We start from the raw sequence: 288,358 nt of genomic DNA on the forward strand, positions 1-288,358 counted from the left end.
GGGCTGCCTCAAACTTGCCATCTCTTCTGAATGGAGGCATTAATTTGAGCACAAATTGAAATCACCGTTCAGTCTCTTGGTAGGAATTCAACAAGCAGAGGGCTGCCTGAAAGTGAGTTCACTGTCCACTGAGAAATCAAAACCTCAGGCTTTGCAAAGTGAGAGAAATGGCTTGACCTTTAGAGGACAATTTTCCTCTTTATTCTTCTAGAGCCCTCTCCCTCCCCAGCCGAGGTCTGATTGCTGAGTGCTATTCTACTCCCTGCTCACTCCTCATATATTAATGGGAATTCCCAGGGCTCCCCTGTCTGTTTCAGATCTGAGATGTCTTCATCTCAAAAGAAAGTTCCTTTTGCTTCTCTTATCTCTCCATGCCCTTTACCTTTTCTCATTCCCATCATGGCTGCATGAGTAGGGTGTGGGGCTCTTTCTCATCATGGGTCAGGCTGGAGGGCTTGGAGGGCCATCTGAGAGAAGGGTCCCACCTCCTCCAATCTCCTTTATAGTTGCTTCTTGCCCATACCACAGTCTAGTCCAGGCAAGAAACCTGTAGGCTTGTCATTCATTCATTCACTCATCCATCCACATATTCAACACATACATATCTGTTGAATGCCGACTACGTGCCATGCCCTGGCTCAAGTAATAGGTCTATAACTGTGAACAAAACAGACAGAACACTTGCCCCGCAGACTTTGTAGGAGAGTGTGTGCCCTGAGCCAGAAGCCAGACAACAAAAGCATCATTGCAGATACTGGGATAAAGAATACAGGTGGCCAGGGAAGCAAAGGACCGTATCTCTGAGCAAGAGGACACCTGGGAGCTGCACATGTCGCTCTGGAAGATGGAGCTAGCCCCAGAAGGCATCACTCCGAAAAGCTCCCTGACACTGGCAGTTGATGGTTCTTGTCTGTTTTGCATCGTGATGGTGGCTAGCATTTGCTGGATGAACACTTCTTACCAGCTGGACGCTGTTCTGAGTGCTCTATAGCCACTGCTTTGAGGGAGGAATTGTCTCCACCTCCAAGGTTAATCCACCTGCACTTGGCCTTGGGGCCAGTGAAAAGCAAGCTGGGTTCATACTTGCTGAGCTCCCTTGGGATATTCGTTTTCTATTGTTGCTGCAACAAAGGAATGCACACTTCATGGCTTAAGACAACTCACACATATTAGCTTATGGTTCTGGAGGTCAGGAGTCCGAAACGGGTCTCCTATGTCTAAAATCAAGGTAGTTACACTGAGTCCTTCTGAAGGCTCTGGAGGGACAACCTGCTTCTTGCCTCTTCTGGCTTCTAGAGGTCACCTGTGTCCTTTGGCTTGTGGTCCCATTGTCCATCTCAAAGCCATCAGGACACACTTTCTATGTCTCTTGGAATCTGACCTCTTGTCTCCCTCTCATGAGGACAGTTGTGGTGACACCACATCGCTCAGAGAACCAGGATGATGGCCCACCCTAATTTCCACAACTTCATCACACCTGGAAAGTCCACCTTGTCATGGAAGGTGGCACATTTACAGGTCTGAGGATGAGGAGGGGAGCCTCATGGGGGCTGTTTCTCTGCCTACCACACTCAGTACCTTGCTGCATCCCTCTCCCCATCCTGAACCATCTGGGTTCCTGCTCCTGCATCCACACCACTGATTCCATGTCACGACTGGCAGTGACCATGGAGTCAGGAAGGATCCACTCTACCATCAGCAGTATACAACCCAAGGCCGTTCACTCAGCCTCCATCAGCCGTGGTTTCCCCACCTGAGTCATGACCATGACAGCAGCTGTTTTGACAGTCTGCCAGGATGGTAACCCCCAATGCAGGATGCAGCCCCCATGCACTTTGGTGCTTTTTTTTTTTTTTTATAAATTAATTTTTATTGGTGTTCAATTTACCAACATACAGAATAACACCCAGTGCTCATCCCGTCAAGTGTCCCCCTCAGTGCCCGTCACCCATTCACCCCCAACCCCCACCCTCCTCCCCCTCCACCACCCCTAGTTCATTTCCCAGAGTTAGAAGTCTTTATGTTCTGTCTCCCTTTCTGATATTTCTCACACATTTCTTCTCCCTTCCCTTATATTCCCTTTCACTATTATTCATATTCCCCAAATGAATGAGAACATACACTGTTTGTCCTTCTCTGGTTACTGTGGCCAAGTTCAAAAAGGGTGTTGCCTGAGTTCTCCTCTGGGATTTTGATGGAATCTTGTCTCACATTTAGATCTTTCATCTATTTTGAGTTTATCTTTGTGTATGGTGCAAGAGAGTGGTCCAGTTTCATACTTCTGCATGTGGATGTCCAATTTTCCCAGCACCATTTATTGAAGAGAGTGTCTTTCTTCCAGTGGATCGTCTTTCCTCCTTTATCGTATATTAGTTGACCATAAAGTTCAGGGTCCACTTCTGGGTTCTCTGTTCTGTTCCACTGCGCCCCCGGAGAGTGCTCCGAGCTCCCTAAGGGCTGCAGCGCGCACGGCGGGGCCGGAGCAGCTCGGAGGGGCTCGGGCGGCGGCTCCGCGGAGGGGGCTGCGGGGCGGGAGCGCGAATCCACCAGCGCAGGCCCCGGAGCACAGGGCGCTGGGACACAGCCCAGGATCCGGCCTCCCCCGGGACAGGCAGAGGCCGGGAGGGCCCAGGACAGCAAGGACGCTCCTGCCCCGAGCTGAGCAGATCAGCGGCCCCGCCCCGGAGCCTCCAGGCCCTGCGGACGGAGAACTGAGATCCCCGAGCCCGAGCCCGTAGTTCCTGTGGAGGCTGAATCCAGGCTTCCAGAGTTGCCATAGCAACTGCTGCTGTTCCTCCTGGGGCCCCACGGGGTAAACAACCCCCGCTGAGCCCTGCAGCAGGCAGGGGCAGAGCAGCTCCCCCAAGTGCTAACACCTGAAAATCAGCACAGCAGGCCCCTCCCCCAGAAGACCAGCTAGAGGGACCAGTGATACTCCCCCGTGTTCCAATACAACTTGTTTTTGGCCACTCTGCACTAAGCAAAATGACTAGAAGGAAAACCTCAACTCAAAAGAAAGAATCAGAAACAGCCCTCTCTCCCACAGAGTTACAAAATCTGGATTACACTTCAATGTCAGAAAGCCAATTCAGAAGCACTATTCTACAGCTACTGGTGGCTCTAGAAAAAAGCATTAAGGCCTCACGAGACTTCATGACTGCAGAATTTAGATCCAATCAGGCAGAAATTAAAAACCAATTGAATGAGATGCAATCCAAACTAGAAGTCCTAACGACGAGGGTTAACGAGGTGGAAGAACGAGTGAGTGACATAGAAGACAAGTTAATGGCAAAGAGGGAAACTGAGGAAAAAAGAGACAATCAATTAAGGGACCATGAAGACAGATTAAGGCAAATAAATGACAGTCTGAGGAAGAAAAACCTACGTTTAATTGGGGTTCCCGAGGGCGCCGAAAGGGACAGAGGGCCAGAATATGTATTTGAACAAATCCTAGCTGAAAACTTTCCCAATCTGGGAAGGGAAACAGGCATTCAGATCCAGGAAATAGAGAGATCCCCCCCTAAAATCAATAAAAACCGTTCAACACCTCGACATCTAATAGTGAAGCTTGCAAATTCCAAAGATAAAGAGAAGATCCTTAAAGCAGCAAGAGACAAGAAGTCCCTGACTTTCATGGGGAGGAATATTAGGGTAACAGCAGACCTCTCCACAGAGACCTGGCAGGCCAGAAAGGGCTGGCAGGATATATTCAGGGTCCTAAATGAGAAGAACATGCAACCAAGAATACTTTATCCAGCAAGGCTCTCATTCAAAATGGAAGGAGAGATAAAGAGCTTCCAAGACAGGCAGGAACTGAAAGAATATGTGACCTCCAAACCAGCTCTGCAAGAAATTTTAAGGGGGACTCTTAAAACTCCCCTTTAAGAAGAAGTTCAGTGGAACAATCCACAAAAACAAGGACTAAATAGATATCATGATGACACTAAACTCATATCTGTCAATAGTAACTCTGAACGTGAATGGGCTTAATGACCCCATCAAAAGGCGCAGAGTTTCAGACTGGATAAAAAAACAGGACCCATCTATTTGCTGTCTACAAGAGACTCATTTTAGACAGAAGGACACCTACAACCTGAAAATAAAAGGTTGGAGAACCATTTACCATTCAAATGGTTCTCAAAATATACCCTAAAAACTACAGAACACTTCTGAAAGAAATTGAGGAAGACACAAAGAGATGGAAAAATATTCCATGCTCATGGATTGGCAAAATTAATATTGTGAAAATGTCAATGTTACCCAGGACAATTTACACGTATAATGCAATCCCTATCAAAATACCATGGACTTTCTTCAGAGACTTAGAACAAATTATTTTAAGATTTGTGTGGAATCAGAAAAGACCCCAAACAGCCAGGGGAATTTTAAAAAAAGAAAACCATATCTGGGGGCATCACAATGCCAGATTTCAGGTTATACCTCAAAGCTGTGTTCATCAAGACAGTGTGGTACTGGCACAAAAACAGACTTTGGTGCTTTTGTTACAACGACTAGCATCACTCGTGCCAGAAGGAAGCACCCAAACAGAAGGGTGTCTCACGAGTGGTGGTCTGAGCATGGTTTCCCAAGTTAAAGGGGAACCTGGGGGCCTACCGTCTTGTTTTTAAAGCAAACACAACCATATGGAACCCTCAGTGGTTGTCTGTTTCATTGTCCCATTCAAACGTTTATTATTAGAGAGTGTATTGAATCCAACTTTCTGGGTTGTCCCTCACATCTACCCCTGAGGATAAGCACCTGTGAAACACCTTGGAGCTCTAAGGAGCACATCCTGCCAGCACTCTGGAAAGGCAGCAGTGGTGCTGAGCTCTGGACCCCAGGGCAACAACAATGAAGTCCACCAAATGCCCAGCACACATGCTGAGGGACATAAATGTGGGACATTTACTGAGGAACTGTCCTGGCATGTTCCACATGGGGACTCACTGAGTCACTCAGTACACAATCTTACTTGCTCTACACAAGCGTTTTAGTTGGGAAGTAAAGCAGGCGTCGCTCTCATTTAACAGCTGATGGAACCAAGGCCCAGAGAGTGTAAGGACTTGGTTGGGTCGCTGAGCCCCCAGGCGTCAGAAGGAGGCGTCAGGCCTCTCTTCAGAGGCTGCCTGGGGATGGAGTGCTGGAGGATCACGTCCCCATCCTGGGGCAGGAAATCCTATTAGCAGCTCAAAGCCTTCTTTTCCGTAATGAGGACTCTACGTTTAAACTGAATGTCAATTTGCACATGAATCAGAGGAGCTGTGACCTTGAAAGCAGACTGATGAGGTTTAAGTACCAGAAAAACAGTTGGGATTTAAGGGTGGGATGCTGGAGCAGAGCTGGGGCCCCTGCCTGTGCCTCTCCCAGGTGGGAGGGAAAGCGGTCCCTGCAGACCCCTGGCCTCAGGGACCCCTGGCCTCAACCTTCCTGCTTTTCTGATGCAGTTTTAGACAAGGACCAGGGATTTTGCAGGACAAGATGGAGAGAGAGGAAGAGCAGAGGGAAGGAGAGCTTCCTCTGGTCTCTGTCCATCCCCCTGCATTCGGATAAGCCTCTTCAGGAGCCAGCTTTATTTATTCACGGTTCCCGGTTCTTAGTTAACACCGCAAAAACTGCCTCTGGCTACTTAAGCAGAGAGGATTTTATTGGGATGCTCCTGGGTAGCTCCCAGAATCAATAGGCAGGCCAGACAGGGCAGGCCAGGCAAGCAGGCGGAAACCAAGGGCAGCTGGCTGGGTGTAGCTGCCCCTGGACACAGTGTCCCCCGCTGCCCGGAGCCCACCTGGACTGCAGCCCTAGATGTCAGGGTCATTCACATGAGTGTCAAAGTTTGGGGTAGAACCACTGCTGGGTACAGGCCATGTTCCCCAGCTCTGGTGGACTCGGGGGCCGGGGGGGGGGTGTCACTGGATGGAAAAGGCCACCTGTCTACTGATCTGGGGTAGGAATATGTACCATGAGCCCCACACTGGAGGATTCCCAGGGCAGGTCCAGGATGGGCAATTAAATTTACAACAGGTGAGTAAGACCCAAGAAAGGAAGAGAACCAAAAGGAGACTCAGGAGCTAAGTTAGAATTAAAATACATGTGTAATCCCGATACAGTGAGAGAGATAGGGGAAGAACAACCATCACTTGCCAGCCAAGAGCTGCATGCTGTCTGTACGTTCTCACATCCAGCTCTGACGGCAGCTGCGTGGACAGCACATGGTTGTCCTTCCCTCATACAGGTAGGTGGGAGACTGAAGCAGACAGGTTGAGCAACGGACCAGAGTCACACCCCCACTAAGGTGTGAGGTCCAGGCCCATGTTCCACAACACAGGCAATTTCAGGTTTTGTAAAGTGTGCTGGAAATGACCACAAAGACCAATATTATTAAATATTGCCTTGGAGTTACTATCATAGGGATTAAAACAAGGTAAGACATTGTATAAACATTAAAAAAGAAGAAATACTAATTATGCTGATATCAACAATGACAAAAAAACTACTAGAATTAAGAAAATTTGATAAGGCAGGTGGCTACAATATAAATATATTTTTAAATTTTAATTTATTTTATTTTTTTAAAGATTTTATTTATTCATGAGAGATGGGACGGGGGAGGGGGGAGAGACATAGGCAGAAGGAGAAGCAGGCTTCCTGCAGGGAGCCCAACACAGGACCCAATCCCAGGACCCTAGGATCAGGACCTGTGCCACAGGCAGATGCTCAACCACTGAGCCACCCAGGAGTCCCTATTTTATTTTTAGAGAGACAGAGAGTGAGCATGAGTGGCGGTGGGGTAGTGGGGGGAGGAGCAGACAAAGAGAAAATCCCAAGCAGGCTCCACTGTCAGCACAGAGCCTGACCTGGGGCTCGAGCTCACATCCCTGAGATCATGACCAGAGCCAAAATCAAGAGCTGGACATTCAACCGACTGAGTCACATAGTCACCCCTAGAAGCAGACAGACTGTTCAGGTCATTTGAGGGTTTTTAGGGTAAGTGGCAAAGCCAAGGTATTGTTATATGGGGTTATGTCCCTACCCTGCTTAGAATGTCCCTGGGGGACTGACTTGTGCTCACTCACTGGCATCCTTTGCCCCTGGCAGGCTGGTATTTCTCTAGAACTTTGCCCCCACCTTGGGCCCTCTGTCTCCTGTACTGTCTGATTTAAGGAGACTTCAGGGTCCCTGCCCAGTGCCCCATAGCCCTTGCTCAGTCCCTACTTCCATCTTGCCTTTCGTCATACCATACTCTTGCTTGTCCATAAGTCCCACCAGCCTGTGATGTCCTTTCGTCCCTGCATCCCTAGGGCCCAGCAGAGGGATGCTTGCACTAAGAAAGTGCTCAGTTGCCTCCTGTGAATGAACCACAGTCCACATAGGGTCAGAGGCAGCCTGTCTGCAGTGCCAGGGAGGCTGGGACCTGGGAGCTCTCTCCCCAGGTATCTAGACGAGCTTGCTGAGAACCTTCATATTTGTCAGATGTTCTGCGTGTTTTACAAAAAGATCGTTGATACCATGGTGAGGCTGGGTATGAAGGTGCTGGTGTGTGAACCCTCCCTGTTGGAGTCACCCTGCAGATGCCTTGGCACGAAAGAGCATGGGGTGTTGAGGTCTTTCCTACCACTTGGCACCGCAAGTTGGCCTCCATGGCCTTCATTGCAGAAAGTGTCTCAGAGAAAAGGAATTCCAGCGAAGGAGGTGGGCGTGACATGAAACGAGCTGTCAGGGAACTGTCACAGTCAAGTCTGCTGGAGATGTGACAGGGACCAAGCATTGACAAGAGCTGGCTAGTGTGCTTCCTGGGGCACCCTCCCCAGGGGCAGGCTGCACTCAGGGGACCAGACAAAATCTGTATTCTTCACTGCCCTTGCATTAGTTGCTACATGGGTGAGCGCTTCTTCACAAGACGCCTGGAGCCTGGCTTTGGGGGATGTGTTTTCCCTTGACAGTATCTGCAACAAGAAGACAAATTGTGGCTGATGGGGACCAACCATAAGTCTGAATGCAGAGTGGCAGTCACTTTGCTTTAAGAAGAAGGGTCAAAGCAAGTGTCCAATGCCCTGGCTTGCCTACCTGGAAAGGTAGGGCAGGTGCTTTGATCTGAGCAAGTCTACATGGGTCAGGGGAATCCAGCTGGGGCTTACGGATAATGTTGCATGGGTCATCCACCCTAAATGAGAAACTTCCAGATGGTAACCAAGGCATATGTGAACCAGGGAATGACCATGGCAGTCTGTGTCTATCTGCCTGTGTTGAAATTTGGTGAACTCCAAAATAGGAACACTTGGTTCTGTTCCTGCTGCATCACCCTGCCCCAATTTACCTTTCTTTGCGTGTATTTTACAAACACACTGTAAAGACTTTCTGTCAGCTTCATTGCCATAGGCTACCAGTGAGAAGGTTTTGTCTTCTATCATCTGTGAGTTTGATTTGCCATACTCAATAGGATGTCCGGAAATCAATGCCTGTCAATCTAGAAATGCACGAATCAAATCAATGGGCTCTACCAGTGTTGAGATTCACAGTCACAGAACGTGTTTTCTGGCCATTGGACCCAGGCTACAATCTTCCAGCTATCTATGTTTCGTGGCAGACTTGATCTTGGCACACTCATAAATCTCTGTGCCAGTACAGACAGGCTTCTTGACGGGATTTGTGGAAGGGTTGTACTTTATTTCCAATTCAGACCCACACCTCCCAGTGTTGGGCTCAAAGGCACAGGACCAAGTTCTCAGGGAGGCATCTCAAGACAATTTCTTAGGAACCATCTGCTGCCTTTGGGGATGATTCTCCAGGCAAAATAATGACAGCGGTGATAACAACAGAACTCATAACCATAATAGCAAATGTTTAAAGGGAAATTGGAAAACATGTCAGGGTGTTCAGACTCTAATAATGATGTGAGGTTCACTATAATAAGGACCTTTCCCCAGTGATTCTCATCCATGGCATTGCAGTCTTTTATAGACAGTTGTAAATGTCAGATCATACAAGTCATTTTATTTTGCCCCTGTACTTTAGTTTTATTGTCCATTCATTAAGAAAGCCAAAATCATTACCTAAATGACATGCAAAAAAAAGTCTGAACAGAGACCAAAGGTCAGACTACTGTTGAGAAATCTCAAATGTACTAATCCTGGTTTAATTGGGTGCTAACCAAATTCATTAGTGTGTGTACACACATGCATGCATGCATACACATGAGCATATGCAAACACACTTGTGTGTGTGCATGTTAATGTGTCCACTCCAAATGGGTGGTGCATGAAGGACACTCTGCTTGTGGAAGTCAACCATAAGCACTGAGGGGTAAACTGGCTGCTGGCAGTCACCAGCTGGTCAGGTGCAGAGTCTTCTAACCTTTAGAACAGGGTGGGCTGGGGCGCCTGGGTGGCTCTGTCAGTTAGGTGTCCAACTCTGGGTTTTGGCTCAGGTTTTGATCTCAGGGTCTTGAGACTGAGCCCCATATTGGCCTCTGTGCTCAGCAGGGAGTCTGCTTGAGATTCTCTTTCTCCCTCTCCCTCTGTCCCTCCCTACAGTGCACTCTCTCTCTCAAATAAATAAATAAATCTTTTTTAAAAAGAGAGGAGAAAAGAACAGTGTGGGTTGACTTTTTATCGGCATTATATTTGCAGGAGCATCCAATTCTAAGAGGGGAAAGTTCTCTGGAAGCAAGATTTTATTATTTTTAATTCATATCCTTAGATATTGTAGTCTAAAAAAAAGGCAAATTCTAGATAAATACCATTTCATTTTGAATTAAGGAATATCAAGAAGGAGGACTCAGGCAGACACTGGCATATTAAAAATGGCAAGACTTTTCCAATTTCCCTGAGTGATTTCAATATGTCTAAAAAGCGATATTCCGCTTCATAACAGTGTGTGTGTGCACATTTCACCTACTGATTTGTATTTTAACCACTGAAACTAATGACACAAAATTACTTTGTCAGCAAGAAGGGAAGACTTCACTGTTTCAGATCTATTTAGTGGATACTTTATGAAGGCACTTGCAAGAAGTCAATTAAACCCTTCCAATGGACGGCAGATAATGATTTAAAAGCCATAAGAGTCTCTGAAAATACAACTTTGAACACATCTAAATGGTTGGGAATTTCTGACAATATAATTGTCGTTCATGAATATGAATGCTCCCTATACAGAAATCAATTACAATCCTGCAACAAAGCCCATTGCCTGGGGATCCCGAACAAGGAGTTACGTGAGTCCTTTGCGGTCCGGTCCCAGCGCTGGCCACACAGGGAAGTCTGGATGGAGGAGGGCTCAGGCTTGTCCACAGCCATGCACCGGCTGACGACGATGGGTAATCAGAGCACCACCAAGTTAGCCAGAGCTCATCCTCTTTCCTTCCTGGCATTCAATTCAACAGACACTAATTAAGGACCTACTGTGTGCTGAGGCAGAGGCGGAGTTTAGTGGTTCAGAGAGCAAGTTCTTGAGCCAAAATTGACATACAACATTGTGTAAGTTTATGCAGTGTGATGTGATGATTTGCACACTGTCTCTTATGAAATGATCACCACATTGAGATTAGTTAACATATCCACCACTGCACCTACTTATCGCATTTTTGTGTGTGGTGATAACATTTAAAATCTACTGTCTTAACTTCTCTGGAGTTTGTCATACAGTATTACTAACTATGGTCACCATGCTGTACAGTAGATCCCCAGAATATGTCCACCTTATACCTGGACGTTTGGACCCTTTGACAAATATCTCCTTATTTCCCCTCCTACCCCCTGCCCCCCAGCCCCTGGTGGCCACCTCTCTACTGTTTCTGAGTTCAGCTTTTTAAGATTCCACACCTAAGTGAGACCATGCAGTATTTGTCTTTCTCTGTTTGATTCATCTCAGTATAATGCCTTAAGGTTCATCCATGTTGTTGCCAATGGCAGGATTTCCTTTTGATTATGAGAGAATAATACTGCATTCTATACATAACACATTTTCCTTATCCATCCATCTTCCAGTGGACACGTAGATTGCTCCCAGGTCCTGGCTATTGTGCATAATGCTGCCACGACCAGAGGCACGCAGAGATCTCTTCCAGGTGGCGATTTCATTTCCTTTACATATAGATTCAGAAGTGACATTGCTGGATCCTATGATTGTTCTTTTTTTTACCTTTTGAGGCTCATCCATACTGTGTTCCATAGTGTCTGAATGGTTGGTTTAACGGCTCTTTGACACTGGGCGACATACATACTCTCACCCAGCCTCAGTATCTCCGTCTGTGAAATGAGTCAATAATGGAACTTGAAGGGTTACCCACTAGCTTGAAATCTCAGGATGAGCAAGCTCCCGAGGAGGATCAGGATGTAGGGACTGCCTACATGGCGGAGGGTGGAAGGAAGAAGATAGGAAGGGGTCAGCTGGAATTTGAATGATCTGCTAAAGGCCAGGCATGGGCCAGCTTTGCAGTATTGAACCCTGGGAGCTGCAGACACAAGGAAAGCTGTTTCTTTCCCTCCACAGGGTGCTCACAAGAAAGATTCATGGAAAACCAGTTTGACAGCTTCCTAAATAGTTAAGCGTGTTTCTGTCATATGATCCAGCCATCATACTCCTAGGTATTTACCCAAGAGAAAAAAAAAGGCTTGTTCACAAATGTTCATAACAGCTCTATTTGCAGAAACTAAAAAGTAGAAGTGGCCCAAATGCTCATCAGTAGGCAAATGCATAAACAAACTGGCTCATCCACACAATGGACTACTACTTAGCAAGAAACATGAATGTACATAACTCGGAACAATCTCAAGATAATCATACTGAGTGAAAAAGGCAAAAAGCCAGGAAGAAAAATTGTACCTCACAACATCAGGAGTTCATAAGATTCTAGAAGATGAAAGCTGATCTATATCAGCAAGCCTATCCATGGGTGCCTGGGGCAAGGGGTGTGACTGGGGCACAGAGAGGAAGGCTTATATGTACCTGTCTATGTACATCTTGTCAAGCTTACCAATGACTTAATCCAGTGGTTTGTTGATCCAATGGTTTAATCCTTAGCCCTCACCTTGCTGGATCTGTAGGCAGCACTTGACCCAGTGGATCCTCTTAGGGCTGTGTTTATTTTCTTCCACTGCTCTCATCCTGCAGGAAAGCCCTGGGCTTGGCAGCAACTCCTCTTCCTGACTTTCTCTACCCTACACTCCAGGCCCGTGGTTTTAGATAGAGCCTATTAGCCGATGACCTCAAAATTCATCTCTGTAGCAGAAGCTGTTCCTCTGAACTCCAGACACCTGAGCAATCCTGTCTTGTCTGCAAGTCAGTTAGCCTCTCAAGCTTACACATCCAGATTACTCAGCCGCCTGCATTCTCCTGTGGAGTGCTGCCTGACTTTGTTCCTCACCCAAGTCACCACCAAATCTCATCAGCTCTGCTGTCACAATATACTGGGATCTGTTCCTCATCCTCTCCAGCTACCACTGTAGACCTGCCATCATTATCTCCCACCTGCTTGCTGTGACAGCCCTTTGGAGGGGTTCCTCCTAGAACCTGTCTTCAGTGATGCCTATGGTCTAGTCTCAGCACAGCATGAGGTCCTTCTCAGTCACAAATTAGATCCCCACCCCTCTCCCAAAGCCCCACAGCTGCGTCTGCATCAGAGCTCCATCCTTGCCTTGGCAGGCCCTCCACATTCTGCTTCCCACACCCATGCCACATCAGCACCGCGACCCCTTGGACTCCCTGCATCTTGCCTCCTCGCACCCACGGGCGGCCTCCTGGGGTTCCTTCCCATTCTGTTCCCTGTGCTGGAACATCTTCCTTCTAGATAGCCTCAGGGTCACCCTGGCTCTCCTCCGGTCACCTCCTATCTCACTTTCTGAAGTCACACCTCTGTTCCTGCCCTGGCCTTCCCTGGACTTCCTCCTTCATCCACGTCACAGCTTCCTCAGATACAGTTTCCTTGTCTGTTGTTTCATTGCCCTTCCCCTCCAATATATTAATTTCATGAGAGGATGGGAAGAGGTCTATTTCCTTCACCCACATACCCAGAGCCCAGAAGAGATCTGGCATTTTGTAGATGTGTTTGTAGAATGTCTAAAGGAATGAAGGAAAGAATGTCAGATACTCAGAAGTGGCTGTTTCACTGGTCCCCAGGTAGATGAGCCTGTGGACCTAGCCAGCAATGGACATCCCAGCCCCCAGGGAAACAGACAGGGAGGCAAATGACTGAATGAGCAAAGTGCAAGACTCAGAATTATGGACAACCTCTGGGGTATTGGAGGGGGAGTCCGAGGAAGGCCATCTGCCCCTCTAGAGAGGCTGGGTTCTGCAGATCTCCGGACAGCCCTCTCATCTGCTCCTCAGTGTGTATGACAGAGCGGGATGTTCTAGCCAGTGCAAGGCAGCCAGATCCCAGAGAGGAAAATACAAACACAAACATATTGGCTAACCGTCTGCAGCATTTTCCTGTTAGTGCAAGCTGCTGCTGTTGGAACTGGAGACAGAACCGTACTGACTGGGGGCACCCGTGGAAAGCCGGACTTCCAATGGGGAGCGCTGGTGGGAGCATTTGTGTCACGTGGGTGGCTAATTGGATGCGGTTCACTGGGGTTTGCGTGAGCGTGGCCAGATTTGACAGGCAGAACTCTCTTGTAAGACTGCCCACCCTTTTTTTTTTCCTTGAGAAAAAGATTTCATGGAAGCACTAAGGTCTTCTCAAATCCCCGGTGAGAAGCAACAAGCCACACGGTGCATCTCCTAGTTAGGTGAGGGCGCACATACCACCAGATACATCATGAATAGCTGTCAGAGTGATCTACCTCCATCGGCCACAGCGGGTCTCATCGAGTGTTGGCTCTCATCTCTTCTGCCTCTCCCATGGGGCTACTGGAAGCCTCCAAGCCAGCTGTTTATCAAGACCTGGCTCCTCTCCATCCATTTTCTCATAGGGCAGGATCCTCTATCTTTCCAGGGTCTTATGTGCAGTCAAACGTCCCACTAGAACTTTGCCTCAATGGGCAAATTGCAGTCCTAGAAAAGGGTACCAGCATCCCATCCACTAGGGTATTCCTATCTGGTGTGTGAAGGGAGGTGACAGAGAGTCTTGGGTGATCATTTGGGTGATCCTCTTGTCTGGGTGCAGGGCATTGGGAGTCTTGATGTCAAGGAGGCATTCTAGTAATGCTGGCCATTTGCTCTAAATCCACCACAGGGATGTGCATGGCCAGCCTGCATCTGGCCTCCATGGGAGGCACCCAGAGCACCAGGATTCTGCAGCCAACTCTTCGAGGGGCACAGAGAACCATGACCACATTAACTGCTTCCTCACAAGAGGAGCCCCAAGGTGGTCTGAGCTGCACATCTGCATCAGAAATGTCTGGTTTGAGCAGGGGTGGGACTCCAGTTGTGATTCTGGTGGGTAAGAGAGAGAGAGATTCCCAACAATGGTGCATGCTGGGCTGCCAGGCCCTAAAGCCTAGGATTCTGAGCAGGCCTTGGGTAAGGACCCAAAACAACATCTATTCCTTGTGTTTGTTTAGGACTGTTTTCCCCCCTGGAAACTTTGAAAAGAGGTCAGGACATTGTTGGTTTAATAATTAGCGAGTCTTTATTTTTTTTCCTCCTTTGCATTACAGAACTGTATTAAGAAATCAAATCTCTAACAGAGCTGAAGCAGCAAAACAACCCTCGGGGAAGGTAGCTGTTGTCAGAGATGGGAGGCGGGCTCCTGAAACATCTCTGCTTTTCTTCAATTCAGACCCTGGGCAGGGCTTTTTTTATTAAATTAAATCACCCCTTAAGGGAAGTCTTTATCCAACATTCCGTTTTGCAGTAAAATTACAATTATTATACAGACACAGAAATAAAAGCCCAGGCTAACCCATGTAATCTGGAACAATTCTACACGTAAGACCGTTATCAGCACTTTTTCCTTCCCTGCAATCCACGACTTCAACCAGGGCACTTTTCTCCCTCTGCTTTTCCAGTTTGTGTATAATACCCAGAATGCAGTACAATAAAACTCCTGATCTGTGATATTAAATAGGTCATAAAAATGTCAGCAAGAATAACTTATTTTTCAAACTGTCATTAAAAATGATATACAATTAAAGCAGACTATAAAAGATGATTAAAATTGCAGCCGTCTATAAATTCAAGAGGGCTTGTGTTTTTGCTATTGTGTGCAAAATGGTAATGGCCAGACGTACATTGCAGGGGGAATGGGTGCAGGAGGGGCAAGCCAGATGCACACTTGGAGGTTTTGCATAAACTGTATTTGACTTTAACAGGATAGTAAAGATCAAGGGGAGCCTTTGGGAGGAGTTGCACCCCAGTCATCTGGCTGTGGGCTCTCCTACAGGTAGCAGCCCAGGCCTCACGGGATCTTCCCCACCCCAACACACTTGCATATCATATAAGGTTGGGGGTCAGGGGACTGTTGGGACTGCAGGAAGTGATGCAGTGCAGGCAAGGAATGTGCATTCCCACGCAAGGGAACCTAGCTCAGTGCCCAGGCTCTGTCCCTCCTCAGGGACAGAGTGCTGGCCACTCCTTTGTCATGACCTGAGGAACGGGTCTGCGGGGATAGCCTTGCTTTACTGGATGACTGAACTGAATCACTCTGGTGATATTTCACTTGGACCCATATGATGGCGGGGGCCTCTGCCCACAGACATGGCCTCTGCAGGCTGTTCGCCAGGGTCCCAGCCTCTGGCTTCTGGCAGGGAGTGATGGACCCAGGCCCTCGAGGAGACAGGCCTGCAGAGGTGAGGGAAGAAGCCAGACATTTCTCCCCGATCTCTCTGTCTTGTGTGCAGCATCTCTGGCAGCAGCCAAGCCACCTCTGTGCCCAGTGCCCTCAGGACAGAACCTTCATGGTCCCAGCTTCCATCACAGCACACTGAGCTCTGGAGCATGGCCTTGTCCCAATGAGCCTCTAGCACAAGAGGGACTTCTGGTTTCTTCACCTGGATAATTAGTTCCTTTGTGAAATCCCTCTGGCATAGGTCCCTGCGTGACTTCTGTTTGTTGATGATACAAACCCAAGCTGATACGTGTTAGAGCATGGATTTTACAACACACATACAAAAAAGTTATAATAAGTAAAAGAAGCCAGACATTTTCTTTCTTTCTTTCTTTCTTTCTTTCTTTCTTTCTTTCTTTCTTTCTTTCTTTCTTCTTCCTCCCTCCCTCCCTCCCTCCCTCCCTCCCTCCCTCCCTCCCTTCCTTCTTTCTTTCTTTCCTTTCTTTCTTTCTCTTCAGATTTTATTTATTTATTTATGTGAGACACAGAGAGAGGGAGAGACATAGACAGAGGGAGAAGAAGGCTCCCTGCGGGCAGCCCGATGAGGGATTTGATACCAGGATCCTGGGATCATGACCTGAGCCAAAGGCAGATGCTCAACACTGAGCTACCCAGGCGTCCCCAGTCGTTCCATTTCTATGAAATGTCCAAAGTATGCGGACATACAGAGACAGGAAGCAGGTTGGTGATTGCCAGGAGCTGAGAGGGGTAATGATGAACACCCGTACAGCAGTACAGGCTTTCATTTGGCTTGACAGAAACGTTTGGGGGGAGCGGGGGCCCTACATTTGTGTCATAAGTGTTTTATAAGGAATCTGAGTGATGGGGAGCATCAGAGGTCAAGGAGAGAGGCCTGCCACCCGGAATGATCCCATACGAGATCCATGCTTCTCCAGAGGGTGTGTCTCCAGCACATGCCTTGAGGACAAGCCTCATCCACAGCTGGCTCAGGAGAACCCAGGTGAACAGGTCTCTCCCTGCAGAGTGATTTACAGGCAAGAATTCACTCCAGGGTGCTCAAGGAGTAAGAAATGCCACAGGTCAGTCTATACCATATAAATGGGATTAAGCTCCTCCCCTTCGATCCAGGAGGAAATGGAATCCCTGTCACTCCGTAGACCCCATTCAGGAGCTGACTAGAGGAGGACACTCGGCTCCCCCGTCCATCATCCTGTCCAGGCCGCCAGCTCACTGCCCCACGCAAGAGCCCATGGCTCTGGGGTGATCCATGCGAGCACCACCCACCTCTGCTCAGCCTCTGGGAACACAGGTGCCACTCCCTACCCTCCCCCAGCCTGCTACAGGCACTTTCATGGCCTCTCAAACAGTTCAGCTCTCAGCCTTCAACACTTCCTAGAACAGAGGCATGTAGACTCTCTCTGGGGGAAGTTCCTGGGCCAGCACCCCAAGGCCCACTGTCTTCTGAAAAAGAAACAGCTCCCTTTCGTGGTATGTTCACAGGTGATGGCCACAGTTAACCTTGCAACATGACCACTTTCCTATTATTTACTCTGCATATCATCCTGCTGCATAAAGATTTGCAAAGGAGAGGGAGTAATCACTGAGGTCTTCCTGGAGGTGGGGCCCCTTGAGGAGGCTTTGGGGGGCAAATAAGAAGTACAGCTAGTGAGGTGGTGGGAGGGAAGGACTCTAGGACTCAGGGTTAAGCATCTGGACCAAGTTGCCAGGGCCAGAGATGGAAGCAGGGTTGATGGAACAGGAGGCCTTTGGGGACTGTGGCCAGGCCAGGGGCATGGGCACAGAAGCATCAGGAAGGATGACAGCTGTGGAGGGGACAGTGTTCCAGACTGTAGTTCAGACAGGAGGGTCGTATCTCCTGCGAGCTTGGTAGCAACACAGAGCCTCTGGCCCCCCATGCCTGTGAATGCAATCTGCATTTTAGCAAGCCCACCAGTCTCAAATTCGTGTCTCATTCCAGATTGTCTTGGAGGAGAGCCCAGGGGCAGGTCCCAGTGGAAGCTCCACTGTAGTGGGTAGGCAAGTGGACCCTCCCCTGGAGGCTCCCACACACAGCGGGTGTTCAGTCAGTATCTGCAGTCAGGAAAAACCAAGTCGTTGGAGAAGAAAAATGACAGTAACTTGCCCTAGGCTCCCAAGCCATGTGCGGAAACATGTCCATGAAGGAGTGGGGTTTTTTAGAGTGCATATAAAGAATGGCATGGAAGTTATTTATAGATAGAGACGTGAGATGTGCAGTCGGCTGTTGGGCGGCTGTGGGTGTGAATGTATCAGCACATCCACATCCAGCTCTGAAAAGCCTCTAGTGTCTGAGCCTGGATCTCATTCCTGTGATCCCTGAGCTCAGACACACAGGAGGCCAGGCCTCCATCACTTGGGATGGAGCTCCAGGGAGGTGGGGGTCCAACGGGGAGCATTTGTTCAAGCACCTGGGAAGGTGCCTCTTCCCTAAACATCAGGCTTGCAGCTCAGTTGCCCCTCAGCCTTGTCTCCTGGAACCTGGAAATGTGACAGAAAGAGGGAGAGGTCCTGGGGTTTGCAAGCGTTTGGGGGCCAGCATGAGGCTACACACAGCTCAGAGCTTCTCTCAATCCAGACATTTTGAGAACCTTGTAACAGTAATGAGAAATGGCAGGGTGGACCTGAGGAGCCTGTCTTTGAAAGGAAGGCATGTGGCAGCCCTGTGATACCTGGGTAATAACTTTAGGCCGAAAGTCAAGTAAGGCAGCATGAGTGACAAAGGCAATCTTTAAATAAATAGTACTTAAAACCAGGATGATGAATGCCATATACAAGCATAATCCAGAAAATGACATCCCAGGTACGGATGCAAATATAGGCATCCAGGCAGACAAGGGAGTGCCAGAAGCTTCGGGGTGGGGAGATAGAAATGTCCAGGGACAAGGGACCCTGCCCTGAGTGCAGGGAGCTGGAGCAGCTGGGCCTGCGATGAGGGTGAGAGAGAGAAGTGGCTGGAGTAGGAGCGAAGGACCGTCAGCCATTTATACACATGATGGGAGCACGGCTGCTCCGCACAGGTCCTGGGGTGTCTGAGAAAGGAGTGAAAGCCTGATGCATGGACAGGGCCAAGCACAGCAGCCAGTGGCTGGTTATAGAGGCCTGAGCCTGTGCCGGACAGAGTGCCATGCCTGATGGGGTCCCTATGCTCCCTGCCAACCCCATGAAGCCGCACGCGATGGACCAGAGGCAGCTCATTCTCAGCTAGCACTTACTCTGGGCTAGGTTGTCCCAACTAACACAAGAGCAGTCTTTACGGTGCCTGATGCTAGCTAGGGTCTCCTTCCTGATGGCAGGTCAGATTTGCTCCCCAGTCCTCACTTTGGGGCTCTGGCTGCCTGTTTCCAGACCGTGCTTGCTGTCTGGCTTGGACATGCTGGTATCTTGGCCTCTGTGCTCCATGGCCCTGGGGCATCGTTTTTGGAATGTTACCACTCAGAGATGTCAGTCAGCTCACCTAAATGTCAATTGCTGAGTCCCGGATGCCCAAGCTCCAGGCATACCATTCTAGGGGTAATCCCCAAGTACTGCTTTTAGGCAGATCAGCAAAGCTCAGAACCAGGCCCCATGATGGTAAGTACAGGAGAAGAGGTGGGAGAGACTCCCTGTCTGGGGAACCTCAAGAAGCAGCACCGGTGAGGATGCCACTGGGCCTTGAAGTGGTGACCTGGCAGTGGACAGAAGCAAACAGCCTCCCAGGGCAGAGGGAACAGCGGGAAGTGGGAGCCCCAGCAGAGGGATGGTGGGGCGGAGGGAAGGGCATCCGTTGACCGGCTCTGCTACAGATTCTCTAGTCTTTCCTGACAGGCTTACCTTCATACCTGCTCTCTGAATTCTGAGCCACTACTGTTCAGGTGCACAAAGCATGGAGATGTGGGTGTGAGCCTTCTGTGCTGGACGCCCCAGCTCTGCCCAAGTTCTCTGTGAAGTCTGACGTATGAATCTCCCTGGCTGGCACCATGGGGGACAATGGGCTATCAGGCTGCACCAAATCAACCAATAGCATCAAAGAAAGAAATCAGTGGATATTGTCTTGAGTCTGTCTGTTTTGGGCTGGTTTGTTACACGGCAGTTGATGACAAGGCCTGGGCAGAGAGGCTGCTGGCCAGAAGAAAGGAGGGAAGATGTTGAAGGTGGGGGTGGGTGTGCTCTGGGGTTGAAGCCCCTCTGAGCTGCGTCCAGACCACAGGGAGCCAGCCGACTGCATACCAGGATTCCTGCCAGAGAAGTATCGAGTCCCCTTCTTTTCTCAACCGCTAACAACTCCAACAGCGAGTTGTATGGGAGTTACATAAGCCCTTTTGTATAGAACAGAAATAACCCTCATGCGAAGTGGCCAATTGGGTTATTTATGGCATTTTAACAGCTAGTTTGCATAGCTCTGCAGTCAACCCAGCTGATTATTCCTCAATCAGCTGCTAACAGGCAAGGAAAAAATAAAATACAATCAAGGCTGTGCAGCGCATCAGTAGCTGCAAATAGATGCAGCCAGGCTGAACCCAAAGTGGACCCCACATGACTGACGACGCCCAACAAGGATGCTCAGGTCTGGACCTGTCTCCTCACTCACCCATGTTGGTGATCAGGCTTTTCTTGCTGATGTTTCCATGAACAAAGAAGCACTGGTGAATAAAACAGCCAAGGCTTCATCTTTTCTGATTTTTTCAAAAGACAAATGAATGGGCACCATTTTTTTTTTCCTTTTTCGTGGCTTTGGACGTCAGGTGCACACACTTGGGCAATTATATGCTTCAATTCACAGTGTAGTGCCATCATTGTCTGTTGCAAGTCAGCTCTCCTGGTTATTTTATGTTGTTTTATTGCCTCTTTTCATTCATCCTGAGTCGCACATTCACCTCTGTAGGCATAGACTCTAATGGGTTTTATGCCTGTCTTCAGATATGCATCCATCTGAGAGCATAAGTGCTCTTTTGTGCATTCACCCTGCACAGCCCTCACCTGGCTAGTCTTCACGCCCCAGCTACACTCACTGTGTTCCTGGTCTTGCTATACATGGACAGCCAATATCCTCAGTGGGACCAGAACACCCCACTATAAATCTCTGGTCATTCTACCCCCACGTATTTCTGAAGGACTACCTCAAAACTTCTCCTCCATCCTCAAACCTTTAAACCCTCCTCTGAAATTTCCTCTCACTGGTGATGACCTCCTTGCCAGTTTATGGATAAGTCAGAAACATGGGGATCGAATCCCACTCCCACATTACCTGCATCTGAGCCCAGAAACTCTACCTCCATCTCCTTGCACCTGCTCCCCACTCCTGTCCATCTGCTCCAGGATATCACCTGACAATCACCACATCTCCCCTCTCTTCTGGGTCATGCACATGGATATAAAAACACACAATGACATCACCCAACATTTGCCAGGAAATGTCTTTATTAAACACACACACATACACACACACACACACACACACATGCACACATGCACAAGCACCCTGAGGCTTTGAATGGCAATATCAGAATGAGAACAATTGATGTAATTTATCGTTTTTAAAAATCTCCTCAGTGATTGATTTTAAGATTTTCATGTTTAGTTTCAACGTAATGTCTTCAGGTGTGGATTTCCCTTAATACTGCTTGGGACTCATTGTGATTTCTGACAGGATTAACTTTTTAAATTGATTCTGTACAATGTTCAGCCATCTTGACTTTGAATATCTTTTTCTTAACTTATTAAAAAACTTTTTTTTTCCTTCTGGAACTCCTCTTAAATATTTGTTAAACCTTTCCACTCTATCCTCTGTATTTTGATCTTTGAATCTCATTCATGATTTCTGTTTCTCTCCTAACTGCATTCTGAATAATTCTTCAGATCCATTTTCCATTTCACTATATCTTTTTAACTATGAGTAATGTTTTTGTATTTTGAAAACCAGTCCATTGCATTTTTTAAATTCAGGCATTTCAATCTCAATTTCCAACTATTTAGTCCTTTTCTCAAATGTGAACATTTTTATAATTTATTTGTTCATGTCTTCAAATGCTTTGTATCATTTTAACACATATATTTTCTGTTCTATATGGGATGATTCTAATATGTGAAATCTTTGTTGGTCTAATTATGCTAAAGATTGTTTCTTCTGATTCCAAGGGATGGTGCCTTGTTTTTCTATGTGTTTTGTTGTTTCCAATTGTGAGCTCATGTTTAATTGATCTTAAGCTGTGGGAACCTTTATGGTCCTGGAGGGAGATGCATTTATCCAGAGAGGGTTTGTGTTTATGTCTGCCTTAAACCTAGAGGCACTAAAACCTGGGATTTTGTTCAGTGTTCCCCCGATTAAAAAAATGTATTAGCACTTCCTACATGGTAGACATTCTACTATTTATTCCTCCCTTCAGAAATGGGAAAATGAGATAAAAGGAGATTATTTAATTTTAGCAAAATCATGCAGATTGTTTAGGATGGAATTGGGATTTGAACCCAGGCAGCCTTGATGCCATGTTCTCAACCAACCTTCTATGATACACCTTTCCACCACAGCCGGTATACAATTCAAATCACAAACCCACATAGCAGTTGGCCTGTGGGCACATATTCTCAGCTGGTGTTCCTTCTGGTTTCCTGCCTGAGTCTACTTGGACTGCTAAAAGAGAACTCCAGAGTGGTATCAGACAGCAGACTTTGACTTCTCACAGTCTGGAGGCTGGAAGTCCAAGTCGAGTTGCCAGCAGATTCAGGATTTGGGGAGGGCCCCCCTCCTGTTTCATAGATGGCATCTTCTGACTTTGTCTTCATGTGGAGGAAGGAGCAAGAGAGCTCTTTGGAGTCCCTTTTGTAAAGGCACTAACCCCATTCATTGGGATTCCACCCTCATGACCTAATCATCTCCTGACGACTCACCTAATGCTATCACCTTGGAAGTTAGGATTTAATATAGGATGCTGACAGCAGACACACCAGTGTATAACAACTCCCACTTGCCAACAGGAAGATTTTCACCCCTAGCCTACGAGGTGTCCTCTTTGGAGCACCTGACTTTGTGCAGGGTCTCATAGTAAGGGACCGAGGTCTTGTCTTGTGCCCCCATACAGTTGTTAAAACCTATGTTGCTGGTGCTGGTGATCATCCTCCTTCAGCCCCACCTACTGCTCTGGTTTGACCCCATTTCCTCTGTGGTTCCCAAACCCCTAATCATTTCCTTTACTTTTCTGTGATTTCAGTTTTCCATTTAAAGTTTTGTTGGTTGTAATTTAACCAACATTTCCAGGTGATTTTTAGTGAGACAGCTTTTTAGGGATTTCTAAATTGCTCTATTGCCAGAAACAAGAACTTTTCCCTTTTTTTTTTTTTTAATGTTTTATTCCTACATTAAAGTCTGAGGGTCTCTGGCTTTGGTTGGTGAGTACCAGCAGTTGGAGGTCTCTGTGGGGCAAAGATTCTGAAATTTTGCATTCTGCCTATGTTTAAGTGACAACTTGTCTGCATTCAAAACTCTGGGGGTAGTAATTCTTTTCCCTCCATGTTTGGACACCCTGTGCCTCAACAGCAGATTGGAAGTACCTGAGCAATATTTTTAATCTTATTCTTTTATCTTTGCAGGTTATTTGCTTTATTCCTTTGAAAGTGTTTTAGAATCTTTTTCCTTTGATGATCTTAGATTTGGCTCTAATGGGTCCTGGTAAAGTTTATTTTTTATTTTGTTCTATATTTTTAATCTATCCAGCTGGGTCCTCTATAAGTCCTTTCCAGCTGAGAACATATTTTCCTAAGCCCATGAAATTCTTGGTCTTTTCTTGTTTTTCAAAAAAATGTTCTTTTCAGTTTTTTACCTTTCTCTGTGCTGGCAGGGCTCCTATTATGTGGATGTCTAGACCTTGTTCCTCCACATCCACTGTCTCCCAGTGCTCTCACCTCCCCGCGCCTTTTACGTGAGCTGCTCACCTGACCCCCACCGCCTCCTGGTGTCCTGGCACTCTAGCAGCCCACCACCTATTGAGGTCACCACTGAAAATATTGTCATTTCAGACTCACTTCTCTGATTCTTTTTTCAGAAAGGCTTGAACCTTCTTCATGTATTTAATCTCCTCAGTTACTACTCTGAGGACATTTTTAAAATTTTTTTATTTTATATTCTTGCTCTGTCTGATTCATTAATTCTGTTTTGTCTGGCACAGGCTGTTTTTCATAAAATAGCATGTGTGCATCTCAAATGTCTCCCCACCCTTCCTTTATAGAATGCTCAGCTGCTTTGGCTGATAGGTACATCTGCCAGATGGGGTACGATCCTCAGTCCCAGCTTGGGCTTCTTCAGGGGACGGCTTTGTGTTTTTCCAGTGGTGGTAGAGGTGATTTAGAGGAGACCCTCTCAGGTTGCACTCTGGGCTCAACTACACGATCTCTCCTGCTCTACTCCACATGACTTGTCTTTAAATATCTCAGTCCTTCTACCCACACACTGTTTTATTGGGGAGTGGCCCCTGGATTTGCAGTTGCCCAGCTAAGAGAGTAGAAAGAGAGTGAGGAGGAATAGGAAGGCCTGGACAGCCATCCAATGGGCTGAAGTCACCCCTCTAAGCTGGGCTCCAGCATTGCCCTGGGATCACCAGGTTGCCTCTCTTGTTGATGGCTGGGGTAAAGAGGGCCCTATTGCTTTTCCAGGGTGGGAAAAGGTAGGGGAGCAGAGCACAGAGGCCTCCAGTGGGGATGTGAGCTGCATGCCATCAGCAGACCTGCTGAGAGCTGGGGCCCTGGAGAAAGGGATGGAGATGGCTGGCAGCTTTCTTGGACTTCAGACATGACAGATGTGCATCACCATCACACAGGAGTATGCAAGAAATAGGACAGATGCCATTTAGGTCAAGAGAGGTTTCAGTACTCAGCTCAGGGATGCCCCGTATGTATGAGCTTGTGTGCCAGTTATGATGGACTGGCATAGCTGTATATACCAGTGCTTTTTAAACCTTACCTGCAAACAAATGACTAGAGGATCTTGCAAAAATGGGGACTCTGACTCAGTAGGTCTCAGTGGAGTTGAAGTTCTGCAAGCTCCTATGTGATGACCGTGTCACTGGCCAGTATCAGTGGACTACACTCTGAGTAGCAAGGTTCTAGAACCCTGTGTGTGGTCCAACAGGAAAACTGGATCACCAAAGTGGTGGGGAATGATGTGCCAGCATGCAGCGACTTTCATCTCTGATCAAGTAATTTGCTCTTATTGACACTTAGATGTGACTTGGAAACCTTTTTTACTTTGTAAATTTTCTCTGTGAGGTAAGACTATCTTCCGTCCACTTCACAATGCAACCAATCTATTCATTTATTGATAATCATTTGATAATAATTAGTAACTCATTCATAATTGTATTAATGCAACCAATCTTTATTCATTCTTTTACCTGAAAAATCTTTATTTAGTGCCTCCTCTGTGTAAGGCATTTTTCCAGTACAGAAAACACAGCAGGAAACAAAGCAGACACAGACCTTGCCCTGTTTTTGCATGAGGAAAGAGACAATAAATGAATTAGATTAGATGCAGGAAGGAATGAACTCTTGTATGAAATATATAGGAAATGCACAGATGAAAAAGGAGGAATAACTATGACAGGAAGAGGGAGGGAAGTGCTTGGGGGACAGCAGGAAGGGTTGTTTTTGACAGGCTTATGTTGAAACAGAGACCCAGGCAGAGGGAAGAGCAGGTACAAGACCCTGGTGCAGGGCTTAGGCATATTTGGGCCACAGCCAGGGACATATGTAGCAGGAGCAGGGATGGAGGGAGAAAGTAGGAGGAGATGAGGTCAGAGCAGGAGTGTAGGTAGATGATGTGGGCCCTTGAGGACATGCAAGGGCTTTGGCTTTTGCTCTGAGAAATGGGCTAGGATTGGGTGTCTTTGGGCAGAGCAGCCCCATGCTACTACTCACATTTTGAAGCAATCGCCCAAGCTACTCTGTGAGTAGTCTGGAAGGGGACAGGAAAGCAGAGTGGAAGCCTGCAGATCAGTTAAGGGAGTTAATTCTGGTACAAGATAGTAGTGTGAGTGGAACTTGTGTTGTGGAGGAAGGCCTACAGTGCATTCTAAAGACTGGATGTGGGGTGTGCAAGGAGAGGTGACAGGTTCCAAGGATGACTCCAAGGCATTTACTGAGGTAGCAGAATAGGGTTGTGTTTGGGGTGTCTCTTAGACATGCATATAGAGTGTCTACACACCTAGAGCTCAGCACAGAGGTCCAGTATATCTATAGTTGGGAGTTACCAGCACAGAGATGATATTAAAGCCACAGAACTGTGTGAGGCCACTTAGGGCATGGTGTAGTTTAAGAAAAGAAGAGGTTCAAGAAAGATACTAGAACATCTAACTGTCTATGGGGAATACAGAAAAGATGGAGAAGAAAGAAAAATTAGCCAAAAATAAATGTGTTTTGGCAATTTGACACATGCCCTTCCACGTCCTGGAAGGCTAAGACTTTTTTGGTTCTGTGTTTATAATGTCCAATAGGGCTGGGTTGCAGTGTCATGCCTCCACTTGTAGGTGGTGCAATTTGGCAAGACAATATATGGAAAGGCATGTATTTATTTTATTTTATTTTTAAAAATATTTTCTTTATTTATTCATGAGGCACAGAGAGAGAGGGAGAGGCAGAGACATAGGCAGAAGGGGAAGCAGGCTCGCTGCAGGGAGCCTGATGTGGGACTTGATCCCAAGACCCTGGGAACACAACCTGAGCCAAAGGCAGATGCTCAACCACTGAGTCACCCAGGCTCCAGAAAAGTATGTATTTTACACTTGAAGCATGGGATCCTGTTGTATAAGTGAGGATTCAGCCTCAGTTATTTTGTAAATTTTAAATTTTGTATATTTAGTTTACTGAAAATAACACACACATAATTAACTTAAAATGGGTCAACCTCATGTTAAAATCCTTAATATATATGTACACATATGTACAGAATGAAAATAGTGCTGACATTGTTTTGTCAAGACAAATATTCTGATTCTGAAATTAAACTTTACCACATCTCAGGGTTTGGATCAAAATCTTGAGATGATTTCTTTGCTCTATTTCCAACTCACATCGTTGCCATGTCTCTGTAATTGGCTTCCAAGATTCTTTTTTGCAAGGTGCAAATCTGTGTGAGAATCCCCCCAAATTCTTTTACATCTCAAAGCCAAACTTTGGAAGGATGGTATATAAGTGACTTGGCAGGGGCAGTCTAGAGTAGCTAAAGCCCCAGTGCTGAAATTCTACTCATTAACAAGTTGTTAAATAATTAATAGGTTTGTGTTTAATTGCTTCTGTGTATATAATCTTGCTTTTTCTGAAAACCATCATTAATTTTCAGTTAGTTCCACTCGAAGTAACAAGGCCTAATGCTTCCAGTTGGAAAAAATGAATATTTATGAACACTTGCTCTATCTGAAGCTAGAGGAAAATAGAATTATTCAGCTCCTTAATGTTTAAAAATGGGGAGGGGGAGAGAAACTTGTCCATTTTAGTGTCTGACAATTTGTTTATTTGGCAAGTTTAGATCTCTGACCTTGGCTAATTTCTCTAGAGAGCTTGTTAAATTTTATCTTAAGTGGGAATTCTGTCCTCAAAAATTTCGGTTTCCAGAAGACTGCACCTAAGACAATGTCACACTTTCACACAAATGGAACCATACAAGGATGTTCTGGCATGGATGCCAGTTGGGCAGCATCCGTCACCTGGGCACAAATGAATGGTTCTATGAACAATTTGGGAGTGTCCCACAGTAAACAAGAGCCCCTGGTGCCCAGGACCTTGTAGCTCAAACTGACAGATGCATCCTGCAATGCAATTCCTGAGCGGGCATCCCTCCTCTAACTCTGCACCCACACAGTTGAAAGGCATTGTTGGGGTCGGATTGATATCAATCTTCGGAAAGAAAGTCCCTTTTCAGGGATTTTTTTTAAAGATGTAGGATTTTGGGCAAATTATTTATCACTATCAAGTAACATAATAATATAGAAATATCCACTCACTGTGGCTCTTAAGAAAAAGATGCTCAAAGAAGTACTCTGAGATTATTTGATAACAGGATTTGCTTGATGGTTTCACTGACTTTCTTTTGTGGCTGGAAGGAAAGCAAGATCGTTCCATATGTGCATACCTAACCAATGTGCTGCTTAGTTTTGCATGTTTCTGATGATTATAAAGATGGTAACTTGTTATATGTGGACTTCTGGGACTTGTAATTTCTATGCAACATTATCTTTCCAAGATTCATCATTTGTTGTGTAGTAATTCACTCCTTCTTAACGGTGCATCTCACAATCTGATACTCTCAGCTTCATTCATGTTTAATGGTTCATAATATTCTACTGTATGAATACTACTATTTTTTTTTATCCACTGTCCTGTTACAAAATTTTGGGTTGTTTCCAGTTATGTTCTGTTTTTCCTAATCTATACGGTGCTTGTCCCTGGTGCACCTGTGCAAGGGTTTCTTAAGGTACATAGGACTATATTGCTAGGTTCTCACATTTATGTGTGATCCACTTTACAAGGTGATGCCACATTGTTTCCAAAGTGGCTGTAAGTATGCTACCACCGATTCATGAGCTTAGTGGCTGCTGCCAGTCCCATAGGGTCAAGTGATCTATCATAGTTGGCACTTGCCTGGTTTCTAATGAGGCGGATTATCTCCCTTGTTTTTTGGATGTGTGTGTTCCCACTTCTGTGAACTGTTCATGTCTATTGCACATTTTACTGATGGTTCTTTTTTTTTCTTATTGATTTAAAGGGCATCTTTATCAATTCTAAATACTAAAACCTGTTTACAGTTACCTGTGTTGAACATATCTACTCAGTTTCTAGATTTTTTTAAAGTATGTTTTGATAAACATGGTTTTAATTGCAATGTATCTAAAATTTTCCATCTTTTAAAAGTATTTAGTTCTTTAATTCTGTTTAAGATATCCTTCTGTTTCAGGGTCAATAAAATATTTTTCCATACTTTCTGTTAAACATTTTGGAGATATGCTTTTTAAATTTTAAATGTATTTGAAAAACAATTATTTTTTTGTGTAGAATGAGTTGGATAGCCTAATTCACTTTTTATTTTTATTTATTTATTTTTTGAGGATTTATTTATTTAGTTTAGAGAGGGGGAGGGGCAGAAGGAGAGACAATCCTCAAGCAGACTCCCCCACTGAGTGCAGAGCTGGATGCAGGGCTCAATTGGTCCTAGGAGCCTGAGATCATGACCTGAGCGGAAATCAAGAGTCAGCCACTTAACTGACTTAGCCATACAGGTCCCCACCTATTACACTTTTTTTAAATCTATGATAACTAACTGTATCAGCACTATTCATTGAAAAATTCCTTCCTACCCATTACTCCACACTGTTATTTCTCTCTCTCTCTTTATGTGTGGGTCTAATTCCGAGCTCACTATGTTTTATATCTGGCCAATTTATCAAATGCCTAGGCAATGTCACATTGTCTTACTCTGGGATACTTTATGGCAAGTGCTGACAGCTGGTAGTGTAGGTCTTCCGTTTCTGTCCTTATTCTTACTGGTGCTCTTGGTCTTTTGCACTTCCACAAACATTTTAGAATCCATTTGTCAGTTTCCATAGACTCTCTGTTAGAATTTGAATAGGAAATGCATTGCATCTATAAATCAGTTGAAGAAGAATTGATGTCTTTTTGACATTGAGTTTTCCTACTATGAACATGGACATATTATTGTACCCCTAAACAAGAAGCTATTATGAAGTAAGAGTGAAAATAGCAAAGAGCTCTAAATAAGATTTATAAAAGGAATATTTTATAGATAGCTGCGAGACAGAATAAAAGTGGCTCAGAGCTGACTCACTGATTTGGAAGATAGGGTAAGGCAGTCTGCTCTCATACAGAACAGGAATATGATGGGAAATAGTAGGGGAAAAATTAAGAGACATGGATGATTGATTCAAGAAATAAAATAATTACCTAATAATACCTAATCTAGAAAGTGATGAGAGAGAAAAGAGTAGGGAAAAACTTGATTAAAAGACAAAAGAAGAAGGCCATCTGGTGACTCAGTGGGTTGAGTGTCTGACTCTTGATTTCAGCTTAAGTCATGATTTCAAGGTTATGAGATCAAGCCCTGAGTCTCCATGCTCATCAGGGAGACTGCTTGAGATTCTCTCTCTCCTCCTTCCCTTCTCCCTGCTTATAAGTTCTCTGTACTTAAAGCAAATAAATAAATCTTAAAAAAAATTACATAGAAGGAAGTGGCCTAATTTTAAGAAAGGTTTAAATCTAAAGAAACCATTGAATATTAAGCAAGAACAATAACAACTGGGGGATCCCTGGGTGGCTCAGTGGTTTAGCGCCTGCCTTTGGCCCAGGATGTGGTACTGGAGTCCTGGGATCCAGTCCCACACTGGGCTCCCTGCATGGAGCCTGCTTCTCCCTCTGCCTGTGTCTCTGCCTCTCTCTCTCTCTCTCTCATAAATAAATAAATAAAATCTAAAAAAAAAAAAAGACAATTTACACAGCCTTAAATACAATTAAAATATCTGAAATCTAAGTTTAAAAAAAGTAAGTGAATCCTAAAAATGTATGGTAGAAAAGTGGGCTATTTTCAAAACAGCAAGGATTAACCTGGCATCCAATTTATCATTTTTAACTAAAATTCTGGAAGACAATGGGGTTTATTTGTTTTTCTGGTGTTGAGTTGTGTAAGTTCTTTATATAGTTTGGTTATAAACCCCTTATCAGATATGTCATTTGCAAGAACAAAGAAAGAAAGATAAACAAACAAAAAAGCAATTAAAACAAACAAACAAACTAGATTCTTAAAAACAGGGAACAAACTGGTAGTCACCAGAGGGGAGGAGGATGGGGGAGATAGGTGAAATAGGTGAAGGGGGTTAAAGAGTGCACTTGTCATGATGAGCACTGAGAAATGAGAGAATTCTCAAATCACTATATTGTACACCTGAAACTAATATAACACTGTGTGTTAACTATACTGGAGTAATAACAAAGAAGACAATAGAGACAATAACTCCAAAGTTCTAAGGGAAAAGGATTTTAAGTTAAAATTATGTTTTAAGCCAAATAGTTAAGAAAGAGAACAGAACAATTCCCACAAACATGTAGATTTTTAAAAAATTAGAGTTTTTGCAAGTTGTTCCTGAAAGGAAGTTCACTAGCATGCACACCAGCAAAGCAAAAGTTGGACCCCAGGACATGGAAGGCACACAACACAAGAGAAAGTGGAAGGTGATGAAGACAGAAACCATGTTGTCTTTATTTTGAGTAAAGCACAAAATTAAAAAGAGCCATAAAGGAAAACATTGACCTGGAGTTAAAGCCTGGAAGAGCTTAAATAATGTAGATTATTTACCGTGAGGGGGACTGTAGAAAGAATTGTGCTAAAAAGTCTTGTCTTTATGGTAAAGAGGTTATAGAATTAATTTTGGAAATTTACAGGAAAAAGAAAAGCATATATAATTATGTTTGGCAAAAAGTTTAAAGGCAATTACTCTTTTACCAGAAATAGAGTGTAGCTATTCTAAACCTCTCAAATAAAAATGTGAAATAAAAGAAATGAACCAAATACAGCAGATTTCAAGAGGGAGCTAGAAACATCAAGATGGTAGAAATGGAAAAAAATGTAATTTCAATAACCGTGAAGGAGTTAAAATTTGGCTTAGAGCAAAAGAAAGTAATATCTTAAAAGTTGATTTCTGGGAACATACCTAAAACAACAGAAAAGGAAAATGAGCAAACGGACATCCATTTCAGAAAACAAAATACAGTAGTGTACATGATTATCAGAGATTCAAGAACAGCTAAGTAAGACAAAATAAGAGGAGTCTCCGCATGTCTTGCTATGGCCAGCCACCTAGTGCTCACTGTCCACTGGCATCTGCTGAGTGCCTTGCATCAAGAACATCAAGTAAATATTCACAAGAAATCCATGGCCTCCATGACTTTATAGCCATTTCACAGGTGAAAATATTGAGGTTCAGAGAAGGTAAACAATTTGCCGAGGATCCTGAAGCCAGGAAGTGGCAGAGCTGGAATGCGAGGGCTGGAGTTCATAGAGACAGCCTCCTGCAAACAGAGTACCAGCAATAAAATCATGCCAGCAGAGTGATGTTGGCTCCCTATCTGGTCATCCTGTTCCAAGGAGAGCAAAAGTGTTTTTTGCCCCGCAGACCCAAGCTCTGTGGAGAGACATGTTTCCATGTCCTCTCTGTCCACATCTCCTTCCTTGTACAACACTGTTTTCAGATTGGAGTCTCTCCTTGGTTGTCCTAGAGATTGTACCGTGGCCATCTGGCTATTCTGGAGAGAAAAGTCCACTTCTCAAGCTCAAGGACTAGTGAGAGCTCCAGCTTGGTCAGAATGGACTTTCCTACGGGACACTGTGATTGCATAAAAGGGGTATCTTTGTTCCCAAAGATATCTCCATCTCCTGCCCAGACTCATCTCAAAAATTGTGATAAATACCTATCTTCTTGGCAGGAGCTGTGCAGCCAGGGTAAGGCCCATTGTGCAGGCCTCTTTCCCTTGTATTCAGGAGCTGGCCACTGATCCAGGCCCACTGTGGGGTGTAGACAATGCCACACTCTGTGCCCTGCCATGGGAGGAGACGAAAGAAAGAAATCCAGGGGGCAGTTGCAGGTATCAAACCATGCCTGTTTCATTTAACACACAGACAGGTACACAAAGGGGGAAGCGTAATGAGCTGTTGTTTGCAAATGCTGGAAGGTTCCCACAGTGGGATTCCTGCACAGCATTGTGGTTATTTTAAGACACACAAATCTGTGATACAGAAGAACATATGCCCAGGGCCCAGCACTTCCCCAGGACTCCATACTGGCTCAGCTTACATTCTCTCATCCTGCACAATCCTTCTTTCCAGCTAAAATGTCTGCAGAGCAGAGTCTGGATCCTTTGAATGAGACCTCCAGGGGAGCTGCAAGGCCCCCTGCGGTGTGGTCCAGACTCCAAGGACAGGTACTAGAAGTCCCAGGGTGCCGCCCCAACCAACCAGCCCAGCTCATCTATTTCCACCCCCTGCCCCATCTTTTCTTGCTCCAGACCTGTCTCTTCATTTTTCCCTGGCTGCATTGCCTTAACCTGCTCCCCATCTTCGCTCCTCTGGAAATCCTACCCCGGTGACAGGGAGATTGCAGAAAGCATAGGATTTGGAATGAGAATCAGAGGTCAGGGTTCAGTGTTGGCATTTGCTAGTTGTGTGATCATCGATAGCTCACAGCACAGTCATGCTGAACACTGTCACCCTCACTGTGACAACAGTGACAGCAGCCAACAGATAATATGAAGTGGTGCAGGTAAGATAAGGAGTTTCTCACTGAGCCTTCACATCAACGCTTAGAGTTAGAGGCTATTATCTCTGTTTTATTTTATAAATGAGTTAAATATGGGACCAAAAGTTCAAAGAAGGCCGTGTATTGTATGATTCCAGTTAAAGGAAATGTCCCAAAGTGGTAAATCCATAGAGACACAAAGTAGATTAGTGGTTGCTCACAGCTGGGGGGTTAGGGGTGGGGAGTGATAGTTAACTGGCAACGAGATGGTGATGGTCGCACAATACAATGGATTTAGTAAATGACCCTGAATTTCTCACTTTAAGAGAGTTAAAATGATCCGTTTTATGTTTTGTGTATTTTACCACAATTTAAAAGAACTTGTACGTGTCTGAGTCCAAGGCACGTGGTTTAATCATCGGGCTCTGGGGCTACCTTAGCTGACTTTGCTTTTCCCAGCTGTGGAAACTGGAGAATAAAATACCTCACGGGTATCGTGTAACCTGTGGGGCCCAGTACAAAATGAGCATGCAGGGTCATTTGGTAAAAGTTTCCTAGGAATTTGAAGACCGTGACAGCAGAGCATTGGGCCAGGATGAGCACAGAGCCCTGGGTGGCTGCACGAGAAAAGCCGGCCTATTCACAGAGCCATCCTGATGTCCACACAGTCACTGTGTACGGATGTTACACTCAGAGCTGGGAATAGGAGTGAACCTCATCACAGAACCAAAGCGCTGCTGGCCTGCCTGGTCATCCTGGCCAAGTGGGTGTTGCTGAAATTGGGAGGAGGGTTTGACTGCTCCACATGCCTGACTTAACAGCCCCCAGGGAGGATCTTTATGCTGGAGAGAGCAGCATGGGAAGAAGACAGAAGGAGAACAGAGAAGAAAATACCCACCATTGATTGACCACCAGCTGGCGTAGAGCCTGGTGTGAAACAGGAATTCAATTTCACTTAATCTTCCAGCAACCTGCACGACGGTTCTTTTTAAGGAAGAGATAAGTTAAGTCACTGAGCTGGGACAGGGTCTTGTCATAGAACTCGTGCACCGATGTTTATCAAATGCCGCACAGGTGGGAGGCTGTGTGACGGACACACAGAAAGGCAGGTGCACAGAAGGCTCTGTCATCAGTGTCCATCACTTCTCAGCAGCAAACTGTGGAAACCCTTCTCTGGGTGTCGCGTAAGAGTCTTTGTACCGGGCACACCTGGATCCCGTCTTGCTTTGGCAGGTCCCCCATGCTCCCACCCCTGCAGCATCCACAGCAGCTCACCTCCCTCCTGCCTCTGCATCATGCTTTGCCTTGGGGGCATCAGGTGCCACATAGAGCTTCTCAACCTCCGCCTTGGGGGCTGCTGGACGTTTTAGCTCGAGGATGAACTTCATCCTCACTCTTTACAGTGACTTTTGTTTTCCCTGAGTTGCCAGCACCGTCACCAGCTCCTCTGAGAATCCCGCAGCTGGTGGAGGTAGAGTGGTAACGCTGCTTCTGGAAATATAAGCTCCTTGTGTGTTTGGGTGTTCCTCCATGGGGAGCAAGGGGGAGAATGGTCACAGCTGCTTGTCTGGAGACAGGGCAGGGGGGCGCTGCCCTGAAGACAGTGTTTGAAGTCTGCTCCACCTGCAATTCCTGCTTCATAAGGAGGCTCCTGTGGTGCTGTGGAAGCTGGCTGTGGTCACTGGGAACTGAGCCATCGATCACATGGACAAAGTCCACGCTTGATGCCCACCTGCGTGAAGTTCTCAGTAAAGAGTGGCTCCACGTGCCAGAAGGGGAGTGTCCTTGCCTCACTGTTTGAGCTGCCTGGAAGCTCAGAGTGCCCGACTGTATCGCCATCCATCTGCTTTCCTATGCTCCCTCTGCGCATTTGTCACTCCCTCTCATCCAGCCTCTTGTGGGTTGGGAGGTGCTTCGGGTGAGCCCTGGTGGAGCCCTCCACTATCTGCTTGTCTTCGTGTTTCCACCTCGAGACATTTCACGTTGGTACTATCTTCTGTGGGGAAGAGCGGAGGCTCACTCCCTCTGTATAAACAGGCTACTGTGCCCTGGAACCTTCCCTCCACAGCCATGGGCCAGTCTCAGCTCCCATCCTCTGCGAGCCCATGTCTCTGAGGACTCTCCTTGGTTCCTGGTCTTTCTGCAACAGCAGACCTTTCTCCTCATTCCTGATGCTACTGTCAGCCTTGCTGTTTAGCTCCAGAAACACTTGGAACACTCCCTCTAGCGCCTCTGCTGCACAGAAGCTTCCTGTCCTGTGCATAGCTGTACCCACTGGGTGGGAAACGTGCTGTATGGAGCAGGCCTCTCGCTTTGGTTCTACGTGGCTGCCTCCAGCATGCAGCTAATGAAGGGAGGGACACATCTCCCTGTGATTCATACCATGCCCTGTCCCGCTGCTCTGTGGCCCGTGTCACACTTGCATTCCCATGACACCCTGGGATGATGCTTGTCAGTGCTGGGCTCTAATGCCCACCTTGAGAACCTTTAAACTGACAGGCATCATTTAACCCAGAGGAAAAATAAAGGCAATATTTAGCCAGGATTGTGCTTTTTAATGTGTGCTGGTATCTTCTCAAGAACTTGAGCACATTATTAAACATTTCATACTTAGGCTATTCTTTTCTCATCTTCAATCAAGAAACTGTGAGACTAAATATACTATTCCTAGGAACCAGAGCCCAGGAATCACACACTACACTGGCCAGTTAAGTGACCAGTGTGCTAATTGTATACTTTTGGGATCATTAATAAAGAATCTGTAACAATGATAACAGTAACCAAAATACTAACACCATGCTGGGTACACAGTAAGCATTTCCTAAAATAAGCATTTCCGAAATAAATATTTTCTAAGTGTTGAGGTATGCTAGATATTTGTTGGGGAGAAATCTGATTTATAAAAAAAGAATATTGCAATGAATTCTTGGCAAGCAGAAAGCTTTTTTGCAGTCTTGGAAAAAGGATAGCAAGAATGGTTTTGAGTGGTCAGGCGGTACATACGGATGTTCTTTTGATGCTCATTAAAGTCTGCTCTCTGTCAGGTGTACTGAGTGAACTTGAAAAGGTAGGAAAGCATTTTTTGGAATATTTAAGATCTGGTGTTTGCGGCTTCGTGCCAGTGCTCCTGGCAGATTTGAAATATCAAAGGATGAAACAAGGCCTTCGGATTATAAGACCAGAGACACTGCAGGATAAAATTCAAAAGGCCCAGCCACAAGTTAATGAGTCATATCTCTCCGCTGCATGCTCTGTACCACCTGTCAATAAAATTTAAAAGTGTGCTAGCAAAGATGTCTCAGATGTATTATATAAGCCCTCCAGGACCCCATTAGAACTATGACTTCAACCACGGAAGCAGAGCAAGGTCGGAGGGGTTCTGGTAACCGGCACAGGAAGCATTGAGGTACCTATGAGGTAAGTCCATTCTCTTACCAGGGGTCCTGGTAACCGGTGCCTGAAGCATTGAGGTGCCTATGAGGTAAGTCTGTTCTTTTTTTTTTTTTTTTTTTTTTTTTTTTTTTAGTCCATTCTTTTAACAGAGGTCTTGGTAACCAGCGCATGAAGCATTGAGGTGCCTATGAGGTAAGTCCATTCTCCTAACAGTGCTAGGCACAGGGAATGCCATTCTTCCCATTTTACCAATGAAAACTGGGATCTGGTGAAGTCATACAACTTCTCCAAAGTCCCACAGCCAGAGTCACAGAGCTGAGGTTTGCACCCAGGCCTGTCAGCTCCAAAGCCTGTGCCGTTTACCATCACCCTGAATGCTGCTGTGGGATGGCTTAGTTGATGGGCTGAGTCTGACCTTCTGAATCAAATCAGGGGAAAAGGAGCTCCAGCATGAGGGTATTGCATCACATCCCGGAACAGCCTCTTGGAGTGTTTAACTTGTACCAAGTAAGTGGCTGCAAAGAGCTCAGTGCAATTTATTTCTCGCTGTGACTTCACACCTGCACCCAGGAGTCCAGAAATAACACCATTCAGCCCTGATCGCTGTTTTGCAGATACTCGTGCTACACTCAACAGATGTCTTTTGATTCTGCAATATTTCCAACTGTCAGAGCTGAAAAAGCAATAAATAATAATGCTCCCACATTTACATAGCAATTGAACACACTGCATAGTAAAATAACTTTGTTTCTTTCCATTTCAATATTTTGTAATGTCTTCTAGTTCTCCGGACTTTTGCATTTCATTCCCAGGATGCTCATACAGAGCAAATATTTAGACTGCATGGACATTATTCAGTTTTAGAACATATTTTTTTTTGGGGGGGAAATAAATGTTACTTAAAGCAGATGGTGCTGCTGTCTCTGATGCATAGCTCGTAAGCCTCCTTAATTTGTTTCTGCATTTTTTGTATGGCACTATCTTTAAAAGATCTCTTATGCAATCACAGATGTGTGTGAGGTATTGCCCATCTTTTCTACGCCCTACTAAAGGCTTGAATGGAAGTAAGCTAATCCCAAACAAATCCCAAGCGTGTTATCCTTTAGTTAAAATTGTCTATTCCTGCAAGGGCATTTCCACAAAAGCTCAAGGGGTTGCGTCAGTACTTTGTTGTGTCAAACTTGCATTACTCCACAAAATGCTCGAAAGGAGCAGACGTGTGTTCACATCTGGAAAAACTTGTTATTCTGGATTTTTGACACAACATTGGTGGTGACTCATGAGGCTTTTGTCATTTCAGATGTCAGCATGAACTTATGGTGAGGAGTCCCTCACCTTTCCCCCACCCCCGAGAGGCATGGTCCTTATGGTACCAACTGTGGATCAGTTTCAGTATCCATGAGCTTTCTCTAGTGTGGTCAGAATTTGTGAACTGGGAGGACAAACACAAAGGTCCTGACACCATCAAAAACTGCAGCCTGAGCAACAAAGAGACAGCTTAGAACTCACTCCCCCGAGTCGATAAGCTTTGCTAAAAGCAGGGTAAGCAAGATGCTGTGCTTAATAGCGAGGAGCTGCATTTCTCTTAATTTAGCTTTCCTGATTATTGAAAAATGGTTACAGGAAGATTAAGCTGTAAATGTAATGGCATTAGCAAATAGCACAGGGACACGGTGATCCATCAATCTGCAAAGCCCTGGGCGTCCGTACTCCACTTCCTTTGACTTTATTATTAATACTAATGAACAATCATAGCCAGACTTTCTGAGCAGCTCTCATTGTGGGGTTCCAAGGCATTGACCTAATATTAACCTGTTCACTTGCACACCCTTGCGGTTCTGCATTTCAAGGCAAGTGAGTATCTAAGGGAGGATGATGGCTCATGGGTGAGTGTTATAACCAGGGTGAGATCTGTAGTCTCAGCTCTATGGAGATGCCTTCCTTTGGGTGCTGGCAAGAACCCCAGGGCAAGGAGCAGTGGAGGGTCTGTGCCTGGCCATGGAAAGCTTTATGGGCTCTGGATCTGTCACTTCCTAAGTGTCAGTTGACCCATCTGTTGAATGGGGTAAGGAATGCCTTGAGACTGTACAGGTCACAGGTTACATTGGATAAGTTGGGTAAGCCACGGCATTTAGAAAGTGATCAATAACTTCATTCTCCACTTCCTACTTGCAAAATGGGCAACCTAGTCCTGCTTCTGTTCACATAGGTATCCTGAGAACCAAACAAGGGACAACAGATTTATTAAGCAGAACTTTACTCACTCTCTGAGAGGTATCTGGCACCAAGATGGAGCTGAGTACGTGTGGCCAGGGCCCATATGATATTCACACAGAAGTTGGCAATAGAAGAAACACGTGGTAAAACTGTATAAGAAGGGAAGGAGTACAAAGAGTTCTGTGGATCCAGAAGAAGGAAGAAAGGAAGCCTTCCTGCATTTGTTCATTCATTTATTTATTCATTCATTTGAGAAATTTAACTGAGCATCTACTATGTGTCTGGCATTATTCTAGGTGTTGGGATTAGAGAGTAAACAAGACAGCTCCCTTGCGTTGACTTCCTTCCAGAGAGGAGGCAGCAGCTACAGCGTGAATGGATTTGAAATGTCAGGCACATTCCTTCCCCAGGCTCTTTGTGCTGCAGGAAGCATGACTGACCAGGGCCCTCCTGCCATGCTCTAAAAGCCATCACCACATTTGCTCCCAGGTCACATTGCCTGTGGACTGCTCCCTGCCAAGGACTGAGTGTGGCAAGGGGTGCTCACATAGACCCCATTGCTGGCAGACAGGGGACTCCTTCCTCTGCCCACTTTGACTTCGGCTCATGGACTCTCCAACAGTTCTGCTGAAACTACCAGAGAACTCCAGGCCCACCTTCACCCTGTTCCCCTCCACCGGGTCAGACCTGCATGTGAGTCCTCCACTCTCTCAGCCTTTTTGGGCTGTCCCCAGTTTCTTCCACAGACATTTCACTTAATATAACCCTGCTTGCTCAGTCTCCTCCTAGTGTTTGCATCAGGGAGAACCCAGATCAATGAGATATTTTATAAAATAAATTGGGAAAAAGGTAAAGAGAGGGGTATGGTGTAGGGAGCAAGCCATCTGGGCCAAGGTAGTGCTCTTAGCAGAGAGAGCTTCAAGGCTGGTGCTCCTGAGAGAGGATCTTAGTGGGTGTGTGTGGCACGGAGTGGGAGCCCAGTGTGGCCGGAGCAAGAAGTGACAGGACAAGGGTCAGGGAAGGGACTGAGACACGTGTAATAACATGAACCTATCATTGTAGAATCACACAGAGCAGTTCACTGCCCTCAGAGTCCCCTGTCCTCTTCCAATCCATCCCTCCTCCCTCTAAACCCTGGCAATCACGGATCTCTTTACTGTCTCTATAGTTCTGCCTTTTCCAGAATGTCATGAAGTTAGGTGGCCTTCAGATTGGCTTCTTTCACTTAATGATATGCTTTTAATGTTCTTCCGTATCTTTTCATGGCTTGGTAGCTCATTTCTTTTTACTAGTGAATCATAGTCCATTGTCTGGATGGACCATGGTTTATTTATCCATTGGTCTACTGAAGCACACCTTGGTTGCCTCCAAGTTTGGGCAATTATGAATAAAGCTGTTTTATAATATTATAAAGCACATAATTCAAATGTGTTAAGTCCCAATAGTTCATTTTTGCCTTTGTTTCCCTTGCCTTCATAGATGTATCTTGCAAGAAGTTACTGTGGCCAAGTTCAAAAAGGGTGTTGCCTGTGTTCTCCTCTAGGATTTTGATGGGGTTTTGTCTCACATTTAGATATTTCAACCTTTTTGAGTTTATCTTTGTGTATGGTGTAAGAGAATGGTCTAGTTTCATTCTTTAGCACGTGGCTGTCCAATTTTCCCAGCACCATTCATTGAAGAGACTGTCCTTTTTCCATTGGATATTCTTTCCTGCTTTGTTGAAGATGAGTTGACCATAGAGCTGAGGGCCCATTTCTGTGTTCTCTATTCTGTTCCATTGATCTATGTGTCTCTTTTTGTGCCAGTACCATACTGTCTTGATGACAACAGCTTTATTTTTTTTAAAAAAACATTTTATTTATTTATTCATAGAGACACACACACAGAGAGAGAGAGAAAGATGCAGAGACACAGGCAGAGGGAGAAGTAGGCTCCAAGCAGGGAGCCGGATGTGGTACTCCATCCCGGGTCTCTGGGATCACACCCTGGACTGAAGGTGGCGCCAAACCCACTGAGCCACCAGGGCTGCCCTGATCACAGCTTTATAATACAGCTTGAAATCCCGTATTGTGATGTTCCCAGCATTGGTTTTCTTTCTCAATATTCCTCTGGCTATTTGGAGTCTTTAATGATTCCATACAAATCTTAAGATTATTTGTTCCAACTCTGTGAAGAAAGTCCATGGCATTAAAGCTTCTGCACAGCAAAAGAAACAGTCAACAAAACTAAGACAACCTACAGAATGGGAGAAGATATTTGCAAATGACATATCAGATAAAGGGCTAGTATGCAAGATCTATAAAGAACTTATGAAACTCAACACCCAAGAAACAAACAACCCAATCATGAAATTGGCAGAAGACATGAACAGAAATTTCACCAAAGAAGACCTACACATGGCCAACAAGCACATGGAGAAAATTCTCCACATCACTTGCCATCGGGGAAATACAAATCAAAACCACAATGAGCTACCACCTCACATCAGTGAGAATAGCAAAAATTAACAAGACAGGAAACAATAAATTTTGGAGAGGATGTGGAGAAGGGGGAACCCTCCTGCACTGTTGGTGGGAATGCAAGCTGGTGCAGCCACTCTGGAAAACAGTGTGGAGGGTCCTCAGGAAGTTAAAAATAGAGCTACCTTACAACCCAGGAATTGCACTACTGGATATTTACCCCAAAGATACAGATGCAGTGAAACAATGGGACACCTGCACCCCAATGTTCATGGCAGCAATGTCCACAATAGCCCAAACTGTGGAAGGAGCCATGATGTCCTTCGACAGATGAATGGATAAAGAAGATGTGGTGTATATATACACATATATAGTGGAATATTACTCAGCCACCAGAAAGGAAGCATACCTACCATTTGCTTCAACGTGGATGGAACTGGAGAGTATTATGCTGAGTGAAATAAGTCAATCAGAGAAGCCAATAATCATATGTTTTCACTCTACAGGGAAGATAAGAAATAATAAAAGGGATTATAAGGGAAAGGGGGGAAACTGAGTAAGAAAAATTAGAGAGGGAGACAAACCATGAGAGACTCCTAACTGGGAAACAAACAAAGTGTTGTGAAAGGGGAGATGGGAAGGCGGTTGGGGTAACTGGGTGACGGGCACTGAGAAGGGCACTTGATGAGATGAGCACTGGATGTTATACTATATGTTGGCAAATCGAACTTAAATAAAAACAAATAAAAAAAAACCACCCAAGTGTGAGTTTTTGTGTGGACACGAGTTTTCAACTCCTCTGAGTAGATACCAGGGATGTGATTGCTGGATCATATGGTAAGAGCATGTTTAGCCCTGCAAGAAACCACCAGCCTGTCTTCCAGAGTGGCTGCACCATGATGCATCCCCACTGGCCATAAGTGAGAATCCGTGGTGCTCCACATCCTACCAGCGTTTAATGTTGCCGGTGTTCTGGATTTTGGCTCTTCTAATAGATGCGTAGTGGTGTCTCATTGTTTTGATTTGCAGTCCCCTGATGACAGATGATAGGCAGCATCTTCACACATGCTTGCTTGCCGTCTGTGTACCTTCATTGGGGAGTTGCCTGTTCAGATCTTTGGCCCATTTTGTAACTGAATTTGTTTTCTTATTGTTGAGTGTTAAAGGTTCTTTGTGAATCTGGATAACAATCCTTTATCAGACGTCTTTTCAAATATATTCTTCCAGTCTGTGGTTTATCTTCTCATTCTCTTGATGCTTTCTTTTGCAGAAGTTTTTAATTTTGATGACATTTACTTTATTAATTCTTTCTTTCATGGATCCTGCCATTGCTATGCAACTAAAAAGTCACCACCATACCCAAGATCATCCTGGTTTCCTCTTGGGTGATCTTTCCGTTCTATTGTTTTGTGTTTCATTTTTAGGCCTGTGATTCATTTTGAGTTAATTTTTTAATGAAGGGCATATAGCCTGTGTCTAGATTCAGGGTTGTTGTTGTTGTTGTTGCTTTTCCTATGAGCATGTCTGGTTGCTCCAACACTATTGGTTTTAAAGAAGACCTTTGCTTCATTATGCTGCCCTTGCTCAAAATGTCAAAGATGAGTTTGTCAAAGATGAGTTGACTACTTTTGTGGGTCTCTTTCTGGGCTCTCTCTTCTGTTCCATTGATCTGTTTGTCTATTCTTCTGCCAACTTCACACCATCTTGATAACTATAGCTTCACAGAAAGTCTTGACTTTGGATAGTGTCAATTCTTCAACTTTGTTTTTCAAAGATTGTGCTAATTTTAACTTACTATGTTTTGACTGGCCTAGAACAAAAGAATGAAATGGTAATGGTAACCAATAAATTTTATGGTTATTGCTGTTTTCTGTAAGGTTTCTCTTATTTAGCTTACTTTTGTTGAATTTTACCCATGTTGTGGTGTGTATCAGTATCTACTCTTGTTTTACTTTTGAGTAGTAACCCATTGTATGGATATAGTCAAGTCTAGTTAGCTCTTTTCTTGGTGATGGACCCTAGGGGCTATTTCCAGTTTTTGACCATTATGAATAAACTCTCATGAACATTCATACATTATCTTTTTGTGGAATTCTTTTATTTCTCATGTAAGCAAACCCAGGAGTGCAATGTATTTTTCAAGATTTATGAGAAAATATCATCTCATTTTCCTAGGTAGTTTACCATTCCACCCTCCTATAAACTGCATGAGAGTGCCTGTCATTTCTCATCCTTACTGATAATTTGTGTTGTTAGCCTTTTAATTTTAGCCATTCTGGTGGGTGTGAAGTTCTATCACACTGTGACTTTGGTTTCATTGATAGGATATGATTACTAATGATGTTGGGCCTTTTTTCCTATGCTTACTGACAATCCATACCTTAATTTGTGAAATGTTTATTCAAAGGTTTGTTTCATTTGAATTGAATTATTTTATTTCTTTCCTTTTGCTTTTTTTTTTTCCTTTTGCTTTTGAATAGGAGTTCTTATTATATTCTCTAATGCATTTTTTCCTTTCCATGGCTTGACATTTATTTTATTCATTGAATCCTCTTATTTTTTGTTTTTTTTTTTTTTAAATATTTTATTTTAAGAGAGAAAGGCAGAGACATAGGCAGAGGGAGAGGCAGGCTCCCTGCGGGAAGCCCAATGTGGGACTCGATCCTGGGATTCTGGGATCACGACCTGAGTCAAAGGCAGACGCTCAACCACTGAGCCACCCAGGCTTCTCTACTGAGTCCTTTTATAATAAAGAATTTTAAGTATTGATGAAGTGTAATTGGTCTGTTTTTATTTTTTTTTTTTTAATTTTTTTTTTATTTCAATAACATTTTATTTTTTTATTTTTTTTTTTTATAAATTAATTTTTATTGGTGTTCAATTTACCAACATACAGAATAACACCCAGTGCTCATCCCGTCAAGTGTCCCCCTCCGTGCCCGTCACCCGGTCTGTTTTTATTTTATGGTTATTGCTATCTATATATCTCTAAGAAAATGTTACCCCCAAGTAACAGAATTTTCTCCTACAAGTTTTTCTTCTGGCAACTTTATAGTTTTAAGTTTTAAGTTTTGGTCTATTATGAAGCTCAGATGAAATTTTGCATAGGGTATAAGATAAATATCAAGATTCACATTTTACAGAGTTGATATCTCATTGTTTCAGAACCATTTGTCAAAAGCGTTATAGTTTCCCCATTGAATTACCTTGATGTTTTGCATAGATACCAGTTGACCAAAAACACATAAGTGTAGACTAGACTTTATATTCTGCTGCATTGATCTAATGTCTATTCTTATGCCAATATCACATGACCTTGAAATTAGGTATTCTAACTCCTCTAACTTTGTTGTTGTTGTTTTTTCCCTGAGATTCTTTTGGCTTTTCTATGTCCTTTGCATTTTCATATAAATTTCAGATTCAGCTCAAGAAATCTTACATAAATGCCCGCTGGAATTTAGATTGTGATTAAATTGAGTCTTACAGATCGATTCTGAGAGAATTAAGACCTTAACAATATTAGGTCATCCAGTCTGTGGACATCTCTATTTACTTAGATCTTCCTTCATTACTTTTAGTAATGTTTTGTAGTTTTCAGTGTGGAGTTCCTGCACATCTTTTATTAAATTTATGCAGTACTATTTTATAATTTCTCAATCTATTAAAAATTGAATTGATTTTAAATTAAGTTTTCAATTGTTCATTTCATTTTCAATTGTTCATTTCTAGTTTATAAAAATATAATTGGTTGGTGTGTGTTGAGCTTTCCTCCTGTGACATTGATATATTTACTTATTGATTATGGAAGTTGCTTGAAATTTCTTAGTATCTTCTATTTAAAAAGTCATGCCACCTATGAGCAGAGATAGTTGTTCTCCTTCCTTCCTAACATTTGTGCCTTTGTTTTCTTGACTCATTGCAATATGTAGGATCCTACAAATATGGAATACAGAAGACAAGAGTGAACACCCTGCCCTGTTCTCATCTTGGGAGGGAAGCAGTGAATAATATAGCATTGAGTATGGAATTGACCTTAGGTTTTTTCATTTTGTTTGGTTTGTATATTATCCTTTTCAGATTTAGAAATCTTCAAATTCTAATTTGGTGTGTTTTAGCATTAATTGGTGTTAAATTTTGTCAGGAATTTTTGTGAATTTATTTAAATGGACATCTGATTTAATTGTATTAATATGGAATATTAAATCAACCTTGAAGTCTTATTATAACCTAATGCATTTATATATATATATATATATATATATATATATATATATATATATATATATTGCTGACTTACATTTACTAAAAAGTGTTTTTTCTTTCTTTCTTTTAATAGTTTTTTAGTATTTCAGTATCTTAGTTATGATGCCATCATAAAACAAATCGGGGTATATTTCTTACTTCCATATGTTCTGGATGGGTTAATGGAGGATTGGTATGGTTTTTACCTTGAATGCTTGATGTAATTCACCAATGTCACCATCTGGCCTTAAGTTTTACCTGTCAGAAGATTCTTGAAAATGAAATACACTTATTAATAGATAACTGCACTATTTGGGCTTTCTGTTTCATCTTATATCAGTTTTGATAAGTTGTATGTTTCAAGAAATGTGTTCATTTAACCTAAGTTAAATTTATCAGCAAAAGTTCTTAGTACTCTTTTGCCATTTCTCTAATGTCCGTAGGGTTTGTAATATTCTGCCCTCTTATGATCCTAATATTAATTTGTATTATATCTCTTTTTTCTTGATTAGCTAGCTTCAGATTTTCTTGATTTTTTCAAAAACTTCATTGTTTTTTTCTGTTTTATTTTCTATTTTAATGGTTTCTGCTCATATTCTTTCTTTTCATTTACTTTCTTCTTCTTTTACTGGTATTTTTAGGTTGAACTTTAGACCATTGATTTTGGGCCTTTTCCCTTTCTAACGTAAGTATTTAAAGCTATGCATTTCCTTATGCTTCTTTTAGCAGCATCCCACAAATCCTGTCACATTATATTTTCATTATCACTCAATTTATTTTTCTTTGTGGTGAACTATAGGTTAAATCTCTTCTCAATCTTAGCTGAATTTAGCTGGCTGCTTGGAGATGCACACCACACAGCTCAGGGTCATCCAAAGATTTTGGCAGTATTTATATGCAGAATATTTTGCTAATTTTTGTTGCTTTCTTCATTCAGGTATCCCCTCTTCCACCTAAGTGATGATATTGCTTTGAACTCTTCCTCTGGCTTTTCAAGGCTACTGGGTGTTGGTTCCTTTCTGGGTTTTACCCACCTGTTATCTCTGATGAGGTCCTGATGTCAGGGAAAAGAAAACCTCCCCAGTACAATTCCCTTCTTTCCAGTAATGACTCCCTTCCAGGCTCTTCCAGTTTGTGGCCACACTCTAGTGTCTTCCAAAATCTATGGCTGTTGTTGATGGAAGGGTCTGTCTGATAGAAGCTGCTCTGCAACTACTGGAAGAATATTGCTGGATTTATTTTTAGTGGCTTTGAAAAGAGCAAGTTTAAGAAAACAGAGGGGGAGTCTGATTGTAGGAAGTCAGAGAGTAAAAGCTTGGTGAAGACATGGAGAGTGCAAGTGTAAGAGTGTTTTAAACAAAAGATGATACTTCAAGGTTATGTATCCTTATGTATGTAGATGAGGAGAAGGCTTATCTTGTTCACCAGGGTATCTCTGTACACCCCATGGCTACCACCACATCTAGCCCATGTTAGATAATATTTGTTGTATAACTTTTTGTTTGTTTATTTGTTCTTATTGTTGTATAGCTTTAAATGCTCTGTGCATCTTTTATATTCCAAATTCTATATTTTATGTATAAGAACTGCTATAATTAGAATTTAAGATTGGCTACATGTAACAGGGACACAAAATAACAACTTCAACAATATAAAAGTCTGTTTTGCCCTCATGTATATTTCCAAGGGGATATGATCCTTACCTTCTGAAAAGCCATCCAGGTCCTCAGGATTTTTATATATTGATAATCTTCCATGCCTTCAGTGTTGTCCTATACTTTAAGGAAAGAACACAGATGTTGCACACTTATCACTTCTGTTCATATTATATTGGCCATGATTTAGTCAGATAGTCATATAAAACTGCAAAAGAGACTGAGAAGAGTAGCCTTTTCTCTGGGCAGCTACTTGACAAGTAGAGAACCTATTATAGTGGAGGACAGATATTGAGGGACAAATTCAGTCTCAATAGCAAAAAAACAGGATAATAATATATTAGGACTTTTATATTCAATTTCATTTCTTCTTTTGGAGTTTCATTTTTACTATTTGTAGAAGTTGTTCTAAGACTGCAATGAGCATCCTTAACTTACTATAGGCATACTTCATTTTATTGCTCTTTATTTCACTTTGCATATTTGATTTCTAACAAACTGAAGGTTTGTGGCAACCTTGCATCAAGCAAGTTTATTGGTGCTGTTTACCCAACATTTGTAAAGTGAGCATTTGTTGCTTCATGTCTCTGTGACACATTTTGGTAATTATCGCAGTGTTTTAAACTTTTCCATTATTATTATGTTATATTATAGTGATCCGTGATCAGTGATTATGACTCCTTGGAAGTCCAGGTGATGGTTAGCATTTTTCGTAATAAGGTATTTTTAATCAAGGTATGTAAATTATTGTTTTAGACATACTGCTAGTGTACACTTAGTAGATTACAGTATAGTGTACACAGAACTTTTAGGTGCACTGGGAAACAAAAGATTCATTTGACTTGCTTTATTCTTATATTCACTTTATTGTGGTGATAGGAATCTGAACCCATAGCATCTCCGAGGTGCGCTTGTACTTTCTTTCCACTTAGATACTTCATCATTTCACTCTTGAAAAATATAAGAACTTTACAAAAATATAATTTATTTTCCCATCTTTTTCTTTGTCCTATTGTTATAATAAATTCTACTCCTCTGTCATAGTAACACCGTTTTCCTTTAAACAATAATTTGCCTTTTAAGGAAACTAATAGAAGAAAGAAGCTATATGTTTTAAATATGTAGTCACATGCTTACCTTCTGTGTTCTGTATTCCTTTCTGTGGATACATGTTTCTATCTGGCACCATCTCACTTGAGCTTAAAACAGTTTATTTAGTATTTCTTATAGTGCAGTTCAGATGGTGACATATTTTCTCAACTTTTTAAAAAAAAAATCTCACCCTCATTTTTGAAAGATATTTTCTCTAGATATAGAATGCTGCATTGACAATTGTTTTCCTTTAGTCCTTCAAAGTTGCAATGCCATTGTTTTCTGGCCCTCATTCTTTCTGATAAATCAGCCATCATTCATATCGTTTAATATGCTCTGTGTAATGCGCTGTTTAGTTGGCCACTTTTAAGATTTTTTTCCTTTAACTTTGATTTTTAGCAGTTTGATCATGATGTATCTAGGCATGGTTGTCTTTGTATTTATCCTACTTGGGGGTTGCTGTGCTTATTGAATTTGTCAGTTAATTGTTGTTGTTGTTGCTGTTCTTGTTGCCAAATATGTGAACATTTTGATCCTTATGTTCTAAAATATTTCCTCTGTCCCATTTTCTCTTTCTCCTTTCCTTTTAGGAACTATGTGAGATCACCTGAAATTATCCCACAGGTCGTTGAGGCTTCCTTCAAAAATTTTAAACTCATTTTTATCTTCCTGTCCTCAACTTGAATAAATTCCATTTCTTTTAAAATTCTCTGACTCCTTCTTTTTCTGTCTTCAAACTCTGTTAGGCTCATTCAGTATTTTCTTAAAATTTTAGATATTATAGTTTTTAGTTCCAGAATTTCTATTTGGTTCTTTTTAATTATTTCATTTTCTTTGATATTTATCATAGCTACTTTCAATCTTTGCCAATTCCAACATCCTTGTCATCAAGGGAGTGTTTCCACTGAATATTTTCTTCTTGATTATGAATAAAATTTTCCTGGTTTTGCAAATGACTAGTAATGTTTACAGTGCTGTAGATTTTGTGTGATATATTATAAAGAGTTTGTATTACATTTTCTTCCTTTAAAGAGTGCTGAGCCTTGTTTAGTCTGATGGTAAATTTATAGGCTGCTCTCCTTAGTTCTGTTTCTTTGTAGGGTTTTTTTTTTCTATGTGGGGGTGGGGAGGGATATCTAGGGTAGCTCCTACTCTGGGTCATGGTTCTGACTCTTAATGTGTACCTTTTCAGGTGTCCAAACTGATACTCCAGTGGATTAATGAGGACTCTTCCATGAACTGTGAGATTTCTAGTATTGCTATGTTCTCAACCTTATAGAAGCTATTATAGGGTATCACCCCATGTGGTTATACCCAGCCATTGGCCAATGAACCATGGGAATCCCTTCTTTACCTCCATTATAGCTCCTCCTCTCCACTATTCTGCCTTATAAATTCCAGGTGCCTCAGTGGCACCAAACTCCAATCTCTTCCTCTTCACCTTAGTGGGGCCATAGTGCTCTACCTTGCCCCAAAAAAGAGACCTAGGATGAATGTCAGGTACACCTCATGTTTTCTTTTCTCAGAGATTTCATTCCTTTACTATTTTCCAGTCCTGGAAACATTTGCCTTATATATTTTATCCAGGATTGTCAATGTTTATAGAAGAGAATGCTGAAGACTACTTCTTCATCCCAGAAGTAGAAGTTTTACACTTTCTACTTCATCTCATGAAGAACATCCTTAAAGCAAGCACAGCCAGGCTCTCTCCCTTTTCATGGTCCAGTATTCAGTATGGTCCAACTAGGCACTTGTCATGGAGTTAGGATTCATTGTGTAGGATCATGGTTATAGCCCTGGAAATCACTGTCATTCCCCCACTTTCCCTCTCCCATTTTCCTCACAATACTATTTGCCATTTAGAGGGGGAATTTCTTAGAACAAAATGTCCTTCTGACTGAGAAGTCCATCATACTCTGTCTTCCATCTTATTTTCCAGCCTTATTTTCACTATCTCCTCTTGAGGAACAGATACTAAACTTATACACTCACTATCCTTGTCTTGTCTCCACATTTCTAACTGTAGGATGATATAACCTCCCTTGATTACCCTAGACTGAAGCAATCATTCTCCACTCTGGCCTCTTGTCTTTACTGTCTGAACAATTCACTTAGCAATTAATCATGTCTTGTCTTAGGTTATCTCTCCTCCCATTGTCTAGAACTGACATTTGATTCTCTTATTATATAATTTTTCACAAAAAACATCTTGTCTCCCCACTACAATGTAAGCTTCTTGATGATGGGGCCCATGACCTATGGCCTTTACCCCACCTAGCATGGCATGTTGCATATTTGATCATGGTCATATGCTTGCTAAAGAGAATGTTGGCTCATTCTGGGACATAGGCAATTATACTTGCAGAAGAGTCAAATTGGATGCTAATGCATTAATTTCATTAGGCTTAGTTCATGCTTAGTCCCAAATTACCTGTTCTTTTGGATCAACAAAGGAGGCTGTTTATTGCCCCTACTCTTGAGCCTTATGTTCAGACAGAGGAATTCTTATGAATTCTGGACTTTATCCAAGCACAATAGACAGTACCAACAACCAGCTGCAGTGGTCCTGGTTTCCTTCTCTACTTTCCTCATCAGATAGTTGGGTTTGGCTCATGCTTAAGGCACAACAAGCAGTAAAGAGCTGATTCTCTGCCTCCTCTTTGTCTCTTAGCCTTTCAGATGCCTCATGATGGAGGCCCCAGCTAATGGCACCAGTGCAAGAGGCAATGCAGGGAGGGACGAGTGGAAGAGGGAGCATGTTTTCCTAGGCACAGAAGTTAGATAGTGGTTAGCTGGAAGTTTTGTCAGCTGATAGGAAAATTCTTTGACTCAAATCATATTCCTTTATTTTTAGAGACTGATTCTAATATAACCATCTCAGGGAAGTTAGTGGCAAGTGCATGTAAGTCCCAGAAGTGTTCTCCAGATTCCTGAAGGCTTTGCTCAGCTGATTAAGAAATATTTTCTTTGAAACCTTAAAGACATTATGAAAATGTAAGAGATTTCCAGAATATAAGAATTAAACTAAGGTGGCCCTGTCTTATTTTGTCCAGCTCCAAAACCCGTACCTGTTGAGCTGTAGGCGTATTGGTCTTTGTGGTGGAAGGATAAATGTGTTTCCTCACATCCTAGCAAGTATTTGGATTTCCTACAGCATTTTTACAATGAATTCTTATATCTCTCTCCTTCTCTCCCTCTCTCACCCCTCTCTTTCTCTTTATCTCTCTTTTCCTTCTTCCCTTCCCTCTCATATTTTATCACTTGAAACTTCCTGCAGCTGTGTCAACTGAGAGGGGCTTAGGGCATGTGCACACTGGTCCCAGCTAACAAGAAGTCTGGCAGAAGTCAATGTCAGGGTTATATCAGTGCTTGGTGAGGTCAGGGCCCTGGACAAATGGTTTTTTCTTTTAATTTTTGAACTTTGCTATAATTTTAAGATGGCAGCCCAGTTACAAGCATTGAAACCTCATGCAATTGTGTTCATCAAGGTGCAGGGAGTAGGAAGAAAAAGAACAAAGGAAATTTTCCCTCTCTCCTTTGTCAGGAAGGACACCTTTCCAAATAGTCCCAAATAGACCTTCTCTTAAGTCACCGGACCCAGTGGGCAAGGAGGAGCTGGAGTCCCATGGTTGGCTTAGAACAAGCATGATGCATCCTTAGGCCTGGGGAGAGGGCTTACTGTTCATAAGTATAAATATCTGCCTTAAGCTGAACAAATTTGGAGTTATCACAGCAAAAGTAGGTGAAAAATAGCTGTGGGGGAAGAGTTCAATGCTATATGTCTTTCTGTCCTCACCTGAGGAGGGCAGAAAGTGAGGCTAACACACAGACAATTATCCTGCCTGGTTTTCAGTGGGCCCCTTAGGCAGGTTATTGCGTGAGAGAAAACATGCAATTTGGAATGAGAAGGCTTAGGTTCAAATCCTGGCTTTGCTACCTGGTAGCTCTAAGATTTGAGCAGTTTACTTAACACATCAAACCTCAGTTTCCTAATATGTATATAGCAGAGTTAATGGTGTTGTTGAAGACATGGGCAAGCATAGTGACCATTGTCTGAGGTATTGTGTGTGTTCCTGGCACTCTTCTTAGATACCCTCTGTGAGAATGACACCCTGTATGGTCCCTACCTGGGACTATGGCTTGGACCTGTGAATATGATGGATGTCATTTCTAGGTGTTGTTGTATGGCAAAGGAGAGAAGATTTGATTAAGGCCCTAATCAGTTGACTTTGAGTTAAACAAAAGGGATATGATTCTGGGTGGACCTGACCCAAGTGGATGAGCCCTTTAAAATACAGCCTAGGCATTCCTTGAAGTCAGAGGTTCCAAAAAACAGAGACTCTTTTTTTCTCTTGTTGGCTTCAAAAAGCAAGCTGCCATGGGCTCTGCAACCTCCAGGAAATGCATTCTGTCAACAAGCCAAGGGAGCTTGAAAGTCCACCCTTTCTCAGTGAAGCCTCTGGATGACAAAACAGTCTGCCAACACCTTGATTACAGCCTGGTTAGAAACCCTGAGAAGAGAACCCAGCCACACTGTGTCAAATTTCCTGCCTGCAGAAACCATAACACAATAAATGAGTGTGGTTTTTAAGGTCCTATGTTGGTGGCAAATTGTTATAGAGAAACAGAAATTTAATACAGGTGATATGCTAGACCCTTTATAGACTTCACCAGTCCAATGCTTACCATATCTCAATAGAATTGAGACAATCATCTCTTGGCTCTGTTGAGGGACAAATTATGAGGTATGTGATGTCATTTGTGCAGTGTATAGGTTATTCAGGCACATATACTCTCTTTTCCTCTTGTTATCTACCTTCAGGTATGTCTCTACTTCCTAGCTTCCTTAACTTAGAGAAGGCAGTTGGAGGGAAGTAGATGAAACCTCAAGCTCATTGCATTTCTTGCTGACTGCATTGGCGAATAGCGTGGCAGGTTACAAATACACTGGTCTGTCCCTTTACATTGCAAGCTTCTTCAAGACTGAGCCTGAAAATTCATCCTGGCACACAGTAGGTGTTTAGTCTTTATGGACTAAATTGCATTGAAGAAAGTGGACTGCAAAAGCTGTTGAAATAAAACTTTTAAATTGTTTGAAGTTTTCTCCTTGTTCATGTTATGTTGAGCTTCAATTGCAGCGTGTAATTGGGTTTAGATGGTGCCCTACTCAGCATGAGTGTTTAGATTTGTAGTTCCCTCTCTGGGATGGCAAGGACAGAATTTTCATGTACAGTGAGCTTCTCATCGACCTGAGCAGTGTGGAATCTCATCTTATGCCACTATAGTTCAGGGTCACTGGGGTTATTAGCACATAAACAAGGCGATGCTTGTGGTTGGCAAGTTCTGGAATACTGGTTGCTTGCTCCTTGTTTTGCACATTCACAGTTGGGGGAATCTGAAGTGGACTCAGGGGCACATGCATCTGGTTCTGACATCTTGTAATGGAAGAGCATGTTGCCTGATGACCTTATCATTGAAGACTGAGAGTATCTGATTTGGAATTGAGTAAACAGCAAAGTTCTTTTGAGGGAGAAACAAATAAAATTAAGATAAGCCAGGGAGGCTGGATCCAGATGAACTGTGCCCATGGAGCTCAGGAAATTAACTCAGCATGGAGGTGACATCTTCCCAAGTGGTGTGTGCACAGAGCTTAGAGCCATGTGACCCAGGGGAAGTCTGTCTCTTGCTGACTTTGAAATAGAGAGAATTCACTCTTGTGGGGATATTTGTTTGCACTGTAAACCGCAACCTCTTCTCTGTGATCCAAACCAGCAGATTTAAAGGGTATTCATCAGATCACCTCATTTCATTGTCCTAGCAGTTTCTCTGCCTTTCAGCTCAGTGGGTCTGGTTAACTGGTCTCAGCTAAATAGGTGGGGCCAATGCTTTTGCAGAGATGTCATTTGTAGTTTTGTCTATTCTGTCGGTAAGTACCTAGGGGAGCTCTGGACCTCCTTTGAGATATGGCTTTAATTTCTCTCATCAAAATCCTTTCTGGTGTGACATCCTTGCATTGGTGTCACCCTTGTTAATGAGGACCACCTTCCACTAATCAGCATACTTTCTTCTCCAGGAGAACTGTTCAGTTTCATGCAGAATTTCCCCCCCACACTTATTTTTAGTTTAGATCCATTTTTAAAGAAATATTTCCCTTAATTCTTTGATTTTCATTACACATTTTAAAAATACTTAAATATGAACTTGCTAGGAATATTCTTTCTTGAGAATCAAATTGTTATTTATGACATTTCTGGAAACAAGAGTGGCGTTAGATTGGGTTGTGAGTTAAGTAATGACATTTGAAGGTGATGTGTTTGATTCCCAACCAAAGGCTCCCCATGGGCGCTGGCCTGCAGCAGCCAGGAACACAGCAATATTACCCAATTTCCATATAACCAGCCTATTAACATGCCAGCGGCCTCCGAGAGCCATGACTTGCAATGCTGGGAGAAAATAATGCTGAAATCAGTGGATAGAAAATGAGAGCTCTTCTGAGAATTGAACAGAGCCCGTGAGTGTGATCAGGAAGGACATCTGCCACCTGGGCTTGGGGGGAATCAGCGCTTTTCTGCGGATGAAGGTGGTGCAGCAGCAGTGTGTGGCTCTTCCTTGCTCTCTCAGGTCCAGGCCCCTGAGCTTCCAAGTGTGACTTATATGGTGGAGTGTGGGCTCTGGTTGGGTCACAGTGGAATCTGCCCCCATCAGGAAGGCAGCGGCGGGCCCATCAGGGGCTCCCTTGCTCTGCCATGGGTTGTGGGGTGGAGATGATGATAGGAACTAAGATCAAGTAACACAAAAGGAAGCAGTGCTTCTCACAGCAGGTGAGAAGCTCCATGAAACTTTTCATTCCAAAGGCTGGAAGGTTGACTAGCTCTTTGAACAGTTAGCAAAGGCAGAAGCACAGATAAAACAGCTTCAGTAAGATTGTAAAGGGACATACGATGTTAGTTGGTGAGTTTTTATGAAACTTTGAGATCTTCTGGTTCCCCCATAAGCTCAGCACCCTAGACTGGCTTGGAGCATGCGTCTAACTTGGAATAGTTCTTCTTGTGTGGATTCATCCGTTTTTCTCATTTAAAGCTGCTCTTCAAAAAGATATCTCACAGACATTGTGGTTCTAGGACTCTGGACTTACTTAGCAATGATGCCCTCCCTGCCCTGCCAGAGGAAAAACCGCTTCAGTCCATAAATATGCATCAGGTGCCGGCGGTTGGCACTCCAGTGTATGGCACATGAACAGGGATGAGGGAGCTGATGTATGTGCAGGAGGTAGGAGGGGGTGAGACCCAGCCCTTCTGGGAGATGGTGATGGTACGAATTCTCCCTAAGGAAACCAGAAATAAGAAGTCACGTGACTGAATCTGAGGCATGAGCACTGACCTGCTGATGCTGTGATGGATTTCCAAACACATTCCCCAGACAGATGAATGGAGTTAGAGGCAGTGAAGCTATGGCAGAGTGGACTCTGCAGGGTGGGGGAGTTCCAGACCAGGTTTATGGATGAGATGGGGCTTCAGGCTTTGAAGAAAGGGTGGAATCCAGTGGAAGAAGGACAACATGGGCAAAGGCATAGAGTAAACCAGCCTTGACTCAGTGGAAAATAACTCAAGATTTACCTTCCATGATGCAGGCGTGGCATTTCATTCTTGTGCGGGATTCAGTCTAGGCTCAAAATCCCCAGATGCAGTGAGGACTCTCTCAAACTTGCTATTTTTCTGAACAAGGGTGCACTACTCTGGTTTCCTTCCCTCTAGGTTTGGCCAGTGGGAGGTACTTGCAGGAAGACAAAGATGAGAGATCAGATATATTTCCCACCTCTTGCTCCTGCTTCATCATCACTGTAGTTCTGGAAATGGTTGTGAATTCCACCAGGTAACCCCTTTCCCAGAGCAACTCTTCCCATGGGGCTCTGGTCAACACAAACCTATGGTTGGTACACTCTTGTTGGCCTCCCTTTACTAGTCCTTGGGCAGTTTGCAGTTTCTCATTGGTTCCTTTACCTTAATCTATCCCCTGCCATTTGTTTCCTGCTAGGACCTGACTGGTACATCCTCCTTTCCCATCTTCTTGAACACTTGTTTTAGGCAAGATTTTTCCACGACAGTGACATAAACCCACTTTGAAATGTCTTAATTGAGGTGAATTTATTGGCACACAAACCTGAAAAGGTAGGGTATCTAGATTCAGGCACAGCTCGATCCAGGTGCTCTGCATCTCTTCGCTCCTCTTTTCACTGTGCTGGCATCTTTCTTAGCCAAGCTTTTCACTTGTGGTAGAAAGATAAGGAACAATAGTTTCAGGCTGACCGTTCTGTCAGCTGAGCCACCTTAATGAAAAGATGACTGCTTTCTCTTTCTTTCCTTTCTTCTTTCTTTCTTTCTTTCTTTCTTTCTTTCTTTCTTTCTTTCTCTCTCTCTCTCTCTCTCTCTCTCTCTCTCTCTTTCTTTCTTTCTTTCTTTCTTTCTTTCTTTCTTTCTTTCTTTCTTTCTTTCTTTCTTTCTTTCTTTCTTTTTCTTTTTCCAGTTCAGTTCCAGGAGAAGTTTTGACATTCACTCTAACCAGGAAGCCTAGGTCACATGTCTACTCCTGTAGTGAGGCTAAGAGATGTGGAGGTGGGAGGAAGGTGCACCATGGACGACCCCTACCCCACTGCATAGACTAAGAATGGGGGAAGCATATTTCTCCAGTGGAAAACCAGGGGGAAGAGATTGCTAGGCAGGCAAGAACAAAAGATGCTTGCCATGAACCTGAACTTGGTTTATTGAGCTGTCTCAACTTTACAGGGATTTTCCCCCCGATTTCCTTCATTAACCATGCTATGTCAAACCCTCCTTCCCTGTTACTTAATGATGTCTTGGCAGATTTAATTGCTTTTTAGTTACTGTCAGTTATTAAAATCAATCCAGTCCCATTTAAAATTATTTTTTTTGTAAATGTTTCAAAACTCTTCCTGACTGCATGGGGGCCAGATGCTCACCTGAGGAATTCAACAGATGGCTATGCCTGTGAGGATGGGGGTTGGGTGGGTACGGAGGTTCCTCCTACCTCTTGCACTTCTCTAAGCTCTAATACATATGGAGTCAGGGATCTAAATGAGGAGGGCACTTGATGGGATGAGCACTGGGTGTTATACTATATGACAAATTGAATTTAAACTAAAAATGTAAAAAAAAATAAAGGAAAATAGAAAAACTGTGACCACCTAACGCAAAGAGCCAGGGGTGAGCTGGGTGATCTGTCTCTGGTCCTGAAATGCTTCTTCTTCTTCTTTTTTTTTTTTTTATAAATTAATTTTTATTGGTGTTCAATTTACCAACATACAGAATAACACCCAGTGCTCATCCCGTCAAGTGTCCCCCTCAGTGCCCGTCACCCATTCACCCCCACCCCCCGCCCTCCTCCCCCTCCACCACCCCTAGTTCATTTCCCAGAGTTAGGAGTCTTTATGTTCTGTCTCCCTTTCTGATATTTCTCACACATTTCTTCTCCCTTCCCTTATATTCCCTTTCACTATTATTCATATTCCCCAAATGAATGAGAACATACACTGTTTGTCCTTCTCCGATTGACTTACTTCACTCAGCATAATACCCTCCAGTTCCATCCACGTTGAAGCAAATGGTGGGTATTTGTCGTTTCTAATGGCTGAGTAATCCTGAAATGCTTCTGTCGGAGTTCGCGGCAGCTGATTGTCTCCGGGCAGAGGCTGAGTGTGGTTTTCTTGGAGTGCAGTGTTCATTCTTACTGTAAAGACCCCCATTACTGAGGATGACTCAAAAGGGAGGGTCCACTTTCCATATCTCTCCCTTCTGCACATGCAGCATCTCCATAACTCCTGCCCCCTCCTTGAACCTTCATAATCCTTCACATAAAAACACAAGAAGTCCAGAAGTTTTTTTTCTGTGCATTCTGAGGGCTGTGGGAGATCAGGATAAAGTGGGGGCTGTTCCTGCTACCTTCACAGGCCCATTGCACACCACTTCCATTTTGTCTGGCTGGAGTTATTTATTTATTTATTTATTTATTTATTTATTTATTTATTTATTTGCAAGCTTTCCACCTTCAAGTACAATATGGGCATGAATCTATGTCCACATGAGCTTCCTCTCCAAAATGCCAAGGACTTTTGCCATGTTCCCACAAGGGTCTTATTATGATGATGTGCCCTAGTACTACAGTGGGACTGCAGGTCTTGCAGCTCAGGAGGATTCAATCAGGGAAGAAGCAAGTGTTTGGTAAATAAGTGAATACAAAATCAATTGTGCAAACCTGCATACTTAGGAGATTCAGTGGGATGCTACTAGTAATAACTCTGGGGCAGCAAGGGGATCTGCCCCAAGCCAACCAAGGCACATGGACCTCCTATTGTCTGTAAGTGATTCTTCTAAAGCCACCTCCCCATGTGGCTTTAGGGAGAAGAGGTTAAAGCTCCCAACCCCATGGAAAGGGGAGGATATGACCTCTTAGCTTAGCCTCATGTTCCCACTCCATGATCCCCACCTGATAATCATGGTAATATTCTCTCTCTTTATTTCCTAGTCCCCCCGCCCCCCGCCCTAGTTTCTATACAGGCTCAGGAGGAGAGGTTGGTGTGGCAGCTGATCTGAGAAGCACTGCTGCTTATGCCTGAGTAATCTCAGGCAATGCTTCTTTATGGCTTCTGGGCTCTCTTTAGGTGTGTTGGAGTGTCCTTTATTCAGCTTTGAGGTCTTAGCAGCAATTCTAGGAAAACAGGAGCTGTCCCACATGGCATGTACCAGCCATGTTTCCCAATCTCAAGCAACAGAAAAAAAGCCTTTGGCCAATTTAGTAGAAAATGAGTTTATCCAAAGACATTGCCTACCCCAAAGGCCTTTGGGACAGCCAGAGAACCAGTTTGTTAGCTATACAGTGAAATCACATCCCATAACTGTTCTTGTACCACTGACACACCAATCCTGCTCCATGGCTGTTCTGTTAGAACCCCTGCCAAAAGCCACTTAAAATGCACTGTAGCTGCTGCCGAACTCCCTTGTGCAGTAATCAATTCCCCCACATCCCTGCTTCTTTGTATGATCAGCTGTCAGACTTAAACCTGAGTGTGCATTTGTCTGCTTAAGCCTGAGTCTTATGCTAAAGTCCTAGAACCAGAGGACAGGAAAGCAAGGACTGTGACACCCAAATTTTTATTCTCTAGGGTGGAAGGCTGGCTCTATATCTCTAGGTGAGTGTTTCCACAAACCTAGTGAGAAGTTTCAGATGCTGTGTGATTGAAAAGTATGCAGTGTCTACCTGCTTAGGGTGATTGGCTAAAAGATGGCCCCTAGAGGTATCAGGTCCCAATCTCTAGAACGTATAAATATGTTACCTGACATGACAGAGGAACTTTGCAGATGGGATTAAACTTAGATGGGGACTTATCATGATGAGGACTGAGTAATGTATGGAATTGCACTCCCGAAACTAATGGAACACTGTATGTTAATTATACTTCAATAAAAAATTGAGATGGGGAGATTATCCTGGCTTAGGTGGGTGGGTCCTCATGTAATCCCAAGGATCCTTGTGAGAAGTGGGCAGAGGGATATGTGAAAAGCAATGTAAGAGGTGGGAAATTTATGAGGATGGGTCTATAAACCAAGGAAAGCAGGTGACCTGCAGAAGCAAGAAGCAGCAAGGAAAAGGATTCTTTCCTAGAGCCTCTAGAAAGACTCTGATTTTAGTCCTACAAGTGGACTAAAATTATTATTGTGGACTTCTGGCCTCCAGAACTGTGAGGGAATAAATGTGTGTTGTTTTAAGCCACCACGTCTGTGCTAATTTGTCACAGCAGCCACTGGAAACTAATATACCCAGTGAATATTTGCATGTTGAAAAAAAAGGAAGAGAGTATTTTCCACTCATTTACAGGCACACTGTGGCTGAAAACAGTGGGGTCTGGGGAGAAGGAAGAGTTGCACCTGCTATGCAGCCGGCAAGGGACTTCCAGCTGCTCCTCCTGGGGAGAGAATAATCTGAAAAGTACTCTTATTTTGGCCTATGTGGCCTTGGAGTTTAAACAATTAAAGAGAAAGATCTTTCCAAACCTCTCTTACAGCAGCCAAAAACAGAAGTGTTCAGAGGCAAGAAGCTACTTGCAGGCCCATGATTGAAAAACAACTCATGCTTAGGGGCTTAAGGTATCTGGAGGAAACAACAATGTTTAGAGAAGAATTATTGAGGAAATAGCTCTTATATCAGCTGGAAAATTCATCACACACTGTTCCTGTTCCATTGGCAGTGATTTGTTCTCTCTACGAAACTCTTTTGGGGAGAAAAGTCTCCTGCAGCTGGAGGAGGTATCTCACTGGGAGCTCTGTGGTGTGCAAGTTCCCTGAGCCACATATATGCTCAGCTGTGCTCTCCATCCCATCCCCTCTCAAGGTGCTGTGGGAAGAATAGTGGGATTAATGGCTTGCTGTAAATTATAGGGTGTGTGAGTGAGGTGGGGGCCTGGTGGGAACAGCAGAAATAGCTCTATGTTCAGCTTCACGTGGATGGGCTTAGAAAATCAAGAAGGTATTAACATCTTTCTCCTGATGCTTATAGAATTTCCTCTTTAAAAAGCATCTTTTAAAATGGTGGTTCCATTTTTGGTGAACTGTGTATTTGAAGAAAGTGATCAAGTCCTAGGTATAGAAGAGAGGGGTCCTCTAGAGCTCCCCAGTCCTGGAGACTATTTCTGACTTCAGTCCGCTGTCCATCATCCTATTAGAGTCTTGATTAAAACCATGCATTTTTACATTATACTACTTATCTTAGTTATAACGATGCAGTAAGCTATATAATCATTTGCTTAGTGTCTATCTGCTCCATTGGAATGAAGGCTGGGCAGGCAGTCCCATAGCTGCCTTGTCCACATTGATACTCCCTCCCCATGCCCACCCTACTCCTGCAGTATATCACATTGCCCTGTTCTACCTCCTTATTGCAATCATTCCTTTCCGAAACATCCAAGTTCATTTATTTGCTTGTTGTTTGTCAGCACCCCTTGGCTGTTAGAATTCCCTGCACACTGTCAATGCCCCTGGGTTGTTTTGTTCACTGTATATAGATAAGGGGTGAGGAAATCTCCTCGCTCTGTCTTTATATTTCAATGTGAAAGGAAATCCAACAGGATGGCATCCTGGCCTCTCCTCCTCACTTACTTGGTGGGTGACTTCTCTAGTTAGTGAGTTTGGGGAGGGGACTGGTCTTGCAAATTTCCTCCTTTGGGGGTCTGCCTTCTTGTATAGGCTCAACTGCAAGGTTTCTGCCCTGCAGGGGGCTGTGTGCTTGCATTTCATACATACCTGATGCTGGATGTTTGATTCTGCCCCAGTCTGGGTTCAGTATTGTAAAGTTCATTATAGAAGCACTTCTCCAAACCAGCCTCAATCGACAAAGATGATGACATTTTTATCTTCATCTGTTTAATCCTGTGTCTATATCTTTGCACTTCCAAACTTGGTCAGAGGACAAAGGGGTCATTTGTTGGGCCCCTTTTTTCACTTACACAGAGCCCTAGAGACCCCATCCTCAGAGCTGAGAAAGTACCCAGCACATAGTAGGTAATCTAGTTATTTTCAGTTTTTTTATTTTTAGTTTTTTTTTAAAGATTTATTTATTTATGAGAGAGAGAGAGAGAGAGAGAGAGAGAGAGAGAGAGAGAGGCAGAGACACAGGTAGAGGGAGAAACAGGCTCCATGCAGGGATTCCAACTTGGAACTCGATCCTGGGACTCCAGGACCATGCCCCAGGCTGAAGGCAGGTGCCAAACCGCTGAGGTACCCAGGGATCCCCTATTTTCAGTTTTTAAATGATGCATAGATGAATGAATTTGATGCATATTATAATATTTTGCAAAAAGCAGGCCTCCTCGATATCTATTGAAATAGTTCATTAAGTTGGCTGGGCATCTATGGAATCCCTACCAAGTGTGCAGCATTTTTCTGGTCTGGGTTGTCTAGCCACGTAGCTAACATAGACCTTGGGACAAAGTGCCAGGTCTGAAGGGACTGAATTAGTTTGGAGTCACTTGTGTTTGTGACTTCAGCAAATGTCATTACCAACTGGATGTTTGATCCTACAAGCTGATGAGCCAATGGGATCCCTAAATCTACTCAGAACTCACATCAATCAGAACCTTCAGCTAACATTAACTGGTGAAAGGAAAAGGAAACGAATCTTGGTTTTTCCTTTTCCTGACACTTTTCATCCTCCATCTGGGTTTGCCACTGCCAGAAACAAGAAGTTTGACTCTGAAAAGGAAAGATTTTTCCGTACTGATTTTGAATGGCATCACCATGCTTGACTTTAATTGTCTGGATGACCCAAGATCAACAGGGATTTGGAATCAATTATGTTGGTAGATAAATCAGTCTGAATTAGATTATTTAAATAGCAACAGGCGTGTATGCATGTGTGTGTGTGTGTGTGTGTGTATCCAAAGTTCTCTTGATTTAGAGGTTTGGATTTCTGAATGAGCCCAGGACAGAATAACACTGAGGATGACACCCTCTATGTGACCCCTGTCTCAGTAAGTACATTTGTTAATTGATGGATGGGTCTTAGTAGTGCTATTTGCAAGGACAGGTTCTTTTATTGGAAAGGATACAGATGTGCACTAATAGGAAATTATGGATCATTTCCTTGAAGAACTCTCTTTAGAATTTCAGGAAATGAGTATTTGGGGAAATGGAATTTAGGATGTTAAAGCAGGTTTTCTGTGTAATTGGCGACTTCCCAAACTACATGTGAGGCTTGTCCAACATGCCTGTGCCCTCTAAATGAAACATAGATGCAATTCCCATTTTCATCAAGAAAATGTAAACAGAACATAAAGACTTCTAACTCTGGGAAATGAACTAGGGGTGGTGGAGGGGGAGGAGGGCGGGGGGTGGGGGTGAATGGGTGACGGGCACTGAGGGGGACACTTGACGGGATGAGCACTGGGTGTTATTCTGTATGTTGGTAAATTGAACACCAATAAAAATTAATTTAAAAGAAAATGTAAACAAAAAATTTTTTACTTGTCTGTTTGCCTTTTAGAGTTTGTAAGGGGCTGAATATTTATGTACCCCCTCCATGTCCCCCAAATTGGGATTCTAACCCCCAGTGTGATGGTTTTACAAGGTAGGGCCTTTGGGGTGCAATTAGGTTGTAAAGATGGAGACCTCATGAATGGAGGTAGTGCTCTTATCAGAGACCCCTGAGACCTCCCTCACCCCTTCACGTGAGGGCATGGTGAGAAGATGCCATCTATGAAACAGAATGAGGGCCCAGAATCCGCTTGACTTGGACTCCCAGCCTCCAGACTGTGAGAAATAAGTGTTTGTTAAGACACCTGGTTTATGGTATTTTTGTTATAGCAGCCCAAACTGACTAACACAGTGTGTGTATGTACCAAGAAAGTACATCAGTTAAACTGTCTAATTTCCTGATATTTGGGCATATAGAGACCCAAATTCAGCTTCATGTTTAAAGCATTGTGCTAAGTCTGTCAATATTTCAGTTAATAAATAGCATCTAGAAAATGGTCCTCTTAGATTGATCACACCTGAGGAAGCATCAGTGGTAGATCATCCAGGGGTCCCTCCACTTAGAGCTGGGGCCTGAGATTATGCACTGTGTCTCCCTTCTATACCCAACAGGTCAATATTTGGAAGGAATTTCAACTGCCAAGCTTGCTTTCATGTCTTGCTCCACTGACAAAAGTAGAGGAAAGGCAGGCATGTAGGAGGTGGTGCTTTGAGGGGACTGATGATATTTGGGGATGGTGTCTGTGTCACTGAGCAAGTATTCCTGGAAACCCCCTCATAGAAGACTTAGGGATCTAATTGACTTAATTACAGGATGGAAGGAAGGGAATTACCATGCACATGCCGAGAGGGGCCCAGATGTCACTTTGAATCATTTTGCCTCCTGGTAACTGTTTTCAAACAGGAGAAAGGAAGGCTTGAAGCTTAAACAAAAGCAGCTCAGCTGGAAACAGATGTGCTCACTGACACTATGGCAACGTGAATGCACCAGCCACAAATGACCACAGCCAGCTTTTTGTGTCTCTGGCTGGTTTGCATTCAAGGTCAAGTTAACAATGCACAGCAACTTCTATCGTGTGTATTGACACCAAGTAACAGCTAGCTAGACTAGCAGGGCACTCCAAGATGTGGATCCTATGAGCAATCAAAAGGGATTAATGGGTTTCTGCAGTTCTGGATTTCACTTATGTTGAAAATAAATATTTGTAAACACCTGGGGGTATATTCCAGAATAAAGGATATAGATACTTACATCCGTACAGTCATACATATGTACATATAGATTATTTTACAAAATAGATTTAATCTTACTTTTTTTTCTAAGCAGAACAATGGCTTTGCAGAGCATTGAAATAACAGGAAATGGGCCAACATTTATTTGGAAAAATACAAGTGGAAATATCTAATCATTCTGGTGATTTGAGGGCTCAACTCCTCTCACCTTGACCTATTTTGATAGGACATTGTACCCTTATTTTACTTTGGGAGTGTTAAAACTAGGTCACAATAGGGAGAAAATGTTTCCCACAGGACTACCCTAGAGGTGATGAGATTATAACCCAGAATACCTGAGGGTTAGTCTTTAATTCAGTCTCCATGACCTCACCATTCCCCAGAGATTGCCTTTTGTACAGGAATTGCCTAATTAGTTGGTTAAAAAAATACATATTCCTACCATTTAATCTAACACAGCTACTAGAGAACAGAAAGTGAAATATCCCTGGTACTGCTGCCACTCTGTCTGCCCACAGCATCTCTGGAGGTATAGGCATTGATGTACCTGAGAGCAGATGGGTCTTCCCCAAACAGGAGAACACCTGCCTGAAGTTCTGGATTCTTACTTTGCTACTTTGCCAGATTAAGCCCTTCAGGATTAGGGGTTGTGTCTTGCACATCTTTTTCCAGACCAGTGGCTGGCTTATTGACAGGATAAATGAGTCAGGGAAAGGGTCTATGTAACAATCAATAAGTGACTTCTAAGATTGTAACTTTTGTGCCCATTTTGTCTGCCCTTGGGACCTTTGTAAAAGCTGAAGTACATGAACAATACAAGATAAGATACAGACCAGGTTTCTGACCCACCAAAACCCAATATTAATTTATGTTGAAGTAGATAAGATGCAGTATTTATCTGGGAGACCATGGAGGTTATCTTATTTGAAATATTTTCTGTTCTGTCGTGTTCTACTAAAAAGAAAGAGAGACAGGAATAGGAATTTCTCTCAACAGACCTTTGAGTAATTAATAGAGCCAAGGAACTCTGAAGTGCAGAAGAATACGTGACCTGGTCTCTGTCTGCAGGAGCCTTGGTCCCTCAGAGGAGGCGGCCGCCCACTTGCCTTGGCTCACAATGTGCTGTAGGTGACCCAGCACAAGGGAAGTCCAATTAGAGAGCTTAGTTAGGAGAGTACAGAGAAACTGGGTAATGTGGCTGTGGGAATCTAAGAACACCTCTTGGAAGAGATGGCCTTTTGACTGAGCCTTAAATAGGTGTCCTTTGGGCATCTGGGGAAATTCAGGAAAGGCATTCTTGGAGGGAGTGGTGGGATCCAAGCTGTGGAGTCAGGGAATTACCAAACAAAGCATAGAAATAGATGAGAGCATAACCTGGGTGGATGGAAGATACAGGAGATTGACTTATTTGTCCAACATTCCTGAACCATGCCCTTGGTGCTGGCCCTGTGCTGAGGGCTGGAGAAGCAAAGACCCATAAGCAGACATGATCTCTTCCCTTAGGATGCTTACTGTAGAGTCGGAGAGTCAGAAAATAAACAAAAGCACATAATCTAAGTACAATTACATTTTCTGTAGGACTCTGGAGGAACATGAAGACAAGTTGAAATGATAAAAAATATACCAGAAGAGGGACCCTTAGTCAGGAGCCCTGAGAAGGTGATTAACAAAGGCCAAGCAGAGAAGTGGTGCAAGAAGCCAGCCATCTGCTGAGTGTAGGAGGATGCCAGGTGGAGGGGCTCCTAGAGGTGAGAGCCAGGTGACATTTATGGAGTTCATGAATCAGGTGTCATAGAATCACAGTGAGCATGAGGAAGTGTGGCCTAGGATTGGGCTGAACAGGGGACATGAGCCAACAATGACCTTGTAGGTCATAGGGAGAAGTTTGGATTTTGTTTGAAATGTAATGAGTGTCACTGCAGGATTAAAGCAGAGGAATAAAGGGTTTTTTTGTGTTTGTGCATGTTAAAATGTTCACTTGGGATTTTAGGCAGAATGTAGGTTGGAAAGGCAAATGTGGAGGCAGATGTTTCTATAAAAGTTTCTATAAAAACTTTTATAGAAGCCTGGTGAGTCATGGAGGTGATTTGGACCAAGGTGATGGTCATGGGGAAGAACATATCAGAGACGTGGAACTCATAAGTCTTATTAGAGGGTTGAATTTGGGGTGCACCAGGAGGGCAAGGGTAGCTCTGGGTTTCTAGCTCCAGAATTTTATGTATGATTACATCACTTACTAAGATGGAGAAGATGGGGTGTGGGTAGAACAGGTGAAGAGATTGCTGGGGTTCAGGACCTCAGCCTTGAGTGTGATATGCCCACAAGACAGTAAGGCTGAGGTATGCCTCTGGAGATTTCCAGAACAGAGAGCTTTTCCGGGGGTGGGCTGGGAGGGGGAGGAATGGGACTTGTATTGTAGGTATATTACTTAGGCTATGGGGTGAGATCACTGATGTAGGATGTATGGATAAAGAAGAAGAGAGTAGACCTCGAGAAAGGCCAACGCTTAGAAATCATAGTTAGAAGGAGCCTGTAGAGATGACTGATAAAGAAAAATCAGAATAGTGAGGAAAACTGAGGCAGCAGTATTTGCACGTTGAGACACAGTGCATAGAGGAGGAAGAAATAAGCAACAGGTTTGCCCTCTGCTGAGAGACAGGCAAGGAGAAAGGAAAATTTTCCCTTTGCTTTTGGTAACTTTAATACAAGTTTTTGGAGAGAGAGTCTGTGGCAGAAGCCAGGTGAGAAGCTCTTGGGAGGCACCATATGGTGAGAGGTAGGGGAGAGCACGTAGATGCCACACTGGTCTTTGGGTATGAAGGGTGCCCAGAAGGATGTGGACAAATGTTCTTTATTATTTAAGAAGGATTTTAACTAGAACACGTTTTATGCTAATGAGGCAATGATCAAATAGAGAGATTATTGATGCAGCATACAGAGAATACCCTAAGGAGTGAAGTCTTTAAAAGGTGGAGGACATATTTCACTTTGGACGAAGAGGGAAGGGGGCTCAGGGGGATTTAAATTCTGCCTAGACAGATGCAGGAGTACCTGTCTGGAGTCTTCTGGGAGGCAAGGACATCAAAGCTGCAAGATTATGGTTGAAGAACAGAAGTGAAGAGAGGAGATTGTTGTGTCAGAGGTTAGGAGAGCAAGTGAACTTACCTGAGAACCAATACAAGACTCTATCTAGCTGGAGTTTCCAATCATGGGTTTAAAGCAAGCCAGTCAGCCAGTCTTTTATTTATTTATTTTTTACCCCCAGCAAGTTTCTGCCTCTTGGGCAACAGTCAATAAGAAGATTGATGGTTGAATTAATCATCCAGAGTAGGATTTTGTTTTGAGTATCAAGGAAGGAAGTTAAGGGAAGTTGAAGTTATTTGCCAGGGAGTGCTTATTTTTTTTTTAATAATAAATTTATTTTTTATTGGTGTTCAATTTGCCAACATACAGAATAATACCCAGTGCTCATCCCGTCAAGTGCCCCCCTCAGTGCCCATTCACCACCCCCCTTCCACCACCCCTAGTTCGTTTCCTAGAGTTAGGAGTCTTTATGTTCTGTCTCCCTTTCTGATATTTCCTACCCATTTCTTCTCCCTTCCCTTCTATTCCCTTTCACTATTATTTATATTCCCCAAATGAATGAGAACATACAATGTTTGTCCTTCTCCAATTGACTTATTTTACTCAGCATAATACCCTCCAGTTCCATCCATGTTGAAGCAAATGGTGGGTATTTGTCATTTCTAATGCCTGAGTAGTATTCCATAGTATACATAAACCACATCTTCTTTATCCATTCATCTTTCGATGGACACCGAGGCTCCTTCCACAGTTTGGCTATTGTGGACATTGCTGCTATAAACATCGGGGTGCAGGTGTCCCGGCGTTTCATTGAATCAGGGAGTGCTTATAATGATGGACCATGGAATCCCAGCTGAAATAGAATGAGAGAAGCAGGGGACCAATTAATTCAGTGATGACCTCTCAGGACTAAAGGAATATTTTGGTGGGAAGCCTTTAACAAAAGAGTAGAGATCTAGGTTGGAGAATGGCCTTGATGGTATGGTAGTTGGTCAGCCCCTCTGCAATCCTCACCAGCACCTTAAGGATATCCCAAATAAACATGCACTCAGTCAAAAGAGTGTGCTTGCCATGCAAGTGCAGCTGCAGGGTGAGTCCTCAATCTCATTACACCTCTAAGGGAATAGCTGCTTCTAAGCCCCTCCTCTGCATTTCCATTGAGTGGGGACCTCCGAGACATAGAACACTTCTATTGTTGACCTTCATCACAACCATCCCAGTTTTCCAGTTGGATGACACTACAGGCTCCAATATTATACAATTCCTCCCAACACCTGGGAAATCGACAGCACCTGAAATGCATTCTCTTTCTTAGCCAACTCCTGTGGTCTCCATCCAATGTTATTTAACCAGCACAGCAGTTAAAATCTCAAATCATCTTTACTGCTGTTGCAGATTGTACCAGCTGCTTGAGAATGATCTTACCTCCACATGATTAGTAAATGATGAATGGTTCTCTCTGCTTCCAACATTTTCTCTGGAGGCTATTGATGCCTCAGAGAGGAGAAAATTCTAGAAAATATGGTATCCTTAGCTACATTGGAGTAGCCCTGTAAGGATCAATCTATAATAGTAAAAACATGATCTATGGAGGCAATAGGCAATGGGAGAGAGAATGGTAAAAGTCACTGGAGAAAGATAAAATTGACATTACCATGGGAACAGGAGGTACCATAAATGCTCTTATAACTGTCTAGAATCCTGCAAGTATTGCTGGCCCCTTCTTTGCCAAGTCAATGTGTTGGCTGTTTATCTTTATCCCATATCAGAATGATGTAGACCAGGTTATTTTGGTTGAAGTGTTTTTCCTTGCCAGTGGTGGGCAGTTGGCACTGTGGCCACACTGTGTAGTCAGAGAAGAATGTACTATTTGCAGAATTGAATTTTGGCTGAATAAGTACCAATAGTCTCCTTCTGAATTAAAGAGAAAGTAGATTTGTTAGGGACAGATCTTCTACCATAGCCAAATTCCCCCAAAGTCAGATATGATAAGTAGTTTTTCTATCTAGTGAGCATTAGGTGAGATTATGGTTATGCAGTGTTGGTCCATTTGTTCGACTATCAAGTTCTGTTCTTAACCTTTAATTCTAGAGAGAAAATCTGTTTTGTAAAATTAGTTGATTTCTCTAAATGAACTGTGATGGCTAATTTTATGTGCCAACTTGACTGGATCACAGGGTGTCTAGATATGTGGCTAAACATTATTTCTGGTTGTGTCTGTGAGGATGTTTCCAGATAAAATTAGCATTTGAATCAATGGACTCAGTAGAGCAGTTTGCCCTCCCCAGTGCAGGTGGCTGTTATCAAACCTGCTGAGGGCAGGAATAGAACAAAAAGGCAGAGGAAAAAAGATTTTGTCTTTTCCTGCCTGCTTGAGTTAGGACATGGATCTTCTATCCTTGACACTTGTGGTTCTCAGCCCTTTTGATCTGGTCTGGAAACACACCATGAGTGTTCTTGAGTCTCTAGCTTGCAGATGGCAGATCCTGAGACTTCTCAGCTTGCATAATTGCATAAACCAATTCCTTATAATAAATCTCTTCCTACAGATATATCCTATTGACTCTGTTTCTCTAGGAAACCTTGACTAATACATGAACTAATTGCTCTGCTATCAATAGGCATGTTCAGGAGGAGCAAACACTCATGACTGGATCACCTTGGCTGGGTCACATTCATCAAGACGTGGTGGTTCTTCTTTGCTTAAGGAGACCATGGACTACTTTGAGATGTCCCCGCCTTTTAATCTGGATTTCTTTCCACCTCTTCCTGCACATACCCAGGCTCAAAGTACATCTTCCTTTTCCTCAAATCCAATCTTGGCTATTCCAATGCCTTCTCTAAATGAAAGTCTCTTCTGATCCCAGATGTATTCACTCATTCATTCATATAGCAAATATTTATTGTGCACCTTCCACATGGCAGGCACTTTGCTTGGACAGACTCTTGGACAGACTCTTCAGAATTCCCATAGCACTTCACAGAATGTTTAAAATATTTAACAAATATTTTATGAGTGAATGAATAATTGTGTAGTGTGGTTTCAGTTTTTTAACCCTTTTCACTTGTTTTATAAGCTTACAGACTCAATGCATGTTATAATTCCTACTTCCTGCGAACATAGTAGGCAACTGCTTCATTGTTAAAAATTAGGCAGAGAGAACCCCAAGGTCCATTAAGTCAGTAAAAATCCATCTGCTGAATTAGCCATCACCATGTCCAGAAGTAAGAACAATCAGGCCACATTCACAATTGGTAGTTAGTGCATAGTTCCCATTCTAGCTTGGTAATTCACTGTTTGTAACAAGCAGCCAACTATTCTAATATTTTCAATTCTCTTCATTCATTACCTGACTTGATTAGGAGAAACCATTCCAATGTCTATAGACATTTAATATTCTGGTCCAGCCTCTTCTGTGAGAGACTGTAAATGGGGTAAATTGGAATATTTCACACAAAGCTGAATAGGACTCTGTTCTGCCATTTTCATTTTGTGGCTGCTGTCTTCATGTGGTGCTAGCTGTCAGTGCTGTGTCTGTGCACCCATTTCAGTAAGAAATATTTGTCATATTAGCTCAATGAGGTGCATTGTGAGGATAGCAAACCCAAGAGCTGAAAAGGATTGCCGACTTTTGAGAGGGACAGAACACACTGGAATCACGGGAATGAAGGTGAAGGAATGACTGGAAGCCATCTCCATGGGCAGAACCAGCACTTGTCATGAAACATACGTTCAGTAGATTTGTGTGGAATTAATAGATGACCCTACATATATCCTTTCAGGCTGCATCCAAGGTTTTCCTTAAGTCCTTCCTAATATAAGGATGTCCCTTAGAGAAAAAAGGGATTATATGAAAAGCAAATACTGTGTTTTTATTTTAACTCTGTACCGGAAAATTATCTACAACACTAAGGGTGCTTGAAAAATTTTTGTTGAATAAAGAAAGCAATGAATATATCCTCCAAGAAGGTGACCAGAAAATTGTCCACCAATAAGATTCCAAGAAATAAATGTTCTGATGCTAAAGTACCAAGGTCCTCTATATTTCCATTAGCCAAATGAAATCATCTCGAGAATCTTGAGAGAATAGGACAGTGTGTAGTTAAAGTTTATTCTAATATAAAGGTGCTTCTGATTCCATAAAGCGTCTGGGGTGGCGGGGGGTGGGTAGCGTGCATCAGGTATCTTGAGGCAGTGCTCAGATATCATGTAATTCACTATTACATTTCATTCCCCTTTAAGTCAGGTATCAACTCTGCATATTGGGGACGATTTGTCTATGGAACTCTCAAGCTGCTGCCCCATAGGAACACAGAAAAGTCCTGGTTTTCTCCAGGATGGATAACATAAGCATACTTTTCTCTAAGAATGTCCATTCTATTCAGAGAGCTTGTTTTCTGCATCATGAAAGTGAGACAATTGGAAAAACAATCATTTCACACAACAGATAGTCTGCCTCTTTGCTTTTATTTGACTCAAATAGTTGCTCAAACTTAAAACAAGACCTAAGAGTGTTCAGTCAAGCTACAAAAGATTATAGCTCATGGTGTAGAGGCTGAGAACCTTTGGAAAAGGCAACCTCCCTACACACTGGAAGTGAATACCCAATGGAAAATCTCATTTACTATCAATTAGGCCACCCTAGCTATGCTTGAGAAACAGGGAAATTTTAAAGAAAGAAAAGACAATGCTCAGACTGGGCCAGGAGTACCTCCTGCCACCAGCAAGACTGGAAAACCTCACTATTCAAAAGACAATGGGTAAACCACTCAGAAGGGCCTTTATGAAGTAGTGGTAGTTAATTAGTCCTAGATCAAATGCTGTTCTGATCTAACCTAACAAATCTTATAAGCAAGACTATAAAGGGTTGAACTGTTTCTGTGTAAATATCCATCACCCAAAAGGGTAAAATTTACAAGGTTTAAAATCCAATCATAAATTACCAGCCAAGAAAAAAGTGGAAAAATATGACACATGAGGAAGAAAAACAAACAAACAAACAAAACAATTGAAATTGACCCAGAACTGATATAGATTATAGACTTAGCAGACAAAGAAAATTAAAACAATGATTAGAATTCCATTCTTTGGGGACACCTAGGTGGCTCAGAGGTTAAGCGTCTGCCTTCTGATCCTGGAGTTCCCAGATCAAGTCCCCCATCAGGCTCCCTGCATGGAGCCTGCTTTTCCCTCTGCCTGTGTCTCTGCCTCTCTCTCTCTCTCTCTCTCTCTCTCTCTGTCTCTCTGTCTCTCATGAATAAATAAATAAAATCTTAAAAAAAGAACTCCATTCTATGCTCCCGAAGCAAAGTAAAGACATAGAAGGTATAAAAAACGTATTCAAATCAAATTTCTAGAGAATAAAAGAGCAATGACTGAGATGAAAAATCCGTTGGATGGAATAAATAGCCAACTAGACATTGCAAAAGAAAAAAAATAGTGAATGTGAAGACATTAATAGAAACTTTCTAAAAAGAAATAGAAACATTCTAAAATGAAACACATACAGTGAAAAAATAATTAAGGAAAGAGCATCATGGAACTGATGCCGAAAGGCAACTTTAACTGGCCCAACTACATGTATAACTAAGGTCCCCAAGGAAGAGGAGACAGAGGGACTGCTAGAAAAGAAATATTTCAGAAAAACAGTGGCCAAAATTGTCCAAATGTGATAAAAATTCTAAACCTGCAAATTCAAAAATCCCAACAAATTCAAGGAAATGTGAAGCACAAGAAACGTGTTAACTAGAGAAATTAAATTAAGGCTTATCATAATCATGTTATTCAAAACCAGGGATAAAGAGAAAAGATACAGAAGTTAAAAGCTGAAGGATAGAAACAGATACACCATGCTAATACTACCCAAAAGAAAACTGGAGTAGCTTCCATGCAATGCAATTCTGGTCAGCAATAAAGAAGAATGAACTGAGGATAGACAATCCATGGGAGGAGTTCAAAATAATGATGCTGGGTGAGAGACGCCGGACCAGAAAAATGCATGCTGTAACACTCCAATTATATAAAACTCTATAAAACACAACAGAGAAACAAAGAGCAGATATGTGGTTGCCTAGGGGTGGGGGACGCAGGAGGGAGGGACAGGGGTGGTGGTGTCATGAGGGCATAATGAAACTTACGGAGGTGATGGACATGCTCACTCTCTTGATGGAGATAGTAGTTCCGTGGGCATGTGCATATGTCAAAGCGTGTCAAATTATATGCTTTAAATATGTGAAGTTTATTGTATGTCAACTGTACCATAATTAAAAAGTGAAAGTCATTAAAACATTAATGATTCCCCATTTGTACTCTGACTTAATTTGTCTGGGGGTGTGAAGGACTGAATTGTGTTCCTCCCAAATTTGTATGTTGAGGCTTTAACCCCCAGGGTGACTGTATCTGGAGAAGGTGCTTTAATGAGGTAATTATGTTAAATGAAGCCATTAGGATGGGTTCCTGATTCAATCTGATCAGAGTCTTTACAAGAAGAGGAAGAGGCAGCAGAGATGTGTGTGCACAGAAAAGGCTGCGTGAGGACACCGCGAGACGGTGACCATCCGTAGCTGATGAGAGAGGCCTCGGGAGAAACCAGACCTGCTGGTGCCTTGAACTTCAACTCCTAGTCTCTGGAACTGTAAGAGAATGAATTTCAGTTGTTTGAGCACCCCTACTGGGTGGTATTCTGTGCCCGCAGCTGGAGCAGACCCATCGGGGGATTCTTGGTAGCATTGTTTTTATAAGGCTCCCCAGGAGATTCTCATGAGTCCCCAGAACTGTGACACACGACATTAGGCCAGGCCACCTTCCCTCATTCAAGTGCATGAAGGCTTGTGCACACACCATGGCAGGCAGAGAAATGAGCACTCCAGAAAATGAGAGGGATAAGACTTGACCAGATGAGAAGTGTAAGTTCCTGTCATTGAAACTCAGTGCCCTCTCATGGTATAGGGCATTCATTCTAAGCCAGCTGAGTCTCTTCATGTGGCTGTATTACAACCGTTTCCTGGATACCCTATTTATTTTTATTTTTGCATAAAAAAAATCAATGAGCAACTTATATACAAACCATTGAATTAGTTTGAAAACATCCAGGCTTCCAAAATAATTGCAAAGGATTTGAGTTTCAGAATTAAAAGTAGGTTCAGTCGAAGCCTTCAAGCCAAGAGTAATAATTAGTGCATGCACCATAAAACTGGGTTTTAATTAAATATGTCTTTGAATAAGAAAGAAGCTTTATGAAGTGTAGTGCACATAGAAAGCTTTCAAAATGGCATTGATAACATCCAGAGAAATGTCAAATATATTTGAGAAGTTTAAAAATGTAACTCATTTTAAAGTGAATTCAACACAGAAGCGTGCTAATTTACTGAGACATACCCTGACTTTATTCCATTTATTCTTAAATGCCCAAAATATCTTCCAGGGAGCTTCTCGAGTGGTCACATTGCATCTTGCACATAGTTTGTTCCCTTTTGCCTCTGGCACCATGTTCAACTCCAGGTGAACACATGGAAAATATGTGCCTTAGTGAGCTTTGAGGAAACAGAACTTTTTTATTCAAACAAGTGCTTACTAGAAGAGTCAGATGGATAGAAGTTAGTGGCTGTCACTTTAGTGTTTCATGCACAGAAAGCACCATTTGTCACCCAGGTACATTGCTCTGTTATATTGTCTCTGATTAAGATGGTCCTAAATGAATGTTTAATGATAGAACATGGTGTCTCTGCAGATTTAGAAACTGCAAATTAGGCCGGCCATCTCCATCAGAAACATCTGTCTGCTTCCATATGTGTCTCTCATAGATGGAGAGAGGTGATCTTTCCCTGGGTCCCTGCAGATGCGTGGTTCCATTTGGTGGCTCCTGAAAGTACTGTTCCGAATCCTAATGGCAGCCAAGCATTTAAGCTTTGCAGAATGTGCCAGCTTGATTTCCTTATGGCTCCAAATTGACATGCAAGATAGCTGACATCTTTGTTGATGAAAAGTAGAGAAATGGAGGTAGTGTGGTTCTTGCAGATGGCAAGATACCCACCCTCGGGCATAAAGACAGTAGACAGCATCACCCTCTGGTGGCCTGGGGACATTGTAAACAAGCCCCTCTACAAAGGTTTAGCCCACTAGCCAGCTCATCCTTCCTAACGGCAAAAACTCAAAGACAAATGCGAAGTTGGAAGGCAAAGCACTCCCCACCCAAGCAAGCAGCAAGTAGATTTCTTTTAAAATTCAAAATTCTTTTTAAATGCACTTCCTATTTAGCAAATCACTTCTGGCTCATTCATACTGCACACAATGTAATACAAAAAACATCTATTTGATATGACAATGTCTGTGATGTACTGTTTCATTCTATGAATAAACAGTAGCTTGTGGCAAAGATAAGGCATTGCTTACACACTAATAGGGATTGGAATTGCCGTGAAATTCTAAATGGACAGTACTTATGGTAATTAGTTAAAAACCACCGACAGAAACAAAGTCCCCAGTTAGAATAACATCATTCAGACTTCAGCCTTCATTATAACGGAAGCTACTGATTCTTTGGGAAAATGGTCTTTATAATTTCTTACTTATCTTCCAAATGAGAGGAGTGCCTGCAGCTGGTGCAACGTCTGGATCTTGCCTGCTCCCCTCATGGGGCTCTCTACCCCCAGTGATACCTGCTGGTCAGAGGGTATGAACCCATCTTGGGTTCAGGATGTGGCCCATACCCGTGTGCATCCCACCTGTACACCAGTGTGTCAGCTTCCTGGTTACTCTTGCCTGCTTCAACCCACCTATACATTCTTCACACAGGTGGGTGGAGGCATTACCATTTTCTGCTGTTCTTACTGCACTTAAGTAAAATCCAAATACGTTTCCATGGCCAAGGGCTCTTCCCTATGTGTCTCCCACCATTGTCTTCCCCATCCTTCCCTATCTCCCTGACACTAACCTTCTTCCTTATCCTAAAGCACAGCAGGCTTTCCACATCCTTTCCCTGGCAATCTCCACCTCCTAGTCCTCTCATGGCCAGCTCCTTGTGGGTATTCAGGAAGCCCTTTGCATCCTCGCTGTCCTATCTCAAGAGTCAGGTATGTCCAGTACTGTCTGTCTTCACAAAGATAGCTCAGTTCTCAATGCCTTACATGGTGTCCAGTACAGAGAATGCCCTTGGTTAATAATGTTGACAAACATTAGACAGATGCTTGATACTGAAAGCCTGTTGGTACACAAGGTTCCCCAAGGGGCAGGCACACTACAGACTCTCCCACATGCCCTAATATAGGCCATTTCAACTCCACTGCTACTGTCATTGACAGCTTACCAGGCAGTAAGAGTGGGGAGGAGAGTAAATAAAATCCAACTTCCTACTGGAATCCTGTCTCCAGCTATGCTTCTGGTAGAAGTTATTACAGAATTGTGAGTTACGAAGAGAGACTGGTCTTTGTAGAGTTGTCCTGGAGGCCAGCCATTTCCAAGCTAGATGAAATATTCATAAGTGGGTCTGGTCTTCCATGAATGCACTCCCCAAAGACCTCAATGAAGGAGCAGCTTGGCAGTTGTCTTGAAACTGTCAAGAGACAAAGCTCTTTATGCAAGGAATATGTTTTCCTCCATTGGAACAATCTAAAGGGTTTCAGTCATTTGATTCAAATCGGAGTTTCCTATGAGAGACAGGAAATGCAATGCCTCATGATGAACATCTGTCTGATGTCTGGGCCATGCTCAAGTTCTTGGCTCATTCTTTCTTCACAGAATTTACATTTTTGTGACTTGGGTACCAAATGTGAGGCTCTTCCCTGATGCCCTGTGTGTGTGTATGTGTGTGTGTGTTGGGTGTTGGGGGCAAACTCAAGCTCAACTTCACATTACCTCAGTTCAGGGTGGGATGGACAGTCTGACTGTGACCTCATATGGCATCCTTAAAGCCTCACGGTACAATTTAGTGTCAGAAAGCTATATATTAACAAATCAAAATGTGACTAGAGAGGGTGGATTAATACCTTGTAAATAAATCATCATTTTTAACAGATGATTCCTAGAAATCAGTACAAATAAACAGGTAAAGAAAGTAGCAGGGATCCCTGGGTGGCTCAGCAGTTTAGTGCCTGCCTTTGGCCCAGGGCGTGATCCTGGAGTCCCAGGATCGAGTCCCGTGTCAGGCTCCCTGCATGGAGCCTGCTTCTCCCTCTGCCTGTGTCTCTCTCTCTCTCTCTCTCTCTCTCTCTCTGTCTATCATGAATAAATAAATAAAATCTTTTTTAAAAAAAAGAAAGTAGCAATTTGTCAAAGCAAACTTCCACAGCCAAAACACATGAAAAGACATTCAACCTCTGTTGTAATCTGAGAACTGCATATTTAAGCAGTACTGAGATACCATTCTACACTAATCATATTGGCCCCAAACAAAACAAAACAAAAAGCTGTTTTGTTATACCAAGTGCTGATAAGGAATCATATATTTTGGAGATGTGTTTGTGAATCACACTGTAAGATACTCATCCTCTGAGACACAGTGATCCCACTTCTTAGGATCTGCTCTAAGGAAACACTTGGACCTGTTGGCTGCAAAGCTATGGCAAAATTGTTGCACTAGGTGGTAGGTAACTAAATGTCCACCAGTATGGAAATAGATAAATAATTATGATGTGCTCATAGAGAGAAATGCTACACATGGAATGATCAAGATATGGTAAACTTAGAAGTAACATTCAGTGAAGGAGCAAGTAGAAGGAGCTTCAATGAGAAGGTTATGCTCATTGGGGAGAAAAATAAGGAGCAAACTGAGAAGTGTAAAAGGAAAATTGAAATCACTACTGATTCCATATTCCATAATTGCATTAACCTTGAGTACACTATCTACACATTTGTATATATACACATGCTTCATGTTTATTCCTACAAAATGAGGTTCACATTGCATTGTGTGTAGATTTACATCTTTTCTTCAAAAGCGAATTCATGTCACATGCTTTCCCCTGTGCTGTTATTATTCTGCAAAGGCCAGTTTTCCCAGAGCTACTTGATAGACTCCTCTCTCACAAGTTTTCATGTCTCAATTGAACTGTGTCTGCACCGAGAGTGATTTTCCACCATGGGGCAGTGGTCACCATGAGTTCATAGATAAGGAACAGTTGAATTAATTCCCTAAATCCCCACTCGCTTCTAGCAAGATTAGAGGTGAATTAAGACCAAAAGGACTGTAACTAAGTGATGAAATCTTTGTGAATGATTGGGGGCAGGGGAAAAGAAGGAAAAAAGTTAATTGTATCTGAAAAAGTTCTTAAGAGAGAATGAGCTTTGACAGTGGAGCATGAAGCTTTGCTCCAAATTTCCCTGGCAGACAAGAAAAACGGGTGCTTGAAGAGACATGCAGGTTTAGCAGTTCAGGCAAAGCCCAGTGCAGCTCCTAAGAGAGATTTGTCATGTGGGTGTCATAGATGACACCACAGTGACCCACATCTCCCATTCCATGTGTATTATTGTTTCTTATATGGACCCAAATTCCTGTCCAAAGGACACTGTAGCTTGTCATTTATTTGGGTTAATCTGGAGCGGAAGCAGAAGTACCTTCCCTTGAGACTGTGATCATAGGGAGGGGAAGCTCTAAATTATCAGCCAGGATGATCTATTGGTTCTCAGTTATGCCCACAGGGGGCTTGGATGGGAGTGGGTAGGATGCATCTTCAGAATGGAGTACCCAAAGTGACCAAAGCTGAGTCCCCAAAGTGACGTGTGGTTACTCATCCTACCCAGGGCCTATTGTTAGATCTTACAAATCCACCCACAAGGTTCCTTCCTTAGGGGAAACTCACCTGGTCCCAGGACTGTTTCTGCCCTTGCAAAGTAGAACCATCGCACACCTGTGTCCCATACTACATGTTCCTGGAACTTACTATCACTTTTATCATGTGCTTTAGTTTTTCACGAATCCATTGTCTTCTTGAAACTGGAGAGCTCATCTTTGAAACCTGATACCAGTTAAGTAAAGAGTAAATATCTATGGGATGGAAAAACCTGCTTAGCATGTTAGGGGATATGAAAGAAACACATGTATTTGGGATTAGAGCCAGACCTGTTTTTTTTTTTTCAAGATTTATTTATTTATTCATAAGAGACACAGAGAAAGAGGAAGAGATATAGGCAGAGGGAGAAGCAGGCTTCCCATAGGGAGCCTGATGTGGGACTCGATCCTGGGACCAGGATCATGTCCTGAGCCAAAGGCAGATGTACAACCACTGAGCCACCCAAGTGCCCCCTGGTATTTTTGTGATAAATCGCTAGCTCACTTCTGGCACAGAAGTATGGGATGTTCAAGACCTTCCCCAAGGTGCAACTTTGAATCAGTTGGATGAGACACCTTAAAAGAGTGAGAGTTGCCCAGTATCTGTCCCATCATGAAAGAATCTCTATAGGACCCCAGTGCATCATGCAATATTCATGGCATATTAGGTCTGACTCCATCATAAAAGTTTTGCGAACACATCTGCAAGCAACACTATGGGCTCAGTCGTGTAAGGAGCTCTTGGTAGGGATACTCAGGCCCTTGTAGAGCCTCCCATCTCCCACCATCGGGAGGCAAATTTTCCTTCCTTCCCCCTCTTTCTTCCCTACTGTGAATCTTGTGATCTACATGAAGGGCCAGAAGCCATAGTGAAATTTTACAGCTTGGCTTTTCACTGGTTCCTGTCTATAAAATTAAACACTGACAATAGATTAATAAGTGTTGTAAAATGTCTTAAATTCTTAACCACTCGCTCAATTAGGTGGAAAAAACATAACAATGTCTAATAGTGGATTGCCCAGGATTCGTGCAGAGCATTACATTTAAAGACTGTGGTTTATGGAGAGGAAAAAGCTGGAAGAGAGCTTGAAGGAGAAATAGGGAAAAATTCTTTCTGGTAAAGAACTGCAGTGAATGGCATTCTTATCTCCTGGCCTAGTCCCTATCCACTCTCCCAGATTATAGCAGTGGCCTGTGAAATCGGTTTGCTGGCTTCCACCTGGGCCATTCCTTCAGTCAGCTTTCAGTCCTGTATCCAGAGAAACCCTCCATGTGACCACAGACAGATGTCTTCTCTGTTCAGAATCTGCCAGCAGTGCCCTACCTTAGAGTCAGCCCCAAAGTCCTTAACATGAGCCACTAGACCCTATACAATATACCCCCATTGCCTATCCAACCCTAGAGGATTTGCTCCACTCTCCTTAACCATCAGACCCTACAGGATTTGCCTCTTTTCTTACTTCTTAGGTCCTAAAAGATTTAGTCCTTTATCTATCAGACTGTAGGGAATTGTACCCCCATAACTATCAAATCCTTCTAGAGTTAGCTCCCCCCACCTACAAACCTCCATTACCTACCAGATTCCATAGAATTTTGTTCCCATCGGATCTCTGGCTTCATCTATTCCTCTTCATGCCTCATGTCCTCTGCTCAACTACACCAGCCTTTTTGCAGGTTTACACATGCCTCAGGCTACTTGTACTTCAGGACCTTTGCACTTGCCGCTCCTGCTGCCTAGAATGCTTTTTCTTCGGATGTCCATGGGCTCACTTCCTTCAAGTATTGACTGATATATCCTTATTTATGAAGTCCTCCCAGTTATTTCATTTTAAATTTCAACAGCTCCCATCTGCCTGTCTTCTCCTTTGCTTTATTTGTCCTCTCTGGGACTTAACCTCTGACATCCTGCATGTTCTTACTCATTTGTCTTGTCATTGTTCCTTGGTCTGCAATAGAAGGTCTAGAGGGCAGGGACCTTGGCTGCTCTTTTTATGACCATATCCATCACACCTGTGCCTGGCACAGAGCTGGCACACAGTAAATACCTGTGAACAAATGGGTCTGTGGGTGCATCCACGTTTCCCACGTGTTCTGAATCATACCAACTCTGTGAAGTATTAATGATTGTCACTAATTAGCAACAAAAGCCCCAGGCACAAGTATGTTGGAGAAATTCTGAGTGGAGTAACATTATGTACTCTCAGGATTCCTCTGAGCCTCCTCTGGGTGCCACTCAGAAGCTGCCATGTGCAGTGGTCCCCAATATGCCAGCACATAAGCCTCTTGTGGAACTAATGCTCTAAGGAGCACACTTTGGGGCACTTGTGGTGATGCCAGAATCTTTCCTGGCAACCGCTCCCTGTGGAGAAGGATAAAAACCTCTGCCAAGATTAGGGCTGCTGTTCCAGTCACATCCAGAGTCCCAGGGGCATCTTCCCAAGTGTTCTTGGAGTTGGCCTGATGGAGGACATATTCTTCACAGGGACACACATCAGACCCCAGTTGAGATATCAGAGCCTACAGTGGTACTAGAACTCCAGGGGAAAAGGCTGATGATGTTCAGCAAAGCCTCACAAGCTCATGCCAGGTGAAGGTCAAGCCAGGTGAAGGTCAAGCCAAGTGTAGCTTCTTCCCACATCTCTTCATGGATAGACTCTGGACCTCCTGCTCAGATCTGTGCCAGTCTCTTCTTTAAAAAATATTTTCAATACCTAGCATTTGATAACTGCTGTCTCACCTTTCTCTGAGTTTTGTGTGAGATGCTCCCTGGCAATTTCCCCCTGGCTTCTCATTCTTTCTGCATGAGGCCACCATGACCTAGGTGAAGGGCAGATGGTCAGGTGTCCAACCTTTTGTGCCAGAGGGTCACAGCATTCCAGAGAGGGCCAACTCTGAGAGAAATGGATTAGCTGAGGGTCCTACAGTTAATGGCCAGGATCGAGGCCAAGGCACCCTAATGGAGTGGAGATAGACCCTGCTGGCTTCTCCCCACAAAATAGGCCTCAAGGGCATTTTTCATGTCAGAGGGTTGGACAATCCATTTTCAGAAGAGATATACCCCTCTTTAAAACACAAATTATCTCTTTTTTCAGAGACTCTGATTTATCCTTCACCTGTACCCTTCATTTTAATCCTCAGACTCCCCTCCCAGATGGAACAGGCACAATTGGTATCCTCCCGTAGGCTCCCAACCCAGTCAAGAGAATTGCTCACAGATAAAATGATGTTTCACTCAAGCAGTGCTGACTGTGCTGGACGGGATTGAATGTGGCCCCCACAGCCCCACATCGCCTCATTGTTCACACTCTTTCACTCTCTTCTGAGCGTAAAAGGAATCTGGGGTGTACTCCTAAATAATAGGATGCAGCAATCGCAGCAGGATGTATGAAAAAACTTGCACAACTGTAAGGTCTGTCTTGCCAGGTGATTCACTCCAGCCTCCAGCCTCCAATCAGCAAGAGACCAAGGTCCTCAGCCAGGCAGCCTGCCATGAACAGACTTCTGCCAACAACCACAAGCAGTCGAAGGCAGACCCTTCTTTCCCCAGTCTGGCTGTGGATGAGCTCGCAGGCCCCACTGATAACTTGATTGCAGCCTTGCATGGTACCTAGCTATACCATGCGGAATCCTTGAGCCACAGAAACCACAAGATAATAAATGTCTGTTGTCCGAGTACTGAGTTTGTGTCAATAGTGTCACACAGAAATAGATAATGGATCTGTCTTCCCCTCCCAGTGTCTTCCCTGCCAAGTGCTTTTACTTACACACTTCTGTTGACACTTGTCAGCCATTTCTATGCCCATTGACTTCATAGTCCTTTGGCTCTGGCATTCCAAGATGGTTTGAGGGGATGCCTTACCCACCCACCACACACATGCTTGGGGCTCAAGATGCTTTGAGTTCAAGGTAGGTTCTTGGGTGAAGTTCTCTGTTCAGGTGAATGTGAGGGATCTCTAGTACCCAATAAGGTGCTGGAAACCAGAGAAATCCAAAAACATGGCACCTAACTTCCTTTTACCTGCTGCGAGGCTCTAGCTAACAAATCCTGAACTGTATGCTGTCATCACAGAGGAAACATTCATGATACTCCAGGGTCTGAGTGCTAGAATCCCAGAACATATTTAGCTGATGAAGAAAGCACGTACTTTTGCAATGTGGTTGAAAAATATGTCTCACTCATGGGTGATGTGATCATAGGACTAAGCAGATATGTAGCCAGTTTTGAAATACAGAGTGAGGAATGAGATGTGGCCGAACTACAGTGTGCTGGGTGCAGAACTAGGTGTTTTGTGCACATTTTCATTTAATTTAACCTGAGATGAATGCACTGTGGGGATTTATATGCCATCACATAGCTAGCATGGTAAGTGCTCATTGGTGCTGCTATTAGTTTTAGATGCTGATCACTGCATGGGATGTTTTACTTGTATTACTTCATTTAAACATTAAGAAGAAGCATTTGAGATGGAATCAATGACTTCTTCTCTTTCCTTTTTGATAGACATTGAAAAGGGTTTGGAAGTTCACCCTTTTTACTTGAGGGCATTGGAGTTGGCGCTCAAACACTGGCCTCTGAGGACACATTCCTTGACCATCTCCTTGTATTAGCTCTCTGGGAAGGTCTGCTGGACTCCTCATTCCATTTGTGTTGCCCTATACTGTGCTGCCTTCCCTCGCAGGAACTACAAAGAAAGCAGTGACACTGATGCTCAAGGCTCTTGAAGCTGGTATTCCTCACAGCCAGCCAGAAATCCCTCTTGGGCGTATTTGTACCTACACAATTTGGGGAGCTTGTTTTCTCCCCCACTTTTTTGTTTATTCCTAAAAACAAGGGGGTGGCATGGAATCACTGATACATAAGCCATCAGCTCTCCTGGTTCAATTGATACAGTTCTTGAATGTAGGTGAGGTCCCAAGCTGATGGCCAAGAAAGAATTCTTGAGATGCGTTCAGTGCAAAAAGGTGATTTTATTAAAGCACAGGTACAGAAAGAGCTGCTGCCCCGGGATTGTGAGGAATGTCTGTTTATATACTACGGAGTTAGAGGAGGAAGGAAAGGGGACACTTTCAAAAGAACCTTCATAGGCTAAAAAGGACCTACAAGGTACTGGAGGCCTTGCCCTGTCAAGTTTAAGTTGTTTTTCCCTCTAGCAAAGCATTAACATTAAGACAGTTGGGAACTTACCTCTGGAAGTTAGGTTATTGATAGGAATGCTTTTTTCTTGTAAATCACTATAAACTGAGAGAGGCTCAGGTCCTGCAAGACTGTGATCTCTATAAGTTAACCATTTTTCTTCCTTCCCTTAGCTTTAGGGCAGCCAGGAGTGCCTGAGGAACATCACACACATCCCACCTGGGAGTGAGGGGGTGTGTGCGGGGTGTCAGCTTGCGCTTTGCCCTCGGGTTGCTTTCTGCTCCCTCATCACTATCACCAGTTCTTTCAAGCTGGTGTCAACAGTCCACCTCTTTGAGGAGCTGAAACTCACGTTGTTGGTTGTAGTATATTGGACAGGACAGCGCGAGAGCAGTCATCATTCTGAACGCTGTGAAGTGCTGTCAGCTACGCGGAAATTAACTACCAGATCAAATGATGGAAAGTCACGTCTTTTGCCTTAAGATTTCTCTTGAGGGAGGGCAATTTGTCATTTATGGGTCTGGTTGAGTTATATTGTTTCCTATTAAGATAAGTCTAAATGAATCTTTAATGACAGAACACTGTATCTGTACAGATTTAGAAGCTGCAAATTAAACTGGCCATCTCCATCTGGAACATCGGTTTCCTTCCAGAGCTATCTGTCACCCGCAGAGTGGCTGAGCCACTGGAGGTCTCCGCAGATGTGCTAATACAGCTGGAGAGATGGCGCCCCTGAATGTAAATTATGTGGGCACCATTTGTTTGATGGGGGCTCTTGGGGTTCCTGGAAGACATGACCTCAAAGTCACAGGCTGTCATCTCAAGGCTTTTGGGTTGTCTAGAACCATCTCTGGCCTAGACACTGGCCTCAGCTTTTCCTCTATTGTCTGTTTTCATCTTTACCTTCTCCGCCCATTACCACTGAGCAGGAAGCAGGTGAACAGATCATCCCATTTTCTTGAATCTTCCCAGACATTTCAAGACTCTTAGAACAAAAATCAAATTCCTGGACTTGGATTCCAAAGCCTGGCTTGATGGCCCTGCCTGCCCTTCCAGCCCTGTGTTCCTCCACTGCTCCCTTGTTCACTCTCATCATCCTTCTGGGCTTCCAGGGCCATGTGCTCTTTCCTGCCATGGGGTCTTACTATCCCTGTCCTCCCTGTTTGGAGCATTCTTTCCTTCTGCCTACCACTGCCGTCTCCCTCTTGCCTTACTACTCCCCATCCTTCTGGCCTTTTGGACACATCCGTTCTCCAGGGGGTGCCTCCCTTGACACTGGGGTCCCTGTCATTGGAGGACCACACAGCACCCTGTCCCATTCTGCCTAGCATTTATCCCAGCTCTGAGTGTGTATGTTGGTCACTCTGTGCGCGTGGCCCATCTTCCCCATGAAGACCATGAAACCATGAGATCTGTGAGACTGGGTCACTGTGTGTTCTCTGTGCATTTGCAGCCTGATGCCAGCACCATGCCTGGCACTGGGCAAGTATAGAAGGTCCCTACAATAGAACCTCGGTGGAGACAAAGCTGTGGCCTCTCCCGGAAATATATGCCGTGACTGTGTGTAGTTTTCAGCTGTCCTTATCACCCTTCCTTCACGGACGTGTGTATTTAAATATGGATAAAACAAACAGGAAGTTCAGGATAGAGATAAGTGGCATCATGCCGCAGAGGGAGCTGCAGATATGGCTCCTGGCATGATTGGTGACCAGCTGTGTGTCCTTGGGCAAGCCAGCTCACTCTCTGGTCCCTATTTCCTCGTAAGTCAGATGGAAATAGCTTCGGCTGCTCTGTCTACCCAGAGGGGTTCATAGGACCACATGAGAAGCTGCGAAATTGCCCTGAAAAGTACCCAGAGCTCTGCAGATGTGCGGAATAAGCATATTCATTAATAATACAATACCGCTCTTGTTTGTGGCTCACTGATGCTAAACCGACATGAGATGGGCATGGAACGGTGTACCATGCAGCCCCCAGCACTGTGCATAAGCATGGGTCAGAAGCAGATAGAGCTGGACAACTGGATTTTGGATGACAGTAAGCACACTGTGTGGGATGGTCTTCCAGGTATGATGTGGCACTGAGTTAAGGTTTGCAAGGTGGACAGAGCTACTGTTCATAGCATCACATTGGAGTAGAACTGCAGAAAACATTAACTGGCCCTTCTTCAGTTTGTACTTTTGGAATTTTAATTTATGGGAGTGATCTGGTGATGACATGGAGAGGCCAGTGCCTTTGAAAGATTCATTGCTTACATTTCCTGAGAGAAGATGTGCCCCACATAGGACCATGTGGGTGTTCCAGGTTCTGGTCAGGGCACAGGGGCAGGAGTGAGTGGACAGCCTAGGCCATGGCCTTTATGGGGGTTTCCACAGGAAAGGAAAGGCCATGCAGAATAAACATTCAGGATTGGCTTATTTGAATAATTCTGGTGGCCTGTGGGATACTGACATGGTTCCTAGATGCAGATGCCTGACCCTGGGATGATTTAGGTGGAGGAAATGTTGGCTTATCACATGAGAAGCAGATGCAGAATATGGCTGGAGGTAGAGACTCAAACAACCCTGGGATGGTTTGGGTATGAAAGGCATGCTCCCTTTAAAGTGCTCACTGTCTCTCTGAACTAGCTGGCCATGGAAGGGGCATTGGTTCCCCAGCCAGCAAGATTTTTTAGATGTCAAAGCATCATAAGATACAGAAAGTAAAAACATGATTAATATGGCCCTCTATTGACAAAATTCAGACAAAGAAGGAGGAGGTAGGCATTATTCTCTTTCTCAAAACTCCTCATCTCTTTGTGGTACTCCCAGAGAATACCATGTGTTTTGGACCTTTGACTCCACGGTAGTTGAAGGGAGCCCACAGGAGAGAAATATTCCTAGATGCCAAGGACCCAGGGTAATATTCTTGAGGTGCTGATGACTCTCCTCCTGTGTGCTATTATACCTCTAGCTCAGCAACCACTGGCACCCCCAGATCCTCCAACCCCACTTCTATGGGTGACCAGATTGTTTAAGTCCCATCTCCATCAGAGCTGGGCCTGGGGGATATGTTTGGAGCTGTATCTGGAAGCTTTCAGCCCCATCCCTGTGACATGAGGTAAATGGTCTCTGCATGTATGATACATGCCTCCAAGCTTATGTGGGTTTGAGCACACTTTCCAAAGTGTTGTGAGGGGAACAAATATTCAGATGATTCACAGACTCCATACATTTTAAAGGCATGCACAACTTGGGGTTGCATTTTAGGTAAAGTAGGCTGTGGCTTCTGTACAGTCCTGGGAGCTGAGGATATGCCTCCAACTTCTGTTATGCCCCTGTCCAGGCAGCTGCAGAGGGGACAGAGGGACATGCTTACCACATCTCTTCTCCTGACATGCAGAAGCCTATAGCCCCAGACATCTACGCAGGGCCACTTGACTCATTCTGGCTGCTAGGGCATGGGTAGAGGCGAAGTCAGACACTTCACTGATTCCAGCCTGATTTCTCAAATGTTTGTGTTACTCTCTGTGCTCTCACCATTTGCTTGGTAGATGTGGATGATCTTGAGATCTGAGCTCCCAGCAGAGAGCAGGCCCTCAGGATGAAATGAGGTGAGACTGGCTCCCTGACTCATCACTTAGAAGTCTGTCTCAGAGCACCCAGTGGGATGTGAGCAAAATATAATGTTCGGATGATGCCAGCCTGCTGAGATGAGGGCCTCTTTGTCATGGTAGCTGGCAGTGATCACTCTAACTAATCCAAGGATGTCAGATTGCAAAGGAGTGAGTGCAACCTCAGAACGCAGCTAACCTTGAAACTATCTTGATTAACTTTCTAAAGAACCAACATTATAATTTATACAAGGTATAATTTACATGCAGTGATGTGCACCCTTTTTGAGGGCACAGCTGGGTGACTTTGGCAGGTGTATTTATCCAGGCAGCCACCACCCCCATCAAGCTGTATAACACGTCCATCACCCTCAAATTTCCCTCATGTTCATCAAACTATGTAAAGGGAATCATTCACAGCATTTTATTCTTTAATTTCCATTCATGACAAGTCACTTTTTCTAGACATACTGAACTTATAATACACTGTGAAAACTGTTCAGTGTTTGGCAGAAGTGTGACGTCTGGGTCATGACTACGAACAGGGCTGTTCTCAATAAGAGCTTGAGTAGACCCACAAGTTAGAGGGTTATCTCTGGTGGTCGGTGGTCATACTTGGGGAAGATGGGACACAAGACGACAGAAGAGGAGCAGAATTGAAGAGGAGAAGTCACCAGTGTAGGTATAATGGAGCAAACAAAGGGCAAGGATACTTCTCTAGGTGTGGGTTATGGGAAAGTGAGGGACAGGGTGAGTTTGAGCGTCTCATGTGGCAGAGAATTGTAGGTGATAGAGTTTCAGACATGCCACAGTGGTGGCATGGGGACACACAAGTAGCATGTTCTGGTTAGCAATTAGAACTATGGCTGACTCAGGACAGTGGTTAACATTGGGGGTACTGACTTGAGAGACTCATGGTGATTGAAACCACAGGACACACAGAATATGCAGAGTGGTAATAAGGCTGAGGTTGGCGTCCCGAGAACCAAAGCACTTCAGGAGTTAAAAAAAAGCAAATCCACAGAGGAAATGGGGAAGAAATGACCCCTAGAGAAGGAGGAAAGCCTGCTAATCACATTCAGCTGCTGGCCACCACTCATGGCGCATTCTTTTCCCTGCTGCCCCCGGCTCTGTGCCAGGGAGGCTGTGTATTTACGGACTCCTCCAGGGCATTGGCTGTCCAGTGAGAATGGCCAATTGGGAACCCTTATAAGAGGGTGGGAGAAGGGTTGGGTATCAATCTATCCATGTATCTATGTATGTATGTATGTATGTATGTATGTATGTATGTATGTATCTATCTATCTATCTATCTATCTATCTATCTATCTATCTATCATCTATCTATCTATCCTACTGGCTCTGTCTCAGGGCCCCTGTGGGGTGGGACCCGTGGATGGAGACATCAGCTCTTGTGAAACGCTTCTCCTCCCTGCCCTTACCCCTGTGTCTCTGGTTCCAGAAGCGGCTTGGTGCCCGTCTTGGAGGCCTAGAGACCAGCTGTTACTAAATTGCAGGACCCTGCTATTTCCCTACACATTGCTCACACCTTTGTGAATGATTTCTTCCCTAAGTTTTCCTTCAATACCATTTTGAGCATGCCATCTGTTTCTCATTAGAAACTGATACAGACATCTGTCACCAGTTTCAAAAATAAAGCTACATTCTATATTTTCTGTTTCCTCAAGAATCCCATCCCGATTTCTGCCCAAGCAGCAGAGGGCAGCAACAGAGAGCTTGGTTGTCTGAAGTGCCCCCTTTCACACCTGAATGGTCACCATCATAGGTGGCCTGCCTCCCTGGACAGTGTTCCTCAGATGGGAGTGCCCCAGGACAGGATGCAGGGTACAGGTACTCTGTAGGTGTGGCTGCAGATAGCATAGGTCCCTATGGCATGGCAGCAGAGAATTTGCTTCCTGAAAGATGATGTTTGATGCCCAATTATATTGCAGGAAATATTGAAAAATTTAAAATGCAGCTTTTTTTTTTTTTTTTGCCTCTCACTTTTCCTTTGGGTAAAGGGTCAAAGTTCCAGATACCTTCTCTGAACTTTAGATGCCTTATAAAGCCCCTTTCAGGTTGCTGCTCATTTTCTATCTTCGGGGGCTGCAGGTCTGGGCCTCTACTCCCCGCTCTGCAAAGGCAACCAGGGGGGCAGATCATCCTCCTCCTGGCCTCTGGCAGCTCCAGTGCCCAGCAGGTAACAGGTCACAAACGTTCCATCAGGTGGCCTTAGGGAAGAGCTCTCCTCTGCAGAGGGGTGGGCTCTATTGCTGTACGTTCTTTAAATATCAGCTTTGTCTTCATAATCTGAGATCATTTCTCTGTGGTTGAACTAAGTAGATGTGTTCCTAAACAACAACTCATTATGGGAACAGATACACAAAACTGGCAAAGAAACTTCTAGAAACATTGTAGTATGTCGCTCTCATCTGTTGTGTTTCCAGTAGGGTCAATAGAGGAAGAAAAAGCTAATACATAAAACACAGCAACCAAAGAAAATCAGGAGTCATATTCTGGCTAACTTTTTAAATAACTACTGCCTCAAAAAAATCGAATTATCCCAAGAAGAGAACCAACCAAGAGGCCGATAAATGCCAAAGGAGAAGAAAGTCACCCATTTGGTGACTTTGCCAGAGGGGCTTGAAGTTGGAAAAGTAGCAGAAAATGATCCAATGGTGGCAGCTTTGTATTCAATCCCTCAAAATGTATATTCAGATTGTATGAGAGAAGACTCATTTTTAAGTTAAGTTCAAAGGCTCATTTAAAAGCATTCTCGTTGATGCTATAAACTCAGAACTGCAGTTTGCAAATGCAAAAGGAATTCTTGCATCCTTCCACATGTGTTTCTATCCCCCAGATTATATTCAATCGTAAACTTGCATATAAGGTTATCACTTTATGTGACATAAGAGCAGTGGGCAATTTCCACATCAAAAAAAATCACAGGGCAGAAAAATGCTCAATTTCTTCAAAGGAAGTTCAGAAAGTGCATTAAAATGTTGGGGACATCACAAAGAGGTTCGATGTGGGGCATTACTTCCCACTCCAGGACACTTCCCATAATCCTATCTGGCACCTCGTTCATCTCTCCCTCTGTGTTGGCAGTTAAGAGAATTATATTGACAACTGCTGTTTACCTGACATTGTGTGATTTTGAGCAGCCTGAGTCCATGTGCAGGACCCAGAAGGATTTCAGCACCTCGCAATGTCTTGTGGCAGAGAGCCCCACGTGAGCACATCAGCTTCATGCGCAACCCAGAACCCACCTGAGATGGAGAGCCTCTGTAATGTTGATACGGTTTCCGCCGGAAAGAACTTTTATCAGGACACCTAACCCTGTGCGGCCAACGACGTTCATCTGCCATTACTAGTGATGTTCACAAGTATGTTTGTGACGTGTGCACATTGTGAGTGTGTGTTTGGAATTTGATGTGTGTGGGTGTGGGGGGTGTGGGGGGTGGGTGGGGGGGTGGGGGCACAGGTGTCTCACTGCTTACCTAAGGGCCCTTGATTTCAACAGTGAGCAGATTCTCCGGAAGGGTCATCGGACCACACACCTCCCTGTACGTGAATCACTTCTCTCCTCTAGGGTGTCAGGCTGTGATGTCAGATTGGGATGTCAGAGAAGCATCAGAGAGAAGCTTGCATTTGTACGCTGGTGCATAGCTGCATTCAGGTAAATGTGTGGGACTGGAACAGCCTGGATACCTGAGCACGGCCTCCCACCTTGGCCCCCTGGCTGCACTTAGATTGAGTCTTCATGTCATGGTGACTCTTTACTGAACGCTATCATGGGGGCAGTTGTGCCGCCTCTAATTCCCCTGTTGGAGGCTTAACCCCCAGGACCTCATAATGTGACTGTATTTGGAGACAGTTAAGGTAAAATGAGGTCACTAGGGTGGGTCCTGATCCAATCTGATTTCCTTGTAAGAAGAGGAGGTTGGGACACAGACATGCAGAGGGGCAACCCTGTGGGGACAGAGGGAGAGGATGGTGTCTGCACACCAAGGAGAGAGGCCTCAGAAGGAACCAGCTCTGCCTACACCTTGATCTCAGACGTCCAGCCTCTAGGACTGGGAGAAATAGATGCCTGCTGGTTAGGCTAGGTCTGCGGTGCTTTGTGATGGTGGCCTGTGCACACTGATACAAATGCCTAGCCAGGGGTAGTGAGCCTCAAGGTGGACAAGACGGCCCTCCCACCCCCCAGCAGCAGCATGAGTCCCAGAGGGGCCAGGTTGGGTGAAGGGGAAGGGGAGTCAGGTGGCATCGTGACCTTATGTCCTGCACAACTGTCTAGAGTGGTCCCGGGGGTGGAGGTGGATTTGGAAAAGGCATGGCCATGCTGAAGAGCGGGCTTATCCAGGAGAGGCATGTGGGTGAAGGAGTTAGCAAGAGCAGAAGGGGCTGAGGGACCCGTAGAGGGTCCAGAGAAACACTCTCCTGCTGCTGTCTGACCCTGGAGTGAGTGTCAGGCCTTCCTCTGCCCTCGGGGTCCCCAGAGGTCATCAACTGCCACCCCGTCTTTTTTTTAGGTTTCTCTACAGTGAACATCCCTCGGACATCTCCCGGGTACCATTGCTCCACGATAAGCCCACAGCCCTGGTGTGACCCAGCCACGAGGAGACTGGCCCCGCTGAGCCACGCATACCCCATCCCTTGGCAGTTTGGAATCGGCGCTGGACACTTCAATTTTCAGAGCTGCAGACCCGCCCTGAGCCAACAGAGTCAGACATCTTCAGGGACAAAGGAAGCAACAGATGTGCCTGGAGGAGCAGAAGTGGAGCTGTGGGGACACCATGTCCCTGTCCCCAGACTCCCTCCTGAAGCCCCATGCATGCCCACTCCTGGGTTCTGGGATACATCCTGCACTTCTTACTGAACATCAGCCTCTGTGCCTCCGTGTTTGTGGCTCTTGCTCTTCGTGCTAGCTTTCACAGGCTTCCATGACTTGCAGTCCTGGAGTCCCACCTAATTCTGGCTACACACCAGCGTTCTTTTATTTTCTGTGCATAGAAGGAGGTGACAGAGATGCCCGATTGCAGGACAGATTTCTGGTTTGTGTACTGGTGGAGATGCGCCCTGGCCCATTATCTTAGCCATCCCAACGGCCCGATGGCCCAGTACCTCAACCACCCCTCGTGGCCCTCACAGCCCCACCTGGGGCATCAGCTGGGCCCTGTCCTAATTTGTTACGGGACTGGCCAGAGTACAGCTCGTCACAGTAATCCAGCTGCTGGGCCAGCACAGAAGCCACTCGGATGCCATCTGACACCACATGCATTCTGTATGCCGAGTGAACTTGTCTTCCAACATAAATATGGCTCCCCATGAGGGCCCTAATTGCTCTGGAGAGGGTCCGCCAGCCAATTTGCCACATCCACCCCACTCCACTGGATAAACGGCCCGGGTTTCTCCAGCTCAGCCCCTCCAAAGTATTTCTTCTGCTCAGAGCTGCTGTCCCTGGGGCCTTCACGTCCTCTGTGCAAATACCCTAAAACTGAAGCCTTCAGCCCCCCGAAGTCCCCTCTCAGACCCTCTCCCACCCATACTCTTTATTTCTCTCCCACATGTCTGACATAACAGAAAACAGAACCCAATATTCAAAAGGCACTTTTCCATTTTAATCAGGTTTGGGGGAAACATGTCTAACATGACTCTTCGCCTTCACACAGAAATGTGTGACATTTACCAGGGCCGCAGCGAATCTTGTCCAACAGCCCCATTTAAAATGCCACTCCATATTCCCCCATCTCTGAGTCTTAAAAGGCACTTGTCCTACAAAGTGTTATCATTACCAAAAATATTAAGCAGAGTCTTCATCCACTCAGAGTTGCTGTGTAATTTTGCTGGAATACAAATCACCACTTCTCAAGGAAAGCAGTCAGATCTCTCCTTATGCGGTCTGCTAGCCGGAGAAGCAAGTGGACCAGGAGCCAGCCCCCCTCACCCTCCTGGGGGTGCCCACGCTTCCACTCACAGGTGTCCCTTGTGAGTCTCCCACACAGTGCCTGGGATACCGTGGCACCTCATGTCTGTGCCCAGGGCCCATGCAGTGGTAAGAGCTTGGCTCCCGAGGACAGGGGTTTGGTGTCACTTTCTGGCCATGCCACAGCCACCGGTGGCGGGTCAATGCGTCAGACCTCTCGCTGCTTTTGCAGTGGTTGTCGACTTCCAGGGATGGAGGTAAATAGGCTTGCATCTTTCACCAGGTGGTTGGCTTCCAGGGACAGAGGTGAACAAAGTTTGAATCTTTCGCCAACTGTTCAAAGTGGGCCTGGGTGTGAGTCAGCTAGAGGCAAAGCAAACTCCACGCAGATAGTTTGAACATAGAGAGCAGCCTGGTGGGATGGCTATTATTTATGTGTCCTCTGGCCTTTCCAGGGCCTGGGTACCACTCCCTGCTGCCCTCTGCACACTCAGGCACTCAGGGGTAAGAGTGAGTCTTCCCTAATCCCCGCCACCATCTGCTTTAAAGCAGTATTTGTTTATTTGTTTGGGCGGGCTGCATGCTGGGAACTGCCATGTTACCCAGGTGGTGTTGGAGAAAGAGTCAGCTGAGCGAGCCTTAAATTCAAATGCAGGTTTTTGTTGTTTTTTTTTTTTTTCTGTTGTACTTTTGCTTTTATTTATTTATTTATTTATTTATTTATTTATTTATTTATTTATATATATATATATATATATATTTTTTTTTGGAGTTCGATTTGCCAACACATAGCATAACACCCAGTGCCCATCCCATCAAGTGGCCCCCTCAGTGCCCGTCACCCAGTCACCCCCACCCCCCATCCCCCACCCACCTCCCCTTCCATCACCCCTTGTTCATTTCCCAGAGTTAGGAGTCTCTCATGTTCTGTCACCCTCACTGATATTTCCCACTCTTTTTCTCTCCTTTCCCCTTTATTCCCTTTCACTATTTTTTATATTCCCCAAATGAATGAGACCATATAATGTTTGTCCTTCTCCAATTGACTTACTTTACTCAGCATAATACCCACCAGTTCCATCCATGTCAAAGCAAATGGTGGGTATTTGTCATTTCTAATGGCTGAGGAATATTCCATTGCATACATAGACCACATCTTCTTTATCCATTCATCTTTCTTGCACGGTTGGTGGGAATGTGAACTGGTGCAGCCACTCTGGAAAACTGTGTGGAGGTTCCTCAAAGAGTTAAAAATAGAGCTACCCTATGACCCAGCAATTGCCTTGCTGGGGATTTACCCCAAAGATACAGAAGCACTGAAACGGCAGGACACCTGCACCTCAATGTTTATAGCAGCAATCTCCACAATAGCCAAACTGTTGAAGGAGCCTCAGTGTCCGTCAAACCCAGGTTTTAAGAGCTCCAGAGCCAAGGTAACTCTGCCCTGATGCTCTTCTTCTATGTAAGGGAGTTTGCATCACTGCAAGGAGCCGGATGCCTTGCCACTGGGAAGGACGAAGAAAGAGCTCTTGCAGTCCAGATCCTGGACTGGATGATTCTGTCTGGAACGTGACAGGGGGTTATTGAATGTTCTGAGCAAGAAGTGGTTGCAAGGTGGTATCCACAGAAAATGGGTTTGTCTAGTTGTGCTGGATGTGGGGTGTAGAATGGCTTTGCAAGGGATGGTGCATGTCCATGAGGTCTTGAACACTGGGATGAGGGTGGGAACACAGTAGAGAAAGTATGGAGATGTGAATCGTGAATGATGAGGCTGAGGTTTAGCTATGGCCGGGGGTCTGGGGGCTGGAGGCAGGAGGCAGAGACTTCTGAGAGCACCAGGTATTCCACGGGGTTGTGGGGGCTCACAGAAATGAAGATGGCCATTGTGAGGGAGAAGAGCAGCTGTCTGATAAGCTGAGCCTGATTAAGCCATTTTGCCCTTGAGTTGACTGGATGTGTCCTTGAAGTTTTGCCTTCAAGCTGGAAGGATAGAGCAGCTCCTCCTCTTCCACTCTTTTGAAAGGGTTGTCAGGCCCTACTAAATGAGAGCAAGTACCTCTTCTTCTTTGCCCCATGCACGTAACGACCTCTGCGCATTAGATGAAGATGTAGGGATGCAGCAGAAATGGGGAGGGTATGTGTATGTGCATGCACACCTGCACACTCACGCTACCCAGGACCTCAGGGTTTCTTTGGACCAAATTTAGATTCTCAGCTCAGATTACATTCAGATGAACTTGGCCATATGGAAATGTTGATTACATGTACAAATTTTGCTTTGGGAGAAGACTGTGTTTGTGTGTGTGAGCGTGTGTGTGTGTGTGAGTGTGTGTATGTGTGTGAGAGAGAGCGACAGAAAGGAGGTATATATAGAATGATGTCGGGAAACATGTCTTTGTGGGAAAACAGATGGCCTTGAGCAAGGGAACTGAAGGCAGGAGACCGTCCCGGCTGCAGCTGCTTCCCCCAGCGTGCGCCTCCGAAGACACTTAAGCAAATTCCGTCTGATTGCGCTCCCTCTAGCACTTCTTACCCAGATGAAATAAGTGTGGAACAGACTCTTCTGCCTAATGAGAATTTAAATTTTCAACTTTGTCAGAGATACGAGCCTGCAGACTCACCGTGATGCACATTTCCAAGCACGCAGCCACAAGAAGTGGAGACCCAGTGCCCGTCTTCCCTTCACTCCTGAGTCCATACACAAGACCCAAGCAATCCACAACTCACCAGGACGTCCATAATGGCACTGTAACAACGAAAGCCCTCTGGCTCAGAGTCCAAATGGGCACACTGAGGCCAAGAGCATTTGTGGAGTTTACTGAGCGTCTTCTGTGTGCAACAAGACAGATGCCAAGGGAGACATATCCATGGAAGAGCAAGACTCCCTGTTGCCTTGACTCACGGGACAGCACAGAGCCTGCAGGCTTGAGCTGGGTGACCTTGAGCAAACCACGTCACCCCTGCTAAACCTCCACATTCACATCTGTGCACCTGTCGCTGGGGAATCTGTAGGGATTCAACGAGTGACATGCGGAAGACACCCTGCCCCATGCCAGATGCACAGCCAACACTCAGCTACCGCCAGATATGATTCCAAGGAGCACACTCCCATGCCAGAGATAAAGACAGGGCTTGCAGAGCACAGGCATTTAGTTTTTGCTAAAATGACTTTTCATAAGCATTCATAAGCAATTTCAAAGTACTTTTCCACATCTTTGTTCCAAGTTGTCTTATTTTTATGTTTTATTAGTTTAAGTTTCCCGAAATCAGTGTGAGAAGGAGGTTTAGGAGTCTCAGACAATGCTGTTACCCTCCACGTTTATAGGATAAATGCTGTGAGTGCTGAGAGAGGGGTTGAGTGTGTGGGTGAGCACACAGAAGGATGGAGGAGTGAGCTGCTGGGCCTGGAGAGGCATCCTCCTGAGTGGAGCCGCACTTGCATCTCTGGCTTATGCATTGAAGCAGTTTCTGTCTTCCTTCAGGGCTTTCTCTTTCCCAGCCCTGCCTCTCTGTTTTCTCTTGATGTCTTTGCTCTGCAGAGTCCCCTCCAACCCTGTACGCTCTCTGGGTGCAGAAGCACACGATTGTGGGATAGTCTCAGCTTTGGTTTTCCTCCTATTCCAGGTCCCTGCCCAGACCTTGTGTCCTGCTGGTTGTGCCAGGATCACAAGCAGTAACGACCGCTGACATTTACAGAGCTCTTCTAACTTGGCCCGGGTATGCAGTGGGGCTTCAGAACATCATTGCATCTAACCATCACATGATCAAGTGCAGTAGAGTCATTCCTACTCACATTGGAGATGAGGGGACACACAGAGTGGGGGGGGGGGTCACTGGTCCAGCTGCACAGGCAGCGTGAGGCAGAGCCTCCATGCCCATGCTAGCCCCTCACTGGGTCCCCTCCTGAGCCAGTGGGGAAGAGTGAAGAGCTCCTGGATTGCAGAGTTCAGATAACACTTGGGCTTCTTTGATTTTACACAGAATGAAAGAGCAAGAAGCAAACTCGCCCCTTGAGGGATAGAAGAAGTTGACAGTCATCCCAGGGCAACTTGCAACCCGCTGATTGTACTGCTCCATTTCCAAACCACCGGGACACACCAGGGTTTTGTGAAATGTGCCCTCCAAAAATAATGGCCCTTATCTCAAATGTTTGCTGCTAACCTTCCCTCCCCTCCAAACTCCCGGACCTAGAGTCTGAATGTGCTACCTCTGCTCAGATCATCTTCGTGGTCATGCAAAACTACCCTTCTTTACATCAGTGTTTCAGAACCAACCCAAGCACACTCCTTAGGTTGGATATTTGTCTTTGTGAAGCAGGCTTCTGGAAATCCTGTGGCTAGTGTATTCATTAACCACAACTTGCCGCATGAGACTCAACCTCATGAGAACTTCTTGGGCATCAACTCTGGGCCAACCACTGTGCAATCAGCACCACAGTGTTTTGGTGTGACCCTCTGCACCTGCTAATGGGCAGCTGCAAACATCTCCCAGGGGTCAGGAGACATGCAGGAGCCATAGCCTGGTTATGTAAAAACCATGGCACTCAGGTGACAATGCTTTGCAGGTGCAACTCTGGCATTCTTCCCACTGGCTTGACGACACCCTACCAAAGGACTTTTGGAATGAGGCACTCACTGGCTCTCATATCCCATATGATTACAATGGTGGTTTGTTCTCTGGCTTTCCAACCTTTCTGAATATCTACAGTACACTTTCCTTTTGAATGCTTGTTATGAAATAGTTTTTGGCTTACAGAGAAGTTACAAAAGTAACTTTGAGCATTGACTCAGACCCATCACCCCACTGCCCTGTATGTTAATGTCTAATGGAACCGTGGTGCCATTACCCAAACCAGGAGATTATCATTGATATCAGACTAGTAGTCCCACTCTAAACCTTGGTTGATTTGTCCTTTCTTGGTTCTAGGACCCCTTGTTGCATTTGGCAGTGAAGGAGTAAGTTTAATAGGTCCCATCTAATGGTAGTTGCATGATTATCATCCACTGATCTGAGATTTCTGCACATGGGTCTGTGGACACTTGCTTGCTTGATCTCTCATTAAGTGTCCTGATCCCAGAATTTTAAGTGGAGACAGTTTAACACTTGAAAAAGATTAACCTTTAGATTCTTGAACTCCCTGAAATTTTTGGGACGACATGTTTCCTTTGGAAGCATTTTTCTGTTTTTGACACATCTGCTATTTTCCAAAACAAATAACCTTGAGGCTTCTGGCCTGCTTTCCCAATGGTGAAAGATGACAGCGGGTCCTTTATGGCATATCAGTAAATGGTAGTTCCCCCACATAAATACAGCCTTCCCTCCGTGGTGACCAAATCTTACTTCATCAGACGAGCACTTATATTCTGTTGCAAGAAAGACACTGCGGGCGTAATAGCAGAGGAGCTGACAGCAATGTCCCTTGACTTATTTTAAAGAATAAAAATAAAATATATAGAGAGATATGCATTTTTTTTCCTAAAGAAAATGAATTATTCTTTGAAAGTTAGTCAATCTCTTGGGGGCACAGTGTGGAAAATTAGATTTTAATGGCTTTGAAATTGAGGTTCCATGGGTCAATAGTACTGGACACTTGAAGTAAAATGACAAATCTATTAGAAGAAAATCAAACATTTTGTTGCTCATCAGAAAGGCAGTCGGAGGACAGCAAGCAATATCTTGGAACTCTTCTTGCGTACAGAAGGCATCAGAAAAGTACCTTTTCTTCTTGGTGTTTTGAAATCCTTTGGAAAGGATCACTCATGGATGTCTCAACTCTCCTTGAGTCAGAAAGGTTCCTGGTTTCTGGACTGTTTGCAAAATTTGATTGCAGGCAGTTTGGCAAAATGGGCATTTCATATGCATTTAATCCTAAGGTGGCATAGAATGGATTCTGCTATTTCTCAGCTGACTTTCTACAATCAATCCTGGTTTGCATTTGTTTGGCTGACTTATCCCAATCGGATGCACTTAGCTTGTACACTTGGGTTACGAGGCTGGCAAAGCTGCCATGTGTAAAAGCCAAGTCTGATTTTGCCTTGCTTTACTGAGTCTTATTTTCTAACATTTTACAGAAATGAATGCACGAACCATAGAGGAGTGCATCAAATCAGTAATTAAGTCATGCATTTCCCTGTCTCTTCAATGATACTTACTCTGTTTACACCAAGTGCTGGACTCTGTTCTGGGTGATTGGGACACAAATACGGGCCTTGTATTCCTAGGACTGATGGTCTAGAACAAGAGAGACAGGCAGAAAGTAAAAATGCACACAACTACCTATTTAATGCCAGATGGGATACAGGCTGTAAGGCAAGAAAGGTATGTAATCGAAGTGTCAGGTCAGCTGAGGATGACTGGATGTTAACCAGGAGGAGGACCTCCCAGCAAACAGCTCACGCACAGGCCTTTCATCCACCTTGACCACACCTCTGAACGCAGAAGGCATCCTCTTATGTATTAGAGGAGCACAGTGAGGAGTGGAGAAGCAAACTGGCTGTTCCTTGGTCATACTGCTAACTAGGGACAGGGTGGGCATCGGGTGCTGGGAAGGAAGAGGATGAGATAAATGCCCAGGACACTCTAATGCAAAGCAGAACACGTCAGGCAATATGAGAGCAGGTGATTTTGGAAGAGAGCCCAGGTGTGGGGTGCAGGGAGCATTCAACCTGCAGGATGGTTTTCTGGCTTTGTTTGAGGATTTTGTTACTGTTCAGGTCCCGACCTGTGCAACCTTTAATGTAGGACTTTGAAGCTCTTTGGACTACATTTCCAGATAACAGGAGCTATGGTGGGAAAGGGGGCAGGCTGGTGGATCCAGAGAGAGCCAAGATCTCAAATCCTCTCACTGTCTTGTATGCCCCATAAGCAGAGGGTACCCACACATGTCCCCTACTCCACCATTAGTGCCTGGAAAAATGCCCTGCAACCTGATATCTGTGAAACGAGGGAGGGAAGGAACAGAGGAAGGGGAGAAGAGATGAGGGAAAGGAGGAGGGAAGGGAGAAGGAAAGGAGGGAATCCTTGCTAAATGGAACTAATAGAAAAATATGAAACATTTGACTATTGTTAGTAAAATCTTGCCAGAGCTCCAAAATATTAGCACACATGGTGACAGTCTGGAAGATCATGTTTATTGGTATTCAAGGTAAAGATTCACAGTCTCCCAAATGAAGCTGCTGCCCAGCTCAGGACGGGCCCCAGTCCAGGAGCCACATTTTAAGAAACATTGAAAAGCAAGAGCATTGTCAAAAGGGAAATTAAGACAGCTTTAGGAATAGGCTATCTTGGGGAGAAGATGGGGTGAGGATGGGAGACAAATCTGTACCCCCAGGGCACCCCACCACAGAGTGAGTTAGAGAGGCAAGGGAGGGCTCCTTTAGAGACAGTGATGGAAGAGATGGAGTGAGTGACAGAAGCTTGGCTTCCCCTCCAAATCTCTCCTCCGTGTTTTTCGGGTCAGCTGCAGCATTGGGCGAACAGGCCCTCACTGTGACCAGGCGTGCAGTCCAAACTCCTCAGCCACCTAGTTGGGCTGCTCTCTTGACAGTTGCCATTTACTCCTGAGGGAGGAAGCCTCATCGTCCCTGCCCTCACTCAGGACCTCCCTCCTGCCTCTGCAGGTTGCGCCTGCTGTTTCATCTGGAATACCCTTCCTGGTTCTACTTTTAGATACTTTGCCTGTCTTTAAACCCAGCTGGATGCCCCAGTCCTGTGCAACCCTCAGCTCCAGTCATCCCAGACCCAACGGATGTCTGCACTTCCTTGAGGAGCAGTCGCCCACCCTGTCTGTCCTTTGGAATTGAATCACTGGGGAATGGGGGTTGTTTGGAAATAAGACCTGGAGGCTGGCTCCAAGCCAGTGGAATCTGGGGTCCTGAGTTGTGTGAGGAGGGAGACAGGGACACCCAGGAAGCCAAGGTGAGGAGCCTGGGGATGGTTCTCGGTGCAGCACGAGGCCAGGGCATGGTTCTAGGCAGGGAGTGAGCCTATGTTTGGAGACACAGAAATAAAGCAGCAATTAAGTTGTGTGAAAGCCGACAGGAAAGAACGCAAGGTGAGAGCAGAGCTGGCAGAAGGTCAGTCCACAAACCAGGCTGGAGGGACGGCATCTCAGATATGAGATCTCAGAAGGTATCTGGATGTAGAGAACAGCTAGGTCCCTGTCTGCTTTGTCAATCTCCTGCCCAGTCGTCTGTGGATGGCAGTGCTGGGCATCGGGTTATCCCACATAGGTGCTTAATAAATGCTAGGGTAAGTGGATGTAGCTTGAAAATTCTGCAAACGACCCAAATGTTATTGCAAGTTACATGCCCATCTGGTTTTTATTTTAATGGGTCTTCTCATGAATGAAATCACAAATGTAAGAGTAGGGAGCTTCCAGGGCTTTTTTTCTTTAACCATGCCACTGATTGCTACATGTAAATATATTATGGCCTCTTTTGATGCCATTCAAAAATAAGTTTTTGGGACTCCTGGGTGGCTCAGTGGTTGAGCATCTGCCTTCGGCTCAGGTCATGATCCCGGGGTCCTGGGATCAAATCCCACATCGGGCTCCCTGCAGGGAGCCTGCTTCTCCCTCTGCCTGTGTCTCTGCCTCCCTCTGTGTCTCTCATGAATAAATAAATAATATCTTTAAAGTACATCTATGGAAACATTGGATTCACTCCCTGACCCCCCAGCAGTTTGCTTCTGTTGGAAAACCTCCAGTTTATGCTGCCCCTTTTATGGACTAAGTTTTTAAGATGGCAGAGATCTTCCCAATCCCAGATTCTAATCCCACACCCCAGATTCTAATCACGGGTCCACTCCCCTCTCTGTCTCTGTGAACCTCTGTGAATCTAGTCTGAAGGCCTCGGGTTGGAAGTATGCAGTGAGGGGGCGCTTTGTCCTAGATCGCACAACCACCTGGAGTGGGGTTTGGGATTCAAGCAACAATTGTCTCCTCTCAGCAGCAATGACTGTCCCTCCACACCCTCTGCGTGCCTCTAAGACAGACTTGCTTTTAAATCTGAGAATTACTTTTCCCTGGATTCTTGGATGGTACTAAGCAGCACAACCTCTGGGTTTATTTAACCAACACATACTATTTTCCTAAACCTAAGATGTTAACCTAGTGCCCTGACTTAGCTTCCAGAGGAGACGTTGATTGTGAGTGAATTATCTGAATGGGCGGCTCGGTGAAAGCTGCCGCCCAGTCCCTGGGAGGCATGAGCTCCAGGAGAAGGTGGCAGTTAGAGAGGAGCCCCCTCTGACCTCCCTCCTGCTATTTCTTTTGCTAATTAAAACACAGCCAATGCCAATTAAAACACCACAAGAGCTATTATTGCTTTTTTGTTTATCCACAGACCAGGGATAATGCAGGGAAATGGAGTGGAAACTCCCCGCGTACCAGCTTGGCCTTGGTTTGCTGGAACAAGCGCTCTGTGCTTCCCAGAGAGGGGCAGGCATTGTCCTGCAGGGTGCAGCTGCCCAGGCCAAGTGGCTTTGCCTCGTGGGCCAAGTGGTGCTCTGCCTGGCAGGTGCCAGCAGCCATGGCCTGAGCTGTTGGATCTACAGGCTCTGAAATCTGTGACTTCCCAGCACCTGGGCTGAAGGATGCAAAACCAGTGCCTTTTCCCCACCTATAGGGCAGGCCAAGCTTGGGGAAGCCATCAGAGGGCTCAGTGACTATGTGGGTCGCTCAGCACACCACCAAGCCCCTCGATTCAATGCTGGGAGAAAATGACCAGAAGTTTCCCAATTACCTCCCAGCTTTCCAAACTCCCCATGTCCTCTGGAGCCCTTCTTCCTCCTTTAGAGCAAGGGGGAATGTTGGGGATTTTGCATCTGCTCAGTACAGCTCTGGGAGAAGCAGAATGACGAATGGCGAGAGACAGCAGCTCACCAGTGAAGTGAGCCTGGGTGTGGATCATTGGTCAGCCATGTGCCCCCAGCCTTCTCACCTCATCTTGAAAAGGGAGAAGAATTGACCTCTCCCTTGTAGAGTTGCTGCAAGGACTAACACCATTAATGTATGAAAATGCTTTGCCCAGCATCTGGCATAGGGGAGTGCTCAAAAATGTCAGCCAACATCATTATTCTCCTACGGCCAGACAGACACCAGCCCCCTGGGAGGACTCGGGGTTATGGATGCAGGTGCACAATCAGTGCAGTGATCCTGTGGCTAGTAACCTTTCTGCACCAGATGCACCTGCAGTGGTTTTAAAACTCTTAACTCCTGGGCCATGCTCAGGCAGGACCCGATTAAATCTGAATTTCCAACGTGCTGCCCAAATTTGGGAGGACTGATTTAGTGAACCTATGGCCCTTCACCTTTGCTTGTTGAAGGCTGCAGTCTCTGGAGGGCACTGATAGAGCACCGTTATGGACTGAATGCTGTGTCCTCCTCAGTTCCTATGTTGAAGCTCTAACCTCGAACATAATAGTGTTTGGAGGCAGGACTTTGGAGGTGGTATATGTTAGATGAGGTCATGAGGGTGGGGCCCTAAGATGGGATTAGTGCCCTTGTGAGAATAGGAAGAGACACCAGAGCTGGCTGTCTCCACCACGTGAGGACCCAGTGAGAAGAGGACCATCTATAAGCAGTGCAGAAGTTTCTCACCAGACACTGAATGGTGGCATGTTGATCTGGGAACCGCCCAGTCTGGGGTACTTTGTCATGGAAGCCTATGCTAAGACAAGCACAGGATGAAGTTCACGGCACCACTAGCATTTCATGTAGGAATCCTCTGAGAGCTGATAGGTGGGGTATGTCTTGGGACCTTCTACTGCATCCAGATCATCCTCTCCCTACAGATGGACTGCGGCCATGTAAGTGGTCCCTTCAGAGCCCAGCAGTGTGTTTGGGGCCTAGCTGTAGACCACAGAGAGCATCTCTGATGCCCCACAAGGCTTCTGCCAATGCCAGAATCAGAGAGTGGAAATTGACGGGACGGGCAGAGAGCACACCACATCACATGGTCTCCATAGTTTGTGCTTCAGCAAAGAAGGGCCAACACCATTTGTGTAAATCCTACTTTGGGGAAATGACATTAAAAGACAAACTCAATAGGAGTAGGAGATAATAAACAGTCATGACTCAGGGTACGTCTGCCAGGTACAAGCCACTGCAGTGGGTATAAGGGTTCAAGGAAATATAAGGGGCAGGTGATCCCCAGATATTCATAAATTCCTCCCGCCAAATGTCTTCTGTAAACTGGACAGAGTCCCTTCAGATCAGTGAGAAATGGTGTGCTTGGGTAAGTGTTAAAAGCCTTGGTTGGAAAAGCGGCAGGTATGGATATAGAAGCTCTTCTATCAATCTCTGTGACCTTGAGCAGGTAACTACCTTTATTTGGAAGCTGTCATGGGCAAGCAGACTCAGTGAGATGTTGTTCCAAATACAGCCAGACTCACTAGGGAGATTTCAAAAGGCACCAAAGCTTTTGATGAGTTAATGTAAATATAGATTGCAAATTTATGAGAATCCCCCAATTGGATAGAGAATGATTTCTTTTTTATAGGAAAAAAAAGAGAGGTAATTAAATTTAAGAGACATAGTTAAGGTCTAGGACTGCAAGCAGATTTCATTATGTGTGCCATTACCTGGCAGTGACTACCTGGAATGTGGTGTTGGGGAAGACCATGGGGCCTAATCCTTGACCCATGGCAAACAGCGATAGGATCAGTTAGTGACGTCTGTCATGGAGAGATGCTAGCCTACAGGAGGGTGCTTTGCCACACCTAACCCAGGGGTCTGGGCTGGATTTTTGTAAAGAAAAACTATTCCCTGTATTTTTGCTTAGCCAGCAACATACTCTGACCACCTGGCAGTAGGTCACTATTATTTCTAAGAAGTTTGCCTTCTTCCAGAATGCTCAATCTACAAATCCAACATGTAAAGTTGTGGTCAGTATGACAACATGAGTAAGCAGTTATAGCCAAGGAGACACACACAGAATTGATTCCAAGTTTGGTCAGAAGTACCAGCATGATGAAGATACAGGGCAATCTGTGTGAGAGCCACAAGTGTCCCAGTGATTTATTTGGCACGAGACAAAACAGAAGAAAAAACTCCTATGTACTTTCCAATCCGCTCACTCACATTTCATGTCCTGGAAGCAAGAAACACTTCAGCACTACGGATTAAGCTGACTCTAATAACCATGGTGAATCAACGTCCTCTTACTCTTCCTAATTTTATACCAAGGTGATTACCAGGTATCAGTGGTTTAAATATTTATAGAAATGTAGAGAAGCAGCTAATGGCTGAATCAGCTTCAAACGGCAGGTGATAACAACAGATTTAATGAACACAGATTCCTCTAAACACACACAATGAACAACATGCAGCAACAGGGACTTGCAGCTGAATATACAAAGTAAAACTCAAATAAGCCACTGCAGTGGTGTGGCTTCCATTGGAGAGACACAGGTTGGTTAGGAGGTAGCTGTCTTTCCTGACTGTTGGAAATCATGGCCAGTGATGGATGTCCTTGAAACTCTCCCATCAAGAAAGAGGAGAGTCAAGAAGATCAATACCTTTGGCTATCTGACCATAGAAATAATCAATCTATCACTGAACCCAATAAGTGGTGCTGGTTTCCGTTGCATTAAAGGCTATTCTCTAATCTCATTGCACATTGGACAGCTTTCCTCCTGTCTTGCAGATGAGGAAAGTCATGCTGAAAGGGTTACTGTCCAAGTCCAAAGTCACTAGTGTGTGACCCTGGGTGTCAGAGAGAGGTGAGCCCAGCATGCTCTCACTTGTTTTTCCTCCTGGGCTCTGTGCTGCTTGAAGAACAGAGTAAACCAGCTGCCAGGTGGCACTTGTCTCACATCCCCAGCATTATCCATACCAAACTCTCTTCTTCCAGAGAAACTCCTTAGATGCAAGTTCCTACAATCTACATCCATCCTTGCACCCAGAGAGCATCATCCTATGGAGACCCCAGCTTGCTCATCCTACCCCACATGCTAGGCACAAGTATGTAAGCTCAGTGCAGCACAGAAGCCCCTTCTTTGAGGAGATTTATACAGAAGCCTGATGTGCAGGAGGAGACAGGAAGTGGTCTTGGTCTGGAGCCCTGCTGACCACACTCACCCACTGCCCTTCCACAGCCACTCAGCAATTTGGGCCACTGAAGGCAATGCTGAGTCCAGGCCAAACCCCTGCCAGGCCTGTGACTCCCAGTCCACATGTGCTATTGGGTAGTTTCTGCTGTATTTGGATCAATTCTATCTAAATGAATGCCTTTGAAAAAGAGATTATATTTCAAGCTTAAATGGAACAAAGCAAATGAACTATAAAAGTAAAAATAGAAAAATAAAAGGAAAAGTCTATTGTGTTCTAGGTGCTTCCAACTGCCAACTCTCTGTTCAGATGGGATAAACAGGATATTAAACCAAACCAGCACCATACTGAATGCCCTGCTTGGTGTCATCAGGATGGTGAAGAGGAAAGGAGGGAGTGTCCTCATGACATGGCACTGTGTTCTTCAACACTCTGGGTCTCCCCCATCTACTGTATCTACAACATTGCACTGGGTTGAGGCTCTGCTTTGGGAAATGCCACCCAGGAAAACTGCTGGCATGAGTATGAGGGGAAAACCTGAGCCTTCTGACATTCGTGGCATAACATGGCAACAGAAGTCAATTCTGTCCATAAAGTAAGTCAAAACTGTGAGAGGTCATTTGACCCATCCTATTCTGCTCAAACTGGCCTGGAAGCATTTCTCTTCCTACCACCTGTGTCTCCTGAGAATGGATTACAGGAGGTTTCCACATGGTAGAAGACACATTTTTGCAGGTCAGTCTCTCAGGATTTTAGAAGTCACCTGCTTCATCACCTGTATAGTGCTTGAGTCCTTCTCCCATGTTCTTGGCAGCAGGAGAAGGTCTGGGGTCATTGAGAAGAAGTCAGAATCCTTACCCCAGGCATATCCATTGCAATATAGAAGCCTCATCAGGATGGGGCTCTTACAACCCTTCTGAGTACAGAGGGACTAGGAGCCAGCAGACAACACCACTGTGGCTTTAGGGCAACTTCAAAGAGGCCAGGCTGGCTGGCATCCAGAGCAAGCTTGGCACTTGCTGCCCCTGCCAGCTTAGGCCTTTGACCTAATTCAACATCCAATTGTGCCTACACCCAAGAAAAACAAATGTAGATACTTTGCTACCTGTCAGCATCATTAATTTTGTTGTGATTGCCCATTAAAATGGTTTGCAGTGGGCTGTGTTGGCTGTCTTACCCTAATTAAACAGTGGAGCAGAATCAGGAGATAATTTGCTTGTGGGCTAGTTGAAGACATCACTATGATCTGTTTTGCTCTGGCTGGGTTTGAAGGTACCATTTTGCTTTTAGTTATCATGTATACATCTCCCTGGAGAGTCTTCTGTTTACTTGTTACTTTGGACTTCTTCCAGGTGAGTTGAGGATGTAATCATGCTATTATTACCCTCACTAAAACTATATTCACTCTAAAAAATGTTGCCTGTGAACTCCAGGCACAGGAATGAAGTAAAGGCAAAACATTTTGAAATAATGTGGTAACTTGGCCTCAACTTTTTTTTTTTTTTTTTGTAAGGGCAGAAACAGTAATGGCTCGCCTTTCCTGGATGTTTGTTGTGAAAAGATACTGCGCCAAGTGTTATAAAGATACTGTCTCATTTAATTCCTCTAAAGTGGATATCATTATTATCCCTATTTTGTAGGTAAAGAAATAGACCTAAGGAGGATGTTGGGTACTGCACAAAAACCTACCGTCAGTGCATGAGGAACCTGGCACCATCACTCAGACTCCAGTGGGCCTCTCCGGGAACAGGGGTCAACATCCCTGATGGGTCATCCTGGAAAGTAAATGGTTAAACAGGTCACAAGCTCACTCACCAATGGTTAGTAAACCTGACTATTTGAGGGATATCAAGACAGAGGACTTTATAGAGTAAGTCACCCTTGATCATTCATTCACATTCATTCATTCCTACAGTAGATAACTCCTGAGTGCTTATTCTGCTTCAGGCTCTGTGGTAAGTGCTGAGAATCAGAGGATCCATTCAAACAAATAATGCCTGTCTTCAGGAGCTCAGAGCTCTAAAAGGAGAGGACCCTGAGAGAGAACTGTAGTTAGCTCAGATCTAAGCTCTGAGCGTGTGCATGTGTGTGCTCATATACACCAATGAGTGAGTGTGAGCATGTGTGACTATGTGAATAAGCAAATGCATGCATGTGTGAGAGGTTCCTGATCAGGCAAGCTCATTGGTCCTTGATACTAATCTAATGTTATTGGTCCCGAGGTCCTGTTTCTTCCCAATACCTGGAATCCTCCTTCTGGACTTCAAAGAGAGAGATCAATGCTTCTACACATTGAATTATGCCAACCATACACATTTTATTAATTTGTGGAAATGTCAGATTACTTTAACTATTATACTGAACTTCTGTCCTCCAATAAATGGCTTAATTTCCTTCCAAGGATAAAGCACTCCAGTATTTTCGGCTGACCAATTCAGCTCAGGGCGCTCTAATGTTTTCTGTCTACTCAGAGGACACATACTTCATCAGGATGACTCTGGGGTAATGACACCAAAGGCCCATTTCTAATGATTGTCACGGTCTTGGCAAAATGCATTCCATATATTAAGGCTGATGCCTCTTGCCGAGCTGGGTGCATCCTCTGGGGGAATAAATGACCTTTTCTCTTGAGCTTTCCTCTGCTTGTGACATGGGAAGAAATATCTCCCAGTGCAGTGCCAGGGTTGAGAACATCCTCTACCATGAGGGAAATAGTCCTGGTCCTAACACAGTAGACATATCAAAATAAGGAGGTCTATCTGGAAACATAGCTCAGGGCTACTAGAAATATCAGCAAACCCACTTGGAGAGCAGCAGATCTGCATTTACTATGGACTGAAGGAAGCTTGAGTTTCGGTACCACACTAGAGCCCTTCAATCTAAATTTCGATATACAGTCTGGATTCTCTTTCTGAAAAGAGGATCCTTCCCCAATTTCAAGAAGCTCAAGACCCCATGACACCTGGATCTGGCCTGAGGCAGGTGAATGTCAGGTGGGAATGGAGAGTCTGCTGTAGATAGTTTTGGGATTTTGTGGGGAGAAGATTGAACTGTGAAAGTGTTGTAGGGCAGCAGGACATCCTAGCTCCAAATATACCATTTAGCATAAGGATTACTTTGAGTTGAAGACAGTTGAAGAAGCAGGTTTAAGAAAAGCTCCTTACCCTCTCTCTGTCTGCCTAGAAGCAGAATATGAATTTATAAAGGCGTCTCCCTTCCCTTTATACTAGGAAGGACAGAAGTTAATCACCAGAGAAAACCCCAGACCCTGATCAGCACCAGAGATAGCACCAGAGGTATCTTCACAGCAGACCTTACTAACAGCTCCTTGTCTTCCACTCCCCCATGTCCTTGCTTGCCCACAATTTGCCACCCTAGAGACTCAAAGCCCTCTTCATTTGCCTTGTCACTTCTCCACAACTGTGCTGTTCTAATGCTAAGGCTTTATATAAGCTTGAGTTCTAACCATCAGTTTTGGTTTCTCATCATTGGATGCTCCTGTGTGTGTGTGTGTGTGTGTGTGTGTGTGTGTGTGTGTGTTGCACATGTGTTATTAAACTTCTGTTTGTTTTTATCTTCTTACTCTGTCTTCTGTTTATCTTATTTCAAGGGCCTCTACCTGGAGGAATCTAGGAAGACAGAAGGGAAAGTCCATTTGCATCCCTACAGCTTTCAGATCTTGCAGTTTCTAGGACTCCAACCTTCTTAGGAAGAGGGAAGCAAGCCTGCTCATAACATCATTACGTTCCCTTAACAACCAGCACAATGGATGAAGTCCAAGAGCCTCTCCACTAACCTCTGTAACAGAATCACTTGGGAAGATTTTAGGAGTCCCTATGCACAGGCTCCACCCCAAGTGAATCAGAATTCCTGGAGGTGGCGATCCTGTGTGCAGCACACACAGTTGTGTGTGTGTGTGTGGGGGGGGTCTTATCCTTGCCAGATGGTGGAGTCTCCTGGAAAGTTTTAAAAATGCTGATCCCTGGGCCACATCTCTGCCCACACCAATCCAAATCCCTGAACTTGGATCCAGGTGCCTTCATACATAGACTTTCCAAGCCCTTACTTGATTCTGATGAATATCCAAATTGTGAATTGTTGGTCTAAGTGAGTTAAATGTGAAGTGGGGTTAGGGGTGCATAAAAGGGTATTTAAAGGTGAAGGTGGGCAGAATAAATCAGGGAGGGCTTCCTGAAAGCTGAGGTCAGGCCAATCTTAAATGGAATAATGGGCTGTTTTGATGTATGTGAAGGGAGGCTTTTTCTCGTAATAGTCAAGGACTATTCAAATTAATATAACAATCAAGATAGAGGTTAATTGGATGAAACTCACAGTTTCAGCACTGAACAGAACACACCATTTTTTTGCTGAATGCTCTGGCAGCTCTGCAGACAAGAGAGGGACACCATGAACCCTACCTTGAAACAGTACCAGGCATGGAATGTAAATAATAATGGTAGGGGTGGATTGTCAGGGGATAATGGGAGAAAGACTCTATCAAACCACTGTTTTGACAACTGGATGTAGATGTATCCTTTTCCATCCAAATAATGAACAGCTAGTCTAGATCTTTCTCCCTGTCTTTGAATGGGAACACCCAAGGGTTATGGGGTGCTCAGTTATGCAGGCAAGAACGTATCCAGGATGCAAATCATGATATGTTTACCCTCCAAGTGCAACATCTAATAGGAGATGACACTTTGACAAGATTTTATTGCTTTGATCTTTAGAATTTTGGGAAATCTTAGGTCCATGAACAGTGGACCCCCTTCTCCAAGTCTCCCGAAGGCAGGAGGTAAAGATCAAGAAAGGGTTTCCATCTTGGGCAGTTGAAGAGTTAATTTCCATTGGTATTATCTTGTCTCTCCTGTTACTATCATCATCATTCATCAGTCATCAGGTATTTTTTTTTCAATAAGACAACTTGAGCATAAAAATCAAGAGAGGTAGTCAAATATATATTTTGATCATGAACATTTGAAGGAGAGGCAGAGCTCTTTGCAGTAGGGGGTGCTGATGCAGGTGGGGCGTCTGGGATTACTATGGTTTAAGAGGGCGTCAGCTGAGGTGAGGAAAAGAGGTCCGGTAAGCTATCTTGATTAAACATTCCTGGGAGGAATGTTTCCCTGCCCTCACCCTCCTTTCTGCCAGAGAATGTACAAAAGCAGTGATGCCTTTAAGAGCAATACATAAATCAGTGGTGCTGCTAGAGATAATAATAAATAGGGTGAGAGGTCATTCACCATCTTGTGATGAGTCCCAGTTCAGGTTTGATAAAAAGCTGGTGGAAACTGCCATTGTTGTAGGAAATTAAGAATGAGCTCGTTAGCTGAGCCATTTAAGCCATTCATATGAAGATTATGACTTCCCAGATTTAGGAGGCAAAGGATCTTGTGTTCTATCCAGCTCATTTTTCCTGATCCTTATCTGGTCTTGATAAAGAAATTCTGCAAGTGACTTATGGTGTGGAGATGATGACAGGGAATGATTTTCTCAGCACTGGTAAATGAATATGACCTCTAAGAAAAATACTCCGGGTTATGTTTACTTGGGGAAATAAATCTCTCCTGTGCCCATCTTTCTTCTCTTTCTCATCAGGGGAGAATTCACTTTCTGGTCTCATTTTCGTCACGTTTCCACCCACTCCTAACGTCCTCTGCTATAAGAATGAGAAGTATACTCTCAGCCTCCAGCTTCACCTGTTCTGACCTGAGTCTATCATTTTGGAGAGCAAGCTTGGATTTGCCTGGAGTGTGGACTATCCAGATGCCAAGTGGTGTCCCTCTGCCCCGGGGTAGGGGCAGGTGTGGTGTCTCTGGCTGAGAAGGTGCTTGCTGTGAGTCCCATTGGAACAGAGATCGTCTGATGGCTCCAGGGATCTGTCTGTGAGCCTTGCCCCACACCCCCTTCTCCCGTATTACATCAGCATCCTTACCAAGTAAACCCCATATCCAACCACCAGAAAGGCTCAAGAATGGCTCCTCACTTCCAATGGCCCAAATCTCTCACTAATAAATCAAATGGTGGTTTATTTCTCAAAATCTAGCTGGTTTTTCATCCTCTTCTTTGGAAATGGCCTCTGTAGGACCATGTTGCATGAGTGGGTGTGAGTGCCCCAGGCTTCCGTGGTTGGGACTTCTTTTCTTTTACACATTCAAAACATGTGCACTTTTGATCAGCTCTTCTGTGCAGGCACTAGGCTGGAAGCTTTCCATCTCTCCCTTATTTAGTCACCACTCCTGTTGTGGCCTTGTTACCTTATACATGTCATTTCTGAAGACACTGAAGGAAAGGACAGTGAAAAGTTGCCCAAAGCTGCATAGCTAATGAAGAGGGGTTAGAGTGCTGGGTCCCATTCAGATGCACCCTGAGGTTTCCGCTTTCACGACTGCTCAAGACACCCCTCTGGTCTGGGGGAAGCACAGGCTCCCTTCACCAAGGGAGCCTTCAAGAAAATCATTCATTCAAGCCCACAAGATGTCTTTTTTTCTCAACGAAATGATATGAGTGCAGGTCGGATTGAACCAGTGTGGCTTCCCTTCATGCTAGTGGGTGAGCTCCTGAGACACTCCCACCAATACCACAACATGGAGGAACATAAGGAACATAGTGCCAGGGCGCAGGTCTTAGGACACCCACCTGGGATGCATGGACCCAAATCCTCATGAGTGTGCCCATGGGCCCGCACAGGAATGAAACCAAAGCCATGGGCTCTGCCTGGGAAACGCAGACTCTAGGGAACAAGCAGACAAGGCTTGAGTGCTCTGATTACCCAGCTTTATTCACATGGAGTTTAAACGAGGAAGCTTGCTTCCCATTTGGCCAATTTCCAGAACTTTCTTCCTGCAATATATATATAGCATTTCCTCTAAAAATTACTCACCTGGGGCTTTCGATGTTTTTTGAGAGGTTGTCTGTGTTAACTGCTCAGTCTCCTAGTTTCCCACAGCTCATCTATTGGGTAAAGTCAAACCTTTAGAAAACATTTTACTTGGAGCCTATAAACACACTTGTAATTTGTGTGAGATGCCCTGATGTAGGCACAATATCACACTATCTCCTCAACACTCATCGAAGGGAAGTATAGGCAATGTTTGAAAATATTTTTATTTCCTCCCCAAGGCAACAGTCAGACATTACCTGTTATGTTAACCCTGTCTCTTAAATCAGGATTTACGGGCATTCCTCCTTGGAAGGTGGCTCCAAGTTTCTCTCTACCAGCATTTTTTTTTGCATTCCTTGATCAGACAAATTCTATGTTACATAAAAATCGTCCTTTTGGGCTTAGCTACCAAAATACTTAGCCCTAAAATTAGTGCTCAATTTCAGAAGCGATCTCATTCTAGATGCCTGGTATGGATAAATCTTTCTCTGCTTTCTAGCTTATAAAACAATAAGTTAAAAAATATATGCACTTCTTTGTATTTAAAAAATGCATGCTTATGGTGGAATATCTGCAGGATGTAGAAAAGAAGAATGAGAGGAGAAGTAAGCTCCCACTTACTTGCATTGGTGTCTCCCCAATGCAGACACCCACTCTTCTCCAGCCCCTCTCCCTCATCATCATACAAGTACCTCGTATGGAGCAGATGTCTGATACTTGCATGCAGGACATGTCCATTTTCCTCTGTCTCTGCTCCTAACCTAGTGGAAGATGCAGATTTTTCCTGGCTAACGTTAATCCCTTTGCACATCCCTCTATGTTCATGTTCTCCAGGACTTTAATCCCTAACTAGTCCTCCTCTTAACACGTTTTCAGCCAAGTCCCTTCTCATCGGCATTTGAACACGAGGGAAGAATATTTCATCTTAAATACAATTTCTTGGACTCCACATTTTCTCCAGCTCTTACCATAAGTATCTGCCACCTGCTGTCACTCTTTTCCAAAGCTGCCTCTACTGTTCTGTCTCCTTTTCAGCCTCCAATCATGGTTTAAGCATCTGAACGCTGGCTGTGGCTCTTGTCTGCATTGGAGTCTTGCTGGCCAGAACCCTCATCTGGTGGGAGCTGCTGCTGCTGCTGCTCAGCCTCTCTCAGGCAAAACCTGGCACTCTTCCGTGCTTGCTCCTTTTCAAAATCCCACCTCACCCTCGCTGCTGTGGCAGTGATCCTTAGATGTATAATTCCATCAACTCTTATGGCTTTAATTCCCATTTATCTTACTGAGGACACCAAGATCTATATATCTATCAGAATGGCCCCTAAGTTACAGATGCATGTGTCTTTGGACGTCAGGGTAGGCCAAGCAGGGCTGCAGTAGCAGACAAACAGAAGATCACCGTGAGTGTGTGTGTGTGTGTGTGAGACATGAAGACAAAACTGTACACTCTGTGTCCCCTCTCTCCTTAGACCCACACCATTTGCAGCAGTAGTCTCTAAATTCAAGACAGCAAGGAAAGATGGAACTGGATGATCATGGATGATTAAACAAGATGTTTTAAGAGCTGTAGATAGTGGCTGTTTGGAGCTAAATTGTGCTTCCCCCAGAATTCATATGGTAAATTGTCTTATGTTGAAGTCCTAACCCCCAGTACCTCAGAGCGTGACCATATGTGGAGACAGGGTCTTTGAAGAGGTAATTAAGTTAAAAAGAGGTTGTCTAGGTGCACCCTAGTCCAGTCTGACTGGAGAGAGCACTCTTCCGGGCTCGCAGATGGCCTTTCTTGATGCACGTATCTCCTCTTCTTATAGGGACACTGTTCTATTGGACCAAGTCCCCACACTCAGGACCTCATTTCAACTTGGTGACCTCCTGAAGGGCTCCATCTCCAAATAAAGCTCCTGTATGAATTCTTGGGGGACACAGTTGGTCCACAGAGTCATCTGAAAAAAACATTCCTACTGTCTACTATATACTGGGTGCTAGAAGGCCTGCCCCATGCTAAGGTAGCCCATATTTAGTTATCCTGGGGCTGAGGAATGGCAGGTATTCCTGATGAAATGGTGTGTGTCTGTTAGCTTTCATAGCTATGCTGCAGTAACCAACAGCCCCCAAAGCTCAGGGCTTATGAATAAAAATGGTTACTCTCAGTCGTATCACATGGCTTTCTGCAGGTTGGCTTCCACATTTCTTCTATTCAGGCTGAGGCAGCTTCCCTGACCTAGATGCTGCATCTCCACCTAGCACCAAGACAAAGGAGGCAAGACAAAACCACGGGATGGCAGTAAAGTTTCCACCTGGATGTGATTCATATCATTGCCTCTCCTATTTCATTGGCCAAAGCAAGTCACATGACTTGTCATATTTGACACCAGTGGAGATATACTCATCTCATCTCGAGGGTAACCTGAACAGCAGGCCCAGTGGGGACAGGTAGCAATTACTTTGTGTAAATAATTTAAATTATCAAACACTGCATATGTATTTCTGGAAACTTGAATTCTAAAAAATTGTGGGGTGAAGGAGAACATGACTTATGGGAATAATAGGGTCGCAGGCAGACCATCCAAAATCTATGCCATTTTGTAACCAGAGCATTAAAATATACGTACAAATCCTTAAAAAATCACCTACATGGTAGAGGTTCCCCGGGTGGCTCAGTTGGTTAAGAGTCTGACTCTTGATTTTGGCTCAGGTCATAATCACAGAGCAGTGGGATCGAGTCCCACATTGGGCTCCATGCTCAGCAGAGAGTCTGCTTGGGATTCTCTTTCCCTCTGCATCTGCCCCCACCACCTCTCCTCTCTGTCTAAAAAAAAATTTACTTACACAGCTGATATATATTGAATGCCTATTAAATTAAGACATACTCAAGCAAATGCAGTGTTTGACCAAGAAGGTGAAGGTAATCTGACAGGTGGAAGTGAGAGAGGGTTCAAGCTGATGAAGATGTAGGCTCAGAATGCACTGAGACATGTCCCAGTTTTGGAAGATGGCCCCCGTGTTCATGGTCTTGTGCTTCCTTAAGATACAATAGGTTAGCCCCTTGCAGTAAGTGCTTCCAAGTAGACAGGGCTCGTGGCCAAGCTGGGTCAGGGGAGAGGCCAGTGTAGACAGGAATTGTGTACTGTAGGGTATCTCCATGGGGGGTGCTCCCGATGACAGGCATCACATCCAGCTGTTCTTACTGCTGGATGGTAGAGAACTGATGTGATAGGAAAAGCTCATCGTAACCAAGCTGCCTTCTGTGATATCCTGACTTTGTCTTCTCTCTCAGAAATCCCCTACAATATGACTGACAAATGCAGATGTACTGTCCCCAAACAGAATGCCAGCATACTGTAATTGATTCCCAAAGATGGCAAAAATGTGGCACTGTCTGAGAGCCTTGAAAACCAGGCAATGCTGTAGGGAAAAAAAAGTAGAGGTAAAGACCAACATTTGTTGGGGCCTGATTCGGGTCTCTGAGGTTTTGGGTTTTACTCGGTCTGAGCTCTGCAGGGTGTTCACCTTAAACATTGGTGCAGATACTGGTGGCCTGTCTACTAGGAAGGTCACCATTGTTTATAAAGGTAATGTCTTACTTTTATTGAGCACTTTCCATGTGCCTGGTATTATTGCAACTATCAGACACAATTTATAACAGCTTCAGCATTTTTCTTGTTTTATATAGGAGGACATTGAAGCAAGGAAAATAACATTGAATTTTAATTACTTCCCAAGAAATTAATAATAAGGGAAGGTGTGCATTCAAAATGGATATGTCTATATTTCATTTGAAGTAGGCAGAGCCCCCCTCCGATAATGACCATACCCAAATCCCCCAATTCTTTCTTATTTTATTTTTTAAAAGATATTATTTATTTATTCATTAGACACACACACACACACACACACACACAGAGAGAGAGAGAGAGAGAGAGAGAGAGAGAGAGAGAGGCAGAGACACAGGCAGAGGGAGAAGCAGGCCCTATACAGGGAGCCTGATGTGGGACTCCATCCCAGGACTCCAGGATCACACCCCGGGCCAAAGGCAGGCGCTAAACCACTGAGCCACCCAGGGCCCAAATCCCCCAATTCTGTGCATATATTATCTTACATGGCAAAAAGAACTCTGCAGATGTGATTATGATCAGTACTTTAAGATAGGGAAATTATCCTGGATTACTCAAGTGGGACCAATATAATCCTTGGAGCCCCGAAAGAAGAGGACCCCTTCAGACCAGAAGAAAAGGAAATCAGAAGAGATTTGGCAGAAGGGCCTCATAGAGATTCCAAGTGCGGGAAGGACTTGATGCAACATTGAGAGTTTTGAGATACAGGGACTGCCTTGCAAGGAAGGGCTGGAAAGAGATCTCTAACTGCTACTGGTGGCCCTGGTGGCAGCCAGCCAGGTAACAGGACCTCAGTCCTACAATAGCAATAAACTGAGTTGTGTCTGCACTTCATACAGGCTTGGAAATGGATCCTTCCCAACCTTCCAGCTTACCCCTTGGTTTCAGCCTTTTGAAACCCAGAGTGGAGAAAGCAGTTGAAACCATCAAGACTTCTGGTGTCTAGAGCTGTGAGAGAGCAGGTGTGCATAATTTTAAGCCATTAAGCGTGTGATGATTTGTTAGAGCAGCAATAGCTAACTCACAAGTATCTCTGGAAATGCTTTAAGGGAACATTGGACCACAGGGCACCTCCCAACTCCAGACTCCTCGTGGACCTCCTCCCTCTCCCTCTCTCTCCTTCCCTCTCCTCTTCTCATTCCTCCCAAGAGATCTGACAATGAATTACCTGGCTTGTGCTTTTAGGGGAAGGAGCTGGACATATGCATTTCAACCCATTCTCCTGTCTCTGCTCTTTGGGATCTTTCTGTCCACAGGAAACATTCATCCTCATGACCTGTAGAGGGATCCTGCACCTGTCAGTCTCTAAGTGGATGAGTTTAATTTCTTTGGTTAATGGTTAGCAAGCCCATTGTGGCTATAGATGTGAAATTTTATCCTCAAATCCAGCTATTACTAGTGATGAAACTAGCATATTTATTTCCATCTGTCTGACTTTTGCCTCTACTCTCAAATGATTCAGAACTCAGAAAAACAGGAGCTATTTATTAACCTTCTAAAATCCAAATACATCCATCTGGTCATATCTTTCCCATTTACTCTGTGCATCCTTTAAACTCCTTATGGTGACTTTTAAAGTCCTTTGTGGTCTGACATGACATAAATCTCTAGCCCAGCACTACACAGTAAAAATAGAATGTAAACTAAAAATATAATATTAAATGTTATGGTAACCACATGGAAAAGAAGTAAAAAGAAGCAGGTGAAATTAATTTTAATAATATATTTTATTTAACCCCATATATCTGAAATATTGCTGTTGCAACATGTCAGCAACATAAAAATTGTTAATGAGATATTTTGCATTCTATTTTTTGCACCAAGTCTTTGGATTCAGTGTGTATTTTACACCTATGATGCATCTCAATCTGGACCAGTCACAGTTCAGGTGCTCAGTGGCCACATGTGGCTAGAAGCGACCTATTGCTCCAAATCCAGCATCATGTGGTCATTCCCACCTCCAGTCCTACTCTCCAACAAGAGCTTGATCTCTCATTTGCCCACTACTCTATACTTTCTCCTGACTTGTTTCCTTGGTTCGAAACACTCTGCCACCTGTCTCCTATTTTGGGTACTTTCTACTGATGATTTTTGAGCCCAGATTCCCTGGAAAGTCTTCCTTGACCCCCTAAATTGGCTAATCGGCTGTCTTTGAATGGCTAGAGGATCCTGTAACTATATTCTCATGGAACGTGTTAAATTTTGCTCTAAGAGGAGGTTCCAGTTTCATTTAGTATATACAAGGAAGTGAAATGGGCTTTATTTCTAATGAAAACCTCAAGAAACTGTTTTTTAAAGCCATTGAAGAGCTGAGTACAAAGAAACTTAAAAATAATTAAATTCCAGGTGGGCAAATCCTTGCTAGGTGAACGAAAGACCAGTTGGTGGAAAAGAGCATCAAACCTGCCAAACCGGAGCAGCCTTTGCCCAGGTAAGGAGAAAGTAGCCAAGTCTAGTTAGACCTCTGGTTAGTTTTTGGATTTGCATTCAGAGACACCCCAAACATTAGGATATTATTTTCCCCCTAAGTAGTATTCTTACATGAACATTTTGCCGAGAAAGTAAGCGCTGGAGCCAAGAGCAAGGAAGAAATCTCATGGTTTTGTGGTGTAGTTTCTCTCTGGGTTTTGTGTTTTCACAGTTCTGAAGAGTTGCAGCATTGCCATGTTGTGATCCTGCCGTGCCCAGACCAGCAGCTCTTGGTCCACTCGTCTCACAGAAACCCACCCTCCAGGTGCAGAGACCCAAGGGCTTATATTTCTGAGGTCAAATGGTATCATAGCATTTGGTCACATGGCCCATCTAGAGAGAGAAAGAGATCTGAATTCACAAAGAGTAACCAAAGATTTAATAAATACTCTAATCAACGTCTGTTAATACCTCTCTCTACCCACTCGAATGGCTGAAATGAACACAGTGGACAATTCCAAGAACTCACATAGATTGCTAGAGGGAGTGTAAAATGCTACTACCATCTGGAAAACTGTTCCGTCTGCTTCATATGTGGTTAAATCTGCTGTATGACCCAATGATTCTGCTGCTAGGTATTGATACAAGAGAAATAGAAATGTATATCCAAAATACCAACTTCTACAGATGTCCAAAGCAGCTTTATTCTTCACAGCCAAAAACTGGAAATGATTCTAGTGTCTATTTAGCAGGAGAATGGGAAGGGAGAAAGCAATGTGTTATATCCATAAAGTGAAATACCACTCAGCAATAAAAAAAGAATAAACTACAAACACATGAAACTATATAGATGAATCTTAAACACATGATTTGAGCAAAAGTAGCCAAAGACAAAAAAGAACCTATGTGATTTTATTTATAAGAAATTCTAGAGCAGAAGAACTCAGCTGTAATGATTATGAGATCAGTGGCTGTCTGGGGAGCAGAGGGATTGGCTGAAAAGTGGCCTGAGTTCATGTTTTAGGGAGATGGACATATGATCTACCTGTAAGAGAGCAGTGTTTATAGGGATGGATTCTTTGGTCAAACTCTTCAAACTGTACACTTGAAATGGGTACATTCATGGTACATAATATTATATGTCTATAAAATTAATTTTTATTTCTGTGTTATAACCAACCTCAGCATTGTTGGCATTTTGTTCTGTGTGAGGCTGTCCCATGCAGTATCTCTGGTCTTGACCCACTAAATGCCATTAAACCCCACGACCCCACCCCTACCCCTAGGATGGTGATGACAGAAAAGAAATAACTGTACACATTGCCAAACACCACTGTAGGGGGAGAAATGCCTTTCTGCTACTCTCTTAAGTTTGCTTGTGAATTAAACTCACAAAAGACGGATTCACAGAAAAAAAAAACACAGCAGAATTTATTTACATGTACAACATACACATATACTGGAGAATTCAATGCTGTGTAACTCAGAGGAGTGGTTAGAATTGGGGGCTTATCTACCATCTTAATAGATGATGGAAAAAGGGGAAAAGAAAAAAAATAACCTTTTTTGAAAGATAAGTGGATTTCCAGGAGAACAAAGGATAAGAAAGTGTCTACACAGGTATGAATGGCCGTTTCGTATGCTTCAAGACTGTAAAACTCCCCTGGAGAGGGGATTGGGTAAGTTTTATTTGTTCTCTCCTTCTGGGAGTAGATCCACCCATAAGAGGAGTTTATGGCTGCTTTATTTCCCCAAAGTTGCTACTTTTAGTCAAATAAGGAAAGCTCCAGGAAGGCTTTCATTCTTATATTGTTTTAACCTTAAACAGCTCTAGTTTAGAATAATTCTGGGGTGTCATATTCTGATCTCTTCAGTCTCCTCCAGTGCAAAATTAGCCTCCTGGTGGAAAACCACTGTGCCAACTTAGCGCTTCTTGATTAACTTATTCATTCATTGATTCATTCATTGATTCATCAAAGATTTGTTGAGTTCTGCCTCACATTGGACATTGGTATGAATACCTAGAGGCATATCAGGGAACAAAAGAGACAAATATCCTCGTTCCCATGGATCTTACATCCCAATGGGCCTAGAAAGACACATTTTAAATAAGCACTTACTTAGAATGGACAAAAGATAAAGTTGAGCTGAATAAGGGGGTTTAGGAGTGCCAGAGATGGAACTTGGGTTGACATTTTTAAGGCATTGAAAAGAGACAACTGAACAAAGGATTCATGAATGTGGTGACTGCATCAGCCAGGCTGTTATCTAGGGGTAGAATGGGCCAGGAAGAGAGGATAAAGAGATAATTCATGCAAAACACTCTGTGTCAGGCCCATGTCTTATATACTTAACCAGGAGCCCAGAGTGCCTGGGATAGACTAATGGAGGAGGAGAGGTATATGAAGCAAAGTCAGAGAGGACGAGACAGGACAAGATCATGAGGTCCTTGTGGGTCTCTCTAAGGACTGTGATTCCTTGTGCAGGGTGATAATAATGGGGTGGTGAGAAGTGGTCAGATTTTGGATGTATGTTGAAGGTAGAATTAGTGGACCTTGCTGATGGGTTAAGTTAGTTCCCTAGGGGAGAGACAGTGTTGTTGTTGTTCACTTTGCTGTATGCATCATACAGTTTCTGGTCTATAGAATGGCATTCAATAAACAAGATGGATGGACAGATGGATGGGTGGTTGGTTGGATGGATTATGGAAGGAAGGTTGAATGGAAAGATATATTGAAGAATGGTTGGTGGATGGATGGATGGAAAAATAGGTAGATGGATAGATAAATGGGTGAACAGACGGATGGCCACTATGCTCTGAACTTTGTTATAATGATCAGATATATTATATATGAAGCCACTAGCACAGTGCCTGGTACTTTTTAGCCATTTAATGAATAAATGTTTTATTCATTTTTATGTTTTAATGTTTTATTATTTTTTTGTTTTATTATTTTAAATAAAGATGCCACTGAATTTCACTCATTGAGAAAGACATCAGTCACTTTATTTCCAGACAAATTAAAATTAGTACAGTCTCCTCTCTGCCTGCAAAGAACCTTTATTCCAGCAGAACAAACAGGTTCTGAACAGAGCTGAGTTCCTCCTACTTCCGGACCAGCCATACAATCAATGCACAGTTGCTAACTGCAGCCTAAATGTGGAACCTTCATGCCAGGTAATCAGTCAGGCAGTGGAAATATCACAGTCAGGGTTGGGCTCCCTGCTGGGTCCTGCTCCAACAGTTATGAATAAGAGCATCAGGACTTGTTTTGGCTTGTAAAGTGAGCACATTGGAAGTGAAAGCCACGGCTGCTAGTGAAATCTAATAAATATAAGGTACAATTCTGGAATAGCATGTTGCTACAGATAAGCTTGCTTTGAATAGAAATGTTCACAGCATGTGATCAAAATCCTGAGGGCAGAGTTTGCCCTGCAACTGTTCCCAGCAGCCACAAGGACACCAAGCAAGGACACAGACTAGCCCCTGTGTCTTCACAAAGCAACCAGGATGGATACACAACTTGGTAACACGGCTTTGTCTAAAAATGGTCATTGTTATCTCATATACAGGATCCTGACTTAGAAGTATTTATACTGATTAATGTTCTCTCTTCTGCATGTCAAGATGACACTAGTGATTCATTCATTTGTAGAAAAAAAAAATGTGCTTCTAAGGAAAACCGCATGATCTATATCATGCCCTTCTGGGTTATCAGATTCTAGCCCTGACACTGATCTTTGAGCTATTTCACAACCATTTGTAAATTGTAGATAACTGATAGTAATATAAATGTTACCCTGCCAAGTAGTGGTTTACATTGACTTCCTCCCTTTTTGAAAAAAAAAAAAAAGAAAGAAAAAAGAAAAAAAACAACTGTGCCTCTATTTGCAACTTATCTCAAGATTTCTTTACTAAGATATAAATCTGTGCTGTTTTGTGTTTTCCTTTGAACTGATTATAACGTCTCCCTCATTCCTTCACATCCTATGAGTAAAATAAAATCTTTAACTAGTATTCGTTTTTATATGTGCACGCTTGTCATGATCTTACTTTTTTTTCTGAAAATTACCTTGTTACATATTCCACAAATATATAGTGAAGTGCAGGAATGCACCAAGAACTGTACTAGGGATCAGAAATACAATGACCAAGACAGTCCCCATTCATAAGGTGAGGACATTTCTCTACTATGGTTTGGTTTGGCTGGCAGGGTGCTGCTAACTCTCTCACCATGCACCTCTGAGCTGACTTCTTGAGCACTGAGGTCAACTTTTTATTCTGATCCATGTCCCCTGTGGCTGACACAAGCCATATTCTATGTGGCTGCAGTCATGTGGACTATACATTATTATGTATGCTGCTTTTAAAGTATAGCTTATGATTAAGGAGAGCAGTGCATGCTAATTTATAGAAACTTTGGGAAGTTCAGAGAAGCATGAAAAAGGAAAACATAATCCATTATTCTCCCCCTCATAAATTAAGAAAAAAAACCCCTTCATATTCTCACTTCTTTTCCTGACCACCTAGCAGATGCCTCCAACTTCTCCTTACCCAAAATTCTTCATAGGATTGTCAACACTCTGATTCTTTGCTTTTGCATCCCACACCCATCTTCTGATACTAGTAGACATGGTTATTTACACTGAATAAAAATTAAACCCTGCTACAGAGTCACCTGCCTTCAAAGGCAAGGAGTATGGCAAATAACAGATTCACCGTATTTCCCCAACACATCTGTTGGCTATTCAAAAAGATGAGTCGTCAGATGGTTTTTGTTTCAAAGTTGAATCAATGAATCCTCTACTCTCATATTGCTTCAAGAGAAAATAAAAGCCAACAGAGGAGCACCTAAGATTTATAGTGAGTGTCAAAACGACTATAATATGATATAATTTTGATGTGATGAGCTATACTTGGTATTTCTGAAGTGATGACTACACAGTCAGAAAAGGACCCAGCCAAACATGAGACTTTTGTTGCCTATAGTACATGTGTCCTGAAGAAGTTTGCCTGTTTCTATGGTTTCATGGGATGGGTATGAAAATGGCCAAATTGCAAATGGATATGTGCATGGATACAATCTGCTTGGTCTGGGTTGTTAAACACAGACATTTAAATAAATGAGGGTGGGGTGGGGAGCAGATCCATTCTCAGCTTATTCTGAGGTGATTATCCAAGCTAATATGTTGGAAATGTCTTCAGTAAGTTAAATTTTGGGATAGAACATATCCGAAGCAGTATTTCATTTTTATTAAATTTTAAACCTGCAGCATCTCTGTGGTCTCTGTGTGCCATCCTGGCATTCCACAGACTACAGATGGGAAATAAAATTGATGGAATAAATTTGGCCATTGTTTAGCAATACAGGAGGAATAGAACAAAAACAGGTGTTTTTATTTGTTTTCTTATTTGCTTTTTAAATGTTTTTCAATTTCACAAAAGAATCCATCTGACCTGTGAAGTAAACGATATCCTATAGGATGGATATCTGCCCATATTGTAGAAGTGGACAAAGGGCAACTAAGCTAGTACTTGTCAAAATGTAGTCTAATTTTGCTTCTGAGTTTGAGGTCAAGATTACAGATTTCTTTAAAGGCGGGATTTCCTGTTTCTTGAGTTTTCTCCATTGTGATGATCTGGATGGTCTGATGGAATAAGTTGTATATGAATAATATGCTTTCTAAGCATTTATAATTTGAATAATATCTTTCAGTTACCTTCATGCACTTAAGACAGCTTTGTGAGGTGCACGTTTGAAGAGCGACATTTACCTTCAAAACCCTGTGGACATCGCAGTGCTCATACCGGAAGAAATGGAGCAGAGAAACAATTGCACCCAACATGGATTTTTCTTCCTTTATCCTTGACCAGACTCCCTTGACCCACTTTTTTAAATAATATTTTTTCCTCAGGTACATCTAGATATAAATAACTTTTCATTAATTTTGTCTGAAACACTCCTTTGAACTGAATGACCAAAATGATTTTTCAATGTAGGATTTTTTCCATTATTAAGTATTTCTTATCAGTTATTTTTTGTCTCTCCTCTTCCCATCCTCCCCACACCACAGGAAAGAACCATAAATTTCAGATAATCTGGGGCACCTGTTTACCTTCTCCTGCCTCTTCATGTTGAGAGGCTTGTCTTCTTGCTCTGCATCCTACATGACCACATAATTTATCTGATTTTCCATATGTCATTTTTACTTTTTATTTTCTCCAGTGCTGATTTTAGTTTTACTATTGTATAAATTTTTGTGAATTGTGAAATGTAGCATACCTACAAAAGGGTAGATGAAAATATTTATGAATAATTAAAAGATCCCTTATAAAATGAACATTCATTTTTCCATGACTGAGGCTGAGAAATAGAACATGATCATAAATGAAACTCCCTGGGGATCCCTGGGTGGCGCAGCGGTTTAGCACCTGCCTTTGGCCCAGGGCACGATCCTGGAGACCCGGGATCGAGTCCCACGTCGGGCTCCCTGTGCATGGAGCCTGCTTCTCCCTCTGCCTGTGTCTCTGCCTCTCTCTCTCTCTCTCTCTCTCTGTGTGTGTGTGTGTGTGTGTGACTATCATAAATAATAAATAAAAATTTAAAAAAATAAATAAATGAAACTCCCTCCCTCACATGTTCTTTCTTCCCAATCCACTGGATCAACCTCCCTTGTATAACCACATTCTCAATTTGCCATTTCCTTGGCTTTCTTGATACCTTTCCTTTACTACCTGGTTATTTTTGTGCTTATTTTTGTCAGTTTTGAGACTTTAGATAAGTAGAATAAATCTGTGTGTTCTTCTCTGATTTTGTTCTTTTTCTTCACATAATATATTTATTCACATTGATGCATATGCTATAGTTGATCATCCCTACTGCAATGCAGTCAGGGTATACTGATAAGTCTTTAACAACTGGCTCTCCAGAGAACAAAAGCCCTGATTTGTACCTTTTGCCCATTTCTGTAGTGTAAATACTTCCACCATGGCTGATTTCAAGCCACTCTGTAAAGCCACTCCAAGCAGATTTGGGAAGAAAGGTGTACCACTGGCTCTTGCAAGGCAGTAGGAACTGACTCCAGTCCTCACTGCAAGTATTTCATTGTGAGAATATACAACTTACTTTTCCATTCTATAGTGGATGGACATTTGGATCATTTCCCAACTTTTAATGTTAAAAAAAGTTTGGATATGCTTCCTACTGTATATGTGCAAGAGTTTCTTCATGATCTAAACTTGTTCAGAGGATATGTACATGTTCCATTTTATAGGGCATCTTGTAGGGATGTGGTGCTTATCAATAATTCTGTCTGCTTTCCCCACATTCTGTAGTCCCTCACAGTTAGGTGGGGCCATGTGACAAGTTTCAACCTAAACCAATGGCTGTGAGTGGAAATGACATTTGTCAGTTGGCCAAATAATAGAAGAACCACATACTTTTTATTAGTTTCAAAATAGGGCTTCGCTCTTTTCAGTAGGGTTTCAAATAGAGTTTCATTTAATTTTGACAAGGTTGAGAGCCCTCTGTTTTTGAATCTTCTCTCTGGAAATTGTTATATTGTTGTCAGATTTATTTCTAAGTAGTTTATATTTTGGATACTGTTGTAAATCATTTTACTCTAAATGTCAACTTGTTGCTTCTTTACAGAAATGGGATTGAATTTGTGTATAAATTTTATATCTAGTAACTTAGCTATTCTCTCATGGTAATTTTGATACCTGATCTACATTAGGTAGTTTTCACTTTTTGATATCAAATAATATCCGTAGAGAGCATAATAAAGGATCCTGACTCCTCTTTTGATGTAGGACTGCCCTCTTCTACTTCCTTTTCTGCCCCACATCTGAGCAAATTCATGAGAAAGCCTAGTTCTTGGGTGTGGAATTCAAACCACTCAACCCAGGTCTTGTATATGGGAAATTTCAGGCTAGTGCCACCACCTAACCACCATAAAAAGAAAGAAAGAAAGAAAGAAAGAAAGAAAGAAAGAAAGAAAGAAAGAAAGAAAGAAAGAAAGACACACACAACACCTCAGGCCAGTCTCCTTTGCCTAATTTCTCAAGTCACATTTGGACCAGCTTGGGAGATGCCCTGTTCTCAGAAAGCCTTGTTAGGTGAGTAATCAACCTTTCCATACCTTTTTGGTGTGTGTGTGTGTGTGTGTGTGTGTTATCATGTGTATCTATGGCCCAGAAAAATTTTGGATAGGGAGTTTGTCCCATCTCTCTATGGTGACTATAAAATATAGTAACAGTTTTGTTTCTTTTATTATAATTTTATGTCTTTAATTTATTTTTCTTGCCTTACTGAGCTGGCTAAAACGTTTAATTGCATGTTGAGTATAAGTGGAATAGTGAACATTCTGCTTTTCTAAAGATGCTACCTTTCAGATTTCACTATTAACAAGGAAATTTGTTGTAGTTTTTTTTTTTTAACATTTTATTTTAAGTAAACTCCATGCCACACATGGGGCTTAAACTCACAACCCCAAGACCAAGTCACATGCTCCACCTACTGAGCCAGCAAGGCACGACTGATACAGTATTTCTTACTTCTGTAAGAAGAACTAGAAATTACAGAAGTTCCTTCCCCTTAGTTTGTTATAAATTTTTGTCATGAATTGTTGTTAGAAGTCACCAAAAACTTATTTTCTGCATCTGTTGAATTAATTATATAGTTGCTCTTTTTAAATCAATTAATGCGGTAAACTGCAATAATATCGTCATGCTAAATCCACCTTGCATTTCTGAGATAAGCCCAACTTGCTCATGATTTATTAACATTATAAATCACACTGGATTTAGTTTGTTAATAATTAGTTTAGGATTTTAAACAAAAAAACAAGATTATAATTTTCCAAATACTGCTTTAGTCAAATGTTATAATTAATGCTGTTGTGCTAATCTCATCAAATAAATTGGGGAACATTATATTCCTTTCTATATATTGGTATTTTTTAAAAAAATTGGAATTATTTGCTTCTTAAATGTTTGATAGGAGATTTTCATTTGTCTAAATTTAAAAACTTTTTAATGTAGTGGGATGAATTTACTCACAGTATCTTATTAGTTTTCATATTGCAACATGATCCTTAACATTTTCTATTTGCACCTTTTCCCTTTTTCATGATAAACCTTGCTAAAGAGTTATCAATTTTATTAGATTTACTAGAGAACCAGTTTTTAGCTTTGTTGAGTCCCCATGTTTATTTTCTAATTTAAAATTTCTTATTTTATCTTCATTATTATCTTATATCATTTATTTTTATTTATTCTTATTCTTTACCTTCTTGAGATTAATTATGTTTTCATTGATTGTATACTTATTTTCTAACATCAGTATTTAAGAATACATGTAAATGGCCCTTTTGTGTTTTGATATATACTATTTTTACTGTCTTCATATCCTACATTTATTTTAATTTCAATTATAACTTATTCTATGGCTAAAGAGTTATTTAAAATAGTATTTATTGATTTCCAGATGTAGGATGTTTTATAGTTACCTTTAAAAATTGATTCCTACTCTCATTTTTATTTACAAACATAGTCCAAATGCTATCCATCCTTTCTTATATATTAAGATTTGGCTTAGTGGTTTGTAAAGATTACATATTCTCTTAAAAGCACTATTCTAGGGCAGCCCGGGTGGCTCAGCAGTTTAGCGCCACCGTTGGCTCAGGGCATGATCCTGGAGACCCAGGATAGAGTCCCACATCGGGCTCCCTGCATGGAGCCTACTTCTCCCTCTGCCTGTGTCTCTGCCTCTCTCTCTCTCTTTTTCTCTGTGTCTCTTATGAATAAATAAATAAAATCTTTAAAAAAAAAAGCACTATTCTATATGCCCAGTAGGTCAGGTTTTTTAAATTGGGTGATTAAAATCTCCTATATATATATATATATATATATATATATATATATATATATATAGTCAGATTATTCCATCTATTTCCAAACAAAATGTTAAAAATCTCCCTGTATGGTTTGTATATGTGTATTTCTCTTTTATTTATTTATTTTTCAATTTTGGCTTCATGTACTGTGACTTATGCTGTCAATGCATTCTTCTTTAGAATCCTTAAACCTTCCTAGTCAAATGAATCTTATGTCACTGTAACCCTGTCTCTTAGGTAATCATTTTTTATTCAAGTCCTATTTGTTATTATAAGGATACTAGCTTTGATTTATTTGCATTTGTTAAGTACATTTTGTTTTCTGCCCTTTTACTTTTAAAATTTACTGTAATCTTAGATTTTAGATATACTTGTGAACAGAAAATATAACACTATTTCTTTCACGTGGATTATAATTATTGAAAAATATTTATTCATTTTCTTTATTTTTCTTGTCTTTTCTGAAATTTCTATTTTTCTTTTTTTCACTTTATTTTGAATTACTGTTTTCTCATCCCCCCATATTTTGCATTATGTGCTTTAAATCTATTCCTTTAGTGATTATTGCAGAAATTATAACATACATAACTAAGTCTCCAAATTATAAATTGACAAATGGCTTTTTCTCTTACCTTGGACAACACAATAACCTTAGAGTTCTTGAATCTAAGCATCTCTTATATGTTACATTGTTCATAAATTTTAACTCCGTATATTTTTAATCCCATAAAACATAGGTTTTATCACTTCTTTCAGTCAATATTTCTTTAGATCTCTCACATTTTTCCTCTTTATTTTATCTTGCACTTTAGACCACCCATCTGCAGTTATTTATGTATTTTTTGTGCCACAAGACTATAGTCTTTAAAGATTCCTTCAGTGAGAGTTCGCTAGGAGTGAATTTCATTTCTTTTCCCTGAAATTTTCAGTCTTTCATCTGCATTCTTGAAACGTATTTACATTCTGTTTAGAATTCTACGTTCACAGTGAGCATCAATGAGGTTATCATCCTATGGTTTGGGCTTCAGGTGCTTCTTTTGCAGAGTCTACTGTCTGAATAATGCTCCTTTGAGGTGATCTGTCTTTTCTCTCTAGTTTAAGATTTTTCTCTTTGTGTTTGGTTTTGCCTTCATGTCTATTTTGCATGATACTGAAATAACTATACCAGCTTTGATTCATTATTATTTTTCAGATATATGGATTTTTCTACCCAGCTGTGTTTCACAGACATCTGTCTGTTTTACATGATCTCAGTCAAGATCATCTTGGTTGCCCTGTGGTAAAATCAGTCCCTAATCTCAGTGGTGTAAAATAAGTTTATTTCTCTCTCTCCTGTTATGCATTTATCACTGATCAGCAGAGTCTCAGCTCCTGTCATTTTTACTCAGAAGCCCAAGGTGACAGGGCAGGCTGTATCTGGAACATTGCTGGCCATTGTGGTGACTACAGTGCTCACAACGTCCCCCTTATCTATGGGGAATTTATTCTAAGACCCCCCAGTGAACACCTGAACCCAATACATACAGTTTTTTTCCTATACCTACATACCTATGATAAAGTTTACTTTATAAACTAGGCCCAGTAAGAGATTACCAATAATAAGTAATAAAATAGAACAATTATAACAATATACTGTCATAAACGTTATATGATAAATGCCAATGTCCTGAAATGAAGGGAGGTGAATGACATAGGTATTGTGCTTTCTGATGCTCCATCGAGAAGATATCTGTTCCAACTCCAGTGAAAAGTGAAACCACAGGTGAGAGGTTGACTGTAGTAATGCAGAAGACGTGGTGGTTAAACACACACAAACTCATAAAGCTTTCACCTTAAAATAATGCATATCATGCTGTTTACCTTCCGTTGGCCAGTGAAAGTCATATGACTATGCCTTAGTTCAATGTGATGGGGAAGCAGAGTCACAGGATATTTTTAAACCATAATAAAAATCTACTTGTCATATTTATATACTGATTCCCAATTAAGAATTTCTGCTATCCTGATATTCAAATGCAAGCATGTTGCATTACCTTTGATCTCATTTCCTCTCTCCCTAAGCACAACTGGGAATTCATCCAATGAAGTACAGATGGAAGGTAGGAAAATGGGCATGGATTATAATCCCTGTGTCTTCCCTTGTCTTCACATCTGATAGGCTGATGTGAAATTTTCTCTTAGCTTTGTCACCTGTGGTCAGTACCTGCCAGGCCATACCTCAGTGCCAGAGTCACCCCATATTCCATCTTCCTGAATTTTGTCCTATTGTTCTGGGGGAATCTAGAGTTCCTAGTAGGGCTAGGGAAAGTACAAAATACCTCTCTGCTTGACAAAACAAGCACCCCTACAGTAAAGGGATGGCTGTCCATCCAATTTTCCAGTTGGTAGAGCAAAAAGTTGTAGAGGCAAAAGTTTCCAGTTACTTTCAACCAAGCAAATTTACCAATTTTTAGTGACCTTATGAGGTTGGTTCACTAACTGTGCTTTCCAATCCACTGTCCTTAGCTTTGAAAGTAATTTCCCCCAGGATTCTAGGAAAATGTTGATTATCGAATCCAGCTCTTGGTGATAGCACACATTCTCTTCCATTTTAGCACTATCCAAAGTCTTTTAGTGAGAAGCTCCTCACCAGATGTCATTTGTAACCAGAAGACCTTGCAGGCACACATGCCTGGAAAATTTTGCTTCCTTGCAACACGTGAGATTCAATGTACAGAACAGTTTCCAGAAGCATTCCCATTCTGTGAAATGGCATATGGTTGGTGCTTAAAGCAGGCCTGGATGGTGTCCATGCCAGCATTAACTCCTGTGCCCATGGTGGGGGGTGTTGTGCACCCTGTGGGGGAGACTCCAACGCCAACATGTTAGATAATTACGATGATAATGGTGTCATCATTACGATGATGATGTGATCAAAAGACTTCTTCCAGATTGAAATGTCTCTCTCCACCCACCTAGGGTTCAGTAACTACTTGCAAGAGACTCTCAGATGGGTCCTTTTGGTGCAGTTACTTTAATTAAATGAAACTCCTGATATTTTGGTTTTCCTCACTGTTTGATCCACGACTGGAACTAACGGCTACTAATTACATGTGGTGTTTACAAGAGACACCTAGGGGCCCCGACAGGTGCACTGGAAGGCCCTTTATGTGAAGGACAAGAGGAACAGGCTGAGAGGGAATGGGGACACAGGCACACTGCCTGGAACCCGAGCCTCCCATCTTGCAAATATTTATTTGGATAGAAGAAGTGTTAGGATGAAGCAATTGTTGGCACTTCCTTTTCTGTTTCAGAGATGGCAAACAGATAGCCCTTCTGACAGTCAGGAACTCAAGGAAATGTATGGAAAATAGACAATGGGTCTCTGGGAAAGCAATGGGGCTGCTACAGGGATTGGGGCAGAAGAAGGAAGAACAATGCTGCAAGGAAGGTTAAGATCTCAGTCCTGGCATGTTGAAATACTGATGGATAATTGTAATTAGCTTTCGGAATTTTTAATTATAGAAGTGGTATAAATAATCACCCAGCCCAGCTTCACTAATGAGAGTCCTTGTGCTCAGATACACAGGGAGGCTTTCGTTAGGTGCCTTTCAAAGTGCAGCTGTTAATTAGGTGTCTGGCAGGCTGCAGGGTTTTGAGGGGAAAAGTGACATTTTACACCGACTTGTGGGAAGATAGAACCATACCAATGGGAGGTCTCTAAAGTAAAACCCCAGACATTGCTGGGGCTTGATTTGGATTTGGTTTCGTTGATGATGTCACACCTGGAGGAAGTGGCAAACATGATGTTCACACCCAGGTCTTTCTGACTTGGAAATTCCTGCTGTTTCCAGCACACCACACGGTCTCGCACAAACAGGCATGCAACACATACTGGCCATCTGGTCAAAACGTTTTCTGCAGCACTGTTCTGGTGAACTTGCTGCTCGAGTGTTGTGTCAAAGATAGACATTCTCCAGATCACCTCTCTCTCTACTGAGACACAGAAGTAACCAGAGTCCTGCTAACAGAATGCCACCCACACTGGCCATCACTGCTGCTTCCCATTGTTATGTTGTATCTGTCTCCTTTTACCTATGTTCTGATTTTCCTATTCTTTAACATTGACATTGTTCATAAGACAGACTAATAAAAGGGTTATCTTTTTTTTAACTCCTTCCAGAGATATTCAAAGGCTTTTGATTCTTCTTTTCCCAAACGCCTATCCTCCTTTTCCTCCTTTAGTTAAAAACAAAACAAAACAAAAAATCCTGTATATTAATTTGGTAGTGGTGCTGTTAATAGCCTCTCTTACAGCTGGATGTGGCTTTGTGACTAAATTCTGACCAATTATAAATGAGTACAGATAATATATGCTAATTCTAGGTTATGCCTTGAAACAAAGGGTGTGCTCTTTTACCTTGTCACGTTTTCCTAATCCCACTGGCTGGAATGGGGATGTGTGGTGGATAGATCTCTAGCAGCCCTCCTGGGCCATGAGAAGGAAGCCTCACATAGAGAGAATGGTGGAACAGAATGGCAGAAAGAGCCTAAGTCCCTGATGAGAGTGGAGCCACCATATTAGCCCTAGACTGTTATCAGAACTTGAGATAAAAATAAAGTATCTTGTTTAAGCACATCACTCTTATTTGTTGTTTGTCTTGTTACAGCAGCAAGGCTACATATAGACTTCCTGACTATTAAAGATTATCTTCTCAGTGAGGCTGCTGCAGGTATCAATCTTGAGAACAACATGGTAGCAAGGCTGCTACACAGCTATCAGATAAGGTTTGTCTTTGTTGATTCCTAGGCATCCTTACAAGAGCATAAAGGTTGCTAGGGATGATTATGAACTAAAAGGTAATTCAGAGAGTCCCAAAGCCATTCCCTAGAAACCAGAGATCCTTTAGTGATTAAGAAAAAATCTTCTTGGTCAAACAAGTTTGATACACACACACACACACACACACACACACACACACACACACGCCACTTGAGGACTCATAGTGTGTGTTAAAGTCTCTCGGAAGTCCCAAAGTACAGGAACCTATTGAATTGTCTTTTTTCCCCTTTTATAAAACTTAAAAAAATGTAAGTCAGATATCAAACAGTACAGAAAACTACATTACATCTCCCTGAATTATCACAAAAAGAACATTGAATTCATCATCATATAAGAAATAGAACAATGCAGGCAATCCAGACATGTCCCACACTTCCCCCAATTATCATTTCTCTTCTGCAACACGGTTGTTGTCCTCACTGTTAATACCTTTGTGCTCTTTTCCAGTTTTGAACTTGATATAAATGAAGCGTAAAGTATATATTCCTTTGTGTTTGGCTTCTCTCATTCAACATCTTGTTTATGAGATCCATTTGTTTGTTGGATGGGGCTTGATTTATTCATTTCCTTTCTAACTTGCTCTACAAAGATAGATTTCACTTCTGGTAAGCAGTTCAGGGCACTGGCAATTAGGGTTTATCTCAATCCAATCTCAGAGACTTAATATAAGTAGGGCTTAGTCCCTGAGAGAGATAATTTACTTACAACCCCCCTTTCTGCTGGAGAGTAGCTCTATAGGGTCTTAACACCACATAGATGGATTTACTAGGGCTCCCCACATTGAGCCCTCAACTACAATTTTTGTCCCTCCTGTCCTCTGAGATTCTTAACAATATTGTTTAGCTTCTTAGCTTCCCAGTTACCTCTTCCAAACTGGCAGACACTCCTGGGGGAAAAGGACTCTAAACCTCAGGCTTTTACCTCTGTATACTCCCTTTCTTAGACTCCAGATACACAATTCTTGCAGTGTTAGCTCAAAATTTCGTGTTACTGTGTTTCCAGATCTTTTATTTGTTTTCCGCAAGGAGAACTGGTTTTTGTTTCCAAATCCATCACACAAAGAGGAAATCCTCGTTTAGCTTTCTTTAGGCCAAAATCGACCAAACATACTTTATCACAAACACCTTTTCCATCAAAATTTTGTGAAAACCGTGAAGAATGCAGTTTTGAAAAACAATAATTTATTGTTTTTAATGTAATTTATCTGGCATTTTGAGAATACTTTCTGTATAGTGTTTTTGGATAAAAATGACTCCAAAATATTATATTTACCATTTTATTTGCTGAGAGAACACTGAATTTTATGAAAGCTATTTTTTCTTAATTAACCAAGGTCATAACTATTTTTACACTGCTATTCACATTTTAATGATGATGTATGTTTATTTTTTATTTTATCTATTATTATTATTGAGTTATATTTTATTCACCATCCATCTGCTGAGAAAATACTGAATATTGTTTATTTTATTCAATGAACCAAGGTCATGATTATTAGCATTAGTGATTGCAGCTTTACAATGGAGGTCCTTTCTGGGGCTGCTGTATCTTATTTATCCTTAATATATTTTGGGCACTAATATGCGCCAGGTACCAACCTCAGGGTTGGCTTTTAGTCATTTGCTCCCAACAAGGGCCAATGCAACAAGTGCTATTATCATCCTTGATTTTCAGGTAAAGGGTATAGAACACAGAAAGGCCCAGCAACTCCTGGTGAAGGAGGAGAGCACATGCCCCCTCCCCACCCTGCCCTATTTCAGCTATTGACACCAGGATCATAAACTGTGTACTATTTGGAATGACTAGCCTAACAAAATCTATCACTTTTGTTTTTTAAGTGGTTAATCTTCATTTTCTCCCCCCTCCCATTTGTGTTGAGTAAACATCATTGAATCTCTACAAGTTACTACGCATGCATGGTGTCTCCATTGTACTGCAGAAAGAAAGAGTAAGTCTTGATGATAATGGGAAGGTGGGTCTTGTGATGAGAACACAGACTCTCAGTGCCCACACATCTGCTTCAGCTGCTCCAGGGCTACCCTATGTTTTTGTTTCTGCTTACTTCCTCATTTTTTTTTTTAGTATAACAATTGTTATGTTGATTACATTAAAAAACCGGAAGATTGGAAGATTTGTTCTTTTTTTCTTTGTTGGCCATATCCGCATACATATTACACTATGTTTCTCCATTTCTTTAAAGATTTATTTATTTATTTGAGAAAGAAACACACACAGAGAGCAGGGTGGGGGCAAAGGGAGACTGAGAGAGAGAGTCTCAAGCAGACTCTCTGCTGGGCACAGATTCTGATGCAGGGCTTGATCTCATGACCTTGAGATCATGACCTGAGATGAAATCACCAGTCAGACATTTAACAGACTGAGCCACCCAGGTGCCCCTGTGTTTCTCCATTTTAAAAGAAGAGTCCCTGGAGCAAAAACTTTTGATCTAAAGAGGCAGGTTTATGAATACAGTCCAGTTAAATAGAAATGCTATCTTTGGCCCGGCTAAGAGCAGCAATCTACCTGCTTTGAGATGTTCATGCATTGATCCCCTGGAATTGGCAGTTTGAGTCTGGGGTGGAAGGGACTGCAGAGAGTCATTCTGGGAATTACAGGTTAGTGTTTTGTACTGAACATTAATCATATGTGGAGACCACAGAAGGCTAGGGGTTGGGGGGGGGCAGTTACAGGAATCCAAGGAGACCAATTTCACCTGATGCCCTGGAGAAGCCCTCAGACAAGAGGCCCAGGTGGGCCAGTGTCCACTAGAGCTTTGCTTGTGAGAGTAAGAAATAGAAGAGGCTCACACACCCACCAGAGGGTTATGACAAAAATAAACCATAGCATTGAAACACAATGGAATCACATCACTGAAAATGAATTAAATTATATTGGCATGTATTAGTATAGATAAATTTTTTAAACAGAAAGTTGAATTAAAAATGCAGTTACAAGACTAAATACACATAAACATAAATATATAGTGTATGTATAAGTAAATATATAGTATATAGGTGGGTAAATATATACACAACATATACAATAATAGCTTTTATCATATGGCTAAAACACACTAAACAGAACTGAGTAGTTTGTATGGATACGCTAATTTACAGTATAGAAACATTAGTGGGAAGGACCCACCCTACTTCAATATAGTGGCCATGTTTGGAAATAGGAATGGGATCAGGAAAGGGTCCCCAGGGAGCTTCATCTTGGTGTAGATTTCCCTTGTGACTCAGGCTGCACCGAGCCTGTGTGGCTGTTCAGCTTCTTGCTTTGCCCAGAGCTATTTTGTCCCATCTGCTCTGTAATGATCTGTCTCTGACAAACACCCTCTAGCCCAAACTCACTCTTGATGTCTGCTTTCAGAAAACCAACCTGTAGCAAACCATATTATAACATTTATTTCTTAAAAACAGTTGCTGTAAGTAAATAAAGTCATGGACCATCTTTGTGTTACATGTATACCTCTTTTATTCTATCACAGCCTGTGTCCACCAGGCTTGCAGAGTTTGAGTTTTATTTTCCTTTTGCTAACTTGAAGAGAGTCACTTATTATGGCTGAAGTTCATCTCTGAGAACCCAGCTTTCTCCTAGAAGCCATATCTATATAGACTAGGGCTCTCTGAATGAGGTGATGAATGTATAAGTGCCTTGGTGGGAAAAACAGGAGCTCCTGACCATAATACAGTTTATTCTTTTACATTATCATCCTCCTCATCACTGTCATCCTCATCACATTCTCCTAAATACACAAGAACGGGGCAGTAAGGAAAATGCGACAAAGGAGGTGTGTGTATACATATGTGTACGTGTGTGTGTGTGTGCTCATGTGTTTGTATGTGTGTGTAACCATTTCGAGAGACGCAGAGTGTATTAGTCTGTTCTGGCTCCTTAACAAAATACCGTAGCGTAAAACAAAAGACATTCATTTTCTCAATGTTATGAAAGCTGGAGGTCCTGGATTGAGGGGCCAGAAGATTCTGTTCCTTGTGAGGGCTCTTTCCTTTGCTCTCATGCAGATGGCTGCCTTCCCTCTGTGTCTTCATGTGGCCCTTCCTTAGTATGGAAGAGAGCTCTGGTGTCTCTTATTTTAAGGTCAGAGCCCCACCTTATGACCTCATTCAGCCTTATTGCTTCGTCAGGGCTCCATCTCCAAGTCCAGCCACACTGAAGTTAAGAATTCGTATATGAATTTGGGAGGACACAGGCATTCAACCAGAAGCATGGAAGATTAAGTTAGAGACCTGGGTAATCAGCCACTGAGTTACAGAAAGTGAAGAAGACAGTGGAGGAGAGGGGCACAGGATGGCAGAGAAGCCTGGAGAAGCCTGGTGCGCCTCCAGTGGAATTAGCAGGAATCCGGGCATCAGAGGGGCCGCTGTCAGGAGCGGCAGTCTGCTTGCTCAGAGAATTCGCTTGTACAACAGCTTTAACTCCTACGCGGGCGCACGCGCACACACACACATCCCACTAGTAATGAGCAGTAAAAAAAGAAAATCTCCAATAGCTCATTAGTGAAGACAGAGGCCATGTAAAACGCAAGAGTAGAGTTTTTCTAGGCAAACTTTCTTGTCTGGGTCCAAAGCAAGATACAGTTGGCAGGTGGCAGTAGAGACAAGAAGTGTATTCTCACTCACCTACTAAGACCCAAAGGTCTCATTTTTTTTAGGGTTTTCCTGAAGGCATCCATTTCCCTCTTGTAGTTTTTAGGCTCTGTCACAGTAGTGTATGAGAGTAATTATGTTTATCCTTTATTTGGCTAAAACTAATGAACCAATGATAAACAACTCAGCATTTTCTCCCCTGTTGAATAATGAATATTAATTAACCTGTCAAAAAAGGGACTGGCACTCATTACCAACTATGGCATTGACTCATTTGCATGCCAAGGCATGGAAGGGCTGCCACAGTTTTTGAAAGGAAAGTATGTTCAGATGTTCTCAGAGAGCTTACGTTGTGGATGGAACCAGTTTGCAGACTCAGCCTCATGAGCTACCAGGGACTGAGTTTTGGCTCCGAAGAACTGATTAGAACTTGAATCTTCTGATGGCATCTGAGCTTGTCATCCAGCCTCTCAGCAGCTGATCTGAAAATGCCTCTGCTAGGGAAATGCATCACCAGCAAGCCTCAGGAACTTGGCCAAGGGCGGCCTCAGTGCCATGTTTGGTGACATATGGTGGTATCTGCATTCCTGATGGCGCCAACATATGGATGCTAGGCTTCTCCTCTTGGGAGGAGGGTCTGGTGTGTTTAAAACCATGGATTGGGTTTCTGCATAAACACAGCAATTTTTTGCCTGGGCATTGAGAATTGGCTTTGTTCTGAATATTCTTCGGGTAGTATTTATTAAGACTGTATCTCCCTCGATAAGCAGTGGATAGTCTGATCTGGCCAAAAGGAAGCAGTTAAACAAAGATGAGTCTCTCTCTCTCTCTTTTTTAAGATTTTATTTATTTATTCATGAGAGACACACAGAGAGAGGCAGAGACGTAGGCAGAGGGAGGAACAAGCTCCTTACAGGGAGTCGGTGTGGGACTCAATCCCTGGATCCAGGGATCACGCCCTGAGCTGAAGGCAGACACTCAACTGCTGAGCCACCCAGGCATTCTGAAAGATGAGTTTCATAACGTTTTTGTATTTTTGGACTTCAAATTTTTTTTCTTAAATACAAAAAAGATCTGACTTGTAGGAAATAGTCGGAAGTTAAATTATCTCATATTATGGGATGGATAATTTTAATCTAAATTAATCTGGAGTTAATGAGGATGCATAGAAGCTGATAAAATATTAACTTCTCTTCTGTCATGAAGAACTCACGCCCCCCCCCCCCCATCCTCAATTCAGCTACTGTTTCAAAGGGTGACGTGGAGTCAAACCAGATCAACTGGGCACCTCCCTTCTTGTCTGGTCCTGCTCACTCAGAACCCTGACACAGGATCCTCCTGAGAACCACTACTGGGGTCCAAGCTTTCTTGTTCTTCTTCCCTGTTTCTTTAATGGAAAGGAAGACCAAAGCCATAAAGCATTTATGAATTAGACCTGACACTGTCCCTCACTTACCTACTTCTGGGTGAGACTAGTTTGTACTATACCAGTGCAGTTATGCCTTTAGATTTGAAAAGGATTATGCCAGTGAATAAAGAGGATAGAGTGAACAAGCAAGAGAGAGATAGTGAGAGCAAGAGCAAAAGCGAGAGCAAGAGTGAGAGAGAGAGAGAGAGAGAGAGAGAGCGCACGGGAGCAGCACAGATCCTGTGGAACCACTTTTGTCCACATTGAGATAGTGTGGAGTCCAGAGCCTTCCAACACTAATTGAAAGTTTAGGGGTCTCTCAAACCACATTCAGTTTCAATACTTCTCTTTTTTTTTAAAAAAGAAAAGACTTTATTCATTCATTCATGAGAGACACACACACACAGAGAGGAAGAGACACAGGCAGAAGGGAAAGCAGGCTCCATGCAGGGAGCCCAGTGTGATCCTAGACCCAGGATCACAACCTGAGCCGAAGGTAGACGCTCAACTGCTGAGCCACCCAGGCATCCCTCAATACTTCTCTAGAAGGACTCGCATAACTCACTACAAGTAGTTACATGCATAGCTCTGAGTTGTGGTTTGTCATCATGAAAGGATGGGAAGAGACACAGGAAGCAGAGCCCTGCAGCATTTCCAGGTGTCTTTTCCCTGTGGAGTCATGGACAGCACTGACTCCTCCTGGCAATGACATGTGACAACATGCATGGAGTATTTCAAGCAAGGGAAGCTCACCCAAGCCTCAATGTCCAGAGTCTCAATTGTGGCTTCATGGTCAGCTGCCTGCATGACTGTTCTTTAGTCTCCAGGCCTGCTGGAAGCTAGTGGCTGCTGCATGACCCAAAGCTACCATCACAGATCCTGTTGTTAGATGGTTCAGTGGCCATGCCACCCATGGACAAGGATGCTCTTATCAGATAGGAAATTCCTGGGGCCTAGAGTTACCTCCCAGTTACTGAAGGCAGAGGACAGACCTCTCTTTGAGCAAAAGTTAAATCCTTTACTACCCATGTAGTGATAATCATTCTAATAACTCCAGATAGCATTTAGTGAGGAATTAACCAAATTGAGGCCAAGAAGCTAGACAGGAAGCATGTTATGAAGGCCCTTGTGTACCATGCTGGGGAACTGAGCCTTTACCCTGAGAACAGTGGAAACCAGCCCTCTAGGCTTTGAAGCAAGAATACATGTGGGCATCAGGAAATTGATTCTGGCAGCATGGAGGTGAATGATTGGGGAGGGAGCATAGGTGCAGGCAAGAGGAGAAGAACCTAAACCAAACAGACTAGACATTTTTCTTAACCTCCAACACAGCCAAACTCACCCTCCAAGGAATGAGAACTGTGCCTCTAAATTTAGACCCAGACTCAGAGTTGATTAGAAAAAAAAATGTTTTTCCCATGGTTTACTTATTGAAAATAGAGTTTCAACTTTAAGAGAAAACAAAATGTAGAGATAGTAACAAGGCTGTGCCATTTCAGTAGGCTGGGCAGTGAGTGTGGTGTATATGTATATGATGTATATGTATATGTATATGTATATGTATATGTATATGTAATACAGAGGGGACACAGGCGTGTGTGTTCTGATACAGAAAAGACAAAAGAGCGTGAGGCTGGAGGAATCCTGCATCAAAAGAGGAGTGCATGCATAGGCACTGTGACAGCCTGAGTGCCAAGCTCCCCAACTGAACTTGGGGATGGGAGGCAGAAAGCTTGGACCAGGAAGACAAAATCTCTTGGGGGAATCTCTAAGCCATCTGAGGTCTCCTAGATAATGGTGACTTCATTTTCCTACCATCCAGAATAATTTCGAAGACCTTTATGTCTGTGAATATTTATTAAAAAGTCCAGTTACTTTAACAATAATATTTTAGTAGCATTTCCTGTTAACCGTTAAGAATGGTATTTCATAACCAGTAGTTTGCAGATAGATCATTGAACTAAGTATTTTGGTTGCTGTTCTGTACTTCTCCATCCTTGGAGAGTCAGAACATATTTTGATTGGTGATGGTAAAGGAGTAAAGATCTGTAAAGCAGGTGACACTAGAAGTCCTGATTATTTGGAAGGGAACACACTGATCTGCCTCAGAACTGGTCCCCTGGATGAATGGAGTCCATCTGGGACTTCTGGATATGGGAAGAGCTATGGAGGAGCTCCAGAAACATCTGAGGAGACACCATTCTATGCATGAAACAGTTGTGATACTCCCCCCTCATTGGCAAGGTGTGTGGCAAGCCGCTAGAAAACAGGAAGAAAAGTCAGGATGTGGGAAGTGCCAGCTCTCTGAACTAGCAAAGCTTTTGTGAATCACTGGAGTGGTACCTGTGTCCACAACAATGTACTGTTACAATCTGAAGAAGTCACAATAAATGTAAGAAATGACCGATTAAATCCTAATGAGCAGAGGTTCTAGCTCAACTTTCCAGGGAACAGATCAAGCAGGGTGATCGCATGAGACACCTCTCCCCCAAAGGCAGAAGCTCAAAGCCAAATGAGGGGTGTCTCCAGAGACCTTGCCCCCTGGGAGGTAGAGAGAGATAAGGGATCGTGACTTGGAAAAGCGGTAGAGGCAGCCACGGGAGTAATTGTCATTTCTGTGCCATGGGTCGTCATTACAGATGTAATTAAGGACTGGAAGATGCTCTGTTGGGGGAAGCTTGGAGTGGTTATTTAATGAAGGCTCATAAGATAGGTTAAAGGAGAGGGTATTCTAAAAATAAGCAAGCCAAATTATCCGTCATGTTCAATTTATTTAGCCACTGATGGGAAGGAACAGTCCCATACAAGGAAGAATAATTAGAGTTTCAGGAGGTTGTTTTGTTCATTGTGATTGTGGACCGTACCACAGAGCGGGGCTGCCTGATGTCATTCATGTTAGGGTCACACCTATGTCAGCCTGTACAGGCCGGTCTGGGTGACTAGAGCTCCAGGACACAACATTGCCCAGGCTTTTGGAACATTTTTCTTTCCCTGGTGATGATGCCTATTGCCAAAGGAAAGGTTTTTTTAGAAAAACAATGATCTCTTGCTCAAATAACCAAAATGTGTTGCACACATTCATCAACATTCTTTTTTTATGCCTCCTTTTGGGTGGAGTTTTCATCAGTTTCCTAAGCAGCTGTAACAAAAGACCACAGACTGGGGGCCTAACAACAGAAATCTATCCGCCGTCACTTCTGGAGGCTGAAATCAGAGTCGCAGGCGTGGGCAGGCCTGGTTCCTTCCGAGGATGTGAGGGAGAATCTGCTGCGGGCCCCTCCCAGCTCCTCATGGTGTGCTGGCATCTTTGGCATTCCCTGGTTTGTGGTGACTTAACTCCGTCATCTACCCTCTGTGCGTGCCTGACTCTGTGTCCAAATTTTCCATTCTTGTAAGGACCCTAGTCATATAGGATTACAGCCCACCCTTGTGGCTTCATTTTAACTTCATGACCTCTGTAAAGGCCCTTTTCCGAATAAGGTCACCTTCTCAGGTTCTGGGTCTCTTTTCCTCTAGGGAAATTGAATTAAACCCATAACAAGGTTGCATTAGATTTCTGTAATGTTTGCCTTTGAGGGGTACCAGAATACATCACCCAAAATAAACTTCTTTGGCATATGGATTATTTTGAGCTACAGGTCACTGAGAACCAGCAGACACAGGAAAAGTCGTAACAACAGGACAAAAATTCTTATCTTAAAAGAAATTTGCATTTGTAAAGAGAATTTTTATTAGCAGGGAAGTGCTCTTCTGCCTTAACAGGAAAGAGAGGACTCTTAAGAACCCCTATCCATGGAGAAGGCACTAACTGCAATCTGTGTAAAAACCCTTGCTAAGCAACCCTTGTTGATCTTCCCGTAGCTTGCCTCCTCCTACCAGAGGCCCAAAGCTCTCTTCCTTCTTTGGCATTTTAGCCCAAATTTTATCCACTCTTTTGGGTTAGTTCTATCTAAGTGCTTCCGCATGCATGCACAATGCACATGTCAATAAACTTCTGCTTTTTCTCTTGTTAATCTGTCTTTGGCCTGTTTCATTTACAGAGCCCCAGCCAAGAACCTAGAAAGGTAAAAGAAAAAATATCCCCTCTCCAACAATTTCTTCCACATTCTAGGAGAAAAGACTTGAGCTTGGATGACCACATTTCACGTGAGCAGTGATAGGTCCAGGTGGAAACAGAACCCTTCAGAAATGCTCTTGAGTGAACAGCCACTGGGTTTGATTACCTGTTTCTTGCTGGCCGTCTCATGTCTCCTCCCATCTGCCCATGTGGAATTGTTCTGGAGGGCAAGAATTAGCTAGGAAGACCAAGCCTGACTCAAAGTTGGTAGTGAAAGTGAAGAGTCTTCTGGGGCTTCACCAGCATAGGGTCTTTTCCTGTTGTACATTCAGGAGAATTAGGGTTCTGTACTGTGTTCTGCTATAGCACCAGGGGAATTATAGATTTGCATATTGCAGCACAGAACCATCCAAAAGCAATGATTATAATTATAGTGTCTTCAAACTTGATTTCCTGGCACTAAATGGACTGTGACTGATGTATTTCTGGAGAACATCACCCAAATCTTCCTTGGTGGGGCCTACATATAATGGTGTTTTGTCCCAATTGAATACAGCAAATTGGGTGCAGTGGAGCAAGCACTGGGCAGCTCAAAGATGACACTATGGCTTTGGAGGGAGGAATGGCTTGGGGAGAACAAATAGGGGCAGAGATGTAAAAAGCTGGTGGAAAACTTAGAAGGCTCCTTAGGGCCTTCTCCCTGTCTACATCCTGCTCAGGCTCCTGAACCTATGGGTGCTGATCTCATGGTCTGGCAGGACTGAATCTGCATCCCAGTGGGACATGTCTTATCTGTGTGACTTTGTACAAACATCTGAGCTCCCTTATCATTTTCTGTAAATGAAGATGTTAAGACAGGTTTCAGTGATTTAGGATGAAATGTGATAAAGATTGTAGATGTGCAGTGACCACACTGAATCTGACACAAACCCTGTGTTCCTGATAAATAAGTATCTATTCAAGAACTCCCATCCCTACCTACCCCCAGCCTTTTGTGTTCCTGGAGACAGTTTCCCACAAAGGTCCCCCTTGCCATATGACTTAAATGTCACTCATGAATGCCCCCCTTGCTTACCTATGACAAGGCCAGACTCAGATCCTCCTGAGTCCCACTCTCTGCCTCTCCAATGAGTAGCTGAGCTGCCTCCACCCACAGATCAATAAGAACAAGATGCTTGTTAGCAAACTTGAATGAAGCTTCTCTCCTTTCCCTAGACCCCTCTTTTGTGGTCTCTTTGACTCAGCCTGAGGCAGCCTGCAGCCCTTCCTGAAAAAAGGCTGGCCTTGGGGTGGAAATAGTCTCTGACTCACTGTGCCATCGGCCACACCCTTCTTCCCAGCTTGCTGACACCTCTTTGGAAAGGAAAACCTTCTCCTGCCCACCCTTTGAGACACCTGCAGATCTCATGGTCAGAGTGTTGCCCCCATTGCCCCTTCTTCCCCTTCTTGAAATGATCCTTTCAAAATAGAGTCTCTGCTAACCTAACACTGGGCTTGCTTTCTACCAGCAGGGTTTGGCTGACCTGGATCTGAATCTCAGCTCAGACATGTCCTAGCCTTGTGACCTTGCACAAATGCCTCATTTCCCTTCTCTGTTAAATGGAAATGTTAAGACCTGTCTTACAGAGCTGGTATTAAAGATAATAAAAGTGGGGAGATACGAAAAATGCATGGTACATGGGGGAATGAAATGGTTCTTATTATAAACTAGTGCTTTGATGGTAGGGTGGTCTTTGCTGGTGAATGAATCAAAGCTTAAAGACTCTAAGATGGGCACAGCCATCTTTGGGCCACTTCAAAATCCATACAAACCTCACAGATCTTTACCCTTTTACCATGTGCTGGTGGAAAGAGCTTTAATTTGACTTTGTGAAGGTAAAAAACAGCAATTATGAGCACAAAAACAAATAAAATGTACTGAGTACTCCTATCAGGGTTATAAATAAGGCTATTACATTCTTAGAGTAGGGTGGCATACTCTGGTCACAGATCAACTTTCTGCTAAGCCCATCACCCTTCTGTATATTTGGAATTTCAGTGTAAATCAAGGTACCTTGGAGTGAAAGTTCAAAATTAACTGGCATTTTGGTATGTAACGAGACATGGCCGTACGTCTGAATGTGAATAGCTAATGTTCTGTCATTGTAAATCAGGGTACAAATTGCTTCAGGTATATTGATGTGCCATGAATTCTGGAATTGCCAGAGAGGACTGGAGTTCCTCTGTGAATGGAACTCTGGTGGGAAAGGCATAGGTTTGCATTTCTAGTTTCATATTCCCGGGAAAGTGAGAAAGAACTTCTTGGCACTAAGGTTCCAGATATCTGCACTGTCCTCCAGGGTTTGACTCAGAAAATTTGGAAGCTCCTTCATTTAAACCTTTTGTGTACATTGAAGCATTAATGCTCACCTTGACCTCTGAAGTTATTAATTACCTCTCAATGTGTAAGTTTCAAAAAATTAAAAACACAAGCCTTATGTCAACATAAAACAAACACACATTAAAGACTATGTTCAAGGAGCATCTGGGTGGCTCAGTGGTTGAGTGTCTGCCTTTGGCTCAGGTCGTGATTCTGGGGTCCTGAGATTGAGTCCCACATCAGGATCCCTGCAGGGAGCCTGCTTCTCCCTCTATGTATTTGTCTCTCTCTGTGTGTCTCTCATGAATAAATAAATATATAAATAAATAAAATCTTAAAAAAAAACACACGGAGACTATGTTCAACACATTAATTGTTAAGGAAATGAAGACAGTGGTGACACTGATTCAAATAGCACTTAACAAACAGGAATCTTATAGGTCAACAGAGAAAGTCAGAAACAAAGCCAGTTAACATCCTATAGGACAATAAGACTGTTACCTTTGAGGTTAGAAGTACATGATAGAAATCTCCAAGTTAGCATATGGCTTCACAGAAGCCAAACAAACACAATATTTCTGTTCCAGCACAAGTATTTTCCTGGAATTAGCGCTGTCCAGTAAAGTTTTCTGTGATGCTCGAAATGTTCTATGCCTGTTTTGTACAACATGGTAGCCACAGTCACATGAGTCCGAAATGCACTTGAAATGGGTCTATATGACTTGGATACAATTTTAATTACCTGAATTTAATTAATGATTAAATTAGTTTAATTAATTAAAAATTTAATTTTAAATAGCCACATGTAGTCTGGTGGCTACATGACTGGACAGCGAATACATAGTTAAACATCTTTGGGGAAGCCTACTAAGCAATACTCCAAAATGACATGGGAAGAGCTGGCTGCCTTGCATTGTGCCTTACTTCCAAATTTTACTTTTTCTTAATATCACCTTTAGAGATTATTCTGGTTTGCCTTTGACTTAAGAAAATGTTTTCTCCTTCCCTTGAAATTTGTGTGCCCAGCACCTATGGAACTATTTACCAAACTATTTTACAACCAGACAACTATATGAGAGCAGGTTCCTTGAGGAGAAATCAAGCAGAGAAACAGAAAGGTACAGGGCAGGTCTTCTGAGTCAGTTGAGAGCTGTTCTTACTGTCTCAGAGTTCCTCCTGGTATTTATCGCTCTTCCTCATCCCCAGGTGAAGGGTAATTATCTCATCAATGTGACAATTGAGTCAGGCAAGCAGCGTGTTATATTTATACAGTATTAACCATAATAGTCTTTGGTGGTGAAGAGCTCTCAGTAAGGGCAGGGGAATGAACAGGCCAATTGATATGCATATTGATCCACATTAGTGGTTCTGTTCCAAACTGTGGATTTTGATGGGCATCTTCAATACATCTGTTTTGGATAGTACACTAAGCAATCTCAATCATAGGTAGACTTTTCAGGGGTTTGTGAGTCTTGCCTTACCGAAGAGAAATATTAGAATCCACAAAAAATGTTGAGATGCCTTATTCTGACTTTGAAAGAGCAAGGCAGCTCTTCCCCAGGTAGGACCTAAAAAACTTCTGCTTTAAGACTCAGCAGATCCAACTATTTAAACTAAGGCCTGTCACAGGAATGAATCAGATAACTGGGCGTGTTGCCTGTTCTTGATTCTACATATATCTGCCTTCCTGCAGTATTTTGACATTCCTCTTGGGCTAGAGTGATTATTTTATTGTTTTCCTTCTTTGGATACAGTTAATAAGCAAGTGATGGAGCACTTTCCATGTGTCAGATTCTGTTCAAGGCTGAGATACACTGGTGACAAAACAGGAAAAGTTCCTGCCTCAAGAGAACCTGGATTCATAAATAGGTCATGAGAGTGACTATGGAGCATGGAACCAATGTCAACACGCCAGAGGCATCTGTCTTCGTGCACCTGAACCCTCCATGATGCACCTAGAGTTTTCTGAGGGGACTAAAGATCATCTGGTGACTTTTTATTATCTGGTCCTTGGCTGGGTCTAATTATGTCTACCTCTCAGCCCTGAGCCCATATTCAATCCAAGAGGAAGCCAAGGGTGCCTGTTTGTATATAATTTATCACACACTAAAGAAGTCTCCATAATGAGTTGCTGAGTGCATCTTCTCATAAAATTTACTAGGAAATATTAGGGAGAAATGAAACACAGAGAGCTGTTAGATCTTATGAAAGATTAAACATGTTACCTGCTCCCCTCTGCCAGTCCAAATTCTCCAGTGATAATCCCACCTCTGCTGGAAGAAGTGGTAGTTGTCACTGAAAACTTCTGTGTAGAGTGGGCTGCTTTCAAGAGCCACCCAAGCTAGGAAAACCAAAGACATTGAATAGCACAAACCAGTCTTCCTTGGAGAAGGTGAATGACACTGCTCATCTACACACAGACTGTGCCGGAAAATGTTGAAACTGCCCAGAGAAGTGAAATAGTGAATGTAGCTAAATGCTCATAATTCTCTTTGCCTTGGGAGGAGGAAAATACCTATTGCAATTGTTGACTTGTTCATTAATATATTTTGAGAGATCTGATAAACCATGTAACTAGCACTCAAACACTAACTAGAACATCATCAACATCCATGAAATCCTCTTGTTTCTCCTTCAGCCACCAACCCCTTCAAACACCTACCCACCCATGGGGAGCCACCTTCCTGACTTCTAACATCTTTGATTAGTTTTTCCCTATTTTTGAACTTTCTATACATGGAATTATACAGTGTACACTTTTTTGTGCCTGTTTTCAGTAAACATTTAATCTGTAAGATGTGTCCATAATCTGCCTGTTGTTGGAGTTTATTCATTCTTACTGAGACTATACCTAATGCATGTTATGGCTTATAGGCTCTGGGGAAATTTTCAGGTTGATTCTACTGCACATAGGAACATTCTTGTATATGTCTCTTGGGGGAACACAAGTATATACCTATTTGGGGTGTATGATTATGAGTGGAATTGCTGGGACATACAGTTGGTGCTCACTGTTCACATTACTGTGTTTCCTATAAAGTCACCACAAACACAAAATTAACAAACACTGAGCCATTGCTCCTGGGGAAACACAGGGTAAGGTTCCTGTGAGCCCTTTGTTAAAACATTTTCATCAACTAATCAATATATAATGTTGCCTTATATGTACTTCTGTTTAAAGACCCTTTGTGTAATTTATACTGTTGAATCATTAACATTGAACTCACTGCCAATAGCACTGTAAGTCAAGCCTGAATAAAGCTTATCTAATACACGTATTATTTCCATAAGGCATATCACAATTTTCTTGTGCTTAGAAACAATGAAGAGTACTTCAGCACTATGTTTGAGAGTATTTGTAAAGCAAAAACACTAACAAAAGGCACCCAGATGTAAAAATCATGGCAATATATATACACCATGAAAAGGACACTTCTTTGCAGTACGGAGAGCTGAAACAAGATGGCAGAGCATCATCTTGCTTGACCTCAGCTGCTCTGTGCACATCCACAAATCCCAGTGGAAGTGTTGTGAGTATTGATTTTAGGTTCACAAATTTAGTGAATAGGTAAATTTTCAAATATGGGATCTACAGACAATAAGGACTAACTGTACACTCAGTCTAGTAGATAATGACAAAGAGCTTTCCAAAGTGGTTGTACAAATTAAATTTTTGAGAAGGCAGGTAGGTGAAATGATATATTATCCCACATATGAGTGAAACCATATGATGTCTTTCTCTGATCGACTTATTTTGCTCAGCATAATAGCCTCCAGTTCCAACCAGATCATTGCAAATGGTAAGTATTCATCCTTTCTGATGGCTGAGTAACATTTCATTCTATATATTCCACATCTCCTTTATCCATTCATCTGTTGATGGACATCTCAGTTTTTCCCACAGTTTGGCTATTGTGGACATTGCTGCTATAAACATTGGGGTGCATGTACCCTTCAAATAACTACATTTGTATCTTTGGTATAAGAAGCTTCAGAGTATCATAAGGGAAGGGAGGGAAAACTGAATGAGAAGCTATCAAAGGGGGAGACAGACCATAAGAGACTCTTAACTATATAGGAAACAAACTGAAGGTCACTGGAGGGGAGGTGGGTAAGGGGAGGGGGTAATTGGGTGATGGGCATTAAGGAGGGAACATGATGTGATGAGCTCTGGGTGCTATATGCAAGTGATAAATCATTGAACACTATCTGAATACTATAAGTTGGCTAAATGAATTTAAATAAAGAAGATATATGTACCTGTATGTTTATTTCAGCTTTATTTATAATAGCCAAATAATGGAAGCAACCCAAGTGTCCACTAATTGATGAATGGATAAAGAAGATGTGGGTGTGTGTATACGTGTGTGTGTGTGTGTGTGTGTGTGTGAATGAATATTATTCAGCCATATAAAAGAATGAAATCTTGCCATTTGGAAAGACAGTCCCAAACCAACAACCAACAACTACAATTCTTTGTGAATGAGATCTGCTCTGTTACTGAGACCTGAACTGACATTATAAACTCTTTTCTTCAGGATCACCATTGGACTTAGGGGTAGGAAGCGGAACCAGGGTAAGTTAAAATACCTCAAATCTTGCTCTTCTCCCTGAGATCCAGGTGGATTTCCTTGGTGAAGCATTCCTGATTGCTACAGACTTTCAGACAGTTTCCGGAGTTCCAAAAAGTTGATGCTGACTTTCTGAGTTTTTGCCAGACTTTTCATTGCCTTTTTGGAGCAATAAACTTTAGGAGTTACTTACTCTTTCATTTTCTCTGACATCTCATAACTGACTTTTGATTGCATTAATTTCTATGTTTTTTTTTTTAGGTTATTGATTTCAGCTCTTATCTTTTTAAATTCCCTTTCTTCTACTTTTTCGGATTTGACTTAATTTTTTTTATCTTCCATAGATAGAAATTTAGATCTTGACTTCAACCTTCCTTCTCTTCTTATATATGTATTTAAGACTAGAAATTCCCCTCTAAGTATTACTTCAGTTGTCTTTATTTGCTGTATCATTCAATACCTATTAGCTAACAAAATTTTAGGGAGAAAGAAGAATGAATAAAATATCTAGTTAATCCTAAGTAACACAAGGAAGCAGAAATGAAGAACATTAAACAACAGGGTCAAGTTGAAAGATGTTGTAAGGTGGCAGATATAAACTGAATGTAACAGTCATTATATAATATATGAATGAACTTAATGTCTTCAAGCAAGGTAAAGATCATGATTGTCAAACTGGAAAAAAAAGCACCTTGCATGATGCTTACAAGAGGCATATACTTTAAACATAAGAACTTCTAAAGATTAAAAGTCAAAGCATAAAGAAAAAGCTACCCCATTGCAGACATTAACCAAAGGAAAGCTAATGGAGCTACATCAACATTTTATGCAGTAAACTGTAGGAAACCAGCATCACTGGAAATCAAGACATTTCACAAGGTTAAAGGAATTGATCAGTCAGGGAGATAGCATAGTCTTAAATATGTATGTATCCAATAACATTGGAATATATGAATCCACAATGGACAGAACTAGAAGAAGGAAGATCAAACCATAACCAATGTGGGAGATGTTAACAAATTCTCTCAATAGTGAATAGAATAAGAAAATTAAAAATCAGGAAGAATATATATTTGGACAGGACAACTAATACAAGATCTAATTGATGTATAGAAAACCCTGCACCCAACAACAGAATGCATATTTCTTTTTCAAGGGCACAGGGTCATTTACCAAGATTGACAGTATACTGCCCCACTAAGAGGCCTCAACAGACCTCATGGGATTAAAATTATTAAAATATTTCAGAGTAGATTCTCTGACCACAGTGGAATTAAACAAGGAATGAGTAGAAAACCCTTTACTTCCCAGAAATTAAACAGTTCACCACTAAATAATCCATGGGTAAAGAGGAAATGACTCTTGAAATTATACTTTGAAATGGATGAAATGAAGTTATGCCATGTGTAGATGTCCCCAGCATCCAGCAAGAAGTAGATCTTTGCCCAGAAGTAGATCTTTAAGAACCTGCTTCAGTATCAGGGCCTATGTGTGTTGATTGACCCATGCCTGTGCTTTGCCACAAGCTAAATATTTAAATATCCCTCCTCAATTGGAACCATTACCTTATACCTTCTACAGAACAAATATACTGCCCAAATTCAGATTCAGTGTGTACTCAGTAGGCCTTTGTTGGCAACAAATATCTATTACTAACCTCTCTGGTTCTCCTTGGTAGGACTATATTTGCAAGGTGAAAAATATTCATTTATTCTAAGAGGAAGGAAAAAGTTTAAAGCTTTAGAAGTCCCTGGTTACCCAAATAACTATTTCAAGTGATTATTCATCCCTTCCTGTCCTTTTAAATTGCCACCTCAGAAATACTTGACTTCCAAAGAACAGACTTCTTCCAAGAGGAAGTTTAATTTCAATTACTATGTGCATAGCTCCTATTCAACATACCCTCAAGCGGCATACTTAACATGAAAGCCTGTTTAATTGCTAGCAAATGGTAGAATAATCTTTTGAAACAATGTAGCAAACATAATTAATTGAAATAATCTCAAATATGTTTCATGTGGTAATAACCACTTATGTAAGATTAACACCATAGGAAGAAAAGAAAAGGAGAGACATAATGGTGTGCTCCTTCTGTCATCTTACCCACCAGTCATTTTATGTACTTATGTACTCTTTTTTTTTCTGAATAAAATAATGAATTGTTACCCTGTAAATTGTCAGTGGGACTGAATAATGGCAATGTGCTTATTATAGTGCTTTGAATTGAATGCATGAAACCAGAATCCAAAAACTGACACAAAAGACAAAACTTAAGAGGAAGGTGATTCTCACAGGAACCAAGAAAACAACAGATTCATTCAAACATTTCCTCGTTCATTCATTTATCAACAATTCAAGATCCCATTGAGTTATTTTTTTTTCTATCAAAGTCAACTTCTATTTATTTATTTTTTGTATATATTTTTAATTGGAGTTCGATTTGCCAACATTGAGTTATTGATCATACCTGGAGTTAATGATTTTATTAGACTCTACCCCAAAGATATCTGATTCTAAGATTTGTACTCCAGGAAATAATAAGATGAAAAATAAAAATCAATAATCTAGAGCACCTGCTTTGTCTCAGGCACTTTCTCTTATATCTTTCAAACTCTGTGAAGCCGGTGATGCCACCTCCATTTTATAGTTGAGGAAGCCCAGGCTCAGAACGTCTAGTTAATGTTTAGTGCCTTCCTCGTTCCTCTGGGCTTTAGGCATATGGAGAAGTAGAAAGAGGAGAATTTTTTGACTGCACCTAGGATTTGTTTTAATCAGGAAGGTAAGACACACATGAAGACAAATGTCTTTGAAAGATGAGCTTGTTATTTACCATTCCCAAGAGGAGAGGGCATACCATGCCACACAGGGTCACATGAGGAAGCACCAGCATTGGTCAGGAGGCAGAGGGAGTGAGGGGAAAGATGGGCCAGAGACTTTATTGTGGTTTCCCAGGAAGGAATGGATGAGGCAGGGTAAAAAACTTTGCAAGCTTAAGATGGCCTGGTTTGAGGAATTTCAAGGGCTTTTAGCTGTTAGAATGGTCTCCAGTTGTCTGGCACCTGATCCTGGGTGATTTAGGGGAGAGGAATGGTATATTAGAACTTGATAAACCAGGAGCTTGGGGATGGGGGCTTAAGATTGATTAATTTGTTTATGAAAGATATTCCTGCAGGCAAATGGTTTGCTATCTCTAGGAATTAACCTGGGAAGAGCAGTCTTTCCAGGATTATCAAGGCTCTAAAAAGTCAAAGCATCATAAAGTACAGAAAATTTCTTTTAAAATGATTAATTCAGGGAAAATGATACTTTCTGTTTAGATTATAAATAAAACAAGGCCTTCCATCTAAAGAATTTCTTGAGGAGTGATGACAGAGGGTCCAGAGTTGGACAGCAAATCCTGCTTTGCTTGAGCAAGTTGTGGATGGTCCAGGTGGGAACACAGCATCTGTCTGAGCTTGTGTGGCAGACAGCACAACAGAGAGTACTATAGACACCTTGGAGGAACAGTCAGTGATTACCTTAGGTTGAGTTTCCCAAACCCCGAGACAAGGACTTGTGAGCAGATACTTTATTTGAGCAGTGATCCCAGGAAGCACAAGTGAGAATATAGAGTAGTGTGAGAGGAAAGATAAATTCTAATAGAAGACACACCAACAAGTTAGCTATCCCTGTGGGCAGCTGAAGTTCAGTCCTGCATGGGACCCTTGAGGGAACCATGTTCATCATACCCCAGCATTGTCACCTACACCAAGATGGGGAGGCTGGGCATTCATTCACCGGCTCTCATCTACTACTCTTAGAGGGTTGCCCTGGAGGAAGGGAAACTAATATCCTTTCATTTCTTGGCCCGACTTGCATGCAGGTGGGGAAGCTTACAGGGTATAGAGGAAGCCAGCAGGCAGAGAAGAGTTGCAGGCATTTGAGGAGAGAAATGCTCTGCAGGCAAATCCAGGTAAGTTGAGGGGACCTGGGGGAAGGTACCAACAAGATCTGTGAAAGCTACAGAAGCAGGGAAAAGATGGGTGCCTTTTGAAGTACACAATATTTGGGTTCATTCTCATTCAGCCAGGGATGTAGAATTTATGAAAGGCAGTAGTTATGAGTACTGGCTTTCCTGTCTGGTCTTGGAGCAAGAATTTGTGTGCTTCTCCTGAATATTTGACCTGCTTATCATTTTGTGTAAACTATGCATTGTGCAATTCTCAGGGTTCCCTTTATGTGTGAATTGAAAGAAAAAAGCTTAAAACCAAAATTTGCGTCTCAACACTTCCAAGTGAAATAGTTTGGATGTTACTATTTTTTATTCCTTTCTAAATCCTTTTATAATCTTTTTTAAAAGATTTTATTTATTTGACACAGAGAGAAGAGAGAGAGAGCACAAGCAGGGGGAGAGGAAGCAGAGGGAAAAGGAGAAGCAGACTCCCTATGGAGCAGGGAGCCCGATGAGGTGGGGCTCGATCCCGGGACCCTGACCATGACCTGAGCCAAAGGCAGATGCTCAACTGACTGAGCCACCCAGGTACCCCAATCCTTTTATAATCATTGTTCATTGCTCACTGTTCTTAATCTTTATTCTGAATTTGGATTTATGATGTATTGCTACATTTTACAGAGCCTTTAAAAATGTCTTGAGTATTTTCTTAAATTATTGTGTTAGTGAGAAGTCTTGGTTGCAAGTTTTGGAAACCTAGTTCAGGATAGGTTAAACAAGAAAAATGGGAATGATTTGGCTAATATACCCAGGAAAGTTGGGAAAATGTTTTGCTCCAAGAATAGCTGCATCCAGGAATTCAACTAATGTTATTAATACTTTCTCTCTCTTTCCATCTCTCTCTCTCCTTTTTCTTTTTTTCTCTTTTTCTTTAAAATTTTATATTTCAGCTTTCTCCTGTGTTGGCTTTATTCTCTGGCCGAATCTTTCCATTTAGTGGCATACGGTGACCACTGGTTGCTCTAGGCTCCTAGCAGACTTACAGTGTTAGAACCCAGAACCACAATAAAAAGAGGATATAACCTCTTTACTGGGAGTTGCAACAATTTTCCTTCAAAGTCTGATGAATTCTGTTTAATTCAACTTCCCACTTGTATGATGCGGTCTTTAGTACAGAAGACCTTGGAATGAGTACCCTATAAGAAGAAGGAAGAGATAGAGGAAGAGTGTTGTCCAGAAACAAAAGAGCTTCCTCAGCCCATTGTCATAAGAAACACGTGGTCTGATAGCTATATAAGGTAGTTAGAAGGTGAAGGTGAGAGGACACAAAGGTATCAACACGTGTCATGTATTGAGTACTTCTACTGTCCAGCTTCATGTTAAGCATTTTATATGAGCTGCATCATATGATCCTCACAAGAACCTTATGAGATGAGGTCAATCATTACATATATTCTAAAAATGAGGAAAACAAGACATAACGAGTAAGTGATTGAGCTCAGGTTCAAGTTCATGAAGACTGACTCCAAAGCCAGGACTCTTAGTCCCCAAACCAAAGCTGGTTTGGGCAGCAAAAGAGAAGATTATGCTGTTTACTCAGAAGAGGACCAATGTGATTGGGTGGATGAGGTGGAGTAGAGAATAAGGCTACCTTTGGATGTGGTAGGTTTAAGTGCCTTTGCAGCATCAATGCAGTCATGAGTAGAGAGATATGTTCACATGATGGAGAAGTTATTGGGCAACAGATAGAAATGTGGAGGCATTAAAGTCATGGGCATGTATGAAGGCTCCTGGAGAGAGAAATCAGTGTAATAAAGAACAGTAAAGCACAGGGCCACAGACTCAGACCTTGGAAACATCCAACATTTCATTGTGAATTAGAGGAAACAGGAAAGAATTTTCCAGGGAGAGAAAGAGGAAGAGTCTTGATCAACAGAAGCTTAAGATAGTGCTTCAGAAAAAAAAGGGAGAGTCTACAATGTCAAATATGCTTTAACAAGATGAAGATTAGAAAAGATCTTTTGGGTTGAGGGGCATGGTTACCATAAGAAGGCTGCTTTACTGGGTGATAAAGGGCAAACTGGATCAGAGCTTGTCAAGGTCAACGTGCATGTATGTGAATAAACAGACTTAGCAAGTATAAAGTCTTTTCAAATGATTTGCAAAAAGAAAACTGGGTACTGCCCAAGAGGGTGGATAGGTAGGAGAAGGAAACTTGATATGTTAGAAATTTGGATCAATGTGGATTACAAATATTGGTGTAAATTCATATTCTTTTTTTTTCTTTCACAAAACACATATTTTCTGGGTCTTTCTACTAAAAAAGTTATAAACAATAATGCTCCAAAAGCAATAAGCATCGAGACTGTGGCTGCTAACTACCATTTCCCCCAAAAAAGGAACCAGAGATGCCTGCAGAAAGAAGTGTCTCCAGGTCTGAAGTAGAAAACATTGAATATGAGTCTGAGGCATTTTATGCTTGAAAATAAAGAAGTTTCCAAGACCAGTGAGTTATGTTGAAAGGGCACAGGAACCAAAAGAAGGGCTTTTTCAACCAAAGATGGGACAATTTAGGGTTGATGGAACTGTGTATGAAATAATGGGTTAAGTAATCTGCAAACTGGGAGAAGATTGAGCAGGAGGGAGGCCAGATGATCAGGGAGGAGGTGGGGGGGCTGACGGGAGGTTCTGGTGAGAGTTCAAGGCACGTGGAGTAGTATAGGGGCTTGGGACACAGAAGGAGTTTTGAGAGTAGTTATTAGGGTAGGGGTTCTTAAATGTAATGATAACAGGACACAAAGTGTAACAATAGGTGACAGTGGGCACAAGAAGACAAGGAAGACTGGAGAATATAAGGTAAGTACAAGTCTATTTGGGCCAAACAAGATCACAGACTGGGATGCTTAAACAACAGGCATTTATTTTCTTACAATTCCAGGGGCCAGCGTCTAAAATAAGTGCCATTAGGGCTGACTTCTGGTGAGAGCTGTCTTCTTAGCTTGCAGATGGCCAAGTGTGTAAAAAGAAAGAGAGATCTCTAGTGTCTTTCTCTCTTTTTACAAGGACATCAGTCCTATCTGGTTAAGACCCCACTCTTATGACCTCATTTAACCTTAATTATCACTTGAATTACAGTCACAGTGGGAGTTGGGGCTTCAACATATGAACTGTAGGGGAGGTGGTAGAGGCACAATCCAGTCCATAACAGAAGGCAGGAGATACAAAGGCAAGTATATTGGACAGGTTTCTCCGTGAAGGATAAAACCAAGAAGTTGACTGTCAGACAAGGACTTGGGTCGACCAGACCATTTTTCAAGGCAGCAGAGGTACTTGGTACCTGTAGAGAGGTTTGATGAAAAGGTCTACGACTTCTATAATGCATGAGATTAATTGCCTCCGTCTGAGATTGCAGTGAGATGGATGCAGTGGGAGTTCACACTGGAAGTGCTTCTGTGCTTGGCCATTCTGGTTCCACTGGAGGTGCATGGCACAGGTTAGTAGAATGGAATCAATCAATTCACATATTTTTGCTCAACATGATCTGGAATCCCATGTTGAAAAGACCTGTCAAGTTTGGTGGAGTGAGTTTAAGGATGGAACGTATATGCACCACTCAAGCTTTCACTCTGATTGTTATTCCCCACTGAGTCCTGGTGATTTTTAGAAGTCTAGACCATGTTTTTCATAGCAATTATGTGAATTCAGTTAAATAATCTCACTGTTTACAAATGCTGGTCCAAGCCAAAAGGTGTCAGGAGGCATCTCTTAATTATGCTGCAGTGGGCAAACTGCTGGAAGTTGGGAGGGACAATTTGGCCTCCTGGCTTTTTCCATTTCTGACTTAGGGCTTTCTTTATACTTAAAGAAAGCATATAAAAAAATCTCTGTGCCTACGATGTATTTTTCAGCATTAATTATTTCATTATTAGCTTCACTCTATTGCAATCACTCACCAAACTAATTTCTTTGAAGTATGAGGATGAAATTTCAAACGGGATGTTCAAATCCCTTTAATTGCACTTGAAGTAAGCAGGAGCTGTGAGGTCTTTTCTGGAAGCATGGGGGTCTTCTGCTGTAACAGATAAATCAAAGCCCAGGCAGCTCTGAGCCTTTTCCAGCAAAGCACTGTGGAAAAAAGGGATGGGGGAGAAAAATGACAAATCAACACAATTAAATCTGAAATTGCTGGCTTCCAAAATAAATTCATTCTTCTGAGTCAACACTGTTTTGATTTTTAGATTAGGTTTGTTTTTCAAACCCTTGTTTTCCCCAAACTGATTATTTTTGGTATTTTGTACGCCCTTGCGAATTTCCAACAGAATGTTAATATCCTTGACCTGCTTCGTGCATCAATCTGTATTGCAGAACAGCTCCTCAGTGCTGGCAATCACAGTAAATGGTAAAGAATGATGATGAAAAGTGCTGCACCTCAGTTTCCAAAGGTCCCACTGTTCCCCCAGATCCCCAACTGCACTACCAACATTTAATGAGCAGAGCAAGAGCTTGTGTTCCAGAGGGGCTGTGCAAGGTGGCTGTTGTAAGGCTGGAAGAGGATGAGAAGGATGAGGTAGTAGAGATGTACAAAGGGGTGGGTTAGCATCCTGCCTCAGCCAGGGGTTTCAGGACAGGCTTCACAGGGTCCTTGGAAAGCAGGTGTGAAACTGTAGATCAGAGTTCACTTTGAGATGGGAGGTCCCCTGTTGGATGGCTTGGGTTGTGTCATGTCCCTGTAAAACTGAGAGCTTTTGTCCATCTGTGAAAGCCTCTCCATCCCCCTCCTGCCCTGCCCCATGAGTGGGTTGTACCCTGGGAGGTGATTTATGGGACTTTGCACTTGTCCAGCACAACCAGCTCTGCACATGCTTGAGGCCAGCCTATTTAATGCCATAATTTAATAATCAGAAAGAGTCGAGTGAATTTGTTATTCTGGGAGCTTTTTGAAGAAAACGGAGTCTGTTTATAGTTCATTTTGGATTAATTATAAGTCCTGTAGGGGAGAAAGAAGAACAGACACTGGAAGATTGATAACTTCCTTGACAGGCATAGGCTCAGCTCATGAGCTCATAAAAGAGAACAAGATCTCTCTCTAGTTCCATCCTATGGTATGAAGAATCAAACATGCTGACCCATTCTCTCCCTCTGTCCAGCAAAGAACTAATGCACAGACATCACGTGTGCTCTGTCACACTATACTCAGGTAAAGTCCTGGCTTCCATGCTGAGATGCCCTTCCCCAGTCCTCCTTCTAACCTGTTGTAAGACTGTGGTATAATAATAACTTTAAATAATAATAAAACTTATTTGTTCTTCATCCCTGGTTCCTGATGCAGAGCTCCTAAAACCCTTGGAATTTCCTGAGTAGTAGGAGTGTTCTGAACACTAATGAGATGGCTCATGTTGGCCCCTAGATAGCTTCAGGAGAGAGCTGGTCCCCGGGAAAATCAACCAAGGGATCTGAGGCTTAGAATGCTTAGCCCCACCTTACAGGTAAAGAGGCAAGAGGTTGAGTTCAATGGCCAAAGGCCAATGATTTAATCAATTATGTGTATGTAATAAAACCTCAATACAAAACCCTAAAAATGGAGTTCAGAGAGCTTCTGGCGAACATGTTGATGGTGGGATGAGTGGCTTGCCCAGTGAGGTCATGGCAGCTCCACGCCACCCCCTCATACCTTGCTCTATGTATCTCCTCCATTTGGCTGTTCTTGAGTTGTATGCTATTTATAATAAAACTGGAATAGTAAAGATAGTGCTTTATTGACTCCTGGGAGTTGTTGCAGTGAGTTATTGAAACTGAGGGGAGATTGTGGAAACCCCCGAATTTGTAACTGCACAGAATTGTGGGTAACCTGGAGGCCCCCATCTAAAGCTGGCATCTGAAGTGGGGCCTGTCTGTCGGACTGAGCCCTTACCCTGGGGGGTCTGCACTAACTCCAAGTAGTTAGTTGCAGAATTGGATTGAATTGCTCGATACCCAATTGGTGTCAGAGAATTGGTGGTTGTTGGTAAACACACACACACAGATCGTATATATTTGTAGCAGAATAGAGGTGGCTACTACCTTACAACACCACTGAATCTATGACTCTACTCCAGGTGTTAGTGAGAAATGCCCTTGTTTGGGGTGTCTCTGTATATCACAGCCAGACTAAGACTTTGGCATAGTAGCTCTTTTTGTATGTTGTTGTCTTTTTTTTTTTTTTTTTTTTTTTTTGAGAGAGAGAGAGAGGTATTAAAATACATTGTGCTCATGGACAGCCAAGAATCCTCGCGGGTTACAGTCTGCCAATTGGAGCCTTGAGGACTCACTCAAATAACCCCATCTTCAAGTGGCCAATGGATCAGTCAGATGTAAACTTTCAAGTGGGAATTAGTGACATGAGTGAAGTGTGATGATTTTAAGTTCCTCAGGGAAGTGTTTATAAGAATGCAGTTACTCTGAGAGATGCTTGAAATGCTCTGCTATCAGGACAGATGTTATCTCAGGTGGGGGACATGCCAGGGTCTGTCTGGATTACCCCACTTCTCTGCTCATGCTCTACTGCTTCAGAAATGCGCATCTGCAATGCCATTAAAGAGCCTCCGAGAAAGAGTTTCTGGTTGCTACTAACATATTTCTTTCTCTCTACTCACTAAGGAGAGATTTCTATTTCCTTCGTGGGTCAGTTCGCAAACCTCAATAACTAATAAGCTCGGAGCAAAACTCTAGTGAGGAAATGTTTACTTTTGGTTCCTGGACCATCAGAGCTGGTTTTATTAATATAGATCTCATAATTTCTACATCTGCAAAAGCTTTGTACATTAATGTGCAGAAAAGATCAGACCCAGCACACAGCTTGTCATGCTCCATAAAAATTTAATGGAAAATAAAATGCACTCTTCAGAAGATCAATACTGTTATTCTCTTTCAGCAAACTGTGAATTATTGTTTTCATAAAATAATAATAATGCCAGCATATTGATATTGAAAGGGGACCTGGTCTGTTGTAGAAAATAAAATCATACTTAATCTTTTAATGCCTTCCTACATAAACACCCATGTCAGGAACCGGGGCATCTGTCACTCTCTAAAGAGTATGAGCCAGTGATAATTTGGCTGCTATGTTGTTTGTTTTTTTAGTGGCACCAATGCTCAGTTGTGCATGACTTTTTCCCAAGTGGGCAGAAGTTAAAGATCCATATTAGCCACCCCATGGCCATCGGAGGAGCTCTAGAGATGCGTTTGTGGAAAGGGAGAAGAGGATGGAGGAGAGAAGCACCAGGGGACTAGGGTGATTTGGCTGACAGTCTCAATTATCCCTTCTAACCTCAACACTCATGACCCCATAGCCCTGCCCTGGGTCATGCTCACTTTCTGGAGGAGGCATTGCAGCCCCTCATCCTGCAGCTCGTCACACAGCATGGTCAGTAAATCTCCTCTCTGAAATGTGGAACCATGTGCAGCAATGCACATTCTCAAGACTCACTCTCCATGCTGACCTGCCCTTCGGGTCACCTGGTGGATCCACTTCCAATGTCAGGATCTGGCTTCTTGTGTGTGAACCTCCTTACCATATTTGCTCAGTGTCAATGTGTCTTCATGTTGAAGACCAACCACACTGACTCTGAAAAGTGTTAGCAGCTGCCAGTCTGAAAACTTGTGACATTTGCAGATTGAAACCCTAGTGTTAAAGTTGGTTTGAAATGACAGCCTGAAGGTGCCTTCTGGCACCCTTCCTTCAACCCAGCTGGAATCCAGATGCTCAAGCCACACCCCTGAAGCTCCTGGGCTGGCAGGCATGCAGATCTAGGTAGATAGCAGGGTAGCAGGTCAGCGGGGGGACCTGGCTACAAGAATCTTCTTCTGGGCTGGCGAGAGTCTGGGATGAGGATGACACCACCACAGATCCCTTGGAGGAAGGGGAGCTCCAGCCCAGTACATCATCTGACGAGATATGCTGGCTCCTCAAATCCCCAAAGGTCTGGGCACAGGTAGAGGGAGGACAGAGAGCCATTGCCCCAGAAATCCCAACCTTGGTGTCCATAAAGTTTTGGAGGGAAGAAGCCCTACTCTTGTACCTGGTTCCCAGATGTCCAAGGATCAATACAGCCATGAGGTTTTTTGTTTGTTTGTTTGTTTGTTTTTTAAGATTTTATTTATTTTTTGGGGGCAGCCCAGGTGGCTCAGTGGTTTAGCGCCACCTTTGGCCTGCGGCATGATCCTGGAGACCCAGAATTGAGTCCCTGCAGGGAGCCTGCTTCTCCAGGCTAAATAAATTCTTTTTCTTAGAGATTTTATTTATTCATGAGAGACACACACACACACACAGAGAGAGAGAGAGAGAGAGAGAGAGAAGCAGAGACACACAGGCAGAGGGAGAAGCAGGCTCCATGCAGGGAGCCGGATGTGGGACTCGATCCCAGGACTCCAGAATCATGCCCTAAGCCGAAGGCAGATTCTCAACCGCTGAGCCACACAGGTGTCCCCAGCCATGAGTTGTTAAGGAAAACTAATATGCCCAAATGACCTGAGCTCAACATGCAAAAAAAAAAAAAAAAAAAAAAAAAAAAAAGAAAGAAAGAAAAGAAAAAAGAAAAACAGAACCCCCCAGACAGAGGCAGAACAAGTGTGACAAAACAATGAACAACATGATCAACAGACCCTGCAGAAATCATCAAAGTAACAGGATGTGTTACAATTTAAATAGATGGACAGGAGCTTAGAATGAGTCACTGTCAGTAGCCAACTGAGTGGCCTGAAGCGGAGCCTGAACACAGGGGCCCCGGGGCATAATCTGGCACATTACCTGTTTCTATAAATAAAGCTTTATTGGAGTGCAGCCACACCCATCCATTTATGTATGATCTATGTCAGCAGAGCTGAATGAGGGGACAGACCACATGGCTCACAAAGTCTAAAGCATTCACCTGGCCCTTTGCAGATAAAGCTTGCTATCTGCTGGTTTAGAAGGTGAAACAGAAGAAAAGCTCAGGCAAAGCCAGAGATGAAAATATTAGATAAAAACTGATAATTAGGGGGCACCTGGGTGGCTCAGTAGTTGAGCATCTGCCTTTGGCTCAGGTCATGATCCTGGGGTCCTGGGATCAAGTCCCACATTGGGTTCCCCTCAGGGAGCCTGCTTCTCCCTCTGCCTATGTCTCTGCTTCTCTGTGTCCCTCATGAATAAATAAATAACATCTTTAAAAAAAAAAACAATTGATAATTTGGAGTTCATATCCCAAACTCTACTATAAGAATATTAGGAGTCTCGGAAAAAGAACAAAGATCAGATGGAAGAAGGGTAATGCTGAAATAAGTCACAGAAGTCAGGCCACTTATGTTAGCCAGAGGGACGCTCTGTGAGCAGGGGGCTTCATTCACAGCTTGGCCCCAAGAACCTGGGACAACAGCTCACGTAGAAGCATTGCTAAGTATGTATCTGCAGGCTGGATTTCTTCTCTGCTACATCTGATACGCTGTCCACCTTTACCCACCTTTTCTCTTTCCTGGGAGGCTGACCTGGTTAAATAAAATATATTGGCTTTTTAGCCTTCCTGCTTCCTGTTGGGTTCTGCCAAGGGTGGGGAGGGCAGAGGCAGATCAGAAGGAAGGTGAATAAGAGGCCACAGCTACTGCCAGGACAGCCGTCTCCAGATTCCAGTAACTCACTGCCCTCCTGGCTTCAGGGTTACGAGCTAACAACTTGCAACACTTTCCATCCAACCCACATTCCTTGCCATCCTGTGAGCATCTGTTACCCTGCCTCACCTTTGCAGATACTCCTTTATGAAATCCTCCCAGTCACTCCTCAAGGGGTGACATATACACCCCTTAATGTTCTTAAGCATTAAGAACATTCACGTTGTATGACCATCACCATCATCTATCTTCAGAACTTCCCTGTCTTCCCAAAATGAGACTCTGTCCCCATGAAATACTAACCCCCAGCCCCTCCCCAGCCCTCTCCTCTTAGTCTCTATGGATATGACTGGAGAGCAAATCGCTAAAGCTTCTAGCGGTGAACAGAGGAGAATATTTGCACGCGTGAGGATGTTCTATGCCATCTTTTGGAAGGATATGCTTTTTGCAGCTTTCTCTTTGCCTGTCATACACCTGAAATGTACTTAAAATATGGCTCAACAATTTTACAATGACCTCTATTGCGTATTACGATCAATCCTGTCACAAAGTCACTCTGCTGGTGCTAACATAGCGCACTCATACTTGGAAATCCGCCTCAGAGGCCAGCGCATCCGGCACAGCTGTCGGCAATCTGAGATGCTCTTTCTCACATCTGACAAAACCCCTGGGATTATATCTTTCTTTTTTATCACCTACCTAGCAAAAAAAGTTAGTGTAGAAGCACTATAATTAAACACACGCAATAAGCAAGAGAAGGGAAGGGGGAACTGGGTTGGCATCGGGCTCATCCTTTGCTGCTGTAGGAATTAAGATCTCAGAATAACCTGGAAAGACCCCTGAGGAAGAGGGATTGCCACCAGCAAGCCAGTAGTGAGAAAAACCTCTGATATGCCAGGATACAGGCTCCATGCCTGGGTTAATTTCAAAATATGGCTTAAACCTTGGCAATGTACACACACACACAAAGTTAAGTATAAATGTATAATGATCAAGTGAGTGGGCATGTGTAAAACAAATAAATAACTGACAGTATTAATTCTTGAAATAGGAAGTCCTGCTTGCTGGCTGGGGCGAACATCCTGGCAGACCATGAAGCCACTTCAGCAGATCTGAGCCTGGCGAGAAGGGGCGGGAGAAGGTGGAAGTGTGCTCCAGGCTTACCTAGGTCTGGTCAGATGGAGCAGATGGTGGTCCAATCTTCAAGCACAAATCATGTCAACATAAATAATTAATATTATTATTAAATACTGTAAAAGTAAATGTAACATATCAGCAAAAGGATATATACTTATTTATTTTAAATAATTTAAATAGGGTTTATTCCAGTAATGCAAAGTTGACTAAATGTTATAAAATCTATAAACCTGACCCATTGTATCAGAATATAAGGGAAGAAAACACATACATTCCAACTAGTGAGGTTGAATAGGCAATTATTAAAATTTAGGTACCACTGATAATGAAAACAAAGAACTCCTTAAATATGATGAGAATTTATCCCCAAAGCGGTAACGAATATGAACAAATATTACATTATTCAAAATGGCAAAATACAACAGCTATCTTAATTAAATGGTAATGAAGAGGTTTCATTGTCACCATTATTGTTCAACGTTGTTTCGGCATTGCAGAAAAGGCAATGATATGAGAATGAACACTCTCGGTAAACATTGGAAGAGGAGAGATAAAACAACTCTTTTTTGTTTAGTTGTTTTTTGCTGACATGACAGCATACTTGGAAAACCCAGGAGAGTTAAGTACGCAAAGTACTGGGATTAAGAAAAAATGTGATAAAATGGGTAACTGAGTGAGAAACGTACAAAACTCAATTATTTTCTTCTCTATTTTAGCAATAAGCACCTGAAGCAAATAAACTACAGAAGAGTTGTAAGACTTACACAGAGAACAGAGAGAGGGACACACAGAGAGAGATGGCCAGACGGGGAGGTAGAGAGATGGAGAGACATATTTGGACTCTGCAATGTTTGTTTGGGTGGGTGGGTGGCTAGTTGGTTGGTTGGTTGGTTTGGGGCATTATGTTGGAAATTAGAGAAAAAAACCTTGAGGTACATGTGGAAGGATCAGTACTGGAAACAGTCCATTCTGTTTCCTGGGAGGAGATTGGACTAATAAATAATACTAGTGCGATCATTTCTGGAAGAAAATAAAGCTGAACTCCCCTTACACTTTCTCACAGAAAATATGAGCTAGTAATGTACTAAAGACAGCTGTAAAAAATATGAAACATCTATGAAAAGGGAGAGAATTTCTTAAGCAGAAAACTCAGAAATCCAGACATTATATAATGAAGTACAGATTTGATGAAATCAAAAGAAAAGCTTCTGATAGCAAAGAGTTAAAAAATAAAAACAAGGATTTCAAAAATGTTTGCAGTGCGAATGACAGGGAAAGGGTTAACAACTATACTATGAACGTCTCTTAAAAATTGACAAATACTGGAAAGACAACCGAACTGAAAATGGGCCAAGTATTTCAGTCGGCAATCCAAAGATGAGCAAATCCAAGTGATTAACAAATGGGGGAAGAGTCTCTTACTCATTAGCAGTCAGGGAAATGCAATTTGAAGTTAAAATGAGATCTCTCTTTACAACAATCAGACCATAAAAATTAAGAACTTTAACACTTACTATTGGCAAGCTACTCCAGAGAGAGTATAGACACCACTTTCTGGTATAAATGTGAATTCGCACAGCCATTTGGAAAACATTTGACAACATTAGTGAAAATTAAAAGTATAGATCCCATCTTCTCACATAAAAATACAAATGCCAGTACCTAAAGTGTTTTTTATATATGAAACCAAACTAAACCAAACCGAACAAAGAAACTTTCACGCCTCCAAGAAAGAAGTGGCTGAATGAGAAGAGGTACAATCACACTAATAAAATAGGAAACGCTATGCAGGGTTTAAAAGAAAGCTAGTTGCATAAAGACCTCATTTTAGGAAGCAATGGTAAAAGTTTTGACTTGCATGAGAATAGGGGTATATTTGTAAATAACTAAACGCAATGGTGAAAAATATGGAAGGGCAGACTGCTATTTGCAAACACAGGTTAATGTGGGTTGGGAAATGGATGCCTGGGTGGCTCAGTGGTTGAGCATCTGCCTATGGCTCAGGTTGTGATCCCGGGGTCCTGGGATGGAGTCCCGCATGCAAACCTGGCTGGTGTTCCCCCTGAGACTAGAGATTAGCAGGACCCTTGTCCCAATCTTTCCCAGATCGATCTGCCCCAGATAAGGCAGGTTCTAGAGTGAGACAGGGGGCGGGGGGCACACGGGAAGGGCAGGGGCTCTCCTGGCTTGGTCTCTCATGAATAAATAAATAAAATCTTAAAAAAAAATGTGGGTTGGGAAATAATGTGGTTAGGGTAGGTGGGGAAGAAAGATGGGGTAGAAGCAAGGGGGAGAGAGGGGAGGAGAACGAGGAGGTGAGAGGAGAGGGAGGGAGGATTTAAAAACTGGAGCATGTATCTCATGACTGTCATTCATTGATGATTGTGTGTGTGTGTGTGTAACATGGACATAAAATGTGATGAGAGAGAAAGTTTTCAGCAGTCTGTGTACAGATCCTTCCTTCCTTTTTTTTTAATTTTTATTTTTTTTAAATTTTTATTTGTTTATGATAGTCACACACACACACAGAGAGAGAGAGAGGCAGAGACACAGGCAGAGGGAGAAGCAGGCTCCATGCACCGGGAGCCCGACGAGGGATTCGATCCCGGGTCCCCAGGATCGCGCCCTGGGCCAAAGGCAGGCGCCAAACCGCTGCGCCACCCAGGGATCCCTTTTTTACTTTTTATTTATTTATTCATGAGAGACACCAAGAGAGAGGCAGAGACACAGGCAGAGGGAGAAGCGGGCTCTCTGCGGGGAGCCCAATGTGGGACTCAATCCCAGGACCCCCGGATCATGCACTGAGTCAAAGGTAGATCCTCAACCACTGAGCCACCCAGGCGTCCCCAGATCCTTTCTTTTAGATTGATGAAATCTTCCATTTCCTTTCTGAAGTAAGAGGTGGTAGAAAGAGGTGGGTTAAGGTCACAGCATCCAAAGTTAGGCTGCCTGGACTCTGTCCGACTCTTTCATGACTGTCTCTGTATCTCTGGGCCATTTCCTCTCTTGATGCCTTCTCTCATCATCCTAAAAATGGAAATAATTTTATCTACTTTCTGGCCTGAGGCAAGGATTAAATGAGGTAATCCATGTATACACAGCAAGTACTATTTTCTATTATTAAAATTATTTATAAGACAAAGAAAAGCTACTATTGTTTTTTATTTATCTTTGATTATACCACCTAATTAAAAAAAAACTCCTTACTAATACTAGAGTTCATTTTTTCTGGAGGCTCTTTGGTTTTCTAGGTATATAATCATAATGTGTAGGGAAGGGACTTTTATTTCCTCTTTGTCTTGATGTTTAAATGTTTCTTATTACATTTTTAAAAACTTTACAAGGATGGTGAATAATAACAGCGATAACAACTATCCTGTCTGGTTCCTAATTTTAATGGATATCATTTCAGTTGTTTATCATTTAGAATAAATTGATGCTTGTTTTTCAAGAAATTAACTTGGTCATGTTTAACTAGTTTCTTCTAGAAAGTTTATTATGAATGATTGCTAAGTTTCATCAAATGTCTTCTTAGGATCTTTATGTATTTTTGTTTTCCCTTTAATATCTCAAAAATATAGTTGTGAATTTCTAAAAAAAATAAACCGTATTTCCATTTTTTAAACAAACCTTGCTTGGTTATTGACTCTTATTCTTTTGATACACTGCCAACTATGAATTTGCCAAGGCATTGTTTGGAATAGCCATATCTGCATTGATAAATGAGGCAGGTCTATAAGTGTCTTTCTTTGTACTATATTTTTTTACTATAGTTTCAGAGTTATGGTACACTGTTCAGAGGAGCTGTGTGCTTTGGGAAATTCAAAAAGGTACCAGATGGGGCAGGTTGGGCTAAGACTCAGCCATCCAGAGGCCATGCTATGCCCTTAGAGTGCATGTCTGCATCTATAGGCATCATGGGCAAGCCTGTGTCCCCCCACCGCCCAGAGAAGGCATGCCTTTCTTATTTGTGTGAAAGCACCACAGGGGCTGGAGGTAGCTAGGATATTATAACTGATAATTTCTGATACTTCCATATAGTTTTAAAAGTGTTTAAGTTATACTGAAATTATCTGTTTTTTATGTATCAGATAAAATATAACTATGAACTCATTTACTCACGTAATCACGGTTCCTTTATAAACAGTACATCTTCAGGTATCTTTCTGAACTTTTTCTTTTCAAGTTTTCTGTTTCTTCTGGGGTGAGTTTTGGTATCATCTGTATATTTTTTTAAAAAGATTCCATAGAAATGGAAGCACTGTTACCTAAGGAAATATGCCAGATTTTTTTCAGTTGCAGTGCTTCTAGAGGAAAAATCTTAACACAAAGATAATGCCCAATAATAGGGCAGTGATTAGAATCTACTGTGGAACGTCAATGGTGTGGAATAGGTAATTAAAAAGGGTGAGGTAAATTAGATGGGTTTTTGTACTGTGTTGCAACAGATAAAAAGTAAAATTCAGAAAAGTATAAATAACATGATCTCAATTTGTTTAAAAAAAAAAAAAAAAGAGCAATGGTCAAGAAACTCCTCCAGGGATCCCTGAGTGGCGCAGCGGTTTAGCGCCTGCCTTTGGCCCAGGGCGTGATCCTGGAGACCCAGGATCAAATCCCATATCGGGCTCCCGGTGCATGGAGCCTGCTTCTCCCTCTGCCTATATCTCTGCCTCTCTCTCTCTCTCTCTCTCTCTCTCTGACTATCATAAATAAAAAAAAAAAAAAAAAAAAAGGAAAGAAACTCCTCCAGAGACTGGGCCTGGAGTCATACTATCTGCCTGCTTTTGAACCTTACTGTGTGAACTTGGCTACATTCCTTAAATTAGCTGTACTTCTGAGTCTTCACATGTAAAAATGATAGTAACAATGAAAGTCAACTCAAACATTGTTGGGAGCACACTTAGAGCAGGTGGCAAGTGCAAAATAAATATACTGTATGAGTCAACTATTGTTTCAGGAGTGTGTATTAGTGTACACGCAATCACATATGTGATCCCACAAGCACAAGAAAGGCATAAATGGATACATATAAAGTTCCTTGGGGGAAGGGTAGCTGGTGTGAAGAAAAACTTAGGAAGGAAAAGACCCTAGATCAAAATAAACATAAAAGGCGAGTTTCCATTTATGTAGAAGTATTCATACATGTGCATATGCATATCTATGTAGAAATGGATGAAAGAATCGTTATTATGCATATGAGAAACAAGAATGAAATAATGCACAGAGTACATGTAGAAAAGCTCTTTTATTCAGTTTAAAGAAAAGAAAAAGAAGAGGAACAATTTCTGCCAGGTGTCAGAAAATATCCAAAGCAGAAAGACAGCAAACACAATAGCTGTTATTTTTTTGAACGAAAGAAAAGTTGAAAAAATATATTTCTCCTATAAAAACAAACAGACGTGTGAAGGAGGGGGTCAAAGAACACCTGTGCATTTGCAGGGTCTGCTTTATGACTTTGCTTTTTGAAGCCCATGTACTAAGGATGACAGTGGTCATTCAGCAGCCATCATGGCCAGAGTGCAGATCCTGGCCAGATACTGTAGCTAATGGACTCCATGAAAGTCACTTTATGAGCCTCCGAAGAGTTGAGGATCTAACATTTCCATTATCTTATGAGGAGACACCATTATTATTTTTTAAGTTTTAATTTTAATTTCAATACAGTTAACATGCAGTGTTATATTAGTTTTAGTTGTACAATATAATGAGTCAACAGTTCAGTGCTCATCATAAGTATGCTCTTTAATCCCCATCGCCTATTTCCCCCATCCTCTCCCATCTCTCCTCTGGTAACAGTCAGAGTCTGTTTCTTGATTTTTCCCTCCTGCCTTTTTCCCTTTGCTCATTTGATTTATGTCTTAAATTCCACATTTGAGTGAAATCATATGGTGTTTATCTTTCTCTGATGGACATATTTTGCTTAGCATAATAGCCTCTAGTTCCATCTATGTTGTTGCAAATGGCAAGGTTTCATTCTTTTTATGGCTGAGTGAATATATATATATATATATATATATATATATATATATATATGAATATATAATGGAATATATAAAATATATATATAATGGAATATATATAATATATATATAATGGAATATGTAATATATATACCACATCTTCTTTATCTGTTCATCAATAGATGGACACTTGACTGTTTCCATAATTTGGCTATGATAAATAATGCTGCTATAAACATAGGGGTGAATGTATCTCTCTGAATTACTGTTTTTGTATTTGGGAGGTAAATACCCAGTAGTGCAATTACTGGATCTAGTTCTATTTTTAACTTCCTGAAGAACCTCCACACTGTTTTTCCAGAGTGGCTGTGCCAGCTTGCATTCCCACTAGTTGTGCAGGAGGGCCCCCCTTTCTCCACATCCTTGCCAACACCTGTTTCCTGTGTTGTTAATTTACCCATTCTGAAAAGCATGAGGTGGTATCTCATTGTGGTTTTGATTTGAATTTCCCTGATAACAAATGATGCTGACCATCTTTTCATGTGTCTGTTGGCCTTCTGTGTGTCTTCTTTGGAGAAAGGTCTTTTCATGTCTCTGCCCATTTTTAATTGGATTATTGGTTTTGGGTATTGAGTTGTATCAGTTCTTTATATATTTTGGATGCTAACCCTTTATTGTATATGTCATTTGCAATTATCTCCTCCTATTCCATAGGTTATCTTTTAGTTTTGTTGACTGCTTCCTTTGCTGTTTAGAAGCTTTTTATTTTGATTAAGCTCCAATAGTTTATTTTTACTTTTGTATCCCTTGCCTTGGGAGACATAAATAGAAAAATGTTGTTATGGTCAATGTCAGAGATATTACTGCTTGTATTCTCCTCTAGGGTTTTTATGGTTTCAGGTCTCACATTTAGATCTTTGACCCATTTTGAATTTATTTTTATGTATGGTATAAGAAAATGGTCCAGTTTTATTCTTTTGCATGTGGCCAGTTTTCCCAACAGCATTTGTTGAAGAGACGTTTTTTCCCCTCTTGATATTCTTTCCTGCTCTGTCGAAGATTAATTGGCTATATAGTTGTGGGATTTATTTATGGGTTTTCTATTTTATTGATATATGTGTCTATTTTTGTGCCAGTACCATACTGTTTTGATCACTACAGCTTTGTAATATAACTTGAAGTCCAGAATTGTGATGCCTCTAATTTTGCTTTTTCTTTTTCAGGATTACTTTGGCTATTCAGAGTCTTTTGTGGTTCCAAACAAATTTTAGTATTGCTTGCTCTAGTTCTGTGAAAAATGCTGTTGGTATTTTGATAGGGATTGTATTAAGTCTGTACATTGCTTTGAATAGTACATATTTTTTAAAAAGATTTTATTTATTTATTCATGAGAGACAGAGAGAGAGAGAGAGAGAGAGAGAGAGAGAGAGAGAGAGGCAGGCTCCATGCAGGGAGCCTGACATGGGACTCGATCCCGGGTCTCCAGGATCATGCCCTGGGCTGACAGTGGTGCTAAACCACTGAGCTACCAGGGCTGCCCCTGAATAGTACAGATATTTTAACAATATTTGTTCTTCTAATCCATAAATATGGAATGTCTTTCCATTTCTTTGTGCCATCTTCAATTTCTTTCATCAAGAAAAGTTTTCAGAGTACAGGCCTTTCACCTCTTTGGTTAACTTTATTCTTAGGCATTTTATTTTTGGTGCAATTGTAAATGGAATTGTTTTCTTAATTTCTCTTTCTGCTGCTTCATTATTTGTGTATAGAAATGCAACAGATTTCTGTGCATTGATTTTGTATCATGTGACTTTACTGAAATCATTTATTAGTTCTAGTAGGTTTCTTTTTTAAGATTTATTTATTTACTGGAGAGAGAGAGAGAGAGAGAGAGATCAGGAGGGAAAGAAGGAGAGAGAATTTAAGCAGATTCTGTGCTGACTGGGGAGCCTGATGCTGGGCTCAATCTCATGACTCTGAGATCATTACCCAGATCAAGAGTTGAACACTTAATTGACTGAACCACCCAGCCACCTCAGTTCTAGTAGTTTTTTGTTGGAGTTGTTAGGGCTTTCTATACAGAGTATCATGTCATCTACAAACAGTAAAAGTTTTACTTCTTCCTTACCAGTTTCAATGCCTTTTATTCCTTTTTCTTAACTGATTCCTGTGGTTGGGACTTCCGGTATCATGTTGAATAAAAGTGGTGAAGTGGACATCTTTGTCTTCTTCCTGACTGTAGAGGAAAAGTTCTCAGTTTTTCCCCATTGAGCACGATGTTGTCTGTGGGTTTTTCATATAAGGCCTTTATTATGTTAAGGTATGTTCCTCTAAACCTACTTTGTTGAGAGTTTTTATCATGAGTGGATGTTGTGCTTTGTCAAATGCTTTTTCTGCATCTATTGAAATGATAATATGGCTTTTATCCTTTCTCTTATTGATGTGATGTGTCACACTGATTGATTTGCAAATATTGAATATTATCCTGGGAATAAGTCCCACTTGATTGTGGTGAATTATTTTTTTAACATATTGTTGGACTTGGTTTGCTAGTAATTTGTTGAGGATTTTTGCATCTGTGTTCATCAGAGATATTGGCTTGTAGTTCTCTTTATTTTTAGTGTCTTTATCTGGTTTTGGTATCAGAGCTGGCCTAATAGAATGAATTTGGAAATTTTCCTTCCTCTTCTACTGTTTAGAATAGTTTGATAAGAATAAGTATTAACTCTTCTTTAAATGCATGGTTGAATTCACCTGTGAAGCCATCTGGTCCTGGGCTTTTGTTTGTTGGGAGATTTTTGATCACTGACATCATTTCATTGCTGGTAACTGGTCTGTTCAAATTTTCTATTTCTTCCTGCTTTGGTTTTGGTCAGTTATATGTTTCTAGAAATTTACCCATTTCTTCTAGGTTGTCCAATGTATTGGCATACAATTTTTCATAATATTTTCTGGTGATCCTTTGTATTTTTGTAGTGCCAGTTGTTATTTTTCTCCTCTTTCATTTGTGATTTTGCTTATTTGAGTTGTCTCTCTCCCTCTCTCTTTTTATGTGTCTGACTGGAGGTCTATCAGTTTTGTTGATATTTTCAAAGTACCAATTCCTGGTTTCACTGATTTGTTCTATTGTTTTTGTTGTTGTTGTTTGTTTTGTTTTGTTTTGTTTTTAGTTTCTGTATCATTTACTGCTGCTCTACTCTTTATTATGTCCTTCCTTCTGCTGGTTTGGGGTTTTGTTTGTTCTTCTTGTCCTAGTTGCTTTAGGTGTAAGGTTAGGCTTTTTATTTAAGATTTTCCCTGTTTCTTTGGGTAGATCTGTATTGCTATAAACTTCCCTCTTAGAACCACTTATACTGCATCTCAAAGATTTTGTACTGTTGTATTTTCATTTGTTTTCTTGCAATTTTTAAATTTCTTCTTTGATTTCTTGATTGACTCACTCATTATTTAGCAGCATGTTATTTAACTTCCATGAATGTGTGCTCTTTCCATATTTTTTCTTGTGGTTGATTTCTGGTTTCAGAGTATTGTGGTCAGAAAAGATGCATGGTATGACTTCAATCTTTTTAAATTTATTGAGGCTTGATTTGTGGCTTAATATGTGATATGTGATCTATTCTGGAGAATGTTCTACATACACTTGAGAAGACTGTGTATGGGGAGACACCATTATTATATGGCTATTGACACATGGGGAAATGGGAGCCAGATAGGTCACATGACTGACCCAAGGCTACCCAGGTTGGATGGGCTTTGTTCAACATTCAAATCCACATCACCTGAATCATAATAATTCTGCCTTGTGGAGCATTCCCTGTGAATATGAAATTATATAAAAAATAAAACAAAAATTACACAAGGACACATGGGTGGCCCAGTTGGTTAAGTATCTGACTCTTGGATTCAGCTCAGGTCCTGATCTCATGGCTTGTGGGATCAAGCCCACATCAGGCTCTGTGCTCAGTTAGAGTCTGCTGGGATAGTCTCTCCCTCTGCCCCTTCCCCTGCCCTCTCTCTCTCTCAAATAAATGAATAAATCTTTTTTTAAAAAAAATCACACAAAATATTTCTCTCTTTAGTTTCTTGAATAAGCTTAGTCTCAGCTACTCTAAAAGAGGCAAAGATTTACAAAATGTTTTTTGCTTATTTACCAAGATTAACTTTAGCATCTTAAGAAATAGGACCAATGAAAGCCACCCTTAACGAAACCTGTGAAGTTTCATTAATAAATATTTGGGAAATGTTAACCCAGAGAATCCTCCCTTATATTACAAAACAAAAGCAAAAGATGCCCCTGAGCTGGATCAATTTTTTTGAAAAGGTTTTGTGATCACAACTGCATCTTGTGAAATTTCCCTGACCAAGCAGGTTCTTTGTTTGTTTGTTTGTTTGTTTGTTTGTTTTTGCTGTGAGGCAAAATCCTCAATCAAGACTGTTCTTCAATACTTTCCAAACACCTCACTTTATCTTATATAGGGTAATTTCATTTTGGAGTTGACAATATTATGAAGTTGGAACAAATCCCAGGGACCCAGAAATAAAAGCACTTAAAAGTTTGTGACATCTGTTTTTATTAAAAGTTGACATCGTTTATCAAATAATATTTATAGCCACCCCCTTCTCCAGTTCAAGAGGGGTCTGGGCCCCAGAGAAATCATCATTTATTGACTTAAGCTATAAAAGAGCCACAGTAGATCCACATCCTGAAATAACAATGAGCTGGAGGCATTTCAAGCCTTGCAATACTCCACTCTACACTGGAGCTCCATCCTAGCGATCAGCATGTTCATGCTCTGAAGCATGGATGCTCACTCCGGATGCAGAGTTTGCACTAAGGTGCAGATCTTATAGAACATTGACAATAACTATCAATCAGCTGTATATAGTTTCTCATGTTCCACTCCTACAAAAACGCAATGAAGAGGTTTATAAAATGTTAGCAGAATCCAGAGGGTACTCTATGGAGCTTTAATCTGGTTGACCGCTGGCTCATCATATTTCTTAAGTGCCCCTTATGACCTCTTTCTTAACAAGCCTGTCTCTGTATCTTTGAAAACTCAAGTAGGAATGATAAATGTATTTTACCCCAGGATGTGCCTAAATGCCAGTGTGCCCCTCTCAGGGTGTGACCAGGGGGGCCACTCACCTGCCATGGGAACAGGGTGACCCTGAATGTAGCTCTTCCCATCAACCTTCCTGTCCGAGTCCTCACCCTTCCAGATGAACATTTCCACAGTATGCGTTCACTCCTTCCTTTTCTTTAGAGCATTACTAAATATTCGTATATCCACAAACAATAGGTTTGGTTTATATATTTTAAATCATTTACTGATCCACCGTGTATGGAGTCCATGCTAGCCAAAGCTACCCATCACCTCTCCCCTGGATATGTACAATAAACTTCTATAGTTTCTCCCCTTTGCCTGTGCCTCCTCCCTGCTGAAGGCTCTCCCATCACAGGATCAAAGCCATATTCTTAATGTAGCAGCTCTCTAAGTCCCACTCACCTCTTCCAAATTCCAAGCTCCCAGGTCTCTATTCCTAGGCTTCCACTCCTGCCATTTTCTGCATTGCTCACTCTGCTTCCACCCTCTGGTCCCTTGATGTTCTTCCAACATTCCCAGCATGCTTGCACCTCAGGGCCTTTGCACCTCCTGTTCTCAGTGCCTAGAATGCTCTTTCTCAATATCCATATGGTCCACTCTTTCCCTTCTTGGTCTTGACTCAATGTTGCCTTCTCCCAAGACCTCTTAGACTGAACTTTAAGTGATGCCCCTTCCTGCCTGCCTTCCTGCATGGTGCCTTCCAGCACTTAGCTCCATGTGACAAATACTTACTTAACTATCTGTGTATTTATTTCCACCAGAATGCAAGCTCTATGAAGGCTAAGATTGTGTGTATGCCAGTTGTGTGTGTATGCCAGTTCCCAGTACTTGGAAGAGGGTCTGGTACTTGGTGGACCCTTAATACATAAATTTTTTGAAGAACAAACTCTTCTTTGAAGTACACATGCTTCTGTAACTTGCACTTTGTTAGTCTCAGAATGAATCATTTCTGCTCATTTACATACCTGTGCTTCCCTCATTTCCACAGCTATGTACTATTCCACAGTGTGAACACACACACTTGTTATCCATCATCCTGTGGATGGTCATTTGGGGAGTTTCCATTTGTCTTGAGAACCAAGAATGCTGTTTGAAATATTCTTGTATGTTTCTCAGTGGACATGCACAAGAGTTTCCAGAACATTCCCCTCAGAGTTCACTTGAATCTATACTTCTATTGAAATCCATGGTCTAGCCTTTATTGTCCTTCCTTTTACCTTTAACATGAAATGCTGCACCTTGACCAAAGCACTTGTGTTGTTTCAACCCCCAGGGGTGCTCCAGGGTTGATCAGGATGGTGGTTTCCATGGATTTCAGCCCTGCTGACTTTAATTCTCTTGGGCTGTGCAGCGCCCCTGAGCCCTCCCTGCTAAAATTGTTTGCTATCAGAAGAATCGTAATGTGTTTTGCATTTATCTCACCCCCGGGCATCTTCAGTTGTCCCCATCAGTTGTGCTCACTGAGTTGGCCTCTTTGGGGAGTGATTCCCTCTCTCCACTCAACTCTACCTCTCATGGTTTGCTCTCATAAAATGCATTCCACCTACTTCTTTTACAGCCTCATCACTGCAGTTTATGACAGAAAGAGTGAGGCTGGCATGTGATGGAGGACCTGCGGAAAAGCCCTTTGAGCCCTGGGCTTCCAGGAGATGCGTGAATTCCTTCCCAGGAACAATGCTGAGATGGTAGTACTTTGCAGATCCAACATTTGTGCTGTAATTCAGGGACAGCTGCCAGATTTATTGACTGTTTCGAGAGACAAACTAGAGAACCATTTTCTGCTCCAAATCATCTTAAGCTTTGGAAAGTGACATGCTATTTTATAAGTGTGTGTGAGGGCCTCACAGCATCCAAAAGTGGGGGGGGGGGAGTTATTAAGGTGTCTCCAGTGTCTTTATAGATGCATTTGGATATTGACTTGGCTATTGTAAACCAGAGCTGCCAAATAATACCAGCCTAAATAACAATTCATACTTTCCTCTCCCATAAAGTACAGGATCCAAGCCTCTCTCCTTTGTTATTGGACATCCCTCCAATATCACTTAGATGCTGTGGTGCTTAATGGCTGCTGAGGCTCACTTCTAGATGCTTCCATTTTAGGCAGAAGGAAAGAAAGAAAGAAAGAAAGAAAGAAAGAAAGAAAGAAAGAAAGAAAAAGAAAGAAAGAAAGAAAGAAAGAGAGAGAGAGAGAAAGGAACCGAGGAGCACAAGCTGAAATATGCGCATGTTCCTATGCACTCAAGCCCACTACCAAACTCCTGCCAGGTGGCCACATCTCAGGGGGAAGTTGGAATGAAAACTTTCTGCCACAGTGGGGAGCACTATCATTCAGGGATTCCTTGTCTCCCTCCTCTCCAGGTTCCATATTCTCCTTCAGGTTGGTTAAAGAGGCAGAAGAGCCTGTCGTTCTGTAGACAATGGCCAAAGCAACCTAGATGCACTTCCCAACTATGCCCCAGGCAGAGTCTTTGGGTATATGGTCCAGCTTTTGATCCTCAGTTGCCTCATCTGTAAAATGGAACCATAGGGCCTCCGTTATAGAAATGGTTTGTTGTTAGAATCGATCTGACACATCATAAATGCCTAGAACCAAGGTGTTTGCAGGGGTTCCTGCTCTCAGTTCCAACTGCTGCTGAAGAGCACTGTTTGCCTTATGCTCACCATCTCTTTGAGGGCTGTGCCTGTCTCCTGCTGCCCTAGGTATCCTGGCCTTGAACCCCAGACTCCTATCTGTCGCACCCCTGAAGACTGAGGCCAGGTTCCTGGAGGCCCTGACTCTTCTCAGGTCCCAGCAGCTGTGTCCAAGCCCCTGGCTCTCCTGCTCTGCATTTCATGAATGCACCCTGAAACAAGGGCTGGTTGGCCCTGGGAGCATCAGATGGAGAAGGAAGGTCCTCCTTCTCTTATTAGCTCATCTCTGGGGTTGGACAAAATACACGTGTGTGTGGTGGGATGAGTTAGCAAAGACCCATGCTCAGGTTAGAAGCAGTTTAACAAAGCCAGGCATTCTCACATAATTACAATGTATATCCAGATTCATACCCAATGCCAAGCAGCTTGGGTTTTAACATGACATAGCTTCATGGTTATGTAAACTCTGGGTGAGGCCACCTGTATCTGCCCATTAACAGGACAGCCTCAAAGGATGACATAGTGTCCCTGCACTGAGTTCCCTCATCTGCAAGATGGGGACCATGGTAAGACTCACTCCACGTGGATTTCTGAGGTTAAATGAGATGATGTTTGAAAGCACATAGATAATAAATGATAAACAAATAACACCTACATCACCATCACAATAAGCAATACTTCAGTACGTCAATAATCTCCCTCAGTTGTCACATGTATTAATTTGCTGGGGCTACCATAACAAAGCACAGCAAATGCTGTGGCTTACACAGCACAAATGTATTGTCTCCCAGTCCTGGAGGCTGGAGGTCTGAGATCCAGGTGGTGGCAGGCTGGTTCTTCCTGAGAACCCTCTCTCTGGCAATGGATGGCCGTCCTCTCCCTATGTCCTCATGTGATCCTTCCTCTGTGTCTGTCTGTCCTTGTGCCTTAATTTCCTCTTCTAAAAAGAGACTGGTCCTATTGGATGAGGGTCCATACCAGTGGGTGGGCGTCATTTTAACCTAATCTCGTCTATGAGGACCCTGTCTTCACATATGGTCATGCTCCCAGGTCCTAAGGGTTAGGACTTCAACATAGGAATTTGGGAAGAGACACAATTTATTCTCTAACATCAGGTTTCTGAAATACTGATTTGCTTAGCAGATATGTTTGGGTGGGACTTCTTTTTTCTTCTAGAAACCATTATATATATTTTTTCTTAATTAAAAAAAAAAAAACAACCCAGGAGGTTTCCTCTTCTTTATTCAAATAAAATTTGCTTTCAGATAGGAGTAAAGTGATAGGAAATGGAAGCTGCACCATTAGAGATAAAAATGGTAATGAGTTTTAATAGTTCATTTTGCTTTTCAGTGTTGAAATGAACTTGGAGAGAATGATCCTACAGCTTTGAGTCATTAGCTGTCCAGTCACACAGCAGCCAGCTGTAGAACTTCAAGAAAAAAACCCAAAACAACACCTCCGAGCACCTCTTTACCATCAGCTGTCAGCTATGATGCTGGGCTGCCCACCAGCATTGTGCAGGACTTAATACAGCAACAAGCTTACCTCAGTTATTGGTTATGGATTTAAAGCACAAGCATATGGATTTGAAATAGAACCTCTGAGAATCTGTTTTATAAACTCAGGTTATTTGTCACAGAAAAATGAAGTTTAAAGTGGTAGGGAGAGCTGGTTAAAAGGCACCGTCAAAGCATGCTAAGTTTTAAAAGGGTAATTGTCTGTCTTGGCTGCTGAGACAAGAGGCTGGAGTAGATGGCCAAAGATACTACCGAGGACAATCCTAGGGACGGTCTCCTCCCCCGGAGTCCTTGTTCAGGGAGCCACCATAGACATGCCTCATGGGAGGAGCAAGTATCCAGGGATACTGACCTCTGTCTTGAAGTTATTTGCACAAATTTGTGCCTTCTTGTGGCAATTTCATGATAAGGTTGAGTATGTTTCTCCCAGGAAGAAAAATGGCTCAGAAAGTAAATTCATGACTGTTCTAAATGTGGAAAACATCTAAAAGTATAGCACAAGTAGGGATTTTGAGAAATCCTTTCAACAGAAATTCAGTTACAAGGTGCAGAGCTGGCACCATCAACCCCCTGTCCACTGGGTTAGAATGGATTTCTTCCTCTGGCATTTGGGGAGCTTCCCAGGGTTACCTGAGCTAATGTTTCCAAGATTTGAATATGCTAGCTCCCACCCATGCCCACTTCCTGTCCTCTAGCTCCTCTGGCCTCTAAGAACCCTGATGTCCACCCCTCCCATGGTTTCATCTATGTGGTTCCTGGGTCACCACTCTTCCCACCACCCAGACCCTCTGGAGTCTGCAAGGCCCAGTCCAGGGGCCTGTACAAATCTTGCTGCTTCTTTCCTACCTCTCCTGGCCCCTATGATTCCTCCTCAGGTACTCAAATGTCTTAGCTCCAGAGACCTGCAACCTCCTTGAAGACAAAAACCAAAAACCAAAACAAAACAAAAAATACTGCATCTTTATATAGTGGTGGCTGGAACATGCAAGAAATGAAGCTGATATTTGTATAGAGGAAGCTAGGCTGCTTTTATGTTTGCATGCAGAGAGTTCTGGAAGAAATAGCATCCCAGCTTCTATCAATTGTTCCCCAGAGCAGAGAGCTGAATAACTTTCAGCTCTAAGTATTCAGATTATGTTTCCCGATGGCAGCTTCTGGGTTGTTGACAACAACAGAAGTGATGGAGGGGGTGGTGGATCTCAGGTTGTGATATGGTAGCAAAAGCTCAGAAACTTGCCCAAGCCAGTGCGAAAAGGAAAGGAGATTAAAGAAATCTGGTTGCTAAAGCCCATAGTCAAGAGTCCCTGGATCTTGGTGAGGTGGAGCACATTGAGTTGGAAGCTGGGACAATGAGAAGGGAAATGTCAGCACGTTGGTTTCCTTATAAAGAGACACCTGCAGGGGTAGAAAAAATAGCAATCATGTAAACACACATAGGGAGTGGAAGAGGGCGGCAGGGGTGCAGTGGCTGTGGTCACGCGGTGCAGATGCAGCCAGCCAGAAGGTGGGTGGCTGGAGAAGTTGGTGGTGAGGAGCCAGGAGACCTGCTCAGGGCTTATTTGCTCTGTGGTCTTCTTCCCCTGGGCTGTGCCCTTACAGACAGAGAGGAGATTCAGGAACATTCTGTGGCTGGTCTATGGCTTCTTAAGGAAGCAGCTTTGTGTGACAAAAGAGTAATTCAGAATCTCATGGTCTTTACCACTTGCTGTGAGAAATAGGTGCCAGGGAGGGCTGGTCTCACCCAGGGGTGAAGAGAACCATTCCTGTCTTCAGTGTGGTGCTCTGTGCACCTGCTCTTGAGTGTCTTCCCTCACCTCTTCACCTGCTCAAAGGTATTCATATCCCCTGTGCCTGCGTCCTCCCTGTAGGCTTGCTGGAAACTCTCTCCTACCCCCTTCACTGAAATGACCTCTCACAGTGCACTCCCAGAGCTGTACCCTCGGGCAATGTTCACTGAGTACAATCAGTAGTGGTCACATAGGGTCTCAGCTCCAAGCATTTCGAGGGCAGAAGCTGTTTCAACATCACTTGTAACACTTCTTTGAGCCCTCAGACATGGGAGACTCTCACATTTTCCTATGTCCCAGACAGAACCTCCTCCAAAGTTGATCAATACCATACTCTCTAGACACTTGCCCATGATGTGATAGGTGAGTAGGAATGTCCTTCAGGAGCTCTCTTGGTACACTGCCAGCCCACAATGCTCACCTCCTTCTCAGGTAGGTCACCATCAGGGAAAGTATGAGTCCTCCACTGCCCATCATTGGGGTGGGATGGGTAGAATGGGATTCTCCATGTGGCCTGAACCCAACCATCACCCAGAGTTATTGGTTGGTTGAACATGGAGAGTATTAGAGTCAAAGATTCAGCAGCAAATGATAAAGGACCAGGGTCCATGGGAGGGAGGTATACTCTGGACCCTTACTGGCTCTTCCAAGAGTCTCATAACCCAGATATCATAAGGGTAACAAGTTAAGGAAATATGGAGTGACCAGAGAATATATCCAACTTCTTAACTGAGAAGGGGAGTTGGCTTGACACACCCTCAGCATGGTGTGTGAGCTCTGAGAAGCATATTTTCTAAATGTTTGTTTTCGAGGGGCTACGCATTGGCGAGGGGCATCTTCAGCAGCTCACCAGGGTGTTACAGTTCTCAGGCAATTTCCTGAGCTCCATGACAACTGTCAGGGAGCAGTGTTGCCTACCCAGGTCCCCAGAAGAAGCCTGCACCAACTCACCACGCAGAAACCGCTCTGTCTCTTCTCCAAGGACTTGGAGGAGGAGATACACTCCAGGTAGGAGGAAAAGCAGCTGTGAAAGTATTGTTGTGGGTCTAGTACATGGTGGGTTGTTAGTAAAGTTAAAAAGCTTGTGTGTGTGTGCATATTTACACGTATGAATTTGACAATCCATCCATAGACACATAACAAACACACACTCATCCATCCATCTTGGGACACACACACATAAACCCATACTCACATGTCCATCCATCTATCCACCCAACCATTTACCTAGATAGATGGACACATATATACAGACACATAGACACACTCACCTATCCACCTAGTCATTCATCCATCCATGTAAACATTTGTATACACATACACTCACGTACTCCCATCGATCTACCTGTTCATCTAGATGCATACAAGCATATATTCACATGTCCATCATCCAGACACACACACATCCATCCACACACTTATCCACCTAGACACAGACACACACATACACTCACAAGACCATCTATCTACTCATCTAAGCATGCACACACACAGACACACACACACACACACACACATGCTCATGCGCACACATCACTTTTTAACTGCTAGCTACACTGATGGAATTCCACATGGCACCTTGGTCGGCCAGCAGGGCCCCTGAGCTGAGTGGAAAAGTGACTTTGATTAAGACTATGGAGGCTCCTCTCCAAGTTTTGGTGATTTGTGCCTGATTTAAGATGAGATGTGAGAACCCCTGTTCACTGGCCCACTGCGATCCTGCCACCCTGTGTGAGATTTAATTGCTCAGTGAGGAGGGAGACATTGTCCGTATGAGATCATAGTCGGGAGGGAAAGAGGATGTCCCATTGTCAGACACTGTGGGATTCCACAGTTTCTCGCAGGAATAGCTACCCCTTTTTCTCACGCAGAGCAGGAAGCCCTCCATGATATAATTCTTACATCTTAAAATGAGCTGGCTGCAAAGCGTGCTGAGGGAAGTGATGGGGTTTGAAATACACCTGTTAGCAGCAGCCCTACTGTGAGCAATCAAACCTCTGACAAAGAAAATAGTAGCTTAATCATCATGCGCATTAATATTCCCAACCTTGATGTTCCTCAATGTTTAAAACAACAAAAAGTGCTTTGGGAACCTATTGGAAACCACTGGAGCCTACTAATGCATGCCAGCTCCTGGAGAGCCTTGAAATTGAAGTCAATTTGCCTTAATAAAGCTGTTTAACATTAATTTAAGGTGGACCTAGGCCAGGTTTAAGAAAATTAAGAAAAATGCAGTGGGTGGGCACAGCCGAGCATCCTTCTAGGTTAGGAAAACGGGGCACCAACTGCCTCTGCTCCTCCAAACTATTAAACACTATTCTGGGCCCCATGGGAAGCAGTGTTCTCCCACTCAAACCTTGTGTTTAGAATTTTGAATCCTCAGGCTATTTTGATGGAAGTTTAATCTCTTTATGCTGCTACTGTAGAAATAGCTGTTATTAAACTGTTGTTGTATAAGATCTAGTTGACGATCATAAAATCCTTTGAATCTTTTGAGAAACTTCTTTCTTCTTTCTGTCAGGAAGTCATATTTTTTTGGAAATTAGAACCATGGTAGTCAGTGACATGAAGTCAGGGACTGGAATGAGGTGATGGGAAGGGAAATTTTGCATCTGCCTTTCCAGCTGTTTCTACATGAGAGCACGTTGACCTTGCCAGATAGCTCACCTCCTAAATTCAGCTTCTGAAAATTGTCAGGATTCAGAAACTGCTCTGCTAAATTCTCTGATGCAGAAGGGATTTATTGACAAAATTCTCTTCATTCTCTGTCTTTGTTCTTAAATTCAATCTCACCATTAGAAGTGAACTAAATCTTTAGAAGAAATAAAAAGATAACTGAAGTGTAACGTGGTAAAGCATACCCTCAGTTGTTAGGGTGGAACATTCTAGAGCACACCCTCTGAGATCCCAAGATCACCATCAAGATTAGCTCAGTGCTTGGCTACTGGTGGTAGGCAGACCACAACCAACTAGCTCCCCTGGCTTCCAAAAGTGATTTTAAGGGTAAAAATGCTTTTCTCGGGGAAAAAAAAGGTGGGTGTTAGATCATTCCTTTGTATCATGTTGCCACATAAAACTCTTTGTCATCCTCCCCCTATAATTTGTGGGTATTTGTTGAGTTCCTACTACATGCTGGGCACTGTGCTAGACATTTTAGAATCCCTCAAATTATGTGTTCCTCATAATAATCTGGCATGGGTGGTGTGATTATCCTATTGTGTACATGAAAACAATGAGATTTGGAAAAGGCAAGTAGCATGGCCAAGGTCAGGTGGCTGTGGATGCAAATTTGCATCTACAGAAAGCAGGAATTTGCATCCACAGAAAGGATCTGTTCCATGACAGGCTCCTCCTCATCTCCATAACTGTCATCATAGACATCACCATTGTCATTTTGTTGTTTTGCTTTGAAACTTAACATGGGAAGAATCACTTCCTGCAAACTGCGCATTTGCCAAGGTAAATTATTAGTCACACCAGCATAATGGTCTGATATGATGTGCTCAAAAACTTCCCAAGCAAGTTGAGAGGAAAAGAAGAGCCAAAGGAGAAATTCTCATTACTTAAGGACACAGCTGGGCCCCCAGACCTGGAAAGGCTTAAACTCTGGTTCAGGAAGACAGAACTAACTGAGATTAAGAACCTCTACACATAAATGCACAGAAAGAATAAAAAAATGATTTTTTTTGCATGCCTAGGCACAATGGCACTGTTAGAGTGGTGTCAGGACCCATTCCTATACTCATTCATTCAGTCAACCTCTACTGGCTGGGCAGGATGCTAGGATCCAGAGATAGTGCACTAAAAGATTAAAAACCCTGCTTTCACAGAGCTTACATGCTAGTGGGAGCAATAGACAACACAGAAGCACATAAATGTATTATCTGTCAATTCTATGGATAAACGTAGAGAGTTAGAAGTTACCAGATTGGAGTGGGTGAGGCTATACACCAGGCTGTGTGTGATGAGGTTGGGTGGTCTCCAGAAAATGACAGATGTGAGCAGAGGCCTGAGGAAGGGAGGAGACCTATAGAATATCTTGGAATTTCTTGGAATATTTGAGAGACATGCATTGAAGCAGACAGATCAGCCAATGTAAGACCCTGAGGACAAAGAATGCTTTGTGTGTCTGAAGAACAGCAAGAAGATGAATGAGATTTAAGGGAAGAGAGTCACAGAAGAGTCTTATTTCTTGAAGTTAAAGGCATAACCAGAGACCCATTGTGTAGGGCTTCTTGGACTACAGTGAGAGTTTTGGGCTTAACTCTAGTTGAGATGGGAGCTATTGGGACCAACACAAGGCAGTGCTGGTGCAGACGTGGGTGGATCGCTGGGGTGGGGGTGAGGGATGTTCAGAAGTCAGACATAATTTCAAGGTAGAAGCAGAAGTTTGATGATGGATTGGTTGTGTGGTGTAAGAGAGGAAGCAAAAGGTGGGTTGTGCCTGAATCTAGAAAAACGGTGCTACGATCAAATAAGGTGAGGAGGACTGTAGGAGGAGCAGGGTTTGAGGGGTTGATGATGAGGACTGGGATACGAACATATTAGGAGTTAGTGGGGATTTAAAGTCCAAGAGTTGAATGTAAAGTGAAGTGGCAGGTAGCTTCCCCAATCTCCATCTCCCAGGGATGGAGATCCCCTCTCCTTGAGGGTGGGTAGGACCTGTGACCTGCCTCTAACCAGTTGAACGTGGGAATGGTGATGGGAGGGGGGTACATGATTATGTTACCATGTATTTTTACATTTGCCACATCATAAGACTATAGATTATCACATTGTCACATTATCAGCTCATCTCAAGGACTCTCTCACTTGCTGGCCTTGAAGAAGCAAGCTGCCATATTGAAAGCTATAAGGTGGAGAGGGCCAGAGGGCAAGGAGCTAACAAGCATCAAGAAATGGAGCTCTCAGTCAGGTAGCTTTCAAGGAATGGCATAGTGCCAACAACCCTGTATTTGTCAGTGGACCCTTCACCAGTCAAGCTTCAGATGAGAACACAACCCCAGCTGACATCTGGACTGTAGTTTTATGACATCCTGAGCAGAGAATCCAGATGAGCTTGGACTTCTGAGCCACGGAAACTATGAGTCAATACGTGGGTGTTGCCGAAAGCCATGGTGGTTGTGTCAATTTGTTATGCCACGATAAAAAATAAATGCAGTATAGAAAAGGAGAGTATAGAAAAGGAGAACTCTAGAGTGAAAGTTAGGCCCTTTCTTCAGAAGGGGCACATGGGTGGGCAGTTTCTCCAGGCCAGTCCCCGTGAGGAGGGCAGATATTGGTGATGTAGACAGCAACCCAGCAGACTGTGCAGACAGCTACCACCATCCCTAAGTGTGCTGACTCAGATCCATTCCCACTGATCTAAATGCGGCAAACTGGTCAGTGAGGGGCCAACTGGCAGGTGCCCAAAAGCCAGCCTCTCCCTTAGGGCTATGCAGTGTGCACTGCAGCAAATTAGCTCTAAATAGAAAAAGGAACATGGATCAGGAGATAATGTTTCCTTATAAATGAGAGCCCTCTGGGCTATGCTCCCTCCAGATCAAAGAGGGATTCTTTCTTTCTTTTCTATCCCTATCCTACTTCTCATCTGAGGCCAATAGCAAGCCCTCCCCTCTGGTCACTGCTCTCTGTGGTTATTTGCAATGGGACTTTTATTGTAATCTTAGAGTTTTTCCTGCTTGTCTTCTAAGCTATAAAGGGCAGAAGCTCTCAGGCAATCCTGTTGACTACCCAAGCAGTGGCTTTTGGCTTCTAGCTATTGGATTCCAAAAAGTGCTGCTTCGTTCCCATGCCAGCTCATTTTGTTGTTCCCTGGGGCTATGTCTTTTCTCCCTGATGGGATATATATATATATATATATATATAACAGGAGAGGACACTCTGCTTTTTCTAATTGCACTCCATTTGACAAGCTTCTCCATTCATTCAACCAGTATTTACTAAGTACCTACTATAAACCAAATGTGGTCCTTGACCCTGAGATGCAAAGACAAGTGACACACAGTCCCTGATACAGGCATTGACATCACTGTCTAAATAATTGCTTTCCAGACAATTTTAGTTACCTGAGGACTCATACCAGAGAGGCGACAAGACAAATGAAACATTCGGGAATGGGTAGAAAATTGAACAAGATCCAAACTCGGCTATTCCATGTCATCAGTTGACCACAGATCTTGTTTAAAAACCATAGTTTCATCAGGAAAGAGGCAGATGTGTCACAATAGTTGGGCAATGACTGCAAACCTACCACTGCTCCACTCTGTAACTCAGCACATGATGAGAAAATTATGTCCTTTACTAGAAGGAAGACAATTTTCCTGTTTGATTTTTTTTTAGCTTCCATAAAGAATATCCACACAATCACAAAATTGATGGGTAAAGCACTTGAAGTTGGATTAGATTGCTTTTATAGAGATTGAAAAATGGCTATTGCATAAAGGGTTAGCTATGTCTCTTTATAGCTGTAATCTAAGATCAGAAATATGGACCAGAAAGTTTTGTGCAGAGGGGGTCTCACTGGGTACAAGAGCAAGTCATGAATTTTTTAGACAGATCAAAACTTCATTCAAAAAGTCCTGTTGGACAACCATTGAGCCAACTAGGTGCTGAAGATGCACTAGTGGTTAGAATACCCTAGTTCACACTCTTGGGGCTTACAGACCAATAAGTGTTGGATGATATTGAGGTCTGCTTAAAATGGGATTCAGGAAAAGCGATGTGAAAATCATGTGTCTGATGGCATTGGAAGAATGCCATTTTCCATTTTCTGGGGCATTGGAAGAATCTTCGATCTTGACTGCAATTTTTCAAATTTGAATCCATGTTTCCACGGTAGCTGTAGGTTAGAAACCTAGAGGCAGAGACACACTGTACTTGTCAAAAGGATGTCTTTGTTTTGCACTAAAGCACAAGGTCTCTTACCACAGATGAGCAGGTCTTTAGTGCACAAATGTGCAAAGTCAACCTGAGAAGCCCATTTGTCTTTCTGTACCTATGTCTGGTGAATAACCAGTGAGAGATTCCATGTCCCAGGAATCTATTTTCACATAGTTTAAAAAAATGCATACAAATGATGTTCCTAAACAAAGCATGTTAGGTGTTTTGGACACACTTTAAATGAGATTATTATAGACTGAGAAACCGTTCCTTCCTTAATTAGAAAAAAATCTTGGCGCTCATACTGGGAAGCTAATTGGCACCATCAAAGCACTGAATGATTCCTAATTTTGCTAGTTAGAGGCACACCTGGTGACTCGTCTCTCAGTGGTACCCAAAGATTTGGGCGAAGAAACTATAAAAAGTAACAGCTGTGGGGATGCCAACTCTTCAGATATACAGTGTTAAGAACTTGCTTGTGGGCTCAGTCCTCTGTGTGGAGCTGGTCAGCAGGCCTGGAGGGTGGGGGATACAAGAAGGATGCAAACAGAGGGGCAGAGGGACACATCTAGTCCAGGGCAGTCCCATCTTTAATGGGATTGAGGATTCTTGGGCTGACATAGATTGTCTTTAAGGACTATGAGGGGACTAAGTTACCTGAAATAGTTTCTATCCTTTTCATACAAAGGCAGGGAAGGCAAGACGAATGAAGATAATAATATATGAGAACACAAGACACTAGCCACTGTTGACTCTCAAAGGAAGGAAGAGAGGAAAAACATAGAGATCTCTAGCCTTTAACTGAGTGATTAGTAAACTATGAAGTATACACAGTCCCTCTGCAGAGATGATGTAGTTGCAGAGTCACAGGACCCACCCTGAGGGAATCTGATCCACAGGCTTGGGTGGGCTCTGAGAGTCAGGAGACATATCCTCACTGCCCCCACCAGGAGACTGATGCAGCTGGCTGGGCCTTCCCCATTTCCCAGTTCCACAGGGTGATGCTCAGAGGCCTTTGTGATATAGATTAGGTTTGATGGGGTAACAGTATGAATCTGTCTGTGTTACATGGGTGGGTGACAATGCTCCCTCATCAGCACAGTTCTTGAAAACTGGCTTTCAATAAACAGAATAATTTTATGAGTCCCACCTGGCGCTTTGGCAGGATGAGTACATCATGAATCTGTCGAAACAGAACATTCCCACCCAAGATGATGAACATACAACAAAAAACGGGGTTAGCTCTGTGTCTTACAGAAATTCTCTATTTCTGAGGTGTGTAAGACAAGCAAAGATAGCAACACACACACACACACACACACATGCATGCATACCCACATCCACATGCATGCATGCACACAGCAAAGATTGACCGTCCTTGACCAACTCATTCCTTATTAAACGCTCTAATTTCTTCTTTCCCCAGATTTACCTTATAGTTTGGGAAAAATCCCCCTGGCAACCACCTCCTCCCTCCACATACACATAAACACAAAGCTGTATAGATGCCTTATCTGGAAACAGATGTTGGAGGCTGGCTTCTCTCCCAGGAGAGGGTCTTTAGGTGAATTTGTCTCTCTGAATGAAGCCTTAGAGTAATTGGCACATTATATAAGTGCACACCAGTCTATCACTAATAAGGAAAGTTCTTGAAGCTGAAACTAGCCCAATGCAGAGATCATGCCTTGCTCCCCTTCTCTTCCTCCATGGGGCTTTTTTTGAAAAGGAAGATTTGTTGCCATCAAGCTCAAGACTTCAAAAACATTTGCCAAAGTAGGGCACAGGTGACTTAACCAGGTCAAATGACTTTTTAAAGGCTTATACTTAAGTACTAGTCTTCTTAGTAAATATCCCTCAGACTTCAAAAGGTGTAAAAAAGATTCAGAAGGAAATTGAGTGAACTCAGCTGAGGGGGGTGGGAATGGGGAACCTTAACTCAGGCCATGATGACCTAGATTAGTTGTAAAGCCAAGGAATAGCCACATACTTGAGTTTAAAGGGGTTTCTTAATTTCTGGACTGGTTGACTTTTTAAAAAGGTACTCCTTTCTTTGAAGACACAGAAAGTGTCTTAGCCTGAGATGAAGGCTTAAACGGAAGTCACTTTCTCATGATTCCAGAGAGAGGGGTAAAGGAACAGGGAAGCGGGGAGAGCCAACAGAAGGACACATCACAGACATGGCCCCACCAGGATTAGCTGGCTATCAGATTGAGCAAATAAAAATACAAGATGGCCAGCCAAATATGAATTTCAGAAACAACAGACACATTTGTCTTTAGTATAAGTATATTCCGTGCAACATTTAGGATATATGTATGCCAAAAGTTGTCATTTTTCTGAAATTCAAATTTATGTGGGTATCCTGTACTTCATCTGGAAATCTTAATTAGATAGGACCCGATTAGCCTCATGAGATGGGTCTCAGAATCACCTGCTTAAGGGCAAGTCAAGAGTTGCCACAGAGGGGTGTTAACGCCTTCATAATTAAGCTGTGGATATGAGATTGCTGAGCAGTTTTGCATAAAGCTCCCACAACCCACTGGCCATCAGAGAACCCCGGGAGTGGGAATTTAAGGTGTACTATGGGCCTGAAGTAAGGTGCTGTCAGGGTGAATCTGCATAGAGCTGCCCAAGGCTGTTACAGAGCTGGTCCCCATGACAGTGGCTGGAAGTAAAGTGAAACCAAAAGGGCCCACCATGGTGTCCAAGAGATGTCTAAAACATGCAGTTTCCTGGAAAGGATGGAGAGCAGGTGTAGGTCTAAATGACGCATTTATTGCTTCACTCAACATTGAACATGGGCCTGCTATATGCAGGCGAGCACGGCAGACCCAGACATGCTGTCCTATAGCTTCTCTGCTCTACGTGTAGACACATACGGGCAACCTAGAAAGTCAGAGTGACCATAGGGACTATGTACCTTTCTCCTTTTACCTCTTTGCCTGAAATAGGAGACATCTAGCCCATATAAGGTACTCATGGAGATTTGTCATTCTAATACCCTCCTCAGAAGTAAACAAGTCAGTATGGAACTCAAGCTTTCAGAAAACACAGGCTTCTTGTTGCACAAGTAGGAAGCTCATGAGGGGTTTTTATACATTGCAGAGTAATAATTAGATCTGCCCTTTTAAAATTAAACTTTTTATCTAGAAATAATTGTAGATTCACCTGTGTATATAGAGACATCGCATGTTTCCCCCAATGGTAACAAACTGCAAAACTGTTGTACAGTATCACAACCAGGATACTGACATTGATGCATCCAGGATACATTTCCATTTCCATCTGATGTCCTTCAGAGGCCACATCCACTTCTCTCCTACCCTCCCACTTCCCCTCAATCCTTGGTAGCACTACTTTGTTCTCCTTTTCCATAATTTTGTCATTTGAAGAATGTTACGTAAATGGAACCATAAAGTATGTGACATTTTGGGATTAGTTTTTTTTTTTTTCATCCAGCATAAATCTTCAGAGGTTCCTACAGGCAGCTGAGAGCATCGACTATCTGTGCATTTCTAGTGTGGACATCCCACTTTGTTTAACCATTTACCTATTGAAGGGCATTGCTTTGTTTCTAGTTTGAGGCTATTAGGAGGGCAACTGCAATAAACATATGTGCACAGGTTTTCGTGTGGACCCAAGTTTTCATTTCCATGGGATAAGTGCCCAGGAGTGCAAACATCAGCTTCTATGGTAATTGCATATTTAGTTTTTAAGAAAACCCTCAAACTTTTTTCTGGAGCACCTGTCCCATTTTAAATTCTCACCCTGATGAGAGTGATCCAATTTCTCTGCACCCTTGCCTGCATTTAGAATTGTCTGTATTTTTTATTTCAGCCATGCTGATTGGTGTGTAGTAATATCTCATTGTAGTTTTAATTTGCCTTTCTGTGATGGCTAATGATGCTGAACACCTTCTCATGTGCTTAGTTGACATTTGTATATCCTTCCTGATGAAGTATCTCTTCATCTCATTTGTCCATTTTCTAATTGGACTGCTTAGTTTCTTTTCTTTCCTTTTCTTTTCTTTGCCTTTTTCTTTCTTTTCTTCTTTCTTTCTTTGTGGTATTGAATTTGAAGAGTATTTCATTTATTTTAGATACTAGTCTTTTGTCAAATATATGATTTGCAAATATTTTCTGCCTGTCTGTAGCTTGGTTTTTCATTCTTTTAACAGCTCTCCACAGAACAGAAGATTTTAATTCTGATGATGAGTACTTTATCCATGTCTCCTTTATGGATCGTGCTTTTGGTGTCAAGTCTAAGAGCTCTTTGCCTGCCCTAGATCTTAAAGATTATAGCATCCTGTGTTGCTTTTCTTCCTAAAAGTGTTATAGTTTTACACTTCGCATTTAGTTCCATGATTCATTTTGAGTTAGTTTTTGCAGAAGATATGAAGCTTTAGTTGGGTTCATTTTTGACTATGGGTGTCTAGTTGCTCCAGTCTACGTGTTTCCTGGGGCTGCCATGAACACAGCATCACAGAACAGCCTGGGGGCCTAAACACAGACATTATTATTTCCCAGTTCTGGAGGCCAGAAGGTCAAGTTCAGGTGTTAGCATGGTTGGTCTCTCCTCAGGGCTGCAAGAGAGAGTCTGGAGGTCTGCTGGCAATCTCTGGTGCTCCCGGGCTTGTGAAAGAATCTCTCTGACTTGTACTTCTTCCTATTTCTTCACCTTGCCTTCTCTGTGTGTGTGTCTCTGTCTCTGCGTCCACATTTCCCCTTATTGTAAGGATACTGGCCACGTAGGATTAGGGCCTACCCCAGTGACCTCATTTTGGTTTGATCACTTCTGTAAAGACCCTATGTCTAAGTTCTGTGGTCCTGGGTATTTGGGCTTCCATACACCTCTTTTTTTTTTTTTTTGAGGGGGGATGTAGTTTAACCCATAACAAATGCCATTTGTTGAAAAGTCTACCTTTTCTCCACTGAATTATGTTTGAGCCTTTGTCAAAAATCAATCAGGAATATTCCTTTAGGTTTGTTTCTGCATTTTCTGTTCTCTTTCATTGATCTAATGTGTGTATCCTTCTGATAGCACCACCTGTTCTGGATTACTGTGGCTATGTAATAAGAAATCAGATAGATTGTGTCCTTCTTTTATATTCTTTCTTTTGCTATTCCAAATGGTTGTAGCTAGTCTAACCCCTTTGTCTTTCCATATGAATTTTAGAATAATCTTGTCTCTAGGCACAAAAATCTTGCTGAGATTTTTATATGAATTGTGCTAAGCCTGTATATCAGTTTAGGAAGGATGGATATATATTTACTACATTCACTTTTTTAATTCACACAGTATGTCTCCATTTCTTTAGATCATCAATTTCTTTCATTAGCATTGGGTAGTTTTTTGGTATACAAATACTGTACATGTTTTGCTAAAGTGACAACCAAGTATTTAGTTTTTAAGTGATTATAAGTTGTGTCGTGTTTTATATTTCAATGTCCATAGGTTCATGGCTAATATATAAAAATATAGGGTATTAATGTACGTTTACCTTGTACCTTGCAACCTTGCTGCATCATTCATTGGCTCTAGGAGTTTTTTTGTAGATCCCTTGGTCTTTTCTACATGGACAGTTAAATCATGTGCAAATAGGGACAATTTTATTTCTTTCTTTCAAATCTTTTTTCCTTTAATTTCCTTTATGTCCCTTTTCCCAGTGCTTCCAGTGATATATTGAAGCACAGTGACAAGAGCAGGTGTCTTGTCTTGTTTCCACTCTTAGGGGGAGAATGTCCAGCTCCCCGGCATCAAGGATGTTTGCTATACATTTTTTGTGGGTGTTTATCAGGTTGAGGAAGTTCTCCTATGTTGCAATTTTTTTCTGAGCGTTTTCATCATGAGTGAAAACTAGATTTTGCCAAATATATTTTCTATACTGATTGATATGTTCATGTGAATTTTGTCTTAAATCTATTAATATGATGGATTATACTGGTTAATTTTTAAATATTGAACTGCCTCATATTCCTGGAATAGACCCTACTTCATTATAGTATATAATTTATTTTATATGCTAAATTCTATTTGCTTATACTTAGTTAAGGCTATTTTGTGCTCTATCTTTGTGAGGGATATTGGTGGTGGTGGTGCTGGATTTTTTTAAATTATTGTTTTTTGGGTTTTACAATCAGGGTAATACAACCTCATAAAATGAACTGGGAAAAGTTTTCCCTTCATATATTTTCTGGAGGAGATTATGTGTAATTGATGTTTTCTTTTTTTTTTAAGTGGTAAAATTTTCTGGTGAAAAACCATCTGGGCAGATCTATATATTTAACAGAACACTTTTGCTAAAGGGCACAAAAGAAGTTGGAAAGTCTCAGGCAAAATGTTGGAGAAGTTTGAAGTAGGGGACTCCTTGTTCTGCTGTGGAGATAAGGAAACACATGGACAATGAAAAGGGAATGAAAAGATGATAGGATGTAAAGGAGCAAAAACTGGACACTGTGGCAAGCTCAGAGCAGGAAACAGGAACAGGTAGGTCTGAAAGGAAACCAAGATAAATTCCAGACAACCAAATTGTGAGGAAAAAATACATTTGTTTAATAGGTAGACTGAAGATGAAACTAGATAAAGCCCAAGAGAAAAATCAATGAAGTGAAAACACTTGAGGACATCAACCACCATGTTGCAGAGAAAATCAACACCCTAATAAAGTTCAAACATGGACAGAATATTTAAAAAATCATATCTAGAGACAGTGTAATGAAAATGCAGAGGATTGAAAAAAAAGGACAGGGAAATTTTAAAGGTTTCCAGGAAGAAAAAAAAAATCAATGAAGGAATGACAATCATAATGAGACTACACCAACGCCATAAGACATCAGAAAGATATTTTAGGATCCTGAGGGAGGAACGGATGGTCCATGATTCAATCTTGAGGAGTAAATACAAACATTCATATGTGTATTTCAGACATAAAAAGTCCAAGAGATGTTATATGCACAGTCCTTTTCTTAAGTAACCTCAAAAGGAGGTTGCTTTTATAAAATAAAATATATAAATGTATGTAAATGTCAAGTGTTGGGAGAGAAAGGTGGGAGATATAAGAACTCTTGTCCACAGCTGATGAGTCTGTGATGTGACACTTTCCATTTTGGAAAGCACTTGGCATTAGCTAGTAAAGTTGAGATGTGTAACCCTAACGCCCCCAAATTCTGCTTTTCTCTTTATAATCTGCACTAGATACTCTTGCATGCATGCACCAAGTGTTGTGCACAAAGATGTTTTTTGCAACATGGTCAGAAAGAGGGGAAAACATGAAATAATCTAATGTTCATGAACTGGGATACATGTAAATAAGTTGCGGCTTACTTATATGATAAAATAGTATTTAGCCATTGGAAAAATGGTTTGGTTTTTGAATCAACCTGCTACTGCTCAAAAAGTGAAGTTGAATTCTGAAAAGCATAAAAGATTGATATGTGTAGAACTGTCACACTCAGGTAAATGAGAAGTCACACATAAGGATGCTAAAAAGTCTCAAAGATTAACAACTGTGTGTGTGTGCATATCTGCATAGTAGGCATATAAAAACTTTGACAAGAGAGATTCTTACTTTAACAAAAAATTATTCTGACCTTTGTTAAAACAGAAAGGAAGAATTTATTCAAGACTTTTGCAACAAGGGAGAAAGATTGAACTTAAGTTTGAATACCACAGGGGCACGTGGGACCTGTAGCCTAGGAGCAGCACAGTGGGGTCAGGAATCAAAAACTGAGATGAGCGGCCTTTGAGGGTTGGGGATATTTGCTGAGTTGAGTTAACAGGCTTCTTGCTGAAGGCAGGCCAGGATGATACACTGTCAGTGGTGGGCAGATTCTGGCCTCACTGAGTTAGCAGGGTTCTCGCTACAGCTGGGTTTGGTGGGCTGAAGACAGGGATCAGATGAGGACTAGCTGAAAAGCAGGCTCAGAGGAGCCTGCCCAAAGTTTGGTCAAGGAGAGCCTGTCAACACCGAAGGTTTGATGCTGGTTCCTGCTGGGGCACTTCCTGTGCAGAGGATACTGGAGAAAGGCTCAGAGGGGAACTTTAAAACACACACATTATTTCTTTCATATTCAGAACAATCTGAATTGAAATAGCAAATGACATTTTTAAAATACATTGAGGACAGAGGAGTTTGTTACATTTTCCTGTGTACTTTTCTACACTTTGAATTTAAACAGAGAGTGGGAGAGATGCAGGCGGTCCCATCAGGACAGGCAGGGTGGAGTGGTAGTGGGGGGAGGAGGGAGGGAGGCTGTGAACCAGCAGGACGTGCAGAGATCCACAGTCACGGCCATCATTTCTCTATGTATTGCTGTATCACAAAGCAAAACACCCTAAAACCAGAGTGGTGTGGGGTTTTTTTTTCCCCTCTGGGAAGGGACCCACCAGTTAGCTCTGCTAGGCTCACTGGCTACAGGTGGAGGCTGCTTCCCAGGTCCAGCTGTAGTGGCTGGCATGGCTCACCCACTCTTTCCACGTAGACGTTCACGCCATCACTGTTCTCAAGCAGCTTTCCAGAGGACAAGCCCCAGGAAGGCAGCACTCACCAAGTTTCCCTCTCCCATTCGCTAAGGGCCCATTACCTGGAGCAAATCACATGAGACAGGAATGCACATGTGTCTAGACAGCGGTATGAGCCACTGGGGACAGTTACTCCAACAATTTACCCCGACAATCCTAAAATGATTAAGATAGTGTTGTATCGACACAAAGATAAACAAGATGTAACTTAAAAGCTCACAAAACACTGCAGGGAAGGATAAAACAGATCAAGCTATTGAACAACAAGGCAGGGTGATTTGCCTTACTCTGAATCAAGAATTATCATAACAGGTGAGAAAGGATTCTTTGAACAAGGTGCCAACATCACTAACTACAGAAAAAAAAGATCGATACATTTGATTCCATTAAAATTAAAGATGTTTACCTAATGTGGTAAAAGCATGCCCTGGAGTGGGAGAAGAGATCTGAAGAGACACCACAGTAGAGGACCTGTGTGCAGATGGTGGTGTGAACCTGTATTAATCGACCTGGAGAAGATGAATAGCCCAAGAGGCTCCATTCACAGCCTCTGCTTTGTATTCTTTATGAGATGGCCGGTCAGATGTGACCCCAGAGGAGACAGGAGAGACTCAGATTAGACAAAGTCTGTTACACTCACAGGTCCTAGAGACAGGAAGTGTGCTGTGGCCAGACATGGGAAGCAGCGGGGTGGCCAGGAGGCAGAAGACAGAAATGGGGTGAGGGTGGGGAGGGCTTAAGCCAAGGCCTTCACTGGAGTTTCTGCCCGAAACGCAAAGCAAGGCAGATGAGCTGCTTTTGGACTGGCTAGTGTGAGTGATTACAGTGGGCTTTAGACTGTAAGATGGCTCTAGTTGCCTGGCACCTGGCCCTGGGTTGGTTAAAAAAGCAGAGCAATATTGCTTCCTGGGATGTAAGAGCCAGAGAGAGGAGGTAGGGCTCTGGGAAGGTCACTTTGCATATCAAAGACATGCTCCCTGCTGGGTCCTTTGCTATCTCTAAGAACTGGAGAGCCCACGGGAGGGGCAGTCTCCCCAGCCAGAACAACCTTTTTGTTTTTGTTTTTATTTTGTTTTTAAAATGCCAGAACAACATAATATATGGAAAATTAAAAGAGTATTTATAATACAGTTTCTTATACATTACATAGGAATGCCAAGAAAGAGATGAAATCCAATTGATCAGTAACCATATAGAAAGATACTCCAACATCATTACTAATTCGGAAAATGCAAATTAACAGCTCAGGGAGATACAAATATACACACATCAGATCAGTAAAAGCTCAAGTATCTGGCAACCTGGTACTTGCTGAGCAAGAGGAGGATGTTGCAGGAGGTCCTGTTTCCTGTTGGGAGGCTGTGTATTTTTATACTAGGGACTTGCACAGGGAATTTTCAGAGCAGCAAACGGACAGCACCCCAGATGTCTATCAGCTGCAGAGTGGATAAATAAACCATGCGATACTCAAAATAGGAATGAAGAAGTTACAGCTAAATGCACCACCATAGATGAAGCTCACCAGTAAGTGTTAAGCTAAAGAAGCAACTCACAAAGAACCCATGCAGTCTAATTTCTTGCACATAAAGATCAAAAGCAAGCAGAATCCAAACTCTGCTGCTTAGGGATACACATCTAGGTGGCAAAGCAATAGATAAAAGCAAGGCAATTGCCATCAAAAAGGAGAGGGAGGAGGTGTGGTTGGTGAGGAGCATAGAGGAGGCTCGGACCCTCTAAGACCTTGGCCAAAGCCCATTTCTTGGCCTGGGCAGTGATTATCCAGATGCTCCCTTTATAATTATTCTTCAAAAGACTAAAAAGGAGGATTGAGGGGGACAAGAGTAGGGAAGATGAGGGAAGGGCTAACTTGCAAAGAAGTCAGTGGCATCGATGCTGGCAGGCCAGGTCCAAGGACCCAGAGGGATGGAAATCAAATGTGAGCCAGCAGGAGGTGAAAGCAGAGTTTGTCGAAGATATAGATAGAGAGCAGATACAGATGGAGCGAGTGAGTGTCTGAGAGATCCAGAAAGGAAAGGAGGCAGTGTTGTCTTTGTTCGAGGCCTGGGGGTTTTTAACGAGGAAGTGGTCTGGTGTAAGTTTGTGTCCTCTTGGGTATCCAGGGACCGGTTAGAAAAAAGACAAGGGCCTGGTGTCATTCCTTGGAGCCGAGATGTCTAGTTCCACTGGTTTGGAATGTGTGTATGATAGCTTCGTCCAGGCATTCTCCCCTGGTCCTTCCTTAGATGTTATCTCTTCTGGAGCAATCATGAACTACTTGTCCCTTAGGAGGAGGACCTGTGCTACTTGCATTACAAGGCATGTGTAGAGTGGGGTGGGGGTACAGTTCCAGCAAGAAGAGAAGCCAGAAAAGAAGCAAAAGGGAAAAAACAGTTTTTCCTCTCATGAGGTCCTTTCGGTTTCTCTGTGTGAGCTTTAGGCTGAGGCATTGGGCAGGGAGAAAGCCCTATGAACAGGGCACATGTCTAGAAAAACAACCAGGGAAGAGTCAGTTCTGTCCCAGATGTGCTGGGTGATGGAGACAGATGGCGGGAGTGGTTCTTAGACCCCTGCTTGTGTGCTGGGCTCCTGGGAGGCCATCCACCCACATAAGTAAGACTGGCTCTGCCATAGAAAACTGGGCTTCTAAACTTTGGGACTTGGTGTATTTGAGGCATTTGGACAAGCAAGGGATCAATCAGCCACATGGTTTTGATGCTCAGAGAAGATGTTGGGGAGCTGGAGATTCAAGATTCAGGAGGATGGGGTTGATGGAAGCCATGGGTGTGGATGGGTCCCTTTTGGGCGAGTAGAGAGTGCGATGAGAAGCCTGTCTGGGACTACACCCTCCCACTGGGTAGAGGAAGAGTATAGAGCAGGTGGGGGAAAACCTGAGGGTCTGTTGGCCCAGAGCCCAGCGCTAGAGAGGATGTGGGTTTGAGAAGGTGATGGTTTAGTGTGATGAACACAGAAAGACAGGGATGAAATCTGAGAGACGTGCTTTAGATTTAGAACATGGAGATCATTGGTGGCTTCAGCCAGAGCCTGGATGGTCTGAAGGGCTGGGAGGCAAATTGGGCAGATGCCCTGAGGGCCACAGGTGTGGTTTTACATATCTCTTAGCAAAGTGAAGTCAAGAACCCGGCTTCACGAGTGTATTACCTGCACAAGGCCGTCCAGGTGCCGTTTGGTTTGCTTCTGTGTCTGCAGCACTAGGCAAGCGGTGCTGGCACAAGGTGGGTCCCCCGCAAAACCCCGTTGGAAGTGGAGTGAGAGCATCCTGGAGTCTCCAGCACCAGACTTTCCAAAATTAACTGATGTCAGCTAATTCCCGTTTTATGCAGCTGTGTTTTAAATATTTACACCTGAGCAGAGATGCGTGTTTATGGAAAATCCATTCATTATGTGTATATTGTTGTAAGCAGCCCCGTAATCATGAAATGAGTTCCTAGCAAGCTGAAAACTAACTGCATTACGGCGTGTCGGTCATTGAGAGTTAACACGGAGGCTCACTCTCCCCCACAGGGTTGGACACCTGGCAGGTTTGAGACCACAGCAGGGATGGGGGAGCGCTGGCAGCCACCGCGGGCCGGATTGGAGCCTGCCAAGCGATGTGTCTCAGGCCTGGGGTCCTCCCTGTGAAGGAAGCAGGTGCACCCCCAGCAGCAGGCAGGGAGCAAATGCTCAGGGAGCACAGTGGGCACTTGGCAAAAGTGGGATGTGGGCTCATGTGGCCAGAGCTCTCAGCCTCTCCACCAAGAGCCAGCACCGTCCTCTGACGTGTAAGCTCACATTTTCCAGTTGGTCCTTGTGACTTTGCACACACCTACGGGACGTGCTTCTCTCCAGGTGTTTTAGCCCACCAACTTCTTGTGCTGTTTCAGTGCATCAACAGGGAGCTCCAGGGGCCGCGGATGCGGGGCCCAGCCCACCCACGGGACTGCTTAGAACAGCAACATGGGAGGCAGGGTAACATAGAGCTAGGGTACTCTCTTCAGTTTGACCAAACCAGGCCCCTGCCCCTTCCAGGAAGCACTCCTGGATATTCATGTAATACATGTTTTCCACATCCACATTGCATGAGCATACTGTGTTGTTCACCATTGTCACTGCTGTTTCAGGTGACCTTGCCAACTCAACTAAAGACGTGGTTCCCTGGATGTACATAAGGGACTGAGTCTGGTACGATGAGCCCCCAGCCTCACAACTGGGACCTTCTGTATTTTTACAATAATAAAAATGTGGATCCTAAATGCTTTACATGGGTTATTTCTTTTAATTGTACAAAAAAAAAAAAAACAACAACAACAAAACAGTGGTTTTTCGAGAGAGAGAGAAAGATGCTCTTATCAAGCCCATTTTACAGATGAGGGAGCAGGCCCATGGAGCTTTAACAACATGCCTGAGTCACACAGTTTTTAGAGAGGGGAGCCTGCATTCAAACTCTGGTGTCTGAAATAAAGGCAAACTTCCCTTACATGTCATCCCCACCTGACTTGCTACCTGTTGCCTTCTGATGCTCCCAAAGCTTTCAGAGCAAGGACAGATTTGAAGTGAAGCAGAAGACAAGTCAACAGTCTGTCCTGGCCTCTTGCTAAAGAGTTGTTTCAGGTTTAATCAGGTTTAATCTGGAAATTTCTGTTCCCTTTTGCTATGCTCCTCAGCTGGAGCTCTTCCTCCAAAATGAATGCAGAGGAAGCAGCTCATTAAGAGAACCAAGCATATTTGTTCCTCCGCTTGATGCTGCAGAAGCTAAAGATTTAAATCTGGGAGAGTTGAGGGAACAAGAGAAACAGTAATTCTGAAAGCACACGGATTAGCCCAGAGGCTGTTCTGTTCTCATCCGTGGCTTGCACACCGAGGGTTTCAAATACTGCATCTCCTACGTCTTTTATTATTATTTTTTCTCATCAATTACAGAGGCCCATTTGCTGGAGACTACAGTGAGTGGCGTTGTGAATGCTTTTATATGCAAAGTGTGCATCTTAAAAATGGAAATGACAGCGTTGCTGGGCACCGAGCATTTGACTTGTGCGGTGGAGAGTCATTCCTGACTCCGAATCACAGAGTCTAGGGATGTCTGCATCCAATAAAAAAATGAGATGACCCAGATTGGGTAATGGATGCTATTTCTGGCTTTATTTTTATTTTTCAACCCCAGATTCCACAGACTGAAACACGGATTTGTTCTCGGAATCAATTCTTGGAATGTCTGCACAGGTTTTAGGTGGTTAGAGACACAGTAGGAAAGAGAAGAGCATTAGAGGAACCAGCAGAGCCATTTGGAAGGGGGAGAAAAGTTTTCTGTGATTTTCAAACCTTTGATTTATTGCCACATTCAAGAATTAATTATAGCCAGAGGTCTCTGAAATGCAAGCGTGGGGAGAAAAGGAACAATATGGCGATTACACATCTGGGGGAAGGCACAGCTGCTCCTGCTTAGGAAAGTGGCCCCCACCCCCTGGCTCCCCGAAGTAAAGCAAATGGTCCTTCCTTGCAGGCTGTCTCCTGGGGTCAGAGAACCATCAACATTTGGAACATCATTAGCAGCTTTTCTCCCCGTGGGTCCTAGGGAGAAAAATCACATTCTCAAACAGCTGGCATCTGTGGCTACAGTTTTAAGATGAAGATATATAGTTGGTGATCTCTGGTTTGTGCTAAAGGTGAGTCATTTTGTGCTTAATAAGATCCCTTGTCCGGCCAATGAGGAATGCATCTGTGCGGAGGTACATTGCATCACTGAGTGGAAGCAAGAAAAGGAAGGAAACGGTTTTAGAAGCAAGACCATGAGTTGCTTGTGCCTCTTGGAATCTGTAGCCATTACCTACCATCAGCCTGGAGCACGATCACCCCCCCCCCCCACCGACCAGCAACAGTTCCGAGAGGGAGCCGGGGTCTCTGTGAATAAAGGGTCTCTCCCATTTGAAGCTGACTTGGAAAAGTTTATGGCCAAGTTCTTTCCCAGCCTCGATGTAACAGGTGCATAAAGGATGTAGGCTCAGTCTGCCTCTGCTGCACAGGATGCTAGAATACAGGGAACAAGGATTATTAGCATTTTGGTTTGCTTTCTTCACCCCCAAGATCCAGGCAGCATATTTATAAAAATGCCTATTAAGTGTTCAGCCATAAAAGCCATACAAAGCAATCTCCAATCTGACTCAATCTTTAAACAGCTTTGAATAAGTGAAAGAACCCAGGACGTGGTAGGAAGGGATTGTGCTGGGGAGGCTCTGAATGCCACAGGAAGACCAAAGAAGGTATAGGGTTGCAGGTATTTTACTTCTGCCCCCTTGGATCTCTGGCTGGGCCTAGGAATGCAATAGGAGAAGAGCGCACAGATTTTTATGGTTACATGGGAGCCCCCTTAGGGAAATGAAGACCTAAAGAGGCAGCAGAGCTCAAGTGCTCATGGGCTGGTTTGAGCAGATGACCAAACGAGGTCTCCCCCACCTCTGCTCCCCCATGTGTGGAAAAGACACACGGGGAAACAGAGGCGGGGAAGAGTTATTTTCATGAGGTCTGTCTATACAGATTTTTCCTTGGGCCTCGACTCCCCTCCCTTGTGATTACACCATTTCTTTCCTCTAGGTACAGGGATGGCATCTTCCACATGGAGTTTTAGGTCCTGTTTTCAGGAAGGAAAGGAGATTCAGAGCACCCAGGTCTTGCACCTGCTGTTTTCCAATTCCTTTAGCTCAAAATAATCCTGAGCCAAGGTGGTATATATATTGGGGTGTCATATCCTGCCACCTGTCAAAGGGGTTTGTAAGAAGGGGCTCAAAGCCAGCTCCATGGATCTTAGTTGGAGCTCAGTGTTCAGGGAGAGGGTGACTACTACGCAGTAGCAAAGCATTTCAGGTGGGGCTCAGATTCCGTGTGTTTGGCCAAAACCTGGTATATCTGGAGCAGTAAAGAACCCTCTGGTTGGAAGCTTGAGCCCTTTGGGGGGAATCACAGGAAATCAGAATGCATAAGAAGGGTGGAGTTGACCCCACCACATGTGACCAGCCAGCTGGGAGGAGGTGGCTGAAATCCAGGACCCCTTTGACCCCCCAGCCTGGGCAGAGTCTCCAACATCAAGTGCTAAGTGACATCATTTGCTTATTCCTGTAAAGTACTAAAAATTGGAGAGAGAACAACATCTGGCGTCCCACAGATGATATGACAGTTTTGGGCCATCCAAGGAGCTGGGGAGTGAGGCACATCCATGCAGGCAGCGTGTCCCACCCAGCCCACTGTGCACTCAGGGGGTCATTAGCTGCCTTTATGGTAATCCTTCTCTAACTCATTCTTGCCATCCGCTTGCTTTCTCCTCCCACACCCAGCCGCCTCTCTGCCCTCCCTGGGCCCCTGGGGGGATCTGCACACTGCAGGCTTTGTGTCAGGAGGCTCTGTGAAATGAGATGGCATACAGATGCCAGCTCCAAGCAGGGCATCCCAGGGGCTCAGCTGTGTGGAAGGTTCCACAGCCTCCAAACAGAGGAAGACAAACGGAAGGCAGTGAGACAGACTTTTTGGTCCAATTTCTGAGGTTGCTTTCAGAATGTCCCTAATTAGACTCTAGACACATCTGGGGGACCAGCTAACATGACCGCATCCCTGTAATGAAGGACAAATGGGAACCTCCCTTGGACTTGGATCCGTTGACTAGGTGAATGGGCACCTGCATCACGCCTGAATCCCAGCCTGTGGCAGGATACTTATATCCTCAGGGGCAATTTTTTCTTCCCTGAAAAGGAGAGTCATTTTCAAAAGGAGACTGTCCACTGGGGGCTCAGAGCCCTTCCTCCACAGAGCCAGGTAAACCCTGGGGTCTTGGCACCCCACTGTCAGGAGACCCTGGGCTTAACAGGGGGAAGGCAAGGAAATGATCCAAAGGGGTGGGCTGTCAGCCTAAGCCTATCTGTTGCTAGAACATTCTCTGCTCCAGCAAAGAGCTACCTCAGGAGAAGGTCAGATTGCAGCCCAGTCTGTGGATGGAAGTGGCAGGAGAGCCTCCCCTCACCCCACAAGACTCTTCTGCTCGTTGAACTGGGCAGAGACCAGTAGTCTTCTCTTTTTCCCCTACCCTGCACACTGACAAGGACTCTTCCTTGATCAAACTTTGGTTTTAGCAGGAACCCTACTAAGCCAGGTTAGTGAGGCTCCATTCTCCTTGGTGTTCAATCAAAGACTCTCCCCACCCCCACTTGCCTTGGCTATAGACCCCCTCCCCAGCTGTCCTGTTATATTGAGTCCAGTCTCTGTCCCTTATTGGCATAGTCTTGAGCCCTGTTGCAAGTGTTGAATAAACTCCTCCTTGCCTGTTGACCTCCATTAACTGCAAGTTTTAAAAGTCATCAACCTAGGTGCATCTATAGGGTCATGAGTTGTGAGGAATGAATGAGATAACCTACACGGCCCCTGGCATAGGCTGGGATAGCAAGCAGTTCTCACCCAGGTACACCCCCACTGCACGCAGCAGTTAGGGGATAGAGGACCAGGCAGGGGGACCTAGAGAGTGCAGGATGCCTGCAAACACCAAGTCTGCTGCTCATTGCCATTCCCCCCATGGCCTTCCAGCAACACAGAACATCCAGATGACTTCCCCCAGCCTGCACCAAGATTCCTACTCCAGGAGTGCAAGGTGGGGAGCATCACCAGCCTACAAGCAGGAAACTGGATTCAAGAGCCAGTGGCTGGTGATTGTTCCCATGGTATTTGCTGGACTTGAACTACTAATGAGAAGCATTATCTGATCATTGTTTTCTGATTACACATCTTTATACCTGTCATCCCACATGACAATTAACTATGACATGTTTGAGGCTTGACATACCGGAAGGGGAATTGATGGGGACATATCAGTGGAAGGAGTGCCAGCCAAGGGCATCTACCATGGCAGCATAAAACCCTGCATTTGGGCATCTTCTTCTGTCCCCAGGCACAGGATGCAGTGGCACAGGGGGCTGTAGGTACTATCTAATCCACACTGTGGAATATTTACCTACCTCAAGGTAACCCTACACTCCCTGGTAGGGTAGTGCAAATGCTCTGAAATCATCTTGTATTTGTTTCTCTTTCTGGATTTTTCTGCCTCCTACCAGCATCTATTTCCTGCAGAGTATTAACACCATACACATGCATATGAATCAGCAATCCAAAAGGCAAACTGGTTAAGGCATTAGGTATCCTATCTATTCAGAAAACCATGGATTTGCTTTAGCACACTGCCCAAACAAGTTTTTCCAGGCCTTTAGTTTTATATATCATTTCTCTTTACATGTTTGTATAGGAGGCAATTAAAATCCTTTCTAAGTTGCTTGTGCAAGGAAAAAGAATTGGTGCTTTTTTATTTCAATGTAAATAAAATGAGCTGTAATAACCCCCAATTAGCACATTAAAATAAGTTGAAGATTTGTTTTATCATTTCATTGTAGGGGGAGTAAAAGGCAGCAATGAGAACCTTATATTAGTGACAAAAACAGAACCAGTTGTTTGCCTTGAAGAACAGAAAAAATCTAATTTAAAACTCTGCGAATCTTTGATAATTAATTTCACACCAAATACGCCATTAGAAGGTCTATAAAACATCTGATAGTTAAAAAAAAAAGCCAAACCAATGATTTTTCCCTCTAAACAAGAATGTAGACAATAAAAATGAAATATGCATAATGAAATTAGGTGGGGAACACAGCCAAATCAAAAGTTTTGTCTTGCTTTCTTTCCTTCAAAGTTGGGGGTGTAAGGAATGGATCCGGACTTCATTGAGTGGAGGGAATAATTAAGGAGCTTTTAGACAATGAAAACCACCAAAAACTACATGAATAATCAGAAACATCAGGTTTGTGGTGTGCATGCAAGTGTGTGCATACAGATGAGTGTGTGTGTGTGTGTGTGTGTGTGTATGTGTACAGGTGTGTGTATGTCTCTGGTGTGCAGTTTAGAGACAGAAATAAGAATGGTGTCAGTTACTGCTTTGAGTGTGAACAAACATAAACGAGTGGGAAATCTGAGGTAGATGTCTCCTCTCTGTGTCTACACATATGAGATCGCCAGGAGCAGGTGGCAGTCACTATTGCCACCACCCTTGGGTGGGTTCACTTGCCACAGAGGGAAGTTGATCCTGATTATGGGTAAGGCAGGGTGAGCACTGTAGGGCACATGCACACCAGGCTTAACATTAAACTTTGTTCCTTTACCAGAACAGACAAAGTGAAATGACTTCTCAGATTTCCTGAGAACAAAAAACCTGCAAAGCTTGCCCAGTAGAATTTTCCTGTTTAGTTGTAGCCATGGGTGCAACTCTCTGTCTCAGGATCTCCGTGCACCAGCCTGCCGGCCACGTTCATGACTAGAGGGCTGACCCTCAGGTGCACATTGAATCCAAGACATCGCCCCATCTGCCCAAGTCTGTATAAAAGTTCCAGGGGTCTTGGGAGACCCCTTGTTAGTCATCTAATTGTGTCAGCCTCCGACAATGTTGTTCTTGTAAAGATCTTTCTTCGTCTGACAACAGCTTCTGGGGGAGGCAGCTGTGGGATGGTAGAAAAAGGACAGAATTTGAAATGAGGACAAATTAGCACAAAGCTATGTCCTGCTGCTTCCTGGCTGCATGTCCAGGGACAAAGTTGTAGCTCTGCCGTTTTTCATCCATCGGGCGGGGAGGGGGTTCTCTGGACAAAAGCCTCAGGAACCAACTATCTAACCAAAGCCCAGCTCCTGCACAGAAAGACTTCACAGAATGATATGGAATCCTAGAATCAAGGTGAAAGCCTTAGAATGGAGGGTGGCCCCAGCAAGCAGAAAGAAGGGCAAATGGACAGTCACATCATGGTGCCTCTCCATGGAATGAATGGTGACTTCTTGTTTGATGCGGTTTGCCTTGTTCTAGGGGAAGAGGATGTCTGCGAGAGAGGAGGAGGGAGAGTTGGTCTGTGTTGGGTCACACGCTTTACCTCAGTCAATGGAACCAAGGGCTCTTGACCCACAGAATGGCTCGCATTGGCCCAAATGCTGACATTCCTTGGCCCAAGGCAGTGTCTGACCCCATAAGCCTCCCCTGTTTTCCAGAAACACACTTCCAATTGGCTCATTTGTACCACACCCTTCTTAGGTTCCTCCCACTCCCTGGATACCTCTCCCCCCATCCCAGGACAAAGGAACCATCTCTACCCAGTCATACCTCCCTCTGCACCTCTCTGCTATCCATCATGTCACCCTGGACCATATCCCATCACTTTGCAGACCACACTCCCACCCTGCGTCCCTGGATTTCCCCCAACACAGCACCCACATCCCACATGGCACAGTGTTCACCCACACGGGCGAGTCAGCGTGCCGAAACCCTTCAGCTCAGAATTAAAACCCAAAGACTGGCATGGGCCCCACCCACTTCCTTTCTGACGTCATCTCCATGGACTCCTGTGACCTCATCACTGACCTTCCTCCCCGTGGGGCCCTTCCTGACCATCACAGCTTTATTCCTCTCCGTATTCATTACCATATCAACCATATGTTCCTGCTCTACTTGTTCATCCTCCTTATTGCCTTCTCCCCAGAACAAAGTTTTTTTTTTAATTTTTTTTTATGATAGTCACACAGACAGAGAGAGAGAGATGCAGAGACACAGGCATAGGAAGAAGCAGGCTCCATGCACTGGGAGCCCGACGTGGGATTCGATCCCGGGTCTCCAGGATCACGTCCTGGGCCAAAGGCAGGCGCAAACCACTGCACCACCCAAGGATCCCCTCCCCAGAACAAAGTTAACCCCGTGAGGGCAGAGCGCTCTGCACAGTTTTCTATGCTTTGTTCCCTGTTTTATCTCCAATGCTAGAATAACAGCCAGCACAGGGTCAGCTCTCTATAAATACCCAATGAATTAATAACGGGCCTATTGGGAGAGTTAATAATACATCATAGATTAAATTAGCATCGTGCCAGGCACAGTGTAGGCACTCAATATATGTTGGTTTATTCATTAACTTATTTACGTGGTAAACTAAGGGGGAGAGACGAGTGTGATTTCTGTGCACTTTACTTTCTGTGAACAGTTTCTGAGAGAAAATGTTCTGTGTTTGACTAATACTGAGATCTTCACGCAGTGAAGCCTCACGTCGGGGGGAGCCCAGTCTGTCCGGGGGACACAGAACAGCCGCGTGGAAACCCTGCTGTGGCAGGTGTCTCCTGCATCACCAGGTTCTGCATATCGCTGGTACGTCCTGAGCATTCTGCTCCCCATATCGCACTGAGCACTTGATGCGGGTTAAATTATTTAATCCTCATAAGCCCTCTGTCAGTTTCCTGTAGCTGCCGTATATCACAAATTACTAAAAACTCAGTGGCTTTTAAAACACAAATGTATGGTCTCCGTTTGGAGGCTAGAAGTCCAAAATCAGAGAGTACACAGGGCTGTGTCCCTCTGGAGTCTCCACAGAGAGGGTCCTGGGCTCTTCCAGCTCTGGGGGCTGCAGGCAACCCCTGGCTGGTGGTCATATCACCTCAATCCTTGCCTGTTTCTCTGTGGGGTTGTCACGTGGACATTTATCAATGGATTTGGGGCCCACTGCACTGGGATAATCCAGGATGACTTCATCTCAAGATCCTTAACTTAGTTGTGTCTGCAAAGACTCTTTTTCCAAATACAGTGGCAGCCAGGATTTTGATGTGGCATCTTTGGGAGGCATTTTTAGGCCTATGACGATGTCCAAGAGGGCAGCGACCAGGGCACCTTCACATTTCCGGGGAGGGCTGCGACCTATAGAAGTGACGTAACTTACCTAAGGCCGGGCAGTGGCAAGTCACAGAACAAGTGACACGGTGTGCTCTGCTGTTGCCTGGGCATCGCTAACACAGGATGCCGCCTTCCGTACTGCTTGGGTTTCAACATTCTAGTTCTTATCCTCACTCCACATCCTATTGCTTTAGATCCATTTTGAATCACACCTGCTGCCAATGGTATCTGATCACTACCGAAGCATCTTCAGAACCCACAGCCAAGTAAGGAAGCAAACTGGTGAGGAGACCAAACCCCAGTCCTCACCTAACAAGATCCCAGGTACCATGTTCTGGTGTGTGCTGGATGTTCTCCTTCTGCCCCAGCCACTCAGGGTCAGAACAAGAGTGAGCACCCTGGAAACAGAGCAGTGGTAAGTGCAGACAAGAATCTTCCACAGGAAGCCACGCCCTATGGACTTGGACACACTAGTGCCTCTTGTCTGCAGGCTGCCAACTGGAGGCCAGGATGCTCGGAGGCAAGTCTATGCATCTCTGGCATCTGGCCAGATCCATCAACAATAGGGCCCTGTTCCACTGGGGGCCACTCCAGTTCCCTGTCAGTGCACAGTGTCCTTGTTAAATGTCATCTTATTTTAGATTTGAAAGGATGTAGGCACCATTAGGTTCAAAGCCCTCATTTAGAGGCAGGGCATTTGAGTGACCTCACCCAGGGCATAGGATGGCTCATTCAGGTCCTAATTCAATGAGTGGCCTCAATGGGGAGGGTCATCCTCTGCTTGTTTCTTCAGCCTCCATGCTGATGGGGATGTTCATTTTCTTCTCCAGCAGGAGAAAAAGTTCCCATAAAGTCTTGGTGCTCCAAACCTAAGTCTCTGTGCAAAGCTTTGGGCTTTCATCTTAGGAGACAGTTGTGTGCCTCTCCAGAGTCTTGGTCCTCATCAGTGGGATTGCCAATCCTCAGGCTTCCCCGTGGGCAGTGGCTTTGAGGAACTGATCTCTACCCACTGATCTCTCGATCAGTCCCTCACAGGTTTCATTGCAGGAAACCTAACCTCACCCATGAAAGCCCCTGATGTGTCCCTGTGCCTCTCTTCGATGACAGCAGTGAGAGTGTATCTGTTCATCTACAGCCCACATCAGACACGGACCAAGAGGACAGACCTCATCCTCAAGGAGCCCTTGGTCCAGTTGGGATGAAAACAAAGAGATGGTGGCCATGCAGGGGTGAGGAGCAGAAGACATGTTCCAGGGAGGCTTCCCAGAGGAGGGGGCCGGGCTCAAGGGACTTGTAGGGATCATTAGACACAGGAAGGTGGAAGGTGTTTCCCGGGTAGAAAAAACCAATGTGTGTAAGAGCAGGAGGTGTGGAAGCAGCCACATGTGTGAGGCCTGAAACTGCCCTAACAAATACCAACAAACTAGCTGTAAACAACACGCAATTATTCTCTTACATCCTGACACGAGAAGTCCAAAATCAGTTTGTTGGCAGGACCATGTGCCTTTCAGAGGCTCCAGAGAACGTGTCCTGTCTTCCGTGTCCAGGTGGCTGCCGGCAGTCATTCCCCTACAGCTGCTTCACTCACTCTCTGTGTCTGTGGTCCTAAGACTTTGCCTCAGGTCTGTACATGCGTCAGGTCTCCCTCTGCCTGCCTCCTGTAAGGACTCCAGGGTGGTGTCTGGATCCACTTAGGTAGCGCAGGATAGCCTCCGCATGTCAAGGCCCTTAGGTTATTTACACCAGCAAGGACCATTTTCTCAAATCAGGTAACATTTCCAGGTTCCAGAAATTGTGAAGGCGCTGAGCCTCATGTGTACCTCTCAACCCCATACTGGGAAAACTCACTCATTTCCAAGTCATATGAGCCAGTCTTGGGGGCCGCTGTTTTGCCGTGTGGTAGGACCTGGCAATTATCTGGATGGAAGAAATGGGAGCTGCATGAATGTGAGTATGGGGTACAGGAGGTGGGTCAGGTGCTGGTTATCGGGAGCCTTGTATATCCTGCTAAGCAGTTTGGACCTGGGCTGGATTCCTAAAACACTTCCTGAGCCAGCCAAACCTACCATGCATCTGGTACCAACTTTGGGCCATGTGGGGTTAAACACAACCCATGTCTCTGAAGCTACTCAGAGAAGCTACATGTCTCTCACCATGTGCTTTGTATTTATTATTTTTTTATTTTTTTAAAAGATTTTATTTATTTGAGAGAGAGAGTACAGAGGCAGAGGGAGAGGGAGAAGCAGAGTCCCCACTGAGCAGGGAGCCCAACATGGGGCTCGATCTTAGGACCCCAGGATCATGACCTGAGCTGAAGACAGATGCTTAATCAACTGAGCCACCCAAGCGTCCCACACCACGAGTTTTTTCAAATCAGAAGACAATTTCCACTCCTCCAGTCCCGACCACTCTGTTCTCAGTGTATAATATGAAGAGGATTTCTGGAGGTGAACACATCTGGTCAGAATGTCAACTTCACTGCTTACTCGTCACGGGCAAACTCCTTAACCTCTGGAACAGCAAGGCCCACTTTCCTTAAGCCCATGCACCATGAGGATGAACGCATTTAAAGCTCACAGCAGTTCCCCGGGACAGGTAATCTTATTATCTGCATTTTACAGGTGAAGTAAGGGAAGCTCAGAAGGGGAACCCACCTGCACAGCTGGGGACTGATGGTGGCCAGCAGCTAACCCAGGAGGCAGGTTGCCTCCTGCTCCAATAACTACCATGTCCTAAAACCTCCTCCCTTCACCATCTCTCAGCAGCATGAGAGCCAACGGCACGCGCTGTGCCCGAAGACGTGAGCAGATGACCCCATGTGGACATAGAGGGAGCCCCACACCCGTGCATGCACAGGGAACAGTTGTTAGAACTACCCATTCATGTAGGTGCCATTGGAGGGGGTTCTGCTAACACTTGGACAGCCCCCCACCCTGGGTTTAGTTAACTTGTGTCCAGGTGAAGAAAAGGCACCTGGCGCATGATGCCATCCCTCCCTTCTGGGTTCAAAGGCAGCAGCGGGAGTCACTGAAGGATCCTTCCCTTGGACTCCCAGGCTGCTGGTGGCTGCCATGTGTGCCCCCTCCTCGACAGGGGAAAGGGTCTTCAGGCTGGGGAAGTAGAATGAGATGTTCTTTCTCTAATTTAATTGCATCTCTGCCAATAATTCAGGAGCCATCATTTGCACACGCATTTCTGAAAGGCTTTTCAAAGAATTTAAACCCATCATTTAAAATTCTCATTATGATGGGAAATGGTCCCTTTGGGGCCCAACAGTTTTTTTTTTTCTTTTTTCCTTTTCGGTCTCACACTCCCTAGAGGTACGGATTTCAATTTAAAGCTTTCCACGTGTAAAATGTGACGGCGCTGAGCCTCACGTGTACCTCTCCCCCCCAAAACTGGGCAAACTCATTCATTTCCAAGTCATATGAGCTGAAGAAAGCTATCATTAAACTTCCATAATGTAACGGTCCTTGCTTCTGGGGTGGAATGCAACAGGTAGATAGAGTTACATTTAATGCATATTTATTGACCAGTCTCTCCATTTGCTGAAGAACATTAGTACAATTGCTAACAAACTTTGTGTCGATTTATAGAAGTGTGTACAGTGCAGAAGGGCCCCACGCCTTCCCCAAATCATGATTGCACTTCTCAGGAGATCTCACTTTCAAATGATCTTGTTAGATATTGTTAGAAATTGATACATTTGCATGCCATAAATGTTAAAACTCAGAAAATTCTCAACCGCCAATTAGCGCCACTGAGTCTTTCCCTAATTAATGAGTCACGACAGAGCAGCTCCAGGTGCCTTTTCCATAGCTGCATATCAGTGAAAGCCTTTGTATTTATTAATCTCAATGGCCCACCAGGCAGCACATGCAGGCTCCTCCAAAGTGATGGGAGCTGGGAGCGCACTTGGGACTCCAAGCTGTGTCAAGCTCTGAGTTCTTTGGACACTGGATCAAGTTACTGTCAGCTCTGTCCTTACTTCTTGATACATGAAATTTCAGAACTCGCCCGGGGCCCGGAAAAAATCTAGCATTGCTAAGCCTCTTGATGATGCATTTCCCAAAGTCAGCCCATGAGCTTCATTCTGCCAGAGTTACTGAATAGCCGTCGTGTGTCCAGCCCTACAGGCAGACAGAGAGCAGAAGCCCCGCTGTAAACTGGATGGACGTGCTTCATTGGGGCAACAGACATGGTGGTGACTTCCAGGTCCGGATTGGGTGACGCCACTTTGGGGAGAGTAACCTAAAGAAGAGAGGAAGGAAAGCAATTTATCCTTGACCCAAATCCTCTAAGAATTGAAGTTCGTAAGACAGAAGTCCATCTCAGGAAGGTCAAAGACTGTGTCCGTAGACTTGAAAGCATTGGAGAATATTATAAATTTTTGCCCTTACAAGTAGGGCAGGACATGTTCAAGGGAATGAGAGACGCCTCCTCTGAGTGGAGTCACTGGGCTTCAATGATGCAGCTTCCCACAGGTGCTGAGGACCCAGGACACCAGCCCCCTGGGGGTCACCTAGGATGCTTGCAGTGTGGCCACCGCCAAGAGCAAATCTCTTTCAGCTAAAGGGAGCAGGCTGGTCTCCTTGGCCAACAAGCCTCAGGCCTCCCCTCCAGCTCTTTCATTTGAGATGCCTCTTTCTGACTTTTTACATTTAGAGACTGTCTATGTAGGGATAGCCTACATCCCAGAGGAGCCTGAGGCTTGGGACTCTGGTCTAGGGCTTAATTTGTCTGTTTGGGGAAGAGAAATGCTAAGCAGATGGAGTAATTGGTCACTGCTTCCCAGAAACCCGGATAATGAATGGACTGTCCCCCCCAGCTAAGCATTCAGCTGCCAGGCCCAGCAACCCGTCCCCAGCTCCCACCAACACCCCATTAGTGATTCCAGCCCCGGAGCTCACCAGTTTGGAGAGTTTAAAGTTCATTATGAGTTTAAATAAATCCATTCATTTAGGTTTACCTTAAACAGCTTTCTGTAATCACCTTCATTACATTTTTAAATGGGGTTGGGGAGGGAAGCAATTAGAGAAAATTTGCTTCAGCCAGGGGCACTTTGCTGTTGTATGCAAGTATGTCACCCTGCGATGCACTCCCCCCCACCCCCATCATCTGGAGGTGACTCAGCCCCGAGCCTCAGCCCTGGCCGTGAATCACAACCTACAGAGATGCGGAGACAACAGCTCCAGAGAGAGCTCTAGAAGGAAGGGCCCCGGCTGGTGAGCAGGATGGGAATGTTTCCGCTTTGGCCTCTAGGGAAATGGTATTTTTTATAGTGCTTTGCTTTCAGCACTGGTCCCAGGAGCTCCGCTATCTTTGGCTAGCATTGCCTCTGTACCCACTGTGCCCATAAAGGTTTGAAAATTGACTTGAAATCTTCTATTAGGATTGTCAATGATAGATGAAGGCATTGGGCATTTGCACCGTACTTGGTCTATTCTCTATGAAGTCATAGTCAATAATATTGCCATGTGGTTAGTTTAGACATTTCATTAAGGAGAATATTGTCAGTGGAATTAGAAGTAAAACATGAGTCTATAAGACCAAAACAGATGAGGCTTTAAGTATACGGCAGTGAAAAGCCCAGGTTCTTGCTGAAACAGGTTCTTGTTCCTAGGCACCGCATAATTCGCGTCACAAATTAGTTTCTAATTAAATCTGAAAATAAAATTTCTAATGTGGAAGCACCTGCCATGCTCCAGTGTGGAAATTTTCTGAGCTTCTGGCTCTGGAAGCTTTACTTTTGGTTCTCCTGGCGGCTTGACTGGAGATATTCTGGTCTCTTTCCCAATCAGAAAGGATGATGCTCTGAGGCAGCCACGGGGAGTTCCTGGGGTGCCCTTGGGTGTAGGCCCACCTCAGTGATGGGATCACCATCCATAGGCAGAGGTCCTCCAGGTGAGCCTGCCCCTCCATCCCTCACCTGCCCAGCTCTGAGTCGCCAAGCTGTATGTCCCTTACTCCTCAGTTCCAGCATGGGAGTCTCACATCTTAGGATGAATGAGTCTGGTTTTGTGTCTCCTCGGGAGAATACAACACAGACTCACAGATCCATGGGGAGCACCGCCCTCTGCCAGCATCCTGATGTACTTGGTGCTCCTCTGGACCCACCTACAGGAAAGGCCGCACCTGACACGTCTTGGTATCTCTTCAACATGTCCTTGCTGGTAAAGGACATACTCTACTTTAATGTGTGTGGGCCCCATACCCGGGCTCCCTGGGAAGCTGTACTTAAGCATCTACCAAGCTCAACATGACTCAGCAAAACTTCAAAGCACAGGCTGTATTTCTGCCCCCAGCACACATTTGTACATCTGCTTCGTTAAAGAAAATAACCAAAAAAGAGCATTCTAAACACAAAAGAAAAAGTAAGAAATTTCCTTGGTTCCCATAAGATTAAAGTCACACAGCCCTGCATATATTAGAAACTTAAGATATGGTCTGCTACTTTCTGAATTGTTCTTTGCCTACTGATTCGTAACTTTTTATGTAAGAAATATGTGTAACCCTACGCTAAGTGTTCCTTTGCTGGAGCCGAGCACTCTTCTCTTTGTGAGGATTGTGTATCCCAGGCAGCCGTCCTCACTTGGGCTTGAAAACAACTCTCTTTCTTTCCTTTAGAAAGTCTAAAAGGCTTTTCATTTTGCATTGACACCACCCATGGCTCATCTGCACCCAGTGTCTCCTGTTTGAGACCCACTGGAGGGTGCATCCATCTGGGCGGCTATCACAACACCACAGACCTGCATCTCTCACAGTCTGGAGGCTGGAAGCCCACAGTTGGGGCTCAGGCTGATTTTGTGCCTGGGGAAACCCTGTTTCCTGGTTTATAGATAATCCATCCTCATGTGGCAGGAAGGGTGAGGGAGCTCCGTGGGGCCGCTTTTACTAGGGCTCTACTAGGGCTCTAATCTCCTTCATGAGGGACCCACCCTTATGACCTGATCACCTGCCAAAGGCCCCCCTCCTAACACCAGACCCTATACCTCACAAGGGCAGGTCTGACAAGAGAGGGAGGCATCTGGAAACCCTCTGAACCCACATCATCCACTGGGGAACAGAGCTCTGGGATACATATGGCTGGACTGACCGTGGGGAGCCAGTAGACAGGTCAGTAGGCAAGAACCGTGAAGCATCTTGGTGAGCACTGCTCTGCAGTCATCTGTCTTCATCTTGGCTTGCATGTTCTCTGTGAAGGTGGGAGGGGTGGCAATCCCCACGGAGCCTGGGGGCGAGCCGGGTGGACCTGGGGTGGGTGTTCTCTGAAGGTCATGCAGAGGACAAGGCCTCTAATCTTGCATCAGTTTGAAATTGTTCTACAGATTATAAGCATCTATTGCCTCCCTTCTGCATGCTCCTTCCATGAATTCTAAGCAAAATTTATGCCTCAGCAGCACTACCCTGGTCAGGTACGAAGCAGGATACTGCACCAAAGAGACCAGAGGATTGCCGGGGACCAGCAGTCCTCATGATTTAGAGTGATTATGCTTGGCTGTAATGAATGCATATTAGCCTTTCCTTCAGAGCCCACGGAACATTTGAGTCATAAACAAATTACTCTGAGCCTGTAATGCAGGAGAGAAATAGCAGCTAATTTAACCAGTGAATCAATGGCGAGACAGCACAACGTAGATCATGTAATTTGAAGCATAATGGAGAAAATGTAAGTAATAACAAGAAGCCCACATGCTGGTAAGGACAACCCAGTTCTGCAGGCTCTCAGCACCAAGATTCCAGCCAGGGCCTCTGCAGTGAAACTCTGCTTTGCTCTGGAGGATATTAGGAAGACAACCATGGTTAAGGTGGCCTCCACTCCGATAGGATGTCTTCCTCTAGAACAGAAAACCTGACTAGCCTTCACTGGAGAGCATTAGGCGGTTGCACGCCAGCCAGCCCAGCAAGGCGAAGATGTCCCAGAACGACCATGAACTATGGAATCAGCCAACTAGTGTGTGAATCTGGGCTCCCTTGTGGTCATTGTGGGACTTTGGTCAAACTACTGTACACTTCCCAGCTTACAGTTCTGGAGAATGGAGATAATACTTACCAAGTAGAGCAGTTGTTTATAAATTAGTAGCAGCCAGCCCAGCATGAGAAGCAGAGTCTCTGGCTCTGAATGCTGGCCCTACCTCTGGGCAAGTGCCAAAAACTTGGCTTTTCCCTGTCTGCAAAACGGGTTGATGCAGGATTAAGTAACACAAGTGCACAACTAACCCCGGGGCACAGCAAACCCATGATAAGCCAACTAGCATCCGTACCTCCATGACACTGCACATGTCCAGCCCAGTTCCAGGCTTGTTCCCCACAAAACCCACAACAAATGTCATTTACTTCTTTCCCCCAAATCCTGGATCTCAGCTCTGGGTGGGGAAGGGTCAGCTATGCTTTCTTGATATAATTATTGTTCCTTCATTTGGATGTTCCCAGGCTTGTTTTACACCAATTGTTTGAATCTTCATTTCTGTACATGCTTCATACTGTTTGGGGAGAAATCTCTCAGTAGCAGTTCCCCAGAATGTGCCTTGTGGAGACATGGTGGAAAGGAAAAAGAACCCAGTTCCTGGAGCTCCAGTAGGTGCCTGCATGTGGTCACAGGACTTCTTGACTTCAAGGCGTTGACTTCTACTGAAATGATGAGCCAAGTATGCTACAGGTGGGTTCCTTTCCATTCCTTTACCACCTCGGAGTAGAAGCAATTACCATGTGATTGGTAACCCAAATTTACTTTCTGAGTGTCAATATTCCACCTTTCCTGGGCCATCTCGGTTCCAATACTTTGTGCCTAAACATTATTTTGATTTACTTCCCTTGATGAACCGTGTCTTCTGACTCAGAACCTGTTTCATCCTGCCTTGACTCATCATTTCTTCCGATTTCAAAAAAAGAGGGGGGGAGCCCATTTCTGGCAATATTATGTAAATGCCCACGCACCAAAAATAGTTTACACACTTCAGAAGGGCACGCAAAAATGTCCTGTCACATTTGCTAAACCTCTAAATCAAAATTTTATGACACTGGAGAGTTTGCTCAGACACCAGTCTAGTGATTTTTATGGGATTCATTTTTCTGAAAGGAAAGAGGGAGGTGAAATAGGAGTTGTTAGCCAGGCCATTTGGAAGGATAAATACAGAAACCCAATGGGAATGAGGATAGTTTAAAGGCATCCACGACTGAAGCAATCAAATAGAAAATAAAAAAGCTCAGCCACTCTTGGTCAATGTCAACCATATCAAGATGGCGGACTTCAGAGGATCAGGTCCCCTGAGAACCCTGTCAGAGCCTCCGGTTTTATTGGGTTTTACAGTTATAGTTCCAGGAAATAGTACTTATAGGAGCCTGGATGATGGCCTTGCTTGATATGTGGAATGAAGCTTTGGTGTGATCTTTGCTCCTCAAAGGAAATGAAAGATAACCATAGGAGTTTCCGTGATGTTAACTGTGGGCAATGCATGCATGTGTTACTTCTGAATGTCTGACATACTTCACTATGCAGGGCTTTTAAGTTAAGAAGGATGGGTGTGTGCAGCCTAGTCTTTGGAGCTGAACTCCCAGCACCTCACGGAAAGGGAGCATTGGTACTCACTAGCCTGGACACCATTCAAGTGGGCATATATGATGGCCATGTGCAGGTGCCCAGGCTCCAGGCCTGGCCACAAATCTGACAGAAACTTGAGACAACAGGCAAGATGGTTGAAGGGGGCAGCATGGCACCAGGTTTCTGAATTTGAGTCTGGATGATATGGATTTCTCATCTATAGAATTGAATGGGAGTGTTGGAAAAATCACCTGATCCCTGTAATTCAGCACCGGGAAATAAGTCATGGGTGGTAACAGGTTGCATACTGATGGTGAACACCGGGCTCATGCTGGTTGCTCTGCTGGGAACATTGGTCCTGGATGAGGCCTCTCCTCTTGCCCCCAGGCTCTTTTAGAACACTGGTACTATCCTGCATCCTTGATGCTCTGTCCCTCACGACCTCCCCAAATGTGAGATACGGTTGTTCATACCTGTGACAGATTGCTCCACAGTTCTGAGCCAGGCTGAATGAATGAATGAATGAATGAATGAATGAATGAACGAACATGGAGCCTTCAGTGGAAGGTTTTCCCAAATGGTCTCTGTGAAGATCTGGTGCCCAAGGACTGGAGATGTTGCTTGCACATCCTATGTATTCCATCTTAGTAACAACATTGCTATAGACTAAATATTTGCATCCCCCTAAATTTCACATGCTGAAATCCTAACCCTTGAGGTGATGGTATTGGGAGAAGGGGCAGTTTGGAAGGTCCTTAGGGACCAGTGTCCTTACAAATGAGGCCCCAAGAGTTCCCTCACCCCTCCTGTCAGGTAAGGAGGACATAGCAAGAAGACAGCCTGGCCATTGATGAACCAGGAAACAGTCCCTCAGCAGCTACCAAATCTATGCCTCCAGAACTATGGGAAGTAAATGTCTGTTGTATTAGCTGCCAGTCTCCAGTGTTTTCGTTGTAGCAGCCTGAGTAGACCAAGGCATATGTCCAGCACTATGAAGCCTCTCATAACAGAGGCTCTGGAAAGGCTTTGCCCACATCATCTGTGTTAATGGCTCACGACAACTCCTAAGCAGGAGTCACTCTTTTCTCCACACTGTGGACTCAAGACAGCAAAGGCTCTGGGGGCTGCATCTTGGGCCACAGATGGTAATTGGCTCCTTTGACTCTGAACATTGCAGCTGCCTTTCTTTATCATTGAAGGAGGGGAATCTGCTCACACTAAACCTGACATCCTGTGGCTTAAACGCTTCTCAAAAGAAAAGAGGGAGCAAGACTTCTTTGGGTGATGAATCCTTGAAATTGATGGTGAGGGCTCAGGGATGGGACAAGACCTCACACAGTAAAGGGAGAATACCAACAAGTCCAAAAGGAGGCTGGCGTACTCCCAGCTCTAGAATGGCTTATCATTGCTCCCTGCTTTCTCCTCAAAGCCATTTATCCATCCATTCATTCATTCAACAGTTCTGAGCTCTGTGTTAGGCTTCTCCAGAGACAAAGAACCAAAAGAAAATGTATATGTAAAGAGAGATGTGTTGTAAGGAATTGGTTCATGTGACCATGGAGATTGGCAGGTCCAAAATCTTCAGGGAGGGCCAGCAAGCTGGAGACCCAGAAAAAATTGCTGACGAAATCCAAGTCCGAAGGTTGTCTGCTGCAGAATTCAGACATTGCTTGGGAGAGGCCAGTCTTTTTTTCTAGGAAGACCTTCAAATGATTGGATGAGCCTCACCCCTGTCAGGGAGAGCAATCTTCTTTACTCAGAGTCCACTAATTAAAAATGTCAGTCTTCGGGCACCTAGGTGGCTCAGTCAGTTAAGCATCTGCTTTCGGCTCAGGTCATGATCCTGTGGTCCTGGGATCCAGCCCCACGTCAGGCTCCCTGCTCAGCAGAGGCGTCTGTTTCTCCTTCTCCCTCTGTCCCTCTCATGTGTTCTCTCTCTCTCTCTTGCTTTCTCTGTCTTGCAAATAAGTAAATAAAACCAAAAAATAAAATGTCAGCCTCATCCAAACACATCCTCATAGAAACATCCAGAATAATGTGTGACCACATCCCTGGGCCCCATGACCCAGCCATGCTCACACATTAAATGGCCCATCACAGGTTCCTATTCTAGGTCATGAACAACTTATTCACTGTGGCAGTGATGGCTGATTAACAGTGAACATAATAAATAAGTATATACAGTTCAGTGGGCTGGCAGCAAGAGATGCTGAGCAGGACAGAACCAGCCAGGTAAGGATCAGCAGTGAGTGAGTGGGAAGGAGTGACTGGGGTGGTCAGGCTCAGCCTCATCAAAGAGGACACACAAACCCAGACTGGAGAGGCCAATGGCGTGAACCAGGCAGACACATGGCAGAAAGGACTTTTGGATTCACACCCAAGGGGTGCTCGAAGGGGCAGCATGCAGGCCCTGAGGCCCAAGTAGAGGAGTGAGGGGCTACAGATGGGACTGGAGGTGGAGAAGCCATCAGGGTTGGCTGGAGAGCCCCTGACGTCTTCTTACTCCCTGGTATGGTACAATTTTAGACCACCAGCATCTTTTCCTACAAGTCATATCTTTGACACACTGGAAATCACTGATGTTGGATGAATATACGTGTCTGCAAATTTGGGATGAACTCTCTTCTGCTGTTGGCTGTGGTTTCAATTGTCCAGTATCACTGATCAGGAAAGTTGTAGCTCTACAATCAGGATGGCATGCACTCAGCACGTGCAAAGGATGGTTCTCCCCTGGAGATGCTGCCCGTAGCCCCCTGGGGACTTGGGGGTGTGAGAGTCCCAGGGTGATGATGGGGACCATCAGTAGATTGTCCCAGAGCTGTTATGAATTTTGGGCGCCTCTCATCCTATTTCTTCTGATGTATCATGAGCTGCTGTCCATCCCTTTTAATGATTCCACTTGAACCCCATGTTCCCTGCCCTTCCTCTTTTCACATTCCTGGATCAGCCCGAATGAAAGGCATTTCAAGAACAGGACACGGGAGAGTGTCACCACTTGTCTGCACCAGAGTTTGCGTGTTTGCCCCACAAAATGAGAAACCAAGATTCCTATCAGAGTGGGGTTTTGTCCATCTATAAATCTCTGCATTTTGCTTTTGGTATTTTTGATTCTTGTTTCTTATTGATTTTTCTTTAAGATGATGAAATAGGACCACTTCAGACTTGTGAAATAGTTGTATACTAATAGACACCAGCGTCCTCTGTTGTCTCCACAATGACTTCCCCAAGGGAAGGCCTGTGCTGGCTCAGGACATTCAGACAAGGGTTGCCTCTGGCTTTGCCACCAGCCCCCTTCACTTCCTCCAGTTGCCAACAAGCATTTTCTCACAGAAATACATTTTTATTTGTTTTCTGTTGATTTGGAGGAAGTGGAATTCCTGTGTCCATAACACAGGTGGGAAAGGAGCCCCAGGGCAGCACTGTGTCTTTGGTGTTTGTGGGGCCGCTATAAGGTTTCCCTTGTCTTGTCCCATCCTCTTGCAAGAGGCTCAGGAGTCTGGATCACAGAAATTAAGACATGTATGCAGAAAGCTTCTCCTGTCCTTGAGGGTTAGAGAACCGAGACCCAGCAAGGCTGGCAGTCACCTGAGATCCCTTCGAGGAGTATCAGCAGGGTTGGGCCCCTTGCTGATGGGATCACCCCATGCTGAGAGGCTGGGTCTTTTGGGTACAGTGGAGGTAGTGGCCAGGTGACAAAAGGCAAAGAGTAAATGCTCTTCATGTTGATCCATCCAAACCAAGGTATGTGGGTGGCAATAAAAAGAAAAAAAGGAATCAATAATAATAAATAGTAGTAATTAATATTGTTAGTGTTCTTGACAACCATATCAGCCCCAGTCATTTCCTAGGGGTTTGTTATATTCCCAGCATTGCATTAGGCAGTTTGTATGAACCATCCTAAACCCACACGCCCACCTAGAGATGCTCATTGCATCATTCTGTGTCTCAGAAGAGGGAACTGTGACTCAGAATAGTCCAAGACCTCACAGCATCCATGGTTACAGGCACATGGCCCCAATGGGGTGAGGAGGGTTCTCATTCTGGACAAGGAAGCTGCAGAAACAGTGCCCATCTTAATGGTTTCTCTTTATGATCCCCTAAACAGTTGGCTGTTTGATGAAGGAATGTAGAGCCAAGGAAGTAAAAGGAGACCCAGTGGCCTTCTTGGGACTTATTGGGGGCTTTCAAGAGAGAAATATTGCTCATGGGATACTTGCCTCCAGGAGGCATCAGCTCTGGCACCGCCAAGCTCCCACTTGGCCCTTTTGCTTAATTCCAGAATCACCTTCTGGGGGTGGCCACTGAGCACGACTCTCAAATCACTTAGAAGCACAGGCGGGACCTCTGGCTGCCTTCTCTTTATGATCAATTAGTAATAAAATTTGTAGTATGGGTTTGGAGAATTTCCTTAAAAGGTATTTACATGCTTGCAGATTGACTCAGAGGTCCACCTAACACCATGAGAGATGGGTCGGCGACAGATGAGGGCCTAGCCCCTCTCCAGCTGTCTACTGGCTGCCATCCTCCAGTCCTGGTACAAAGGGGCTCACACTTCGATCTTTCCATGTGAAAAGGACCAAAAATCTACTCTCAAAGCTCAGAGTTCCAAATGGATCATTGGTGTCCACTCAGGTGTCATGTGTCGCCTTCAGAAGCATATGAGTGTAGGGAGAAAAGTGTGTGTGTGTGTGTGTGTGTGTGTGTGTGTGTGAGAGAGAGAGAGAGAGAGAGAGACAGAGACAAAGAGAGGTTGATTGAGATTCATTCCCACTACTTGCAAATGTCTAGAACAGAGTTTCTTGATGCTTTATATTTGTCTGACATTTCAAAAAGATTAGTGTGTAGGTGTCCAGGTATTAATATTGATCTCTGTTCATTCCTTTGGGTAAACAGCTGCTTGAACACAACACCACTTGATTACTTTAATTCAGAAATAGTAGGAGAAGAAAATCGCCTGTTTTCATCTTTATTTGATAGCTGTGGAGGGTTCTGGGTCAAGCAGGTGAGGTCAGTGGTGGTGATTTTAGTGATTTTAGCTGTAATAAAGGCATATTTGTGAGCCCTGTTCCTTGCAAAGGCTTTGAGGATCCTCAGTTTCTCCAGAGGTAGAGCAAGGAGCCTGGGACATGGCTGAGGTCCATGGCTCCAGCTTGTGGCTTTTTTTCCATAAGAGCTTCCTGGTCTCTGGACCACAGAGAAGAACACTGTTGCTATGATCCATTTTCTCATCTGTTGCCGACCACATAAGTAATTTCTCTAGCTGCCCTCCAGGTTCTGTCAGGAGGGATGTGGCTTTTCCTAGTCTTCCTGTGAGGAGCAAGACATGCAATGTGGCTTAGACCTGCTATCAGAGGTACAGCTGAGGAGCATGGAGTGCAAGCCTGGTGTGCAAGTCTATGTTCCTTTCCAGAAGCCCTGCCAGCCTGAGTCTGTAGTCAGACTGGGGAGCAAGGGGAGCCGATCATATGCTTAATGCTCTAGTGTTAACTGCAGTATTTATTCCTGTAATTATTCATTTATTTAGCCTGTGTGATTGAGAATTATGTGCTTTGGCAGGGTCTGTCCTGCTGATGGGTGGTGATTAGTGTTAAGGGGACAGGTGATTAAAACTCATTTTCGCTCTGAGGTTTCTGGTAAGGACAGCACATCATTCATGCTCCGTGACAGGCTGTTCCTGGGGGCACAAGCTTTGGGCTAACCTAGGGCTCCTCCTCTAATTGCTTTCTGGAGTGTTTTTGCTTTAATAGGTTTCATCTGATGGTCTTGGGGACCAGAGGCTACATCATATCAGTAGCCAAGGATCTCAGTTTCCAATGAGATTCAGTGCAGAGATTTCTCCAACTTACTTCTTCCAACCAATCATCAACTAATGATCTCATGAGTGCCCTCTTAGATCTTCTGGGTAGGCAGTTTGTCCTTCCTGTAGCACTGTGGTTAGCCAGTGAGTCTTCTGGGCAGATCCTTGGGTTGGGATGAACACCATATCCATCCTGCCGCCTGGATTCCTTCACAGTTCCCTGAAGCTTACCTTACCAATAAAAGGTTTCTTGGGCAAATGGATGGATGGACAGATGGACAAACAGATCTCAAAGGGGAATGCTCTCATGCAAAAATGAAAGGCCAAAGGCTCCTATCTTGATGGGTCCCAGGCATGTCTTTAACCCAGGAGATCTATAGTACATTTGTTGAGCATCAGGGGTTCAAGATTTTCTCCTGACCTTGAGTCACAGAATTAGTAGAAGGGCTACCCCTCAAATAACCCCAGGTAGCCTGGAAACTACTTGCTCCTTAGAGTCAGTATGTAGTCTCTGGAAGAATTAAACTGACACACATCCATAAATCCATCTCAGTCCTAACTGCTATAACATCCCCTCCCATTCAGTCAGCAGAATGGCAGATACCTAAAGCATGTCCACACCCTAATCCCTGAACCTGTGAATATCCCATGTTATGTGACAAAAGGGGCTTTTAGGCGGAATTAAGGTCAGGAACCTTAAGATATGAACATCTTCCTAGTTTATCTGAGTGGGCTCAGTGTAATCCCACAGGCCCTTAAATGGAAGATGAGGAAAGAGGAGGGTCATTGGGAAAGAATCAAACCATGAGAAAGACTTTACTCTCTGGTGATGGCTTCAAAGCTGGAGTTGGGGGCATCTCAGCCTGCATGGGACAGGTGACTGGTGTTAATGGACATTTACTCTCACTGTTCTAGAGGCTGGAAGTCCCACCCAGGTTGAGGTGCTGGCAGAGGCAGTTCCCAGTGAGTGAGAGCTGCCTGCTTCTTGGCTTGCACACAGCCAGCTTCTCAATGTGCCCTCACAAGGCAGAGAAACAGAGCTCTCTGGTGGCTCTAATAAGGACAATCCTATCATATTAGGGCCCTGTGCTTTTGACCTCATTTAACATTGATTACTTCCTTAAAGGTACCAACCCTAAATACAGCCACACTAGAAGTTAGGGCTTTAATATTTTAGTTTAGGAGGGACAGGATTCAGTCCATAGCAGAAGCCAAGAGTCAAGAAATATGCATGACTTCCAGAAGCTGAAAGCCAGCAAGGAAACTGAGACCTCAGTCCTAGGACACAAGGGACTAGATCCCTCCCTAGAGCCTCCAGAAAGGAAACCAACCCTGTTGCCTCCTTGGTTTTAGCCCAGTGAGACCTATGTCAGACTTACAATCCACAGAACTGTGAGACAATAAACTCCTATTGTTTAAGCCCCCAAATGTTTGCTAGTTTGTTGTAGCAGCAATAGAAGACTAATGCACCCAGGATGCAGGCAGCCATGTTTGACCTTCTTCTCTCCACACTAAGCTCATCATTCACTGAACCCACAACTGCAGCTCCTCAATAGCCTTCCAGGGCCCAACTACATCCCAAGGCCAAAACACAAGCCTCCTGGTCCTCCACACACCAATACCTTTGCCTGGAATCAAATTAGGCTGTCTTTTTGGTGTCTCTAAAATCCAACTGTCCATCCATCTGCCCATCCACTCACCCACCCACTCACCCATCCACTAATCCACCCATCTACCCACTTATTTACCTATCCATCTATCTATCCATTCATCCACCCATCCATCCAACCACCCACCCATCCAGTCATCTATCCATCCATCTATCAACCATTCATCCACCCATCCACCCATCCATCCCTCCAACCATCCACCCACCCACCTACCCACCCAGCCAGCTAGCCAGCCACTCCAGTGTGCCAGGTACCATTTCAGATAGCAGGAATGCAGCCATGAATCAAATTCTGCCTCCAGGTAGGGAACACTCAAAGGAAAATTGAATAATTAGGTGATTTGTCTGGTGTGGTGAGTGAAAGGAGCAGACTGGGGGAGACAGAAGGGTGGTGAACTCCCTGTAAGGCTATGGTTGGTGAAGCCTCTGCAAGACACCATCTGAGCAGCCCCAGAGGAAGTGAGGGAGCCAGATATGCATATATCTGGGGACTTGACAGCCATTTATTGGGGTCCTGCTCTCTGCCAGGATCTGCCTTCAGCACTGGGAACAGAACCAAGACTGGCTCTTGCATGGCAGAGCATTCTCTCTCTCTTTCTCTTCCCTGTCTCTCCACCCCCTACCATGTTCCAAGGAGTGTACGAAAGGCATAAGGGAGTTACAGGTTCGCAATGGGCTCAGTAACACCTTTTAACACAGAAAAAAACAGAGTTGCTATGACCTTCCTCATCAGTCTGGCCTGGCTGTTCTTGCCCAGGGATTATAACCACTGAGCAAAGAGGAGTCTTCAGCAAGTAGCCACTTCTGAATGATGGATAGTGGAGAATAAGTGTTGATGTTAATGTACTGCCTTTGGGAGCAGCACGGGCATCCAGAATTTTAGACAGAAAGGGACTCTATAGTGGGCCCGGTGGTGGCCCCCCCAAAATCTGTCCAAATGCTAATTTCAGAAGCTGCAAATATGACCTTATTTGGAAGAAGAGACTTTGCAGGTACTGGAGATCTTGAGGTGAGATTATCCTGGGTTGTCTGGGTGGGCCCTAAATCCAATAACAAGTGGACTTCTAAGAGATGCAGTAGAAACACAGAGGGAAAAAAAAAGGAAGGTCTTGTGAAGACAGAAGCAGAGACTGGAGTGACACAGCTATAAACCAGGGAAGGCCTAGAACACCAGAAACAAGAAGGGATGAGGAACAGATTTTTTCTTAGAGCCTCTTGGGGGATGGGTCATGGTCTTGCCCACACCATAATTTTGTATTTATGGCCTCCAGAATTCAGACAGAATGAATCTGTGATGTTTGAAATCCCCCAGTTTGTGGGACTTCATTAGAGCAGCCACAGACTAATAGAGGCCCAGATCACAAATTTGTGGCATTAGAATTGCTGGGGCACTTTTAAAATGAATATTCTTGAGCTCCACTGTTAAGCTACTGATTTAGTGATTCCATGGTTTTTAAAAGCTCTCCAGATGACACTTATATACCTAGTCCATGGACCTGAGTTTGAGAACCACTGTTCCCCTTATTGTACAAATGGGAAGACATAATCCCATCCTGACCCCCCAGCACACTAACTCTTTATGTGAGGCTCTTTGGTGCATAGCTAGTAAATAGCCCAACAGTGCGGGTTAGGGATTGGCAGGCCTCCGCCTCCTACTTCACCACCTCCTCTTGTTTCCTCTGGGTACCAGGCTCAAAGCTGGGCCCAGGCATCTTGAAGTAGGGATGTCAATATCTTTACCTTCAAGGAAGAGGACCCTTGCTGATATTTTACATTTTTCACTCCTCATCCAAGCCCCCTCACATCTTGGAAAACTCCAAAAGAGTACCAAGTTCTACCTTTATCTTGCATGCTTTCCTCCTTAGCTGAGATTAGCCTGAGTGGTTCCTGACACACTGTATTTGTATTCCCAGGTAGATCTGGGGAGAAGATCACCATTGGCTCCATTCCATTCATTAGAATAATGAAACAAACCCACAAAATCCTAAGAACAGTAGGGACATCCTCATGCAACTCAAGTGTCCTTGGCCCTCCTCTCAGGTAGAAGGAAGACCTCAGCCTGCTGGACAGGGTCAGACATGGAGCCCTAAGAAGCAGCTTTGCTGTTAGTTGTATGATTACTATGTCAATATTCTACTACCTTTTAGTTAAATTAAATCTACTCTTCAACTATTTTTGTAAGAAATCAATATATGGCACATGTATCTCTTTGTCCTGTCTTATTCTTTTCTATTTGGGTACATTTTAATGGTTCTGTATAATTCAGAAAGGAAATCGAAAATGAAAACTGCCAGGATTAATTTGTCACAGATCAATTTTCTTGTATTCGGGACAATCACTAATGTACCAGAGCCCACCCACTCCCGCGCTCCAAGGTTGTCATAATGGACTTTGGTCGATATGGCTTTTGATGGTAAAATGCACCCTTTGTGACCTTCTTGTGGTCCCTCCTGTCATCCTGTCTGTGCTGAAGACAGTAACTGGCTGTGATGAGCTATTTTATGTTATGACACACATTCTTTAATCTGAAATATGTTCACTGTTCCACAAATTCTACTGCAAAATGAAAGTCACTTCTCCTCATTGATCAACAAGACCCGTCGCTGATGGTCACTGTGCTGGGAGCAGATGTGGAGGTGAAAGATTCACAATCTTACCACAGTTTTAGTGGGGGACAAGTGTAACACAGCAGTTCCCAGTGTGGGGAGGGTTGTACTAGGATTATGTAGCTGGGGCTTGGGGGGAACAAAGAGGGAGCCCCACCACCAAAAGGGAATAGGTTTAGGGAGGGTTTTTCAGAGGTCTGTGATTCAATTAGAGAAGACCTCTTCTCTCAGCAAAAGGAAGGGAGACAGCTTGTGGGGAGGGCTTGAAGGCACAATGGGCTCCATAGTTTTATATTTCCAAATCCCAACCCCACAGTTAAACAGAATCCCATCCTGGCCCCCAGCACACTATCTCCTTATGTGAGGCTCTTCGGTGCATGGCTAGTAGCCCAACAGTGTGGGTTAGGGTTTAGCAGGCCTCCACCTCCTACTTCACCATATTCTCTTGCTTCCTCTGGGTACCAGGCTCAAAGCTGGGCTCAGGCATCTTGAAGTAGGGATGTCAATATCTTTACCTTCAAGGAAGAGGACCCTTGCTGATATTTTACATTTTTCACTCCTCATCCAAGCCCCCTCCCATCTTGGAAAACTCCAAAAGGGCACCAAATTCTCCCTTGCTTTATCTTGCATGCTTTCCTCCTTAGCTGAGATTAGCCTAAGTGGTTCATGACACACTGTATTTTTATTCCCAGGTAGATTTGGGAATAAAATGCACCATTGGCTCCATTTCATTCATTAGAATAATGAAACAAACTCACAAAATCCTAAGAACAGTAGGGACATCCTTGTGCAATTCGAGTGTCTTTCCTATGGCCCTCTTCTCCCCTTAAGTAGAAGGAAGACCTTAGCCTCCTGGACAGGGTCAGCTCTGGGGTCCTAAAAAACATCCATTATGATTCTTGTATTTCTAAGCCTTGTGTGATAGTGAAGATGATTATGGTGTCCTCTTGGCAGAGCTGTGATGAGGTTTAAATGCGATGATCCATGTAAAGCTTAATGCCTGGTACATGCACAGGAGACTCTCGATGGATGTTGGCTGCTGGCCTCATGGTCACAGACATGTCACCATCACTGTCATTGCCTTCACTGTCCACAGACTCATAGTTACCCAAACAGCCTGGCAGCTCCAGTGACCTCATGCATGGGGCCCAATCCTGCTCTGTTGGTAAGGGAGATGGTTACCTGGGTGATGTGTCTTCTTTGCCCAGATGATGCCACTTACACAAGAATATCATTCATTTACATTCTACAGAAAAAGTGCTCCAGGGACTTCTTCCACTATAGGACAGATTTTTTTTTGGTATATTTTTTTATTGGAGTTCAATTTGCCAACATATAGTATAACACCCAGTGGTCATCCCATAGGACAGATTTTTGTAAGAGTTCTGTGTGTGCATAAGAAAAAAGTGTTCACTTACTTGTTGGGCACAAATCTCCATACATGCTCCATATATCATACCCACCAGGGACATTATTCAATTCTGTGTTTTTAGAAATTTTGCTTGCTTCTCTATAATTGAGGTAGGGAATATTGACATATCCCAGTAGGATAGATCTATGCATTTCTCCCATCAGGCATTGCTTTATGTATTTTGAGGCAATTTTATTAAATGAATACAAATTGGAATTTCTGTATCTTATAGGGAAATTTAACAATATATCTCTTGTGATGCCTTAGTTAATGCTTTTTTGTATGTTATATGCTACTTTTTGTCTGATATTAATATAGTGGTCTTGCATTCTATTGTTTATTAATCATATAGTCTAACTTTTCCACCCCTTTATATCCAATTGTGTATGTCCTCAATTTTTAGATATTCTTATAAACAGCATAAGGTTGAATTTCCTTTTTAAAATTGGATCTCACAATCTATGTCTTCAATTTGCAAATTTAGTCCATTTACATGGTGTGGCGAGGTTCTGGATGTGGATAAGGGGGGGAACTATTGCAGGAGGGGGTGTGGGAATAGGGGAGTATGTGGGAGAAGAAGGGAGGGAAAAGGTGGGGTGGGGGGTGGGGGATGCGGGGGGGGGGTCTGCGGGGTAGGAGGGGGTTGCGGTACCTTAGCCAGAGGAAGTGCGGCGGCAGATGGTTTTTGGTTGGAGAGCTGGCTGGTTGGTATTTGGTATGCATGTGGTTAGGGCAGGAAGTGGGGATTAGGTGGGTAGTGTGTGTGTTGGGGTTTGAAGAACTCACAAGTGATGCTGATGGAGGGAGTGGTGAAGGTTAGGAAAGTGGAATAAGGGGGGCGGAAGGTGTTGATGGGAGTACAGGGGGCTGGGTGTGGTGTCATGTGGTTTTCTACCCTGGGTGTGATATTCAAGACATGACTATCATGGGATGCTTCGTTTAAGGTTTTGGCTGGACGGGAGGAGGTAGGGGTGGGAAGGCGGGGAGTTTTGGGAGTGGGAAGCCAGTGGGGGTAGGCGGGGATTTTAGAGATGGTTGGTGTTTGGGGTGGTGGGGGAGTGTTTAGTGGGGACCGCGGGGGGGGGTATGTTGTTCTGTGTGGTTGACTGAATAGCACATGTTCCTGGCGGGACTCGGAGTAGGGATCTCGAGGGAAGTTTAAGGAATCATGCTCTTTAGATTTATCCATTTCCAATTACACTTTTCCTTCTGGTACTTCACATCTCCTTTCTGGGTCATTTTCTTCCTCCATACAGTGTATCTTTAATTACTTCCCAGGTTAGGTGGGTAGGTATTGCATTCACTTCACTTTTATTTATTGAACACATCTTTATTTTGCCCTTATTTCTGAAAGATAACTTTGCTCCATCCACAGTTCTAATCTGACGTTTATTTTCTCTCCAGAGTTTGGAGATATTATTCTACTTACTGCTGCTATTTTGTACATTTTGGTACGTTTGCTGCCAAACTAATTGTTATATCTTTGCAGGTGGCCTTTCTGTCCATATATCTTCTCCAGATTTTCCTCTTTCTCCTTTGTGTTCAGCATTTTATTACCTCTGCCAAAGGAGTAGATTTCTTTTCATTTATTCTACTAGGGTATAGTGTCTTTTATCAGTGCTATAAAATTATTGGTCATTACCTCAATATATTATCTCTGCTAATTTTTTAGCCATTTCCCCTTCTGAGATTTCAAGTAGATTTATATTAAAACCCCTCACCAAGTCATCCATATCTTTTGATCATTCTTATTTTTCCTCTCATTAATTCTCCCTGGTATATTATAAGTGATTGCTTGAGATCAATCTTCCCATTCATCAGTTACTTCCTTAGCTGTGTCCAACCTGCCTTTTTTAAAGATTTATGTATTTATTTATTTTAGAGAGAGTGAGAGACTGCCCATGAGTGGCGGGGAGGGGCAGAAGGAGAAGGAGAGAGAGAAAGAGAATGTTTAGCAGACTCCCCGCTGAAAGCAGAGCCCAACACTGACTTTGATTTCATGACCTCAAGATCATGACCTGAGCTGAAATCAAGAGTTGGATGCTTAACTGACTGAGCCACCTAGGTACTCCTCCAATCTGCTTTTTAAACATAGCTTCTAAATTTTTCATTTCAACAATTGTATGTTTCACTTTAAAGAGTTCTATCTGGTTCTGTGCTCCATCTGCCTGTTGTTGCTTCCTCATCTCGTAATTCTATTTTATTTTTCTTTAAATAGTTCTCATAGTCCTATTTGGTATTCTTATTGTAATAATTCTAGCATTTCATTTCTTGGGAGAGTAAATCTGAAACTGTTGTTTCTACTAACCATCACTCATGCCTGTTTGTTCTGGCGATTGCTGACCATGAGCTCACACAGATGGACCTTAACTGTAGGTGCCCAAATGGAGAATATTTTCCTCAAAAGAGGATTTTAATTAACTTCAGCCTTGAACATGAGGAAGCCACATCTCAGGGTAATTCCAGCCCTTTCCACATTCCCAGACTTAACCTGGAGTCTCAGCGTTAGTCTTTCTCCTTGCTGCTCACTCAGAGTCCCCACTGCAAGGAAGTTTTGCTATACATGTGGCTCGTGGCTCAGGGATTTTTTGTTGCTCATGCTGTTGTTGTTTTTTCACTTAAGGCCTTTTCAAGTTTTCCATGCAAGCCCAGAAAGGCAATAAAAATTATGTTTTATGCAAGAATGAATTGTTTTGTGGCAGGAAGCCTCCCCAAGGTATCTCTCCATTACTCATTGTCATCACCTGTGATTGAAAAGTAAAGGGAAATGTAATGTAATAATGAGTATGATGTCATTGACAAAAAATGGTAATGAATCACTTTTCAGATGATTCCAAATGAAGCTTTGCTTCATTTCTCTCTGCTTATGTTATCTTTCTTACCTGCTATTACATGTTATCATGGTTTTAAGAGTGGTTCTGTGGGGTTGTAGGACCCCCTAGAACATAAACTGCAGAAGGAGAGGAATTGTCTCAACTTAACCACCCATGGTTCCCCATCATATACAATGGTCTGTGGCACATAGTAGGTGCGCATCAAATATTTTTCACGTCTTGAGCAGATACTAGATTGACTTTCCAAGCATGTTAAGAAGTAAATTGTGAATCCTCATGTGCCCTCCTCCTATTCCTTCACCACCACTACCACATACACATAAACTACTTGTATTGGGGGGATTGGATATAATTTCAGTGCACATGGTATTGTACCATGACTTTCGTTAGGCTATACATACCCACAGAGAGAAGCTGTCTTGTAATTGTGTCATGTGACCATGCCTGAGCCTGTCACAATAGGAAAGTCTTCCCAAATGTTCATTTAGGTCACCACTTACTTTTCAGGAGTGTGACCTGGAGCAGTGGCTCTCACCCCAGAGCTCGTAGCAGGATCACCTTGAATGCCTGTTAAGACACAAATTGTTAGCCCCACTGACAGAGCTCCTGATTCAGTTAATCTGGAGTGGGGTCCCAGAATTTGCACGTCTAACAAGGTCTTTGCTGCTGCTGGCCAGCAACTGTACCTTGAGAATCCCTGCTTTGGAGTTTTCTTGCAACGACCATCTGCTTGGTGCACCTCTCTCTTTTCTCATTTGGAGATGTCTCCAGCTTGACTCTGAGAAACCTCTGTTACTCATAAGAAGAATACCAATGCTTGCTGCATTTTTCTGTACCTTCTATAATTGGGCATACTAACATTATAATTTAAAAATCCAGTGAAACACACATGCATACATTCAGCACCAACCAGGTCCTTTCAGCCCATTCTAAAGCTCCCTCCATGATTTTGGGCTTACTGAAAATTAACTTAACAGCAATGTGCCAAAGCAAGCATGGGAGAAACAAGTTTGATAGGTACGAATTGCAAGTTCTCCTATGCAAATGTGTAATCATCAGTTGGTTCAGCAGCACATCTTTTATCTCATCCCTTCTAGAAGGATGACATCTCTTGCCTCGTTTCACTGAGGAGATTGATGGTCTAGTGTAGGGATACAGACAAAGGCTCTCACTGTTCCCTTTCATCTGCTCCTCATCCTGGAGCACAACCATTGGTAATAAATGCAGTGTAAAAGATGGGGGTGTCAGCGTAATTAGTTCTCAGCAGCAAGATTGCTGGTGATTTATAGACAAGGGTCCATGTGCCCCTTTGTTCTCAACCTAAAATCGATAGCAAAATGAGAAAAGTCCAGTGGACATTCATGGACAAACCAGATTAGTTGTCTTATGGACAGAGTATAACCTATCAGTATAATATCATTAACATCCCCCATAGAAATATTAAAAAACCTTTCCCGTTTTTCTTCAACCACATACTATGTCTGAACCCCGACACTTTAGGATGCTGCTCAGAAACTCCATCTCTCCTCTCCTCTTCCTGTCCCCCACCCTCTCCCTTCCCTTCTTTCCTCAAATTGAAAGCTTACCTTTACAGAACACCCTTCCCCCTTGGGCACAACCAGGGTATGAAGATGTTCCACACCATTGGATTCCTTGGGGCCAGAATCCACTTGTGCCTTTTGTCCATGCAATGCAGCTGAGCACCCCGCTGTCCCCTGCATCTGGCTGAGATGAATAATGTCCAAAAATGCAGCCTAGCAAATCCAGGTTGAAACCCTAACTCCTGTGAGTCACAGGGGTTTCTCAGAGTCAAACTTGGGGAATCTGAGCCAGTAGAGTTCTTCCCACCGTGTCTGCCTTCACCACATTGCGTGAGTATGCAGGCGGGGATGCTTGAGGCAATCACAGCTGGGGCCAGAGCTCACCCTAGTTCTGTAGTGATTGAGGAGCAAACTGAACTCCTGTAACTGATAAAGCAGGTGTTGCAGCAACAACGAGCTGCAGGGGTGCAGCAACAACGAGCTTCCTAATTCTCAACCCCCAAATGAAACTTAACCCACCATGTCTGGGGGATCACAGGCATGAAGAGCAGGAACACAAAAGGAGCAAGGTAAAGATAGAGCTGAACCATCAGAGCCACTTCCTTTCCCCAGATTCATCAATAATTCTTGCTGAGAAGGTAGATGGGAGACATAAGTGTTACAGTCATTAATATCCTTTCCCATGGAAATGGGAAGCCCAAAAAGGAGGTTCTACTTCACTTGCTTTATGAAACAGATTCCTCAACAACTTCTTGTATGGCCTCAGTAAACTCTGAGGAAGAGGATCCCTCACATGGACTGCCACAGGGGATTGGGGGTGCTGGGGGTACAGAGAGCATGCTGAGCCTTGATTCCAGGAGGAGATGGGAGCTGGGGCATTCCACTCACAGCCTTCTCTCAGACATCCTCTGGGGTGTGACCCCTCTTGCCATGCTACAAATGTCACAAAGAAATTCTCTTCATGGGGGTGTTTAGGGGAGAAGAGGGTGGAGGCAGAGGGGGAGGGAGAAGAAGGGTGGAAGCAGAGGTGTGTGTGGGGGTGCCCATGATGGCTTCCGGAGCCCATTATCATCAGTGCCTACAGGTGGGAGATGCACCAGTCTGATGACCTTGCAGATGGGAGCCTCAGTAGCAGGGAGGGAGAGCTGGCTGGTTCCTCCCTGGAAACATGCCCCCTGAAATGGCCCCACCCTGGTGTGAATGTTTTGCTCAGGTCCCCCACCCCCACCCCTCTCCCTCCTTGTCCAGTCCATTCATTTTCATCACAAAGGGAAGGAACAGTCTCATTTGCTTTGGCCTGGCGTCCATCCGGCCTCCGAGATAATGGATTAGCCTGTCTTTAGAGCCACGTCTGGAGGTCAGAAGAAAGACTCCCCAGTGGAAATATCCAGGGGAAATAGTACTTCCAACAAAGACGCAGTGATGAGGTTGGAGGGTACAGTAGAGAAAGGAGAGGGATCGCCGGGGAGGGTCTCCCTTCTCAAGCAGGGATCTTATAGGAAGCTGGGCAGCATGCCCTGAGCTGGCCGAACTTGGCAGCTGCCTCCAAACACTCCACATCTTTCTCCTTCTGGAACTGTCACCTTGAAGCCACTGCACGCTCTTCAGCATCCTCTGGCTCAGCTCTCTAAACACATAGGTGGGACGGGAAGCTTGCCTTTCCCAGCAGGTGCTTTAAACATCTCCCTGGGATGCTTAGTGGTCAGAGAGCAGAGCCTGGTGACCAGAAAGGACCCAGAGGCTCCCCACACCACTCTACAAGGGATTGTGGTGCCCCAGGAAGCCACACTCGGATAAACTTCAGAAAGATGGAAGGGAACATGAAAGCATTGTGGGAGAAAAACTTCTTGTTTTCTGATTGATTGTCTAACATCCACCCAAAACTATACTTTTTCCTTGTTTTATCTCTTCTTTGTCACCGTTGTGCTGCGAATGTCTCAATTCATCATTTCTATCCCGTCCAGAATATGGCGCTTGGAGAAGGAAAATCGTTGGTCTCGCAAATCGCAGTGTTTATGCAGACGACTGGATGGATTTATGCCTTTAATTAAGGAGATGTTTCTGGAAATGCACTGGTTAAACGGCAGCACAGATGTGGCATCGTGCAGATTAGAATGTGCTTATTGTATTTTTCCTTTTAATTACAGCTCCAAGGGCAGCAGTTATGAAAGTGTTTTTGGTGGAATCAGGGGGCCTCAGTGACTACAGTTGGGGAATCCTGCTGTGGATCTTTGTTGTGTTGTAGTCTCCCCACATCGTCTTTGGGCCTCGAATTGCTTGTGGTCAAATAGAAGCATGCAATCCAATTCCAGCCAGATTGCATGCAAGAGAATTATGAGCATTTTCTAAAATAAAAACCGCATCTCCATATATAAGTACAATTGCATTCCCAGTAGCTAACATTATAGTAATAGCGGAAAAACGGCTTCTATTATAAGTTTCTTTTTGATCAATAATAACTCATTCTGAAAATGGCTTTGAGGCCAAAATCATTTCCTGTTGGTCTTGGCCAGAAAACAGACTCTCCTTCTTCTTTCCTTTTTAAAAGCTTTTAGAACTTAATCCCTGTAGTCATCTTGGGAATAATGAAAGCCATAGGAAAAAAACAAAAATACAATGGTCATGATTCTGTTTAGTGTTCACATAATTTACAGACGAGCCAAAACTATAGCTCCCAGTGGTGACGGTGGCAGCTGTATCTGCCATGCAAGGAAGCAGCCGTCCGATAGGAATAGAGACTTAAAGAGCTTTTCCTGGGGACCGGAGTTTGCTCTGATGCCAAGCCAGTGTACATAATAACACTCCAATCTTACCTTGGCTGGTCCTCTTCTGAGCATTTGGCCAAATCAATTTCCCATTGAAATCAACACATCCTTCTTGTCTCATAAAACGGAAAACACAGGTGATCTCTCATCTCAGGATAGGGTCAACAATCCAGCTGGGATGAAAACATCCTCAGCTGGCTTTGTGGCTGACATTCACACCTCTCTGCTCGGTTCCCATCATTATGTAGTCTTTCCTTGGATTTCATTTCATGCAATCGAATTAAACTCTGCCAGTACTTTCAGACCCCTTATATGGACAAGGAAGTGTCCTATGTCCAGACCCAGAAGCTCCTGGGAGATCTGAATGTTTGATAAGATCTACCATGAGAATATGTCTGTGAGATGCTTCCCATCAAAATGTCAAATGAGGGTGAAGTCTATGTTGCAGATCATTATCACTAGCTAAGCACAAGACCTACTCAAGGGTCTAAGAGCCACTTACATGAGTTATGAGCTCCAGAGTATCCTTTCTTGTTTCTCAGTGAGGAGCTACATCACATCCCACTCTCCTGAGCTCAGGGAGACTGGTCCTAGCTTATTCGTTCCCTATGGGAGGGTCTGTTTCCATGTCAAGGAGGGACATACCCTGAAGTATAAGACATATATTCTCTATCTGTGATGCTTACTTGAAATCAATGCAAAAGCTCATCCTATATTCTCAGAAATTACCCATATGTGTACAAGTATATCCTCACATACGTGTGCATACAGGGCATACACATACACACATGCACACACACCCTCATACATTCATGCACATATGCATATGCAGTTACATGCTGCTAGAAGATGTTCTTTTGACATTGTGGCTTCTAGGTCCTTGCTTGCTTGTAATTCTGAACCCATCATGATGAACTATATAACATTTTAAAAAATTATAATTGCTTATGAATAGAATAGGGAAGATACAGATAATTTCAGATTAAATATTCCTTCTTTCCTATAATAAGCCCATGGCACATGATTTTGACCTTGTGGTTCTTTCCTGCTCAAAATTAACTTGCAAAGGACCATTTCCCATAGATCTTGGAAAAGCTGTTTGTCACAGACCTGTGCCTATGATATCCAAGATGACCCTGCCGGCTCCATCATGCATAAAGGATTAGCTTGGAGCTATCTCCCAGTGGGGTGTCTTTGCAGTGATTGACACTCAGGTCCCCTGTGGCAGCCTGTGATAACCATCTTCATGTTGACAATTTACTTTCATGGAACAAAGTACAGATGTTTGGGCCACATGGGCCCCAAGCCTGCAATTTGTGAGTCTTAAGTCTCTGCCATCCTCTTGTCTTTGTGTACCTTTGAGATGCCTCCTGGCCTGGTGGATGGGATGCAAGGCTGCAGCTCAAAACTCATTCTCTGCCTGAGTCCAACAGCCTCAGCTGTGTGAGCAGAACTAGACAGGCCTGGGGGCAAGCAGGGGGTGCTTTCATCTGAAATCAGCTGTGTCTTGTGTACTCTTTTAAGCACTTATGATTTTTAAAAACATCATCCAGTTCAAAATTATATTGTAAGTGGCTCCTCAAGATCAAGGTGAGTGTTTATAGGACCCAGGAATAGAGGAGACTGCATTTTCATCAATTTAACCTGATCGAGAGTGATCAGAATTGTTGGGAGAAAGGGGCAGGATATACAGTTGTCTGGCTGGAATCCGCTCTTGCTTCATGGACACCATTTTGAGTATCTTCTATGATTGTCAATCCTCTAGCTGCACCAGGTAGCACCCAAGAGAGATGAGTAAAGGATGGTGAGTTTGCATCCAGGTGTGTTAACACAGGTCAGCCTGTGATGTGCCCATGCCAGTGGTTCCTCCCTTATAGCCCATCTGTGAGCCAGCCTTGTAATAAATTGAGTCCCTGTGCTTTCCCACTCTCTACTTCACCTCCCCACCTGATTCCAGGAGGCACCCTCCTTGTGCCAGGATCCAATTCTCCACTGAGATTTCTCGGAGGCTTCCATGTCCAGGGGTCCCTAGGAGCACATGAGTCCATGCTCTGCAACGTTAGTGGACAAACATGCCAAAACACAATGACTACACCTCATCAGAGGCTCAGGCAAGGACAAGAAATTCACCCTTTCATGGGACAATCACAACAATTAAAACCAGAGTTCTTTCCAAGAAACTGATTGGCAGTTAACTGAACAAGAGAATTCTTTCACTCATTAAACCACATTTATTGCCGTTTTGGCACCTAAGACCCCAACTTATAAACAAAGCAAACCTCTGAGCCACAGACACCACTTGGGTCCCAGCCAATAGGTCCATGAAATTTCTCTCAAATTCCTAGTTAGCTACAACTTTGACCAGCCCAGTAATTAAGATGCCAAGATCAGAGATGCTTATTTTTTGGGAATTGATAAATTAACATTTGATAATAATCAGGAAAATTGAAGTGCCACCAAAATCCAAGTTCCTTAAAACACAAGGATTCCTCACCCTGGTGAAGTACCAGGAACACTGCAGATGCTAAGATGGTGCTATTGGCCATGATAATGGTTGCATTGGAAGACTCCCTCATTCTTTACCACTTGGATTAATAATTCTGTTGATGAAACATGTGGTAGATGAGAAGAAGCCTAGACTGGATTCCTCAGAATCGTGGGGTTGTGTCCAATAGCTGATCTAGAGCAAGTCCTCTCTGCCAGTTGCTGGTTGTAGAGTTGCTGGAAAGTGCCCTGTCTTCCCATGCTGGGCCAAAGTGACATAAAAGGTGAAGATTGACCTCATGTGGGTCTTATGAGCCTGAAGGGCACTCTGCTAGAGTCCTAAGACTCTGTGATGGTTAATTTCATGGGTAAACTTGACTGGGCTGTGATACCCAGTTTTTAGTCAAATAACCATCTGGTTGTTGCTGTGAAGGTATTTTTTTAGATGTGATTAACATTTAAATCAGTACTAAAGCAGATCACCCTTTAAACATGGGTGGGCCTCATCTAATCAGTTGGAGGCCTGAAGAGAAAAAGATTGGGGTCTCCCGTAGAAGAAGGAATTCTGCCTCTAGACTGCAGATTTCAGACTCGACCCTACCTCATCAACTGTTCTCCGGGTCTCTAGCCTGCCAACCTGCCTTACAGTTTTTGAACTTACTGGCTTCCACAATCTTGTGACCCAATCCTTAAAACAAATCTCTCTAGATAGATAGATAGATGATAGATAGATAGATAGATAGATAGATAGATAGATAGATAGATAGATATTTGTCTTCCAGGTGATAACAATTAGAGGCAATTGATGTGCCACCAAAATCTAAGTTTCTTAAAACACAAGGATTCCCCAACCTGGTAAAAGGTTGATGTAGATAAGTTTATAGATACAGATATGGTATAGACATTGACATCTCATTGGCTCTGTTTCTCTACAGAACCCTGACTAATACGGTATTCACGAGCCATTGCACTGGCATTCTCTGGGGTGTGTTCTCCTGGGGCTCTTTCCACCAGCCTTCAGACATCCTCCACCCCAGTCTTGGTGAAGTGAGCTCTGGCTACAGAGAAGCTTCTTCATTCAGAACGGATCTCAGACCTCAAGCAGGAGGCTCTGAAGGAGGCACCCTCCCCTGGAACATTATCTCTAGATTCTGAAATCATTCCTCAATCCTATTTGTGTTCCTTCCTCAATTTCTCAGGGATCCAAGGATGCCCACAACGAGAGGGCGAACCCCTGTTTCACGTGGGTTTCATACCGCAGCATGCTGCATTTCCCACCGAATTTCCTCCCACCCTTTCTTCCTCTGCTACTGCTTTTAGAGGAACTGAGTTTTCCTTCAACCGAAACCATGCTTTTAATTTTTGCCATGCATACTAATGCTGCAGTGCTTAATAAAATAAATAAATAAAACAAGACTATGTAAGAAGAAATGCTACAATTTAACATTTTTGAGCATTGCTAATTCATTTAGGAGGTAATTAGAACTGAAATTCTCAGGAATGGTTATTTCTATTCTGCCCCAAAGGCCATCCACCATGAGTGAATACAATAAGAGTTTTGTGCCCCTGCAAGAGCCCCATTTGTCACAGAGCTCATAATGTGGCTGTAAATCTGCTGTTCTCCTTCTGCCATATGTTTGCATTCTCCATTTGCCGGGTGCTTTGGCTGCACTTGGTCAGACGGAAGCTTCTATCCAAATAGTCCATTTGGATGTGTCAATTTCCCAAGCGGAGATCTGTTAGACTCTGAAATAGAGTCATGGAATTTAGGATAAACGGAGTAGATGAAACATCTGATTTGGAAATATGTCATTGAAACGTGTCCAGTCACAAATTAGAGCTCATCTGAGCCTACGATTCATCTGCCAGAGGAGAAAGAACATTGCACGCCAGGGCCCTGGGGCTGCCGTGGTGTGGGAAAGGTACTGCAGGGCAAAGACAGACCTGTGTGCTTGGACAGAAGAGGCGTGGGCACCTCCTACACAGAAGAGGTCCCTCCCCGCCAGCCCTGGCCATGTGAGTGTCCTGGGGGCAGCTGTCTGTGGTGTGGAGTGGCGGGGCTACAGAGCATGAAGGGTCACATGGCCCCCAGGCGTCTCTGCTCAGCCGCATTCAAGCTGTGAACTCCGACAAGTCGCTTTGGAGGTGTATGAAGAGGATGCCTCTGGCTCACTCTCATTCTCAGGGATCATGGCCAAGTCATTTATTCATTTGGATTCTCTGTCTCCCCTTCTCTCTCATGGGGCAAATCATTCCCACCTCATGGGATTATGAGGAACGGTCAAAGAGGTTGTCCAGAAGGTGTTTTGCTTGGTACTCAGTGTGTATTGGCGACACAGTAGGTAGGGTGGCCACTTGGTCTCACACAAATCAGACAGAGGTATCACCCTACCCTACAGCAAGGAAACCTTGATCGGGAAAAGAAAGAGGGATGAGGATCTTTCCCTCTTCCGGTCGCAGGCTCTCCTGCCCGGACTTCCATAAGACGGGGTGAAGACAGATCAACAAGAAGAAAACAAACAGAAGTGTATGAATGTGTGCGTCTGGCACACACCAATGGGAGCGCCCAGTGACCGGTAACCCAAAGTGGAAGCCAGAACTCTGGCCAACAAAGGAAAGGAGGTTTGGGGCTTTGAGGCCGGGACTCAAGCTATGGGAAGGGCACTAGGAAATGTATGGTGCATAAGGGTTGTTTAGTAGAATTTCTTAAGCAGATGCAAGACTTGCCTTCTCCAGCAATAAGAGTTGTGAAGAGTCCTCTTCCAGTACAGGAAGACGTCGCCGCAAGTGGGAATTTCCTTTATAAATGAAATTTCCTTTACAAAAGGAAAAAGTGCTTTCTGTTTTTAGATCTTTTCCTGGGTCTACTGGTTCTCCATGGCCTTTGGCTCAAAGTAGTCCATGTGCCTAAGAAGCTCATTTTGTGGTGGCACTAATGTACCCCTTGGGAGCTTGGTGGTGCTTGTACACTTATCCCCTCCCTTCCTTGGAGGGTCCACCTGCTGTGAGACTTGAGAGTCTCACTGGAGCCCCACTGCACCCCAGCCTCTGTGGAGGTGTGGCCCACATGCCCTCCATCTGATGCCCCCAGTGCTGCTCCACAGCTCAGCAGGGACAGGTGTTCATGTTATACTTGCCTGCTAAATAAATAGGGTCTTTATTCTGGGGTGCTGGTGGAGCAGAGGGCCCAAGACCACTTGGGGCAGTGACTAGCAGGCCATGTCCTGGAGGTAGCAGTTTGGCTCCAAAGACCAGCAAAAGAGGGTTATGAGTGTCCAGAATCAAATCACATGCCCCCATGCTGTTGGAGGCAATGACAGACTCCCAGGAAAATGCTGCGTGGGGTTGAGGAGACCATGGGCTTAGAACCCAGATACAGCTAAGTCTGGATCTCAGCTGTGCCCCTCCTTGTTGTACCATCTGTAAAATGGGGATACCCTAATCCTGCATCCCTGCACTGACCAGGTGCCGTGGGGCCCCAGGAAGCATGAGCTGAGGCTGGCAACTGGGGCATGAGGAAATCTTCTGGGGACCTAACTTCTTTTAACTCCCAGTGGGGCTCACCTTTGGAAGAACAATACACTAGGTAAAGATGATCTTTGGTTACCACTTTCTGGGGTCATGTTCCACTGGCTGCCACCCTTATAATTGGAAAAGAAAACATTTACACTGATGTGTTGGAGTCTCAGTACACTTCGTCTCCCAGGAGTGCTTGCAGCCAAGAAGGAGCACTTGTCAGGAGCTGGTGGTACAATTCTGCGTATCACATGGAGAGTTATTTTTGACAGAGGGACCCCCTCACCCCGTCATATCCTTGGGATCCCTCTGGACCCTCCCAATGGTGGGGCTGCTGGGATGGATAGGACTGCAGGAAGGGTAGAGTGGGGCAGGTTCTCCCAAGTTGTTAAAAGACAAAAGAGGACTGGTCAGTGAATTCTGGAGGGTCAGGTATGGGGATTTCTCCTCGGTGGGCAGGTGTCCTCAAAAAGCCCCTGCTGGGCCGACACCTCCCGGACTTCTGTCTTCCCCACAGATGTCTCCCCAGCTACCCCTTCCTCCCCTGGCTTATCTTCACTGGCCTTGAATACTTGGGGCTGGCCACAGCCTGACTGTCACCAAGCAATCCTATCTGTGTCAAATATTTGCTGAGAGATGCCAGGTAGCCGGCTGGCTTGTTACCTGCACGGCTGATCAGCAAATGTTGAGAGCTGGATTGTTATGCATTACCTGTGCAGAGGTAATAAAAGTCCCTCTCAGAGCATGGGGTGGAGTTAAATGTGAAGAATTTAGTACAGAGCTGCAGAGAGCTGGAACACAGCTGCATAAATACTCTGCTAATGTGATCTATAGCCTCTTCCCAGCCAACTCCCCGGCCAGCCCGCCAGGTCTCTCCACACCAGGACTGCAAAGTTTCTCCCCTAAAACAATCTGTATTCCATATGTCTCCCCGCTCTCCTTTTTTTTTTCCCCTGGACTTAATTTCCTGAGTGATTGCTTTGGAAAGGGGGGATGATCACCAGTTTATTGAGAGGCGATGCAATCCCTAATCGTCTTTCTGGAAAGTTTTTCTTCCTGCATGCAGCAAACTTTCATCCCAGGATCTTTGTTTCCCTTCCTGCCCTGGCTGGCTTGTCTTCACCTCACCACAGGTAGTGCTGTGGCCCGGTGGATCCAACTGTAGGCTGAGATCCACAGCCCTCATCTGTAAACCAGGAGGTCTTAGCCTCTCCACCCAACCTCATCACCAATGGCCCCTCGGCCCCCTTCCCATGCTCCAGTTCCACCTGCCTGCAATTAAAAAAAAATGTTTATGGAAGCGTCACTGATATACAAACAATCGCACACATCTTGATGAGTTTGGACGTATGCCAATACCCACAGTTCCATCACTGTAATCAAGGTCCTAAACATATCTATCACCTCTAGAAATTTCTTTGTGTTCTTTTTTTTTTTTATGTAAGAATGCTCAACATGAGATAAATCCTTTAACATATTCTAAAGTGCACAATACGGGGTTGCTAACGATAGTGCTATGCAGGCGACATCTAGAACCCCTTCCTCTTGCATCACTAAAACTTTTTACCTGTTGAGCAGCATCTCCCCTTGCCTTCTCCCCTAGCCTCTGGCAACCACCATTCTACCCTCTGGTTCTATGCGCTTGACTATCTTAGATTCCACATACAAGTGAGATCATGTGGTATTGGTCTTTGTCTAACTTATTTCCCTTAGCGTAAAGTCTTCCAGGTCCATCTGTGTTGTTGCACATGGCAAGGTTTCCTTTTCCTAGGGCTGAATGGTACTCCATTGTGCATATATCCACCATGTTTTCTTTATCCATTCATCTTCAATGGACATTGGAACTGTTCCCATATCTTGGCTGTCGTGAATCATGATGCAGTATACATGGGAGTGCAGACATCTCTTGGAGATCCTGATTTAATTGTTTGGATAAATACCCAAAAGTGGGATTGCTGGATTGTAGGGTAGTTGTATTCCTAATATTTTGAGGAACCTCCACTCTGTTTTCCAGAATGGCTACACCAGCTTGTATTCCCACCAACAGTGCAAGCGGGTCCCACTTTCCCCATATCCTACCCATTACTTGCTACTTCTTGTCTTTCTGATAATGACCATCCTGACAGGTGTGAGGTGGTGTCTCACTGTGGTTTGGATTTGCATTCTCCTGACAGTGAGTGTTGCTGAGCATCTTCCCATGTGTCCAGTGACCATCTGTGTCTTCTTTGGAGAAATGTCTGTCCAAGTCCTCTGACCATATTCTTCCAGTCTTAGCAACATTGGCTCCCTCTGTGCCCGGGCTTCACACATGCTGTCACCCCTAGATGTTCTCTAGATCCATGACTAACACCTTGTGTTTTGGGTCTTGGCTCAAATGTCATTGCTGATATCCACTGCAGAACCCCCAAATCCTTCCCATTGCATTGTCTGCCTTTATTGTTCATGACACCTTCCCTTCCACATATGTGTGTGCGGCTTGCTGCCACCCTGGAAAGGAAGTTCTGAGTAACCAGAGACCAGCCTGTCTCACTCAGGGCTGTCTCGACATGCACAGACGGTGTTTATTCATATTTGCCATGCTAATAAATAATCTTTTTTTTTAAATAGCATGTTCTTTTGTTTACCTTCTCCTCTCTCTGCTTTCCAGCCTCTCTCTTTTCATGGTCATCTTTTAAGATGAATGGCCTAAACCAGAGCTATCTCAGGTGCCTGTAAATCTACTGAAGCTCTTACTGAAATGCAGATTCTGATTCACAGATCTGGGGCCTGAAAGACTGCATTTGAAAGGTGCTCCCTGGTGAACCACGTTGCAGAATCTCTGACTCAATCCAGCCCCTAAGTAGACTGTGTATTTCACGAAGCTGCTGCCCAGGGGCTCGCTCTGCACTTTTCAGACCAAGCATTATGGTGCCAGTGTTCATCTGGCCTTCCTCAACCCCACTTCTGTGCACCTCCATCCCTTCCTACCCAACCCTTTGTGCTCCATTTCAACACACGGAGCCCACCCAGAGCCCATCTGAGGCAGCATGCCAAGGCCATAGCCTTGTTCAAGTTTCCGTCTTCCTCTTACTGCACTGTTGTTGCAATGCCTCCTTAGGATCTCATGACTCCAGGATCCTGCAGCAGCCATGTCCCACCTTACTGACCCAGAACCTCCTCCTCTTCCTGTGTCTGGACCGTGACTACACCATCTTCTTTTCTGTTCTTTTTCTCTCTCTTCTGCAGTGGTGTCTTCAGCTCCAACCTTCCATGATGATGTCCCAGAAACCTATCCACAGCACCTGCCTTCTCCTGGGTCCCTTCCTGACCACTGGACATTTCCTCCCATTGGCCCATCCTTTCTCATCCGGCACCATTGTCAACTACAGCTCCTATTCAAAATTTAAAAAGGAGGGAGGGAGGAAGTAAGGAAGTCTTAGATTGCTTCTTTTGGCTTCTTTTTCTTTCCTGTATCTGGTGTTTCCAGAATTGTCCAACTGAGACTGCTAATCCATATCTGGGATTTCCTGTTTGTTGGTTTAGCTATGATAGGGTGCTCTGGTGGAAGAGGCTTCTACCATTCTGTTCCCTGAGCCCCATTTCTGGACCAGGACATTTTCCTGCATAGCTTCTGTCTACAGAACAGGATACAGCATAACCTTCTTTTATTTCTAGCAGCTAAACTTGCTGTCACTTATTTTTTAAAAATCTTAATAGGCGATAGCTTCACTCTTTTGAGAGAAATTTCTTTATGTAAATGTAAATCTAATGAATAAGCAAATAAACGTCTCCCATAAAGCATTTACTGTTATGATTCAAAACACAAATCAATTCCTGTATCTTTTGGGTTTGATGGAAGTGTGTTGGGAAGGAAAATGGAAAAGTAGGAGATTTTTTTTTAAAGGAATGCATTCTCATCTGCCACTCCCCCACCTTTCTCCCATTTCCATGGTGAGCTCGTCCAAGCTTACCTTTAAATGACATCAAAAAGAGATTTGCTTATTCTCTTTCTGTCCTAAGCTAGCCATGCCACTAGGTGCATCCAAAGAAGCACCATTTCCCAGCTGAGATGGAGGAAATTTGCTGGTGGGAGCTCTGTGATCCTGTGCACGAAGGCTTGCATAATTACTTCACTGACTTAGTGATTGCATTGGGCAGGAGGCTATGCACAGGACATTACTCAGATTTATTGTTATTAATACAGTAGAATCCGCATAATCACCGTTCCTTTAACAAACAGCATGTCTACTTAACTGGGACAATAGCCAGGGGACTTTCCATGTGCTTCACACCAACTCATTTTAATGAGTCTAAAAGCTTTTCCTAGGCATGGCTGACAACCTGTCTCTTGCACTACAAGCCTCTGGTGTAGCCAGGAACCTCGATTGCACTGGACTCTTAGCTCTGAGCGTCTCAGAGCCTAGAAAGAATGATGTCAACAGGGGATCCCTGGGTGGCGCAGCGGTTTGGCGCCTGCCTTTGGCCCAGGGCGCGATCCTGGAGACCCAGGATCGAATCCCACGTCGGGCTTCCGGTGCATGGAGCCTGCTTCTCCCTCTGCCTGTGTCTCTGCCTCTCTCTCTCTCTGTGACTATCATAAATAAATACAAATGTAAAAAAAAAAAAAGAATGATGTCAACAACAGCTAAAAACACATTTTCTTCTGTTCCAGGTACTTTTATAGACATGGTCTCATGTTAATGCCACAGCAGCCTTGCCAGGCTGGTTCCAGCACACGGCCCGTTTTGTGATAAACAGAAGCTTGGGAAGATGTTAAGTTCCTCGCCGAGGTCCCACGGATGGGAGCAACAGATGGGGAATCTCCACTGGGTCTGTGTGTTGCACAGCTGTGCTTTCCTCCTTCCCGACATGCCGTGATCATTAGGAATCCAGGCACCCTCCTTCCCGTGGCCTTTCCAGAACAAGGGGGAATGCGTTGTGGAGCAAAGCCCCTTTCTCCATGTGTACATCAACCTAATAAAAGAAGAAGGTAGATGTAACGAATGAGCTGCCAAGTGTTGGGTGTGATTTTTATTTTTTAAGGCAAATGCAAAACAGATCAAAACATTCTTTATTCTACCACTATTTCCCAAAAGAAACAACCTTAGCCTGAAGGTAGAAATCACTGTTCAAAGTCCTTGCCCATTTTTCAGAAAGATAAGTGCTGTGTTTAATACACAACGGAACGGCTGCTCAACAATCCATTACTGCTGGAAGTGAGGCAGCGGTAGGACCGTGTTAGACCATGCCAACGTACTAGAAAAAAAAAGAAAAATAAAAAGAAAAGAAAGAAAAAGAAAAAGAAAAATCATGTGTGGAGCAGCAGCTCTGTGAGCAGGCAATCTGATATTCTCAAACCAGTCCTTTGCATTTCTGATTCATGCTTTTCTGAGTGCTGGGGTCCCCTGGCCACTGATGGGCAGCTGAAGGGGTTTCATCCAACTGAACTCAATTATGCACACACTTGTAACTGGCCTACTCCGTGCTTCAAAATGAGCTAGCTGCTAGATGGGCACTAAAACATGAATAGAACAGGGGTCCTAATCCCTCTGCCCAGTAAGGAAAATAAACGTAGTTATGATCTTATTATACCCAATACAATTCCTCTTCAGCATCACCTCTGTTAACAGGATAACTGACATCCACACTTGAGAAGAACCCAGTTTGGAAGCCCATGGTTTGGAAAGCAGACATGCAGCATGGTGCTTGGATACACTGTTAGTGAGCCGTGGCAGACAGGGAAAACCCCCTCTCTCTAGGAGCGTGCTTTCTTAGTTCCCTCTAGCTCAGCACAATTAATTAAGTCAGAGACTAAGACTTGTTCTGGCCTTAGCAGTCTATGCAAAAATCTCAGCTGCTCTTCAAGCCAGCAATGCATAGCTTATCGCTCAGACCTGGGAGGAAGGTTCTGTCTGCCTTCCTCCCCCCACACCCTCCAGGGCTGGTTCTTGCTGGCTGAGTGGCTCAGGACACCGAGTCTCCTCTCCAAGCTCACTCCAGGCTTGCTAAGGGGTGCCCTGTGATCTGGGGTAGGTCCCTGGCTACTCTAGGCTCCAGATTCCTCTCTGCAAAGCAGAGTAAAGCTTCCCATGTCTTAAGGCAGTGTCTTAAGAGTAAATGATAGAGATGAGAGTAGGGTCAAAATTAGATTGCATTTGACCATTGGCCATAGGAAGACACTGCTGAAAAGAGGAGATGATGGTGCCACTTTCAAAGTAAATAATTCTAGTCCACGCATTAAGATGTCAGAGCACTCTACATGTCCTCCCCACTCACCCTCCACCAATCTTGGCTGCCCCTGGGCAGGTCCCTCCTGAGGCTCGATGCAGGGACCGAGGGGAAACTGATACATACCTCCGTGTACCATGCTGAATTAGTTTTGGGGGGCCGTCACATTACAGTCACACAGAGGGGTGCTTCTACAACAGAAACTGATTTTCTCAGAGCCCTGGAGGCTGGAAGCCCAAGATTAAGCTGCCAGCCGAGTCGACCCCTTCTGAAGTCTCTCCTTGCCTTGCAGACAACCTGCTTTCTGAGCATCCCTTGTGCGCCTTCTGTCCTCCTGCTGGGGTGGAATCCAAGCAAGGTTGTGAAGGCAGAGCCACCCTGGGTTACGACACCCTATGTTCTCTGCCCAGAGCTTGGCGAGGAAGCACCGGACTGGGTGGCTGCTCTCTGACGTGCTGTGAGTTTGCTGTACCTGCTGCTCTGCCCACAACAAAGCAGTCTTCAGCCCCCTCCTGCCCCATGACTCCTCTCCAGACCAAGTTGGGCCAGTCTCAATGTATCACAGATCAAGTGTGAGGAACTAAGAGGTAAGAAAGAAAATCCCCATTAGGAAGCTCCCTCCCCGCTCTCCCTCTTTAAAGAGAACAGATGTAATGATTTTTTTTAAAGTTTAGAAACTAACGAGTGTTGGCCAGGCTGTTGGAGAGAGTGACAGCCTCATATGTTGAAGAGTTGGCAGGTCCTTAAAAAGCTAGACACAAAATTACTGCAGGACCTGCTACTGGGTATATGCTCAAGACCTCAAAACATCTTCAAACAGAAACATGTAATGCATGTTCATAGCTGCACATTCATGATAGCCAAATACGGAAGGAACCAGAATGTCCATGACCCTGTCATGAGCAATCAAAATGTGGTGGGTCTATGCACCAAAGCCATCGCTCGAGCATGAGAAGGAAGGAAGTGCAGACACCCACTGCAGCAAGAGTGAGCCCTGCGGACATCCTGCTGAGTGAGAGAAGCCAGAGCCCACAGGCCACAGACTGTGTGATCATTTATAGAAAATGTCCAGAATAGATTCATACGGACAAGGGACTAGTCTTGCAGGCTCTGTGAGAGAGAAGAATGGGCAGTGATGGCCAATGGGTACAGCTTTTCTTTCTGGGGAGACTAAATGTTCTGGAACTAGTGGTGGTGGTTGCATAGCCTCACCAGTGTTCTAAAAACGGCTACACTCTTCACTCTAAGATAATTGACACAGAGAATATTATGTTATATGAATTTTACTTTCAAAAAGTGTTATCTCTTTGGTAGGTTGTGGTAAGGAATTTCAAAAGAAAAAGGAAAAAGTCTCCGGAATGTTCCCACAGCTCTTAACCCCCTTGGCCCTATGTTCAGTACTTTGTCCTGTGCTGGGTACTCTGCTTGTGTTGGGTACTCTGTCCTCTACTGGGTACTCTGCCTGTTCTGGGTCCTCTTCCTGGACTGAGTACTCTATCCTGTGTTGAGTACTCTGCCTTGTGCTGGGTAACTCTATCCTATGTAAGGTATTCTACTCCTGGGGACCCTGTTCTTTTCTGGGTACTCCAACTATACTTATTACTCCACCCGGTCTGGGTATCCTACATTCTGCCTATGAGGGTGCTCTTCCTGTGCTGGATAACTCTATCCTATGCCGGGTACTCTATCCTATGCTGGGTACTCTATCCTTTGCTGGGTACTCTGTCCTATGCTGGGTACTCTATCCTTTGCTGGGTAATCTGTCCTATGCAGGGTACTCTATCTTTTGCTGGGTACTCTATCCTATGCTGGGTATTCTGTCCTTTGCTGGGTACTCTGTCCTATGCAGGGTACTCTATTCTATACTGGGTACTCTATCCTATGCTGGGTACTTTGTCCTATGCAGCGTACTCTATCTTTTGCTGGGTACTCTGTCCTTTGCTGGGTACTCTATCCTATGCTGGTTAACTCTGTCCTGTGTTGCGTACTTTATCCTGGGCTGGGTACTGTGCTTGTGCTGGCTAGTCTCTCCTGTGCTGTGTATCAGAGAGCTTGTTTACCACTCCCTTCCAGCTATAAGCTCCCAGGGGACAGGCTTTACAACAGTATGATTTTGTGTCCCACACAGAAACTAACACACCTGTCTGCAGAGTCAGAGGTCATAGGCTGTTTCTGGAATGACTTGGAAGGTCCTACTATGTGCCCAGGATAATGATACGCTAGTATGTGGATGAGGGCTCCCTAGGAGACAGTGCCTGAGGACTTGAGGAAACACACTACTTCATTGTAAAGATGGATTTTCTAATGCAAAATCTTAGCAAATAAGTGAGACCTTATAACGCAAAGTGCAGCCTTAGTGAATTGATCAACAGATTCTAGACTCATGCCCGAGGCCAGGGCTGTGGGAAAGGGGAAGAGATTCAGGGGGACCCAAATAGCTGTTCACTGGCCCCAACTTCACCTTTCATCCATCCATTCTCTCCTGCCACGTGCAGACAGTGGTGAAGAAGGAGAGTGGATTTGCTCTGAAGCCCGCAGAGGCCACTGCACCCTTGAGAAAGGCAGGGTCGTGGTGAGTGGGGAGATGGGTGGGCGGATCGGCACACACAGACCCAGTCCTGGAGCTCTAGGAAGTTAATTAGTTTTCTGTCCCTTCTACGTGGACTGAGAAGAAGCTGGCTGCTGTCCACATTGAATATCGTCCACCACAATCCTGTACACATCCAGCCTAATTTAATTTTGAAATTGCATTTGAAAAAAGTGTGAAAATACCAATTGTATGGCATAATTTAGAAAACACATTATCTGTGGGTTGCCTGCCAATACAGTGATGTGGTTATGGAGACTCCGTATTGTGTGGGTCCAAATGATAGCACAGCCTTTGAGTTCTCTGCCTCTCTCAGAAAGAACGAGAAAGAGACCGTGTCCACAGGCTGATTCTGGGCAGCAATTTATCTGGGCCCCCAGGGGATGAATCCTCTGAAAGATGTCAGTTCTGAATTAGAAGCAAGGGCACTGGGACCTTGTTTTTGGTCCAGGAGATGCCCAGCCGACCGTCACTGCGTGCATGCATCCCCACAGCCGTGGTTTGGAACAAGTAAAGCAATAATGCTTGTATGGGACGAGGCAACGTCCCAGAGTCATTATTTTCTCCTTCTAGAATTTATTGCAAACGAGTTGTCAGGCTTCGGGGAGCTTAAATTTTGCACCATCAACTTTCAGCATAAAATATCAGAAGGAAATGGTTTATATCCTCTCATCAGACCCTTTGAGGGTTGTAATTCTCCCGATGCCAATTAGAATTGGACAAATCAACCAGGGTAAGACACCAACCGACCCCGGACTTGCCCTGAATCACCAGTCAAATCCCAAACCTTTACATGATGGCTGATGGAGTCCAATTAAAGAAACGTTTTTATCTGTACATTGCCAAGATTTGATTAGAACTATCTTTCCCTATCAAGAAAAAATGTGGACATATACGTGTATCTAAGCAAATAGGAGACCGCCCACGGAATTCTAAGTATTCTCAGAAATCATATCCCGCCACTAAAATGCTATGTGATGCAAATTAATTTACTGAACTGAAATATTCCAATAAAGTTGGCTATAAAATGAGCATCTGTATTTAAAAATCGTATTTTCCCACTCACCAGTGTGATGAAAATCAGAATGTATTTCCTCAAGGGAAAATGATGTCTCTGGTAGGCCTGGCTCAGCGCTCTGTCAATGGCTGTCGCACCTCAGCATCTTTGCACCTGGGGCATCTGTCTCCAGGCCTGTCCTTACCTGCTCTGTTAGCACCTACCTTGCGCCGCTGCCCCTGGTGATGCAGCCAAGGGAAACCTAGATGAAGTTCCCTGCCCTCCTGAGCTTACATTCTAACAAGCAACAAGGTGGGGATGTAGGATATTTGCAAGGTTGGGCAGTGCCAAGCACCAAGGAAGATAGCAATGCAGGCAAGCAGGTGAGTGTGGGTGGTGGGAAGGTTGCAATTTTGTCCTGGTGCTCAGGGAGGCCCCGCTGCTTGAGGGTGAATGTCCCCTGCCAAGACCCTGAGGCCAGTGCGGGGTGTTCAGGAAAGACCTCAGTGGCTGGTCCCACCAACTGAGGTGAGAGAGATTTGGTGTCCTGGCTTCCTGGACCTCTTGAGTCCTGGCTAGGAACTGGCTTTTTTGCAGAACTGGAAGCCCCTGGCTTGGAAAGATCTTAAACGATCACCACATTTCCCCCCATTCAGCTGGCAAGGTGGGGGTGGTGGTGCAGTTCCCTGTCTATTGACAATCCGTGGGCTCTGGTTCCTCAAGCTTGGAGGACCCATCACCTCAGAGCTTCTCCCCATTTTCTGTCATGTGGGTATTTATAGTGGGGCCTGGGGTGGGCAGGGGTCACCTCTCTTGACGGCTTCCACAAAATCAGGCTTTGTCCCTGGATTCTCTGCGGAAACTTGATCTTCTGAGCACATGGCTTTCTCCTTATCAATTCGTTCATTTTAAGAATCTGAATGTCGTGGCTTAGGGGTCTGTAGAAGACTTTTGGTAACAGATAAAACAGGTAAAATCTGAATCACTGAATGAGAGTTTCCGCCCCTCCCTGACTCACAGGAAGGGGCGCCGAGAAGGGGATCCTTTGGCCAGATGGGTCTGATGCTTCATGTCTTTTTTGTGGATACAGGATTATCTTTGTGATTCCCAATGCAGCCCCTCATCCTGAAGGCAGTGGGCAGGGACGTGGGGGCATCTTACTTCCTGAAAAGCGACTTTTCTCAACTATAGAATGAGTGTAACAAAGTGCCACCTGGTCCCATCCTCGTACAGAGCACACAATGCCACATGCCCTGTAGCCTCTTCCTGTAGCCACTGTATGGTGTCCTCTATCCCACCCGGCTGCATGGGGTCTGTGCACATGGGTGACGCCATCAGAGGGAGATTCTGGAATCTTTACCTGGTTCTGTGAATTTCTCAAAAGAAGCTGTTGCACATGGGAGCAACATGAGATCCTAAATCCACATCCCTTCTCCTAGAGGAAGGAGTGAGCCTAGTGAGTCTATTATGGGATAATTTGGGCCACACACACACCCAAATTCATATATTCATGTCCCTATTCTCAGCATCTCAGAACTTGGCTGTATTTGGAGACAGAATCTTTACAGAAGTGATTACAGGAAAATGAGATTTGGGTGCCTGGGTGGCTCTGTCATTTAAGTATCTAATTCTTGATTTCAGCCCAAGTCATGATCTGATGGTCATGGGATTGAGCCCCTCATTGGGCTCTGCTCTCAGAGGGAAATCTGCTTGAAGATTCTCTCCCTCTGCTTCTCCCCTCGCTTATGCATGCTCGCTCGCTCTCTTTCTTAAACAAATAAATAAATCTTTGGGAGAAAAGTAAAAGGAAATGAGGTCACTAGGGCAGACCCTGGTCTCATCTGACTGGTGACCTTTTAAGATGAGGAGGTTAGGACACAGGCACAGGCAGAGGGATGACCACGGTGGTGACACAGCGAGGACATGCCAGTCTGCACACCAAGGAGAGAGGCATCAAGAGAGCCAACCCTGCCCACTCTGGATCACTGGCTACCAGCCTCCAGAACCACGAGAAGTTAAACCTGGGTTGTTGAAGCTGCCAGTCAATGGGGAGCTGCTGCAGCAGCTGCCCCAGGAAACCAACACTGAGCACATTTCCACGATGGGAAACACGGCCGTGGTAGCATCTGGTAGCCTTGGGCATCAACAGCTGTCTTCTTTCCTCTGCCCCAAGTTTCCAAACCCCACTTTCTTTTGGGGAGAATTGTCTTAGTAGGATGGGGTGGGGGAAGTGGGTTCCCGGATCCTACCCTGAGTGTTTTCCTCATATCAGGCACGGTGTCCTCATCAGCCGTCAGCCTGGCACCTCCACCAGGAAACAGTCCTGCCGGTTCAGCTCAGTGTTCTGAGCAGGGAAAAAGTTTTCAAATGACTCCTGAGCAGAGTAATTTCATTTGCTGTGAAGTAAAGTTAAAAGTAAATTGCACTAAATTAATATTGATTCAAATTAAGCCATTTATCTCTTTATGCATTTCAACTCCACATCAAATACAATCATTGCTTAAGCTACTCCACAGCAAATAAAATTACAAGTTAAATTGCATCTTGTGGTGGTTTCCCTTTTCTGGGAAAATAAATAAATAAATAAATAAATAAATAAATAAATAGCACGCACACAATCCGAAGCTTACAGCTGAACCAGCAGTGGTTTTCCAGCTGAATGAAACAGAGGAGGCTGGAAGGCTTGCTTGCTCTGTTCGTGGGGATGAGAGTTGCAAGGTGGCTGGATTCCCTTACCTTACGACAGAATGCTGTCCTTAATTGCTCTGACAATGGGTCCCCTGGGATCTGGGGAGGCTACAGGAGCCATGTGTGTGTTCCCCAGATGCAGGCAGAAGGATGCTGAGTGGACACCATCTGTAGCCAAGTCTCCAAGGTGATAAGTCTCTGCTTAGCAGTGAGCAAGGAGAACAGCCTGTTCCCCTGTTCCATGTCCTAATTCTGATTTACTTCTACAATCCTCCTCAGGGTCCTAGGAAAGGAAGACAGCTCTGGAGGGGAGGCTAAAGCCCCAAGACCAAAGCCACAAGCAGGAGACCAGTCACAAAGCCAGTTCCAGGTGAGCTGGCACCCTAAGTGGGTGCACACATGTGTGCACATACCACACACACATGTGTGCTTGGTCTCGCCTGTTTGAAGACCTGGGAGAGACACTGACCTGCATACGATGTTGGTGGCCAAAGCCAGATTGTCCCCACTGCCCAGAGCCCATCCAACAGCTGGGCCTGACTGTGAATAATGTTAGAGACTCTCAGAAGTGAAAGACTTCCCGCTTTGCAGAAAATAGAAATCTGATCCTCCCACAGAAGCTCTATGGATCCCGGGATCATGCCCTCAGTTGGTTTGTTCCCTTGTGATCAGAACTCACCTCATGAGATTCCTTCCTGCTGCTCTGGGGGAGACCAGGAACCAGGCTTGTCTGCAGCAAGGGGAGCGGTGTGTATCCACCAGCTGTAACAGAGCACCGCAGACGGGAGTCTTTTTTTTTTTAATTTTTATTTATTTATGATAGTCACAGAGAGAGAGAGAGAGAGAGAGGCAGGACATAGGCAGAGGGAGAAGCAGGCTCCATGCACCGGGAGCCCAATGTGGTATTCGATCCCGGGTCTCCCGGATCGCGCCCTGGGCCAAAGGCAGGCGCCAAACCACTGCGCCACCCAGGGATCCCAGACGGGAGTCTTATAAGCCACCAGAGTCTATCCAAGGTCAAGGTGATGGAAGGACATATCCTCACAGGGTGGAAGGGACCAAGGAGCTCTCTGGGGTCCCCTTACCAGGGCACTAACCCTTTCCATGAGGGACCCACCCTCATTGTCTAATCACTTCCAAGCAGTACTGCACTGAAGCAGAAGTCAGGTTTGGGGAATGGACTTTCAGTCCATGGCCAGGTGGAATCTTGGCCCTGAGGTTGGCCAAGACCCATTGCATCAGATTTCTACTGGGATAAGGATTCTTTGGTTCTGAGCAGTAACTCTTTTCTTACAAGATGGATGTTTGAGGTTAGTATTTTGCTCCCCAGGAGCAGATCAGAGGGAAAGACCACCACATTTGGGTGTACAGACAGGAATAAATGCCAATATTTTCACCTCAGCCTTTAGCCTCTAGGGCTGGTGCACAGGTGAGCCAGCTGTCAGACCATGGTGGGCTTTCCTTGAGCGGTGATATGGTGGCGTGGGGGAAAGCCTGTCAGCCCTGTCCTCTGTTCCTTTGTCCTTCTTGGTGACTAAAATGCCACAGTTAAACAGTTTCCTTCTGGATGCACCTTGTTCTCATTTCTTTTTTGGGTGGAGGAGTCTTGATTTTAAAATCGAACTTTGCCAACAGCCAGTCTGGCCAGTTGACTCCACATTGCATGACTGCATGTCACTGAGTTTCTCGCTCCTACCAGCTGTTAGTCTGACCAACCCCCCGCCCACCTCCCAGCAAGACTGCCACCATGTGCCTCCTTCACCAGGTCCCCATCAGGGTGGCACTCCTGCTCTCCTATCCCCACTGGCATGCTTCCCACTTGGGTCCAGCCCCACCACCTTCTAAATGCAGCTTCATATCTCCTAGACTTAAAAGAAACCCACCTGCTCCATTCCCACAAAGCAGTGTCATGTCAGAGCCCAGATTACCTTCTGGGGCATTTCAGAAAGTGTCTTCATTGGGGTGATTTTCCGTGGTGTGGCAAAGAGGAGAATTTTAACAACACATAGGACATTTGGAGTGCGGAGGAGCCATTGTAGGTTCCATCGATCACCCCCTCATGCACAGAAAGCATCCATGCCCCATACCAGAGTCCCATCCATCTTTGCAAGCTGAGGCAGGACCCCACACTCTCAGGGGTCTCCATGGGGTGTGGTGTCTCACTCCAAAGTCTCCCTTTGTCTTCACCCAGACCAGTTTCTATCCTCAGCTCAGACATCGGTTCTTCCAGAAACCCTTTCCTGATTTTTTTCTTGCTTGCTCTCCCTTTCCTGCTGTCCTCCTCACAAGGCTCTGGCCTCAGACCATCCTGACCTTACTCACCTCTTTGCATTTGGCCCAAAGTATCTGCTCTACTCACCCAAGTGTACATAGCCAGGTCCCTCCCACACGTGTGTCCTGATGAGGACATACAAACAAATCTTCGGTCATCCGGAATACTCACCTCCTCTGGATGCGGAAGAAACAATGAACTGCCTGCCTATTCAGTTACATGGCTAAGTGTCAGCATGAAGAATTAAACGGTGTGTGAGTAGGAACCACTGCTTCCCCTCCCCTGCTCACACTTCCCAGGTGATCTTCTCCAGACCTGACACGGCAGTGGCACCTTCAGGGTACAGCTAGGGTGTGGGGCTCCCGGAATCCTGGTGTGAGTCTGTCGTTGGAAATCAGCCATGAAGCCCATGGTCTGTGCATAACACCGGGGAGGCTGCTTCCTTCATCCTGTATAGGGGATTCCAATGGTCTCTACTCACCATGCCCTGTCTTACAGCCCCTTTAAAAGGTGCTCACAACGGCACAAGATACTTGAAATCAGGAGGCTATATGCCAGGAATAATCACACAAACTAGAAATAATAATAAGTATTTCTGACTCTTTCTTTTTTTTTTTATCAACTAATTCTGTTGTCTCTCTTCTGGGAGCATTGAGATCAGCATGGCTTAAGGATGCTTCTGGCTAAGGTGTCCTCCTTGTCCAGCATGGTGTGGTTCAAGAGCAAGAGATCACCAGAGCTTCCTGTTACATGAGTGTCTCCGCGAGGACCTGGATACGGGTTCAGCTGTCTCTTCACTGAGGGACGACTTCCTGGTCTCCCCTCCAGACATACAGCCTTGGATCATAAAGGGGGTGCCTTACTCGTGTCACCTGGTAAAAGGTCAGTTGACAATGAATCCATTCATTGGACTGACTAGTCAGGACAATCTGCAGGTCCTAGAACACAATCCTTGCCCCAGCATGATTGAACGCTGGTGTGGGGTCCAGTCTGCATACCACACCTTCCACAAGAACCATGGCCCGTGTCCTGCTGTCTGTCCTGTTTGCACCTTATTTCCCACCAAGGACATTGATTGGCAACCCCACCCCCTCCCCAGTTCCCAAACCTTGTAAGAAGCAGGTAAACCAAGTGCTTTGAACTTTCCAGGGCAGAGCTCAGGGGCTCAGGACAACCACACACACCCCGCACCAACCTGCACACTCCCCAGATTAGATAGGATTTGGGCTATTCTGAGCTGCAGCCCAGAAAGTAACCCAGCCAGCAGTGATGACGCTGTCCTTAATGGAAGCCAGTGCTGCTGTGCGTCTGTCCTCCTCAGAGAACAGCACAGTTGATTAATGGCATTTGGAAGATGAATGCTAGGAAAAGCAGCCCAATGCCATCAGACCTTATCTCGGGTAATGTCTCTTCTGCAAACTGCATCCTAAAGCACTTTTCTGGGTTATGGTAATGGTGATACTGAGGAGCAGCTAGTGGGCCAGAGCGGGCGGGTGGAGCTGCATGGGGTAGGGGCCAGCTGGAGTCTGGGGAGCGGGAGTGTCCAGGCCTGGGGTGGGGGTTGGTTCAGGAGAAATCCATGGCATTGAGCTGCAAGACAAGGAGTGGGGCAAGGGGGTGGGTGGGAGCCAGGGTTATGCGTCTTCGAAGAAAGAAGGAAAATCCCAACTGTGTCTGTCACCTGCCTTCTCTGGGTCAGACACTGGGGGTGCCACTTACTGTGACATTTTTCATAGAATTCTTCAAGCAACCCAGAAAGGCCAGATTGTCATAGAGCAGTTACATCTCCTGCCAAAGTTGTTCTGACGCTGTGACACCCAAGAAGCAGAGAAACCCAGCAAACTGTCCCAGATTGAGATCTGCCCTCCTGCCTCCAGCCTCAGGCTCTTTCCAAGACTGAACCTCATCAAAAAAGCTTGTATATTAGTTTTCCGTGGCTGCCGTATAGATTATCCCAAAGTTGGGGACTTAAAACAACACATTTATTCTCTTGTAGTTCTGGAGGTCATAAATCCAAAAATAAATCCAAAACCATTCTCACGTGGCCAAAATCAAGGTGTCAGCAGGGCCAAGTTCCCTCTGGAGGCTCCAGGGGAGAATCAGATCCCTGCCTTTTCTGTGACTCTGACCTCATCCCTCCTTCTCAAAGCCAGCCCTGCAGCCTCTGGCTTCAGGTCACATTGATCCTTCTCTGATCCATTTTTCCCCTGCCCTGTCCACACGGGCCCTTCAGGTGTCACTTAGTGTCCACCCACACAATCCAGGGTAATTTCCCTACCTCGAGGTCCTTAACTTGGTCACATCTGGTAAGTTCCTTCTGCCATAAGAAAACATTCACAGATTCCAGGGATTGAGATGTGGGTACCACCTTTGGGGGGATACAAAGGACCCCAAAGGGATACAAGCAACCCCAAATCCTTGACTATAAGCCATTTATCTTCATCCTCCAGAGAGGTCCTGGTCATTCAGCTCTCCAGTGTCTCTCCAGCACCATCCCCACATCTTTCTGGGGCATGAAATGCCACAGAGAACTCAGATTTTGCTCGTAACCTCTCCTGAATCAAAGAATTATGAAAGTATGGTCAATTCTGCTGTAAGGCAACATCTACGCTCCCACCAGTTCAGGCCTATGCAGAACCCACAGGGCTCATGGGGAATGGGGTCTGGGACAAGAGTCAGGAACCTGGATAGTGATGCATGCAATGAGATACAGGCCGAATAAACATGGGAGCACTCTGTTCTGTGGGTAGAAAATCCACAGATGCCACAGCCAATGCAGCTCCTCACCTTGGAGGAGCCCTATGGTGGCTTGTGGATGTGGGGGTTGTGGAGCTGCAGCTCCTGAGTTACTGAGTGGGTGGAGGGAAGGTTGTCTGAAGTCAAATGGGAAGTTGTACCAGCTGCCACGGACGGGCATGTCTCCTAACACATGCGGCGCGTGGAGGTGGACATGGATGTTGAGGCATGTTCCTAAATGGCTCTGCTCAGCTGGGCACAGAGAACTGCGCACAGCTGCATTCTCTGCATCCCCCTGTTTCTTCCAGACAGAATCACACATAAGGAAACCCAAAATTTGGGATTGAATCTTGCTCCGATTGCTCCCTAAGCACACTGGAACAAAGTCTTGTTCGCAAAGCCAGCATTAGAGCAGAACTGACGGGGAAGGACAGTAAGGGGATCCGCATCCATCCCTCTACCTCGGTGGGGATGAATGTGAACTGAGTTCCTAGGAAATCAGGAAGCTGGAGGGGAGAAGCGTCTGTGTGCTGGGGGTGGAGTGTGCATGCATATGCCCCCCCCCACACACACACAGCTGCATGCACCCACATGCACACACATGCACACACGTGTGGGACCTGCTCAGTGTGGGACCTGCTCAGAGTCACCTTGTTCCTCCCCCGTTACATCTCCCAAGTCCTCACCACCTGACTATGCTGTTATGTATTCCATCTTTTTATAAAGTTTCCTCCATTTCTTGACATGCCCTGGAGGGATGGGGCCCTCGACTTTCCTGGATAATATGAGCCTGTCCAAAGGACCCAGGAGGTGGAAACTGCAGACAGAGTCAGAAATATGGCTACAGAAGAGAGGGGCATGGCCCAGATACGGAGGCCAGGGTGATTAAAATGACCAATGTGTCAGGCACAAAATAGTAGCTCCTGATATCGACCGAGCGTCGAGAATAAGGCCCTTATATCACCACAGGAAATGGGCAATTTTATGCCAACTCGGAGCAGCGTGTCTTGAGGTAATGGTGGGTATAATTCATGTCATTTGCACGCCCCAGACCTGCTTGCAAAGAGCATTTCAGCCTCAGCCCAGGTTTCCTGGTTTCTGGGTTTTCAAGCCAGACCCTTAAAATATATATTGAAAATGCTAAAATATTTGCGTTGCTCTAAGGGGGATTAAGTACCGGTGAAAATGGCCAGATTGATGGTCCCTGGAGATAGGACTTGTCCTCCTTATGTCCAGATGAATCAGCCTGGACTCAGTCTCTGGTTCACACGCCCTTCTTACATGCACGCGTGCACATGCACACTCCTACTGCCCCTTTTTTTGTTCTCACCCTTCATTCCAAATTTCCTTGCGCTTTCATGCCTCCTCACCTGGGCAGGTGCCAGCGGATGCCTGAGGTGGTCCCACTGAGCAAGAGCAAGCTGTTAGATCCAGAAGGCAGTCCATGGGGTGCGCTGTTTTGGCAGCCAGCACTCCATCCCCGGAGAAGACCTGGCTCCCAGAGCAAAAGTGGGGAGGTTGTCTCCCACAGCAAAGAGGCCTAAGGAAGAGGATATCCCATGGTCTATGTTACTCTTGAATGCTCTAAAATAGTACATATTTTCCTCCCAGTTTCTTCCACGAAGCCACATTACAAGTATGTAAAAACAAAAAAAAGTGAACCTTTAAATATGACCCAAAGCACTGCCAAACAGAAACGATTGCTGTTAGCAATTTGGTGTATTTTGTTTCACTCCATTTTCTAAATATATGCACACCTGTGTAACTCATATATATTCACACACAAAGACTTCCATTTGGGATCCCATCATCAATAATTTTGTCATCAGCATTTTCTGCATAATATTCTGTTAGATTGGAAATATTCCCCATAGACTGAAAACATGCTGAAGTACAGTTTTACTCTAGAATTTTTCTGCTCATATTATACGGTAGCCATTGTCCCACTACTTAAGTCATTTTTAAACCATAATTTAAATGTGAGCATCCCAAATTTTTCAACTGCTCCTTGGTTGCTGAATATGTAGGTGACCAGCAGCTCTTCAGCCCCCAGAGGAATGCTGCCCCCACCAGAGCCCTCCACATGTGGCACAGGTGTGATGGGTGCTTTAGGACACGTCCCCCATGGCAGCCTGCCAGAGGAGAGCTCTCCACTAAATGGTCTTCTCGGAAGTCTTTGCTGACCACTGTTCCCACCAGCAAGGCATGGTGGTGGGGCTTGGCTCCAGCTCCTGCTGCACTGAGTTGTATTTTCCTTCCTCGTCCTTGCTGGAGTGTGCATGCACTCAGGCAGTGCTGTGTTTGTGAACATTCTTGCACCTGCTGGGTCGTGCTCTGTCTCCATGACTTAGTCTGCCTCAGGGTCTCTTGATTCCATTTTCTGCTCTCTGGCTAAGGCAAGCCCGCTGTCACCTCCTTGGTTCAAGCTCCATATCAAGCCCTCCATGCCCCTCCCCTAACCCCTCCATCCTCACCTGTGTCTGATGCTGCCTCCAGCAGGTGCATACTCTCCGTTTACTCCCCATTAAATTCCCGAGTTCAGCATGATACCATGCAGGTGCTTAATTATTACGGGCAAGTTGAATAAATGGATCTCTGGTTCTAAAAGCATGATTGCAACCTCGACAGAGTAAAAAAACCATCTGTTATGGGTTGAGTTGTGTCCCCTGAAAAGATATGTTGGAGTCCTAATCCCCAGCATCTCAGAATGCAACCTTACTTGGAAATTGGGTCATTGTAGATGTCATTAGTCAAGGTGAGGTCATGCTGGAGCAGGGTGGGCCAATCCAATGTGACTGAGGGCCTTATAAGAAGAAGAGAGAGACACTCAGATGGAAGACAGCCCTGTGAAGATGGAGGCAGAGACTGCAGGGATGCCATTATTCCCAGGGACCACCAAGGATCACCAGCAGCCGAGAGAGGCTCCCAGGGCCTCCAGGAGAAGTCAGTTCTGCAAACACCTTGGGTTTGGACTCTGGCCTCCTAAACTGTGTTGTTTTAAGTCACAAATCTGTGGTTGTTTGTTAAGGCAGCCACAGGAGCCTCATACACTGCCATCCCCAAAAAACCACATACGCATATTTGGAGAAGCAGGGAGGCTGTGACTTGCCGAGGGTGCTGAGGGCGCTGTGCTAGAAAGAGATGCTTCACAGACACACTGGCCTCTCTCTGGAGCTCATGCAAGGAGAAGGTGGAAATGAGAAACACAGCCAGTTCCTAGGGGTGGGCTGACCAGGCCACTGTGGGCTTAGGGCCACTTCCTTGCAGAAAGACAAAGAAGCTATCTGCTGTGTCCAGTGACCCTAGGTCCCCATCCTGCAAGACAAGGGCTGCTTGTTTCCTCGTGAATATTTGAGCTGGGCTTTGGTTGGGTGACTGCAGTGAAGAGGTGGAGGCTTGTTGCAGCATCCCCCCAAAACCTGCTTCCCAGAGTGAGGAACAAGCAAGCGTGTTATCTGTGCCTCATGCATATGTATTTATGGACATTTAAGGAGACCCATTGCAGAAATGCATATTTAGCTGCTTTACACAATGTTTTATTGCCTATGTAGGTCCTTTGTAATATCCTCTGGAAATTCATATTAAAGGAGATTTCAAACTCAAATGACTGACCCGGCAAGCCCTTATGGTCCCTGTCTATGAGGAGGTTTTATTTAATAACAAAGTATTTTATTCAAAGTTGTGCCTATTGATGAGATTGCCCATGGAGGCACTAACATTTCTGGAATGCAATATTATATGTATTATTGGCCGAATCAACCACTGCGCCTCTGTCGGGACAATTTCCCTTTTATGTTCTGGGTGCTTAAAAAGCCTTAGAAGATTCTCATGTATCTTTCAGCCAAAACGTGTTGCAGATTTTTTTTCCCCTCTTTTGAAAACTAGAAAGGCTATGTAAATCACATCCTAAAGCAGCCCCTCAAGCTTAAAGTGGAAATAATGCACATTTAGGCAGAAAGACGTGTTCTATTAGCTTTAGTGTAAGACTGTATGCACGCAGGAGCATGTGGGTGAACTAGCAGAGACCAGCGTCCACTGCAATTTAGAGAATTTCCTGGTATGGGAAATCCAGCCCCTGCCTCCCAAATCTGATGTCAGAGTATTGGGGCGGGGGGAGACACAAAGTTTTCTCTTAGGGAATCGAAAAATAAATTTTAAAGTGTTTCTTGTCACCCTGCCCACAAACCCCTGGTACCATGAATTGAATTGTGTCTCCCCCACACACCCCTGCAAAGTTTAAGTCCTAACACCTGTGTGGCTGAATTTAGAGCTGGGGTCTCCAAGAAAGTAATTAAGGTCATAAGGTCTTGAGGTCATAAGGTGAGACCCTGATCCTGTAGGATTGGTGCCTTTACAAGAAGAGAAGCCAGAGAGCTCTCTCTCTCTCTGTACCATGGCAGGACGCCTAAATTGCTGGGTCAGGCTTCTTGCTCCCTAGAGTCTGCCCACCCAGGCACGACTTTAATACTGGTCAACATGGCATATATGGACACCTTTGAGCTCCAGGACCTCATCAGCCAGGAGCCTGCAACCAGCGCTGGCCACTGGCGGAGACAGTGGTGGGAAGGGATGTTACAGGCCCAGCCTCGATTAGTACACCCTGGTATCTCTGTTTATCTTTCATCTGTACACATTCTCCCCCTGCTTAGATGAATACCCAGGGAGAGGACGTCCAGTAAATGCCCTTTCGTCCCTGTAAGAAGAGTTTATTCAAGCCAGTGAGTCGAAAAGTCAACAAGGAAGGAGACAGAACCAGAAGGGCACGGGGGCAGACAAGCCCTTTCTACGTTTCATCGCACATATAATTATGCAGGAAAGTGACACCCTTGGCTCAGGCATGGATTGGCCCTGAATGGTTGATAATATCTCTGATTTACCCTCTGTGCTCCTTTGACCACAATTTAAAAATGCAAAATATGTTCAGCAAGAGCGGCCCCTTGACCTATTCGCCGGAGAAAAATGAGAACCAAGTAAGTATCAAAGAAAGTCCTTCTCTGGCACTATCTTTACTTGTTCTAGGGCCCAGGTATGCTCAGGTTTCTCTGATGAGAGTCTTAAAGATCACAGGAGTGTTCACTGGGTCCTGCAGCATCCACCTGCTGGGACGGAGCTGGGGCAGGTATGGTTTAGTGCCTCACCTGCAGGGGAGATGCCAGTTGGCATCAGTAATGCCATCTTCATATGGAGGGCAGGATGCAGGACTGTCTGAGCAGGAGACTCCATACTATAATAAAAAATATATTTCATCACCATCCCTGGTTTCTGGCAGGAGCTTCAGAAGCCCTTGGAATGACCTCAGTGATAGAAGTGTCTTTGTTATGCTCCTGTGCTGACTCCTGTTAGGCCTCCCAGAGAATGTCAGGATGGGAGCTGGTCACCAGAAAGACCAACCTTGTGGTTCTAGGGCTGGGGCTTTGAGCCGCCAGATCTCCAGGAGGGGAGACGTGCCTGGAGGCTGGCTTCAATCATACAGCCGGTGATTTCACCAACTGTGTCTATATAATGAAAATTCCAATCAAACCTCTGGACACCCAGACTCAGTGGAGCTTCCTAGCTGGTGGACACACTGATGTGCCAGGAGGGTTACATACTCGGGTTCCTCAGAGAGAGGGACCAAAGCTCTGTGTTCCCTCCCAGACCTCCCTCTGTGGGTATCATTATATATCCTTCATAACAAAACTGTATCATAGCACTTTCCTGAGTTCTGTCTCCAGTGAATTATCAAACCTGAGGAGGGGTCTCGTAGCCAGTCAGTCAGAAGTGCAGGTGGCCTGGGTGCTCCACTTGCAGCTGCATTTTTTTTATTTTTTATTTTTTTATGCAGCTGCATTTGAAGTGGAGCAGTCTTGGGAGAGGATCCCCCCTTTATCTATGGGGTCTGCATGTAATGCTGGGTGGTGTGTGTCAGAATGGTATTGCTGGCCACCTAGTTTGGGTGGAAGCAGAACAGACTCTAAGAACAAGGGAACAAGGGAAGAATGAAGCTCTGTGAGGATAAAACCAGCAGAAGGGCTTGGTTTATCTTAGCAGCTGCTGCCATTTCGACTTGGAGGTCTTCGTTCTGCAGAGAGGATGGCACTGCCACTCTGCCATTTAGAAAGTCATTGGTCATGTTGATCATTGTGTTTTCCCATTGTCTGAGTTGAACCATTTAAGAGCAGAAGTCCATAGATTACTGTCACAAAGACAGTTCTGGAAAACCAGTTCTGCCTCTGAAGGCTGATGAGGAGCCAAGAGCACTGGTGCTCATGGAGCTTCCTTGGGGGCTAAGAGCCCTGATAACAATGTCCCTGCAAATTTGATGATGAGTGCTTGCCTGAGGAAAACCCACATACGTGTTGTACAGGAGCCCAACGGGGGGGGTAGCAGGGGTCTCACTCTTGACAGCCACCTAAGGATACACAGGATGGTGGTAAGACTGACTTTGGGGGATCCCTGGGTGGCTCAGTGGTTTAGTGCCTGCCTTCGGCCCAAGGGCGTTACCCTGGAGACCCGGGATCGAGTCCCACATAGGTCTCCCTGCATGGAACCTGCTTCTCCCTCTGCCTGTGTCTCTGTCTCTCTCTCTCTCTCTCTCTCTGTCTCTGGATCTCTCATGAATAAATAAATAAAATCCTTTAAAAAAGAAAAAAAAGACTTTGACTTTGGAAACAGGCAGCTTCAGATCCGAGCTATGCCCTTAATCTGCTCGGTAAACTTGGATGCCCTCCCTAAATTTATTGGGCCTCACTGTGGGTATCGTTATCTTGGGATCAGCATTAATATTTCCCAGTGGGTGGTATTGATTCAAGGACTGGGTGAGAGGACACGAGGAACGCCCCAGAACCTGGCCTGACAGAGAGTGAGCACTCACTCACTGCCAAACGCGTTACTTGTTTTACACACTTTATCCAGTGTGTCCACCAGCTAGTGTTTAAGTCCAGAAAACCAGATAGTAATCCAACCCTGGATCTCAGTATTCAGCTATGAAAATTATACCTGAAAGACAGACGAAGGAAACCAGAAGAGAGCAGGGAGCTTGAGGAAATGGGCCGGCAGGAGACACCGAAGGCATCCATCAGTTTTATTCTCTTTCTGAATTCTTGCATGGGCGCACCCCACAAGGCACCAGCCATTCCAGCTGCGGGGTAATATTTACAGGTCCAGTAAAAGCCGAGGGGAGTGGAAGCCACAGAAACAGGTGCAGACTCAAGCAGCTTCCCCACCCACTCCCCTCTCCTATGGGGCTGTGTTTCCTCACTTAACTTTCTCCTACTGGGTTCACACTTCCTTCCTAATGAGGAGCAGCTACTTAAAGATTCCTGAAATGTGGCTCAGTGAACAAACTCCTGGATGAATGGACAAATTCCTACTGCGGTCTTCATAGTCACGGGGGAGGGAACATCTAATTCTTTACTATGCCAATAAATTCTGTGTCCGATTTATCTTCTATCAGGCCAGCATTAATATTAAAGTCCTCCATGAATCATAAATCTATCATACATCAAGAAAAGCAGCACCAGGAAATCAAAAAAGCCCTCATTAACAAAAGCAGAATTAGTCCTCTGAGGACCCTTCTCAATGGCCAAACAGACCATTTACAGTCTGATCATTGTCCTAATGGACCATGCTCTGTCGTTGGGTCAGCGTTCTGAATCTAAATTGGCCAGCGATGGGCTGGTAATCACTGTCTGGAGTGCCTGGGGTGACTTGGAGGCTCAAACTCTCAACACAGAAGACGAGTGAAGGGATGCATGAGCTGGTGGGTGAGAAGGAACACCTGGAGCCTGGCCGGGCTCTGCAAGTGGGACCCCAAAACCTCGCAGCTCAGTGTGAACAATACCATGGTCTATGTGTCTGTACCTGGGAACCTGCCTCCAGGAGGCTGCCACCAGGTGGAACTGCACTTCCCTGGGAATGTGCCAGAATGATTCCAGCACAACAGTCCCCTGGGAGACCCAGAGGAAAGCTGCCTGCTGCGTTGCAGGCAGGAGGTCTGGTCTTTGGAAATGTCCCCCAGAGGACATGCACCACTTTCTTGAAAGCTGTTTCCATGACGGCAGATTTTCACATTGGTTTTATGGAATTAGGCCGAGCCATCCAGGCTGATGGAGCAGAGGGGATGCTGGGTCCCCTGGAAGGGGACTGTGTGCTGGAATCATTACCTGTGGGGCTCATAAATGACTTCAAAACACAGCTTCTAAATGGAAAGTGTCAGCCCTATTCTCAGGGCTGGTCAGACCTTCGGCCTAGATTTAGGGCCTTTTCCAAAAGTAGCCCCTGTGCGTTGGGCAAATTCAGTTCTGTTGTGTGGAAAGGAAGTTTTACCCCTGTCTTGAGAATCTCCCTTGTTCCCAATAGCAGCTTACAAGGTTGAGGAAACAGACAGACGTTTATAATAAAGTCTCAGCAGCTGCATTCGCGTAGATGGAAGGAACGAGTCACTCATGATCACAAAACCCTGAAGAAGGCACTTCCAACCTTTGGGGAGAAGCTGTTCCAGAATGTCTCCCGTACACGCATCAGGTGTACACACACACATAAACCCACAGTGGGGCCACACCACACTTTTGTCATCTGCCTTTCAAACATGCTGATAAAAATAGATCTGTCCTACAACCCAGCAATTGCACTGCTGGGGATTTACCCCAAAGATACAGATACAATGAAACACCGGGACACCTGCACCCCGATGTTTATAGCAGCAATGTCCACAATAGCCAAACTGTGGAAGGAGCCTCGGTGTCCATCGAAAGATGAATGGATAAAGATGTGGTTTATGTATACAATGGAATATTACTCAGCCATTAGAAACGACAGATGCCCACCATTTGCTTCAACGTGGATGGAACTGGAGGGTATTATGCTGAGTGAAGTAAGTCAATCGGAGAAAGACAAACAGTGTATGGTCTCATTCATTTGGGGAATACAAAAAATAGTGAAAGGGAATAAAGGGGAAAGGAGAAAAAATGAGTGGGAAATATCAGAAAGGGAGACAGAACATGAGAGACTCCTAACTGGGAAATGAACTAGGGGTGGTGGAAAGGGAGGTGGGTGGGGGGTGGGGGTGACTGGGTGACGGGCACTGAGAGGGCACTTGACGGGATGAGCACTGGGTGTTATTCTGTATGTTGGCAAATTGAACAGGAGTAAAAAATAAATTTATAAAAAAATAATAAGAAAGAAAAAAACAAACAAACATACTGATAACAAAGGACAGACGGAATATCTGGCTGTGCTAACAAATATTCCTTCCTCCAGCTTTACTGAGAAATCATGGATGCATCACGCTGCCTAAGCTGAGCTATGGTGCGGGCATCGCCTTCTTGTATCTTATGGAAGTATCACCACAATCGGTCAGTCGGCACAGCCGTAGCCTCACATGATCACCTGCTTTTTTTTTTTTTATTGTAGTGACAACATTTAAGATCTACCCTCTCCACAACTTTCAAGTATATAACACAGTGTGATTAAACTCTAATCTCCACGTTGCATGTGAGGGCCCCAGAACATGTCCGTCTTACAACCAGAAATTTGTACTGTTCGACCAACATCTCCCCATTTCCCCACCCCTTTGCCCCTGGGAACCACCACTCCACTCTGCTTCTACCAGTTGGTCTTTTTAAAATCCCACAGGCATGTCCTATTATATGGTACTAGTCTTTCTCTATCTCATGTCACTCAGCATAATGTTCTCAAGGCCCATTCATGTTGTTGCAAATGGAAGAGTTTCATATACATATATATACCACATTTCTTTATTCATTTATATATATATGCCACATTTTCTTTATTCATTTATCCATCGATAGGTGCTTGGGTTGTAGGTCTCATCTGTTGTGGATAATGTTGCAATGAGCATGGATGTGCAGATATCTGTTTGAGATGGTGACTTCATTTCATTTGGATATATTCCCAGCAGTGGGATTCTGGATCCCAAGATCTATTCTTTTTAATATGGATTCTTAACCTGAGGATGCCTCCGTGAGGGCCCGTGGTGATAAGCACATTTTTCAGGAGGAGGACTTCCTTCTTTCATTAGACTATATGAGGCCTTACTGTTGGGACTTCTGGATGGGTTATGGAGACCAGAAGTTAAATATAGCAAAGAACATCAGCCCGGGTCCAAACCCAGAAAGGAAAATCACAGGTCACTCATGAAGAAGGAACCCACGTGGAGTCAGGGGTGAGTGTGAGCTGAAGGCCTCACCAGGGTTCTGGAACCAAGGCTTGAAGCCAAGCACTTGACACCCACTGGGAGCATCTAAGTCCTTGTTTGTGGGAACATGAATGGGGCCCCACATGGAGCAGCTGTGGCCTGGACAGTAATCAGTAGAACTGAGAACCCCACACTGGTCATATGGGATGTGGCTTTCATGTTCACAATCGTCTCTGTTGTAGGAACCCAAGTGGGAAATTATTAGAGCTTCGTGTCTGGAATGGAGCGAGCAAGGGGTTTATTATTGTCACGCGATCAACGATCTGGGGGGTGGACAGCCACGGCAGGCCACAGGGGCCCCACAGGATGATGGCCCTGCTGAGGCTCAGAGACCTCCCTGCGCTCCCCCACCATTCTCTGGGTGTGGGTTGCACACCAGCTCCAGCTGCATGCATCTGAGAGTGAGCTCTTTGGCCCGAGCAGATCGCCGATGGATCCACACCAGGGTTCTGCTAGCGAGGGAAACAGTGAGCAGATGCAGAGGGAGAAGCTGGGAGACCCATGAGACTCCAGTGAGAACACCCCTTGGGAAAAGTAGCACAGGATCCGAGATCAGAGCCGTCAGATCCACCAAGGACAAAATCAGCCCCCGGGCGGGAGACGTAATAAAGAGGTGAGTGAGATTTCAAAATAGGTTAAAATTTCCAGGGGTATGAGAAGGGGGCAGGGACGGAGAAAGCATATGAATAATAACAGGCGAATGTGTCACAGGCCAGACGTTCCTTTCAGAGAGGGACCTAGGGGACAAGGCACAGCTGACAGGTGCCCTGAGAGAGAAGGGTGGCAGGAATGGCTGACGAGGCAGCAGGGGTGCAGGGACGATCTGCTCAAACAAGAAGGGCAGGACGAAGCTCTGGGCAGCCACAGAATCATGATCATACTGCTACCATGCACCCTTCTTCTCCTCCATGATTCTGAGAGCTTCTTAGGTATGGACCCAGGCATTCCTCACCCCAACATCCCCAGACCAACTCTGGAACCAAGAAAGGCTGAGCGAAAGTGTGAGTCGGTGGATGGCTGGGCTGCCCCCAGCAGAGAGCCCCTGTGTGAACCCCTGCAAGCACACAGGTGATTAGGCTTATCTAGAACCACAACCCAGATTCCACATTGACTCCCACATAATAGGAGTCAAGATGCACAGGGCAGGGGGCATGGTGGTGGCAGGCGATCACATGTCTCCACCTGGATTCTGAACCATTTGAGAAATGATATAAGAAGTGATGGTAAGACAGGAGGTAGAGGCCATATTGGAGAATGTCACTTCCACCTGTCACCATGGAAACATCAGGAGAGTAGAGATTTCCCTACCCCCCACCCCCACACACAGCATGGAAGGAAGAGCAGGGGAGAGGATTCCTCTTCCCCCTTCCAACCCCCACCCTACAAAGCCACTATGGGTCACTTTGTGCCACTTCACTCAGATAAGAAATTGTGGCCTGGGTTATAGGGAAGGTTCTCCCTCTCTCTCTCTCTCTCTGACTTCAGTTGTTCTTGGTGGGCGGGCTGTCTTGGGGGATGACCGTGACACAGCATCATCCGTGGTCCTCATGGACAGCCGACCACTAGGCATCACCCATGAGCTGCTCTGGTAGGGCGTATGGTGACAAGTCCGGAGCTGTGTTGCAAATCACCCCTGCATCCAGCCACCTTTGGAACCACCAAGACAAAGGGAGGTGGCACATTTCATTTCTCCACAACTTCCCACGGTGGGAACTCAGTGAGGGTGCTAGCTCACCCTATATCCCAAGCAGTTCCTAGAGGAGAGAAGACAGTGCCATGCAAGGGCTGATGTTCTGCATGTGTCTGGTGCATGGACAGATGTGCATCTTTTCACCTGTCTGTCCTGTGGTTTGCAAAATAGGCACAGCATCCTCCCCTCATGCAGTCTCTGCTGCCGTCACAGACATGAGTGAAGTCAGGGTGGCAGAGTCCTTTAAAAATTGTCTGAAACAAGAAACTAAAAGCACAAACTATCATTATTGCTGTCAGCACTGCTAATCCTTTCACTGGGGATGCCAGGGGTCCTAGACAGAGAACGGAACTCAGAGGTGTGATTAACTAAATTTAGCTCAGGACACAAAAGTCTGCAGCTTTGAGCTTCTCCTCGCTTTGACAAACCGTGAGCTTGGAACTGCTACCGATCTTTTGATTTCATTCCCTTGGTGGCCGAAGGAGCCAGGAGAGAATTACTTTCAGACAAGGATCTTCACTGTTTGCATAGCGCACATTTCCATGAGGCTGCAAAAGCATGCTTTATTAAATTTCCTTTGAAATATAATGCTTTGATTTAGGGACAAGAATGTTTTCTATGCCTTTAAAAATGCCATGTAAGTTAAGACCAGAGCAGAATGTCCTTGCAGGGTAAGAACCAGGCAGGACCCACCTGCTCCCTCCCCAGTCCTGAGTGCAGAAACTCTGCTTTGCCAAAGCTACAGAGAAAAGAAGGGACATGTTGAGTTAGTTTGCTGGGGTGGCCATAACAAAAAACCCCAAACCCTAGCCTGGAGGCCTGAAGTGCAGACATTTACTCCTAAACAGTCTGGAGGCTGGAAGTCCAAGCTCCAGGTGTCAGCAGGGCTGGTTCCTCCTGAGGCTTTTCTAAAAGCCCCATCTCCAAATACAGTCACATTCTGACCTACTGGGGGTTAGGACTCAAGCAAACAAATAGGGGTGGGCACAGTGCAACCCACAGCACCTGGTATCCTGGGGCACAGAGCAGTGATGGAAGGCCAGTGGAGGGGGTACGGTGCATCTCCCACTCCCTAGGTTGCAAGGACTCACAGGTCCGACTCTGCATGATGCCCAACCAGCAGCACTGTTGTGCTCTTCAGTGGCCTGGGGTCTCTGTTCATTTCTACTTCCCATATTGTTTTTAACATGTAGCAGTTTCTCATAGAAGTAGAAGAATCACCTGTTTTCCTAGAAACGGTGTTTGACCTGAGAGGAGGGTCCTGGACAAAGGCCTGCTTCTGCTTGTCCATCACATCCTAAAGACTGCTGTGGGTAACTGCTCCTTTGGGAGTCAGGGAAGGAATAGAGGTGGGACAGGACCCACCCACCCAAAGAGCTCACTCCAGAGCAAAGGCAGAGGAAAGCACACAACAGAAGGACCCAGGCTTTCCAAAACAAATCAGCCAGTGAAGTGGGTTCTCGATCCTCCATGTCCACTGGGACATTCACACAAGGGTGGCTCAGCCGGTATTCAGTCATTCCAGGCACATGCAGCCCTGGTGGAGGACAAGAACAGGGTAGGGTGGGAGTGCACGCATGTGCATGTGCATGTATGTATGTATGTATGGGCGTGTGGTGTGCATGTGTATGTACGCAGATGTGTGCATATGCACAAGTGTGTGTGCATTGTGTATATACATATGTGCGTGTGACAGTGCATGCATGTTCGTGTGTATGTATGCATGTGTATATGTGTGTAGCATTTGTCTGTGTATGTATGCATATGTGTATGCACATGTGCATGTGTATGTATGTGTGTGCGCATGTGTGTATGTGTGGGCTTTGTTATATATGCATGTATATTGTGTGTTCACATGTATGTATGTACTGTGCATGTGCATATGTGTAGTGTGTCCACGTGTGTTGCATTGTGCATGCATGTACATATGTGTATGTGTGCGTATGTGTGCAGTATGTGCATATTCATGCTTGTGTATGTATGTATGTGTGCATGCGTGTGCATGTGGGCATGTGCCTCGGCTGGCCTCCCGGGGAGACTTCAGTCACATCCACCCCCTCAAAACATCATATCCTGACAGCCTGGAGGCCTGTTAACCTCCTGGCAGACAAAGCACTGAGGTGGGAGAGATTCAGAGAAGAATCGCATTAAAACATGGTAACAATAACACTCTTTGATGAATGTTCCCCATCAAACCTCCGGAGCATAAGTCTGAGAGTGTTAAGAAGGCAATTGTCGGAAAAAAGAAAAAAAACTGCCACTTATCCCTTTTAACCTATAGGCTCCATTTAGCCAATTAATCTTATTTATAAAAGGACAAGCAAACAATTTAAGTTTATGTGGTTTTGGTTTTGATCATTTTTCTGCTGTTAACAGACAGGGTCATTCTTCCTGATAATTAAGACTCTTATAGTCAATAAGACCTATTAACTTTAACTAATATTGATGGCCCACACTGCGGTTGCCATCCCTACCGCTTGCCACGCGCTCCCTCTGTGCCCACGGTTCAAGCGCCTCCAGCCTCATTAAACACCGCGTCCTTATGAATCACAGGTCTGGGCTTCTGTGAGCCACTGGAGGAGCGAGGGGTCGCTGATGCAGTGTGCTTCTGGCCACCTGGTCTCCACTGGGATGTGAGACGTGGAGGGAAGTTGTTTTAGTCGGACCCAGAACTATTTATAACAAAACAGAAGAAAATCCTTTGGGCCCCCGCTTCTAAATCTTATGTCTCCTAATCTCACTTCTTGCTTCCACCATCTGACTTCTCAATATATAGGTGGTTGTAGGGTAGGAAAGTCCTCTCCTCTATCCTCTTAAGTTCAATACCTGGGGGCCTGTGAATTAAAACTGACAACACAACCTGGCAGGAGAAAGACATACACACTTATTAATTTTTAGCTTTACATGTACAGGGACACTGCCCAAATAAGTGAGATTTAAGAGATTATATGCATTTTACTAGGGGATAGGAGAGGCAGAGAAGCCCTTCTTGAAGAATATATGACTTTGTGGTGGGAGACACTAATGGAAACACCAGTTACTTTTTTTTTTTTAAGAGAGAAATGGGTCCTTAGGAAAACAGGTGAGAGTTACTATAGTCCAGAAGAGGAGATTGCAGCTGCCCCTGGGAGGGATGGGGATTAATAGAGATGATTCTTTAGGGAAGCTTCCTTTTAAGGAGAAAAGGGACTTCGAGAACTCAAAAGCTTTTGACTCAAAATAACTCTTGGGCCTAAGTGGCATATTTTAGGGGGCCCTTGGTGGGCCCCATTCTCTGCTTGCATATTCACAGGGATGCTCTGCCTCTATGTCTGTGTTCAGGCTCCAGTGCACTCATGGAGGAGACAGGAATCCTGGCAGGAGGTAGGTGTTGGGTAGGTTGGGTCCATGCCTGGCAGTGAGACACATGGACATATCAGGGTGCTGGGAGGATGGGGCCCATTGGGGACTGTGAAAGAGGACCCTGGACATCAGGCTGGAGTACTGGGTTGGTTCTACATGGTAAGCAATAGAAAGTCTTGAGGTGGTTCTGGTGGTAGGTGATACAACTGGAGCAGTTTGGGGTGGGGGGCACGAGGTTAGTTATAATTGTGAGAGAAAGGAAGTAAGACAAGCCAGGAAGTGACTTTTGGGGAAGACTCAAAGGCAGTATGGATGGAGAGGGGAGTATAGTGGCCAGCTGCTGCTGCATAACAAGCAATTGGGAGATCTCAGGTGTACAACAAGGACTCTTGCTCATGCCTTTTCAGGTGACTTAGGCTGAGCTTTGCTGTGTCACGAGGCACCAGGCTCAGATGAAGGGAGGAGCCAGGAATTCCATCCCCCACAAATGTGCTCCTACAACCTAACCTGCTCCTTGCTAATAAGTGAGGTTTTCTGATGTCTACACTTTGTTCTTAAGGGGAAGTCATACCTGGAGACCCTGATTGCTTCCTACAACACACACACACACACACACACACACACACAATTCACATCCACTAAAGTGCCCAGTTTTTAAGTGTCCAGCTGGATGACTTTTGGCAAATGTATATATCCACACTCATTGTGAATGCAGCACTTAAATCATGATATAGAACATTTCCTTCACTCTAGAAAGTTCTCCAGCCTCTTCCTGGTCAATCATCCACACCCACAGGCAGCCATCAGTCTGATTTTAATTCCTGTATGGTTTTTGCCTGTTCTAGAACTTCCAATGGGCAGAACCAAACGATGTGTACTCTGGTATCCCTCTTTTCTCAGCATGAGGGTACCTGGGAGCTCCCTAGGTTGTGCCAATGGCTTGTTCCTTTTACCGTTGAGAAGTATCCTTTTGCACCAACATAGAACTTGTCCGTACTCTTGTGGGTAGGCATGTGGATAATTTCCAGGGTGGGTATGAATATGGCTGCTATGAACATTCATATACAGGTTGGGTTTCTAACCACTTGTTTTCATTTCTCTTGGATAAACACCTAGAAGGGGAACCACTGAATCACAGGGTAAATGTGTACTAGCCCTGAGGGATGCTATAGTTTTCCAGAGTGTTTGTACCATTTTACCTCCCACCTGCAACACAGTTCTGCTTGCTCCATAGTCTTGCCAAAATTTGGGATTTCTGGGGTTTTACAAATTAATGTTTCGTATTTCCTCGTGAATTTAATATTTCAATGTTTTAATTTGCATCTTTTATGACTAATGATGTTCCCTCTGCATGCACTTTTGGCCATTTGCACATCTTCTGTGAAGTATCTATTCAAACATTTTTCCCCTATTTCCACCCTCCTTTTTTTGGGGGGGGGGTTATTTGTCTCTTCATTATTGAATTGTAGGATGACTCCCCTCCTGACTCTTTATCCATCAATTCCAAAGAGCATCATTTGACAAAACTGGAAGTCAAGTCTCCCTCAGCTTGCCTGGAGTGGCCATCCTCTAGGAGAGGACAGGTCAGTGTCACAGACCCACAGAACCTGGTGGCCCAAAGAGAGATGCTTCCTGCTGTTTAGCTGGCTATACTGACCAGAGGAAAAGCTCATTTTATTAGATCAGAAGGTAAGTTATGGTTTGTTGGTAGGCATAGAATATGAAGTCATTTAATTTAGAGGAATGTGTCTAGGTCCATCATTTTATGGAGTGACATGCAGCTGGGGTTGCAAAGTTGTAGTAGGATAGGAGTGAGGCGAACCAAATAGAGCATGAAGTTAAGTAGAGGCAACAACTCTATAGTCACAAGGTATAGATACTCCAGGTGCCCTGGACAGCTGAAGACTCATAGTCTTGGTGACAACATCACAATAAGAAAAGAATGGAAGCAGATTAGATGAGTAGAGGGGATGGTCAGAGTCACACGTGGCACCCTTAGCTCTCCCGCAGCAGGTCTGAGGAAGGGGTGCTCTGCACTGATGGGTTTCCCCCTCAGAAGCAAGGGCAGAGAGTGCGTGCAGTCAACAGTGTAACAGGAGCAGCCTGCAGGGCCATGAGCTCTGTTCAGAGCCAAGTCTTTGAAGCTGCACAGAAAAGCAGGCTTTTAAGAAACAGCATGTCCCACATTCCTGAGGCAGGAGTGAGGCGCGGAGAGAAGGTCAGTCAAGGTCTCAACACCTCTGTCTTGCCCCACAGGGTCTGGGACGTTACCCACCTCATGAAGCTACTCAAAGTTTTAAATCATCCCACTGTCGTGGAAACAGCCAGCACAAGATGTAGGCCAAAAGGAGGTGAGTGTTTGTTGAACAGAATGAATAAATAATAGCTTATCTCATGGGGTGCCTGTCATGGAATCCTATGGACAGGAAGGAGTAATTCTTGAGACACTCAGTCACTCCACCAATTCTGGGATTCAAAAGCATCTAGGATGCCTTACCAGGGACCTCGAGGGCCAAAGAACCCACAGAACCCCACAGAACCTCCTAGAACCCCTTGACTTATGACTCAGAGACTTGGTGTTACCCAGAAGGTCTAGCACTGTACAATGATTTTCTTTTTATTACCTACTGTGATTTTGATTCATGGAGACTATATTTGCATTCTGAGGTGAAACCTCCTGGAAAGTATCAATCTTTATTACACCCATGTTGGCAGATCCACCCAGGACTCATTTATTACATTTTTTTTTATAATTTTTTTTTAATTTTTATTTATTTATGATAGTCACAGAGAGAGAGAGAGAGGCAGAGACACAGGCAGAGGGAGAAGCAGGCTCCATGCACCGGGAGCCTGACGTGGGATTCGATCCCGGGTCTCCAGGATCGCGCCCTGGGCCAAAGGCAGGCGCCAAACCGCTGCGCCACCGAGGGATCCCCCATTTATTACATTTTTATTTTTAAACCAGGCAATGGGGTACAGAGAGGGATGGTCTGTGACCTGTCACTTCCTTCAAGGCACACACAAAAATTCTAAAGTATATGACAATACTCAAACCTATACTCCAGGATTTGCAGTCTGCTGTGGAGGGTCACTTGGTACTGCCACTGAATTGGGACAGGGTTGGGAACCCCACGCCCCTCTCCTCTCTCACCCTGATTGTGATGGAGATCTCTGAAAACCTCAAAGGTGAATACCAGAATTATCTCGGGGGTAGAGATTCCAATCTTCTCAAAAAATAAAGGCTCTTAACAATCCCCAGATGGAAAAGTCTTTGTAGTTGTCTAAGTCCCATCACTGGCATGCTCTTGAAATGAACAGTGGGGCCATTCCCAGCATCTACTACTGATTGATTCTAGGAAAAGGAGCTCGTGGCCAACAGGGACCTGAGTACCGATCTGCAATATTGTGGGAGTACATGTTTAATGACCAGCTCTCCGGGGGACTTGGGAGGTTATTTGTAATGTTTACTGATTACCTTTTGTAAATATGCCCTCCATGACTAATTCTAAGCTATTGACAGGACATCACTCAAACAGAGAATTGGGAAGAGAGTCTCACCACTGGCCCCTGCAAGCACATGGGCCCCAGTCACCACTGGGACCATTCTCTTCCTCCAGATTCCAGAGAACCTTTGCACTTCCTGTTTATCCCTGAGGTAGGATCTGTTCCTTTATTGAACATCTCCCATGTGAGTGACCTTATGAGGCACCTCCCAAAGAAGCTCACAGTGTAATGGGTTAGACAGAGATTTCACAACTGTAGGAATGAGAGTGGGGCTCCTGGGACCTTCCATCATGGGGTATCTTCTCTACCCAGATCTGTTGAGGGCATGCAGGATGAAGTGTGAAGGGGAGAGGCAAGGGGGCCCCACACTGGTCCACACAGCAGGTGCATCTGGAAGCAGCACAAGAGAACTGTTCATGGTCTGGTGCTTCTGATGTTCTCAGGCAGCATAGAGTTGTTGAAGAGGTGCTTACCAGCCACGTGCCATCAGCATGGACAGTCTCCCCTACCATTCTATTTGGATTCTTTGGGACTGTTTTTTTTTTTTTTTTTCTCTGCCAGCTCTTCTCACTTCTGTTTACTTCCTGCCGTTCCAGAAGTTTATACTCAGCTCTTATGACAAGCAAGTTGCCATGGGTATCATCAGACATCACAAAGAATAGGGCGTCCCTGGCTCCAAGCAGAGCACAGAGACTCAGTTGAGACCACCAGGCTGCCCATGATTTGCACCATTGCTTTGCGGGGGCATGTGTCCTTTCCTCCACTTTCCATTACCAGAGGAGCATCATCACCTGATGGAAAATGTGGAAAATATTTAAAGAAAAATCTTTAAAACACCCCCCCCCCACCAACTACCTTTAGTACTTGATGCATTTCCCGTGAGTCTTTCTTCTGGTTTTGTTTCTTGCACACTTGGAGTACTGCCCATGTCATTGAGATCCTGCTTTTCACCCAAAACCACGTGATTCCCATCTGTCATATTATCAACATCCTTCATATTTATCATTGTTTCTTTTATTGACTGTTCATTGTAATCAGTTACCTGGGAACATAGTTATAGAATCAATTGAGTCTATAAGATTTATTATAAGAATCATTTGTGACTGATCAAACTCCTGCCTGTTCCCTACCCCCAGAGTTTACTGTTTTCCAATTTTCCTGCCACTTCTTTTGTTCTTTACCCCATATTTGTACATAACATACACATTGATTTTTTTTCAACTTCCATCTCTATTTACTGGCTTACTGCTAGGGACAAGAAATACCCACTGCCCACTCCTCCACCATCTCACCATGAGGAAGGAGTCACCACCCTGGTCAGATTCATATTGGGTGCTTGCAGTTTTATATACATGCAAATGTGTGAGGGCTAATATGCATTTCCAATTCAGTGGACACTCTGAGATCTCTTGTCTTTTCCTGAACAACTGTTTATTCTCAATGTAGTGAATCATCTTGGGTGTTGTCTCTTGCTTTCTTTGTCTGCCTGTCTTTCCCTAATTTTGTAGAAACTAACTCTCACTGGAGTCACTGCTCAGTTCATGCAAACACACCTGGTAAGCTTCCTCTTGGGGAAGCCCCTCCCAGTCTCCCAACTTGCTCTGATCTGGACACTGTTCTGATACACAGTTGTCATCCTAGAGTCTCCTTCCCCATGACCCTAGGGACCCAGCTTTCCTATATCCCTCCATTTCCTGATGTTGTGCCTTCCTCTGTGGTTGATTCCCTCAGGTTCCAGGGAAAAGATGCATGAGCCCAGGTGTATCTAAAATGTCATTATTCCACATTCACACTTCACCACTTGGCTGAGTATAGACTGCTAGTCTGACTCCCTGTCCCTCAAAACTGAAGGTGTTGCATTATTCCATTTTCTCCTTGTTTCCAGAATTGCTCTTAAGAAGAAGTCACATGTCATTCTGATTCTTGATCTTACAGGAAATGTGTTCTCTCTCATCTCTCTCTCAGCTTTTAGGATTTCTGCTTCATCCCCAGGGTTCTGAAGCTCTACCACGCTATGGTTTTATGTCTTAGTATGCACAGCATTTTGTCCATTGTGCCAGACACTCAAATGGTCTCTTCAGTTTGGAAATGTCAGGTCTGGAAAACAACCTAAAGAATTTCTTGGATTTTATAAGGCTGTTTTACTGAAAGGCAGTCTAGTGAAGTGATTAGATCTTAGACACGAGAGCCAGCCTGACTGGGTTCAAATCCTTGCTGCACCATTTACCAGCTGGGTAACCTTGGGTAATCAGACTGCCATTCATTCTGTGTTTTACTGTCTTGATTTATAAAGTAGGATAAAAATAATATCTACTTCAAGAATTTTCATTAGAATTATATGAGTAAATATGCAAATGCTTGAGTTAATAGGCAATGCTTGGAATAGTTTGAGGCACCTAGAATTACTACATCATGACTGGTTATCTCTGCTGTTCTTGATGATTTATTCCCCTGTGCTACATCCATTCTCTCTCGAATTTCCCTTTCTTTCTTTCTTTCTTTCTTTCTTTCTTTCTTTCTTTCTTTCTTCTTTCTTTCTTTCTTTCCCTTCTTTCTTTTTGATTGATTCTGCAATTTCCTTATCTTTTTAAAACTACTTTGGCATTTTGTTACTTTCTGAGAGATTTCCTCAGCTTTATCTTAAAACCTTTCTTCTGAGTCTTTATTTTTTGCCATTATCGTTTTAATGTCCCCAAGCCATTTTCTTTGTTTCTTTTCTTTTTTAAATGTTCCTTTTTAATGACATTCTGTTCTTGTTTCATAGATGTAATATCTTCTTTTATAAGTTGGAGGATATTATTGGCATGTTTCTTATTTGTTTGGCTTTGGTTTTTATCTTCCTATGTAATTATTTTCTCACTGGGGTTCTGTCTGCTTCTCTGGTATCTGTCTATGTTACAAGACTTCTTCAAATATTTGGAAATTTTTTAAAGTTTGCTCATATGTAATAGAAAGGCCCGCAAAAGTTGATTAGGACTCCCAAATAATTGTGACACTTGTCAACTGTGGTCTTACAATGGCACAATCTGCCCAGAATGTCACTGTGGAGACTCTGCTATTCACATCTTTAGGTCTTTTCTCTTGAGCTGGTGAGATTTCCCAGAAAAGAGTCTTCTAATCTCTTCCCTGGAAGGGAGAAGTCTGATCACCAGGAGCCTGAGAGTTAACCAGGAGAGAATATCCATTTAATTATTATGTTTTCAATCTGGCTATTCATATAATCCTCACGTTTTCAGTGACCCTCTGTTTTAGCCTCTCCAGAGAATAAACCTCTAGTCTCCTGCAGTGCCAGCACATGTCTAGGGGAGGGAATGGTCAAACCCCATATTTGCATCCAGGGTGTCAGGTGCATAGAGCCCTGAGCCCCCGGGGGTCTTCTCTGTGTTGCATGTTTTCCTTTATGTTTGTGTTTTCTTCTGTTTTCTATGTTGTAGGTACTATGGACTGGATTCTCCTTTCTTGGAGAATTAACCTGGTTTATTAACACTTGTCTCTGCCTTTCAACATCATGCAACCATTTCCTTTTCTGTTCTCATCGTCCTTGTGATCTTGGGTGTTGCTAAAAATTTCCACTGAATCTCCTTTTTAATGGAATTTAGGTAGGCATTGAAGATAAATGTGTTTGCGTTCATTCTGACATCTCTAACCTAAAATCCTAGATGCTATTTTTAAGTTACTGTATTATTCCATCAACATGTGTCCAAGTCTTCACTGTCACAAATAAACAAATGACATCTTTGTGTTAAAGTCGTCATGGGACTCCATATTTAGGCTCTTTCACAGACATGGAACAAATGAGTAAAGTCACACCAAATAGAACAATGAGAGAATTGGGGGAATGTGTCTTAAGTTCGAATTCTGTGTCTATTACTTGTTTTTTAAGATTTTATTTATTTATTCATGAGAGACACACACACACAGAGAGGCACAGACACAGGCAGAGGGAGAAAGCAGGCTCCATGAAGGAGCCTGACATGGGACTCGATCCCGGGTCTCCAGGATCACACCCTAGGCTGAAGGCGGCGCTAAACTTCTGAGCCACCTGGGCTGCCCTCTATCACTTTTTTTTTTTTTTAAGATTTCAGTTATTTATTCATGAGAGACACACAGAGAGAGGCAGAGACATAGGCAGAGGGAGAAGCAGGATCCCCGCAGGGAGCCTGATGTGGGTCTCAATCCCAGGATCCCGGGATCACAACCTGAGTCAAAGGCAGACACCCACTACGGATTCACCCAGGTTTTTCTGTGTCTATCACTTACTAGTTGCATGACCTCAGGCCAATTGCTTGAGATCTTTCTCCTATTTCTGTCCTCAGAAGACAAAGGGAAGATTATGGCATATCTGCCGGAAGAGTCATTGCACTGGCCACATAGGCCAGGGTGTCTACAGTACTTAGATTTGGACCTGGTGTCTAGTAAGTGCTAGCTATTCTTTTCGTGGGGCTTTCTAAAGCCTTTGATAAATATTGCTCAAAAAATCAGTTTATATAGCCACTAGCAGTGACTAAGACTTATCATTTCACTAAGTGGTTACTAAAAATGTATGTGGCTCCTTCTAGTTTAATAGGCAAACACATGCACATCCTTGTACACACATATTTTATCTATTGTTTGATTTGCATTTTTTAGTGTCAAAAATGGACATTTTCCCATTAATTTACTTCCTAGTTGTATGTTTGTGCTTATGAGTACCTTGCTCGTGTCTTTGGCCTATAAACATATATGTTTTACGCATCAGTTGGTATGACATCACCAACACCCACCAAGACAAACTATAATATAGAGGAACAGTCACTGGCTGTCAGCTCCACCTATTCTTCCTGGAAGCAAGTTTCCATCAGAAAGATTCAGACATCTGGGAGGTGGTGTGGACACCAGTATAGACGGGATGGGCTGCATCCATCAGAGGCTGCTACAGACACTTTGGGGGTGCTGTTGACATTTAGTGGCATAGGGAACAGTCTACAGCTTCTCACCTCAAGCACACCTGGGATGGTTTGGAGGCACCCAGGGACTGGGCATAACACGTCTATATTTACATAATCAAGCTCCTGCCAAAATGATAAACCTCTTTCCATCTTGATAATCTTGAGCAGATCTTTTCACTGAGATCCCAGTGCCAAATGCCTTTGAGCTGTTCTCGTAGATGGAAAAGTCTGGGCCGAAGATGCAGAGTCAACCATCTGGGGGAGAGCTGTCTTTCTTTTTGACAACTGTTGCAATGGAGAGAGAACAGCAGTCCTTGTCTTTCACTTGGAGGAATGGAGGGGGAGGGCAGCTTCTGACCATTACTGCAGGCCTATTTGTCAAACTGAAATGCAGAGGCCCGGCAGAAAGGTTGAAATGTCGAAATGGCACCAATGATGGATGTCCTCCAACCAGCACGAGGTAAAGGCTTTGCAGGGTCTGTTTGCCCTGATACAGACCCAGGAAGGAGGGCAGTTTGTTTTACCCTCAACACCATCTATGGGGAAGGAAGGCTGATATTATTTTTATTATTTAAGAGTATTTTCTTATGTGCCAGGTGCTATGCAGTTTTGTGCAATTAGCAGGTCACAGAGATTTTATAACTGCAGAGGGCCTTTGAGAACATTTCCCAGCAGTCTTCCTTTGGAAACTACTGAGATGATCCCATAAAAAATAATATTCTGTAGTCAGATCCACCTGGGAACCCGGCATCCCACGCCTGGCTCCCAGTGGATGCCAACATATTAAAAGCTAGATGATGCTGTTCAAAGTACTTTGTTTCGTCCAGTATTTGCCAAAGGATTGGATCTGAGGAACCTGTTTACCCACAGCAGCCACCAGCAGGCCTAGAAGAATCTTTAAGAGCCTTTGAAGACTCATCCTGCCATCTGATGAGATCTAAAGGAGAAGGAGCTGTCCATAAACTCTCCACGAAAAGACCCTGGATCAGAAGAATCTTGGCCTCAGGTCCTTCTCAATTTTGGTTAACCCCCAGACCTCAGGACCCCAGGCATCGCTGCTTGTTTGGAGAGGAATAAGCCGGGGTGTGTGGCAGGGGTGAGCTCAGGACAATGGGTGGCACCCAAGGGGTGATCCAGAACTACTGGTTACAAAGTAATGAGAATCATTGGTTATAAAGTAAATGAGGGTGAGCTCAGGGCAGTAGGTGACACCCAACAGGTTCTCTAGAAGCACTGGTTACAAAGTAAACCTAATGCTGCCAGCCCTGCTGTAGAGTAAGTGCTCTGAAAGGTAACTATTCAGATTTCTTTCCTGCTGCCTGAACAGAGCTTCTCTCTGACCAGACTCTAGTCAGAGCCTGCTGTAATTTCCTCTCAACTGAGCCACTACTTTTGGATTTCCACATCCACCTGTGCACCACCCAGTTGAAATCAGAACCCTGTCCGGTCCAGTCGGTTTAGCCAAAACCCTTGCCCTCAGCATCTGATCAATCTGTATTGATTGCATATGATCAACCCCTTATAACCCTGGTTTACCTTCATCAAGAATCCCATTGGGTCAGTTTAGTGAGGAATTATCTCTTCCTCTCACTAATTTTTCCATCCACTGCCTCCTTTCAACCCTGTGAAAAATCCCATCTTCTGTCTTTGTGTTCAGAGTTGAGCTCCTGCCACTGCAGACCCCTTCCCTGCAGAAGTAGCTCCCCTATCATCACA

Source organism: Nyctereutes procyonoides, unplaced genomic scaffold (genome assembly GCF_905146905.1).
Source record: "Nyctereutes procyonoides isolate TBG_1078 unplaced genomic scaffold, NYPRO_anot_genome, whole genome shotgun sequence".
Classification (NCBI taxonomy): domain Eukaryota; kingdom Metazoa; phylum Chordata; class Mammalia; order Carnivora; family Canidae; genus Nyctereutes; species Nyctereutes procyonoides.